We start from the raw sequence: 267,877 nt of genomic DNA, 5'->3' as shown, positions 1-267,877 counted from the left end.
GTTCCCGAATTGTTATTACATGGGGAATGCATGAAGCTATTAAAACAGGAATGTCAGGAGTGGTGAAAGGTCCTCTTTAACCTTTAAAAAGATAAATCCGGTGTGGATCAGCCAGGATTTCTACATTGGTGGCTAATGCATCAAACTAGATCATTCTGGCAGTAATGTTCTGACTGCAGTGTGCTCAAGGACTGGCACACCTTCTGCTGTATGTACGTATGCAGGACTGGTACTGTTTTTATAGAGAAGAAGTAACTGCTTGGGACTCTCCACCTTGGCTTGACACAAGCCATCAGTTCTCTGAAATGTGCAGAGTCAACCACATGGAAAGGGAGGGTCTGTAGTGCCAGCATTTGGCCAGGAGCACGTTCAGCGTGCCATTGGATGAGTACACGTATACTGTGATCGGTGATTGATTGCTGGTGAAACGCATGACAAGGAGGAGCATCGGGACCAGTAGATGATGGGAAGGAAACACAGCTCCCTTCTGCTGAGGTGGTGGAGACTTGACTGTTGGAGAAGCGTTGTGGGTCAATGGGAGATGCGCCAGGCTGTATCACTACATTAGCGCCATGGTTTTCCCAGGCCATTTTATGGTGATGCTCCATGTGTTGACGCAGTGCTGTGGTGCCAACACTGGCACCCTGGCCACACTATACCTACTGCCCACAGATCCTACATATGGCCACGCTGATGTCCTCCAGCTACTTGATAAAAAAATGTCCACACCGGCGAGTATGACATTTTAACCCCACCACTCCATGGTGACTGTCTACTGCTGCCTTTATGAAGCCGTCCACCGCTAGTTGTTTTCGGACAGGTAGGCTCCCGAGTAGATGGTTGTCACGAGGGTGTCAAGAACCACGCCTGACTCTGTTATACCCGGGGTCAGGAAGTCGCAGCGGTTGGCTGCAAACCCTTTTGGCCCACCGGCCCGTTCACTATCTAGTGCTCATTTTAGGGAAAGCCAGGGTTTAGGCACGTGATCGCGGCACGGGTGAGGAACCCGTCTAGGGACGTCAGGTGCCAGCCGCAAGGTGAGTTAGGGGTCACCACCTTTCCCTCTCCCTTGGGCAGGGCTTTCCCTTTTTCCTCCCTGTGCGTGATGCCGGTCATTACATTATATCTGGCCCTTATTTTGTGTAGGTAAAAATTTTTTTTTTACCTACTTAGAATCCAGTATGGATCAAATTGCTGCTCTGTCCAAACAATTTCATGGCCTGTCTTTGGAGGTGGCAGGATTGAAGGCGTCGGTCCTCCAGCAACAGCAGCAATTACAACTGACTGCAAGCCAAGCGGTTGCTACTTGTAACCAGGTTGTTGCGGAACCCAAGGTCCCTCTCCCTGACAGATTTTCTGGGGGAAGGGACAAGTTTTTGACATTCCGTGAGGCCTGTAAATTATATTTTAAACTGCGCCCTTACTCCTCTGGTAATGAAGAACAGCGGGTGGGGGTTGTTATTTCCCTGCTGCAGGGGGACCCGCAGTCCTGGGCGTTCTCTTTCCCTACTGATTCCCAGGCTCTTCGGTCAGTGGATGAGTTTTTCGGGGCCTTGGGTCTCATATATGACGACCCTGACCGAGTCGCACTGGCTGAATCAAGATTACGGATTCTCTTACAAGGAGAGCGGCCGGTAGAGGAGTATTGCTCTGAATTCTGTAGGTGGGCTACGGATACCCAATGGAACGACCCGGCTCTCAGGAGTCAGTTCTGCTCTGGGTTATCCGAAAGGGTTAAGGATGCGCTTGCATTATATGAGACCCCCTTTTCCCTTGATGCGGTTATGTCCCTTTCTATCCAAATAGATAGATGCCTTAGGGACAGGTTGAAAAAAACGGAGCAATTGGTAACCCCTCCCAAGCAGCAGTTAGTCTGTACGGACTTAGACGAGCCTATGCAGCTAGGAGGAACTACTCATCAGGTCCGTCCTCCTGAGGCTCGCCGTAGGCGTGGGGTTTGTTTTTTTTGTGGGGAGAGGGGTCATTTCATTAATGTCTGTCCTTCTTTCCTCAGAAACAAAAGACCGTCGGAAAACTACTAACCCCAGGCTGTGTGGAGGATGTCAGCCGGGGGGTATACGTTTCCTCCATACGTACATCGCAATATGTGTTGCCAGCGGTTATTGTTTTTGGTGATAAGACGGAGACTATTTCTTTCTTTCTAGACAGTGGAGCAGGGGTAAATTTGATAGATGCCCATTTTGCCCGCACTATGGGTTTGTCTCTCTGTACGCTACAGAGACCTATTCCCATATTCGCTATTGATTCTGCTCCTCTGTCTCAGAGAAACCTCACCCACATTGTTCATAATTTACACCTTCAGGTAGGGGACCACCATAACGAGATGCTTTCATGTTATGTTCTGGAGGGGCTTCCCACTCCGGTAGTGCTGGGTCTTCCCTGGTTGGTAGCGCACAATCCAGTGGTGGATTGGCAGGCCAGGGAGATATTGGAGTGGAGTGAGCAGTGCAGAGAAAATTGCTTAAATAGCAATTGCTTAGTCGCCTCCATAACTACCCTACCTACATTTATTTCGGATTTTGAGGATGTTTTTTCTGAAAAGGGTTGTCAGAAGTTACCACCTCATCGTCCTTATGATTGCCCGGTTAACCTTATTCCCGGCGCAAAATTACCCAAGACCAGGTTATATAATCTTTCGGGTCCAGAGAGACAAGCCATGAAAGATTATATCTCCGAGAGCTTGGCTAAGGGACACATCAGACCCTCTTCTTCACCCGTGGCTGCAGGGTTTTTCTTCATTAAAAAGAAAGATGGGGGCCTGCGTCCTTGCCTAGATTTTCGCGAATTAAATCGGATAACCATCCGAGACCCATACCCTCTTCCTCTCATTCCTGACCTGTTTAATCAGATTGCGGGTGCTAGGTGGTTCTCCAAACTTGATCTTAGGGGGGCCTACAATCTGATTCGTATTAAGGAGGGGGATGAGTGGAAGACAGCTTTTAACACCCCTGAGGGGCATTATGAAAATCTAGTTATGCCTTTCGGTCTGACCAATGCTCCTGCCGTCTTTCAACATTTCGTTAATGACATTTTTAGTCATCTAATCGGCAGGTTTGTGGTAATATACCTAGATGATATTTTAATTTATTCGTCTGATCTGAGAACACATGAGGTGCATGTCAGACAAGTACTGCAGGTGCTACGGACAAATAAATTATATGCTAAAATTGAAAAATGTGTCTTCGCCGTTCAGGAGATACAATTCCTAGGTTATTTTTTATCTGCTTCAGGTTTCCGTATGGATCCTAGGAAGGTCCAGGCAATTTTAGATTGGGATCTTCCTGAGAACCTCAAAGCACTACAACTTCTTGGGCTTCGCGAATTTCTATAGGAAATTCATAAAAAATTATTCAGTTATTGTAAAACCCCTTACTGACATGACTAGGAAGGGGACTGATTTTTCTAAATGGTCTGACGCCGCTAAAGTTGCTTTTTCCTCTCTAAAAGAGAGGTTTACTTCAGCACCTGTACTAGTCCAACCTGATGTCTCTCAGCCTTTTATTGTTGAAGTCGATGCGTCAGAGGTGGGAGTGGGGGCGGTGCTGTCTCAGGGTCCGTCTCCTGGCAAATGGCGTCCTTGTGCTTTCTTTTCTAAAAAACTATCTGCAGCAGAAAAGAACTACGATATTGGCAATAGGGAACTATTAGCTATTAAACTTGCGTTTGAGGAGTGGCGTCACTTTTTAGAGGGGGCAGTCCACCCCGTCACTGTGATTACAGACCACAAAAATCTTCTGTACCTCGAATCAGCTAAGCGTCTCACCCCTAGACAGGCTAGGTGGTCGCTATTTTTTACCAGGTTTAACTTTGTGATTACCTATCGTCCTGGGGCAAAGAATACCAAGGCTGATGCACTATCTCGTTGTTTCCCTGGAGGGGGTAATGTGAGTGATCCGGTGCCCATTCTTCAAAGAGGAGTGGTTGTTTCTGCGGTACACTCTGTTTTGGAGGGGAAGGTGTTAGAGGCCCAGGGGGACGCCCCGGTCTTTTGCCCCTCAGAGAAATTGTTTGTACCGTTGAACCTACGTTTCGAATTATTAAAGGAACATCATAATTCGGCACTTGCTGGGCACCCGGGTAGTAAAGCAACCTTGGAGCTATTGTCTCGTCGTTTTTGGTGGCCAAGGTTGCGTCAGGATGTATTGCATTTTGTGTCTTCTTGTTCTACCTGTGCGCGCGCAAAATTTTCACATACACGTCCTGCAGGGTCTCTATTACCACTCGTCATTCCCAATAGACCATGGACACATCTGTCAATGGATTTTATCACTGATGTACCTTTGTCTGCGGGTAAAACAGTTATTTTGGTAGTAGTGGACAGGTTTAGCAAAATGGTACACTTCATTGCGTTACCCGCACTACCTAATGCTAAGACTCTTGCTCAGGTATTCGTCAGTGAAATCGTGAAGCTCCACGGGGTCCCCTCCGATGTTGTTTCGGATCGGGGTACCCAGTTTATTTCTAAATTTTGGAAAGCTTTTTGTTCCCGTTTGGGGGTACACTTGTCCTTTTCCTCAGCTTTCCATCCTCAGTTGAATGGACAGACTGAGCGTACCAACCAAAACCTGGAGACATATCTAAGATGTTTTGTGTCTGAAAACCAAGAGTTGTGGTCATCATATTTACCGTTAGCTGAGTTTGCCATAAATAATCGTCGTCAGGAATCCACTGGCAAGTCACCATTTCTTGGTGCATATGGTTTTTATCCCTAATTCTGTACTTTCAAAGAGGGGGGGTCTTCTGGGGTTCCCGAAGAGGAACGGTTTTCGTCATCTCTTTCATCGGTATGGCAGAAGGTGCAAGCTAACTTGAAAAATATGGGAGGTAAATACAAATGCATGGCTGATAAGAGACGGTCGCCAGGTCCGGACCTAGGAGTGAATGACTATGTGTGGTTGTCTACTAGGAATATTAAATTGAAGGTTCCCTCTTGGAAACTGGGTCCTAGGTTTATTGGCCCTTACAAAATTGTAGCCATCATCAACCCTGTGGCTTTTCGCCTGGAGTTACCTCAGACTTTTAAAATCCATAATGTTTTTCATAAGTCGTTACTCAAAAAATATGTTCCACCTCTAGAACCGTCACCGCTGCCACCCCCTCCTGTTGTCGTGGATGGTAATCTAGAATTTCAGATATCCAAAATTGTTAATTCTCGTCGGGTCTGCCGCTCTCTTCAATATCTGGTGCATTGGAGAGGTTACGGTCCCGAGGAAAGAATGTGGGTTCCTGCGTCTGAGGTAAACGCCGACAGGCTAGTTTGGGTTTTTCATGCCTCTCATCCTGAGAGACCTGGTCCTGAGTGTCCGGAGGCCCCTCGTAGAGAGGGGGGTACTGTCACGAGGGTGTCAAGAACCACGCCTGACTCCGTTATACCGGGGTCAGGAAGTCGCAGCGGTTGGCTGCACGCTCTATGTAAGATAGGGCTGTTTCCTTATGGTAGCTTTCTGGGTTTTCTTTGCAAACCCTTTTGGCTCACTCAGGAATCCGTAGCTCCTTCTCCTCAGCTGTTCCTTGTCCAGCACTCCCAACCTCCTTATATTCCCCTCTCACACTTCTCTGGTTGCCAGATATAGAGCTTCCTGCCTGGACATCTATTCTGACCCTCTGGAGCTGTGTTGCTGCGTTCTCTGGTAGTTGGTCCAGAACGCTACCCTCCGGATCCCTGTTGGACCTTTGTGGTCTATTGTGGTCGCCCACCTGGGTGTATGTGTTTGTCTGTTTTGTCTGTCCTCTCCCTGGTGTTTCCCTCTTAGTGACAGTGGTGCGGACTAGCGATCCCACCGGCCCGTTCACTATCTAGGGCTCATTTTAGGGAAAGCCAGGGTTTAGGCAGGTGATCGCCGCACGGGTGAGGAACCCGTCTAGGGACGTCAGGGCAGTAAGGTGCCAGCCGCAAGGTGAGTTAGGGGTCACCACCTTTCCCTCTCCCTTGGGCAGGGCTTTCCCTTTTTCCTCCCTGTGCGTGATGCCGGTCATTACAATGGTTCAGACACACGCTGCCACCCTGCTTCTCTTTCACGTGCAGGCTTCCACCCTCATTCCCTGATGATAATGAAGTCCCCTCTTCACCCGTCTCCCACATGCGATCGGCGTGGGTGTCTGAGGTCAGTTGAGTAGATGTTGAAGACGGAGTCAACCATTCCAGGACAGCAGGATTGCTGGTGCAAACACAATAAGTTATTCAATGTCAAGGCGTAATAGAATTAGCTATTAAACAAGGTGGACACTCCAATAACAGTAGAATTAGACAGCTCATTCACCCCAATTTGAGATTTAAGGCCTAATAGAATCCCTTATGCATTAAAAAAGGTGTACACCTAATAACAGTAGAACTAGACAGCTTATTCACCTTGATTTGGAAATCAAGGACTTATTGAATTGCTTATCTATTAAAAAAAGTGGACACCACAATAACAGTAAAATTAGAAAGCTAATTAACCTAATTTGAGAATCACTGCAGAATTAAATTGCTTATCTAGTAAACAAGGTGGTCACCCCAATAACAGTACGACTAGACAGCTTAGTCACCCCAATTTGAGAATCAAGGCCTAATAGAATTACCTATTAAACAAGGTGGAAACCCCAATAACAGTAAAATCAGACAGCTTATTCACCCCAATTTCAGAGTCAAGGCCTAAAAGAATTGCTTATTTATTAGACAAGGTGGACACCCCAATAACAGTAAAATTAGTAAGCTTATTCACCCCGATTTGAGAATCACGGCCTAATTTAATTGCTTATCTAGTAAACAAGGTGGACACCCCAATAACAGTAGAAATAGACAGCTTATTCACTCCAATTTGAGAATCAAGGCCTAATTGAATTGCTTATCTAGTAAACAAGGTGGACACCCCAATAACAGTAGAAATAGACAGCTTATTCACCCCAATCTCAGAATCAAGGTCTAATAGAATTGCTTATCTATTAAACAAGGTGGACACCTCAATAACAGTAAAACTAGACAGCTTATTCACCCCAATTTGGAAATCAAGGCCTAATTGAATTGTTTATCTATTAAACAAAGTGGACGGGGGGGGGAAGGGGGGAACGTGGGTTGGCCGGAGATGTGAGCGGCAGCAGCGAGAGCAAGCTCCCGCTAATTGAGCCAGAATCCTGCTCTGTGAGCTCACAGCAGACTCCCTGGGGCGACCACCCTTTACTAATTGTTGCCCTACCTGTCCGGTGTCTCCCTGAAGTGGTCCCATGGCCAGAGGGGCTGTTAAAAGAAGAAAAGAGGCGGCGGGGGGTGCGGAGCGCTGTGTACAAGATGGTGCATGCTCCTTACTATGAAGAAGACGAGCAGGGCGGGCATCGTGCTGGCTGCAGCGAGGGCTCTGATGGGCTTCAGGGCACCACAGAAGATGCCAGGGCCAAAAGGGCACTCTGTGGAGGAAGAGCTGCAGATGGAGGAGACAGACCAGACAGAGGAGGAGGCGGCTGCAGGAGGTTCCCAAGCTCAAGTAATGGAGGTCAGTGTCGCAAGGTCAGAGGAAGCAGTTATGGGGAGGGGGAGGCCATTTCCCCCAGAGTGAAGAGCCTACACTGAAAGATGTCTTCAGGGCAGTTACCCTTGTGGAGTGGCCCTGACAGCGCTACAGCAACAAATGGGGTCCCTGAAGCAAAAGTTCTCCCTAATCCGTCATGACCTGCAGAAAGTTAATGAGAGAATTGTGGAGGTGGAGGGCCGTGTCAGCCAGGTGGAAGATAAGTTGCTCCCCCTAACCAGAACATCCCGCACCTGGATTATCTACACCCGCATCTTACCGCTATTGTATGATTGCAGGAAACACATGAAGGATGGGACGCAGACATTCCATAGGTCGTAGATGAGCCATGTTTTCCACTCTGCATTATCTAGTTATTCCCAAGGGGTTAGTCACCTAGTCCATAAGTCCATCCCCTTTCAGGTGCAGTCGTCTAGAGTTGGCCGCTTCATTTGTTTACATCAATCTTTACACAGAAGTACCTGTTAATATCATTATATATACCTCCACCTTATAGCAGTGTGGCATTGAGAGGTGCCCTGACATTTATTAACGATAACCCTGATGTACCCATCATTATGGTGGGGGACTTTAACAATACCATTCATCCCTTCTGGGATAGATATGGGGGGACGTAGGCAGACACAGGTGGCCCACTACTGGAAGAGGTATCTCTGATGGATTTGTTGCGCGCCCAGCACCCCACTCTACGTCAGTTTTCTTGCTACACTAGGTCACACGAGGCTTTATCCCGCATTGTTTTAGCGCTGGGGTCTGAGTTTGTGAGCAGACACTTGATGGAGGTAAAATACTTGTCTGACCATTCCCTTCTGTTCCTGCGCCTGTCCACCTCCCCTGTGGTACCCCTTCTCAGCAGTTATGGGCACTCAACTCTTTTTGGATGCAGGTAATTGACTGCCCGTATATCAGTCACACTATACAGGAGTATTTTAGTCTGAATACGGTCTCAGCAGCGAGTGGGGTGGTGTGGAACACCATTAAGGCTTGCCTGCAGGGAATGCTTATTCAGGGAATTAGCAGAGCCAAACTCAAAAGTCGACTGTTTGGGGAATTTTTGTGAGAACGGGTGGAGGTGACAGAGGCGAACTTTGTGGAGAAGGGTGACCAGCTGTCTTGGTCTGTCTGGAAGGAGGCACAGGATGCATATAATTCACATGTTTTGGAACTGGCTCGCACAAATAATCATACCAGCGACAGAAGTATTACGATGAGGGGGAGAAGGCAGGCCAACTGCTAGTTCTTGTGTCTAGGGCCTAAACTACTTTGGCGTATGTCACTGCCTTGAAGGGGGTGGATGGGATGGAAGTTTTCGACACTCAGGCGATAGTGTCCGTCTTTTGCTCCTTCTATGCTGATCTGTATCGGTCACGCTTCGTTTGCACCAGGGAAGAGGTATTATCGTATTTACAGGGGGTATCCTTGCCTGAGTTGTCAGATAAAGATAGAGAATATCTTAATGGCCCGTTACAACTGTTAGAAATTCAGGAAGCAGTGTTTTCCATGGCAAATAATAAATCGCCGGGAACTGATGGGTTGCCGGTGAAAATATATAAGAAATTTTGAGTCATCTTACTAGCCCAGTTACTACAGGTTTACCAAGAGACCTTAGAGACAAGGTCACTTCCTGCATCTATGCAAGAAGCTATTATAGTAGTTCTTCCCAAGCCGGGAAAGGAGCCCCTTCTCCCGGACTCATATCAACCTACCGTATTTTTCGCCCCATAAGACGCACCACCCCCCCCCCAAAATGGGGGGAAAATGCCCCTGCGTCTTATGGGGCGAATGCTGGCAGTTTTACATCGCAGGCTGCGATGTACAAGCGAGCGGGGAGGGACTGGGAGGAGGAGCTGGGGGCCGGCAATAGCGGCGGGGCGGTGCAGTCAGTGTACTATAGCCCCGCGCTACGGTATACTAATATAAAATGTCTTATTCAATTAAAAGTTATTAAACATGCCCCCTCACTCCTAATAGTACCGTACATCCTAACCGCTTCAGTAGAATGCAGGCAGGCCGGGCGGCCGGCACGTCACTAACTGACGTCACTTGCCTGCGCCGCCTACTTTATGAATGAAGCAGGTGGTGCAGGCAAGTGACGTCAGTGAGTGACGCGCCGGCCGCCCGGCCTGCCTGCATTCTACTGAAGTGGTTAGGATGTATGGTACTATTAGGAGTGAGGGGGCATGTTTAATAACTTTTAATTGAATAGGACATTTTATATTAGTAGTAAATAACAGGAATAGCTCACTCCTAAGCAATCAGGACCAGGTGCTCTAAGCCAAAAACTGTATCACCCATACAGGAGAAAATTGGATTAAGTGAATGGACTAGGCTGGCACTCTGTATGTGTGGAGTAATATGGATAAATACAATAAAATGAAAATAAAATCAATATAAAGTGATCACACAATTTAATTCAAATAACAATAATAAAATCACCAAAAATACATGGCTAAAAATGAACGCTGCGCGGCAAAATAAGACACTGCAATGACAATCATAAAATAATCATAGAAAATGTTCCCATAAAAAGTCTTTAAAATCGATGGTATTTGATAATATTCCTATATATATGGGTCTAATGATAGAAAAAATTAATGAAAAAATGCAGATAATGTGTCCTTCCTTTCAGCTGCTGTATGGAGAGGAATGCCGCATTAGGTGTGCGGTAATAGATTGTATCTATATTTTGAAAAGGACTTTTAAAAGAAACAGGTTCCCAAAGCGACTTGATACATTGTCTCTAGTCCAATTTGATGTACAGGTGAAATGCTGTATGCTCTAAGGTAACAGTAAGTCTTACCTTTGCCCAGATGGTATTTAAAGTAAGTGTAGATGCCGCATACCTGATTATGCACGGTCTTGTATTTGTATGTGGGGACAAACGCTGGAGTAGCGTGGTCTATGGCGTGCTCCTGGCTTGGTCCGCAGCAGAGTACCGTAGAGACTGATGACCGGACTGTTCGTATCCCAGGACGCCGCCTCTCACGTGATCTCTGACGTGTCTCTAGTCCGTGACTATGTCCGGGTATCACGAGAACTATGCTCGGCGGTTTCTGTGTAGAAAGATTTACGTGCTGGAGCGCTCCAATTTTTAAGAAAAGATCACAGACTTTGTGTCATCTGAATCATCTGTAGAAAAGGCCTTTAGGTGAAGTGGGAGCTATCAGCTGGTTACGCCAAACGCGTTTCGGGGACCTCTTCCCCTTCTTCAGTGGCAGCTGATCTCCCAATCCTAAGTTAGCTTTATATAGGTCCATCAGAGAAATCCAAAACCTGGCCTGGATTTAAAATTTCCAAATAACCAGTTGTTTGTGGGGAATTTTTGTATGCGGTTTCAATGCGTTATTTCCACTCCTTTTGCGTTTTTCTAATATAACATACATAATATTTGATCTAGTTCACCCAATGAAAAAGAAATAAATATTGCAGCTCATATGTTTTAATAAAATTGCACAAATAGTGACTAAAACAATAAATATATATAATGATAAAACTTCATATTAAAATATAAATAAATAAAACATATTTGTAGATACATTTATCCGATGCAATGCATAGTAAAAAGATATTCTGTGATGGTAGAAAGTGTTGCTGGATGGTAGAATGTTGTGTGGTGAAAAGGGGGATGCATGTCCGATTCCAAAAGAGAGACTCAGTGCTGGTAAACAGCCTAACATGAGGCTCTCTGTCGAAAACCGGACATGCAGCCCATGTCTTATAGAAAACCAAAAATTTCTAGGTCAGCATTTAAGCCCATCGGAATCAGGCTCCCAAAGTCAAAAATCATTCGTGATTCGGCCCTGGACATCTTGTCTATATGTTTGCCTCCTCGCCAGTGTGTATCAATTTTTTGCAATGCCATGAAAAACATGCCTTTTGGGTCTTTGTTGTGAACTTCTTTAAAATGTTTTGATAATGAATGTTTCATGTATCCATTCCTAATATTGCGTAAATGTTCGCTTATTCTTATTTTCAGGCACCGTTTTGTCCTACCAATGTACTGTTTTCCACAGGGACATTGGATAAGATAAACTACACTGGAGGTATCACAGCTAAGGAAACTCTTGATGGTCAAAGAGAAATTACTTTGGGATGATTTAATTTCAATAGTTCTTTTCGGAAATTTTGTTATTTTGCATCCTTGGCATTTGCCACATCTATAGAATCCCTTGAGGCTCATCCAATTTCCAATAAACGAAGGTTTTTTAGGATTAGATTTTATTGAAGGTGCAATTTTCAAACCTAAGTTTTGTGCTCGTGTGTAAGTGATCTGTGCTTTTGTCGGTAATAGCGGACCGATTATCTTATCTTGTGTTAATAAGTGCCAGTATTTGTTAATAATTCGTTCAATATTTTTATGTTGAGTAGAAAAAGGTAGTATGATCCTAAAGTCTGTTTGTTTATGGCTTTTTATATTATTCTCCTCTGAGTCTTTGGAATCTTTTTTAAAAAAGGTTTCTCTAGATATTTTATTAACCTTCTGGGATGCTGTTTCCAAAATATGTGTAGGATATTTTTTCTCTATGAATTTATTTTTTAATGATTCGGCTTCTTTCTGATATTGTGATTCTTCAGTACAATTTCTTTTTAAACGGCGGAATTGTCCAAAGGGAACATTTATCAGCCATTGGGGCAGGTGGCAACTTGAATATAATATGTAACCGTTTTTCGCGGTTGTTTTCTGAAAAGTACGACATATATATTTGCTTTCCTTTTTAGTTATATTTAAGTCTAGAAATTCGGTTTCGAGTTGATTTATATTTGCTGTAAAGTTCAAATTATAGATATTATTATTTAATTCTGAAATAAAGGAGTGTAGGCTAGTTTCGTTACCTCTCCAGATCAAGATGACGTCATCAATATATCTACGCCAGAGCACCAGGTTGCCCCCTATATTGGGATCAATAAATAGATCTTCCCAATATGCCAAAAATAAATTTGCATAGCTGGGGGCGAACCTGGTGCCCATGGCGGTCCCCATGATCTGGAGATAATAATTATCTTCAAAGAAGAAATAATTATGTTCTAATATATGTCTTACTCCTTCCGTAATAAAATCTAATTGTTCCTGTTTAAAATTTTCTTTTTCTAATTGAACTTTAAGGGCATGAATGCCTTGATCATGGTTGATCACTGTATATAATGATTTTATATCTAAGGTGGCTAAAATCCAATCATCTTCGACTTTTAATTTCTCCAATATTTCAATAACTTCTGTTGTATCCTTCAGGTATGATTTTGTTTTTTTAACTAGCGGTTGCAGCCATGAGTCTATATATTTTGAAAGATTTGCAGTTAGAGATCCTATGCCAGATATTATGGGATGACCTGGTGGACATGTGGCGTTCTTATGAACTTTTGGTAGGCAATATAATACCGGAAGTCTACCAGGTGTTCCCATAATGAAGTTAAATTCTGTCTTATTCAGGATTTCTGAATATAATCCTTTCGTGCTATATTCTAACAATTTTTCTTTAAACAGAACAGTTGGGTCTCCCTTGAGTATCTTGTAGGTGTCTGTGTCGGATAGATGTCTTAAGCATTCTCTATTATAATCTTGGGTATTCAGGATCACTATAGCGCCCCCCTTATCTGCAGGGCGTATGGTGATTTCTTTTTTATCCTGAAATTCCCTTATTGCCAAAATTTCTTTCTTTGATAGATTATTGTTATATATTTGTTTTTCTTTTAGCTTCCTTAAGTCCATCTCAACGCATTTTTGAAATCCTGCCATTTCTGGACCTATTTCGTTTCTAGGAAATTTTTTGGACTTATTTTTAAGATTGGTATGTGGGAATTTTTCGATTGTCTGTATTTGTGGAACTAGAGGGTTTTTTAAAAAATATTTTTTTAGACAAATGTTTTTTATAAATTTTTGTATACCAATGTAGGTATCGAATTTGTTCAATTTCGCAGATGGGGCAAATTTCAGCCCTTTGTTTAAAAGTGAAATTTGTGTTTGTGTGAGATCTACATCACTTAAATTCATGATGTTATCATTGTTATCTAGTAGTCTCTCCTGTAGTCTTTGTGTCTTCTTCCGTCCTCTACGTGTTTTCTTTGGTCTCTTTGATCCAAATGATGTTGTTGGTGTATCGGTGTTGTGAACTGTTGTTCTGCGTATCTCGGTGTGCGAGAGTGTCTTTGTTGGTGATAATTCTCTAAGTGTGGGTTGTGATGTCTCAGGTTGTAAGAGTGTTTTGGTGGTGGAGGGGGAGTTTTCTTGTGTGTCGGAGATACTGATCTTTTGTGTCTTATTCGTGTTGAATGGTGAGGTGGAGTCCGGTCTAAAAAAGCTTGTTCTGCGAAATTTTCAAATCGATTTCTCACTGGTATATTATATCTTTGTCTTTCAATGGGAATTGTTTCTGCAGTGCTTTCAATATCTGTTATTATCTCATTTGGTTTTGTTTTAGATTCTTGCGTATCGAATTTTCTTAATTTTTTACTTTTTTTGTATATAATATCTTGTTCAGTTTTATCTAAACTCCTACAAATTTTGTCTTGCCAACTATTATATAGTTCATCTTTTACCAGATGTTCCATATTCCCTTCTATTTGGTTGATTTTTTCAGCTATTGTGGCTAAAATTTGTGTTCTGCGTTTGATTATTAATTCGATTAATCCCCGTGATTGTATATTTAAAAAATTATCCCATTCTTGATTAAATTCTTCATTCCATAAGTCTTGAGCTGGTATTTTTGTTAGTTGTAAACCTTTTGGTATTGTGTTTTGGCTCAAATACTGCTTTAGGGATTTGATCTCCCAATACTGTCTCAATTGTTTTAACAGTAAAGTCTCTAGTTCTCTAAAAATCTCAGATGTGGATTTTTCTCTAGTTGGTGGTGAACTAAAATCATCCAAAACATCAAATATAAATGTATCCACTTTCTTAATTTTATGCTCCATATGATTCCACACATCCATATTTGCGGTTGGAGGGGCTAAATTCCAAATAGGGTGAACCAAAATGGACTAAATAGAAGTAAATAACAGGAATAGCTCACTCCTAAGCAATCAGGACCAGGTGCTCTAAGCCAAAAACTGTATCACCCATACAGGAGATCACCACACAACATTCTACCATCCAGCAACACTTTCTACCATCACAGAATATCTTTTTACTATGCATTGCATCGAATAAATGTATCTACAAATATGTTTTATTTATTTATATTTTAATATGAAGTTTTATCATTATATATATTTATTGTTTTAGTCACTATTTGTGCAACTTTATTAAAACATATGAGCTGCAATATTTATTTCTTTTTCATTGGGTGAACTAGATCAAATATTATGTATGTTATATTAGAAAAACGCAAAAGGAGTGGAAATAACGCATTGAAACCGCATACAGAAATTCCCCACAAACAACTGGTTATTTGGAAATTTTAAATCCAGGCCAGGTTTTGGATTTCTCTGATGGACCTATATAAAGCTAACTTAGGATTGGGAGATCAGCTGCCACTGAAGAAGGGGAAGAGGTCCCCGAAACGCGTTTGGCGTAACCAGCTGATAGCTCCCACTTCACCTAAAGGCCTTTTCTACAGATGATTCAGATGACACAAAGTCTGTGATCTTTTCTTAAAAATTGGAGCGCTCCAGCACGTAAATCTTTCTACACAGAAACCGCCGAGCATAGTTCTCGTGATACCCGGACATAGTCACGGACTAGAGACACGTCAGAGATCACGTGAGAGGCGGCGTCCTGGGATACGAACAGTCCGGTTATCAGTCTCTACGATACTCTGCTGCGGACCAAGCCAGGAGCACGCCATAGACCACGCTACTCCAGCGTTTGTCCCCACATACAAATACAAGACCGTGCATAATCAGGTATGCGGCATCTACACTTACTTTAAATACCATCTGGGCAAAGGTAAGACTTACTGTTACCTTAGAGCATACAGCATTTCACCTGTACATCAAATTGGACTAGAGACAATGTATCAAGTCGCTTTGGGAACCTGTTTCTTTTAAAAGTCCTTTTCAAAATATAGATACAATCTATTACCGCACACCTAATGCGGCATTCCTCTCCATACAGCAGCTGAAAGGAAGGACACATTATCTGCATTTTTTCATTCATTTTTTCTATCATTAGACCCATATATATAGGAATATTATCAAATACCATCGATTTTAAAGACTTTTTATGGGAACATTTTCTATGATTATTTTATGATTGTCATTGCAGTGTCTTATTTTGCCGCGCAGCGTTCATTTTTAGCCATGTATTTTTGGTGATTTTATTATTGTTATTTGAATTAAATTGTGTGATCACTTTATATTGATTTTATTTTCATTTTATTGTATTTATCCATATTACTCCACACATACAGAGTGCCAGCCTAGTCCATTCACTTAATCCAATTTTATATTAGTATACTGGAGCGGCGGGGGGAGGGGATCTGTGGATGACAGTTTTATGGGGAACATCCGTGGATGGCACAGTTAAGGGGTGGGGGGGTCTGTGGATGGCACTGTTATGGGGTGGGGGGGCTGTGGATGGCACATATATAACAGTGCCACCCACAGATCCCCATAACAGTGCCACCCACAGATCCCCCTTGTAACAGTGCCATCCACATATCCCCCCTGTAATAGTGCCATCCACAGGTCCCCCTGTAACAGTGCCATCCACAGATCCCCCTGTAACAGTGCAAGCCACAGATCCCCCCATAAGTGTCCGTCACAGATCCCCCCCATAACAGTGTCCGTCATCCACAGATCCCCCCATAACAGTGTCCGTCATCCACAGATCCCCCCCATAACAGTGTCCGTCATCCACAGATCCCCCATAACAGTGCGTCATCCACAGATCCCCCATAACAGTGCGTCATCCACAGATCCCCCCATAACAGTGTCCTTCACAGATCCCCCCATAACAGTGCCATCCACAGATCCCCAGTAATAGTGCCATCCACAGACCACCATTAGTTCCAAACCCACCAAAAGCACACCTTTTGGTTAAAAATATTTTTTTTCTTATTTTCCTCCCCAAAAACCTAGTGTCACCGCCAGCTCTGTGAGAAGATCTGGCAGACGTTCTTCTCTACCTGTTGTATGATGTTCTTTGTTTTGGTTTCACTTTCTCATCTCCTTTCCTTCTCCCAGCTGTCATCTATTTGCACTGATTGTCTCCCTTCATATTCCCTCCCATACTGCCTCACTTTGCGGTTTATACTTCTTCCTGGATTGTGTTCACTGCTGGAGGCTGCTTCTCCTGATTCCTCAGATAAGTCTGTTTCCTTTATTTGTGTTTCTTGCTGGCTTGATTGTAGGTGACCCTGACTTCGTCCGTATTAAGTGCAGGGAGCCGGTGGTCGTGTCCCCTCACTATTATAGGGTTTTCAGGTGTCACATAGTATAAGGTACGAGGGTATGCAATCGTCTACCATAAAGATCTTTGCATGGGCATAGCAGTCAGGGAGAGCTCTAGGGGTTTTATAGGGCTCACCCATATTCTCCTTAGTTTGGGATCAAGCCAGTCGGATATTTATTTATAAGTTCCAGCTTTCTGCAACACCATCTGTGACACCTAGGTGCGTCTTATGGGCCGGTGCATTTTATAGGGTGAAAAATACGGTATATCCTTGCTGCCCACAAACATCAAGATATTGGCTAAGGTGCTGGCTATGCGCCTCTCTAAGGTTATCTCTTCCCTTATACACAAGAATCTGTCTGGATTTCTGCCGGCCAGGTCCACGGCAGTAAACATCAGACGCCTGTATCTTAATCAGCAGATCCCGGTGGACAACCAGGGTATAGGCTCATCTTCTCCCTAGAAGCCGCTAAGGTATTTTATAGCGTTGAGTGGGAGTATCTCTGGGAGGTACTGGAGAGGTTTTGTCTGGGGGATCGATTCATCGCCTGAGTTCCGTTGTTATATGGTGAGCCTACAGCGTGGGGTGCGGGTGAATGGATGCCTATCAGAAGGATTTCGGTTGTACAGGGTAACCAGGCAGAGCTGCTCTTTATCTCCATTGCTGTTTGCTCTGGCCATTGAGCAATTGGCGGCTATTATTTGGGGTCATGAAGAGATCGTTGGAGATAGTTTTTCCCTGATTACAAAGTCACTAAGGCAGAACAACATTACCTATCGTTGGGGTTTTCCTGTAAAAATCCTTGCAAACAAAGATGGCGCCATACATGTCCTAAAATCACCTGAAGCAGGACTGGAAATACTCAAGGCCTGGCAACTTCAGATAGAGCAAGATACACCAGATCAAGACCATCCACCAACAGACAGAGATGCACAGAAAATAAACCAACTGGAGAAAACCGTCTCTTCTAAAGAATGGAAGAAATCAAGCAAGAAGAGAGATGACACCTGAAGAACCAACCTAGGAGCTACCGCTGATATCCTTTTAAGCTGTGTGCTTCATGATTGCTAAGAACTACTTACCCCACAAAATCACTGGTGATAAACAATCACCATGTGTGTATAACTAAACCATACTTTACACAACCATATATAATGTTCTCAGTTTATGTTATTATCAGTTTGCTTTTCTCTTTTTCAGTTAATCTTGTTGCAGGCTCTCTTTTGTGTCAAAATGCATTGACTACTATCCAACACATTGGGTGCAACCTAATATCCATGAAAATTGAATTCACTTATGCTGAATACAGAAAAGTTGGCGATCTGAAGGTAAAATGGTACCTAGCTTTAAAAACACACACAACATGGCTATAAACGTAATATCATTGAATGTTAGGGGATTAAACTCCCCTTTCAAAAGAAAACAGCTGTTGAGGGAAGCACTGACTCAAAAATGTGATATTTTGTTTGCCCAGGAGACTCATATCTCCAGAGTAAGTCCACCAAAGATACAAACACAAAAAATTCCCAAAAATTCTCTATTCCACTTTTCCAAAAAAGGAAAGGGGAGTAATCATGGCATTTCGAGATACTATCTCTGTAGACATCCAGAATAAATGTATCGATTCTGAGAGTCGATTTATCATAGTTGTTGCCCTGGTGGAAAACAAACCGCTTACACTAGTAAATGTATACGCACCAAATACAGGCCAAACTAAATTCTTGAAAAAAGTCATGAAAAAGGAGATCCGCTGATTGGAGGAGACTTGTAACGGTCAGGTCCACACACACACACAGGGGGAGGATAGTGACCACTGCGCTCCACCCTCACCCCTGGCCCTGCCTACTTGCCTCACGAGTCCTGATGACAGGGGACAACTGGACGACAGTCCCTTACTTAGGATATGTGCAAGGAAGACAGACAAGACAAAATACGGAACGTGAACAGACCGGGTCAGAACCAAGAGAGCTACGCAGTACAAAGGGTTAAGCAAAGAATGGTCAGGAGAAGTCAAATACCAGGAGAGTAGAGAAGTACCAGAGGAGTCCGCAAAAATTTGTCAGGTGGGAGCCGAGGTCACAATACCAGGAAGGATGCGCAGTACAGGAGGAGCAGGCAAAGGATCGTCAGGGAACAGGATCAGGTGAGTATTCAGTAGTCCAACAAATAGCCAGGAACCTAGAATTAACAGGCAACCTGTGGCCAGCAGGCTGCCTGTATTTCTAGTGGGGTCTGAGGGTCATGTGACGTGGCCCTCGTCACATGACCGACAGACAGACAAGTCGAGCACCGAGTGATCAGCTCGGCACCCAAGGCAGACCTAGGAGCAGGGAGCCTCCCAGCTAGTAAAGCCGCCCTGGGAATGAGGCCAAACACAGATCTCGCTCCCAAAGCTAAGCAGCGGGTCTGCGGCTGATGGAAGACCGAGTGCGCCTTTGGCGCCCCGTGACAGTACCCCCCTTTTTCAAGGGGCCACCGGACCCAAGACTTCAGGCGATGGCCTTTTCAGGGTGTTCTAAATGAAATTTTCGAACAAGTCTAGGAGCAAGAACCTCCCTGGCGGGTACCCAAGATCTCTCTTTGGGTCCATACCCCTTCCAGTGAATCAGGTACTAAAAGGAATTATGCACTCTCCTGACATCCACTATCTTAGACACCACATACTTGACAGCATCACTAACAAGAACCGGCGAAAGTGAGGCTTTCAACGGTACAACAGGTTCAAAATACTTTTTAAGTAGAGATTTATGAAATACATTATAAATGTGGAACGACTCGGGCAGCTCCAACTTAAACGATACCGGATTAATCACCTCCGTGATCTTATACGGTCCAATAAAACGAGGAGCAAATTTTCGAGAAGCTACCTTGAGAGATAGATTCTTGGAGGACAACCATACTTTATCCCCAACCTGAAAGTTCACCTCCTTGAAACGTCTCCTATGGGCCTTGAGTTTTTGAGAACTTTGAGCCTTTTCCAAACTGTGCACAGTTCGGAGGAGAGTTTATCCGCTTCAGGGTTAGAGGAGGAAACGGACGACCCAGAATGAAAACGGGGATAAAAACCATGGTTACAAAAGAAAGGGGAGACCCCAGCAGAAGAACGGTTATTCAAAGCAAATTCAGCCAACGGAAGGAATTTGACCCATAATTGCTGGTCATCAGCAACATACAACCTCAAGAATTGTTCCACAGACTGATTAAGGCATTCAGTCTGCCCATTACTCTCAGGATGGTAGGCGGAAGAAAAAGACAATGAAATTTTACATCTTTGACAGAAGGCCCTCCAGAATTTGGACACAAACGGCACACCCCTGTCAGAAACAATATTTTCCAGGATGCCATGTAAACGAACAATCTCTCTCACAAAAATAGACGCCAGGGTTTTTGCATTCGGATGTTTAGACAGGTGAATGAAATGAACCATCTTGCTAAACCTATCGACCACTACCCAAACCACAGTCTTACCCTCCGCCAGCGGTAGGTCAGTTATAAAGTCCATCGTGATATGGGACCAGGGTCTACTGGGAATGGGTAGGGGTCGAAGGTTACCAGCAGGGCGAGTCCTAGGTGTCTTAGACCTGGCACAACCCTCACAGGCTGACACGTAGGACTTGACATCCCTGGTCAGAGTTGGCCACCAATAAGATCTGGAAACCAGATCCTTAGTGCCCTCAAAACCCGGATGTCCACAAAAGGCAGAATCGTGACACTCACCCAACAGCTGGAGACGAAATTGTATGGGAACAAACAACTTATCTGTTGGGGTGGATGCTGGTGCCAGATGTTGTTCAGCCTTAATGCGAGCGGAGATATCCTGGGTTAGAGCTGCTAAGAAGATGTTTGCTGGTAGGATGGATTCAAGCGGTGCCTCAGTGGGTTGAAAAGCATGGAAGCTCCGAGATAATGCATCTGCCTTCACATTTTTACTTCCCGGCCTGAACGTAATGGAGAAATCAAAACAGGTAAAAAACAGAGCCCATCGGGCTTGCCGGGGATTCAACCTCTTAGCAGACTCGAGAAACATTAGGTTTTTATGGTCAGTGACAACAGTTACCCAGTTACCCGATGCCTTGCCCCCTCCAAAAAATGCCTCCACTCCTCAAATGCCCATTTAATAGCCAGCAGGTCCCTATTCCCTATGTTGTAGTTTCTCTCCGTGGGAGAGAATTTCCTGAAGAAGAAGGCACACGGTCTCAGGTTAGTGAGGCTAGCAGGACCTTGTGAAAGGACTGCTCCTGCGCCGTCCTCGGACGCATCCACCTCTACAATAAAGGGTCTCTCCTGATCAGGCTGGATCAGAATGGGAGCGCTACTAAATGCCTTTTTTAATGTTTCAAATAAAGAAATGGCCTTGGTAGACTAATTCTCCAAATCCGCCCCTTTCTTAGTAAGGTCGGTCAATGGTTTAGCAATTACAGAAAGATTAATGATAAATTTACGATAGTAATTAGCGAAACCCAAAAAACGTTGTAAGGCCTTTAAGGATGAAGGCCTTTCCCATTCCTTAATTGCCAAAACCTTACCAGGGTCCATCTTAAAGGCGTGAGGAGTCACAACATGCCCTAGAAACAGTATCTCCTGTACACCAAAGACATATTTCTCTTGCTTAGCGGATAGCTGATTCTCCCTCAACACCTCTAATACTTGTTTGACATGAGACACATGAGATTCAAAATCAGGAGAGAATATCAAAATGTCGTCAATTTACCTAAGAACTCCCTAAGAATATAATTCATTAAGTTTTGGAACACAGCTGGGGCATTGCTGAGTCCAAAAGGCACCACCTGATATTCAAAGTGTCCTATCGAAGTATTGAACGCTGTCTCCCTCCTTGATTCAGATTAGATTGTATGCCCCTTTCAGGTCAATTTTGGAAAACCAGGTTGCCCCCAGAACCTGGTTAAATAAATCCGGAATCAATGGGAGAATATATCTATTTTGGACAGTGATTTTATTTAATCTCCGCTAATCAATACAAGGCCTAATACCACCATCCTTCTTCTTAACAAAGAAAAACCCTGCTCCCATAGGAGAGACTGAAGGTCTAATATGCTCTTTAGCAAGGCTCTCCTTAATATAATCTTCCATAGCCTTGCGTTCGGGCTTAGAAAGATTATAAATTCGCCCTTTAGGAAATTTGGCACCCTCTATTAGCTCTATGGCGCAATCATAAGGTCTATGGGGGGGTAGAACCTCTGGAGTAGGGGATGAGAATACATCAGAATATTCCTTAATAACTGAGGGTAATGTATTAGACCTTACTGAAACCCCAGCCTGGACCACGGATAAGCATGAGTCACACTTAGGTCCCCATTTCACCAACTCTCATTTGGACCAATCTATTGTGGGGTTATGTAAACGGAGCCAAGGCAACCCTAGTACCACCTCAATTGGTAGGTTCTCCAGGACTAAAAGAGAACATCTCTCAGAGTGGCACACACCCACGGTTAGAGAAATTTCAGAGGTACATGACCTCACCGTACCACCAATAAGCGTACCACCAATATGGAGTAGCATCAATAGCCATGACATGGATAGGTGTAGGCAAAGCAAACATTGGAATATCCAATTTACTAGCATATTCAAAGTCAATAAAGCCCTTACCGGGCCACTTATTAACCGCCAGAGAAATTGTTATGGGTACCAAAAGCTTACATTTAGAAAAATCAGGGTGTACCTGGTCTTTAGGTTGTCTTGCCTTAGGAGACTTGTCAGAGAGGACACTCTTAGGACACTTGTTGATCCAATGGTCAGGATCTCCACAGTAAAAGCACTCTCCGCGTCTGCGAAGATTACCCCGGGTCATGCCAACCTGCATGGGTTCCTCGGTGGAGACCTCAGTGTTGTCCCTGGAAAAGGCCTCTGGCTGGACCACCATCTGAGAACAGAACTGTCGTTCTTGTCGTCTCTCTAACTCGTCGGTCAAGTCGGACAACTAGGGTCATTATCTCCTCTAAGGTCTCTGGAATTTGATAACTGACTAATAGATCTTTTAAATTATCAGACAGACCGGACCTAAACTGACTCTTCAGGGCTGGTTCATTCCATCCTGAGGGGACACACCACCGTCGGAATTGGGTGCAATACTCCTCCGCAGGGAGATGGCTAAGAGCCGTCTCGGCTACCTGTCTGGTTCGTCATAGAGGGTACCCAGGGCCTGAAAAAAAACCTCCACAGAAGTTAGACAACTGGCCCCAGGAGGTAACGAGAATGCCCAGTCCTGGGGATCACCCTGTTGTAGAGAAATGATAATACCCACGCGCTGGCTCTCGGGACCGGAAGACACGGGGCGCAAACGGAAGTAGAATTTGCAAAGGAGAGAAACCTCTTCCGGTCTACAGAAAAGGGTTCTGGGAGCTTGATCTGGGGCTCAAAATGTGGACGGGAGGGCTGAGAAGTGAAAGAACCTTGCCCTAACTCAAAAAGAACTGAGTTTCTCTCCTAGCTCCTGCACCATCTGTGTCAGGTTAGAGACATGGTCAGTCAGGGTCACAAAAGGATTCATGATACAGTGGTTATTGGGCCTGTTAATCTGTAATGGTCACGTCCACACACACACACAGGGGGAAGGATAGTGACCACTGCGCTCCACCCTCACCCCTGGCCCTGCCTACTTGCCTCACGAGTCCTGATGACAGGGGACAACTGGACGACAGCCCCTTACTTAGGATATGTACAGGGAAGACAGGCAAGACAAAATACGGAACGTGAATGGACCGGGTCAGAACCAAGAGCGCTACGCAGTACAAAGGGTTAAGCAAAGAATGGTCAGGAGAAGCCGGGGTCAAATACCAGGAGAGTAGAGAAGTACCAGAGGAGTCCGCAAAGAGTAGTCAGCTGGGAGCCGAGGTCACAATACCAGGCGGGATGAGCAGTACAGGAGGAGCAGGCAAAGCATAGTCAGGGAACAGGATCATGTGAGTATTCAATAGTCCAACAAATAGCCAGGAACCTAGAATTAACAGGCAACCTGTGGCCAGCAGGCTGCCTGTATTTATAGTGGGGTCTGAGGGTCATGTGACATGGCCAGCGTCACATGACCGACAGACAGACAAGTCGAGCAACGACTGATCATCTCGGCGGTCAAGGCACACCTAGGAGCAGGGAGCCTCCCAGCTAGTAAAGCCGCCCTGGGAACGAGGCCAAACACAGATCCTCGCTCCCGAAGCTAAGCAGCAGGTCTGCGGCTGACGGGAGACCGAGTGCGCCTTTAGCGCCCCGTGACAAGACTTTAATGTCATACTCAACTCGAACTTAGACACAACACATAACACCAGAAATAAAGATATAGCCTTTTAAAAACAAGTGGAATATGAAGGCTTACACGACATATGGAGGCTAAAACATGCCACAGAGAAATATTATACTTATCTATCTCATAGACATACCTCATATTCAAGAATAGATTTTTTTCCTGATCGAACGCTCATTAATAGACGCAGTGACAGAAACAAAAATGTGGAATATTACGCACCTATAAACCTAACTCTTTCTACCTCCCACCCAAAAATGAATGACTCCATATGGAGAGTAAACTCATACATACTGTCAGATATTAAATTAGGGGAAAAAATTGAGGATGACCTCAAAGAATATTTCAAATTAAATGACACTCCCGAAATGGACCCCTTCATGTTATGGAGCGCCCATAAAGCAAAAATAAGAGGCACTTTCATGTCTATAGGTACATTTATAAAAAAAAAACAGAGGGAGAGAGAAATAAACGATACCCTTAAACAGATTAAACTCCTAGAAGCCCAAAATAACACAAAACCCACATACTCTAAAATAATGGAACTACAAAAAATACGGTTCCACATGCATAATCTACTACTTTACAATTATGAAAAAATACTGAGGAAATCCAAGATTAATTTTTACTCACACGACAACAAAGCAGGAGCATTATAAGCTCGGAGACTGAGGGTTGGAATACAAAAATCTAAAATAAAGAAAATTGTCCATCCTACGAACAAACAAATTAAATTGGCTCAGAGGGACATAGCAAACGATTTTGAAGATTATTATGAAAGCTTATACAACCTAGCTTCATATCCGGTCTCGCCCTCTCCGACCCACACACAAATTTTTACAGATTTCCTAGAAAAATTTAATCTACCAAAAATAGATGATGAGCAACTTAAAAAGCTTAACTTACCTATTTCAACAGAGGAGATAATTAAAGCTATTACGACTGCCCCTAATAACAAGGTCTCAGGACCTGACGGATTTACCTCGGAATATTATAAAAGATTCTCCCAAACCTTACTTCCATACCTACATAAAATATATAACACTGCTTTTACCTCAGGAGAATTTCCTAAAGATATGTTGAGAGCATTGGTAGTAGCTATAGTTAAAAACTATAGGCCCATATCACTATTAAACGTAGATATAAAAATATATTCAAAAATATTGGCCACTAGATTCCAATCTATACTATCCAAGCTAATAGAAAAAGACCAAGTAGGCTTTGTGAAAGGCAGACAAGGTCCAGATAATACCAGAAGGATTATCTCTCTACTTTAAAATTGTGAATCTACCCAAACTCCATCAATTTTTTTAACAATAGACGCTGAAAAAGCATTCGATCTAATAAATTGGAAATACACATTCAAAGCTCTAGAGAGTTTTGGAATAATAGGAAACATCTACTCAGGTATAAAAGCATTATATAACAACCCTTCAGCTAACGTATTCGTCAACAGTTCTCTATCAGGCAACTTTGTAATAACAAATGGAACCGGCCAAGGCTGCCCATTTTCACCATTATTCTTTATATTATCTATGGAACCTTTAGCGACTAAAATCAGACAACAGCAAGGTATCAGAGGGATCCAAATTGGATCACATGAATATAAATTAGCCTTGTTCACAGATGACATCATCCTTACCCTTACTGACCCCCAAAATTCTCTAAAGTCCTTCTTTGAGACAGTATCAATCTTTAGTCAACTATCTTACTGTAAAGTCAACCAAGAAAAATCACAAGCATTACCAATATGTATGGACACAGAACTCACTTTCAAACAAACTAAAAAATAAATACAATCTAGGCTGGCAACAATCAGAGATAACTTATCTGGGCATACAAATGACATATCCCTCTTCAAAACTATATGAGTCGAACTTTGCAAAGCTGGCTATAGAAATAGCCAAAGAAACAGCTGAAATATCGAAAAATATGATATCATGCATAGTGCATAGATAGGATAGCGGCATATAAAATGCTGCTTTTACCGAAGCTAATGTACCTCTTCAGATCGCTGCAAATAAAAATACTGAATAAATACTTTGCAACCATTAACTAAGATTTTTTTATATGGAGTGGTAAGAAGCCTAGAACAGCATTTGGAGTGATCACTAAACACAGTAGGGGTGGGGGATTGGGAGTCCCAAATATACAAAATTACTACTCATCACTCATCACCATACTGGACCAATTATGACACTGGTGGTTTGACAACCCTGAAAAACTATGGGTCCAGATAGAGAGAAATCTCTGCGGGCAACTATCCATGCGTTCAAGAATGCTAGCTGGTATTTGGGGTATCTCTACCCCTCCCCCCCTATAGATACCGTGAGAGTGTCTAACAATGCTTGGAAAAGTTTCCTCAAACAATAGAAAGGGAAAATAATATGCCCCCTGGGAGAAATTCCCCTAGATTCAATACAAGACCATCTCCCAAAGGATACAATAATACATTGGGAATCACCAACCTTCAAAACCTTTTTTGAGGGAACAAACATTACTTCATTTTCAAACCTAAAAAATAATAACAAACTACTATCAGAGGATCTCCACAAATTCCTACAAGTAAGGGAATTTATAACCAAAAATGGAATATGCAGCAGAAGTATCTCTGGGGACTCGATTTCGAACTCTCAACTAATACGTAGCTCTAGAGGAATATCAATATTCTATAATCTAATAACAAACAAACAAGAAATTACCCCAAACACATACATGAAGAAATGGAATGAGGACTTACAAAAGAAGTTACGCTAACAGACTGGCAAAGCCTGTTCTCAAATATACACACATATTTCCTTAGCATTACCCATAGAGAAGCAATACTAAAAACATATTTGAGATGGTACTATACACCAAGTAAGTTACACACCATGTATCTAAATTGCTCAGACATATGTTGGAGGCAATGTGGTAAAAGGGGAACTCTGCTGCATGTACTATGGGAATGTGAAAATATTGGACACTTATGGAAAGCAACTAAAGCAATATTGGAGGCTATCTTGGGATATCAGATACAATTGTCCCCCCAATTAGCATTACTCCTTATAGGCTTAGATGAATATCCTCCAGAACACAGATCAATACTTGCTCACATACTCTGCCCGTCCCAAAAAAAAGTCGCCATCAAAAATATTTTGTTGGACCGCCTTTAGCTTTGATTACGGCACGCATTTGCTGTGGCATTGTTTCGATAAGCTTCTGCAATGTCACAAGATTTATTTCCATCCAGTGTTGCATTCCTTTTTCACCAAGATCTTGCATTGATGATGGTAGAGTCTGACTGCTGCGCAAAGCCTTCTCCAGCACATCCCAAAGATTATCAATGGGGTTAAGGTCTGGACCCTGTGGTGGCAAATCCATGTATGAAAATGATGTCTCATGCTCCCTGAACCACTCTTTCACAATTTGAGCCCGATGAATCCTGGCATTGTCATCTTGGAATATCGGGGAAGAAAAAAATCCATTGATGGAATAACCTGGTCATTCAGTATGTTCAGGTAGTCAGCTGACCTCATTCTTGGAGCACATACTGTTGCTGAACCTAGACCTGACCAACTGCAGCAACCCCAGATCATAGCACTGCCCCCACAGGCTTGTACAGTAGGCACTAGGCACGATGGGTGCATCACTTCACATCTGCCTCTCTTCTTACCCTGATGCGCCCATAATTATGGAACAGGGTAAATCTGGACTCATCAGACCACATGAACTTCTTCCATTGCTCCAGAGTCCAATCTTTATGCTCCCTAGCAAATTGAAGCCTTTTTTTCTGGTTTGCCTCACTGATTAGTGGTTTTCATACGGCTACACAGTTCAGTCCAAATCCCTTGAGTTCTCTTCGCATTGTGCGTGTGGAAATGCTCTTACTTTCACTATTAAACATAGCCCTGAGTTCTACTGTTGTTTTTCTTCATTTTGATTTTACCAAACGTTTAAGTGATCGCCGATCACGATTATTCAGGATTTTTTTCTTTTTCTTCCTCGAATACGATGGGTCCCGACTATCCTTCCAGTTTTTAATAATGTGTTGGACAGTTCTTAACCCAATTTTAGTAGTTTCTGCAATCTCCTTAGATGTTTTCTCTGCTTGATGTATGCCAATGATTTGACCCTTCTCAAACAGACTAACATCTTTTCCACGACCACGAGATGTGTCTTTCGACATGGTTGTTTAAGAAATGAGAAGCAACTCATTGCACCAGTAGGAGTTAAATAACTTGTTGCCAGCTGAAAGATAATCGCCCATGCAGTAATTATCCAATAGGAGGCTCATAACTATTTGCTTAGTTAAATCCAGGTGGCAACTTTTTTTTGGGACAGGCAGTGTATTAATGGCTACTAAACTAGTAATAACCAGACACTGGAAATCAAAAAATACACCTCATATACAAGAAGTCTTGAGCTCAATAAAGGTAACTAGTTCATATGAGAGAGTGGTTGCACGTTTTCAAAACAAAACATCTACTTTTCAGTATAGGTGGAATAGTTGGATGGATAGTAAATACTATGTACCCTAATACTAAATACATGTAAGAGACCTGTATAGTATTGAGTGGCTTCACCTGTCAAGCGATGATGAAGTTGGTGCGCACCACCTCAGGCTCACCCTATGCCTGTACCAACACACCCTAAAAATATTTAAAAAATAGGGGGGCACTCGCTATTTGGCCAAATGGACAATAAAACTATTTATTTTACCATTATGGTAGAATAAATAGTTTTATTGTCCATTTGGCCAAATAGCGAGTGCCCCCCTATTTTTAAAATATTTTAAAATATGTAAGAGACCTGCCTTTTAATTATAGAAGATTACTTTGGTTTACAGTTTTATTAATTTTCTTTTAACATGTTATCTGATCCAAATATATATAAATATTCACATACCACTTGGAAAACAACTGTCTTATGTACAGTACAGACCAAAAGTTTGGACACACCTTCTCATTCAAAGAGTTTTCTTTATTTTCATGACTATGAAGGCATCAAAACTATGAATTAACACATGTGGAATTATATACATAACAAACAAGTGTGAAACAACTGAAAATATGTCATATTCTAGGTTCTTCAAAGTAGCCACCTTTTGCTTTGATTACTGCTTTGCACACTCTTGGCATTCTCTTGATGAGCTTCAAGAGGTAGTCCCCTGAAATGGTCTTCCAACAGTCTTGAAGGAGTTCCCAGAGATGCTTAGCACTTATTGGCCCTTTTGCCTTCACTCTGCGGTCCAGCTCACCCCAAACCATCTCGATTGGGTTCAGGTCCGGTGACTGTGGAGGCCAGGTCATCTGGCGCAGCACCCCATCACTCTCCTTCATGGTCAAATAGCCCTTACTTTCAAAGTTTTCCCAATTTTTCAGCTGACTGACTGACCTTCATTTCTTAAAGTAATGATGGCCACTCGTTTTTCTTTACTTAGCTGCTTTTTTCTTGCCATAATACAAATTCTAACAGTCTATTCAGTAGGACTATCAGCTGTGTATCCACCTGACTTCTCCTCAACGCAACTGATGGTACCAACCCCATTTATAAGGCAAGAAATCCCACTTATTAAACCTGACAGGGCACACCTGTGAAGTGAAAACCATTTCAGGGGACTACCTCTTGAAGCTCATCAAGAGAATGCCAAGAGTGTGCAAAGCAGTAATCAAAGCAAAAGGTGTCTACTTTGAAGAACCTAGAATATTACATATTTTCAGTTGTTTCACACTTGTTTGTTATGTATATAATTCCACATGTGTTAATTCATAGTTTTGATGCCTTCAGTGTGAATCTACAATTTTCATAGTCATGAAAATAAAGAAAACTCTTTGAATGAGAAGATGTGTCCAAACTTTTGGTCTGTACTGTATGTATGTACAAACAAAAGATGTAAAACAGCATTGTATCTACTTTGCTTTTATATTACTTTTGTATCGACTCCTTTATATGATGTATGTTCATATTATTTTTGAAAATTTAAAAATTTTATAAAAAGATTATCAAAATAAAGTTATTGCCCTTATAGATCGTAAGAATTCCTCGTCAGGAGTCATTTCTCTACTCTATCAGGCTATACTGGACCTGGTTCTGCAGGACTACCCAGTGAGAAGCAGGGAAAGGTGGAAAGCAGAGGTGGGGCCCTTAGAGGAGAACCAATGGCAGGAGATATTAGAAAGGATTCCGCAGCTCCCATAGGTTGTCACATTTGTATCTGATTCACCGGGTCTACTAAACCCCTCAATTCTTGTTTGATATCAGACTCCGCTCGGATTCTAAGTGGGAGGGAGGGTGCGGATATGTTACATATGCTGTGGTCATGCTTGGCTCTGGAGGGCTTTTGGCGCTCTGAAATACTCATTAATTCCTTATATGCTGTTACATTGGATGTGACCCTATTTGTATGTGTATTGGGATACATGAAAGACCTGCCAATTACTGAGCCCAGTAGGGTAGCAGTGGCCAGAATGTTATATATGGCTGATAAACTGATTGCCCAACATTGGCTGGATGAGTGCAGCCCCAGTAGAACCGAATATATAGCCAAGATCAGCTGGCTACTCAACCTGGAGCGGGGGGTTATAGGAAGAGGGGGGGCCTGGCTAAATTTGAGAGGCTTTGGACTCCTTGGATCGATGCCCTCGGGCTGGCATCCAGGGAACTCCAGAGATATCGTCTGGGCCTGGTGTGCGGGGTACTACCGCTGAAGCTTGATATATGTGCTTGGCTCTGTGGGTGGCGGTCTCCTGCGTGGTTTGGGGAATGTTTGTTTCCTATTTAAGGGAGGAGAGTTGTGATTAGTAACAGCCGAAATCCTGCCGATTGGGTCAACTGTTCAAATCAATTGCACTGGTGGGAGTTATGGATGGGTGGAGAATGTGTATATCATACTGAAGTGGCAGTGGTGTCAAGGGCTGGGACTGAGGCAGATGGAGAGCATCTTCAGGACATTTTGTGGGGGGAGGGAAGGGGGTTATGGGGGTTCTTTATTGTAAAAATTTGTACAATGTTAATAAAAAAAAGACTTAATAAAAAAACAAAAACAAAGTGGACACCCCAATAACAGTAAAATTAGAAAGCTTATTAACCCCAATTTAAGAATCAAGGTCTAATAGAATTACTTATCTATTAAAGGAGTTATCCAAGAGTATAAAAAAAAAAAACAATACACCGGGCCGCCGACAATGAATATACTTACCCCACTCCCTGCGCCTCTCCTGGTCTACGCACCGCTGCAGCTTCTTCCTGTGCGCAGATGAAAACATCCGGTGTCGAGGGGGAGCAGCCAATGGCAGGTGGGGATGGGGACGAGCCTCCCTAGTGTCACCCGCGATGCTAGGAAAGCTCGTCCCTGTCCCCGCCTGACATTTGCTGCTTCCCCCCGGCGCCAGATGTTTTCATCCGTGCACGGGGAGAAGCATCAGTGGCGGTGCGGGGACCAAGAACGGCACAGGGAGCGGGGTAAGTCAATTCAGTGGGGGGGACCCAGCATATTAGGGGGCTTTTAATACTCTTGGATAACCCCTTTAAACAAGGTGGACACCCCAATAACAGTAGAACTAGACAGCTTAGTCACCCCAATTAGAGAATCAAGAAGTAATAGAATTCCTTATGTATTAAACAAGGTGGATACCCCAAAAACAGTAGAACTAGAAAGCTTATTCACCCTAATTTGAGAATCAAGACTAATTGAATTGCTTATCTATTAAACAAGGTGGACATCCCAATAACAGTAAAATTAGCTTATTCGCCCCAATTGAAGAATCAAGAAGTAATAGAATTCCTTATGTATTAAACAAGGTGGACACCCCAAAAACAGTAGAACTAGAAAGCTTATTCACCCTAATTTGAGAATCAAGACTAATTGAATTGCTTATCTAGTAAACAAGGTGGACACCCCAATAACAGTAAAATTACACAGCTTATTCACCCTAATTTCAGAATCAAGGCGTAATACAATTATTTATCTATTAAACAAGGTGGACACACCAATAACAGTAAAATTTGACAGCTTATTCATCCCAAATTGAGAACTAAGGTCTAATAGAATTACTTATTTATTAAACAAGGTGGAAACCCCAATAACAGTACGACTAGACAGCTTATTCATCCCAATTTTAGAATCAAGGCCTAAATGAATTGCTTATCTATTAAACAAGGATACTCTCTCCTATGGATCCCTTTAGCTTCAGATTACAGTCCCTAAAGTCTCCATACAGTGTTTAAAAACTCTCCCTACGATCTCCCTACACTGTCCCTGCACTCTACTTATCCAATATTCCAAATTTAAAAGCTTTTAGCAACACTGCCCCTAGCGTTTGTCACATCTCTCCCTCTGCTCAGCTCACGGTGAAATGGCGGAGACCGACTGGGATAAGGGTTTTATTATGGGTGATCTCGGTGATCTTCCCGGGGCTTCTTACTTTAACTTTGTAACACGTTGTCACAATGTAAAGGGAGGGGAGGAACACCAGAATGACCACAGAAGGAAAATGACCAGGAACTATGCCTCAAGGCTAGTGAAAGGAAAACAGTAACCCTAAACCTAGCCCTGACCCCTGTCAGTATGAATAGACCCTGAAGGTTGGAATATTTATACACACTGGAAACCTAGGCCCTAGTAACCCTGAATATCCCTAGAAGTAGTGACAGGATCTGAGACTACTGGTTCCTTCCCAAATGAACGAACCAGCGTCTCCCTGAGGCCTAGTAAACAACTAGCAAATTTGAACAACAAAATACAAAGAGAAGAACACTTATCTTCAATAGAAAATGGATGAGCAGGAACTCAGATGATGACAACACACCAGCTCTTCCAACTCCATGCAGAGAATATCAACCGCATGGTATAAAGTGTAAGTCCACACTAAATAGAGGAGCAGTAATGACCACAAGCTGCACCTGAGACAAGAGGTGTGGTCATTACCAACAACATTGCAACAAGTGAAAACAGAGAGACTGTCAGATAACCTCACGTGCAGCCAGTCTCTCAGATCTTCTAACCCCTGTTATGGGAGGGACCGTGACAGTACCCCCCCTTCTACGGGTGACCTCCGGACACCCAGGACCAACCTTATCCAGATGAGCCCTGTAAAAGGCTTTCACAAGGCGACTAGCATTAACGTCGGTCGCTGGAACCCACATTCTCTTCTCTGGGCCGTAACCCTTCCAATGAACGAGATACTGAAGGGATCCACAGAGAATTTGTGAGTTCACTATCCTGGCAATCTGAAATTCAAGATTACTGTCCACCATGACAGGAGCGGGAGGCAAGGAGGACGGTTCAGCAAGTTCGACATATCTCTTTAGCAATGATTTGTGAAAAACATTATGAATTTTTAAAGCCTGTGGAAGTTCAAGACGAAAGGCTACCGGGTTAATAATGGCAGATATCTTATATGGACCAATAAACCTTGGACCCAACTTCTAAGAAGGTATCTTCAACTTAATGTTCCTTGTGGACAGCCACACAGAATCACCCACTCTCAGGTCCAGACCACTCATACGTCTCTTCTCGGCCATACGTTTATACGTGCTGCGCATTTCTTTTTAATTATTTTGAATTTTCCGTCAAATATATGACAAAGAAGAGGAGGAAAATTGTTCCCTTTCAGGTATACCAGAAGTCTCAGTACCAGAAAATGGGCCGAACTGCGGATGGAACCCATATGCCCCAAAAAACGGCAGACTCCTGCCTACGGTTATTTATGGCAAACTTGGGCAAAGACAAAAATGAAGACAACTCCTCCTGATTCTCAGAGACAAAACATCTCAAATAAGTCTCCAGATTCTGGTTAGTGCGTTCAGTCTGCCCGTTCGACTGAGGATGAAAGGCTGAAGAGAAGGACAATTGTACCCCCAGGTGAGTACAAAACGCCTTTCAGAATCTGGAAACAAACTGAGTCTCCCTATCAGACACCACATCAGAGAGAATATCATGCAGCTTCACGATGTTATCGACAAACACTTCTTGAGTTTTAGCATTAGGTAAGAGTTTTAGCATTAGGTAGACCTGATAATGCTATAAAGTGCGACATCTTGCTGAAGCGATCAACAATGATCAGAATCACAGTTTTCCCTGAGGAATTCGGCAAATCTGTGATAAAGTCCATGGATAAATTAGTCCAAGGTCGGGACGGGATAGACAATGAAAGTAGAGATCCTGAAGGCCGAGTATGTGTCACCTTGGCACCTGCACAAGTCTCACAAACTGACACATAGCCCTCAACACATTTATGCAACCCCAGCCACCAGAATCTACGAGAAATGAGATCGACAGTGGATCTGCTTCCAGGGTGCCCTGTAAGAACTGTACGGTGATGCTCCTCGAACACCTTGTAATTCAGAAGGAACAAACAACTTCCCTGGAGGACAGGAATTCGGTGCATCTCCCTGGGCCTCCAACACCTCTGCCTCAGGATAAAGGGCGGATATTACCACCTCTTCAGCTAATATTGGACCAGGATCTTCCGAATCACCCCGTCCCCAGGAAAGCTACGCGACAAAGCATCTGCCTTGACGTTCTTAACCCTAGGGCGATAGGCGACAACAAAAGTAAATCTGGTAAAAAACGACCATCTGGCCTGCCCTGGGTTCAGACGTTTAGCCAACTCCAGGTAAGCCAGATTTTTGTGATCGGTAATTACCGTAATGGGATGAATCGCTCCTTCCAACCAATGACGCCATTCCTCAAAAGCCAACCTAATGACCAGCAACTCTCTATTATCTACGTCAATTTTTTTCAGCAGTTGAAAGCTATTTACTAGGTGAAGGACCCTGCGATAAGACTGCTCCTACCCCCATCTCGGATGCATCAACTTCCACAATAAATGGCTGTGACACATCAGGTTGCACCAGTATAGGAGCAGAAGCAAAACATTTCTTCACCACAGAAAAGGCTTGCAATGTCGCATCAGACCAGACTGAGATATCCGAAACTTTCCTAGTCATGTCCGTTAAAGGTTTAACAGTGGAGTAGTTCAAAATAAATTTATGGTAGTAGTTGGTGAACCCCAAAAATCGCTTAAGCGCTTTCAGTTTTTCGGGTCGATCCCAGTCCAACACAGCACGGACCTTTTTAGGATCCATACGAAAACCTGAAGATGAGAGTAGGTAACCCAGGAATTGCACTTCTGGAACTGCAAATACACACTTCTCCATCTTAGCATACAGTTTATTCTCTCTTAGAATCTGTAACACTTGACTCACGTGATCCTGATGCGTCTCCATGTCAGGAGAATAAATTAGAATATCATCCAGATACATCATAACAAACCTGCCCACCAGATGATGAAAGATGTCATTGATGAAATTTTGAAAAACTGCAGGAGCATTGGTCAACCCAAAAGGCATGACCATATTCTCAAAATGACCTTCGGGGGGGATTAAAGGCCATATTCCATTCTTCCCCCTTCTTGATCCTTACCAGATTATATGCCGCCCTCAAATCCAACTTAGAGAACACCTTGGCACCGACAATCTGATTGAACAAATCCAGGATCAAAGGAAGGGGATAAGGATCACGGAGAGTACTGCGATTAAGCTCACGGAAGTCCAAACATGTCCTAAGGGTTCCGTCCTTTTTCTTAACAAAGAAGAACCCTGCATCCACTGGGGATTTGGATGGTCTAATATGACCTTTAGTCAAACTCTCGGTGATATATTCTCGCATGGCTGCTCTTTCGGGTTCAGAAAGATTATACAACCGAGACTTGGGCAACCTAGCTCTGGGAATAAGGTTGACGTGCCAAGACAGTTGTCTATGCAATAATCACTCCAATCAACAATCTGTCTCGCTTGCCAATCGATGGTAGGATTAAGTTTGCTTAACCATGGTAAACCTAGCACCAAGGGAGCAGGCAAACCCTCCAGTACAAAACATGAAATGGATTCTTGATGAAAATCACCCACCTTTAAACGAATGTCCTGCACCATTTGTGACAAACATTTCTGTGTGAGTAGAGCAGAATCAATTGCAAACACCAAAATATTTTTGTCTAATGCACTTGTTGTCAACCCATGCATGCGGACAAACTGACCATCAACTAGGTTAACCCCTGCCCCACTGTCAATAAACACTTAAATTCCCACAGTTTTGAAATCTAGCACCACCTCGGAAGAAAGGAGAAATCAGGTACTACTGGCAAATGACAAAAGTAAATTCTCAGATTCCCCACCCACACCACCAAGAGTGAGATGAGGACTAAACATCTTTTTTTCTTTTTTATCTTGACGCTGAACATAAGGACATACGTTAACAAAATGTCCCCTTTTTCCATAGAAAAAGCAGAGACTCTTTTTAAACCTAAAGTTCTTATCACCAGGTCCAGGGGTAGCTCCCCCAGCTGCATTGGCTTATCACCAGTCATGAGCTCAAGTGTCTCTCTACCCAAAGTGTTGGAAGAGGCTGCCACCCCATATGATAGTACGTCCTGAGTGTGAGGAACCTTAGATCTCTACCTCAGGCGTCTATCAATACGTACAGCAAGAGGCCGCTTCCAATGATCAGGATATTCGTAAAACGCAAACACATCCTTCAGGCTCTCGGATAACCCATGAGAGAATTGATTACAGAGAGCTGGGTCATTCCACTCCGTATCCGTAGCCCATATCCTAAATTCAGAGCAATAGGTCTCCGCAGAACGCTCTCCCTGCCGTAAGCCATGCAACTTAGTCTCGGCCAGGGAGATCCGATCTGGGTCATCGTAGATAAGACCTAGAGCTCTGAAAAATTCATCTACCGACCGGAGGGACTGTCGTCAACGAAAAAGCCCAAGACTAAGCGTCACCTTAAAGTAACAAAATTATTATACCCACTCTTTGACTCTCGCCCCCAGAAGAGTTAGGACGTAGTTTAAAACAATATGCACGACTCCCTGAACTGAATAAAGTTGTCACTTCCCCTGGAAAATTTATCCAGGAGAGTGACCTTAGGTTCAGGACAGGCCTGATTCCCGCTGCCGGAACCAGCCGCCTGTGGTCTCTGGATCTGTGAGAAGGTCGTGAGGAGGTCAGCTACCTCCAAAGACAGCCCTTGCAGTTGTTCTCGACCAGTGCTGAAATAGTATCCATCACTGCACTGACACAAACAAAATTGTGTTTTTTTGGGAGGTTGATAATATCACGCTGTAAGTGGAGGCGAGGAACACCGGAATGACAACAGAAGGAAAATGACCAGGAACTAGGCCTCAAGGCTAGGGAAAGGGAAACGGTAACCACCTATGAAAACCCTTAACCTAGCCCTGACTCCTGTCAGTATGAATAGACCCTGAAGGTGGGAATATTCATACACTGGAAACCTAGTGTCACGATCAGTGTCGGGGGAAAACTCCACACTAAACACAGTAGGGAAGGGGAACATTAACTGGGCCTTGAAACTAGGGAAGAAACAGTTCACCTCCTAAACAACCCAAATCTGGGCCCTAACTACCTATTAATATGAATAGACCTTGAAGGTAGGAATATTCATATGCTGGATACCTAGGCCATTATATCCCTATAAGGCCCTGGAATGAGGATAGGACCAGAGACAACCCATTCCTCCCCGAATGGATGAATGGAAGTCTCTGTCTCAGGCCACAAAAGGTAATATAACAAACACAAAACAATAAGAAAAGACAAGACTTAGCTGAAAGTAGAAAACTGGCAACCGACCAGCTAGTTAGAAAGCAGGAAGAAAATCTATAAACCGCACCTCCAAGAGTGAGAAGCGGCTACTTATGGGAAAGGTAAATTACCAACAAGCAACACCTGAAGCAAGGGGTGTGGCATTCACAGACACAATAAGATCTAGAGTTGTTGTGATACCAAATTTTTGATTCGGTTTCGATACCATAAAAAAGTATTGCGATACTCGATACCATTCGATACCACGCGAAAAAATGAACCAAAAAAGCCAAGTGCATTCGGCGTTCACCGCATAGATTTTTTTTAAATTTTAATAGTTTGGACTTTACTGACGTGGCAATATGTGATATGTTTACTGATTGTTTATACATTTTATATATGAAATTGGGAAAGGCGGTGATTCATACTTAATATTTAGTTTTTTGTTTTTTTTTACTTTTTTACACTTCTTATTTAATAACTATTTCCCCCCTTAGGGGCTAGAACCTGGGATTTTTTTCATCCCTTGTCCTATTCACCCTGATAGAGCTCTATTAGGGTGAATAGGACTTCACACTGTCCCTGCTGCTCTGTGCTCTGTGCACACAGCATCAGGGATGTTACCATGGCAGCCAGGGCTTCAGTAGCGTCCTGGCTGCCATGGTAACCGATCGGAGCCCCAGGATTACACTGCTGGGGCTCCGATTTGATGCTGCCACTGCACCACCAAAGAGGGGGAGGGGAGAGGACTCTGTGGCCACTGCCACCAATGATTTTAATACTGGGGGGTGGGGGGAGCAGGCACTGTGCCACCAATGATTTTAACCCCTTAAGTACTCAGCCCAATTTCACCTTAATGACTTGGCAATTTTTTGCAAATCTGACCAGTGTCACTTTAAGTGCTGATAACTTTAAAACGCTTTGACTTACCCGGCCGTTTTGAGATTGTTTTTTCGTCACATATTGTACTTCATGACACTGCTAAAATTGGGTCAAAAAAGTAAATTTTTTTTGCACAAAAAAATACCAAATTTATCAAATAATTAGAAAAATTAGCAAATTTCAAAGTTCCAGTTTCTCTACTTCTGTAATACATAGTAATACCCCCAAAAATGTTGATGACTTTACATTCCCCATATGTCTACTTCATGTTTGTATCATTTTGGGAATGTCATTTTATTTTTTGGGGATGTTACATAGCTTAGAAGTTTAGAAGCAAATTTTGAAATTTAAGAAATTTTCCAAATCCCACTTTCTATGGACCAGTTCAGGTCTGAAGTCACTATGTGAGGCTTACGTAATAGAAACCACCCAAAAATAACCACATTTTAGAAACTACACCCCTCAAGATATTCAAAACTGATTTTACAAACTTTGTTAACCCTTTAGGTCTTCCACAAGACTTCATGGCAAATGGACATAAAATTTAAGAATTTCGATTTTTTGGAAAATTTTCCAATATAATCCATTTTTTCCAGTAATAAAGGGTTAACTGCCAAACAAAACTCAATATGGGTTTACCCGATTCTGTAGTTTGCAAAAACACCCCATATGTGGTCCTAAACTACTGTTTGGCCAAACAGTAGGATATAGAAGAAGGGGAATGCCATATAAGTTTTGGAAGGCAGATTTTGCAGGACTGGTTTTGTTTATACCATGTCCCATTTCAAGCCCCCCGTTGCACCCCTAGAATAGAAATTCCAAAAAAGTGACTCATCTAAAAAAGTACACCCCTCAAGGTATTCAAAACTGGGTTTACAAACTTTGTTAACCCTTTAGGTGTTCCACAAGGGTTAATGGCAGATGGAGAACCAATTTTGGAATTTCAATTTTTTGGAACATTTGCCATTTTAACCCATTTTGTCCAGTAATAAAGTAAGGGTTAACTGCCAAACAAAACTCAATATGGGTTGCCCTGATTCTGTAGTTTGCAAAAACACCCCATATGTGGTCCTAAACTACTGTTTGGCCAAACGGGAGGACATAGAAGGAGGGGAACACCATATGGGTTTTGGAAGGCAGATTTTGCAGGACTGGTTTTGTTTATACCATGTGCCATTTCAAGCCCCCCGTTGCACCCCTAGAATGGAAATTCCAAAAAAGTGACTCTATCTAAGAAAGTACACCCCTCAAGGTATTAAAAATTGGGTTTACAAACTTTGTTAACCCTTTAGGTGTTCCACAAAAGTTAATGGCAGATGGAGAAACTATTTTGGAACTTCAATTTTTTGGAACATTTGCCATTTTAACCCATTTTGTCCAGTAATAAAGTAAGGGTTAACTGCCAAACAAAACTCAATATGGGTTGCCCTGATTCTGTAGTTTGCAAAAACACCCCATATGTGGTCCTAAACTACTGTTTGGCCAAACGGGAGGACATAGAAGGAGGGGAACACCATATGGGTTTTGGAAGGCAGATTTTGCAGGACTGGTTTTGTTTATACCATGTGCCATTTCAAGCCCCCCGTTGCACCACTAGAATGGAAATTCTAAAAAAGTCACTCCATCTAAGAAAGTACACCCCTCAAGGAATTCAAAACTGGGTTTACAAACTTTGTTAAAGGGTTTCTATCACTTGGTATGACATAATTAGCTGTCAGACACTAGCGATCTGCTAGTGTCTGCTCTGGCCAACCATCCTACTATAATCACTTGTGGGGCAGCGGTTTTGCTAAAAAACTAACTTTTATAAATATGCTAATGAGCCTCTAGTTGCTATGTGGGCGTCATTAGCACCTAGAGGCTCCGTCTACCTTCATACACAGCCGCCGCCCAGCGCGTCCCTCCAGCCCGCCCATGTCCTCCTCCGTGTGACGCAGCGGACGAGTTCTCGCGCATGCGCCGTGCGCGGCTGTATTCGGCGCATTTGAGATCTCAGCTCGGAGCGGTCAGACATTCAATGCGCATGCACCGAATACAGCCGCGCATGCGCATTGAATGTCTGACCGCTCCGAGCTGAGATCTCAAATGCGCCGAATACAGCCGCGCACGGCGCATGCGCGAGAACTCGTCCGCTGCGTCACACGGAGGAGGACATGGGCGGGCTGGAGGGACGCGCTGGGCGGCGGCTGTGTATGAAGGTAGACGGAGCCTCTAGGTGCTAATGACGCCCACATAGCACCTAGAGGCTCATTAGCATATTTATAAAAGTTAGTTTTTTAGCAAAACCGCTGCCCCACAAGTGATTATAGTAGGATGGTTGGCCAGAGCAGACACTAGCAGATCGCTAGTGTCTGACAGCTAATTATGTCATACCAAGTGATAGAAACCCTTTAACCCTTTAGGTGTTCCACAAGAGTTAATGGCAGATGGAGAAACAATTTTGGAATTTCCATTTATTGGAAAATTTTCAGTTTTAACCCATTTTGTCCAATAATAAAGTAAGGGTTAACTGCCAAACAAAACTCAATATGGGTTGCCTTGATTCTGTAGTTTTCAAAAACACCCCATATGTGGTCCTAAACTACTGTTTGGCCAAACAGGAGGACATAGAAGGAGGGGAACTCCATATGGGTTTTGGAAGGCAGATTTTGCAGGACTGGTTTTGTTTATACCATGTCCCATTTCAAGCCCCCGTTGCACCACTAGAATGGAAATTCCAAAAAAGTCGCTCCATCTAAGAGAGTACACCCCTCAAGGTATTAAAAACTGTGTTTACAAACTTTGTTAACCCTTTAGGTGTTCACACAAAAGAGTTAATGGCAGATGGAGAAATAATTTTGGAATTTAAATTTTTGGGAAGATTTTCCATTTTAACCCATTTTTTCCAGTAATAAAGTAAGGGTTAACTGCCAAACAAAACTCAATATGGTTTGCCCTGATTCTGTAGTTTGCACAAACACCCCATATGTGGTGCTAAACTACTATTTGGCTAAACGGCAGGACATAGAAGAAGGGGAACGCCATATGGTTTTTGGAAGGCAGATTTTGCTGGACTGGTTTATTTACACCATGTACCATTTCAAGCCCCCTGATGCACCCCTAGAGTAGAAACTCCATAAAAGTGACCCCATCTAGGAAACTACGGGATAAGGTGGTTGTTGTTTTGGGACTATTTTAGGGTAAATATGATTTTTGGTTGCTCTATATTACACTTTTTTGAGGCAAGGTAACAAAAAATGTAAATTCTAAAATTGTTTCTAAATTCACTATTTAGTTTTGTGGAACACCTAAAGGGTTAACAAAGTTTGTAAAGTAACTTTTGAATACCTTGAGGGGTGTAGTTTCTTAGATGGGGTCACTTTTTTGGAGTTTCTAGTCTAGGCTACATCAGGGGGGGGCTTCTAATGGGACATGGTGTAAATAAAAAAGTCCATCAAAATCTGACTTCCAGAAAACATATGGCGTTCCCTTCGTTCTATGCCCTGCTGTGTGACATACGACCACATATGGGGTGTTTCTGCAAACTACAGAATCAGGGCAATAAATATTTACTTTTGTTTGGCTGTTAACCCTTGCTTTATTACCGGAAAAAAGGGATTCAAATGGAAATTTTGCCAATAAATTGGTGTTTTGGCACCGTTTTTATTTTATATTTTTAACGCTGTTTATCAGAGGGGTTTGGTCAAATGTTATTTTTATAGGGCAGATTTTTATGGACGCTGCGATACCTAATATGTCTACATTTTAAAATTTATTTCGATTTTACACTATATTATCATTTTAGGAACCCAAAAAATTTATTTTAGTATCTCCATAGCCTGGGAGCTACAATTTTTTTTATTTTTTTGGGCCACTATCTAATGTAGGGGCTCATTTTTTGCGGGATGAGATGGCGGTTTTATTGGCACTAATTGGGGGTGCATATGACATTTTGATCGCTCGCTATTACACTTTTTGTGATGTTAGATGACAAAAAATTGCTTTTTTTTACAATTTTTTTTATCATTTTTTTTAACGCTGTTCATCCGGGGGGTTGGGCTAAATTCTATTTTTATAGAGAAGATTTTTACAGATGCGGCGATGCCCAATATGTATGGCTCTCAGACTTTCGAGACACTAAGCAGGCATCCTCAAACTGCGGCCCTCCAGATGTAAAACTACAATTCCCAGCATGCCCTGCTGATGGCTGTAGGTTGTCTGGGAATGCTGGGAGTTATAGTTTTACAACATCTGGAGGGCCGCAGTTTGAGGGTGCTTGCAATAAAACTAATATTTTTTGGGGGAAAAAATTGTTTCCGTGTCTCCAAAGTCTGAGAGCCATAGTTTTTTATGTGCTCTAGGGGACTGTTGGGGATTGTAAAAATTTAGTACTCCATGGAAGTGTGATACTCCCTGAAGCAATCGATAACGCAGCGGCCCGGATGATCGGGGCAAGTGTCACATTGAGTGGTGGTGTCCTTCCGTATCCCCCTCGTGTGACACACTCTGCACTTTTTTGGGGTTCGTCCCTTCTTTCCAGTATGGGGGACCACATCTGGAAAATGTTGGCCAGGGACGATCCGGGCGCCTCCAATTCCCGAGGTACTCCGGCCTGCTCTTTCCCGGTCTGAAAAGATCAGGTCCTTGAGGACTGCCTCATAGAATTGGAGGAATGTCCCTGTGCTGCCAGTGCTTCGGGATAGTACAAAAGCGTTGTACAAGGCAACCTGTACCAAGTAGACCGCAACTTTTTTGTACCATGCCCGGGTTTTGCGCATGGCATTATATGGCTCTAGGACTTGATCAGAGAGATCAACTCCTCCCATATACCAATCGGGCTTGAGGACCGTTGCCGCGGTACCTCGCACAAGGACAGGGGTGGTGCTATTACCGTGGATTGTGGACAGTATAAGGACATCCCTCTTGTCCTTATACCTGACCAGCAACAGGTTTCCACTGGTAAGGGCACGGGTCTCACCCCTGGGGATAGGTACCTGGAGGGGGTAGGTAGGGAGGCCGCGTTGATTTTTCCGCACGGTCCCACAAGCGGACGTGGATCTGGCGGCAAGGGACCTGAACAAGGGAATGCTAGTATAAAAGTTATCCACGTACAAGTGGTAACCCTTATCTAGCAGTGGGTACATAAGGTCCCACACGAGTTTCCCGCTAACACCCAGAGTGGGGGGACATTCTGGGGATTCAATACGGGAATCTCTCCCCTCGTACACACTAAATTTGTAAGTGTATCCTGAGGTACTCTCACAAATTTTGTACATTTTCACACCATGCCTTGCTCGCTTAGTGGGAATGTATTGGCGGAAACGGAGTCTCCCCTTGAACGCAACGAGAGACTCATCAACCGTGACCTCCCTTCCAGGTACGTAGGCCTGCGCAAATTTGGCCCCGAAGTGATCGGTGACCGGCCGTATCTTATACAGACGGTCATGGGCAGGATCACCTCGGGGGGGACATGCTGCATTATCTGAATAATGCAGACATTTCCGGATAGCCTCAAACCGGGGACGTGTCATGGCCATACTGTAGAGTGGGGTCTGGTAGAGGACGTCCCCACTCCAGTATTGCCTGACACTGGGTTTTTGCACTAGACCGATGTGCAGCACGAGGCCCCAAAATGTCCTCATCTCGGCTGCACTGACCGGCGTCCAACCACCGGGTCTAGCCAAAAAGGAGCCCGGGTGCTGAGCAACGAACTGTTGGGCATACAGGTTCGTCTGCTCCACCATCAGATTCACAAATAGGTCACTGAAAAAAAAACGAAAAAAGTCCATTTCAGTGAACCCCACTGTGGGAATCTGGATTCTTGGATTGCCAACAAAATCTCGGGCTCAAAATCCACTGGGGGACACCAGCTAAGTTCACCGGCAGGGGGCTCCGGTGGGCTTATTTGGTGGGCCGGGAAACCAGTACGAGCCCCAGGGCGGCTCGTACTAGGGTGGGCCACAGGGTCCCTAGCATGTGGGGCCCCTGGCTCCGCCACCTTGGGGGCTCATCGTCATCAGATGATGATGAGGAGGATGCGGATGACAAGAGGAACGTGGGGTCATCCTCATCCTCACTGGTGCTCTCGGAGTCGGAGGCAAGCTGGGCGTATGCCTCCTCCACTGAGAACGTCCGGCGGGCCATGGGTATGTGTGTGTGCGTGTGTATGTTGCGTGCGTGTAAAACTTTATTGTATGTGCGTGTGTGTGGGGGCACGGGTGTTCACGTACTAAAAAGTAAAAAAAAAGAATGGACAAGTGTTAGGAAAAAAAAAAAGTTAAAACTTGCTGATCAGCGGTACAAAGCTGATCAGCGGTGGGGCGGGCGATGCGCCAACAGTGTCCGGACGCTGAGAGTGCCGGCCAGTCAGCACAAGTGGCAGGGGGGGTCTAGGGTCTCAAAGCTAGAAAACAATAAATTTAGATAAAGTTTTTTTTTTTTTTTTTTCCTAACTAACTTTTCCCTTCTATCTCTGCCTAACGGTGCCTCTCCCTCACTGACCCTAACCTACCTGGAGGGTGATGGGTGCAGGAGGGTGATTGGTGCCGACGACGGGGGGATTGCAGGAGCTGGTGAGGACGGTGCAGGTGCTGAAACAGGAAGAGGAGGGGAGAGAGGAGCGCCGGGAGTTTGAATCTCCCGCCTCTCTCCCCGCACCAATCAGCACCATGAACAGCACCGCCACCCCTAATCAGCACCACGGCCAGCACCGCCTCTCCCAAATGCTCGGACTGTGATTGGTGGTGTGTAATCACACCACCGATCACAGTCCTTTTCCGGTTCATCGGGTCACCGGAGACCCGAATGGACCGGAAACGCAGCAAACCGCAGGTCTGAATTGACCTGCGGTTTGCTGCGATCGCCGATGCGGGGGGTCACATGGCGTTGTGACAGGATGCCCGGTGAATGATTTCAGCGGACATCCTGTTGCGATTAACCCGCGCCGCAATCGCGATTTAAAGTTAAAACGTACCGGTACGTCCTGAGTCCTTAACCCTTTCATGACCAAGGGTCATTGATGCCCTAGTGTCCAGGTCAAAATTTACAAATCTGACATGCGTCACTTTATGTGGTAATAGCTTTGGAACACTTTTACTTATCCAAGCCATTCTGAGATTGTCTTCTCGTGACACATTGTACTTCATGATAGTCATATATTTGAGTCAATATATTTCACCTTTATTTATGAAAAAATCCAAAATGAACCCAAAATTTTGAAAAATTCACAATTTTCCAAATTTCAATTTCTCTGCTTCTAAAACAGAAAGTGATACCTAATAAAATATTTATTACTTAACATTCCCCATATGTCTACTTTATGTTGGCATCATTTTGGAAATGTCATTTTATTTTTTTAGGACGTTAGAAGGCTTAGAAGTTTAGAAGCAATTCTTTTTTAAGGACCAGTTCAGGTCTGAAGTCACTTTGTGGGGCCTACATAGTGGATACCCCCATAAATGACCCCATTGTAGAAACTAAACCCCTCAAGTTACTCAAAACTGATTTTACAAACTTTGTTAAACCTTTAGGTGTTCCACAAGAATTAAAGGAAAATGGAGATGAAATTTCTAAATGTCACTTTTTTGGCAGATTTTCCATTTTATTAAATTTTTTTCTTTAACACATTGAGGGTTAACAGCCAAACAAAACTCAATATTTATTACCCTGATTCCGCGGTTTACAGAAACACCCCACGTGTGGTCGTAAACTGCTGTACGGGCACACGGCAGGGCGCAGAAGGAAAGGAATGCCATACGGTTGTTGGAAGGCAGATTTTGCAGGATTGGTTTTCTGAACGCCATATGTTTTTTATTTTTCTGCCGATAGTCTTGTGCAGGGGCTCGTTTTTTGCAGAAAGTGTTGAGGTTTTAATTGGTACCATTTTTGGGTACATAGGATTTTTTGATCATTCATTATTACACTTTATGGGGCAAGGTGACCAAAAAATTTGCTGTTTTGGAACAGTTTTCATTTATTTATTTTTACAGCGTTCATCTGAGGAGTTAGCTCATGTGATAGTTTTATAGAGAAGATCGTTACGGACGTGGCAATACCTAATATGTATACTTTTTCTTATTTATTTAAGTTTTACACAATAATAGCATTTCTGAAACCAAAAAAATTATGTTTTAGTGTCTCCATAGTCTGAGAGCCATAGCTTTTATATTTTTTGGGCGATTGTCTTAAATAGGGTATCATGTTTTGCGGGATGAGGTGACGGTTTGATTGGTACTATTTTGGGGGTCATAAGCCTTTTTGATCGCTTGCTGTTGCACTTTTTGTGATGTAAGTTGACAAAAATAGCTTTTTTGGCACAGTTTTTTTTTTTTTTTTTAATGGTGTTTATCGGACGGGTCTATCATGTGATATATTTATATAAACGGTCGTTACTGACGCGGTGACACCTAATATGTGAATTTTATTTTATTTTTTAATTTTTTTATAGGAAAAGGCAATTTCTTTTTTTAATTTACATTTTTATTTTTCATTTTTATTATTTTCACTTTCTTTTTTTATCAAGTCCCTCTTGGATCATGAAGATCCAGTGGGGCTGATGGCTGTACTATACTTTGCAATGCTCTTGCATTGCAAAGTATAATACTATTAGATGCCCTGTATGTGGCAGCACCGGACGCCTTTGCCATGGCAACCGGATGCCTTTGCAAAGCGTCCGGTTGCCATGGCAACAATCGGGCGCTGCCATCACAGCGCTGCAGCCCCGATGGTTGAAAGAGGGAGCTCCCTCCCTCTATTAACCCCATGGATGCCGCAACCACGGCATCTATGGGGTTACAGCAGAGTGTCAGCATAGAGCTGACACTCGCTGCTGATGGCGGCGGCTCAGGAATGGAGCCGCCGCCATCACACACAGCAGGGGACCGGGGGCAGCGCTGGAAAGGGGGAGGGGGGAGGGGGGTACGGCCGCCAACATTGAGGGAGGCTGGGGCAGGAGGGACGTGGAGAATGCATGGGGCTGACCGCATCAGGGGCAGACTACATGAATATGGATGGGGTGGGGGAACTGCATCAGGGGCAGGCGCGGACAGGGGGGTGTTGGAGGCGCACAGATCGGGGGGCACAGATCGGGGGCCACAGAGACACTACCTGATTTCAGGCTCTGATCTGCAGAGCGCAGATCAGAGCCTGAAACCGGCATTTTTTTCACTGCCGCGATCCGATTAGTTAGTCTGCACAGAGTAACCAATCGGATTGATTGCCGGCAAGGGGCCACTCTGATTGGTCCCTTGCCGGCATTACTGCACTGTATGCTGTCCGTGACAGCAGCAGTGCAGGGGCAGAAGCTTTAATCCAAGTGCTTTGCAGCTCTTGGATTAAAGAGCTGGTTTGACGTTTATAGACGTGATAGCTGAACGGGGCATGTGCAAATATCACGTATATAAACGTATTGCAGTCGTGAAGGGGTTAAGGACGTGGCGTACCGGTATGTCCTAAGTCCCTAAGGGGTTAATGGGTTGGGGGGTTGAAGGGGGGGCGCACTGCGCCACCAATGATAATTACCCCTTAATACAGGAGGCGGGTACTGGCATATCAGCGGCAGTTAACCCCTCAGGTGCCGCACCTGAGGGGTTAACTGCCGCTGATCGCAGCTCCCTGTCAGTGGCAGGGTGACGGCAATACGATTCTGCTGCCGGCACCCGCCTCCTGTATTATGTGCTAAAGTCTGGACCCATAAAGTAGTCTTTAAGTATTAGGCTACATAGAGCAGCGCCCAGAGATGTCCCAGCACTTGCCATTATTCCTGGGCGCTGCTCCGTTCACCCGCTGTGCCCCATTACTGTCTCCTCTCCTGCTCCATATGCTAATTACTATCGGAGCAATGGGGAGGAGACATCAGCTTCTCTAGTGGGCGTTCCTTCTCCCTGGCTGTAGCGCTGTCCAATCGCAGCGCAGCGAGAAGGAACGACCACTAGAAAAGCTGATGTCTCCTCCCCATTGCTCCGATAGTAATTGGCATATGGAGCAGGAGACAGGAATGGGGCACGGCGGGTGAACGGAGCAGCGCCCAGTAATAATGGTAAGTGCTGGGACATCTCTGGGCGCCGCTGTGTGTAGGAAAAGTCCTATCATTGGTGGCGCAGTGTGCCCGCCCCTCCTCCGCCCCTCTCTCCGTTCATTGGTGGCGGTGGCAGCGGCAGCAGCGCAAGGGGGAGGGAGAGACTGCTTCCTTCTCCCCTGTGCTGCTGAGGGAACATGAGCGCGCTGACAGCAGCGCTCTTATGTTCAGAGATACTAGACTGCGCAGCCCAGTATCGAAAAAATGGAAATCCCAGTAAAGTATCGATTGGGTATCGAAATTTCGATACCCGCAACAACCCTAATAAGATCCACAGGGAACTTGTCAATTAAACCCACGAGTTGCCAGTCTCTCCGATCTCCTGGTACCTGCCACGGGAATGTCTGTGACACCTAGGCCCTAGTAACCCTGAACAGCCCTAGGAGTAGCGACAGGGTCTGAGACTACTGGTTCCTTCCCAGATGAATGAACCAGCGTCTCCCTGAGGCCTAGTAAACAACAAACAAATGGGAACAACAAAATACAAAGAGAAGAACACTTATCTTCAATAGAAAATGGATGAGCAGGAACTCAGATGAGGACAACACACTAGCTCTTCCAACTCCAGGCAGAGAATATCAACCGCATTGGTATAAAGTGTGAGTTCACACTAAATAAAGGAGCAGTAATGACCACAAGCTGCACCTGAGACAAGAGGTGTGGTCATTACCAACAACACTGCAACAAGTCAAAACAAAGAGACCGGCAGATAACCTCATTTGCAGCCAGTCTCTCAGATCTTCTAACCTCTGTCATGGGAGGGACTGTAACACACATGTAGCTTCTATTTAAAAAAAAAAGATCTGTTACCACAGAGCGCGAGAACATTTGTATTCGTTGCAAATCAAATTTTTCCTCAACTTCGGATTGGATTCCACTTTGCATGCCTAGATTCACTCAACACTAGTCATATACACATGTAAATGGACGATGTGTTGAAACTTCTGCAGCCGCTGATCTTCATTTTGGTGAACACCATGCATCCAAAAAATGAAGATCAGCAGAACACTATCTATTTACATGTGTCTCATCACACAACTTGCAGCTGAAGCCTGTGATGAGATACAAGCTGTGTTATATACTGATCACATACAAATGGGTGGAGTGTTCTCATTTCTGCTCATCTTCATTTTGGATGCATAGGGTATTCTACAGTCTGCTGCAACCAGTCTATCATGCATTAAATCCCAGATCAGCCCTCCAAATTCATACAGACTTTGGATCAGCCCACAAATTCATACATATCCCAGATCAGCACCCCGTGTCCGAAAATGCCTAAATTATAAAAATTTATATGTATTTATCCCGTAGTACAAAAAATCAAAATAGCCGATTCACCATTTATGGTAGCTTTAGCCCCCCCCCCCCCCCCCCAAAAAGGGATAAAAAAAAGTTATACACATCCCAAATGGTATAAATGAAAAATACAGATAGTCTCACTAACAATGATCCCTAACAAAGCTCTGTCGACATAAATATAAAAAGGTTATGGTGTCTGAACATGGCGATGCAAAGAAAACAAATATTTTTTTCAAAGATTTTACTTTTTTAAAGTATTAAAACACAAGAAAAAGTATAAAAATGTGGTATCGCTTTAATGATACTGACCTGCAGAATCAAGATAATGCGACATTTTTACAACATAAGAAACACAGTGAAAATGAAACCCATACAACAATGGAAGAATTGCGTAGTTTTCCAAATCCATTTAGAATTTTTTTTTTACTTCCCACTACATCATATGGAATATTAAATGGAGCCATCAAAAAGTACGACTTGCAAAAAAAAAATAATAATCTCATACAGCTATGTGAACAGGAAAATAAAATGTTACAGCTCTTGCAGGCAGGGAGTAAAAAACTAAAATGAAAAAACAGAAAATCGGTGCCAGGAAGGGGTTAAGAGTAAAATATAATATAGCAGAATGATGATGCATGTTAAACTGTGATGCTCAAGCAATCAGAGACCGATCACAGGTATCTCCTTCCACATATGCCGGCTGTCTACAGAGAAAAAGCATAGGCTGCACGGTAGGCACATACTGTACAGTCATGGCCAAAAGTTTTGAGAATAACACAAATATTAGTTTTCACAAAGTTTGCTGCTAAACTGCTTTTAGATCTTTATTTCAGTTGTTTCTGTGATGTAGTGAAATATAATTACACGCACTTCATACGTTTCAAAGGCTTTTATCGACAATTACATGACATTTATGCAAAGAGTCAGTATTTGCAGTGTTGGCCCTTCTTTTTCAGGACCTCTGCAATTCGACTGGGCATGCTCTCAATCAACTTCTGGGCCAATTCCTGACTGATAGCAACCCATTCTTTCATAATCACTTCTTGGAGTTTGTCAGAATTAGTGGGTTTTTGTTTCTCCACCCGCCTCTTGAGGATTGACCACAAGTTCTCAATGGGATTAAGATCTGGGGAGTTTCCAGGCCATGTACCCAAAATGTCAACGTTTTGGTCCCCGAGCCACTTAGTTTTCACTTTTGCCTTATGGCACGGTGCTCCATCGTGCTGGAAAATGCATTGTTCTTCACCAAACTGTTGTTGGATTGTTGGAAGAAGTTGCTGTTGGAGGGTGTTTTGGTACCATTCTTTATTCATGGCTGTGTTTTTGGGCAAAATTGTGAGTGAGCCCACTCCCTTGGATGAGAAGCAACCCCACACATGAATGGTCTCAGGATGCTTTACTGTTGGCATGACACAGGACTGATGGTAGCGCTCACCTTTTCTTCTCCGGACAAGCCTTTTTACAGATGCCCCAAACAATCGGAAAGAGGCTTCATCTGAGAATATGACTTTGCCCCAGTCCTCAGCAGTCCATTCACCATACTTTCTGCAGAAAATCAATCTGTCCCTGATGTTTTTTTTGGAGAGAAGTGGCTTCTTTGCTGGCCTTCTTGACACCAGGCCATCTTCCAAAAGTCTTCGCCTCACTGTGTGTGCAGATGTGCTCACACCTGCCTGCTGCCATTCCTGAGCAAGCTCTGCACTGGTGGCACTCCGATCCCGCAGCTGAATCCTCTTTAGGAGACGATCCTGGCGCTTGCTGGACTTTTTTGGATGCCCTGAAGCTTTCTTAACAAGAATTGAACCTCTTTCCTTGAAGTTCTTGATGATCCTATAAATTGTTGATTGAGGTGCAATCTTAGTAGCCACAATATCCTTGCCTGTGAAGCCATTTTTATGCAACGCAATGATGGCTGCACGCGTTTCTTTGCAGGTCACCATGGTTAACAATGGAAGAACAGTGATTTCAAGCATCACCCTCCTTTTAACATGTCAAGTCTGCCATTTTAACCCAATCAGCCGGACATAATGATCTCCAGCCTTGTGCTCGTCAACATTCTCACCTGAGTTAACAAGACGATTACTGAAATGATCTCAGCAGGTCCTTCAATGACAGCAATGAAATGCAGTGGGAAGGTTTTTTGGGGATTAAGTTAATTTTAATGGCAAAGAAGGACTATGCAATTCATCTGATCACTCTTCATAACATTCTGCAGTATATGCAAATTGCTATTATAAAAACTTAAGCAGCAACTTTTCCAATTTCCAATATTTATGTAATTCTCAAAACTTTTGGCCACGACTGTACATGTCTCCAGACCACCGGGCAGCCTTTAGGCTAAGTTCACACAGCAAAATCAGCAGCAAGAAATCAGCAGCAGGTCAGCAGCGGATTACTAGCGTTAAACAGGTCATTTTTGGTGGGAGATTTCTAATTTGGTGGAAGTTTTAGTGGAGTAATAGAAGAGTTTTTGGTTAAGGTTTCTCTGCTTCCCTATTTACTTCTTTAAAATCCACAATTAAATCTGCGTCCAAGAAGTAACATGTCACTTCTGAAGAATTTTTCAAATCAGCTACTGAAAAATCTTCTACCATTTTACACTGGGTGCACAAATTGGTGTTTTTAACATTAAAGACAATGGGAAAACTGCTGGCAAATTTCTCGCAGATTTTAACCATGTGAACTTAGCCTAAGACTTGTATCAGACATCCACGATGTTTAAAGAGGACCTTTCACTAGAATAAAAAATCTAAACTAAGTATACAGACATGGAGAGCGGCGCCCAGGGATCTCCCTGCACTTACTATTATCCCTGGGCACCGCTCCGTTCGCCCGGTATAGCCTCCGGTATCTTCATATGTTAGGCTCCACCCAGTGGAACCTGCCGGCGTCTCCTTCTCCCATGCTGTAGCGCTGGCCAATCGCAGCGCTCAGCTCATAGCCTGAGAGGGTTTTTTTTCTCTCAGGCTATGAGCTGAGCGCTGCGATTGGCCAGCGCTACAGCCTGGGAGAAGGAGACGCCGGCAGGTTCCACTGGGTGGAGCCTAACATGTGAAGATACCGGAGCCTATACCGGGCGAACGGAGCGGCGCCCAGGGATAATAGTAAGTGCAGGGGGATCCCTGGGCGCCGCTCTCCATGTCTGTATACTTAGTTTAGATTTTTTATTCTAGTGAAAGGTCCTCTTTAAATGCCTTGACCTTCCTGGTTCTAATGAACTGTACATCAATCGTCATATCATCTGTACTGCTGATGCAATACCAGAACCTCCTGTGGTTTTACTGAACCAAGGTTAGATCACCTTAGGTTCTAAGGTTCAATTCCCACTGGCATCATGAGATCAGTCTATAACAGAAGCCATGATGCTGTGTCGGATCCATCTATGAGGAACCCAAATACTGACAGGAAGACTAGACTGGCAATGGCCTAAGATGAGGAATTTGTATAATTCCGGCTGAATGTCCAGGCTGTAATGGCACACATTTACTTTATTTTTTCATTCAATATTTTATTTTTATTTTTTACCGTGTGTTCACTTTCCATGTATTTGTCACTAGGATCTTCAGGGCTGCGGAGCACTAACAGGCTACCTCCTGAGGTCTAGGGGTGTGTGTAGTGTGGGGGGTTAGCTCTTTTTCGGGGGTTGCAACCACACACTTCTTCACGGACACCAGGATTTAGAGGTCAAACTGTGCTTTATTGTGGCACACGGCATAACGAAAAAAAACATACAAAGCCAAAATAACATGCAATGAGCACGACACTGGGTCAGTGGGAATGCTATGCAGTGGGTCAGTTTATATGTATATAAGTTTGTGACGCCAGTTGCAGCTTGCGCAGGTACTGTAGCAGTGCCCTTTAAGATGTTATAAGCTCACGTACCAGGTGAGGAATGCCAGAGGGGGATAATGTCTCTGCATAGCAGATATGGTAGTGTCAACGGTGTCTCCTACCTTGTTACGGCTGGACTCCTGTATCCTGGCTCACATGCAACAAATTTGAGTGTGGTCAATAGGAGTAATTGAGGAACTTGAGTGATAGTAAATGAGATCCAGACAGGACTATGATCCAACTTGTCTTTACTTAGAGGATGGCAACAGAAATCCATACAAATTACAGCAATGAGTCTTTAGGTCCCAGCAGGTTTTGGCAATATGTGGCAGGAATCTATATGTATTCTGCATCTGATCATATGCCTAGAGAAACTGGCAGGTATCTATCTTCTGCTCTGTCTGAGGTCTGCTTAGTTTGGGCCTGACTAGCTGAAGGAGGTATTTGGCTTCTCCTTGTCTTTGGATCTGTACTCACAGGACTGCTCGCAGGGTATGATGTCTTCCTGGAGATCTGTAGTTCTGGAGCTTGTTGCTTGCTTGTCAACCAGCTAAGATAGGTCACTCAGGCTGGGAAGATGGATCCTCAACCTCAGCCGAGGTTGGATCCAGGGTTGGAATCCCTGAAACTGGGAGCTCCTACCAACAGAGCCTTCCCCAGGCAGGGGGCTGCTACACACTAACTAGAACTTTCCTTCTCCCCCATGAGGTAGGAAGTGGGAGCTAGCCTGGAATGAACTATTCCAGCCTAGATATACTAAACTGGCTCTGATCTGCTACATATTGCTGCCACCTGAAAGTACATATGATGAAAATGCACAGTTAAATCACATCAGATGGAAATACACATTTACACTTGAAATAATGCAGCAGTGGGAAAAGAGTTTAGTGACATACTCTGGAATGTTACAAACATACCTTGCCCGTCTGGGCTCTACCTAAACACATAGGTTTCCCTGACTCACCTAAAACGCACCACAGTTCACACCCGTGATGAGATACGGCTTTCCCAGCCCAACCTCCAGCAGCCTGCAGGCTGCTCCCACACTAGTGTCTCTTGGGGGATAGTGGTCTCTCAGCCCTCGCGGCTCAGACCACACAGAGCCACTCCAGCCTTCTGTGTGCAAGTCCCCACCCCCTCTCACTCTGAGGATTCCATTATCCCCAGGTGATTACTGCACCTGGTCATGCTTCAGACCTGGTGATTGTGGGAAAGACACAGCAAATCCTGCCGTATATCTCCCCTAACAACCATGAGGCCTGTCACTGCCTCACAGTAGCCATATGGTTCCTCACTCCCCTTGCAAACCCCTTAGCCTCTTCTTCTGGGGAGAGGCCAGACCCTGACTGAGACTCTTGGCCAACACCTAGGGTGGCAGCCAGGAGGAAGCCAGAGCAATGACTGGCACATCCTTGGCTTCAGCTTACGATGGTCACTAGTACTTGCAGGAGCTTGGAGAGTCGGGGTTTGGTTTATGGGGAGTCCTACTTGCCGTACTAAGGCCACCTGGTCCCCCTTCCAGATCTTTGACCTGGGAACTCCCAAAATCCTCTTCACTAATTGCTATTTCAGTGGAAAACATCAATGCATCTTTTTTGTTTTTAAACTGTTGGCTTGATCATATGTTACACTCAACTAGGAAGTGCTTTCATCTGAGGCCCTCGGACAGGCACTTCTGGGGGCTGTTCAGTCAATGAATTGTACTAGTATAATCTATTAGGGTATCATATTAATATCCTTGACTATCATAATGACACGTTCTCTTAAAAAATGTCTATGTTACATCATAAGTCACATTGAGGGACATATATTTAGGGTTTTTCACAATTGTGGCCTAAAACAAAGACACAAATTTGGATGGCAGTTAAAAGAAGTTTCAGGACCCTGTAGCTCCTTTCATACAATGTTTGTCCAATCTCAAAACAAATTTTAGTGAGGAGCTGGAAAATTTAACATAAAGAGATAAATGCACTCACCTATTCAAAATCACTCTGTCCCAGGGCAGAGGATCTAGCCCCGTTTCTTCAGGTTCCCAGTGGACCAGAAGTATGATGTCCAGTCCGTAGTCTTGTGCCATGTCTAATGAGCCTCTGTAGTAACATGCCGCTTGTGGACACATCAAAACAGAGACCAGTGAATGACTGCAGAGGTGCAAATGATCACGGTAGGGATATCACATGGTATGGAGCAGGGAGGATGGGAACCTTGGTGCTAGAACACAGAGGTGATGATTAGGTGACTGCACTTTTTTCTTTGTTGAAGACTTTTCCAGTCCTCACTAAAATGTATTTTTGGGTCAGACAACCTTTTGAATCTTTATTGCAGGAATACTACTTTACGTTGAATAATATTATATGCTTTGCCTTTCAGATACATTTTGAAACACCTAACCTAACACATTTTCTTCTCAAAGTTGGTCATTCTTTCTGCTTCTAGTAAAACTAATTTAGAATTATTCATTAGCGACCCTTTCATGTGGAACACCATGATGTGTTATACCTGGAAATCCCAGTGGTAAGCAAGTGCAAACTGACTAAGCTGATCCAACAGCAGCAGGATACTTTGAAGTCTAGACGTTTCACGCAGGCTAGATCCAATCCTCAGCATTTCACACCTCAAGAAGCAATGAACTTTTATTCATAGGATATATGCACAGGATTTCAGCAGTTCCTTCATTTTTTTTTAAATCAAATCCATACAATCAAAACACATGATCTCAAATTGTACTCTACTTAGTCTGCCTGCCTCTAGATTCGACTTTTTGCTGCCTGATCTCCATACTGACCCCGAATTGCCTACCATGACCCTCAAACTGAACTTAGATTACATAAACTCTGGAGGCCCTGACCTCGACTATCCCGGCCGCAACTATGATTTTGCTCGACTCCTCAGTGTTTCACACTGGTGGCTCTTGAACCCCATGGGTCAGCAATCTACTGAACCAAGACTACTTCAAGAGGTAGCGGCCTGGTGGTTACCCTGCAGGGGAGTCCAGGTGCCTGCATAGGGGTTAAAGGGGAAAGACCAGAGGACCACTTAGATAGCAGGCCTAAATCAAATCTCAGTAGACACAGTGGATTAACATCCTCTTCATAATAGTTTTGCTCTGGCCATGGATCCCACTGAACCATCCAATCTGGGATTATCAGACACGTAAGGTCCTTGTGGTGAGGACAATATATGGAGAATATCGTAATAAAACAATGTATATGCAAGCAAACCCTACAAGCCACACCCATCAAAAGCCACACCAAACAAGTCACACACCATAAACCAGACCCTGTGAAAGCTGAAGTGTCCCTGGAAGAAATGTTAAAGTGTTGGCAATTATGTAACTCTATTTGCCGTACTGAGGACACCTGGTCCCCCTTCCAGATCTTTGAACTGAGAACCCCCAAATCTTCTTCACTAATTACTGTTTCAGTATATAACATCAATGCATCTCTTAATTTACATTTTATAGGCATCATGAAATTATCAGTATTTAAAGGGGTTGTCTGTGACAGGGAACCCATGGTCAGGAGGCTGGGGATGCTGCAAATTAAAAAAAAGACTCCCCTGACATAAGCGCAGTGACCCATTAGACCACTGCTAATCACAGGGTTTTATATTTGAATTGTAAGTAACTTCTGGTTCAAACATAGGCTTGACAACAGTCTCTGAGAAGGGGGGGCCTAACCCCTGGGCTTAGCTTTTTTTCTTTGAAGTGAGTGAGTCTAAGGTTGATGATGGCAGTATGAGCAGCTTAGAGAAACTGCAGTCCTGAGGTATAAACAGTTAGCATTTTGAGACCCAAAGAGGACTCCAGAGAACCCAAGATAGTAGAAATGAATAGGGATGAGCGAACTTCTATTTCAAGTTCGGCGTGCAAGGTTTGGGTTCGGGTTATCTAAGAATTCGGTTATGGATTCCGCTACAATGGACCACAACTTGGGTAGCAGAATCCATAACAAAATTCTTAAATAACCTGAACCTTGAACGCCGACTTGATACACATGTTCACTCATCCCTAGAAATGAACACTGCTGAGCAGCGAAAAAAGAGGGTGTTTGAAAGTAGTCTGTGAAGGTAATGCACGTTTATGGGTTCTGGACTTCACTGCCCTTGGCTGGGCAAAATAGCCTTTTTGCTCCCAGTCATATAAGTGTGACAGTTTGTGTTTCTGCCTTAGGGTCTACATCCCACAGTGGGAATTGTAGACAGATTTTTGTGAGGACTTGCATTCCTAGACTGGATTGGAATGTAGTAAGTGCATCTTAAAAGGCACCTAGAGATAATCCCCTTGACTCAGCCCAGGGCATATTAGAACAGTTTAAAGGGGTTATCCTGGAAAAGATAATGATGACATATCCTCAAGATAGGTCATCATTATCACATCAGCAGGAGTCCAAGTCCAGGCATCCCCGACAATTGGCTGTTTCAGAGAGCCGCTGCGCATACCGAAGCTCTGGGGAGAAATGCAGGCTCCTGGCAGCTTTCATAGGATAGCGCCGTACATCATACAGTGGCAGTGCTTGGTACTGCAGCTCAGCTTCATTGACTTGAATGGGGCTGAGCGGAAAAGAGGCCACTTGACTGATGTACAGTGATGTCACTGGCCTAGGAAGAGGTTGCGGTGCTAAAGGCCTCTTCTAACAGCTGATTGGCAGGGGGTCCGGGTGTTGCACCCACGCAGATCTCGGTGCAGATAACCCCTTTAAGAATTTTGCCTCCATTTTTATGTTGATTGTTTTGAACTTGCTCTTCAGTAAAGAGTTAATGTTAACCTTCATCACCTCTATCCTCCTCTGGTGTCCTGTCCTTAAACCGCACTCTGACACCAAAGGCACCATACCTTCCGGTCAGAGGGCCACAACCTGAGTGTGCCCCAGGGGAGAACTACACCTATCACCCTGAAGCACTCTCTTCACTATAACCACCGTGAGCAATGGGACATTTATCACCCGTGTCGCCACTGCAACTCCCATCCTCCCCTCCAGGTGTGTCACACACAAGCTCTGGGTACCGCCCCCAGCAGCATTAACATGCATGTAGATGTCACTTCAGGAGAGGGGAACCCAGCACTTGACCTGCAGTGCACCTGACAGATGAGTCTTTTTTTCTCTTTGGCGCCATACCTAGCCCCTTTGACCATAGATTTTTGGTCTGGGTGAACCCCTTTTAATAAGTGCGCCACAGACATAGCAGTAATCCCTTATTAATTTGAAGAAAGTTTACCAGCTGTACACTAGGTGGCGCTAGCTATTCATAAAACGAGTAACATTAGCCGCCATCTTGGTACACCTCACAGTAAACACTGCTCTACATACAGCTCAATGCACGCATATTACCATACACATAGTAATTAGGAGCAGCTCCTGGCCCCACTATACATGTGACAAATCACATGACCATCGCATCACCAAAGGTCCTGTAGCCCCTCCTCCCTACACTGATCCCACGGTCGTGACGTCATCGAAGGTCCTTCAGCCCACTAGAATGTAACATTGATACCTTCACAGCGGCTGGTCTAAACTCCACGCTTTTTATCTCCCTCTCCAGACTACTGACACTGCTGAGCAGCCATCCTAGATCCGACCTTTCTGCTCGACAAACAGCCTGCCTATGCAGCGCGCCAGCTTCCGTCCCACGTGACCTAAGGATGTCACGTGATGTGACGTCGGCACCCGGCAGGTCCTTACAGTGCAACCCTTTTACTGCAGTGGCAGAGTGTGGGCTCGCAGCGACCACATGTCTTGGGTGCAGGCGGCCGCGGAGCTCCAGTCTCAGGGAGAAGGCGAGGTGTTCGATGAGGAAGCTGATGAAATGAGACTTCTGCAAAATGACTGGAAGAAATCCATGGAGAAGAGGCTAAAGGTGAGTGACCTGAGTCACAGTGACGCGGGTGGAATCAGCATTGAGCCCCCACTGTGGATGATGCTGATATACTGTACAACGCTGCAGAATATGTGGGCACTATAAGCAATGAGAACTAGGCTGATGATCTGCCTGGGAGGCGCTATCAGATGTTAGGGGAGGAATAGCGCTGACTGTAGTGTTATTCTTCCCATGAAAGGTGGTCGTAACCATGGTGACAAGCTGTGTATAATGCAAGGAGCCGGACCCCCACTAGTCTGATATTGATGACCTATCCTCCAGGTAGGTTACCAACAATTATACCAGTGCACAACCCCGTTAATGGAAAAATCATAGGTGTACAAAAAAAAAAAAGAAAGAATGGGTTAATGCGACATTGTCACAGACAAATGTACCATATTTTATGTCCCGCTATAAAGGTAAGTGTTACTTTGCAAACAGTTTCCTGGCATTTGGGACTCAAACATCTTGACTGTGAAACAAGCTGTAGATGACATTACACAGGGATGCTCAACCTGCGGCCCTCCAGCTGTTGTAAAACTACAACTCCCACAATGCCCTGCTGTAGGCTGTCCGAGAATGCTGGGAGTTGTAGTTTTGCAACAGCTGGAGGGCCGCAGGTTGAGCATGCCTGACGTTACAGATAACTAGAATTAGCTGGGCCTCCGGTGACTTTGGTCATGCAAAAACTGTGGGGGAGATTTATCAAACTGGTGTAAACTGGCCCATAGCAACCAATCGGATTCCTCCTTTTCAAACAGTCAAAGGAAACCCGCGCTGCCTTATTGAATAGAACAGGGTGTAGTGTTAAATGCATTGAATCACACTCAGAAGAGCGTGTCGCTGCTGGTCTATAACGGGGAGTAAATTGACTAAACCCTAAACAAAATGGATCAAAGAAACCGACGTGATGGATAGACCGCGCTGACTATACAGTGTCAAATGATAGATGTCATAATATGTAGCACATTAAATGATGTCCCCTACTATGTCCACCATTATTGATTAAAATAATGTCCGTCCAAATTCATCAACCTGATGGGTGATCAACTTACATAGATAATTTGCAAGAGATAGTCACTTGCCTGTAGCGGGCTGACTTGCGGAGTCCTTCCTGATCTTCCTGGTACTCGTACTGGAGGATAACTGTGATAGCTCTATCTTCAGGTTTCCTCTACAAGCGTGCGCGGTCCCGGCCGGTGACTCGTGCGCGCGAGGGAAACCCTGGCTGGTGATCCACGAGGACGTTACTTCCGTGTGATCCTCCTTTTGTTTTGGACAGCTCCTTAGGAAAATGAAAGGAGGAATCTGATTGGTTGCTATGGGCAACTAAGCCAGTTCTACTTTACACCAGTTTGATAAATGACCCCCTGAGTGCACTTTGCGACCTGTTGTTGCATGAAGTCCCTTGACTATTTTACTGCGTGATTTAGGATCTGCATCACCCAATAGATACTCTACAAACAAAAAAAATTGATAGTCGCAAATAAGTCAGTCAAACGAGACTTGCAGTGAATTCTTAGGGCTCATGCACACAGCCATAGCCATTTTTGCGGTCTGCAGATCTGCAAAACACTGATACCAGCTGTGTGAGTTCCGCATTTTGTGGAACAGTACGTCCCGTCGTCGGGTAGAATTGTCTATTCTTATAAAAAAAAAAATGGATAAAAAAAAAAAGGACATGTTTTATATATATTTTTTTATTATTGGGGGGCCGCTAAACGGACATGCGGATGTCCACATCTTTTGCGGTCCCATTGAAATGAATGGGTCTGCATCAGATCCACAAAAAATGCTGATGCGGACCAAAACCATTGTCGTGTGCATGAGCCCTTAAAGGGTTTGTCTCATCACAGACAATGGGGGCATCTCGCTAGGATGCACACCTAGACCCGCCCCTATGTTGGGAACGGAGCCCCTCAAGGTGGTGGCTGGAGGACTCTGGTCTGACCACCACCAAGCGCACTCCCCATAGAAGTGAATGGGAGCGCACCGCGCTGGGCCCGACTCTCGGCTATTTCAGCTGCCCCATAGAAAATGAATGGAGGGCGGCTGCGCAGTGCGCTCTCCACCGCTTTCAGGGCTTCATTCTCGATATAGGTGTGACCCGCCCCTATAAGACAGTGAGGGCGTATATCCTAGCGATATGCCCCCATTGTCGGAGATGGGAATGCCCCCTTAAGCTGGAGAAGCTTTTTGCTATTGCCATGGTCATGTGCAGTAATGTGACCCCATTCACAAATATTACTTGGAATATCTGAATGCAGCTTTCCAATCTTCATATCCTGCAAGTAAAGTCTCTGTGGTGGAAAACCTCAAGCTTTGACGGGATGCGTTGTGATCTGTGTGTTTCCTTACAGGAGGGCTATGTTGACGGGGTGGAAGCTGGGAAGCAAAATTCTCTGCAGACTGGATTCAATTTAGGATATAAACTGGGAGTGACCCTTCTAATGCCCTGTGGAGAGCTCAGAGGAACATTAAGGTTTGTCTTCATTCACACATTGTTTTGGTTACTGCCTTCAATGATAAATGTATGATTTGGGGGGTTTTTTTGTATTTATTTTTTTTACTTTTGGACCATAAAACATCTTAGTGTTTTTCAGATCGCTTAACTATATTGGGGATAGAGCTCCAAAATAATAAAAAGAAAACAAAAAACTTTATTGAAATCACTGATTTAAAATGTCAGTTTGAAATGGCTGTCTGCCTCTTTCATATCAAACAATCGGGGAGCCACACATTCACCAAACACTTTGACCCCCTTATTACATAGAAACATAGAAACATAGAATGTGTCGGCAGATAAGAACCATTTGGCCCATCTAGTCTGCCCATTATATCTGAATCCTATGAATAGTCCCTGGCCCTATCTTATATGAAGGATAGCCTTATGCCTATCCCATGCATGCTTAAACCCCTTCACTGTATTTGCAACTACCACTTCTGCAGGAAGGCTATTCCATGCATCCACTACTCTCTCAGTAAAGTAATACTTCCTTATATTACTTTTAAACCTTTGCCCCTCTAATTTAAAACTGTGTCCTCTTGTGGTAGTTTTTCTTCTTTTAAATATGCTCTCCTCCTTTACCGAGTTGATTCCCTTTATGTATTTAAAAGTTTCTATCATATCCCCTCTGTCTCTTCTTTCTTCCAAGCTATACATATTAAGGTCCTTTAACCTTTCCTGGTAAGTTTTATCCTGCAATCCATGTACTAGTTTAGTAGCTCTTCTCTGAACTCTCTCTAGAGTATCAATATCCTTCTGGAGATATGGTCTCCAGTACTGCGCACAATACTCCAAGTGAGGTCTCACCGGTGTTCTGTACAGCGGCATAAGCACTTCACTCTTTCTACTGCTTATACCTCTCCCTATACATCCAAGCATTCTGCTGGCATTTCGTGCTGCTCTATTACATTGTCTTCCCACCTTTAAGTCTTCTGAAATAATTACTCCTAAATCCCTTTCCTCAGATACTGAGTTCAGGACTGTGTCAAATATTCTATATTCTGCCCTTGGGTTTTTACGCCCCAGGTGCATTATCTTGCACTTATCCACGTTAAATTTCAGTTGCAGAGTTCTGACCATTCTTCTAGTTTTCGTAAATCCTTTTCCATTTGGCGTTTCCCTCCAGGAACATCAACCCTGTTACATATCTTTGTGTCATCAGCAAAAAGACAAACCTTACCATCGAGGCCTTTTGCAATATCACTTATGAAGATATTAAACAAAAATGGTCCCAGTACAGATCCCTGTGGAACCCCACTGGTAACATGACCTTGTTTTGAATGTTCTCCATTGACTACCACCCTCTGCTGTCTGTCACTCAGCCACTGCCTAATCCACTCAACAATATGGGAGTCCATGCTCAATGACTGCAGTTTATTGATAAGTCTTCTATGTGGGACAGTGTCAAAAGCCTTACTAAAATCTAGATATGCGATGTCTACTGCACCTCCACCGTCTATTATTTTAGTCACCCAGTCAAAAAAATCTAAGATTTGTTTGACATGATCTTCCTGAAGTAAACCCATGTTGTTTTTCATCTTGCAATCCATGGGATTTTAGATGTTCCACAATCCTATCCTTTAATAGGGTTTCCATTAATTTGCCTACTATTGATGTCAGACTCACAGGTCTATAGTTGCTCGATTCCTCCCTACTACCTTTCTTGTGAATGGGCACGACATTTGCCAATTTCCAATCTTCCGGGACGACTCCTGTTACTAATGATTGTTAAATAAATCTGTTAGCGGTTTTGCCAGCTCACCACTAAGCTCTTTTAATAATTTTGGGTGTATCTCATCAGGCCCCTGTGACTTATTTGTCTTCACCTTATTCCTTTTGGGTAAAGGTTGGTGGTTTAAGTTTTTATAGTTCCCACTAGAGTGAAGGCCCAGGGATATTCGGCACACCAGACCTGTATACAGCCACACAATCGCTTGCCCGCTACAGATCACCTGAGCTTACTTTATGCTCCCTTAATTCAATGGCATCTGAAGATGGCTATCAAATTGGTGTGTGCCCTACATCTATTTCCTGTTCACATGGCCGTCCCTACAAACAGGCTACATCTGTGACTAGTTTCTAAACCTCGGCTTTGAGAAAGATCAGTACATCTAAGGAGCAGAGGCCTAGGAGAATGCAGGCTTTAAAGGGATTCTGTCAGCTCTTTTTACCCTATAGAGATGCGGACATGCACGGCTAGATCGCTGCTAGCATGTCCGCAATATATTCCTGTCCCATATCTCTGTGTGGTTTTATTGAGTGCATAAAATTATTATATATATATATATATATATAATATAGCCACCCCCCCCCCCCCCCCCCTTCCTGTGAAGGAGCCCAGCACCGCCTGTTTCCACGAATCTCCTCCTTGCTCACAAATTCAGATCGCTGTAATCTCACGATGCGCAGTGCCGGCATAGGGGCCTTCCATGTGTAGACCTTTTCGCTATGAGTCAGAACAAAAAAGTGAAGAATTTTTTTCTCCCTGTCCCAGGAAGGGTTCCCCAGTGGAATTTTCCACTAGCTTATGCCTTCCCATGGATTCCCAGGGTTTTAAAAAAGATAAGGGAGGATCGAGCGAGGGTCATTCTAATAGCTCCATTTTGGCCCAAGAGACCATGGTTTACTTGGTTGAGGAAATTGTCAATGACGAATCTAAGGGTTCTACCAGCAGCCCACGACCTTCTTTCTCAAGGGGCCGGTGTTTCACCCTCAGGTAGACAGTCTTCATCTGATGGCCTGGAACTTGAAAGGCAGCTTTTAGCTAGAAGAGGTTTTTCCGATGAATTAATAAATACTGTCTTGAAAAGTAGGAAGAAAATCACCATTTCCATCTATGCTAAAGTCTAGAGAAATTTTTTGTCATATGCAGAGTTACACTTTTATGACCTCCCATGTCCATCTCCAGTTACTGAGATCTTGGAGTTTCTTCAGAAAGGGTTACAGTTAAGATTGTCCCCCAACACCTTAAAAGTTCAGGTTTCAGCACTATCTGCTCTTTTTAATAAACAGATTGCAGCAAATGCATGGGTCATACGATTTTTTTAAATCGGTCACTAAAACAGCTTTGAAATTGTCACCAAGAGTATCTCCTTGGGACTTGAATCTTGTTCTGAGTGCCCTTACTAAATGTCCCTTTGAACCAATTGAGCAAATCCCAATTAGGATGTTGTCTCTTAGTGGCTCTTACCTCAGCTCGTAGAATTAGTGAGCTGCAGACGATCTCTATTAATGCACCTTACACTTCCATTTTAGACGATAGGGTTGTTATTAGACCTGACCCTGCATTTGTTCCAAAAGTGGCCACTAGGTTTCATAGGTCTCAGGAGATTATCCTTCCATCTTTTTTTGAGAATCCAACCTCGGAGAAGGAAAAGGTTTTCCATTGTCTAGATGTTAGGAGATGTTTACTTCATTACTTATCTAAGACTAAAGATTGGAGGAAGTCCTCCTCGTTGTTTATTCTTTTTCAGGGAAAGAATAAGGGTCAGCAAGCATCTAAAAAAAAAACCTTGGCAAGATAGATTACTTCCGGAGTATCTCTGGCCTATTCATCTTCTGGAAACGAACCTCCAGAAGGCCTTCACGCTCATTCTACTAGGGCAATCTCTACCACTTGGGCGGAAAAAGCTGCGGTCTCTATCGAGGATATCTGTAAAGCAGCAGTTTGGTCTTCACCTTCTACCTTTTTCAATCACTATCGTCTGCAGTTGAATTCACCTTCTGATTTATCCTTTGGTTCTAAGGTGCTTTCAGCCATTATCCCACCCTAGGAGTTCATTGGTTTTCACTCTCGTGCTGTCGTGGGTGAGGGGAAAAATGAAAATTACTCTTACCGGTAATTGGATTTTCCTGAACCAACGACCGCACCCATATTTCCCTTCCCTTTTCTTGGTGATTGGGTGATTATTCATAGGTGTTACAAAAAATAAAATAAATATACACTGCTCAAAAAAATAAAGGGAACACTTAAACAACACAATGTAACTCCAAGTCAATCACACTTCTGTGAAATCAAACTGTCCACTTAGGAAGCAACACTGAGTGACAATCAATTTCACATGCTGTTGTGCAAATGGGATAGATAACAGGTGGAAATTATAGGCAATTAGCAAGACACCCCCAATAAAGGAGTGGTTCTGCAGGTGGTGACCACAGACCACTTCTCAGTTCCTATGCTTCCTGGCTGATGTTTTGGTCACTTTTGAATGCTGGCGGTGCTTTCACTCTAGTGGTAGCATGAGACGGAGTCTACAACCCACACAAGTGGCTCAGGTAGTGCAGCTTATCCAGGATGGCACATCAATGCGAGCTGTGGCAAGAAGGTTTGCTGTGTCTGTCAGCGTAGTGTCCAGAGCATAGAGGCGCTACCAGGAGACAGGCCAGTACATCAGGAGACGTGGAGGAGGCCGTAGGAGGGCAACAACCCAGCAGCAGGACCGCTACCTCCGCCTTTGTGCAAGGAGGAACAGGAGGAGCATTGCCAGAGCCCTGCAAAATGACCTCCAGCAGGCCACAAATGTGCATGTGTCTGCTCAAACGGTCAGAAACAGACTCCAGGAGGGTGATATGAGGGCCCGACGTCAACAGGTGGGGGTTGTGCTTACAGCCCAACACCGTGCAGGACGTTTGGCATTTGCCAGAGAACACCAAGATTGGCAAATTCGCCACTGGCGCCCTGTGCTCTTCACAGATGAAAGCAGGTTCACACTGAGCACATGTGACAGATGTGACAGAGTCTGGAGACGCCGTGGAGAACGTTCTGCTGCCTCCAACATCCTCCAGCATGACCGGTTTGGCATTGGGTCAGTAATGGTTTGGGGCTGCATTTCTTTGGAGGGCCGCACAGCCCTCCATGTGCTCGCCAGAGGTAGCCTGACTGCCATTAGGTACCGAGATGAGATCCTCAGACCCCTTGTGAGACCGTATGCTGGTGCGGTTGGCCCTGGGTTCCTCCTAATGCAAGACAATGCTAGACCTCATGTGGCTGGAGTGTGTCAGCAGTTCCTGCAAGACGTAGGCATTGATGCTATGGACTGGCCCGCCCTTTCCCCAGACCTGAATCCAATTGAGCACATCTGGGACATCATGTCTCGCTCTATCCACCAACGTCACGTTGCACCACAGACTGTCCAGGAGTTGGCAGATGCTTTAGTCCAGGTCTGGGAGGAGATCCCTCAGGAGACCGTCCGCCACCTCATCAGGAGCATGCACAGGCGTTGTAGGGAGGTCCTACAGGCACATGGAGGCCACACACACTACTGAGCCTCATTTTGACTTGTTTTAAGGACATTAAATCAAAGTTGGATCAGCCTGTAGTGTGTTTTTCCACTTTAATTTTGAGTGGGACTCCAAATCCAGACCTCCATGGGTTGAAAAATTTGATTTACATTTAATTTTTGTGTGATTTTTTTTTTTTTTTGTTGTCAGCACATTCAACTATATAAAGAACAAAGTATTTCAGAAAAATATTTAATTAATTCAGATCTAGGATGTGTTATTTTTGTGTTCCCTTTATTTTTTTGAGCAGTGTATTTATATATATATATATATATATATATATATATATATATATATATATATATATATATATATATATATATATATATGATACTAAACCTATGGGGCGGAGTTCCTCAAATCCTTGGAAAAATCATACTGAAGTTGGAGGGGAGTCTCCGCCTTTTTGTACTTCAGGTTTGCTGTCTTTGGGGGTGGATCCTCTCTCTCGTGGTGCTGTCGTGGGTTCAGGAAAATCAGATTACCGATGAGAGTAATTTTCATTTTCCTGTAACACATCAAGGGTTAACAGTCAAATAAAGCTCATTATTTATTACCCTGATACTGCAGTTTACAGAAACACCCCATATGTGGTCGTAAACTGCTGTATGGGAACACGGCAGGGCGCACAATTTTTGAAAGCAAAACAATCATGTTTTTATGTCTCCATTTTCAGAAAGCCAAATCTTTATTATTTTTTGGGCGATTGTCTTAGTTAGGCTACATGCGCACGAACGTTGTTTGTTTCCCTTCCGTTTTTTTTGTGGATAGGATGTGGACCTAATCATTTCAATGGGTCCGCAAAAAATGCAGACAGCACACCGTACTGTATATCCAGAAAACCATGCACCTGTTTTTAGTTAAAGAAAAAAAAGTATTATATATTCACATGTAGTTTGTTAATATGTGATAAATACATTTGATTGGCGTGTCCCTTTAAAATTAAATAGGACCCTTTAGAAGCATGATGGATACAATAAATGCTACATTGCTAAAACTTTGTTTCCTCTGTAATGGTAGTGCTTTTGCTTTTCCCTAGTGCTCTCATCACATGGTGTAACATCCATGACTCTGGTCCTTCAGCATATACACAGCTTGGTGACCTCTTAACTTCAGTGGTCCAGTGTGAAGACAACATTGTGAAGAGCTTGTCATCTATTCATCAGATTTCTCATCCATCAGACTTATCCAGCACATTGGAGGATATGAATTTCACAAGCAAGGAGTCCATAGAGGGATCATGTAATGCTAGGCAGGATTGTTGCCTCCACAAGGAGCCCCTTCCTACTACATTGCTCGGCTGTAGGACTACACAACAATTAAGTAACGTAATAAAACATGAACTTGGTGGAATTCTCAGAGACACCATTGCTGTAGCTCAACAAAATAATTTGTCTGCAGATCTTCTTTCTTATTTGCAGACGCTGGAAAGTAAGTTTTCATTGTTTTAATGGGGCTGGTTGTTAGTGATTGAGATACTGCTCATCTAAAGTGTCTGAACTGAATTCTCCCAATATTTATAATAGTGGAGTAAAAAAGTTGCAAATTATGGTGTACAGCATATGTGTGTAATTTTTTGCTTTTCTAAAGTGTCATGAAAAAGATGCGGATCTTAGTGCGGCTCACCGGATTTACCATAATTTATGCCAGAAGCTGGCATAAGTTATAGATGAAGCCTATGCCAGCCCCCTGGCTGTCGTAAACTTCAGTTTCTGGCACACGGACTCTGAGATGCGCTAGATTTATTAATGGCCTGTTGTTAAAATCTTGTTTTTATGTTAAACATATTTTTAAGAACATTGGGTGATCACTTCTAATTTTCCATATGACAATTATTATTTTTTTTTTACAAAAATCCTGCAGTTTCCACGCTGACTAAGGCTACTTTCACACTAGCGTTCGGGGTTCCGCTTGTGAGTTCCGTTTTAAGGCTCTCACAAGCGGCCCCGAACGGATCCGTCCAGCCCCAATGCATTCTGAGTGGATGCGGATCCGCTCAGAATGCCTCAGTCTGGCTCCGCTTGGCCTCCGTTCCGCTCAGCCGGCGGACACCTGAACACAGCTTGCAGCGTTCGGGTGTCCGCCTGGCCGTGCGGAGCCAAACGGATCCGTCCAGACTTTGTTGACACAATATGGTGCCATTTCAAACGAATCCGTCCCCCATTGACTTTCAATGTAAAGTCTGGACGGATCCGTCTGACTAACTTTCACACTTAGAATTTTTTCTGAACTATAATGCAGACGGATCCGTTCTGAATGCATCCCAAGGTTTGCATTATAGGAGCGGATCCGTCTGTGCAGACACCAGACGGATCCGCTCTGAACGAAAGTGTGAAAGTAGCCTTAGCCTAATGATAGACTGACACTTCCTGTTCTGTAGAGGATCTTCAGGATTACAATGACAGATAACACCTATATGTAGATAACATAGGTGATGGTCACAACTTATCTACTCCCCTTCTCTGTACAGTGACCTCTACATAAAGCAATGTCTAAAAAATTGTTGCATAGAATTCAATAGGTCCCCGTCCAGTCTATTATGTCTATGGCCTGTGCGGCTACTGTACACCATAATTCTGCGCAAAAATAATTGAATAAAAATCAACAAATTTAAATTAAAACCAGATTACAAACAAGTAAATAGGTTTCGCTGTCTGATTTTGCATTCCTTTTAATTACATCCTGGAAGAAGAAAAGGGGGCATTCCTAAATCAATGCCAAGTGAGGTCAGGAAATATCAGGCTCTTCTCATGCAACCAAACATCCGAGTTCCAGCAGGGATAGCCCTATCACGAACGATCCTTCTGCTGAGGTTAGAATTTTGTGCACATAGTGAAGATCCACCAGGAAAATAATCTTTAATTATACTCACAAAAGGAGATGAATTAAAAAGCTTTAAACAAACATCCAAGCTCATGGATCCGCCCAAGCTTGGATGTTTGTTTAAAAATTCTAACCTCCGCAGAAGGATCGTTTGTGATAGGGCTATCTCTGCTGGAACTCGGATGTTTGGTTGCATGAGAAGAGCCTGATATTTCCTGACCTCACTTGGCAGTTACTATCTGTATTTGGCTGCGCGATAACCTTCATGAAATAAATACTGTTGAATGTGAACTGTGCCCACCTTACACCGAGATCAGCAGTGCCGAAAAGAAACCATCTCAACGTAAAAGAGAACTTTATTTTTATTCCTAAATCAATGGATGATTTGAGTGATGCATTTTGCATGAAAGCTCTGACTGCCGCTGGGGTGAATTTCCTAACGACAAGTGGGTGTGGCTTAGTGGTGAAGGGGCATGGCCTAAGAAGCAACAGCATGCCAAAGTAAGCCAAGTAATAGGTGGTAATGGCATAAACTTAGATTAGATAGTCTGAAGGTGTACCAGATTTATCATCCAGCATCAGCCACTTTGATAAATCTTGGGTATTTTAAGGCCCCATACATATTAGTTTATTGTTGCTTTTCTTGCTGGGTTCGGCAGTCTAATATATATATATAGGCACCCTACTCATCAACATTTTAGGGGAGAATTGGATTGGTCGAAGTGAATATTTCCATTATACCCCATGACCGCACCAGTGGGAGACCAGACCGGAAACAGGACCCTCCTAGGTACCTTCTCTTCAGTTTCCTGTCCATATGGCAGGGAAACAGTGCCTCCAGGATCTGATTCGGGGGCTTCCTCCCCACAAATACCTATGGGCTGGATATTACCAGATAGGCATAGGTTCCCACTAGGAGCCACCGTGTAGTATGGAATTCTCCACTTGTCCTGTGGAGTGCCTTAAAAATGTATCGAACTCTTCTACATTTTTTCACGTTACACCCACAAACAAATGTATTTTATGTGATAGACCAATACAAAGTAGCAAGTATGTGTAAAGTGAAAAGAAAATGATACATGGTTTTCAAAATGTTTAATAAATAAAAATCTGGAAAGTCTTTTTCAACCTCCTACCAGGATTGCCCTGTATTTAGTTCCATCCATCTTCCCGTCAACTCTGACCAGCTTCCCTGTCCCTGCTGAAGAAAAGCATCCCCACAGCATGTTGCTGCCACCAGCATGTATCACTTTGGGGATTGTGTGTTCATTGTGATGTGCAGTGTAGGGTTGTCACGATGCCAAAATTTTGATTCGATTTCGATACCATAAAAAGTATTGCGATACTTGATACCATTCGATATCACATAAAATAAAACACCAAAAAAGGCGCGTGCATTTCGCATTTTATGGAATGTCAGGCCCATAATTGAACAGTCCAATCCTATTTTTGGGGGGTACAAGGTGACTGAAAAATGGCGAATCACGCAGTTTTTATGAATTTTTTTTACGGCGTTCACCGCATAGGAGATATTTTTATTAATTTGGACTTTTTGGACGTGGCAATATGTAATATGTTTATTTATATATTTTATATGTAAAATTGGAAAAGGGGTGGTTTGCACTTAATATTTAATTTTAATTTTATTTTTTTACTTTTTATTTAATAACTATTTCCCCCTTTTAGGGGCTAGAACCTGGGATCTTTAAATCCCTTGTCCTATTCACCCTAATAGAGATCTACAGTGGCGGAAATAATTATTTGACCCCTCACTGATTTTGTAAGTTTGTCCAATGACAAAGAAATGAAAAGTCTCAGAACAGTATCATTTCAATGGTAGGTTTATTGTAACAGTGGCAGATAGCACATCAAAAGGAAAATCGAAAAAATAACTTTAAATAAAAGATAGCAACTGATTTGCATTTCATTGAGTGAAATAAGTATTTGAACCCCTACCAACCATTAAGAGTTCTGGCTCCCACAGAGGGGTTAGACACTTCTACTCAATTAGTCACCCTCATTAAGGACACCTGTCTTAACTAGTCACCTGTATAAAAGACACCTGTCCACAGAATCAATCAATCAAGCAGACTCCAAACTCTCCAACATGGGAAAGACCAAAGAGCTGTCCAAGGATGTCAGAGACAAAATTGTAGACCTGCACAAGGCTGGAATGGGCTACAAAACCATTAGCAAGAAGCTGGGAGAGAAGGTGACAACTGTTGGTGCGATTGTTCGAAAATGGAAGGAGCACAAAATGACCATCAATCGACCTCGCTCTGGGGCTCCACGCAAGATCTCACCTCGTGGGGTGTCAATGGTTCTGAGAAAGGTGAAAAAGCATCCTAGAACTACACGGGAGGAGTTAGTTAATGACCTCAAATTAGCAGGGACCACAGTCACCAAGAAAACCATTGGAAACACATTACACCGCAATGGATTAAAATCCTGCAGGGCTCGCAAGGTCCCCCTGCTCAGGAAGGCACATGTGCAGGCCCGTCTGAAGTTTGCCAATGAACACCTGAATGATTCAGAGAGTGACTGGGAGAAGGTGCTGTGGTCTGATGAGACCAAAATAGAGCTCTTTGGCATTAACTCAACTCGCTGTGTTTGGAGGAAAAAAAATGCTGCCTATGACCCCCAAAACACCGTCCCCACCGTCAAGCATGGGGGTGGAAACATTTTGCTTTGGGGGTGTTTTTCTGCTAAGGGCACAGGACAACTTATTCGCATAAACGGGAAAATGGACGGAGCCATGTATCGTGAAATCCTGAGCGACAACCTCCTTCCCTCTGCCAGGAAACTGAAAATGGGTCGTGGATGGGTGTTCCAGCACGACAATGACCCAAAACATACAGCAAAGGCAACAAAGGAGTGGCTCAAGAAGAAGCACATTAAGGTCATGGAGTGGCCTAGTCAGTCTCCGGACCTTAATCCAATCGAAAACCTATGGAGGGAGCTCAAGCTCAGAGTTGCACAGAGACAGCCTCGAAACCTTAGGGATTTAGAGATGATCTGCAAAGAGGAGTGGACCAACATTCCTCCTAAAATGTGCGCAAACTTGGTCATCAATTACAAGAAACGTTTGACCTCTGTGCTTGCAAACAAGGGTTTTTCCACCAAGTATTAAGTCTTTTTTTGTTAGAGGGTTCAAATACTTATTTCACTCAATGAAATGCAAATCAGTTGCTATCTTTTATTTAAAGTTATTTTTTCGATTTTCCTTTTGATGTGCTATCTGCCACTGTTACAATAAACCTACCATTGAAATGATACTGTTCTGAGACTTTTCATTTCTTTGTCATTGGACAAACTTACAAAATCAGTGAGGGGTCAAATAATTATTTCCGCCACTGTATTAGGGTGAGTAGGACTTCACACTCTCCCTGCTGCCCTGTGCTTTGTGCACACGGCAGTAGGGAGCTTACCATGGCAGCCAGGGCTTCAGTAGTGTCCTGGTTGCCATGGTAACTGATCGGACCCCCGTGATTACACTGCTGGGGCTCCGATCAGAACTGCAACTGCACCACCAATGAAGAGGGTGGAGGGGACCCTGTGGCCACTGCCACCAATGATTTAATACTGGGGGGGGCGCACTGCGCCACCAATGTTTTTAAAGGGAACCTGTCAGCACCAAAATGGATCATAAACCTCCAGCAGTGCCTTAAAGCTGTTAACATCCAACTTCTAATTATGTTCTTGTGTAAGATGTCTGAGGTGCATCGCTGTAAAACAACTTTTATTCCCCCGCAGGTTGTATGCAAATGAGGCTTCCTTGCTTAGAGTCTAGGTAAGCACGCCCCCTAACCCTCCCCTCTTTTGTTAGATTGACAGCCTGTAGCGCGGCCAGGATGGCACAAGTCTCACGCATGTGCAGTGCTCCGCAGAAACCCGGCTAACAGTGGCAGCCGGAGACGGGATCGCGCCTTACCAAGGAGCGCACCACACATGCACGAGACTTATGCGATCCCGGCCACACTGCAGGCTGTCTATATAACAAAAGAGGGGACGGTTGGGGGGCACGCTTTCCTTGACTCGAAGCAAGGAAGCTCACGCGAGATTTTATCTGTAGGGGCGTTTCTTAGGCGGAGCTGAGGAGCTTGACTCTGAGAAAATATGACTCTTCTCTGGTCAAGCATGTAAGATATGACTCTTTTCTTTTAATTAGCATAAAAGGAAAGCATTATAGGGCGATAAAATAGGACAGGTTAGTCCTGAGAAGATTATGGATCGATCGCTGGGAACTATCAGGGTAAACAAGCATTAAGGTACATTTGGTTTTATATGTCAGAACATGGTGACCGGTTCCCTTTAAAACTGGGGGAGGGGGGCGCACTGAGACACCAATTGAGATAACATTTATTGCAAATACAGGAGGCAGGTGCCGCCCCTGAAGGGTTAACTGCTGCAGATCGCAGCGCCCTGTCATAGAGGTTGGGTGCTGGCCATGTAATTCTGCCTCTGGCACCCGCCTCCTGTATTTGCATAAAACGTTAGTTATCTTCATTGGTGGCGCAGTGGTCACAGCCCCTCCTCCCCTCCTGTCATTGGTGGCAGCGGCACATTGGGGAGGGAGAGACTGCTTCCTTCTCCCATGTGCTGCTGAGGGAACATGGTGCGTGCCATGTTCTGTGATACTAGGCTGCTCAGTAGCGCATCCTAGTATCGGTAAAAGGCAAATCCTAGTATCGAATTGATACCGGTACAAAAGTATCAGTTGGATAATTCCATACTCAGTGCATCCCTAGTGCAGTGTTAGTTTTATGCCACACATAGCGTTTTGCATTTAGGCCAAAAAAAGTTCACCTTTGGTCTCATCTGACCAGAGCACCTTCTTCCACATGTTTGCGATGTGTCCCCTACATGGCTTGTGGCAATTTTGACAGTTTGGAACAGTTCCACTTATATTCTACAAAAACAAAAAACCTTGTTGGACTTAGGTTGCTCATCCCTCAGGTGGTGGGGGTTCAGGAAGAACTCAGGAGAAGGGTGGTGTGGTTGAGACATTATCTTCCCCAGACCAAAAGAACTTATACGCACAGACTTATGCATTTAATATAAAAAATGTAGTTTATTAGTCTCTCACAAATGACATTAAAATATCAGTAGTAGTAGTAGTAGTAGTAGTAGTAGCAGCAGCAGCATATATGTAAAAATAGTGGGTGCAGTTAGTCCCACACAATCTTCCAACTAACTCCTAGGATGGGGGGGGGGGGCGGCATTCTGGGGGTTCTATCCAGGAATCTTTCCCTTCGTAAATGTGGAACTTGTGGGTGTACCCGGAGCTACTCTCACAAAGTTTGTAAATCTTTATGCCATACCTTGCCCGTTTGCTAGGCAGGTACTGGCGAAATCTAATCCTCCCTTTGAAAAGTAATAGGGACTCATCTACACAGACATTTGTATCTGGGTTGTACACCTCAGCAAACGTGATGTTAAAGTGGTCAAGGACAGGCCTAACCTTGAACAGTCAGTCAAATGTCGGGTCGTTTGGGGGTGGGCATTGTCATTGTAGTGTAGGAATTTCCGAATTGACTCAAATCGCTTCCGGGTCATGGTGTTACTGTAAATTGGAGTCCGGTAGAAAATGTCTGAACTCCAATATTGTCTAACATTTGGCTTCTTTTACAAAACCCATATGCAGCACGAGTCCCCAAAACTCCATCATCTCTGCTGCACTTACTGGGGTCCAACCTAGGGGTCTAGCGTATGGCGATGTAGGGTTCTGAGCAATGAATTGTTAGGCGTATAAATTGGTTTGTGCCGCCATTAAATTTACAAAATCTTCAGAGAAGAGCTGTCCAGAGCTGCCCACAAAATCTGGAATTCGGGGCTGATAATAGTCATGGGGTGGGGTCCATATGGGCTCACTTTGGGCTCTGACTTAGCTGTTGCTCTGAGGTGCCTTCTAGAGGGTCCCTCAACAGCGGATGATGATGATGATGAGAGGGTAGAGGAAAGTGGCATCCTCTTCTCCCTCACTGGCAGACTTAGTATCGGAGGCAAGCATGGCATATGTCTGAGTATACTCGTTGGGACTAGGGATGAGCGAATTTCATATTTTGAAATTTATTGTTGGTTCATGTTGTGGTATTTACTGAATTGCATTATGGATTCCGTTACCACGGACCATAAACGCAATTCCATGATGGAATGCATAACGGAATGCCTTTAGAGGTGTGAAATATGTAAACCTTTATTTAGTGAAGGGTGTGTATGTTGTTTTCACACGTGAAGGGGCTTGTATTAATTTTTAAATATAGAGAAAAGGAGCAGAAAAAAAAGTTTAATGCGTGCAAAAATCTACACTAACTACAATTGAAATAAAAAAATATATATATATATATACATATACACTCACCTAAAGAATTATTAGGAACACCTATTCTATTTCTCATTAATGCAATTATCTAGTCAACCAATCACATGGCAGTTGCTTCAATGCATTTAAGGGGGGGGGGGGGGGTCCTGTGGTCAAGACAATCTCCTGAACTCCAAACTGAATGTCAGAATGGGAAAGAAAGGTGATTTAAGCAATTTTGAGCGTGGCGTGGTTGTTGGTGCCAGACGGGCCGCTCTGAGTATTTCACAATCTGCTCAGTTACTGGGATTTTCACGCACAACCATTTCTAGGGTTTACAAAGAATGGTGTGAAAAGGGAAAAACATCCAGTATGCGGCAGTCCTGTGGGCAAAAATGCCTTGTGGATGCTAGAGGTCAGAGGAGAATGGGCCGACTGATTCAAGCTGATAGAAGAGCAACGTTGACTGAAATAACCACTCGTTACAACCGAGGTATGCAGCAAAGTATTTGTGAAGCCACAACACGCACAACCTTGAGGCGGATGGGCTACAACAGCAGAAGACCCCACCGGGTACCACTTATCTCCACTACAAATAGGAAAAAGAGGCTACAATTTGCACGAGCTCACCAAAATTGGACTGTTAAAGACTGGAAAAATGTTGCCTGGTCTGATGAGTCTCGATTTCTGTTGAGACATTCAAATGGTAGAGTCCGAATTTGGCGTAAACAGAATGAGAACATGTATCCATCCTCTGATGGCTACTTCCAGCAGGATAATGCACCATGTCACAAAGCTCGAATCATTTCAAATTGGTTTCTTGAACATGACAATGAAAGTGCAGAGTAAACTGAGCAGAGCGGTCAGAAAAATGGATGTTTCTGATCAGTGCTCAGCAGGTGCAGGACGCACGCACACAGATATTATGTGCGTGCATAAATCTACACTAACACTACCTAACTAAAATTGATATAGATAGAGAGAGAGAGAGAGATATATATATATACTGTATTTATTTGCTTTATAAGACGCACCTTTCCCCCCAAAAGTAGGGGGGAAATGGCAGTGCGTCTTATAAAGCGAATGCTGCAGTTTTTACATTGCTGACACTGATACATCTCTGGCGCTATGCTGCACACCTTTTGGTTCAAAATATTTTTTATTTTATTTTCCTCCTCAAAAACCTAGGTGCGTCTTATAAAGCGAAAAATATGGTAACTAACTACACGAAAAAGTAAACTGAGCAGACCGATCACAAAAAATGTATGTTTCTGATCAGCGCTCAGCAGGTACAGGACGCACGCACAGAGATATTATGTGCGTGCAAAAATCTACACTAATACTACCTAAAATTGATTTCTATTTAACACTAAATGTATTTTTTACACCCCCAAAAAAAAGGAGAAAACTGAACACAAAAGCGACCTGTACAAAATGGTACTTATTGGTGAGAAAGCACGCAAGCTGAAGTTTGGTGCGTCCATGCAGACACTGCAGTATAAAAGTTTACTGAAGATACAAAAAAAGAACACTATCTAGAAATCAATATAAATATATATATATATATATATATATAGAGAGAAACTGTATGGCAGCATCAATTCGCAGAGATAGTAATGGGTGCTATGTCCAAGGGTGTCACTGCTTACCCAAAGAATGTAGAAGGAAACGGACAGCACTTCCAATAGAAAAAATCGTGATTTATTCAGCCACAGTGGCACAGTGAGGCAACGTTTCGACTCAAACACAGAGCCTTTCTCAAGCATCAAACATAAGTGTAACACAAGGTATAAATAGGCAAACATGATTAGGGGGTGGAGCAATCAATGAACATGATCTTTACAGTAAAAAATTTATAAAAACTGAATATAATGTGATGTGACACGATACAATGTATAACAGTACAGCACATGATTATATATAAATTACAAAAAATTGATAATGATACAGTGCAAACAATTAATAAACCCAATAAGTGGCACCAATATAAATCAGCTGCTGTGTATCAACACAATTACATTAGAATAAAAACAGGAGGAGCAAAGGACAAGACTAGTAACATACCACATAGAACCATCGTACATCCACATGCGGTCAATGGCCAAACTTGGCGTCTATCACCTAACAATGCGCAGGCGCCAGGTTGCATCTCAACAGTATGATGTCACACCGTGCCCAAGGTAGACGTCCCGCACATCACCTCCCCATTCAGACGCAGCGAGACCGGAAGTAACTGCCAGTGTTCCAACGCGCATGCCCACATGAGACCATGTCCGGAAGCGCCATGTTGGATACTGGCAAAGTAACCCAAAGTTGTGCTATTCTTATAATAACGGCTCGCAGGAAGCATAAAAGGACGTGGACACTCCTGTTTAAGGGGGTACAACATCCTAATAATGGGCATGCAGTATAAGCCCGATCGGCACTGCCGTGTCAATCGTGCATTCAGGCGCCGCCCCATACACGTGTCCTGACACAGCCAATGACAGGGTTCTCCTGACAACTATGGGATATATTCTACAACTTATAAAAATATCTATCAAGGCTCAACCTGGTCCATAGCACAAACAAAGGGAATTCGCCATAACATAATAATACTAGACAGGCATGGGATAACGATGCTTATCCATATAGTATGCTATTATCTTCTCCATATTGCTCCCCTTCTTGTATCAAGAATTCTATAAGAGAAAGAGAATAGGATCATGAGTAAGATCTTATATGAACACTTATGTATAACATCCATCACCACTACAGGACTAAGACAGAACAGAAAATACAGAAGGACATTATGGGGCAAACCAACCCCTTACGAATAAACCCCTAAGTTATAATCTATATTCAAACCATTAGGTCTCAAGGTATTTAATGTGTGTATCCAAAACAATTCCTTCTTTTTTAATAGCAAGATTCTATTGCCTCCACGTCTAGGTAAGGGAATATGGTCAATAATCTAACATTTTAATTGTTTCTCAGAATGATTCTTCTCTACAAAGTGTTTGGGAATGGATGAATCTTGGCGTTTCTTCCTGATAGTGGATCGGTGGTTGTTTAAACGGGTTTTGAGATCAGTGGATGTCTCACCTACATATAACAATTTGCAGGGGCAACTTAAAGAGGACCTTTCACTAGAATAGAAAATCTAAACTAAGTATACAGACATGGAGCGCGGCGCCCAGGGATCTCCCTGCACTTACTGTTATACCTGGGCGCCGCTCCGTTCTCCCGGTAAAGGCTCCGGTATCTTCATATGTTCGGCTCCACCCAGTTGAGCCTGCTGGCATCTCTTTCTCCCAGGCTGTAGCGCTGGCCAATCGCAGCGCTCAGCTCATAGCCTGAGAGGAAAAAAAAAACTCTCAGGCTATGAGCTGAGCGCTGCGATTGGCCAGCGCTACAGCCTGGGAGAAGGAGACACCGGCAGGCTCAACTGGGTGGAGCCGAACATATGAAGATACCGGAGGCTATACCGGGAGAACGGAGCGGCTTCCAGGTATAACAGTAAGTGCAGGGAGATCCCTGAGCGCCGCTCTCCATGTCTGTATACTTAGTTTAGATTTTCTATTCTAGTGAAAGGTCCTCTTTAAGACATAATTCACAAAGTTAGAATTGCATGTGAGGTAAAAAGAGATAGGGTACCTCACATCCATCATCGGATGTATAAAAGTCTTGCCCTTGCAAATATGTTTACAGTTGACGCATCTGAGACATCCCATGCTCCGCTGCGTCAATGTGCCCTGCACTAATCCAGGACCAGGACCAATGTCAGCTCTCACCAACTGGTCACGCAAATTCCTGGATCTCCGATAAGAGAATAAAGGGGGAGATCTAAATTCAGGAATATGATTCAAACAGCCTTCCAAAATGCCCCAATGTTTCCTAATAACATGATTGATCTCGCTACTGTGCTCAGTGTATCGTGTAATAAAAGGAATCCTATTATGGGGACCCTTTGTCTCCTTTCTCTTCAATGTATCCCGTCTGTCGATATCTTGGACCTTATCAATTTGGGACTGCAATAGCTTAGGAGGATAACCCCTTTGTTTGAACTTGTCAACCATGACCTCAAGTGTATCATCAGGAACATCGGGGTTAGAGACAATCCTTTTGGCCCTCAAGAATTGAGAGAAAGGAAGATGCTTCACCATGTTGCGTGGATAACCACTCTCAAAATGCAGGAGGGTATTCTTATCAGTCGGTTTAGTGAATGAATATGTATGTAGTTGTCCCTCATGGTATCTGACAGTGGTGTCCAAGAATTGGATCTCAGTGTCTGAATGTACAAGGATAACAGAAGATATCACAGCAGCATATTTAGTGTGACTTTTAGTGCACACACAAGTACGACGTTTCGGCTACGCAGTAGCCTTTCTCAAGTATACTGGTACAAGATCAATCAAACATATAAATACCATGATAAGCCCCCCATGTGACAACATGTAACCAATAAGCTCGAACTGCTATTCAATAACACCTGTGCGTTAATTAAAATCATCACTACTACCAATAGAAGTGTTGCTCCAAAATCAAATATACTTGATACTCATTAGATAGGCTCCAACCGCGTCCTCATATTGGCCAAGCATGTCGGCGTTTCCATGGGCACATTGCGCATGTCCATGATGTCATCGCGTCAATGCGGGGCGCCGTCGCCACACACAGCGAGAGGGCTGTACCCAGCTATGCATAAGCACCACATGTCAACCAATAAGCATCGCTGTTACCGGTCACATGTCAGGCACGTCATCAATCACGTGACCATCACCTGACCCGCAAAAGGTCCTAGAATGCTGTAAAGGGAAGATAATGGGTCTATTGTATCAACCACAATTATATATATATATATATATATATATATATATATATATAAAAAGTGCTAAAAAAGCACAAATATATCCCATATGTATCTTGGCATGGTCTACCTACAAGATGGACAATAGAGCAGAGTGTCGATATGATCGATCACTCAATCATATATGGGGGAAAATGGTGATACCATCTTCAACCAATATTACTCTAATTGGGACGGCAGAAAGAATGTATATAAAAGACCGCCTATAAAAAAAACTGTGAGCGACCACATATATTGGGGAGCAAATGATCATAAAGGTGATGTCTTGTGAATAAAAAAAGTTGTTTTCTTATAAACACAAGGGGTGAAAAATGGTGTATCTAACACATATATATACACTGCTCAAAAAAATTAAGGGAACACAAAAATAACACATCCTAGATCTGAGTTAATTAAATATTCTTTTGAAATACTTTGTTCTTTACATAGTTGAATGTGCTGACAACAAAATCACACAAAAATAAAAAAATGGAAATCAAATTTTTCAACCCATGGAGGTCTGGATTTGGAGTCACACTCAAAATTAAAGTGGAAAAACACACTACAGGCTGATCCAACTTTGATGTAATGTCCTTAAAACAAGTCAAAATGAGGCTCAGTAGTGTGTGTGGCCTCCACGTGCCTGTATGACCTCCCTACAATGCCTGTGCATGCTCCTGATGAAGTGGCGGACGGTCTCCTGAGGGATCTCCTCCCAGACCTGGACTAAAGCATCTGCCAACTCCTGGACCTCCTTTTTTGCTTCCTGCGAGCCGTTATTATAAGAATAGCACAACTTTGGGTTACTTTGCCAGTATCCAACATGGCGCTTCCGGACATGGTCTCATGTGGGCATGCGCGTTGGAACACTGGCAGTTACTTCCGGTCTCGCGGTGACCGAATGGGGAGGTGATGGGGAAGTGATCATCAACCACTACAGGCAGGGGTGTGCCTATAGGGGTCGTAGCAGTCGCAATTACAATGGCCCCCAAAGGCCTTTGTTACACCAATTATGTATCATCGTCCGGCTATACAGTTAGATGCTGCAGCAGGGCACGAGAGCAATGCCTCCCTGCCCGCCTTTCCCTCTGATTGACTTCAGGCCTAGTGCCTGTAGCCTATCAGAGGCTGTTACAGGCGGCGCGATGACAATCATCATTGAGCCGCCTGATCCGGGAAGTGTACTGCTCATGAAACAGGCCGGAAGAGGCCTGCACTGCATCGCTGACAGCCGCATGGAGGGAAGTTTTGGCACACATAAGGAGGGAATTTTCTTGTACTTGCACAAATTATGGAGGGGAGGGGCACTATGGGGACATTGGCTCTACTGGGGGCACTAAGAGGGGACTTTTTTTGTACTGGCAGACATTATAAGGGGGCATTTCTTTGCACTGGCACACAAGGAAGTATTTTTGCACTGGCACACATTGTAAGGGGTTTTTGTTTTGCACTGGCACACATTATAAAAGGGTATTTTTTGTACTAGCACATAGTATAAAGGAGTAGTTTTTGCACTGGCGCACATTGTAAGGGTATTTTTGGTAATGACACACATTATAAGGGTATTTTTGGTAATGACACAATATAAGGGGGTATGTTTCTACTTACACACATTATAAGGATTATAATTATTTCTACTGGGGGACTATGGGAAACATTATTACTAGTATGGGCATAATGGGGCATTATTACTATTAAGGACACTGTTAACACTAAGGGGGAGATTTATCATTCCCTTTACGCCAAAAAAGTGACATTAAAAAGTCACAGGTTCGACTTTAAAAAAAAATTGTTTCATCTACCCTTTTTCGCCGTCCTCGCCACTTTTCTATAAGGGGGTGCGGCAAGGGTGGTGAAGGGGCGTGGCTAGGCACAGCAACAAATTAATTTTTATGTACGCCAGTTTTCTTGTGTAAATGAAGACAAATCTACGGCAGCTCTGAGTTGTAGGATTTCTGGTTAGTCGCACGGACTGCAGGAGGATGTATGTAATTGAGGACGAGGCGTGCAAGTCTTGATAAATCTCCCCCTAAGTGCACTCTGGCAAATAATTATTTCTATTGGTGGGACTTTGGGGAGCACTATTACAGTGAGGGGAACCCTGGTACAGTATGAGTTTAACACAATTATTTTTGCGGGATGTTATGTTTACACCATTAGTGTCAGGGAAACTAAAGTGCAGAGACAAGAGATGGCTAAAAGAAATTATCATGGCGGTCTGATCTGAAAGGAGAAGATGAGGAAGGAGAATGTCTACATTAGAGAAAACATCACCGAATGTAAGAGGTATGTGGCGCTGTATTACCCTATATGTTTTATAGCCCTGCATGTAATGTTTTCCAAGTATGTAATTGCCAGTAGGGACGGAGGGAAGGAGTTAGGTTGAGAGTTTGGCATTGGGGGAGGGGGTGATGCAGTTTTAATTTTTAGCTCAGGCAGCAAAAAGGGTAAGCGCACCCCTGCCCTTTGCCACAAAGCACTGAGGGAAGGGGGCCCAAGCTAAATTGCACAAGGGCCCATGAGCCTTTAACTATCCCCCCCCCCCCCCCCCCCCCGACTACAGTCACCATCTTCTAGAACATCGTAAACATTTTAGAAGATGATTAACCACTTAAGGACCACAGGTTTATACCCCCTTTTTTTTACAAATCAGCACTTCACAACTTTAACGGTTTATTGCTCGGTCATGCAACTTGGCACCCAAATTAATTTTACCTCCTTTTCTTCTCACAAATACAGCTTTCTTTTGGTGGTATTTGATTGCTGCTGAGATTTTTCGTTTTTTTTATATTAATCAAAATAGACCGCAATTTTGTCAAAAAAAGTGTATTTTTAACTTTTTCTGGTAAAATTGTTCAAATATAATTACATTTCTATACAATTTTGTGTCAGAATTTATTGTGCTACATGTCTTTGATAAAAAAAAATCCAATAAGTGTATATTTATTGATTTGCGCAAAAGTTATATCGTTTACAATCTATGGTACAAAAATGTGAATTTCCGCATTTTGAAGCAGCTCTGACTTTCTGAGCACCTGTCATGTTTCTTGAGGTGCTAGAATGCCAGGATAGTATAAATACCCCCCAAATGACCCCATTTTAGAAAGAATACACCCCAAAGTATTTGCGGAGGGGCATGGTGAGTTCATGTATGATTTAATTTTTTTTCACAAGTTAGCGGAAAATGACACTTTTCTGAGGAAAGAAAAATAATAATAAAGTTTCCATTTCTGCTAACTTCTGGCAAAAAAATAAAAAATCTCCCACGGACTCACTATGCCCCTCAGTGAATACCTTGGGGTGTCTACTTCCCGAAATGGGGTCATTTGTGGGGTGTGTTTACTGTTCTGGCATTTTGGGCGGGGCTAAATTGTGAGCAACCCTGTAAAGCCTAAAGGTACTCGTTGGACTTTCGGCCCCTTTACGCACCTAGGCTGCAAAAAAGTGTCACACATGTGGTATCGCCGTACTCAGGAGAAGTAGGGCAATGTGTTTTGGGGTGTATTTTTACATATACCCATGCTGGGTGAGAGAAATATCTCTGTAAATTGACAACTTTGTATAAAAAAAATTAAAAAAGTTGTCATTTACAGAGATATTTCTCTCACCCAGCATGGGTATATGTAAAAATACATTTTTTGTAGAGCCTAAGGTGACCCTAATGTACTGATATAGATCTGATTGCGATCAGTCTTGATCACTTACAGATACTATATAGTACTAGTGCTGATTAGCGACAGCGATGACGCTAATCAGCGACTAATCAGTGACTGCGGTGCGGTGGGCTGGGCGCTAACTACCTAACAAGTGGCTAACTAACTGGCGGTGATAAGGGACCATTAGGCCCATTCATTTCTATGGGGAATTGCAAATCTGCACTTCCGGGTCCGCACTTCCGTTCCGCAAAAATATAGAACATGTCCTATTCTTGTCTGCAATTGCGGACAAGAAAAAACATTTTCTATATAGTTCTGGCAAAATGCGGAAAGCACATTGCCGGTGTCCGTGTTTTGCGGATCCGCGGATCCGTAAAACACATACGGACGTCTGAATGGAGCCTTACAGGGGGGTGATCAGGGAGTCTATATGGGGTGATCAGGGGTTAATAAGTGACAGGGGGGGGGGGTGTAGTGTAGTGTGGTGTGGTGCTTGGTGCTACTTACAGAGCTGCCTGTGTCCTCTGGTGGTCGTTCTAAGCAAAAGGGACCACCAGAGGACCAGGTAGCAGGTATATCAGACGCTGTTAACAAAACAGCGTCTGATATACCTTTCTGATGCGATTTTTTTAACATCTACAGCCTGCCAGCGAATGATCAATCGCTGGCAGGCTGTAGTATAACTTCCAAGCAGCGCGCCGCTGTGAACGCGCGCGCGTTCACGCAAAATCTCGGGTCTATTTCATTTAATGTTTGTGTGTGTTGTTAAAAGATATCAACACTATCCACTATAACAGTGACATCTACAGCACCCCGCCTCCAAAACAGTGACCTCCACAGTCCCCCCCCCCCCCGTGCCCTGTCCCTTAAAATTGGACCTCCACAGCAGCCCACCCCCTTAACTTTGACCTTTACAGCAGCCTTCCCCATTAAGGGTTCATTCATACGCCCGTTATAACACTCCGTTTCCGTTCCGATTTAAATCGGAACGTTTTTTAGGATCCATTAATTCCAATTGCCTCTGCAAAAATGCGGACACCAATCATAGTGCTGTCTGAATCAGGAAATCCGTTCCGTTTTCCTATTTTCGAGTATGCAGATCCTGAAAAAAAATTAAGCTTGTCCTACTTTCTGTCCGTTTTTCGGGTCCGTTGTCCATTCAAGTCAATGGATGACATGCACAAAACCATCCGAATGTCATCCGATTTTGCGGATCCGTTGACAGGAAAATGGATGAAAAAAAAACGGAATAACGGAAACACGGAACGGAAAAAAACTGAAGGTTGTACTGAAAAACGGATCCGCAAAAAAAAGGAACGTTTATCTGGAAAGGTAAAAATACTGACGTGTGAATGGACCCTAACAGTGACTTTCACAGCACACCACCCCCTTGACAGTGTCCTCCACAGGGGCCCGCCCCCTTAACAGTGGCCTTTACTGGATCGGGGGCGTGTCCTTTTGAACAGTTCACGCTAAGACAGCAGCACTGTACTGTCTGAGTGTGATCTGCAGGGAGAAAGTCACCCTTCCTCCCACCTCTGCAGCTGACAGACGTTGATTTTTACCTACATTTTTTCAATCCCTGTTGGCTAAGGAGTGGAGGGGGCGTGGCCTAACCAGATATGGGTGTAGCTTAGCGGGACCTAGAAGTTGATTTTTAACTTCATTTTTTCAATCTCAGTCGGCTGAGTGGGGGGACGTGGCCTAACCGGATCAGGGGCGTGTCCTTTTGAACAGCTCACTCTAAGGGTCCATTCACACATCCGTAGAATGGATCCGCATCCGTTCCGCAATTATGCGGAACAGGTGTGAACCCATTCATTCTCTATGGGGCCGGAAGAGATGCGGACAGCACACAGTGTGCTGTCGCATCCGCATTTCCGGAGTGCGGCCCCGATCTTCCGGTCTGCAGCTTCGGAAAAAAATATGTTCACAATTGCGGACAAGAATAGGCATTTCTATGGGGGTGCCGGCTGGGTGTATTGCGGATCCGCAATGCACTACGGACGTCTGAATGGAGCTTAAAGGGAACCTGTCACCAGGATTTTGGGTATAGAGCTGAGGACATGGGCTGCTAGATGGCCGCTAGCCTATCCGCAATACCCAGTCCCCATAGCTCTGTGTGCTTTTATTGTGTAAAAAAAACGATTTGATACATATGCAAATTAACATAAAAGAGTCATATCTTACTTGTGTGACCAGAGAAGAGCCATATTTTCAAGCTCTGACTCCTCAGGTTAATTTGCATATGTATCAAATCGGTTTTTATACACAATAAAAGCACACAGAGCTATGGGGACTGGGTATTGCGGATGTGCTAGCGGCCATCTAGCAACCCATGTCCTCAGCTCTACACACAAAATCCCGGTGACAGGTTCCCTTTAAGGGCTGTTTCACACGAGCGAGTCCATTGCAGGAATCACGCTCCGTGTGCGAGTGTGATCCTCCACTCTGGACTTGCAGGAGTGCACGGCATTATGATTTATAATGCTATGTGTCTCTGCTTGGCCTTTTTTCCACAGAATCATAGTGACATAAAGCGGTCAGTATGATTCTGTAGAAATAAGGTCAAGCAGAGACACAACATTATAAATCATGATAATGCCGTGCACTCCTGCAAGTCCAGAGCGGAGGATCACACTCGCACACGGAACGTGATTCCCGCAATGGACTCGCTCGTGTGAAACAGCCCTAAGTGTAGTGGAGCCTAAGTAAGTGTAAGCTGCAGGGGGAAAGTCACCCTCCCTCCCACCCCTGCAGCTGACAGAAGTTGATTTTTACCTTCATTTTTTTCGATCTAAAGAGTTGGGGGCGTGGCCTAACTGGATCAGGGCGTGGTTTAGTGGGACCTGGGGGTGGGGTTTTAAGTCTTAAGGGTGGACACATTGTGGCAGGGGGCATGTCTTGAAATAAGGTACTAAGTGCTATTAGGCTATGGCTTTACTTCAATAGCGATTATCCTGGTGACAGATTTCCTTTAAAGCTCTCCTACAGCAGTGAAAATAAATGGCTGGGTTGTTATGGAAACCTGAAGTAAAACTGTGTATGTGGAGGCTAAAAGACCTGAGAGCTTCTAATGGCTGATAAGGGTCATGTGACCAAGCTTCTATTGGCTAATGCATTTTTTGGGAATATCTCAGGAACGGTACGTCCTAGAGAGCCGAGACCTGGTCTTAAACCTTCCTGGACACCCGATGTACCTGTGTGCCAAATTTCGTGATTGTAAATGAGACGGTGCAGATTCCTTTAGCGCACATACACACACACACTCTGCTTTATATATTAAATATTGCTTGAAATCTGTAATTCTAGTTTTTTGTACAGTAGATCACATGCTCGAATGTAGTAGAATTCTTGTGTAGGTCGCAGTTGTAGAGGAGTCAGCATTTGGTTCTCCTTGCTTAAAGTCAAGGTAACCACGCCCCCTAACCGCCCCCTCTTGCCTGAGAGTGACAGCCTGCAGTGCGGCCGCGATTCCTCAAGTCTCGTGCATGCGCGGTGCACTCTGTAGTAATGAGCTATCTCATCTCCTGCTGCCACTGTTAGCCGGGTTTCAGCGGTGCAATGCTGGCTGTCAATGCTGGGAATCGCGGCCGCGCTGCAGGCTGTCACTCTCAGGCAAGAGGGGGCGGTTAGGGGGCGTGGTTACCTTGACTTTAAGCAAGGAGGCCGCTGCCCCCTTGACTTGAAGCTGGCCGGCACTATAGCGCTGATTGAGAATAAAACTGTGTTTTTTGAACTTGCGCAGCATCGGAGAACAGGATGAAACATGATTTTTAACAGGCTGCGGGCTACTACGAGGTACTGCTGCCGGATGTACAGTAGATGCATTTTTGAGGTGACAGGTTCCCTTTAAATGTGAACCTTCCACCATGGTCCATCAAGTTACAATAATTTGAACCTGCAATGGCTATTCCTGGACCACCTACCCTAACCCTATGCAACTGGCAAAAAATGTAATCAGTCTAGTATTTCTCTGGTAAAATTGAAACTGCTTATGGTGCTATCACACGTTCACAACAGGGCTACGGTTACTTCTGCTGAGCTTCACCTGTACTTGCTGTGGTTCCAAGTTGCTAGTAAAAATGCATAATCGATAACTGTGGTGGGTTACTTAGCACTATGACACACATGTAATAGTACCTTTAATCCGCACATCAGGGGCAACAGGAGCCGATCAGTGGTTTCCGTATTACGAAATATTTTATCTTTGAACGGAATGGAAAAACGGAAATGGAAGGCATACAGAGTACCTTTCGTTTTTTTGCGGATCCATTGAAATGAATTGTTCCGTATACGGAACGCAAAAAACGGAGCATTAACGAAAAAAATAAATAAAAAATAAATACAAAAAACACACGTTCATGTGCATGAGGCCTAAGAAAGAGGATAGAATCTGTAAATCACTTTCTGCTCTGTATGAACTTTTATCTGGAGTAGTTGTGTTTAATATTTTAATACTACCGTTATCACACCATCTCAGTCAGTATTACAACTTTCTGTCTTAGAGGTTCTCCCAATGTAGGTTACAGTGAAGATACCATGTGCCAGGTTCCAACTCTGCTATCCCTAAAACACCCGTAGAAGTAAATAAAGTGGCTGTACGTATCTCCGACTGACCGCTCCTTTCATTTTAGGAAACTCCACGAGGTCCAGAATCTCCATTCCCGTGATTGGTGAGAGTCCCAGCAGTAGGACCTCCACCATTCACTGTGAATAGGGGGATAACTTAAGATAATTGGAATACCCCTTTACAACCTCTCCCATGAACAGATCTCTCTGTACAGACACAGGGATTGCTATTGATCACTGATAACATCTTCCCTGTGTACAACAAAGACAGAAAAAAGAAAATCTTGACCACTGATACCACTATGTAAAGTTAGCATAAGGGTCCATTCACACATCTGGATGTGTTTTGCGGATCCGCAAAACACGGACACTGGCAATGTGCGTTCCGCATTTTGCGGACCGCACATCACCGGCACTATAATAGAAAATGCCTAATCTTGTCCGCAATTGCGGACAATAAGACATGTTCTATTTTTATGGGAACGGAATTGCGGACCCGGAAGTGAAGATCCACATTTCCGGATCCGGGCAGCACATAGTGCTGCCCCATAGAAATGAATGGGTCTGCAATTCCATTCCGCAAAATGCGGAACAGAATTGCGGACATGTGAATGGAGCCTTAGAGTGAATTCAGATGTGTCTAATCTGTTGCAGAAATTTAAGCAACTAAACATCAGTTCCATTTATCTGATTACGGCTTGTAGAAATCCATGTTTTTACCTTAAAAACAACCAAATTCTGAAGAATAGAAGTGATTTCTGGTTGCAGAAATTTCAATAATTGCAACAATTCTGCTGTTTCTACATATACACTAATATCCTGAGGAAAAGGTCATCCTTATCAGAAGCCTGGAAAACGCCTTTAACTTTTTTTCCCCTCCAAAATATAAACAAGTCACTGATGCTGAATATTCCTTTATTTAGTTTATTTAATATGAACAACATTCATTCATCCATTCATTTCATTCTCCAGCATGGATCGTGACATTGCTGGTCCTGAAACACTCAAGCTGAGTTCTTCTGTGATACTTGAGCCAAGTTCTCCTGTAATGCTGGAACTTTGATCCTCGGCTACGTTGGGACTTGGGACTTCGGCCATAATAGGGCTGAGTTCCTGTACAATGCGGGAGCTTTGCTCCTCAGCAGTAATAGAATTAGATTCCTCAGCAACACTAGAATTAATTTCTACAGGGTGAAAATAGGGGTGTTCTGTGTAGCTGGAGTTTGGTTCTTGAGTTGGACAAGGATTAGGTTCATGCAGATCAACTGAATGTTCACCACCATTATCATCATCGAGAAACATATCTTCATTATGGTCATAGACATCATTATTCTTCTCTAAGTTTGACGGCATGTCTTGTGGCATATTATGTTGTGGTTCAGTCACAGTTTCTTCTTCGTATTCTCCCGAATAGAGTGGGGGCAAAACATTGTTACCATTTGTATGATGCATCTTCATATCCTCAGAAACTACCACTTGCTGTGCCTTCTTAAAGATGGTTCTCATTATTAGGGGAATAGACATACAACTGAAAAAAATAATAATAATTAAATTTGAACTGTAAGCAAGCCATGGATTTTCATTCAGCATAGCCTCCCCCTCTCTGTGTAAGCATTTGTATGGTACCACTTCAAGTAGAACCCGGTTCTGTTATTAGACAGGCCGCGCATTACACAGCTTTTACAAGTTTTGAGCACAAAACCCTTAGTAATAAAGTGGGCACATCCAGACAGAGGCGCACAAGGTGATGTAAGGAGATTGCCCTGCCGTGCCCACGTTTCCCTAGGTGGTGCTGCCTGAGGCAATGAGTACTTCCATCCACTATAAATATCCAACTGTATTGCCATTCTCAGGACAGGAACACAGTTAAATGCTGCGGCAGGGCACAGGAGCAATGTCTCCCAGCTCTGCCGTTCCCTCTGTTAGGCTACAGACACTAAGCCTGAAGCCTATTACACGCCAGCACCGGCTCAGGACACAGACCGGAAGAGGCCCGTGTCCTGCACTGCATCGCTTACAGCGGCATGGAAGTATTTGAGTTTTTATTTTATTTTTACTTTGCAGAATGCCGCTGGAAAAATATTGGGGGGGGGGGGGTCATTATTATAACTGGGGGAGGAGCACTATAGGTAAATTGGTTCTACTGGGGGCACAAAAAATTGACTTCTTTGTACTGGCACACATTATAAGGGGGTATTTTTTGTACTGGTAAAAAGGGGACTTTTTTGTACCAACACACATTAGGGGCTTTTTTTTTTCTACTACCGCACATAAGGGGAATTATTACTACGGAGGGGAATTATGGTGGGCTTTATGACTACTGGGGGACTATAGGAAAAATAATTACTGGTATAGACCCTATGGTATTATTACTTCTAGGGCATAATAGGGGACATTACTACTATTGGGGGCACTGTTAACACTAAGTGTACTATGGCATTGAATTATAACTATTGAAGGGGCACTCTGTGTGGTACTAGTATTTCCATCTGTTTCTGCAGCATAGTATTGTGGAGCACACTCAGCATAGTATTGGGAGTAGCAGGATAGGGTGTTCAAGAAGGGGGGGGGATGATGGAAAAGTATGAAACAAATAAGTTGGTGTGTCAAACTCCGCAGAGACAAGAGGTGGCTGAAAAAAAAATCATCATGGCCGCCTGGTCCAAATGGAGAAGATGAGGAAACAGAACATCTACATCAGGGGAGACATCACTGGATGTAAGAGGTATGTGGCGCTGTGTTACCGTGTATGTTTTGTAGAGCTCTATGTAATGTTTTCCAAGTATGTCTATAATAGTAGAGTTGTTAGGGGGATTGGAGGGGGCGGGGGTTAGGTTGAGAATTTGGCATGTGGAGGGGGGCACGGTTTCAATTTTTACCTCAGAAAGGCTAGGTGCACCCCTGGGCACTTCATGAAATAATGTGTAGTTACCTTTCCAAAACTTTCATGATGAATTCATTGCTGCAGGGTGATGGTGGGTCTGATGAACTAGTGTAAAGGCTGCAAATAAAATTCCTGTAGCTCATGATGTCGACAACAACTGTGCAGAGACATGATGACAAGATGAAAGCAGATGAAGTACTACAGTATGCTTGGTGTAAAACATTTGCATTACTCATTAAACCCGAGTCGTATGTTTTATTTATAGTTAATATGTAAAAATACAAAAGATATTCTGGCATCTTGTCTCAGTATATTCAGGTGAAACTCGAAAAATTAAAATATCACGCAAAAGTCCATTTATTTCGGAAATGCAAATTAAAAGGAATTGTGTTAATGCAGCTTAAAATTAGAATTTTGTGAAAAGGTTCAGTATTCTAGGCTCAGAGTGTTACACTGTAGTCAGCTAATTAATCCATACCCCCTGAGCAAAGGGTACCTCAAATTGGATTTTGGGGTTTCATAAGCTGTAAGCCAAAATCATCCAAATTATACCAAATAAAGGTTTGAAATATCTCGCTTTGCATGTAATGAGTCTATCTCATATATTAGTTTCACCTTTTAAGTTGCATTACTGAAATAAATGAACTTTGCACGATATTCTAATTTTTCGAGTTTCACCTGTACACTCATTGACAAAAAAAACACATAAGATAGTAAATGTCGGATTGCAGCAAAACTTGGCATTGTGGGAGTTGTAGTTTTACAACAGCTGGAGGGCCGCAGGTTGAGCATGCCTGCTCTAGACAGACCACCAGTAGAAAGGATTGTTTGATCAGTCGTCAAACACCTCCATTACACAGGCGTTTATGGACAGACCAAGTGCTTAGCTGAAAGATATTTTGTGTCATGGTCCCCATTAACAGCCAGCCACTGTCGCCTTTGTTTGTAGTGGCATTGTGAATGAGAAACCTGGACTGCTACGGAATGGAATATCATCATGGTCCGGTTTGAATATGGAGTGAGCCAGGAGAGACGGCTGTTGGCCAACAACTATTGAATGTGTATGGGCAGCTTAATATTGCAATCACTTACATAGATCAATATTACATTCACACATATAAAGTTTGGTTTGATTACAACAACTCCTTGGTGCTTTTCTCTTTTTGTCAATGAGTGTATGACACAGTCCAGACATAGGAAAAAGAAAGATAAAAGGGAGTTGTCCAACCATGGACATTTCTTTAAAAGTATAGAATTATATCAAGCAAGTGTCTATCCTTGCACCACATTTATCATCCAGCCTGAATCAATATGATAAATGTGCTGCAGGTCTAGACAGCCTGTCTAAGTTCAAACTATCTTATGGGTTAGTAAATCTGGGCCTAGGTTCCTTTGATCACTTACATTTAATGCTTTAGAATGCATATGCTTCAAAGCATTATAGCCTTTCAATGTGAAGACGACAAGCAAACTATTAAGCCACACCACAGACATGGCCTGACAGGCAGATTCCTTTACCATACCTAGGAGCCATAGTCAGGCCCCTGACTGCCATAATAAAGCATTGTGGGTCTTGGATGGGTTTCCAGAGGCAATCCCCTCCCTTTATCAAACTCCATAGATGAATAACGGAAATGTTCATTTGAAAATGAAGACTGTCGATAGGACTTTTTTTTCCCTATCATGTATAACGGAACAAAACTGAACCGTTATTTGTGCCCATAGACATGTATTAGGACAGATGAAAATGGCACGCCTCTTAACCACCTCAGCCCCCATAGCTTAAACACCCTGAAAGACCAGGCCACTTTTTACACTTCTGACCTACACTACTTTCACCGTTTATTGCTCGGTCATGCAACTTACCACCCAAATGAATTTTACCTCTTTTTCTTCTCACTAATAGAGCTTTCATTTGGTGGTATTTCATTGCTGCTGACATTTTTACTTTTTTTGTTATTAATCGAAATTTAACGATTTTTTTGCAAAAAAATGACATTTTTCACTTTCAGTTGTAAAATTTTGCAAAAAAAACGAGATCCATATATAAATTTTGCTCTAAATTTATTGTTCTACATGTCTTTGATAAAAAAAAAATGTTTGGGTAAAAAAAAAATGGTTTGGGTAAAAGTTATAGCGTTTACAAACTATGGTACAAAAATGTGAATTTCCGCTTTTTGAAGCAGCTCTGACTTTCTGAGCACCTGTCATGTTTCCTGAGGTTCTACAATGCCCAGACAGTACAAACACCCCACAAATGACCCCATTTCTGAAAGTAGAGACCCTAAGGTATTCGCTGATGGGCATAGTGAGTTCATAGAACTTTTTATTTTTGTGTTTTGGGGAATGTGTTTTGGGGTGTCTTTTTACATATACCCATGCTGGGTGAGATAAATATCTTGGTCAAATGCCAACTTTGTATAAAAAAAATGGGAAAAGTTGTCTTTTGCCAAGATATTTCTCTCACCCAGCATGGGTATATGTAAAATGACACCCCAAAACACATTCCCCAACTTCTACTGAATACGGAGATACCAGATGTGTGACACTTTTTTGCAGCCTAGGTGGGCAAAGGGGCCCATATTCCAAAGAGCACCTTTCGGATTTCACTCGTCATTTTTTACAGAATTTGATTTCAAACTCCTTACCACACATTAGGGCCCCTGGAAAATGCCAGGGCAGTATAACTACCCCACAAGTGACCCCATTTTGGAAAGAAGACACCCCAAGGTATTCCGTGAGGGGCATGGCGAGTTCCTAGAATTTTTTATTTTTTGTCACAAGTTAGTGGAAAATTATGATTTTTTATTTATTTTTTTCATACAAAGTCTCATATTCCACTAACTTGTGACAAAAAATAAAAACTTCCATGAACTCACTATGCCCATCAGCGAATACCTTGGGGTCTCTTCTTTCCAAAATGGGGTCACTTGAGGGGTAGTTATACTGCCCTGGCATTCTAGGGGCCCAAATGTGTGGTAAGGAATTTGAAATCAAATTCTGTAAAAAATGACGAGTGAAATCCGAAAGGTGCTCTTTGGAATATGGGCCCCTTTGCCCACCTAGGCTACAAAAAAAGTGTCACACATCTGGTATCTCCATATTTAGTAGAAGTTGGGGAATGTGTTTTGGGGTGTCTTTTTACATATACCCATGCTGGGTGAGATAAATATCTTGGTCAAATGCCAACTTTGTATAAAAAAATGGGAAAAGTTGTCTTTTGCCAAGATATTTCTCTCACCCAGCATGGGTATATGTAAAATGACACCCCAAAACACATTCCCCAACTTCTACTGAATACGGAGATACCAGATGTGTGATACTTTTTTGCAGCCTAGGTGGGCAAAGGGGCCCATATTCCAAAGAGCACCTTTCGGATTTCACTCGTCATTTTTTACAGAATTTGATTTCAAACTCCTTACCACACATTTGGGCCCCTAGAATGCCAGGGCAGTATAACTACCCCACAAGTGACCCCATTTTGGAAAGAAGAGACCCCAAGGTATTCGCTGATGGGCATAGTGAGTTCATGGAAGTTTTTATTTTTTGTCACAAGTTAGTGGAATATGAGACTTTGTATGAAAAAAAAAAAAAAAAAAAAATCATCATTTTCCACTAACTTGTGACAAAAAATAAAAAATTCTAGGAACTCGCCATGCCCCTCACGGAATACCTTGGGGTGTCTTCTTTCCAAAATGGGGTCACTTGTGGGGTAGTTATACTGCCCTGGCATTTTCCAGGGGCCCTAATGTGTGGTAAGTAGGTAAATGACCTGTGAAATCCGAAAGGTGCTCTTTGGAATGTGGGCCCCTTTGCCCACCTAGGCTGCAAAAAAGTGTCACACATGTGGTATCTCCGTATTCAGGAGACGTTGGGGAATGTGTTTTGGGGTGTCATTTTACATATACTCATGCTGGGTGAGAGAAATATCTTGGCAAAAGACAACTTTTCCCATTTTTTTATACAAAGTTGGCATTTGACCAAGATATTTATCTCACCCAGCATGGGTATATGTAAAATGACACCCCAAAACACATTCACCAACTTCTCCTGAATACGGAGATACCACATGTGTGACACTTTTTTGCAGCCTAGGTGGGCAAAGGTGCCCAAATTCCTTTTAGGAGGGCATTTTTAGACATTTGGATACCAGACTTCTTCTCACGCTTTGGGGCCCCTAAAATGCCAGGGCAGTATAAATACCCCACATGTGACCCCATTTTGGAAAGAAGACACCCCAAGGTATTCAATGAGGGGCATGGCGAGTTCATAGAAAAAATAATAATTTGGCACAAGTTAGCGGAAATTGTTTTTTTTTTTTTTTTTCTCACAAAGTCTCCCTTTCCGCTAACTTGGGACAAAAATGTCAATCTTTCATGGACTCTATAAGCCCCTCAGCAAATACCTTGGGGTGTCTTCTTTCCAAATTGGGGTCATTTGTGGGGTGTTTGTACTGCCCTGGCATTTGAGGGTCTCCGCAATCATTACATGTATGCCCAGCATTAGGAGTTTCTGCTATTCTCCTTATATTGAGCATACGGGTAATGAGATTTTTTTTTTCCGTTCAGCCTCTGGGCTGAAAGAAAAAAATGAACGGCACAGATTTTTTCATTCGCATCGATCAATGTGGATGAAAAAATCTCTGCCAAAAAAAGAAAAAGGAGGGGAAAGGCGTCTGCCAGGACATAGGAGCTCCGCCCAACATCCATACCCACTTAGCTCGTATGCCCTGGCAAACCCGATTTCTCCATTTTTTTTTTTTTTATATATATATATACACAAAGTGTTTGCCAAAGTATATGAACACCGCCACCTCCTCAGCTCATATGCCTCGGCAAACGTATCTTTTACTGCAGAGGAGAAATCTCGTCTTGCAGCGCCGCATACACCGACTTGCGTGTAATCTGACAGCAGCGCAATGCTTCTGTCCGAATGCACATCAGTGCTGCAGCTAGTCGATCGGTTGGTCCACCTGGAAGGTAAAAAAAACAAAACAAAAAAGAAAAAACCAGGCCGCAAAGCAATAACTTTATTAACTTTAGAACAGAACATATTAACTTTTTTTTTAACTTTTTTAACTTTTTTACTTACCGGTAATTTTTTTTTTGTTTAGTTTTTTTTTACCTTTATAGAACAAACCTCTCCTTCCCCATGGGACAATGTGCAAAGCGCAAATCGCCCAAAGATGTGGCAAAGTACGTTATGCACTTTATCCCAGGTGAAAGGAGAGGTTTGCAGCAGCTGTGAGTAAAAGGGCCCTAATAGCCCTGTGTGCCTGTCCTGTGAGATGCAATCCCTATGCTAAGTGTACCTGTGTGTGGTACTTCCGGAAACACTCTCCATAGCATAGGGCAGGGTGGTCAGCACAGTCAGGACAGAAATAGCGGGTGTCACGCCTTATTCCACTCCTGCTACAGACACGACATCTTTTTCGGGGTGACGGTTGGGTTGAGGTACCAGGAACGACACTGGGGAAATGTCGCTCGTGTAGACTGCTAACTACACTGGTGGATGGGGCCACGGAACCTCCTGGGTAAAGGAGGTTCTCGATGATCTCTTCCTGGAATTTGAGGAAAGATCGTGTTCTCCCAGCCTTACTGTAGAGAACAAAACTATTGTACAGCGCCAATTGAATTAAATATACAGACACCTTCTTATACCAGCGTCTGGTTCTGCGGGAAACTAAATACGGAGACAACATCTGGTCATTGAAGTCCACCCCTCCCATGAGCGCATTATAGTCGTGGACACAGAGGGGCTTTTCAATGACACGGGTTGCTCGCTCAATTTGGATTGTCGTGTCTGCGTGAATGGAGGAGAGCATGTAAACGTCACGCTTGTCTCTCCATTTCACCGCGAGCAGTTCTTCGTTACACAAGGCAGCCCTCTCCCCCCTTGCAAGACGGGTGGTTACAAGCCGTTGGGGGAAGCCCACGCGACTAGTTCGCGCGGTGCCACAGGCGCAAATCCGTTCTTGAAACAAATGCCTAAAGAGGGCCACACTTGTGTAGAAATTGTCCACATAAAGATGGTACCCCTTGCCGAATAAGGGTGACACCAAGTCCCAGACTGTCTTCCCACTGCTCCCCAGGTAGTCAGGGCAACCGACCGGCTCCAGGGTCTGATCTTTTCCCTCATAGATCCGAAATTTGTGGGTATAGCCTGTGGCCCTTTCACAGAGCTTATACAATTTGACCCCATACCGGGCACGCTTGCTTGGGATGTATTGTTTGAAGCCAAGGCGCCCGGTAAAATGTATTAGGGACTCGTCTACGCAGATGTTTTGCTCAGGAGTATACAAATCTGCAAATTTCTGGTTGAAATGGTCTATGAGGGGCCGAATTTTGTGGAGCCGGTCAAAAGCAGGGTGGCCTCTGGGACGGGAGGTGGTGTTGTCGCTAAAATGCAGAAAACGCAGGATGGTCTCAAATCGTGTCCTGGACATAGCAGCAGAGAACATGGGCATGTGATGAATCGGGTGCGTGGACCAATATGACCGCAATTCATGCTTTTTTGTCAGGCCCATGTTGAGGAGAAGGCCCAGAAAAATTTTAAGTTCGGAAACTTGGACTGGTTTCCACCGGAAAGGCTGGGCATAATAGCTTCCCGGGTTTGCGGTTATAAATTGTGTGGCATACCGGTTTGTCTCTGCCACGACTAAGTCCAAGAGCTCCGCAGTCAAGAACAGCTCAAAAAATCCCAGGGCCGAACCGATTTGAGCCGTCTCAACCCGAACTCCAGACTGGGCGGTGAAAGGGGGAACTACTGGTGCGGCTGAAGTTGGTGACTGCCAATCAGGGTTTGCCAGCACCTCAGGGATTCTAGGGGCTCTACGGGCCTGTCTGTGCGGTGGCTGCGACGGGGTAACTATTGCACGTGCCACCGTACCAGCTTCAACTGCCCTTCTGGTGCTCGCTACTTCACCATGTTGTACGGTAGGCTTGTACTAGGTCCAGGAAGGGCTGCGCTGCTGGTGTATGCCTCACCACGTGATCCGGCAGCAACAGCCCCACTCTGCTGCTCTTGAAGCGGATCCTGCGCAACCTGTGGTCTAGCGACATGGGGCCGGGTACGCCTGGTGCTGCCAGGGACCTCCACCTCCTCGTCCGAACTTTGGGTCCGAGAGCCACTGCTTTCCACAGGTTCATATTCTGACCCGCTAGATTCGTCAGATGAGGGTTCCCACTCCTCATCCGACTGGGTCAGAATCCTGTAGGCCTCTTCAGAAGAATACCCCCTGTTTGACATTTTGGACTACTAAATTTAGGGGTATTCCCTGAGACTACCCAAGAAAAAAAGCAAACCTGTCTTACAAAGGGGAGGCTAGCGAAGTACCGGAGGCCGCTGCGGTTGATAAAAAATATCAAAACTGATTTTTTTATCGCCACAGTGCGTGTAAAGTGAATGTGCAGTGATCAAAAAAAAATTTTTTTTTGTCACTGCGGTGGGCAGGGCCGTCTTTTCGAATGGGCACGCTGGGCAGTTGCCCGGGGGCCCCACTTGCCTGGGGGCCCGCCTGCCCAGTGAACCCACCAGCCAACTTCCCAACCGTCATTTAGCAGCGTTGCCGCCAGGGCCGTCTTTACCAAGGGGCAAAAGGGGCAGCTGCCCTGGGCCCAGTTGCTCCTGGGGGGGCCCAAGGCAGCTGCCTCTTGAGCCCTGCTAGCTACTGCCCCGGGTGTCAGGCTGTCGGCTACACAGGCATCATGATCGTACTGTGTTAATGATCTTAATTCTAGGACCTTAATGAGTTTTGATCTAGGACCTTAATGACATCATTACCATGTGACCAGTAACCTAGCAATTACTGGTCACATGGCTATGAAGTCATCACAGGTCCTATCAGGAGTGTTGCAGAAGTTAACTGTGGAGCTTTTCTGTGTAAAGATTACATCAGAAAAAGGTGACATGGGGTTGTTATTTTAATATACTGTAAACTACTGTATAGTGGGGTGCTGTGTACTGTGTGGGGGGCTGTATACTGTGTGGTGGGCTGTATATTGTGTGGTGGGCTATATATTGTGTAATGGGCTGTATATTGTGTGGTGGGCTGTATACTGTGTGTGGGGGGGGGGGGGTGGCCTGTATACTGTGTGGTGGGCTGTATAGTGTGGGGGGCCTGTATAGTGTGGGGGGGGGCTGTATAGTGGGGGGAGTGCTATACTGCTGTACTGTATAGTGTGGGGGGCTGTATACTGTGGGTGCGGTATAGTGTAGAGTGCTGTACTGTATAGTGTGGGGGGCTGTATCGTGTATAGTTTGGGGTGCTGTATACAGTGAGGTGCTGTATAGTGTGGGGGTCTATACTGCTCTACTATATACTGTGGGGTACTGTATAGTGTGGGGTGCTAAACTGCATACTGTGTGGTGCTGTATACTATAGGGTGCTATACTGCATACTGTGTGGTGCTGTATACTATAGGGTGCTATACTGCATACTGTGTGGTGCTGTATACTATAGGGTGCTATACTGCATACTGTGTGGTAGGGTTGTTGCGGGTATCGAAATTTCGATACCCAATCGATACTTTTGTCCCGGTATCGATACGATACCGGGATTTCCGTTTTTTCGATACTGGGCTGCGCTTCTGCGCAGTCTAGTATCTCTGAACATGAGCGCGCTGCTATCGGCGCGCTCATGTTCTCTCTCAGCAGCACGGGGAGAAGGAAGCTGTCCTCCCTCCCCCTGTGCTGCTGCCGTTGCCACCAATGAGAAGAGAGGGGCGGAGGAGGGGCGGCAATGAGAAGAGAGGGGGTAGAGGAGGGGCGGCAATGAGAAGAGAGGGGCGGAGGAGGGGCGGGCGCACTGCGCCACCAATGATAGGATTACTATCGGAGCGATGGGAGGAGACATCAGCTTCACTAGTGGGCGTTCCTTTTCCCTGCGCTGCGATTGGACAGCGCTACAGCCAGGGAGAAGGAACGCCCACTAGTGAAGCTGATGTCTCCTCCCATCGCTCCGATAGTAATCAGCAGCATGTGGAGCAGGAGAGGAGACAGTAATGGGGCACTGCGGGCGAACGGAGCGGCGCCCAGGACTAAATGGTGAGTGCTGAGACATCGCTGGGCGCCGCTCTGTGTGGCCTAATAGTGAAAGTCTGGACTCATATACAGTAGTCAGTCTTTAACACATACAGGAGGCGGGTGCCGGCAGCAGAATCGCATTGCCGGCACCCTGCCCCTGACAGCGAGCTGCGATCAGCGGCAGTTAACTGCCGCTGATCTGCTAGTACCCGCCTCCTGTATAAAGGGGTAAAATCATTGGTGGTGCAGTGTGCCCCCCCCCCCCTCAATCCCCCATCCCATTAAAATCATTGGTGGCACAGTGCGCCGGCCCCTCTCAACCCTCCAGTATTAAAATCATTGGTGGCAGTGGCCACAGGGACCTCTCCACTCCCCCTCATTGGTGGTGCAGTGGCAGCTTCTGATCGGAGCCCCAGCTGTGTAAGCCTGGGGCTCCGATCGGTTACCATGGCAGCCAGGAAGCCCTGGTTGCCATGGTAACATCCCTGATGCTGTGTGCACAAAGCACAGAGCAGCAGGGACAGTGTGGAGTCCTATTCACCCTGATAGAGATCTATCAGGGTGAATAGGAAAAGGGATGAAAGATCCCAGGTTCTAGCCCCTAAGGGGGGAAATAGTTATTAAATAAAAAGTGAAAAAAAAAAAAACACTAAAATATGAAGTATAAATCACCCCCCTTTTCCCAATTTCACATATAAAATATATAAATAAACATATTACATCGCCACGTCAGAAAAGTCCAAACAATTAAAATATAAAAAAAAAATCTAGGTGGTGAATGCCGGAACAGAAAAAATAAAATAAAAACTGCGCGATTCGCCATTTTTAAAAATGAGGAATGCACGTGGCTTTTTTTGTTTATTTTTTTCGCGTGGTATCGAATGGTATCGAGTATCGCAATACTTTTTCATGGTATCGAAACCGAATCAAAAATTTGGTATCGCAACAACTCTACTGTGTGGTGCTGTATACTATAGGGTGCTATACTGCATACTGTGTGGTGCTGTATACTATAGGGTGCTATACTGCATACTGTGTGGTGCTGTATACTATAGGGTGCTATACTGCATACTGTGTGGTGCTGTATACTATAGGGTGCTATACTGCATACTGTGTGGTGCTGTATACTATAGGGTGCTATACTGCATACTGTGTGGTGCTGTATACTATAGGGTGCTATACTGCATACTGTGTGGTGCTGTATACTATAGGGTGCTATACTGCATACTGTGTGGTGCTGTATACTATAGGGTGCTATACTGCATACTGTGTGGTGCTGTATACTATAGGGTGCTATACTGCATACTGTGTGGTGCTGTATACTATAGGGTGCTATACTGCATACTGTGTGGTGCTGTATACTATAGGGTGTATACTATTCTAGTGCGTGATTGTGTAGACAGGGCCCCAGTGCACTGTATTGCCCGGGGGCCTATAATGCTCTTAAGATGGCACTGGCGGTGGGGCGGGCGTGGGTGAACGCACGTGTGGGCGACCGATCAGGCCTGATCGGGCAAACACTGCGTTTTGAGTGGAGGGCGAGCTAAGGTGACACTAATACTATTATAGATCTGACCGTGATCAGTTTTGATCACTTACAGATACTATAAAAGTACAAATGCTGATTAGCGATACGCTAATCAGCGAATAAAAGTGACTGCGGTGCGGTGGGGTGGGCGCTAACTGACGCCAACTACCTAACCAAGGGGCCTAAACTATCCCTAACAGCCAATACTAGTGAAAAAAAAAAGTGACAGTTTACACTGATCACTTTTTGTCTTTCACTAAGTGATTGACAGGGGGCGATCAAAGGGGTGATCAAAGGGTTAATTGGGGTGCAGGGGGGTGATCAGGGGCTACAGTGAAGTGTTTGGTGCTACTCACAGTTCAGTCTGCTTCTCTGCTGGATCCAACCGACGAAAAGGACCAGCAGAGAAGCCATATAACAGATCATATTTACTAATATGATCTGTTATATGGCCAGTGATTGGATTTTTTAAAAATCGCCAGCCTGCCAGCCAATGATCGTTGCTGGCAGGCTGGTGACGAACTTCTTCTTTAACTTTTGCCGGCCCGCGATGCGCATACGCGGGCCGGCTTTGAGCGAAATCTCGCGTCTCGCGAGATGACGCGTATATGCGTGACTCTGCGCAGCGCTGCCACCTCCGGAACGCGATCCTGCGTTAGGCGGTCCGGAGGTGGTTAAAGGCTTCCCTGCTGCTCTTTCCTACGGCGGCCTACACTTCTCCCATACCCCTAGACCTGAGAACAGACATGGTGGTAGAGTGGGCATACTCCTGTCCCAACAATGCACTTTCCCACAATGCACTTTCCAGGTCATCCCCCCCAGTTCCATCACTCTTATTCCCTTCTTTTGAGGTCCATACCATCAGGCTCTTCCATCCCCTCTCCCTCAGACTAGCTGTTGTATACCGCTCACCCATCCAAATACTGGATCACTTTGCTGTCTGGCTGCCACACTTCCTGTCCTTAGAAATACCAACCCTCATCTTGGGAGACTTCAATATCCCGTTAAACAGCCCTGTCTGCCTCCCAGTTTCTCTCTCTAACCTACTCCTTTCTAACTCTCAAACGCATAAAGACCGTAACACACTTGACCTGGTCTTCTTCCAGCTATGTTCAATCTCTAACTTTAATAACTCACCTCTCCCGCTCTCTGAACACAACATCCTCTCCTTCACTCTCACAAATCCACACCCATCCCAGCACACTCCTACTTATTACACATAAAAAAAAAAAATCTACAGGCCATAGGACCCTTTAGACATTTACAGACGCTCTACACTCATCATTGGACCCAATCTCTTCCCTCTCCTACCCTGATCTGGCTGTAAATCACTATAAGGCCCCTTGCAGACAAGCGAACTGTAGGGGTTACATAGCATCATAAATCAATATAATGCTATGTGACCCCGACAGTGCTGGGAGTTCAAGCCGGGTGTCTCACAGTCCACAGTGTTACAGTCTCTAGTCTGCAAGGGCCCTAAATGATACCCTCAGCATTACCCTGGACAAAGTAGCGCCCCCTACCTTCAGAACCTCCAAACACAGACTAAAGCAGCCCTGATTTACACCGCAAACTCGTCTTCTCCAGTGTTGATCCAGGAGTGCCGAACGCCTGTGGAGAAAAACTCACACCAGAAAATTTCCTACATTACAAATTCATGCTAAGAGCCTATAACTCTGCCTTTCACCTCGCCAAACAGACCTACTTCACCACCCTAACCTCCTCAATGTCCACACTTTTAACTCCCTCCTCAGTCCAAAAGTGCAGGCGCCTATCACAGACCTCTGTGCTGAAGTTCTGGCCGCCTACTTCACAGCCAAAATAGAAAACATCTGGCATAAAAATCAGCTCACAGCCACTGTCATCGATCCCCTTTCCCTCCATTCCCCCTGCATCTACTCTGGCTCACTGTCCACGTTTGACCCAGTCACGGAAGAAGTCTCCAGGCTCCTCTTTTCTCATCCTACCACATGCACATCTGACCCCATTCCCTGGCACCTACTCCAGTCTCTCTCCGGCTGTTACCACTCCCCTAACTAAAATCTTCTGGTTTCCGCAACCTACATTCTACAGAAACTGTCCTCAAAAGGAAAAATTACCTTCCGACAGCAAAATTCAACGGTGACTATTCTCTGCTCATTCTCCATGACTTCTCTGCAGCTTTTGACACTGTATACCACCATCTGCTACTCACAATGCTCCAATCTATTGTCCTAAATGACACTGCCCTATCCTGGTTTTATTCACATCTCTCTGACCACTCTTTCAGTATCATTCGCTGGCTCCAATTCTCACTCTTGAGGTTGGGGTTCCTCAGTGTTCAGTCCTAGGCCCTCTCCTCTTCTCTCTCTACGTAGCCCTCATTGGGCATACCATCAGCAAATTTGGTTTCAAGTACCATCTCTATGCTTACGACACACAACTATACACTTCATCCCCCGACATAACCCCTGCTGTATTACAGAACACCAGTAACTGTCTTTCTATCGTCTCTAACATCATGTCCTCTCTATCTGAAACTAAATATTTCAAAAAATGAACTTAGTGTTATTTCCATCTACTAGCCTACCTAAACCAGATAAAGTCCTGATCAAAAGTTTAAGACCACTTAAAAAATGGCAAAAAATCATATTTAGCATGGCTGGATCATAACAAGGTTCCAAGTAGAGCTTCAACATGCAACAAGAAGAAATGGGAGTGAGACAAAACATTTTTTGAGCATTCAATTTAATGAAAACAACGAATAAACTGAAACAGGCTGTTTTTCAGCTGATCAAAAGTTTAGGACCACATGCCTTTAAAAGGCCAAATCTGTGCAAAGATGTGGATTCATTGTCATTTTCTGTCAGTTAGTCACACGTTGTGATGGCAAAGGCAAAAAAACTCTCCCTTTTTGAACGTGGTCGGGTTGTTGAACTGCATAAGCAGGGTCTCTCACAGCGCGCCATTGCTGCTGAGGTGGGACGCAGTAAGACAGTCATTTGGAATTTCTTAAATGATCCTGAGGGTTATGAAACAAAAAAGTCAAGTGGAAGACCCAAAAAAATTTTATCAGCACTGAGCCGGAGGATCCAATTGGCTGTCCGTCAAGACACTGGACGATCCTCTACCTAAATTAAGGTCCTTACTGGTGGTGACTGCAGCCCCATAACCATCAGACAGCATCTGAGACTGAAGGGCTTCAAAAACAAAAAACGTCTTCAAATACCTCGTCTCCTTGAATGCCACAGAACTGCTCTTTTGGACTTTGCAAGAGAGCACCAAACATGGGACATGCAAAGGTGGAAGAAAGTTTTATTCTCTGATGAGAATTTTTTTTACCGAGATGGTCCTGATGGTTTCCAAGGTTACTGGCATGACAAGCAGATCCCACCTGAGAGGTTTTCTAGGCACCACAGTGGAGGGGGCGCCATAATGGTCTGGGGTGCTTTTTCCTTCAGTGGAACAATGGAGCTTCAGGAAGTGCAGGGGCGTCAAACGGCCGCTGGCTATGTCCAGATGTTGCAGAGAGCATTTCCCATGACTGAGGGCCCTCATCTGTGTGGTAACGACTGGGTTTTTCAACAGGACAACGCTACAGTACACAATGCCCGCAGGACAAGGGACTTCTTCCAGGAGAATAACATCACTCTTTTGGCCCCGATGCGTGTTTCTCTGATCTAAATCCAATTGAGAACCTTTGGGGATGGATGGCAAGGGAAGTTTACAAAAATGGACAACAGTTCCAGATAGTAGATGGCCTTCGTGCGGCCGTCTTCACCACTTGGAGAAATGTTCCCACTCACCTCATGGAAACGCTTGCATCAAGCATGCCGAAACAAATTTTTGAAGTGATAAACAATAACGGCGGAGCTACTCATTACGGAGTTCATGTTTGGAAGTTGGATTTTTGTTTTGGGGGGGGGGGGGTTAGTTTTTTTTTGGAGATGTGGTCCTAAACTTTTGATCAGCTGAAAAAACAGCCTGTTTCAGTTTATTTGTTGTTTTCATTAAATTGAATGCTCAAAAAATGTTTTGTCTCACTCCCATTTCTTCTTGTTGCATGTTGAAGCTCTACTTGGAACCTTGTTAAATATGATTTTTTTGCCATTTTTCAAGTGGTCTTAAACTTTTGATCAGGACTGTATCTCCATCTCAGTGTGTGGCACTACCATTATGCCTAGGCAGCATGCCCGCAGTCTCGGTGTTATGTTTGACTCTGATCTTTCTTTCACCCCCTATATCCAATCTCTCTCCCGCTCATGTCACCTGCACCTCAAAAACATCTCTAGAATCCACCCCTTTCTCACTATGGAAACAACAAAATCTCTCATTGTTGCCCTGATCTATTCCCGCCTCGATTACTGTAACACTATTAATTGGCCTCCCCCCCTCAACAGACTTTCTCCTCTCCAATCTATCCTTAATGCAGCAGCCACGGTCACCTATCTGTCTAACCGCAACTCCGATGCCTCCACCCTGTGCCAGTCATTGCACTGGTTGCCCATACAGTATAGAATCCAATTTAAACAGCTTGTTCTCACCCACAAAGCTCTCCACAGTGCTGCATCCCCCTACATCTCTTCTCTCATCTCTGTCTACCACCCTACCCATGCTCTGCAAACTACTTACGACTGAGATCCATCATAATCCGAACCTCTCACTCCCGGCTCCAAGACTTCTCCCGAGGTGCACCAGTTCTCTGGAATGCCCTACCCCCAGGAAATTAGGTTAAATCACAATATACACAGTTTCAGAAAACACGTTTTTAGGGTGGCCTATCGCATCCCCTGATCTAACTCCTCTCCATATAGAGCCCATTTATCATCAGTTCCTGAACCTGATTCTCATGCAAACTCTCCACTATTCATTCAACTTTATATCTACTCCCCTATTTTCCCAAGATGGCTGGACCATTGCACAAAACAAGCACTTTTAGCTTTTGTGTCACCCCTTTCCCCTCATAGATTGTAAGCTCTTGTGAGGGCCCTCATTCCTCTTGTTGTAATTATTGACTTGTCTGTTGCTATGTTGTTTATGACTGTTTGTACATGAACCCCTGAATTGTAAAGGGCTGTGGAATATGTTGGCGCTAAATAATAATAATAATAATAATAATAATAATAATAATAATAAACCTTCCAATGGTTGCTGGTTTCAAATAAACACTTCCACAATTGTTTGTTCACCGATTTGTTAGAAAGGTACAGGATTGTGGTGTAGGTAATTAAAATTGTAGGTAATATTCAGTCAAGATGAATTCAAGGGCATAGAAAGATCTCATGGGGCCCCATAGCAAACTTAGTATGCACCCCTCCCCAGTGAGAAAGGAGGAAGAAGAAAGGAGAAAACCTAAGAATAAATGAGAAAAGGGAAGAAGAAGAAAGAAGTCATGCTCTGCCTCACCCACTGTACCCGACTGTCCAAAAACAGCGTAACAGGTGCTTGACAAATATAACGCTCGCTCTGAACACGATATTTCTCAAAGTACGATATTTAATTTATTTTTATTTTTTTGTAAATTCTTTATTTTCAGAATTTTCAATTAAGATAAAAACAAACAATGACCATTTGGCCATATATAGTAGTATACAGAGTTAATATTACAGGTCATATACATTACATATATTAACTACTTGACGTATCTTTATAGATCCATAAGTAATATCATGCAGTAAAGCAATATGCTATTTATACATAAAAAAGGTAAGATAGAAAAAAAATGAAAAGGAAAGAAAAGGGGGAGAAAGGAGATAGAAGAAAGATGAAGAAGAGGAGGGGGGGGATAGATGGTTAGCGAGATTTAAGCTATTTCAGTGCTCAGTAGAACTGTGTATGAGTTCAAGCTCAAGTTCAGGGTGTCAGTCAAATGGCTCTAGCTCACCTGTGGTTTGTTATGATATGGAGTTACCAGCTAATTTCACATCACTACCCATGACCTCCAAGGGTGCCAGGTTTTTAGAAATTTCTCGTGGTTTCTGTTGATCCAACTTGTCATTTCTTCGAAACTACAAATTTGATTTACCTTGGTAATCCATTCCTTTATTGAGGGGGCGTTTGCGTCTCTCCAGTGGAGAGGTATGATAGATTTGGCCGCCGCTATAAGGTGGGTTACTAAATTGCGTCTGGATAGCCTGTAATGGTCAGTTGGAAGTGAGAAAAACACCATTTCAAGTGTGATCTTTAGCTCAGTAGCCGAGACTGTATTTATTATCTTATTAACATCTTCCCAGAATGGGATGATTAGAGGGCATGACCACCATATATGGGATAAAGATCCCTCTCCATTGCTGCTCCAAGAACCCAAAAAAGCCAGCAGACAATGCAACGCTTCCTCAAGAAGAAAGCGCTCCTCTCACCAGACGCAGGTCCTAAGATGGCGGCGGCAGCTACATGCGCTGAGGAGGGGGAGGACACAGATGCAGACAGCTCTCAGGGAGACACAGTGGAATCCAGAGACCCATCACCCGTCTCAAAATCATTCCTCACAAAAGGTACTGGGGCAAGCACTAGAAAAAGCTATAAAGCCAGTACTGGTGGAACTTTCAGATATTAAATCGGAAATCACTCAAATAGTGCATAGAGTAGAATCTCTGGAAACTACAGCACAGGAACTTGTGTCGCACTCCACGGGAGTAGAGGAATATCTCAACTTCCACACTACAGAGCTCAACAGAGCGATGCTATTGCTAGAGGACCAGGAAAACAGAAGCAGGAGACGGAATATCCGCTTCAAGGGCTTACCTGAATCCTGGGCCTCCGAAGCACTGAATAAAGTGGCAATGGAGATCTTCGCAGATTTACTAGGCCAAGAGTCGGCCGCCTCGATTATAATAGAGAGAATCCACAGGGCCCTAAGACCAGCCCCGAGGCCGAATGAAAGACCCAGAGATGTTGTCTGCGGTCTATTGTCATTTGTGGACACTGCTCGTATTCTGGCAGCTGCCAGAGAGAAAAGGCAAATCTCACATAATGGGGTGGACATTGCCCTCTACCAGGATATCGCACCCTCCACACTGGCAAAACGGCGCACTATGAAGCCCCTACTGGATGTGCTGAGAGCCCAAAAGATACAATACGCCTGGCTATATCCCTTCGGTATCGCGATCATAAGGAACGGCAAGCGCATTGCGATACATACCCCGGACGATTTGGATAGAGCCTGGGAAGCAATAGGAATACACCCACTAGAAGTACCATCATGGATGCCGATTGCCCAACATACAGACCTGCCACGACTCACGCAGATTGAATCCTGGAAGAAAGTACCTAGGGGGAAATCCAAGATGAATAGAGCAGCGGCAGAAGTGCGATCCCCACCACCTTGAGGACGCGAACAAGATCTGTTGGTTTCAAGCCTTCAATGGGTAGCTGAAATAGTCATACATATTTGCTATCCCATAAAGACCGTATGTTATTTTCAGGACTAGAAGTTCGGGACTTATGTTATTTATCATATCTTCTCTGTTGTTCGTTATGATTGCGATAAGGGGAAAAATATATAACAATAAATAGAGGGAATATCGTTAGGGCTCTAGCTCACTGGTTCATTGCCCACAAAGAGCTTATGTATACGCTCCTAGTTTATCATTTAAAAAATGTTTTTTAGCTTGATTAGGGTCCTATATACCTGCATAGATACTGCAGGGTTTCTCCCCCTATAATGGCTCAATCCCCAATTATGGAGCTGATGTTGTGCATTGTTCCTCAAAGCAGTTTCTTCCCTCCCCCACCCATACGTCCATCCTACCCAGCACACATCAAAAAAATAAAAAAAAAAATAAAATAAAATAAAGAAAAAAGATAAGAAAAAAGGGGTAAATGATATTAGAGTACCGCTAGTTTCTCTTGAAACAGATCTCACATCAATGTATCTCTCTTGCGGTCTACATTTAGCACCATTATGTTCAGACAGTCACTATACCTCCCCCACTACTCTCTATTAAGTAAGTTTTTCTCTTCTGAGCCCCCTCCCTCCCCTATGTCTCTCTCCTCCCAGTAATTAACTAAAAAATATATTAAAAAAAAAAAAAATTATATAAAAATAATATAAATAAATAAACAATTAAATTAGATGACAAACCTAGAATAAATTAGCAGGGTCACCAACTAGTTTGCTAAAATATAATCTGGTTTACGAGCTTGGGTGTATGGGCTACACCAATCCCATCTCACTCTTACACTCACCCCCACTCCCCCACCCATCCCCACATTATCTTCCTGCGACGGAAGAAATCAGTTACTATACTAGTAGTAAGATACTGTTATATTGCTTATTAATAGTTTTTTCTTTTTGTTTTTCCCCCTGCTACATACCTCTATTTTTTTTTTCTATAACTTTGATTCCTCCCTCCCCCCCTCCCCCCCACCTCTCTTACTCTCCCTATTGAACAGCTTAAAAACTTTCTGCTCTAGTGGACAAGTGTAAAGTACCTCCATCCAGCAGGACATGGCGGATATTAAGGTGACAACTTACAATGTTAAGGGCCTCAATTCACCCCAAAAGAGAGGTCAGGTAATGCTTGCCCTGAGAAAAATGGGCTCACATATTGTCTTTTTACAAGAGACACATCTGCGCCAGAAAAAGATACCAAAGCTGCCTTCTAGACCATTTAATCAATGGTTACACAGCTCTCACCCTACCTCAGCCTCCAAGGGTGTCTCCATAGCTATACACCAGTCCATACCTTTCTCACTCTCTCAACAGCTCACAGATGCGGAAGGGAGACTCCTGATCTTGAAAGGAGAGATTGCCTCAAGAAAATACACCCTAGTGTATCTGTATGCACCGAATACAGCCACCATACAATGGCTTCTTAAGGCACTAGACACCGTAAAGCATTTTGCAGAGGGCCAGGTAATTCTGGGGGCAGACCTTAACCTGGTACTAAACCCAGACCTTGACTCCTCCACATCTAGGTCACACATAGCGCAGAAACATATCAGTAGACTGCATAGAAGGTTGCAGGAACTTCAGCTGATAGACGTCTGGAGAAATAACAATCCGACAACTAGGGACTACTCCTTCTCTAACCCACATACAGTCAGGTCCATAAATATTGGGACATGGACACAATTCTAACATTTTTGGCTCTATACACCACCACAATGAATTTGAAATGAAACTAACAAGATGTGATTTACCTGCAGACTGTCAGCTTTAATTTGAGGGTATTTACATCCAAATCAGGTGAACAGTGCAGGAATTACAACAGTTTGCATATGTGCCTCCCACTTGTTAAGGGACCAAAAGTAATGGGACATAATAATAATCCTAAATCAAACTTTCACTTTTTAATACTTGGTTGCAAATCCTTTGCAGTCAATTACAGCCTGAAGTCTGGAACGCATAGACATCACCAGACGCTGGGTTTCATCCCTGGTGATGCTCTGCCAGGCCTCTACTGCAACTGTCTTCAGTTCCTGCTTGTTCTTGGGGCATTTTCCTTTCAGTTTTGTCTTCAGCAAGTGAGATGCATGCTCAATCAGATTCAGGTCAGGTGATTGACTTGGCCATTGCATAATATTCCACTTCTTTCCCTTAAAAAACTCTTTGGTTGCTTTTGCAGTATGCTTTGGGTCATTGTCCATCTGCACTGTGAAGCACCGTCCAATGAGTTCTGAAGCATTTGGCTGAATATGATGAGATAATATTGCCCGAAACACTTCAGAATTGATCCTGCTGCTTTTGTCAGCAGCCATATCATCAATAAATACAAGAGAACCAGTTCCATTGGCAGCCATACATGCCCATGCCATGACACTACCACCACCATGCTTCACTGATGAGGTGGTATGCTTAGGATCATGAGCAGTTCCTTTCCTTCTCCATACTCTTCTCTTCCCATCACTCTGGTACAAGTTGATATTGGTCTCATCTGTCCATAGGATGTTGTTCCAGAACTGTGAAGGCTTTTTTAGATGTCGTTTGGCAAACTCTAATCTGGCCTTCCTGTTTTTGAGGCTCACCAATGGTTTACATCTTGTGGTGAACCCTCTGTATTCACTCTGGTGAAGTCTTCTCTTGATTGTTGACTTTGACACACATACACCTACTTCCTGGAGAGTGTTCTTGATCTGGCCAACTGTTGTGAAGGGTCTTTTCTTCACCAGGGAAAGAATTCTTCGGTCATCCACCACAGTTGTTTTCCGTGGTCTTCCAGGTCTTTTGGTGTTGCTGAGCTGACCGGTGCGTTCCTTCTATTTAAGAATGTTCCATACAGTTGTTTTGGCCACGCCTAATGTTTTTGCTATCTCTCTGATGGGTTTGTTGTGTTTTTTCAGCCTAATGATGGCTTGCTTCACTGATAGTGACAGCTCTTTGGATCTCATCTTGAGAGTTGACAGCAACAGATTTCAAATGCAAATAACAGACTTTAAATGAACTCTGGACCTTTTATCTGCTCATTGTAATTGGGATAATGAGGGAATAACACACACCTGGCCATGGGACAGCGGAGAAGCCAATTGTCCCATTACTTTTGGTCCCTTAACAAGTGGGAGGCACATATGCAAACTGTTGTAATTCCTGCACCGTTCACCTGATTTGGATGTAAATACCCTCAAATTAAAGCTGACCGTCTGCAGGTAAAGCACATCTTGTCCGTTTCATTTCAAATCCATTGTGGTGGTGTATAGAGCCAAAAATGTTAGAATTGTGTCAATGTCCCAATATTTCTGGACCTGACTGTAGATCATATCAGAGACTTGACCACATCTTAACATCTTCTTCTCTTTTGCTTGTCTCCAGCGATGCCGAGATTGGGAATATCACTATTTCCGACCATGCACCATGTCATCTGACTCTCACCCTGGCTTCACTACCAAGGAGGGAATGGAATTGGAAACTCAACGAATCCCTGCTGAACAACAGAATTAACCTCGATCAGGTCAGATCTCAACTAGAGATGTATTTTGAGATCAACTCCTCCGCACACAGCACCTCACCTATTGAATGGGAAGCGCATAAAGCATATGTGAGAGGGTGCCTCATCTCTATTGGTACCAGGGTAAAAAAGGAATATCAGAAAAAGATAGACTCCATACTATCCCAGATAATGTTATTAGAGAAATTAGACAAACTATCCGCATGTAAACAGAAACAAGGGGAATTAGCAGAACTTAGACTCCAACTCAAAAATCTCTTAGCTCAGAAAATAAAGAAACAGATATTAAATTTTCAACATAAAGTGTACGCGCATGGAGACAAGGGGGGCAAGTTGATGACCTCTTTGCTAAAAAAGACAAAGAATGTAACATATATACCCAAGATAAAACTACCAGACGATAGGGTTACCCAAGATACGCCGGAGATAGCAAGTGCCTTTCAACAATTTTATGAGGGTCTATATAACCTTAACAAATCAATGTCTCCAAATCAATCTGATACCAGACAGACATATATTAGAGAATTTCTAAGCTACCTCAAGCTTCCAACAGTTCACCAAACAGATATAGATCTATTATCCGCCCCAATCACTCGGGAGGAAGTGTCCACTATTATAAGAAATTTCCCCCCTGGTAAGAGCCCAGGACCAGACGGTCTGCCCTTACTTTACTATAGAAGCTTTCAGGACATCCTAATTCCACGACTTACAGATGTTTGCAACGCACTGCTACAGGGAGGGTCATTGCCTAGACAGACACAGGAATCGTACGTAACTCTTATCCATAAGGAAGGCAAGGACCCCCAGAACTGTGGAAGTTATAGGCCAATTTCCCTCTTGAACTTAGATCTGAAAATCTGGGCCAAAATACTTGCAACAAGATTAAATAAAATACTCCCTTATCTGATAGGCCCGGAACAATCAGGGTTTATTAAGGGCAGAGAGGGGAAAGATAACACACACAGGATCTTCCATGCTATTCAAGCAGCCAAAACAAAGAAGTTCCCGTTGGCCCTGTTGAGCATAGATGCCGAGAAGGCGTTTGACAGGGTCAACTGGAACTTCATGAAACTAACTTTGGAAAAATTTGCCTTTCCTGACCCCTTCATACACTCAATTCTCACACTATACCAACAGCCACATGCCAGACTAAAAGTCAACGGAACACTATCCCCAGTCTTTGAAATATCAAATGGAACAAGACAAGGGTGTCCGTTGTCACCCTCTTTATTCATACTAGTGATAGAGACACTTATCCAGCTGATCAGACAGACCCAGGAAATTGAAGGAGTCAAACATAACAAAGGAGAACTAAAATGCACTGCTTTTGCAGATGATCTTTTATTCCTGGTGACTAACCCGGATAAAGGATTAGATCAACTGGTCAAAAAGATCGAGCTATTTAGCCAGATATCAGACTTCAAGGTCAATCACTCTAAGTCCGAAATATTAAATATTTCACTTCCTGACTCCAGAGCAACCTACCTGCAGAATAACCTCCCTTTTCACTGGACCAAGGGAACAATAAAATACCTAGGAATAAAGATTCCAAAGAATCTAGATGACCTATTTAAATGTAACTACATTACCCTTAAAAAGGACATCACACAACTTCTACTGAAGTACAACTTACCTTATCTGTCTTGGATGGGCAGAAAAAATGTGATAAAAGCTTACGTCTTCCCCAAGATACTATATGTTATGCAACTGGTCCCGATACACTTACCAAAAACATTCTTTCTAGAGATTAGGAGACTTTTTCTGAGATTCCTATGGAATGGGAAGAAACCCAGGATAGCTCATGATCTTCTGGTAAGGAGTAGAACAGGTGGAGGTCTTGGACTCCCAGACGTCTCGAGGTATTATCAAGCAACACAACTAAATAGATGGCTGGAGCTAGTAGACCCTCAGAGACAACCAGATGTATTAGAACTAATGCGACATAGTGTAGGGCCCACACTACAACAGCTTCTCTGGTTAACTGACAAAAGTCAAATTAAGAATAAAGATATAGACCCCTTATTGAAAGGGATAAGAGAGACATGGAAAGAACTAAGCAAAAAGTTAGCACCCGACCCGTCACCCCTATTGCCGGCAAACCTCATTCCTGACCTTCTAGGAAATAATGGAGACATTCACCAGGAAGTTTGGTCGTCATTAACGCAAGTCAGACTGGGGGAGCTAACCCCTGACATAGAATCATCTATAATAAGCAAGTTACCAGAACGAATAAAAAACTCCGCTAGTTTTTTTTCTCACTAGAGCATATATAGGAGCTGTGTGCGGAGGATTGAGAGAAAGATCCAACTCAGTGAGACAACTGACAGAGTTTGAAAAAACTCTTTTGTCCCCACTTCGCAAACAGAGGAAAATCTCAGCATTATACGCTTTAATGGGAGCAGAGATTGAAGGAAAAAAACCACTATATATTAGAGACTGGGAGAGAGAGCTTGACATCATTTTCTCAGACCAGGAACTCAAAAAGCTTCTAGCTTTCTCACATGGATCATCGCCATGTATACGACTGCAAGAAAATCATTTCAAGCTTCTTTCCAGATGGTACAGAACTCCAGAGTTCTTACACAAATGTGGTCTGTCCGGTGACCGCCTTTGCTGGAGAAAGTACGATATTTAAATCATATAATTGTTAGAAAAACATTGATAAAACCCCCTATTACAGCTGTAAATCTTTTGCTTCCCTTTATATAGTGTATTATAAAACTGTCTGCTTGCAGCCACCAGTATAGTGCATAGAAATGTATAGTTACCACTAAAATCAATTGAAGCCATAAACATTTCTTTGCACTGAACTCCCTCTAGTGGTGGCTGCAGGAAAATGCCATGGATCTACGTGAGGAACAGTTCAGAGCCAGCTCTCCTCTCACCCAGGACTTATGGTAGGTACCCCACTAACTGAATTCACAGGCTGAAATCTCCAATTCACCCCATCAAGTGTGTCATTTTTTCCCTTGTTGGGCTAGTGTAAGTCAGTATACCTTCATTTTTAGCTGTATAGAACAGTGCACTCGATTGCTATATTCCATAGAGAGTCATCCTGCAGCATTTTTTTTTTTTTACATTGGGACCTATGAGCTGTGTATGCCACTGTATGGCTTAACAGTGGCAAACATTGGAGAATTCTCCCAACATACATTATACACGTACTGTTAACTGACCCTTACACGTTTTTTAGAAACATACAATTCATATAAAAACACAATACATACCACATGACAGACTGCCACCATTGGGATGTTGGAAGGATGTGCAGATCCTAAAGTCCCTTTGCAAGGAGACCTCAAAGTGTAGCATATTTGTATGATCTGAGAACATTCAACCATAATACATGAGACAAGTTGAAAAAATTAAAACAGACAGAAAGCAATAATCCCTTGTAATACATTAGAAAATTGTCTTGACCCTCTTCTTACATCCAAAGCATTTTAACAGCAGTTGTGTCTGCCACAATTCTCACACCAGCCAAATCAACTTCATCAGATATTTCAACTAGGTGAAGGAGTAAATGGGTGACTATAGAGGGGTCGCTGCCTATAAACACTTCTCGACTCTGTGTCTCATGGAATTATTGGACAGAATGTTGGTTAGAAGTAGCCTCTCGTGTCACCCTGGGGAAATAAACCTTTAAGACAACCCCATGTTGTGATCGGTAGGGATGCTTTTTTGGTGTGGAAGGCTTCCAATCACACTAGGTGTCAAGTGATGACATAGGAGTCTGTTTTTTCCCTCATTTGATGCAATTCAGGAGATCTGCCCAGAAAGACATCTTTCCTGGCTAGAATATATACAGTTACGGACCTGCCTTTGGGCAGTTTTTCTGAAGGAACTTTCCTAGGTCTTGACCTCAACTTTTGAATCTACCCATGGGTGTAAATTTAGCTATAGCACTTTCGATGACGCCCAAAAGCAGGTGGGGGGGGGGGGGGGGCATCAAGTGCAAGAAAATTGTACCTTTTTGTGGAGAATAACAATATGGTGGGTTTTCGCTATAATGTGGTTTTCTGATATATTGTGCTATCATACATACCTTTTGCTACTTAAGCTGTTTTCATTTTCTTACACGGAGTGGTTGGGGCCCAATCTTAATTTGCTATGGGGCACTTTGAATTATAGTTACGCCCCTTAATCTAACCTATTACAAGCATCTGCTCCCATTCATGCACCCTGCACCATTGATTGTCGATTCCTGGGAAAAAGAATTGTGTCTACTCTTCATGGGATACTGATCTGGCTAAAAGACTTTTCTCAAGCACAAACTTCCCGTGGCCCTTGTTGTAAACAGGCATCTGCTAGTCATCAGCAGGTGAAACCGGCAGAAAGACCAGAAATTTCCACCGCAGTCACCATCATTGTCACATATTGGGGCATGTCTTTTCATCATATCATCGATCAGTAAAATGACCCTTACCTTTAGGGTTTATTGTGCCGGATATACAGCTGTTAAGCAGAGTATTGTAGGCGGCTTGGTGTCGTAAAATTTCCAGAATTGATGGGACATGACTCGGGTGAATAAAAGGTATTTTGTTCACCAATGCTCCCATCACAGTATGTTCATTATCCATTCTGCTGTTCATCACGTAACAGTGATCCTTACAGCCTGAGAGAGACTAGTAATAAAGTCTTATCAGAAGTCAGTATATATATATATATATAGATATAGATATAGATATAGAGAGAGAGAGAGAGAGAGAAACAGAATGCCGATCACAGACTACAGGCAAAAGGGACTATAACAGTGTTGTATGAGAAACAGCACCACACTTTTCCATTCAATAGGCATTTTATTATTACACTGCGAACATACTGTGTATTCTCTATATCTCATCTTCCAATATTTTCCCCAGAAACCAGCATTAGACCCTGAAGCATCCTCTTTATTAGGAATCCAGTGCACAAGAAAAAGGAAATTGTGGCACTCCCCTTCGGATGTAAAAAAAAATGTTCTTTATTCTTCCATTGTTAAAAAATGGGTCAGCGGGACAGACAACATAAAATGCACATGTAAAAGATCGGCAACAGCCATTTCGCGCTTGTATGCGCTTCCTCTGGCCTCCTATACTGGGAGGTTACTAACCATAAAGACCGTATTGCACCACATATGCCAACAGACCCTTTACACGAAACAACGCCAATCTGGTATCCAAAAACGACATAGAAAAACAATCTACAAAAACACTCCCATGTCCAGCTTATCATTAAGTCCCAGGGGTCCCACGGGAACCAACTCTGTTACAATTCTCTAGCTACCATCCTATTCATGTTAAGAAGGCTGTCCCCTATGGTCAGTTCGTCAGATTGCGGCGCATCAATGGGACCGAGGAGGGTTTCAGGAAACAGGTTTTGGACCTTAGGGGCCGCCTGTCTGCTAGGGGCTATCCCTGGTCCTGTTGAATGAGGCCCTTTCTAGAGTTACTGATGTGGGTTCAGGAAAATGTGCAGAAAAACAATAGACTCTGTGGGAATTGTTCCTTCTGTGCCTTTAACCCCCAGTGGTACGTGTTGTCCTTTGGGGGTTTGAGGCACAGGGTAAACACATTGATTACTTGCCGAACAAAGTTTGTGGTGTATGTAATATCCTGCATTTGTGGGAGATTCTATATCTGAAAAACCATCCGCAGTGTGTTTGAGAGGTTCCGCGAACATTTAAATACCTTAAATACTGGCAGAGGGGTCCCCCACCTTGTACAACATGTGAATGAGGCCCATGGTGGAGATCGTAGAGTTCTGAGGTTTGCAGGAGTGGAGGTAGTGCAAACTCTACCACAAGGGGGCGACAGAGCATGAACTACTGAGGAGAGAAGGAAGGTGGATACTCCGTTCTGGAGCTACGGGACCCCTGGGACTTAATGATAAGCTGGACATGGGAGTGTTTTTGTAGATTGTTTTTCTATGTCGTTTTTGGATATCAGATTGGCGTTGTTTTGTGTAAAGGGTCTGTTGGCATATGTGGTGCAATCCGGTCTTTATGGTTAGTAACCTCCCAGTATAGGGAGTGACGATAGGGTTAAGCATCAGGTGTGGTATTAAGACCTGATTTTCACTCACAAAGACTGGGGCCAGAGGAAGCGCATACAAGCGTGAAACGGCTGTTGCCGATCTTTTACATGTGCATTTTATGTTGTCTGTCCCGCTGACCCATTTTTTAACAATGGAAGAATAAAGAAAGTTTTTTTTACATCCGAAGGAGAGTGCCGCAATTTCCTTTTTCTTGTGCATTGGATTCTTGAAGATATTGCCTGTCAATGCAGAGCACCACCGGATGATTCACTATATATGCTTTGGTTTGCATTTGTGACGCTATCAGTATAAGACTTATGACATTCACGCAGTGCCACTCAAGCTTTTTCTACGGTCTCATCCTCTTTATTAGGCACCTTGCACATGAACGTTGTGTGCCCGTGGTAATTTTTTTGCAGTGCGGATGGATCACAGACCCATTCAAGTTTTCAAGAATGGGTCTCGATCCGTCCCGGCCGCCGCACGAACGTTGCCTGTGCATCGGGGACAAATGCACGGAACGGATGCACAACGTTCGTGTGCAGGAGGCCTTACCCCCAAAATAGCTTGAAGAGAACCAGTCACCATAAAATGCAGTGCAATCTGCAGGCAGCATGTTATAGCACAGGATAAGCTGAGCAGATTGATATATAGGGTGAGATTTATCAAACTGGTGTAAAGTAGAACTGGCTTAGTTGGTCATAGCAACCAATCAATTCCCACCTTTAATTTTCCAAAGGAGCTGTGAAAATGAAAGGTAGAATCTGATTGGTTGATATGGGCAACTAAGCCAGTTCTACTTTACACCACTTTGATAAATCTCCCCCATAATTTTTTTGTAAAACAGAAAAAAAAGACAGGAGGCAGCGCTGTATCTTGGTGAAACAACTAATTGTTATATTGTGCTTACCATTTGGTGTTGTGAGAAGTCACAACCGCAGTACAGGCGTCGATGGTTATCTCCCCGACCAGCATATGGGATCCCTGCTCTGCATTAGTTTTAAATTCTGTATAGTAACAGTTTCCTGTATATAATCGTCATGTCCGGCCTTGAAACGCATTGACATGGTATAAACACCTCTTATCAATGCTCACCTAGTATCATCATGATCTCTACTGACAGCACTGGCACGGAGGTTCTATGTTTTTTTGTTCTCCATAATTTTTTTGAGGATCGTTTTGTTTCAGGAAAACTTGTGATTTATACAGTTAAAGCTCTGCTTTTGCTGACTCCCCTTGTATGCAGGGATGGTGTTATCAGTGATTGATAGCACTCCCTGTATAAGTGTGTTTACATTGATGGTTGCCAGTCACTAACAGGACTGTCCCTATGCACTAATAGGTTCAGAAATATCAGAGGATTTAATGTATATATCACAAGTTTTACTGAAAGGTGCTCTTTGGAATATGGGCCCCTTTGCCCACCTAGGCTGCAAAAAAGTGTCATACATCTGGTATCTCCGTATTCAGGAGAAGTTGAGGAATGTGTTTTGGGGTGTCTTTTTACATATACCCATGCTGGGTGAGATAAATATCTTGGTCAAATGCCAACTTTGTATAAAAAAATGGGAAAAGTTGTCTTTTGCCAAGATATTTCTCTCACCCAGCATGGGTATATGTAAAATGACACCCCAAAACACATTCCCCAACTTCTCCTGAGTACGGAGATACCAGATGTGTGACACCTTTTTGCAGCCTAGGTGGGCAAAGGGGCCCATATTCCAAAGAGCACCTTTTGGATTTCACTGGTCATTTTTTACAGAATTTGATTTCAAACTCCTTACCACACATTTGGGCCCCTAGAATGCCAGGGCAGTATAACTACCCCACAAGTGACCCCATTTTGGGAAGAAGAGACCCCAAGGTATTCGCTGATGGGCATAGTGAGTTCATGGAAGTTTTTATTTTTTGTCACAAGTTAGTGGAATATGAGACTTTGTATGAAAAAAAAAAAAAAAAAAAAAAATAATCATTTTCCACTAACTTGTGACAAAAAATAAAAATTCTAGGAACTCGCCATGCCCCTCACGGAATACCTTGGGGTGTCTTCTTTCCAAAATGGGGTCACTTGTGGGGTAGTTATACTGCCCTGGCATTTTCCAGGGGCCCTAATGTGTGGTAAGTAGGTAAATGACCTGTGAAATCCTAAAGGTGCTCTTTGGAATATGGGCCCCTTTGCCCACCTAGGCTGCAAAAAAGTGTCACACATGTGGTATCGCCGTATTCAGGAGAAGTTGGGGAATGTGTTTTGGGGTGTCATTTTACATATACCCATGCTGGGTGAAAGAAATATCTTGGCAAAAGACAACTTTTCCCATTTTTTTTATACAAAGTTGGCATTTGACCAAGATATTTCTCTCACCCAGCATGGGTATATGTAAAATGACACCCCAAAACACATTCCCCAACTTCTCCTGAGTACGGCGATACCAGATGTGTGACACTTTTTTGCAGCCTAGATGCGCAAAGGTGCCCAAATTCCTTTTAGGAGGGCATTTTTAGACATTTGGATACCAGACTTCTCACGCTTTGGGGCCCCTAGAATGCCAGGGCAGTATAAATACCCCACATGTGACCCCATTTTGGAAAGAAGACACCCCAAGGTATTCAATGAGGGGCATGGCGAGTTCATAGAATTTTTTTTTTTTTGGCACAAGTTAGCGGAAATTTATATTTTTTATTTTTTTCTCACAAAGTCTCCCGTTCCGCTAACTTGGGACAAAAATTTCAATCTTTCATGGACTCAATATGCCCCTCACGGAATACCTGGGGGTGTCTTCTTTCCGAAATGGGGTCACATGTGGGGTATTTATACTGCCCTGGCATTCTAGGGGCCCTAAAGCGTGAGAAGAAGTCTGGAATATAAATGTCTAAAAAATTTTACGCATTTGGATTCCGTGAGGGGTATGGTGAGTTCATGTGAGATTTTATTTTTTGACACAAGTTAGTGGAATATGAGACTTTGTAAGAAAAAAATAATAATAATTCCGCTAACTTGGGCCAAAAAAATGTCTGAATGGAGCCTTACAGAGGGTGATCAATGACAGGGGGAGTGATCAATGACAGGGGTGGTGATCAATGACAGGGGGGTGATCAGGGAGTCTATATGGGGTGATAACCACAGTCATTGATCACGCCCCTGTAAGGCTTCATTCAGACGTCCGTATACGTTTTTGCGGATCCGATCCATCTATCAGTGGATCCGTAAAAATCATGCGGACATCTGAATGGAGCTTTACAGGGAGTTGATCAATGACAGGGGTGTAATCAATGACAGGGGGGGTGATCAGGAAGTCTATATGGGGTGATCAGGGGTGATCAGGGGCTAATAAGGGGTTAATAAGTGACGGGGGGGGGGTGTAGTGTAGTGTAGTGGTGCTTGGTGCTACTTTACTGAGCTACCTGTGTCCTCTGGTGGTCGATCCTAACAAAGGGGACCACCAGAGGACCAGGTAGCAGGTATATTAGACGCTGTTATCAAAACAGCGTCTAATATACCTGTTAGGGGTTAAAAAAAAACACATCTCCAGCCTGCCAGCGAACGATCGCCGCTGGCAGGCTGGAGATCAACTCTCTTACCTTCCGTTCCTGTGAGCGCGCGCGCCTGTGTGCGCGCGTTCACAGGAAGTCTCGGCTCGCGCGAGATGACGCGTATATGCGTGACTCTGCGCAGGACTGCCACCTCCGGAACGCGAATCTGCGTTAGGCGGTCCGGAGGTGGTTAAAAGGGGTTCTCCAGTAATTAAGAAAATTAAAATACTCAAATATTACTTCATTATAAATATATTCCCAAATAAGTTTCATTAGTTATAATGGCTCGTTTTGTCTAGGGAGCAATCATTAGGAGAAACAAAATGGCCGATGTCCTATTAGTACACACAGAACCTGTCCTAATCACACAGGAGGACAAGTTACTTCACAACACTGAGGTAAAGAGCTGCCTCGTCCTCCTCTCTGATCTACTTGTCAGGGGTTATGATCCTGAATGCAGCTGATCTTCAGCTGAATCTCTGTAGAAATGTAGTTCATGAGCAGATGTGGCTAATGAGCAGCAGCACTTGTATGCAGTCTCCATTATTACAGCCCCACATTACCACAGTCTGTCCTGTCCGTCCTCTGTACTTCATGCCTTCTCATGGACTCCATTCCTACACAGATTCAGCTAAAGATCATATTAAACTGTATACAGGATCATAATCCCTGACAAGCATAGCAGAGAGGAGGATGAGGTAGCTCTTTGGGTCAGTGTTGTAGTGAAGTAACTTGTCCTCCTGTGTCATTAGGACAGGTTTTGTGTGAACTAATAGGACGGCGGCAATTTTATTTCCCCTGATTGCTCCCCAGAAAAACAAGCCATTATAACTAATGAAAGGTATTTGGGAATATATTTATAATAAAGTAATACAGCTAATTAAATTCATCAGTTTTTAATTGCCATTTAACAGCCAGTAAAAACAGATGCAAAATGCCTGTTGAAAACGGACAGATGGACAGAAAATAGATGGTTGAAAAATGGCCATTAAAAACTGACAGTGTCAGTTTTAACAGTCTTTCACCATCATGTAAATATACACAGTGCTGAAGCTATTCTGAGGTTTATTGAGTTACTGCTGTTTATAATGTGCTGTTAAAAGGGGTTGTCTAACTTCAGCAAATGAAATTATATAGAAAAAGTTAATACAAGGCACTCACTAATGTATTGTGATTGTCCATATTGACTCCTTTGCTGGCTTGATTCATTCTCCTATAGCAATATACACTGCTCGTTTCCAGGAGTTATGGCCACCACTGTGCCTATGCATGCTCCCATGGTCCAAGTCACCAGATGGGCCAACACTTTTTCCTATAGTGTGTAAGCACGTCCACCACTGCTGGATTGCAGGATGGTCATAACCCCTGGATACGAGCAGTGTATAATGCAATGGAAAAAAATAATCAAGACACCAAAGGAAGTAATATGGACAAAACATTAATAAGTGCCTTGTATTAACTTTGTCTACATGATAAATGCCATTTGCTGAAACGAGATACCCCTTTAAGTGCACAGTACCTTCTTTGTCACTTTATCTAATTATGCGGTTAATAAATATAGAATAAGAGTACCGTATGTGTACGTGGGATGATAATAGAGGTGCAGGCTAGCCTGATTGTTAGATGCAAGCACACCTCAGGCTGAAAAGTAGACACCACTAGTGTAAGCTTCGAGACACTGCATATCCCTGTATGTAGCTAGCTATCTAGCTAGTAGAGGTGAGCAGCCCTAGCCATAAGGGTGCATCACCTCAATGTCTAGATAGGGCAAGTTGCAGTTGAGCACCGCAAAAGGAGTTTAGGCCAGTTAATTGGGGCCAAAAGCAACCTCCTAGTTCCCATAGCCTTGGCCAGTGGAGTCCAGGCCTCTAATAAAGACCAGCTAGCCACGGTGACGCCTGCAAAGAGCAAGTGAGTTGTGTGCCATACTAAGTGTGTTGTGAGGAAGATGAATACTGTGGCCTGTTAGAGAAGTGTCCATATTGTGCAGTACTGCCTCAAGTGACGAGACAGCCAAGGTGATAACTGCAAATATGACCATCTTCATTGCTGCCACTCTGACGAGACCAGATACCCAGGCAAAAGTTGTTTGTTTTAAATTTACCTGTTGAAATTGACCAAGACTGCGCCCTAACCAGGAGATTCTGAAACCACTGAAGCCAGTTTCTTCTATGTAAGATTGTGAACACGAATCCTTTTGCCTCACATGAAACCAGCAAACCACAGTCAGTGATGCCCATTTCCTTTACCACAACACTCAGGACCAAAAATTATCTTTCTAAAAGGATTGACCCACTTACAAACTGAGCCAAAAGCATTTTTCAAGATAAGACCAGCAGATGTCCTTTTTATATAATTTTTCCCCCGTTTTCCCAGACTGCTAAATCTCGTAACTGTCATGTAAAAATGGAGTATATACTGTATTTTACTGCCAAGTACAAGTTAGGTGGACAGGGACATCCCCACTTCCCCAGTAGAAAATTATTCGAGCAAAGCACGCATGAGAGAAGTGTGCACCAAACATACCACAACAAACTGGACCTCTTGATCAACAAAATCTTTAAGGCATTTATGCTTCACTTCTATGACCAGCTCATGCAATGGGCTTTGTTTTGTGGAAATAACAGGAAGGCCTTTAAAATAGAAGAAAAAAGTACAGACACATTTAGGTTACTAATTGTATATTATGGTGTATACTGTACAGGGTGGGCCATTTATATGGATACACCTTAATAAAATGGGAATGGTTGGTGATATTAACTTCCTGTTTGTGGCACATTAGAATATGTGAGGGGGGAAACTTTTCAAGATGGGTGGGGACCATGGTGGCCATTTTGAAGTCTGCCATTTTGAATCCAACTTTAGTTTTTTCAATAGGAAGAGGGTCATGTGACACATCAAACTTATTGGGAATTTCACAAGAAAGCAATGGTGTGTTTGGTTTTAACGTAACTTTATTCTTTCATGAGTTATTTACAAGTTTCTGACCACTTATAAAATATGTTCAATGTGCTGCCCATTGTGTTGGATTGTCAATGCAACCCTCTTCTCCCACTCTTCACACACTGATAGAAACACCGCAGAAGAAATACTAGCACAGGCTTCCAGTATCCGTAGTTTCAGGTGCTGCACATCTCGTATCTTCACAGCATAGACAATTGCCTTCAGATGACCCCAAAGATAAAAGTCTAAGGGGGTCAGATCGGGAGACCTTGGGGGCCATTCAACTGGCCCATGATGACCAATCCACTTTCCAGGAAACTGCTCATCTAGGAATGCTCGGACCTGACACCCATAATGTGGTGGTGCACCATCTTGCTGGAAAAACTCAGGGAACATGCCAGCTTTAGTGCATAAAGAGGGAAACACATCATCATGTAGAAATTTCGCATATCCAGTGGCCTTGAGGTTCCCATTGATGAAGAATGGCCCCACTTTCTTTGTACCCCATATACCACACCATACCATCAATTTTTTTGTTCCAACAGTCTTGGAGGGATCTATCCAATGTGGGTTAGTGTCAGACCAATAGCGGTGGTTTTGTTTGTTAACTTCACCATTCACATAAAAGTTTGCCTCATCACTGAACAAAATCTTCTGCGTAAACTGAGGGTCCTGTTCCAATTTTTGTTTTGCCCATTCTGCAAATTCAGTGCGCCGATCTGGGTTATCCTCGTTGAGATGCTGCAGTAGCTGGAGTTTGTAAGGCTGCCATTTGTGAGTATCTAATATCCGCCAAAGGGATGTTCAACTAATGCCACTCTCCAGTGACATGTGGCGAGTGCTACGCTGTGGGCTCTTGCTGAATGAAGCTAGGACAGCCACTGATGTTTCTTCATTAGAGACAGATTTCATGCGTCCACATTTTGGCAAATCCAACACTGAACCAGTTTCACAAAACTTAGCAAGCAGTTTGCTAACTGTAGCATGGGAGATGGGTGGTCTTGTAGGGTGTCTTGCATTGAAATCTGCTGCAATGACCCGGTTACTGCGTTCACCAGACATCAACACAATTTCTATCCGCTCCTCACGTGTTAACCTCGGCGACATGTCAATGGCTGTAAACAAAGAGAAACTTGTAAATAACTCATGAAAGAATAAAGTCACGTTAAAACCAAGCACACCTTTGTTTTTCTTGTGAAATTCCCAATAAGTTTGATGTGTCACATGACCCTCTTCCTATTGAAAATAATAAAGTTGGATTCAAAATGGCCGACTTCAAAATAGCCACCATGGTCACCATCTATCTTGAAAAGTTTCCCCCTTCACATATACTAATGTGCCACAAACAGGAAGTTAATATCACCAACCATTCCCATTTTATTAAGGTGTATCCATATAAATGGCCCACCCTGTAGAATGATTCCTGCTGTCAATGAAGTTTCACATAAGTTCATTATTTTCTTGAGAAATATCAGTCACAAATACAATTCTGATGAACTCTGAAGCCGGCAGAATGGCGAATACAGCTCTGGGCTACAACGCAGGTTGTAAATCAGCATCAGTGCAAGAAAACAAATACTATGCATTTACAGGGAGTGCAGAATTATTAGGCAAGTTGTATTTTTGAGGATTAATTTTATTATTGAACAACAACCATGTTCTCAATAAACCCCAAAAACTCATTAATATCAAAGCTGAATATTTTCGGAAGTAGTTTTTAGTTTGTTTTTAGTTTTAGCTATTTTAGGGGGATATGTGTGTGTGCAGGTGACTATTACTGTGCATAATTATTAGGCAACTTAACAAAAAACAAATATATACCCATTTCAATTATTTATTTTTACCAGTGAAACCAATATAACATCTCAACATTTACAAATATACATTTCTGACATTCAAAAACAAAACAAAAACAAATCAGTGACCAATATAGCCACCTTTCTTTGCAAGGACACTCAAAAGCCTGCCATCCATGGATTCTGTCAGTGTTTTGATCTGTTCACCATCAACATTGCGTGCAGCAGCAACCACAGCCTCCCAGACACTGTTCAGAGAGGTGTACTGTTTTCCCTCCTTGTAAATCTCACATTTGATGATGGACCACAGGTTCTCAATGGGGTTCAGATCAGGTGAACAAGGAGGCCATGTCATTAGATTTTCTTCTTTTATACCCTTTCTTGCCAGCCACGCTGTGGAGTACTTGGACGCGTGTGATGGAGCATTGTCCTGCATGAAAATCATGTTTTTCTTGAAGGATGCAGACTTCTTCCTGTACCACTGCTTGAAGAAGGTGTCTTCCAGAAACTGGCAGTAGGACTGGGAGTTGAGCTTGACTCCATCCTCAACCCGAAAAGGCCCCACAAGCTCATCTTTGAGGATACCAGATACCCAAACCAGTACTCCACCTCCACCTTGCTGGCATCTGAGTCGGACTGGAGCTCTCTGCCCTTTACCAATCCAGCCACGAGCCCATCCATCTGGCCCATCAAGACTCACTCTCATTTCATCAGTCCATAAAACCTTAGAAAAATCAGTCTTGAGATATTTCTTGGCCCAGTCTTGACGTTTCAGCTTGTGTGTCTTGTTCAGTGGTGGTCGTCTTTCAGCCTTTCTTACCTTGGCCATGTCTCTGAGTATTGCACACCTTGTGCTTTTGGACACTCCAGTGATGTTGCAGCTCTGAAATATGGCCAAACTGGTGGCAAGTGGCATCTTGGCAGCTTCACGCTTGACTTTTCTCAGTTCATGGGCAGTTATTTTGCGCCTTGGTTTTTCCACACGCTTCTTGCGACCCTGTTGACTATTTTGAATGAAACGCTTGATTGTTCGATGATCACGCTTCAGAAGCTTTGCAATTTTAAGAGTGCTGCATCCCTCTGCAAGATATCTCACTATTTTTGACTTTTCTGAGCCTGTCAAGTCCTTCTTTTGACCCATTTTGCCAAAAGGAAAGGAAGTTGCCTAATAATTATGCACACCTGATATAGGGTGTTGATGTCATTAGACCACACCCCTTCTCATTACAGAGATGCACATCACCTAATATGCTTAATTGGTAGTAGGCTTTCGAGCCTATACAGCTTGGAGTAAGACAACATGCATAAAGAGGATGATGTGGTCAAAATACTCATTTGCCTAATAATTCTGCACTCCCTGTATATACTGGCTTCCTCAGACAGACCCACTGTATAACAATTGAAACATCCAAAACTACTACTACAACCAGCTTTCTACTAAACCAAACTTGGATCACCATAGAACCTTGGCGTTTGGTTGAGCAGAACTTCAGGGATCACCAATATGGACAGTGTAAAACAGACGCAACAGTCATGTCTGTGGAAAACCTAACCGCTTTATGTTTTATATTAAAGGCATTGGCCGAGTTATTAGAAAATATCTCCAGTACCAAATGTGATAAAATAATTAAAGAACATATTCGCCACTTGTAGGTCCAGTTCTCACCTCCGGTTTCTGTTTGCATGCTGTATGTGGATACATAACTGCTGCAACCTATAAACAGAAACCAGAGAAAGGAACTGAAGTTGCAGGGGACTAAGTAGTGAGGGGAGCTTTCCTAAAACTCAGACAACCCCTTTAAGTGGTGTTTGAAGATGAACACACAATTTAAACACCAACAGTTTGACTACACTTTTCTCATCTTATGGTCTTTTTATTCTGCATCTGCAGTTTGTTTAGTTTGTGCACTGGGAGGTTTACCGGGGTAATACCCCATTATATCGATGATTGGTATTGTTTTTTACTGCAATATATAATGCAACTGATTGCACTATTTCATAGAGAGGCAGTTAAAAAAAATATATCACTAAATAAAAGTATGTGTTTTTTTTAATCTTTTTCCTTACATAGGTGCCCTATGGGTTACATTACTCTGCAGTATTTGTTAAACTCATGAACCTGAGGTTTCCATTGGGTAATCCCAATGGAAACCTAGGAGAGATACATTAATAAAGTGTAAAGAGAGTCTTAGTCTCCCTACATACATCAAACTATTCTTCTGGCTAGTAGCATTTACATTGGCAAGCTACAAGCAAGTCAGCCAGATCAAAAGCAAATGAGGTCTAAAGAATAGAATGAGGTCTAGAATAAAGAAGCATTTCTCGTACCAGTTATGGTCTGGATCTTCTGAATTAATGAGAGCAGAACAGGCTCTGGATTATCAAATCTAAGAAATAAGCATGCTGGCAGCGCCATACTGGATTCATCAGTGAGTAAAGAAAACTCATGAATGCTAAAAAAAAAATAATAAAAAAAAATAAGGCTTAGTCTAGGTGCACATCACATTTTCTAAACTTTTTGTGGGGATTCCATCATGTTAACAGTGTTCATGTGTTAAAGATCTGGCAACAGGACATACAAGTGATACAAGTGGAGACTGTGCCAGATTTCATCCCTATAAGTAAAATTGTTCAGTATAAACAAGGTGCAAAATAAAAGGAACGCCTTGTTAATAATCCATGCTGCTTTTTAACACCGTTTGTATTATGTAAAATAAAATGACAATGTGATGTTTAATGTTATATGAAACACTAGAACACCACATTCTTACCGTAATCTCGCGATGCATAGTGTTCCTTCCCTGTGCTGGCATCAGCCTCAGGGAAGGAACTGCGCATGCGTGAGCTCGCGCACCGCGAGATTACAGCGATCTGACTTCGTGAGCAAGGAGGAGATTCCTGGATACAGGCGGTGCTGGGCTCCTTCACAGGGGGCATGGCTAGGCTCCAGAACGGTTAGTACAGCCCCTTGGGCTCCTTACCAGGCTGATTTACATCTATATAAAAAAAATAATTTCCCCAAAATAAAACCACACAGCGCCATGGGACAGGTATATTGCGGACATGCTAGCGGCGATCTAGCCGTGCATGTCCGCATCGCTATAGGGTAAAAAGAGGTGACAGAATCCCTTTAATTGTAATATTTACATTAAACAGTTTGTCCCATCTTGCCATCTGCATGGTGATATGGGCTAAGCGCTAGCTCTAGGTGACCGGGCTTACGGAAACAACTGAGCAGACTGGCACTCTGCTGTTTCCATAACTTCTATTGTACAAAATGGGAGCTAGGCAAATGTGCTAGGCACATCTTGTTCTGCTATGTTATTTAGTCCCAATCACTGCAATGGGAGTATGAAAACCGGATGGTAGGTAAGCGGTTTCCATAAGCCCAGCCAACGCTTAGTCTCCTCTTGCCGGGGAACCAGCCAAATGGGACAACCCCTTTCAACTACCTATAACCCCCCTCCCCTTTTTTTTTTTTTTTTTTTTAAGTCTTCATTTAGAAACACCTTTAAAATGAGACCTGCTGATACAGCTTCCAAGAACCCAACAAACAGCTGATTTGGCATGCAAGCTGTGGTCCGCCAGATATTACCTCTACACTGGCAATTTATGAGAAAATGTAGTGTTTCATTATAGCCATTAACATGAAGCAATGTCCCTCCAAATCTGCTTAAGTTAGAGCCATTCCCCTGATAAAGAGATGTGAGAACCCCTTAACTGCTGCAAACTATGTACTACTTTTTAGCACTAACAACTTTTTGATACAATTCATTATAACATTCATTATTACAGTACCTTCCACCTTCCTGGGGAATCTCATGGAATAATGGGACCACTGGAAGATGGTACCAGTTAGTTGTGCCTGCAACTGTGACCGATACATTTGATCCAACCACACGAATGCCTAAAGAAATTTACATGTTACTAAATATTAAAATAACCAATACATGGAGCAAGTAATTGCAAAAGCAGACTATACTGGATTTGTTGCCTGTAACCCTGTAGACACATAGCTCTGCATAGGAGAATGCCTACATAAAACAACATGATTTATATTGAAGACACAGGCTATCGGTTCCTGTAGGCAATTACATCCCTGACTACAGGGACCATGTTACACAAAGGTGTTTTTTTACATGGAAGTTTCATCTGGCCATATTTCCCAAACTAGGAAATCTTTGACCATTAGGCCTGGACTACATTGCGACTTTTCGTAGTGCGACTGATTGAGGTTAACTTTTAAATGACAGCTGCAGTCCACAAGATTTAATGCATTTAATTGGACTGTGGATGTAGTTAAAGAGTTCAAATCAATCAGCCGTGCTACAAAAAGTTATAACCAAAACAATCATCAAAAAGATGAGGGATTATGTGTGATCAAATACTCAATATACCCAACAAACAAGAACACACATATATTAATTGATTATCATAAAAGACAACAAAATAGACAATAGTTAATATAATATAAATAGCAGTAATGCAGTAGCGCTGCGAATCAGCGGCACACCAAGAATACACCGGATAAATGTACCCCCTTTATACACACCTCCTAATGGCTTGACAATACAATTAATACGGCAAAAAAAATCTCCTCAGCAGGCCAAAGGAGAGCGTGTATTGTAATAGTAATACAGGTGATATCTAACATAGCGAGTTACAACAGTTGTTAAGAATAGTATCAGATGTCAATAAATATATAATATAAGACACCTACATGCGTTAATCCATCTGGAGCCCATGTAACAAAAACCCGCATGTAACCACCAGTTAAGCATATTATGGTGGACAAACCTTAGAGCCTTGGTGAGCACACCCCGATGCGCGTTTCGCTCGGCTTCTTGAGGGGGCCCCCTGAAGAAGCCGAGCGAAACGCGCGTCGGGTGTGCTCACCAAGGCTCTAAGGTTTGTCCCCCATAATATGCTTAACTGGTGGGTTACATGCGGGTTTTTGTTACATGGGCTCCAGATGGATTAACGCATGTAGGTGTCTTATATTATATGTTTATTGACATCTGATACTATTCTTAACAACTGTTGTAACTCGCTATGTTAGATATCACCTGTATTACTATTACAATACACGCTCTCCTTTGGCCTGCTGAGGAGATTTTTTTCGCCGTATTAATTGTATTGTCAAGCCATTAGGAGGTGTGTATACATTTATCCGGTGTATCCTTGGTGTGCCGCTGATTCGCAGCGCTACTGCATTACTGCTATTTATATTATATTAACTATTGTCTATTTTGTTGTCTTTTATGATGATATTCAATAAAATCTATTATTAATATACATGTGTGTGTGTTCTTGTTTGTTGGGTATATAGTGCTACAAAAAGTTGCAGCGTAGCCTCACCCTTAGGCCTCTTGCACATGAACGCGTGTTCCCAGTGGCCGTATAGCGGCCCGCATACGGCTGTTCCGCAATACACAGGACACCGGCAGTATGCATTCCTCATCACGGATGCGGACCCATTCACTTGAATGGGTTTGCAAATCCGGAGATGCGGTGCGGAATGGAAGGGAAGCACTAAGGAGTGCTTTTGTGGGGTTCCTTTCCGTGCTTCCGTTCCGCAAAAAGATAGGACAAGTTCTATCTTTCTGCGGAACGGACGGATCGCAGACCCCATTCAAGTGAATGGGGTAGTGATCCGCATGCAGCTGGCCCACGGTCTGTGCCCGTGCATTGCGGACCGCTTTAGGATTACAGACCTATTCGGTCGTGCACAAAGTATTGTCAGATCTCAGATTAGTCTTCCATCTTGCGGTCAGGTTCTGGTCTCATGTCTATTGGCCAATTGGCTTTTAAAATGTTTAAAAACATATCCTTTACCTGGTTTTAGTTTTTCTTCCAGAATCTGATATGGTGAAATATAGTACTCAATATTCATTGGCATTCCTAACACAAAAAAAAAATTTCATTTACCTTTTAAGGATAATTTTTATAACAATTGAAGTAAGTGCCATCTACAATATATTGAGTAACCTTAAGAGTAAAAATGTCTCTAATTGCACCAAATCTTCTCTTATATTGTGGCTAAGGCCTCCTGCACATGACAGTTTTTTTTTTCTCCCGCTTACTGGCAGTTTCTTGCATTCCGTATACAGAACCATTCATTTCAATGGTTCCTCAAAAAAAACGGAATGTAGTCCGTATGCATTTCGTTTCCGTATTTCCGTTGAAAGATAGAACATGTCCTATTATTGCCCGCAAATCACGTTCCGTGGCTACATTCAAGTCAATGGGTCCGCAAAAAAAACAGAACACATACGGAATATACTCCGTATGTCTTCAGTATCCATTCAGTTTTTGCGGAACCATCTATTGAAAATTTTATGCCCAGCCCAATTTTTTCTATGTATTGTATGGGTCCATTCACACGTCCGCAAATGGATCCGCATCCGTTCCGCAATATCGGGAACGGGTGCAGACCCATTCATTCTCAAATGAGGCAGAATGGGATGCGGATCCGCAAAAAAAATAAAACATGTCCTATTATTGTCCGCAATTGCGGGCAAGAATAGGCAGTTCTATGGAGGGTGCTGGCTGGATCTGCAATACACCACGGATGTGCGATCGGACCCTATACTGTATATGCCATAGGGAAAAACAGAACGGAAACAAAAAAAGTGCTAAGTGCTGGTAGTGGGAGACTCAATTATTAAGGGTAAAGATAGGGCAATCTGTCAGAAAGACCGGGATCGTCGAACGGTGTGTTGTCTTCCTGGCGCTATGGATTAGACACATCGTGGATCAGGTTGACAGATTACTGGGAGGGGCTTGAGAAGATCCAGAGATCATGGTCCATATCGAACCAATGACAAAGTTAGAGGCAGGTGGAGAGTCATTAAAAATGATTTTAGGGATTTAGGTCAAATGCTTAGGGCAAGGACCTCAAAAAGGTAGTATTTTCCAAAATACTTCCGGTACCACGAGCCACACAAGAAAGGCAGTGGGACATTAGGGAGGTTAACAAGTGGCTCAAGAACTGGTGTAAGAAGGAGGGGTTTGGGGTTCCTGGAGAACTGGGCCGGACTTCTCTCTTGGCTACAGGCTCTATCGTGGGAAGAGGCAGCTGTGTTGGGGGAGAAGATGTCTAGAAGGTTGTAGGAGTATTACCAATGGACCTGACAGAACAACAGATGTGCAGGTTGGGGGACACCTGGGAAATAGTGACCATTAAGTAATAACCTTCCAATTATCATTCAAAAGAGTGTTCTTCAGGGAGGAACAAAATAGCAAAACTTTAAAAAAGCTAAATTTAGCCAACTAAGAGAGGCCATAGGCAGAGTCCTCAAAAATAAAAATACAGCCACAAAATGGGATATTTTTATAAGCATCCTAAAATCTAATTGTGAGAGGTAGATACCTTATTGGAATAAAAGGTTAAGGAACAAGAAGAAACCAATGTGGATAAATAGAACTGCAAAGAATGCAATAAATGACAAAAAGAAAGCATTTAAAAAATCACTAAAAACGGGAGGATAGCAAGGAAGCACTGAAAAACTATAAAGGAAAAAAAATAGAATATGTATAAAAAAAAACTTTAAAAAAAAAGCAGCCAAACTAGAGACAGAGAGGATTAATTGCCGAAGAGAGCAAAAAACTAACCCTAAAATTTTCTTCAATTATATAAATGGTAAAAAGTATAAATCTGAAAGTGTCGGCCCTTTACAGAGTAATGAGGGGGGAGTTGCAGAGATGAGGAGAAAGCAAAGCTATTAAAAATATTTTTTTCTCCACTGTATTCACTGAGAAAAATAAACTGTCAGATGAAATGCAGAATGTAAAAGTAAATTCCCTGTCTGACCCAGGAAGAAGTAAAGCGGAGTCATAAAAAGATTAAAATAGACAACTCGCCAGGACCAGATGGCATACACCCCCGTATCCTAAGAATTAAGTAATGTCATAGCCAGACCATTATTTCTGATATTTAAGGACTCTATACTGACAGGGAATGTCCCACAGGATTGGCGCATGGCAAATGTGGTGCCAATATTCACAAAGGGGTCCAAAAACCAGAGCCTGGAAACTATAGGCCAGTAAGTTTAACATCTGTTGTGGGTAAATTGTTTGAAGGTTTTCTACGAGATGCTATCTTGAAGCGCCTCAATGAAAATAAGCAAATAACGCCATATCAGCATGGCTTCATGCCAAACTAATTTAATCAGTTTCTATGAGGAGGTAAGTTCTAGACTTAACAGCGGCTAATCAATGGATGTCTTATATCTGGACTTCTAAAAAGCATTCAACACTGTACCACATAAAAGGTTAGTATATAAAATGAGAATGCTCGGACTGGGAGAAAACGTCTGTATGTGGGTAAGTAACTGGCTGAGTGATAGAAAACACAGGGTGGTTATTAACGGTACACACTCAGATTGGGTCACTGTCACTAGTGGGGTACCTCAGGGGCCATATTCTCTTCAATATATTTATTAATGATCTTGTAGAAGGCTTGCACAGTAAAATATAATTTTTTGCAGGTGACACTAAACTGTGTAAAGTAATTCACACTGAAGAGGACAGTTTACAGTTACAGATGGATCTGGATAGATTGCAGGCTTGGGCAGAGAAGTGGCAGATGAGGTTTAACACTAACAAATGTAAGGTTATACACATAGGAAGGAATAATGCAAATCACCCGTACATACTAAATGGTAAAAAACACTGGGTAACACTGACATGGAAAAGGACCTAGGAATTTTAGTGAACAGCAAACTAAGCTGTAAAAACCAGTGTCAGGCAGCTGCTGCCAAGGCCAATTAGATAATAGGTTGCATCAAAAGGGGCATAGATGCCCGTGAGGAGAACATAGTTCTACCACTTTACAAATCACTAGTCAGACCACACATGGAGTAGTGTGTACAGTTCTGGGCTCCTGTGAATAAGGCAGACATAGCAGAGCTGTAGGAGGGCAACTAAAGTAATAACTGGAATGGGGGGGGCTACAGTACCCTGAAAGATTATCAAAATTAGGGTTATTCACTTAGAAAAAAACACGACAGAGGGGAGATCAAATAACCATGTATAAATATATCAGGGGTCAGTACAGAGATCTCTCCATCATCTATTTATCCCAAGACTGTGACAAGGGGACACCCTCTACGTCTGGAGGAAAGAAGGTTTGTACACAAACATAGAAAAGGATTATTTACGGTAAGAGCAGTGAGACTATGGAACTCTCTGCCTGAGGAGGTGGTGATGGTGAGTTCACTAAAAGAGTTCAAGAGGGGCCTGGATGTATTTCTAGAGTATAATGATATTACAGGCTATAGCTACTAGAGAGGGGTCGTTGATCCAGGGAGTTATTCGGATTGCCTGATTGGAGTCGGGAAGGAATATTTTTCCCCTTAAGTGAGGAAAATTGGCTTCTACCATACGGCGTTTTTTTTTTTGCCTTCCTCTGGATCAACTTGCAGGATAACAGACCGAACTGGATGGACAAATGTCTTTTTTCGGCCTTATATACTATGTTACTAAATTCTCTTTGGATAAAGTTATTACGTTATCTTTTTTTAATTGAAAAGTGCAGCAATTTGACCTCTAAGCTGTCCGATTACGAAGGATCATTTTCCTGCCCTCTAGTACTGCATCTAGATTTCTTTTTAGACCTTTTCAATTACCTTATATCATATCTATTGTGTCCGAGAGGACCAACCAATGTTGTGGGGCTTTCATAGATATGCACTAATATGTACAGAAATATGTACAGTAAATTGCCTCTCTTTTTAAAGTGAAAAAGATATGATCAGAATGTCTACCAGTACAGAGAATATAGTATGAAGATTAAAGTGACTGCTAGGTCAACCTTAAAGAGGAACCGGTCACCAAAAAATTGCAAGGCAATCTGAAACACCATGTTACAGAGAAGGAGCTGAGCAGATTGATATATATTTTTGTGGGGGAAAAAAAGTCTGTAAAACCTGTAATTTATACCTTAGCTTTTTCTACCTCCTATGAAAAGCATCCATACAGAATGGAGAAGGAGTTATCTGTGATTGATAGCCAGGGGTGAATTGGGAGCTCAAAGTGGCCTTAGAATAAAACATAGAAGTGGCCCCATGTTGTAGGTGAAGCCAAACTGACAGAAGGTGTGGCCAAACCAAGTAGGTGGGGTTTTTCCCAGGGCAATCTGTAGTTTTTATTGATAACATTTGAAATATGCCTTTTTCGATCATATTTTTAATTTTTTTTTTGGGCAGATGAAGCAATAAAAAAAAGACGAATCCGCAGGTTTAATTCCCCCCCCCCCCTTCCCCATTATGGAGTTCACCATACGGAATAAATACATTTATATTTTAATAGTATGGGCATTTTGTGGGTAACAATGAAAATGATCTATAATTTTTTATTGTTTATTTTTGTTATTAATATGGGGAAATGGGGTTGATTAGAATTTTTCTCAATGTTTCATTTTTAAAAACCTATTTCATCTCTTTCACTTATTTTAAAGTCACCCTAGGGGACTTTAACATGATCATTTGATCACTGTTCCCATAGACTGTACATGTATAGCTGAGGTTGGAAAGAGGTTAAAATGAAAGTCATTCCTTATATAACTAGGACCTTGAGCATTATAATAATGATTGGGAACACTCCTGTGTGTTTAAAAACTTTTCATCATCATCCAAATTGTCACTGGTATTGTACAGTGCATTGTACTAGTATTCCTGTACAATGCACTGGTATCTACATTTCTGTATATCAGACACTGGGATAACAGCAAAAGTCTAATTTATTTAATAATCAAAAATATAATGGAGCAAAATATTTAATAAACACATTTTACCTCTCTACTCTGACGGGAGTAGAGAGGTAAAAATGTTTTAATTTATTTTGCTCCAGAGCATTTGTGTGATTACCAAATAAATCAGTTTTTTGCTGCTACCACCCGGATTTGAACGCCTGAGTTTTGTGTAGACTGCTGCCTTACCAGGAGTGCTACAGAGCACACTGTGACCAGCTCACGGAATGTTTGTAACTAAAATGTACTCCACTAGTGTGGCTATGTATGTGTATGTTAATATATATATATATATTATATATATATATATATATATATATATATATATATATATATATATATATATATATATATAAAGTATTACACTCACCGGTAATCCGGTTTCCTGGAAGTCTCCATGACAGCACAAACTGAGATTGCCTTCCTCTGATAGGACAGGAAAAAGCACACAGAGAGGTTAAAAACCCCACCCCCACCCCTCATCGCCAGTGTATTATAACAGGACTAGGACAAGGGTAGAACGTAAAACTAGCCAAATAGTCTATTGACAAAGAAAAAACAAGGGCGGGACAAAGTTGTGCTGTCATGGGAGACTTCCAGGAAACCGCATTACCGGTGAGTGTAATACTCATTTCTCCCAGTCGTCTCCATGACAGCACAAACTGAGAACTAACAAAGTAACTTAGGGGGGGACTACAGCACTTAGGACTTTACGTCCAAAGGCCAAGTCCTCGTCAGCAAACACATCCACCCTATAATGCTTGGTGAAGGTGTGGGCCCTCTTCCAGGTGGGCTGCCCTGCAGATCTGTTCTAATGAAGCAGAGGCTCTTTCAGCCCAAGAAGTGGAGACCGATCTAACTGAGTGGGCTCTAAGGGATGGAGGAGCCTCTCTACCGGAGGCTTTATAGGCCTCAGAAATGGTGCATCTAATCCAGCGGGATATAGAGCTCTTCGCTGCCTTCCTAGCCTTATTTGGACCTGAAAACTGGATAAATAAATCTTGTCGATACGCCACTCCTCTGTGTGTGTAATAATGAAGAACTGAACGCCTAACATCTAAATTGTGGAATCTAGATTCCTGCTCGTCTTTAGGGTTAGGAAAAAAAGACGGGATAACTATGTCTTGCGACCTATGAAAGGAGGAGACCACCTTGGGGGAGAAAACAGGGGTCTAATTTGAAAATGAGCTTGTCGTCTAGCACCTTGAGGAAGGGTTCCTGTATGGACAGGGCCTGGAGCTCGCAACCCTCCTTGCGGAGGATATGGCCACTAGGAAGATGGTTTTCAAAGTGAGCCACTTAATAGATAGGGGAGAGCAGAGGCTCAAACGGGAACATCTGACAGCCCTAAAAGGACGGTGTTGAGGTTCCATGGTGCAACCATATTCCTGACTCTGGGTTTTAGGTCGATCTGCCGCTTTCAGGAATCTTGCTACCCAGGGACCTCGTAAAGGCTGGTATTATAGAGGGCCCCCAAGGCAGACACCTGAACTCGCAATGTGTTAGGAGCAAGACCCAAATCCAGCCCCATCCTGGAGGAATTCGAGGATAAGCGGGATATTAGGGGTGGACTGGTAGAACCTGACTCCGCCCCAGGAGGCGAACTTCCTCCAAACCTTGAGGTACGCTTTGGAGGTGTTGGACTTCCTACTGAGTAAGAGGGTCTTGACTACTCTTTCAGAGAGCCCTAGCAAGAGGGATTGCTCAGAATCCAAGCTGACAGCTTGAGGAGGTTGGTATTGGGGTGCGGTATGGGACCCTGGGTTAGAAGACCCTCCTCCGCCGGAAACTAATGGGATCTTCCGGGCCTGAGGGACCTGAGGAGCCCGAACCAGCTTCTCCTGGGCCAGAATGGGACCACCAGAATCAGTCTGCACCTTTCGGACTGAAACTTTTGGAGCACTCTTGGGATTACTGGTATCGGGGGAAAGGCGTAGACTAGGCCAGTCGTCCAGCTCTGGGTAAAAGCGTCTATTGCCACACATGGGTCTCTTCGATTGAGGGAGAAGAAATTCTGAACCTTGCGATTCTTTGCTGATGCGAACAGGTCTAGGATGGGATTCCCCCAACGGTCCCGAATCTGTTGGAAAGCGGTCTGGGACAAAGACCACTCGCCTGGATCCAGACTTTGCCGACTGAGGTAATCTGCCTGGAGATTCAGGGATCCCTTTAGATGTACTGCCGCAAGGGATTGTAGATTCCTTTCTGCCCAAAGGAAGATTCGGTCTGAGAGCCTCTGGAGATGACCGTGTCTTGTTCCTCCTTGGTGCTGGATAAATGCCACCGCAGTGGAATTGTCCGAATGGACCAGGACGTGGCGATTTTTGGCCTGTATTTGGATGGACCTGAGACCTTCCCACACCGCACGGAGTTCTCTGTAGTTGGAGGACATCCTTCTCTGGTCCTCGGACCAAATCCCTTGAAAAGTCTCCGAAGCCGTGAGGGCCCCCCAGCCCCAAGAGCTGGCGTCCGTCGTGAGGGAAAACACACTTTCCTGCCTCCATGGAACCCCCGATTCCAGGTTCTTGGTCTTGAGCCACCAGCCCAGTGAAGCCTTTACCTCCCGGGACACTGACAACCCCTGGTCCAGGGATGATCGATACCCGTTCCATTGTTTTAGAACCAGCTTCTGTAAAGGTCTCGTATGGAACTGGGCCCAGGCTACCGCGGGGATGCAGGAGGTGAGATGGCCAGCATTTTCCATGCCCTGCCTTATTGAGCAACGGGACTGCTTGGTGAAGTGGAGGACCCTTGACCTCAGCTTCTGTACCTTTAGCGGAGGGAGAAAAGATTTTTGAAGAACTGAATCCAAGAGAATACCCAGGAATACCTTCCGATGGTCTGGGAACATGTCGGACTTCTCCCTGTTGATCAACCAGCTTAAGTTCTGGAGGCGCGAGAGAACCACTTGTGTCTGTGAAGGAGATCTGAGGTTTCTGCTACTATTAGCAGGTCGTCTAGGTAAGGGACGATTATTATCCCCTCCTTGCTTAGGGAGGCTACGACCTCCGCCATCACCTTGGTGAATATGCGGGGTGCTGATGATATGCTGAACGGGAGGCACTTGAACTGATAGTGGCAAACTGTCCCACCTTGCTCCACCGCGAACCTCAGATATCTTCTGGAACGGACCTGTATTGGGATATGGAAGTATGCGTCGGAGAGGTCTATTGTAGCCATCATAGACCCTCTTTTGATGAGCTTCACCGCTGACTTGACTGTCTCCATCCTGAACTTGTGGTAGGTGATGTGTTTGTTCAGGGGTTTTAAATTTATGATGGTCCGAAAATTGCCATTCGATTTCCGGACCAGGAATATGGGGGAATAGTGACCCCTCCCCAAATCTCTGGCAGGTACCTTTTCTACTGCCCCCAGGCGTAATAAGTTTCTTACGCCCTCGGATAAGGGAGACTCGAGGCCCCTGGTGAGCTTGGTCAAGACGAACCTCTGTGGAGGAAGGGAATCCAGTTCTATAGTGTAGCCATGTTCTACGATGCCTAATATATACGGATCCGTGATGGTTTGTTCCCACGTACTGAACACGTACTGACCGTGAAAGGGTAGAGATATCAGCCTGTTTTTCGATACGGTATCGTCCGACCAGGCTTTAAGCCATAGTACCCATCTGGTGGTATTGGACAGAACCGCCGTGCGGGCAGAAAGCCTAACCGATTCTGCAGCGGCATCGGCAAGGAAGAAAGTAGCCTTCTTCAGAAGAGGAATACTATCCAGGATCTCCTCCCGAGGGGCCCTATTCGCTATATGGTGCTCTAGTTGTTCAAGCCACACTGCGAGTGTACGAGCCACACATGTCGCTGCTACCCCCGGTTTTAGAAGAGCTGCTGTAGCTTCCCAGGTTCTCTTGAGCAGACTCTCGGCTTTCCTATCTAGAGGGTCCTTGAGGCTGCGCTGCGTCCTCAAACGGAAGGACCGTTCGTTTCGCTACCTTAGCGACGGGAGCATCCACCCTGGAATGGCCTCCCAGTCGGCACAGTCCGCTTCGTTGAAGGGGTATCGCCTTTTGAGGCCCCGGGGATAAAGAACCCTTCTCTGGCTTCTCCCATTCTGCCCGTATCATCTTCTGGATATTGTTCGGGACCACCGATTTGTGCCTCTCCCCTAAATCCCCGAAAATCTCCTCCTGGACTGACTTGGATCTCTTAGGGACCTCCATCTTAATAGTAGCCCTAATGGTTCGGATCAATTCTTCTATAACCTCTGGGTTAAAGAGGAATCTCCTGTACTCACTACTTTCTTCCAATTCCTGAGATCTAGCCGAAGTCCCCGCATCTGACAAGACAGTCGGCCGAGTCCAGATCACTCCCGGAGGAGTCCAGGCCTCTGGAAGAGGGTGGTCTGCGGCCCTGACCGGGCTGGGGTATAGGGGAGGCAGGGGGGTCCCTAGCGGCCAACACTGATTGGACCTCCGTTCTGACCAGAGTCTTGATCTCCTCCATGAAGCTAGAGGACTCTGCCTTCACCACGGTAGAGGTGCAGTCCTTACATAGTAACTTGGACCCTGAGGAAGCAAGGCGCTTAGAACAGACGCCGCACTTCCTGGGTCTGGATTTAACGGAGGAGGAAGACTCCTTTTCTCCCTGCAACACCAAGGGAGGAAAGGGTCAACCACTGCAGGGAAAAATAAACAATATGAAAGGGTGCCAGCAGGCTACTCACACCGCCCAGAGTGGTAGGGGGCTCAGGAACCGAGCCAGTGGTGGTAGGGGCGCTCATCTTCGCAGCTCCCGTCCACCTGCGTTGCTGTCAGCAGGTAGGGTGACCGTGGAGACCTCAGATCGGCAGAATCGACTTTCCTTTTTGAATTTGGCGCCGGCCGCGGCCTCTGTGACGTCACGAGGCTGGCCACGCCTCCCGGCGTCTGACGTCATCACCCGGCAACTGGAGGGAAGCGCGTCACTGCGTCGCTCCAGCCGCCCTACCTCACTGCTTTAAGCCCGCCTGGGCCGCCGCAGAGGGAACTTCGCCGGGATCACCATAAGTGAGGGTGACCCGGGCATAGACCGTGCCTGGAGGAGAAAGAGCCGGACCCCGGAACCGACCTCTGGTCTAACGAGTGACACCCCGCCGTAGCAGGGTGAGAAGAAAAAAGTAAAAATAGAAAGCTAGGAAACCCAGAAGGGCTCCCAGCACCTCTCTGGCATGGGGAAATATAGATATAGATAGAGAGAGATAGATAGAGATAGAGAGAGAGAGATAGAGAGAGATAGAGAGAGATAGAGAGATAGAGAGATAGAGAGATAGAGAGAGAGAGAGAGATAGAGAGATAGAGAGAGATATATATAGAGATAGAGAGAGATATATATAGATAGAGAGAGATATACATAGAGATAGAGAGAGAGAGAGAGAGAGAGAGTTTTTTTTGTTTTAAGGATAGCCAAAATGTGTATTGTAATTTATTTTGCTCAATTACATTTTTGTGATTAATTAAATTAGACTTGTATTGTTATCCCAATGTCCTGGTATACAGAGATTTATCTGTAGATACCAGTGCATTGTACATTACTACTAATTATGGTTTTTAGTTAGAGGAATTCTTCTCATAGACAGCAGTGTGCTTTGTAGCACAATTCAGGGGCGTAGCGGACCAGTGGGGCGGTTCATTTCCATGGTGAAGCAGGAAGCCATCCGTTCCTGGCTTTACAGTTCCGCTGGTCTCCATCGCGCTGCTGGCTGTGTGGGAGGAGCTGTGAAAGCCTGGGAATCAAGCCTCCTGCACAGTCAGAAGGCTGTCGACCCACCAGAAAATTCCAGGTAAGGTACATTGCCAATTCCGCTCCCCGTTAATAGCACTGTCTGTATAAGTGTGCATAAGAGACAACTGCCCCACCATCCTGTACCGATAGCACTTCACAGGGCTGCAGATATAAATGTGTAAATTACAGGTTTTACTGAACCCTTTCCAACAAAATTATATATCAATCTGCCCAGCTTCTCCTGCTCTATAACATGGTGCTTTCAGATTGCATTTTCCATGACAGATCCTCTTTTAACTATTATATCATAGATACACAATAGGAAAAAGGGTTAAATGTTACTTAGAAAATACTGTTGCCATGAAGAATGAACATTTACCCCCACTTCTGGGAGACAGGAAGCCTACTTTTCCATGTAGGATTGTGGTTATCCTGTCAATGTCATTGGTACTTCTAAAGAAAGATATAAAAATTAAAAAAATTGTAAGTTTTATATAATATCACACATGTTAGCGCTAATACAATTAGCACAATTCTTCAATGAGCTCAGGGTCACTCATTGAAGTGGCAAAGCCCCTTTATCATGTAGAGAAAGTTAATACAAGGCACTTACTAATGTATTGTTATTGTCCATATTGCCTCCTTTGCTGGCTGGATTCATTTTTCCATCACATTATACACTGCTTGTTTCCATGGTTACGACCACCTTGCAATCCATCAGTTGTGGGTCGTGCTTGCACACCATAGACAGTGCGACATTGACCATGGACCCTTCATAGGCCGGTGCTTTTTTTAATAGTATGCAACCACAGCCACTAATGGATTGCAGGGTGGTCGTAACCATGGAAATGAGCAGTGTACAATGTGATGGAAAAATGAAGGAAGCCAGCAAAGGAGGCAATATGGACAATAACAATACATTAGTAAGTGCCTTGTATTAACTTTCTCTACATGATAAATGCTATTTGTTGAAGTAACAAAACGCCTTTAAGTCTAAGCCCAGGAGTGACCCTGAGCTCATTAAATAATTAATAACCCCTTTAAGTTATGGACAGACAGCAATGATGAATTCATGTTGAATTTCCAAAAATCTCTAGGAGCAATTCCCTTCAACTCACCTTATTTATACCAAACAATTACAATATCGTGAAATATGTTACACAAATTATTTTCATAGTAATACTGTCACGGGGTTCCGAAGGTGCACTCGGTCCCCCATCGCCCGCAGACCTGTTGCTTAGCTTTGGGAATGAGGATCTGTGTTCGACCTCATTCCCAGGGCGGCTTTACTGGCTGGGTGGCTCCCTGCTCCTAAGTCTGCCTTGAGCGCCGAGCTGATCACTCGGTGCTCGACTGGTTGGTCTGTCGGTCATGTGACGCTGGCCACGTCACATGACCCTCACTCGCCACTATAAATACAGGCAGCCTGCTGGCTACAGGTTGCCTGTTAATTTCTAGGTTCCTGGCTATTTGTTGACTGCTGAATACTTACCTGATCCTGTTCCTTGACCATCCTTTTGCCTGATCCTCCTGTACTGCGCATCCGTCCTGGTATTGTGACCTCGGCTCCCACCTGACTACTCTCTTAGGACTCCTCTTGTACTTCTCTGCTCTCCTGGTATTTGACCCCGGCTTCTCCTGACCATTCTTTGCTTAATCCTTTGTACTTTGTAGCTTTCCTGGTATTGACTCGGTCCGTTCACGTCCTGTTTGTCTGTCTGTCATCCCTGCACTTATTCCAAGTTAGGGATTGCCGTCCAGTTGTCCCCTGTCATTAGGACTCGCGAGGAAAGTAGGCAGGGCCAGGGGTAAGGGTGGAGCGCAGTGGTCACTTCCCTTCTCCCCTGTGTGTGTGTGTACGCGACCGTTACAAATACAAATGAATGAATACATTACAAATAATTAACTTACTTCACTGACTGTAATGCGCATAAGTGGAAAGAATATGAGAAATTCCAACACTGAGATGAAGATGGATACAGAATTGGACATCTGAAACTTATTTTGTTAACACATAGATAATACATCAATTGGGCCAATATATCTGGATACCTTGTTAACATATTTCATAGATAACGATATGAAGATATAGGGAAGATAGTTTGGATATCTGCCACAAACATACAGACTCTAAAAAGTAGTATTAAATGAACGAAGCACCAATTCCTATAAACTGGCACCTGCGACTTCATTGGCAACTAGAAACAGAAACATTTATCTTGTTTTATGCTTTTAAAATAATTTATTGTTGTTAAGAACATATTCTTGAAAAGGTTTTTCCAAGATTTAATAACAGATGATCTATATCCTAAAATTAGGTCACGATGTGAGGTGAAAGGTCGATCCTGACCTCTCCTCTGATTACTCAGTGGTCTCAATATTATACCATGTTAGACTCAGTCTACCAAGTAATATGTAACTTTTATTTATTCCCGTAAAATAAATGAGACAATATAAATTCAAATTCTTTAGTACACACTTCCTTAAGGGAGTTTTTTTTGTAGTTTGCCCTGTTCACCTCATTAAATTGCGGGGGAATCGCCTAACAGGATTCTCTATGCTTGAGTGCTCTACATTAAGCTTACTGACCCCTATCAGCTAGTCTGTAATGGGGGAAAAGCTAACAGGCTGTAGTCAGAGCACTCGCCCTGAGATAGGTCATCAGTATCTGATAGGTGGGTGTCTGATGCCTGGGACCCTTGCCAATCAGCTGTCCTGTGAGCGGCGCAGCCTTCTCCATGCTCACCCCCATTTACTTCAATGGGGCTGAGCTGTGTTCAGGCCACATGACTGATGAACATGTCGTCACTGGCCTAGAAAAAGCTGAGAGAAGGCAGAAGTGCTACATTGAGCGCTGCCGCCTTCTCAGGCAGCTAATCGGTGGATGTCCGGGTGTCTGACCCCCACCGATCAGATACTCATGACCTAGCCTGAGGATAGGTCATCAGTTATAAAGTCTCGGAAAACCCCTTTAAATGTAACTAGCCAAAATGCAATATGTCTATCACTCAATGTATTGTTAAAGAAGTATTCCCATTATAGGTATAATTTATATGTCACCACTGCCTGATATTATAATTATAATAGGATTATTATTATTATTATTATTATTAAATAATAATAATAATAATTTTTGCAAGGTGCTGAGGAATATGTTGGTGCTATAAACTCAGAAGGTTTATGTACAAAGTCAAATAAAGCAACAAACAAGTCAACAATTAATACAAGACGAATGAGGGCCCTACTCACAAGAGTGTAAAAGCTGTGAGGAGATGAGGTGACAGAAAACGTAAAAAGTGCTCTTTGTACAATAGTCCAGCCACCTTAACAAAATAGGGGTCCAGATATAAAGCTGCATGAGCAAGTCAACAGCTGATATCTGTGTAGCTTTTGAGTGGATTAGATCTGGTGGATACTGTGGAAGATGTATCAGGATGTTAAGAATGAAGTTGAAGAAGGCAGGGTAAATGGAGAAGATTTCGATTAGATTAGATGATGCAATAGGCTACCCTAAAAAGATGGGAAGTAGCTAAAGCAGAAGCTTAAATTTATAAAATTTGGGTCCACACTAATAAATATAATTTTATAAAATTTATGCTTTTGATACTATAGGGAGAACGGACCTACTCCCTGATCTTGGGACTTCAGCTTTGATTAACTCTAGAAAGCACACACAAAATTTTCTGGTTATTAGTTAAAGCAGAAGATGTTGCGCATTAACCTAATAACTTGGGGTTGGGCATTCCAGAGAACTGGTGCAGCTCGTGAGAAGTCTTGGAGACGAGAGTGAGAAGTCTAGATTATGGTGGATGTTAGTTTTAAATCATTTGCAGAGGGTAGAGCACGGCTAGGGTGGCAGGCAGAGATTAGAGGGAAAATATAGGGAGGTGCAGCACAGTGGAGAGCTTTATGGGCGAGAGAGAAGTTTAAATAAATTCCTATACTGTATGGTGACCAGTGTAATGACTGGCACAGGACAGAGACATTGTAATAGTATCAGGTAGATGAGTGTTGAGGAAGGGTGGCAGGTATATTATATATATATATATATATATATATATATATATATACATGCCTACTGGGGCATGCATATATGTATATATTAGCGGTGCATAATGTTCCCCTCAGAGGGCGATGTGCGCAGATGTGCCCAGCACCTGCGCCCATCCTCCTCTGATATTCCCCAGGGGCTCATTCATGCCCCTGTGGGAATTCATATGTATGTGCCCCCTTAATATATGCCCCCTTACTATATAGTTATATTGCCCCCTTATATATATATATATGCCCCCTATGTGTATCCATTCATATATGTTTATGGATGTGCCTCAAGCATCCATAAACATATATGGCAGTTGCTCGGGTGCCCCCGCTCAGATGAGTCTGCTGGGGGTGGTGGAGGAGACCGACAGTTGGACAATTATGCCCAGCGTCGGCCTCTACAAAGGACAGAGGATCAATAAGATCCTCTGCCCTTTGTCACCATCTCCGGCCGCGCCGGAGATGATGCTCCTAACAGAGACATGGGAACAAAGAGTTCCCATGCCCCTGTGAGTGGCTGACCTTCGGCGGAGGGGTGTGGTCATTGAGGGCAACTCGAAGTGCAACAATGCCCTCTGGCCAGTTAAGAAAAGGGACACAAACGCATGGAGGCTGACCATAGACCTCCGTGTCCTTAACAAATACACCCCAATGTCAGCCCCAGTGGTGGCCCAAACTCCTGACATCATGGCCAGAATAAGTGGCGAAAGCCGCATATTCTCGACCATCGATGTTGCCAACGGGTTCTTCTCCATCGAACTCACGGAGTCGTGTCGATACAAATTTGCTTTTACGGTGGGGGACAAACAGTACATGTTTGCGGTACTGCCCCAGGGGTTCCATAGCAGCCCCGCGTATTTCCATCAGGCATTGACGGCTGTACTGAGTGTGTTCTCACGGCCGGAATGCCTCCTACAATACGTGGATGACCTGCTTTTGCATACAGAAACCATGGAGGAACACTTGGTTCTGTTGAAAGAGCTGCTGGGACTCCTGGCAAAGTCAGGACTCAAACTGAGTCCCCATAAGGCAAATTTGGCTAAAGCGGAGGTAACTTTCCTTGGGGTCCAAATTTCCTGTGGAACCAAAGGAATCATGACGTCCCGTGTGGAAGCCATGGTAAAGTTACCCAGGCCTGGCACCCTTCAGGATTTGAGAAAATTCCTGGGGGTTGCCAACTTCATGAGGGAGTTCATAGAGGATTTTCGCGGCCAAAGCGAAACCTCTCTACGAACTCCTTCGAGGAGAGGAACCCTCAATCAAAGGGTGGTCCGATGCGCAGGAGGAGGCCTTTTCAACCCTGAAAAGGGACCTCTCCTCGGCGCCTGTGTTGGCCACTCCACATTCAGATGGGGAAATGGCCATACAGGCGCATGCAGGGATGGAGTCTATCTCAGCGGTCCTTGTACAGAAAGTAGGTTACGAGACCAGACCGCTGGATATTTCTCCAGGCTGCTTTCGCCCGTCGAACGAGGGTTCGATGAATGCGCCAAGCAATTGGCAGCCATACACTATGCTGTTAAGACCACAGAGCATATTGTTGGCTTCTGGCCCCTCACTTTGCAGACTCCACATTCACCGCTGACCCTTTTGCTCCGTGATACTCTCCCTGGAGTCTCCCAACAGAGATTCGGGAGATGGATCATGGATCTCAGCGGCCGGAATCTGCAGGTGGACCACAAGGCCAAGTATGTTCTGTCCCAGTTGCTGAACCTGACTGGAACTGAACATGACTGTGGCCAACCGGTAATTGACGACTCTCCACAGATGTTCAGGACTGACAAGCATCCAGATGACAGAGTCATCTTTGTTGATGGCTCTCGGTTCTATCTGCATGGGGAATATGTCACAGGTTTTGCTGTGCTGGATGAGACCACTGGTACCCAGAGTCTTGTCCGGTTACCAGGTCACATGTCAGCACAGCGGGCAGAGCTGGAGGCTGTTAAAGAGGCTCTGCTTCTTCACCCTCCAGGGAAACGAGTTATATATAGCAACAGCGCATATGTAGTTCGCTCCCTCACATTGCACCTGGACGTTTGGAAGAGAAGAGGATTTGTGGACAGCCAGAGCAAACCTCTGGCTCATGTGTCAGTCCTGAAGGAGCTGTGGGAGTGGGGTATGGCACACGTGGCGGAAGCAGCCATCATCAAAATCCCGGCGCATCAGAAAGGGGACGAACCTTTGACAGCAGGTAACAACCAGGCAGACGAACTGGCAAAACTAGCAGCAGTGTCTGGGACCTTTAGGGAACCAGGCACTGAGCCACTGCCCGCATACCGGATTGCAGCACATACCCATCTGATTGACAGCCCGGTGTCATTCGAGGAGGAACAAGCTAAGGATCCTCTTCTAATGACACACATCCAAGTACCACAGCATCCCTGGTCCTTACAACAGGTGATGCTGTGTTACGACACCGGTACACAGTCGCTTCCTCTCCCGGTGGTTCCACAGCATCTGCAAGCAGAGCTGACGCGGTTGAACCACCAAATGTTTGGACATCTTGGCCGGAATAAGCTCTTGCCTCTCCTGAGAGACAAATTGTACTGGCCTGGAATGTCCAACACAGTAGAGGACGTTATGCAACAGTGCCTGGTGTGTGCTCAGGTTAACCCAAGGGCGTCTGCCCTGAAGCCGGTGTTACAGCGGGTTCCTCCTGCTGATGGTCCATGGTCCGCTATCCAAATTGATTTCATCGGTCCTTTGCCAACTGGGAGTCGTAACTGTCGTTACGCCCTGGAGGTAGTGGATGTCTTCTCAAAGTGGGTAGAAGCCATCCCTACGGTCAATGATTCGGCCTCCACCACTGCCCGTGTTCTCTGGGAACAAGTTCTGTCATGATGGGGGATCCCCAGATTGATAGAATCCGACAGAGAGACTCATTTCACGGATAAGGTCATGAAAGCGCTTTGTGGTCTCCTAAACATAAAGCAAAGGTTTCATGTCCCTTACCACCCTCAGTCAGCGGGCATCGTGGAGCGGATGAACCGGACCATCAAAACCCGGCTTTCCAAGGCACTGCTGGAGAAAGGTTCCTCTTGGGTAATCTCCCTTCCAGCTGTGCTAATGGGTATCCGAGCCACAGAGGCCTCTAGTACCGGTATCTCCCCATTTGAACTCATGACCGGACGTAAGATGCCCCTATGTCTACCAAACAAACCCCAAGTGTCGGAGCCCACGAAGAACGCCATCGCCAGAGACTTGTTTCTTCAACAGGTTCAGCAGAACCTGAAGGAGTTACTGCCTCATGCAGCTATACGGTTACACAAACCGTATCTACAGGGGGAAACGCCTATGCCCTCTGTAGGAGAAATGGTAATGGTGAAAGTCTTTCGTCGGGTCGGCCCATGGGACGCAAACTGGCAGGGACCGTACAAGGTCCTTGAAGTGATGGGGGACACCATGCTGAAGGTACAAAGGCCTATCACAAGCAAGAAGAAATCCTGTAGACGCCAGGAAGTTTTTTGGATTCACATCGACCAGGCCAAAGCCACCCGAGCCTCCCCAACTCAATAACGCATACCGTTCCGAGTTGGGTGAGGGGGGAAGGGGAAGGGCTTGGTGGGTCGAGTGTGAATCCAATCCACTTAACACATTCCATCTCATTGCAGAACACAAGAGGGAGACACTCCATGGGACCACACTGTCAGGGAAGAGCTAGGCATTCTCTGAATGAGATACGTATCCAGCTTGTGACACTAGTGGTAAGCATGTTGATGGCGGGCTCAGCCTCTTCAGGGGAGGACCTGGGGACTAATATTGGTATGGCCAGCATATCACTTGATGGACCCGGCCTTTTAATGGTGGAATGTTTGGATGGCAAAATCCTGGAACCATACAAGAAAGTTACCTTTACACCAGGTCAATGGTGTCTGTATGGTTTCCAGAGAGAGGGTTTTGCCAATGGTGTAATTCAGCATTATACCCCGGTGAAGAATGTGTCTGCCATACAACATGACTTGCACGCCCTCTGTCTCAAGGAATACAGGCATTTTCAGGACTTGGACCCTGTACCTAGCAAATCCTTAAGATGGGTGTCTAGGAATCCACACTTGCACCCTTACCAGCAAGTGAGAGCCAACACTACCACAGTGTTGTGTACCAAGGAGGGTTTGCTGAGTCCTGAAGATGTCACTGGGGCAGAGTACAGCGGTTGGTATATCCTGAAAGCTACCTTCCTAGGGAAGGATAGCAGAGACGGGTTGAGGGTTAGGACATATTTCGATAGGCCCATTCCGGTAAAAGGCACCCTGAAGGCTTATTGTATGTTGAGGGATTCCCAGATGATTATCACCAGGGAATCCAGTTATGTACAGGGTCATGTATCCACAGATTATGTGCGAACCAGCATAATGATGTTAAAGTTAAACTGCAGTGACTCTGATCAGGCCATTTGGAATGATCAGAGTGGTCCGGTAAAACTGGAGGGTTTGTATCGAGCCACAGTTTTAAAGGTACGGACCGATGCCAAGGACCCAAGGTATGCGCAGTTAGAGGGGTCTCCATCCATACGGTCTTTCATGATCACGATCATGAGAGACAACTGCGTTCCTGAGGTGACGAGATACTATTTCGTCACCTATGCCCACTGGGAACAGGATACCCAGATGGTGATGTTGGACACGAATCCCTGGAGGTGGGATTTAGTGTGCAATGGGGTGGACACCCCTACAGTGGATGTATGGATGGATGGTACCCCTATGACTGAGGAATACCGGGGTAGGTATGTGTCTTCCGATTGGACAGACCCCAGGGGCAGGGACATTAACATCAATATAGATGGTTCATTCAAGTGGCCTTTTTGCGAGGCAGCCGACGAAGGGTGCTGGACCTTTACTCAATGGGTCTATCTGTCTCAAACCAAACCAGTAGGGAAACTAGTGTTACAGGCTGGAGAAGACGAACAATGGTATCCATTCAAAGGACGGGGACGGGTCTGTGTTACTATAGTAAGGGTCCCCTACGAAACAGAAGGTCTCCAACCAGTAAGACCACATTCGGACTCTTGCACCACCCCTATCCATCAATTGGCAGACCCTGTAGCTCCTCAACTGTCATCCCCCTGGAAGATCATCACGGATGCAAAATTCATCCTGTTTACCTGGAGAATTTCCGTAGATGACTTCCGAGTTGATCACTGGGATCACAGGTGTGAGGAGTTCGTTAGGAACCAAATTGACATGGTAAGAGGTTGGATAGAGGCGGGGCAAGAGGTCAGGAAAGACGACTCTCGACTCAGGAAGAACAGGGGGAGGAGAGACCTGGTGGCTATGGGACTTGGCGGAGGTGCTTTGGGAGTGGGTGCCCTGAACACTATGGACATGGAAGTCCTGAGAAGTAAGCTTGGGGAGGTTGCGCGACACGCCGGGGAAGGATTCAAGACCCAGATTGATGTAGATCACATCTTAGAGGGTTTACAACACTCGCACATTGATGCCACTACCTCTCTATCTTCTGCTATACGTGAGAAGTTTAGGAGGTTAGTTGTGGGTCTTTTGGAGGAGCAGGATCGGGCTCAGCTTGCTCTGGCGTGTACGCAGGTCCAAAGTGAACTCTCGGACAACCTTAAACATATTGTCACGGCACTTCACAACGGCCCCTTCCCATTCAACCTCCGTCAGCGAATAAGTCCACTGATTTCTCCTTTTGCCATTAATCACACCAACTGGTGGGTGGTTCAGTGGCATGGATGTCTAAATTTAACCTGCACTGCTTCGTCCCCGGCACCTGTATCCGGTAGCATCAGACAAGGATACAGTGTCATCAATCTAGGAACGATGATTAACAACCAGACGGTGCTTCATCCCCAGCTCCCCTCGGGCGTTCTAACCTATGAGGAGGGCCATCCCTCTTTGTTTGATATGGAGGGATGTCGGATAAGGGAGAATGGCATCCTCTGTCAGGGTAGTCGGGAGCGGATGCTCAGAAAACCAGTGTTGGAACACCGAAGGGTCCTGTGAGATGAAGGCCAACCCAATGCCCTCATCCTCTTTGAAATATTTGGGGCAGGGGTATTGGTGTTGGTACCAAGGGAGTGATCCATCGTATGCAATTTTTGGGCTTAACTGTACCGAACGAGGAACACTCCGCCCCGGAGCGTACTGCACCCTTAGTCCCGTTTTAGGTTTTGAACGTCGCAGAGCAGCAGGGAAGAACCCCGATTACCCCAGAGAAAAGACTTGACATCCGCCCCGATGTTCCTGTAAGACTTCAGAAGATTCCTCTTGGCTTCGGCAAAGAACTTAGACATCTCCTGATGGATTTCAGCCAAGAGGAAGAGATCATACAACGTCTTCGGGAGACGGAGAAGCAAGCCACTATTCAACTCACCCATGACCGAACAAAGATTATCGCGGTTGCCACAGCATTGAACAAGGACTCAAAGGTTTCGTGGTGGGAGAGTCTTTTCGGATACAGTCCTAAGGCAACGTCATTTTTCAATTTATTGATTCACCCGGTGATAGTGCTTCTGGTTCTGGTTGGACTCATGTACCTTGGACTATGGTGGATGTATCGGAGAGTCAAGAGACTAACGGACCAACTAAACCAGAACCAGACGGCACTTCACAAAAACAACCGCCGAAGGCTCAGGACTTAACTTTACAAAGAGTCCTGAGGCCTAATCGCCCAAAGGACAGGACAATTGGACTGAACTCTTGGGTTTAGGGGGGTTGGGGGTTATTGTGCAAATAGGTGTCACGACCGCTATCCCAGCAGCAGTCGTGTCGCACCAGACGGAGGGGAAGGGGGACCCTTATCTACGGATGGGAAATAGAATGGCCACCCCTGACTAACCCTAAGCTGGCACCTGTCTGCCCTGATACCCTAGACGGGGTGTGAACCCGTGCGGCGAGCAGGATGCCTAAACCCTCAGTCGCCCTAACAAGACTGGACTGGGGAAAGGCCGATGGGAGCGCTAGTCACCATCACTCACGTCTAGGAAAACAACAGGGGAAGACAGCAACAAACAAACAACAGCAGAGATAGACTTATCAAGTCACGAGCAGAGAAGGCGATCCCAAACACGACAGTCCACGCCGGACAAGAGCTCCACAGCAACACCATCAAACGATCTCCTTCCAAGGTCAGAGTAGCACTGGAAGTAAGGACTATATCTGGCAATGACTGCAAGTGAAAGTGAAACTAATATAGTAGCTGGGAGTGGCAGACAGGACTCACCAGAGGAGGATGCCTACAAACTCCCAGTCAGGACAAAAAGGTTCACAAGGCAAAACCCAGATGACATACCCTGAACCACGGAGCAAACTCACAAGCTATCGCGAGTAGAAAGTCGCTGCAACCTTCTCCTCCCAGACCTGTCTGGATCAGTCACAGTCGTGACAGTACCCCCCCTTTCTATGAGGGGCCCCTGGACCCTCAAGACCAGGCCTCTCCGGATGGGAGCTATGAAAAGCCTGAATGAGTCTGTCCGCTTTTATCTCTGATGCTGGAACCCACATTCTCTCTTCGGAACCATAACCTTTCCAGTGCACCAGGTACTGAAAAGAGCGGCGAACATATCGTGAATCAACAATCTTTTCTACCTGAAACTCAAGACTGCCATCAACAACCACCGGTGGAGGCGGTAGTGGCAATGGTTCAGGAGGTTCTACATATCTCTTAAGCAGAGATCTGTGGAAGACATTATGGATCCTTAGAGTCTGAGGTAGCTCCAGACGAAAAGCCACCGGGTTAATGATCTTAATTACCCTATAAGGACCAATAAATCTCAGACCTAATTTCCACGAGGGAACCTTCAACTTGATATTTCTGGTAGACAACCACTCCAAGTCATTCACCCCAAGGTCCAGACCTTCAGAGCGCCTCCTATCAGCCACACGTTTGTATCTACCACCCATTCTCTTCAAACTTTCTTGCACACTCTGCCACACTGAAGAAAGTGAAGACGCAAATCGTTCCTCCTCGGGAATCCCAGACGGCCCCCCAGTGGCGTAGGGATCGCCATAGCAACCATAGCAGTGGCTATGGGGCCCTACGCCACTGGGGGCCCGTCCGGATCGCATTCTTTTTTTTATTTTATTATTATTATTTTTTTATTAACACACACACACAGGCACTGGCAGCCAGGCCCGACCGCCCGCCCAATGTAGTGGGTGGGGCGTGGGTGGTCCGCGGCTCAGGCCTGGCTGGGGGGGAAGCCGCGTCAAGTCAGGACTCAGGACTGGAGCAGGCGGGCCCGGGGCAGAAGATGAGGTAGGTGGTGGAGGGGGCCGGAACAGGGGCGTACCCATAGGCGTGCGCACGAGGTGTGCCTGGGCACAGCCTAATCACACCCCTGTGCTCCGTCTCCTGCACTGCCAGCCATGCACGTGCGGCGTGACGGAGTGAATGACGTCACGTTACGCTGCCGCCGGCTGCCTATTTTGAATGTGAAGAGCGGGAGCCTGCCTGCCCGCCCGCGCCCAGTGTGCCTAATTGATCTTCAGGATGTGTCATCAATACAGAAGTGAATGGATTCTGATCTTTTGTGCACTGCCAGCAGTCTGCCACAGTAAAAAGAAAAAGTCTGGCGTGGAGAGGAGTCCTGACTGTCCCCAGTAAGTTAGTGAAGTGTCAAGTGATAGATAAGGATTATTAGATAGTAGTATACATACTAGTACATACTTTGCACAAGTTTATTATTTACAACTTAAAGGGAACCTGTCACCAAAAAATACTATTAACAGCTTAATAAGCGATTTTTTTTGGTGACAGGTTCCCTTTAAGTTGTAAATAATAAACTTGTGCAAAGTATGTACTAGTATGTAGTACCTTATAGTGCTGCATAGTAGTTTCCTAATGCACTTTTTCTTCATTTAGCCGCATCTAGCCTCCTTGAGAAATCAATGTTTTATTCAGTCGCTGCCCCCTGCTTCAAGTCAGGTTTGAAGTCAAGGGGGCAGCGGCCTAGGCGTCTCCAATCCTGCTCTCCCCGCCGCCTTTATTGACACGCCGGATCTCAGTGCCGGGACCGCGCTCCCAGCCCGCATGCGCAGTAAAGGGCTGCTGTAGCCTGTAACGCGATCCCGGCTCCGGCTCGTACATTCAGCCGGCTTCAGTTTCGCTACTGCACATGCGCCCAGCATCTTCTGTAACTGCGCTAGTATGTAAGGCTGGCGGGCGCATGCGCAGTAGCGAAACTGAAGCCGGCTGAGTGTACGAGCCGGAGCCGGGATCGCGCTACAGGATACAGCAGCCTTTTACTGCGCATGCGGGCTGGGAGCGCGGTCCCGGCACTGAGATCCGGCGTGTCAATAAAGGCGGCGGGAAGAGCAGGATTGGAGACGCCTAGGCCGCTGCCCCCTTGACTTCAAACCTGACTTGAAGCACGGGGCAGCGGCTGAATAAAACATCGATTTCTCAAGGAGGCTAAATGAAGAAAAAGTGCATTAGGAAACTACTATGCAGCACTATAAGGTACTATTAACAGCTTAATAAGTGATTTTTTGGTGACAGGTTCCCTTTAAGCTCACTTACATAAGGAACGCGGGGTCCGTCTTACAATAGTTGTCAACCTCCACCCCCTGTTGGGGGTCAGTCACTGTCAGGGACACTGTTATGAAGGGGGGGGGGGGGGCCCATAAATTTTTTTTGCTATGGGGCCCATGCATTTCTAGCTACGCCCCTGCGCCCCCCCCCCCCCTCACTAAACGTACAAAACTGAGGATGGAAACCATACACACCAAAAAATGGTGACTTATCGGTGGATTCTTGACGACTATTATTAATGGCAAACTCGGCTAACGGTAAATAAGATGACCATTCCTCCTGATTTTCGGAAACAAAGCATCTCAAATATGTCTCTAGGTTTTGATTGGTACGTTCAGTCTGACCGTTGGACTGTGGATGGAAAGATGAAGAAAACGACAGATGAACCCCTAAACGAGAACAAAAAGCTTTCCAAAATTTAGAAACGAATTGGGTACCACGATCCGAAACAATATCGGAAGGGACCCCGTGAAGCTTCACGATGTGGTCAATAAAAACCTGAGCCAGTGTGTTAGCATTAGGCAATGCGGCAAGAGCAATAAAGTGCACCATTTTGCTGAATCTGTCAACAACTACCAGAATAACAGTCTTCCCCGCTGATACTGGTAGATCCGTAATGAAATCCATTGACAGGTGCGTCCAAGGCCTGTTGGGGATGGCCAGAGGTAAAAGACGCCCTGCCGGACGAGTATGATCTACCTTAGATCGAGCACAGGTAGCACATGCAGACACAAAATTCAACACCTCCTGGCGCCATTTAGGCCACCAGAACCGACGAGACACTAACTCAGAGGTTGCCCTACTACCTGGGTGTCCTGCCAGTGTGGAGTTATGGTGTTCTTTTAGTATCTCCAGTCGTAAATTTTCTGGCACAAACAGTTTACCAGAGGGGCAGGAGGCCGGGGCGTCCCCCTGAGCTTCCAACACCCTCCCCTCCAAACCTGAGTGTAATGCAGAGACCACCACCCCCTTTTGCAAAATGGGCTCTGGTACCTCAACATCACCCCCTCCAGGAAAACTTTGAGACAATGCATCCGCCTTAGTATTTTTTGCCCCCGGGCGATAGGTTATTACAAAATTAAACCTAGTAAAAAATAACGACCACCGAGCCTGTCTAGGGGTGAGACGTTTAGCAGACTCCAGATATAATAAGTTTTTGTGACCAGTAATCACCGTGACGGGATGAACCGCACCCTCCAAAAAATGACGCCACTCCTCAAAAGCCAACTTAATAGCCAAAAGTTCCCTGTTGCCAATATCATAGTTCCTTTCTGCAGTAGACAATTTCTTCGAAAAGAAAGCACACGGACGCCATTCACCAGGGGACGGGCCCTGAGATAGTACCGCTCCCACCCCCACCTCTGATGCGTCAACCTCTACAATAAAAGGAAGCGAGACATCTGGCTGTACGAGAATAGGGGCCGAGGTGAATCTCTCCTTCAGAGATGCAAAGGCAGTTTTGGCTGCATGTGACCATTTGGAAAAATCGGATCCCTTTCGGGTCATGTCCGTCAGTGGTTTGACCACCAAGGAATAGTTCTTTATAAACTTTCTATAAAAATTGGCAAACCCCAGGAAGCGTTGCAATGCCTTCAGGTTCTCAGGCAGATCCCAGTCTATAATCGCCCGGACTTTCTCTGGATTCATGCGGAAACCTGAATCTGACAACACATACCCCAGAAATGGCAGTTCTTTTACGGCGAACACACATTTTTCTAACTTAGCAAACTATTTGTTGGCCCTTAATATCTGCAGCACTTGTCTCACATGGATCTTATGTGTATCCAGACCCGGGGAATAAACCAGGATGTCATCAAGATATATCACAACAAATCTCCCGATAAGGTGACTAAAAATATCGTTGACAAAATGTTGGAATACCGCAGGCGCATTAGTAAGACCAAATGGCATGACCAGATTTTCATAATGCCCTTCCGGAGTATTAAAAGCCGTCTTCCACTCATCCCCCTCTTTGATGCGAACCAGGTTATAGGCTCCTCTGAGATCCATTTTGGAGAACCATTTAGCACCAGCAACCTGATTAAAGAGGTCGGGAATGAGAGGAAGAGGATAGGGATCTCGGATAGTTATCCGGTTTAATTCCTGGAAATCCAGGCAAGGACGTAGGCCCCCATCTTTCTTTTTAACGAAAAAGAACCCTGCAGCCACCGGTGAAGAAGAGGGTCTGATGTGTCCCTTAGCCAAACTCTCCGAAATATAATCTTTCATAGCCTTCCTCTCCGGGCCGGAAAGATTGTATAACCGGGTTTTAGGTAGTTTTGCCCCAGGTAATAGATTAATCGGGCAATCATATGGACGATGAGGTGGTAACCCCTCACAACCCTTCTCAGAGAACACATCCATAAAATCTGACAGAAAGGCAGGTAAAGATGTTACAGAGAGTGTAGAGCACCTACTACTCAAGCAGTTGTCCTTACAATGTTCACTCCACTCCACAATCTCCCCGGCCTGCCAATCCACAACTGGATTGTGAGTCACCAACCAGGGAAGCCCCAATACCATAGGAGCCGGAAGACCGTCCAGGACATAACAAGAGATATGCTCTTTATGGAGGTCCCCTACCTGCAGATGGATATTATGGATGATCTGAGTTAACTCTCTCTGAGTAAGAGGGGAGGAGTCGATGGCAAACACAGGAATAGTTCTGAATACCGATTCCGGAGTTAAACCCAGAGCCTGAGCAAACCGTGAATCCACCAAGTTGACCCCCGCCCCACTGTCCAAAAAGACGGAACAGATCTCAGTCTTCTTGCCCGCCTCAACGGTAGCGGACAACAAAAACTGAGACATGCGTATGGAGGAAACGAATACGCCCAGACTGTTCTCCTCCGCACAATCTGGGGACTCTAGTTTTCCGGCGGCTCCTTAGTTTGTGGTCTCTTGGGTTCTGAGGGACAAACCTTTACAAAATGACCCCTCCCCCCACAACGAAAACAAACCTCTGACCTACGGCAGAACTTAGGAGGATTCACCCGTCTAGTGGCGCCCCCTATTTGCATTGGTTCGACTGGACCATAACAGACCGATCCCTGCCCTATAGAGGCCTCTGTAAAATTTAATAGTCTCTCCCTGAGTCGTCTGTCGATTCTTATGGACAGAGACATAGCAGCCTCAAGAGACCCAGGGACCTCGTATACCGCCAGCGCGTCTTAATTTTTCAGACAACCCCTGGCAGAACTGACTCCTAAGGGCCGAGTCGTTCCATAACGTATCAGTAGCCCACCTACGGAATTCGGAACAATATAGTTCAGCAGACCGGTTCTCTTGCCGAAGTCTACGTAGCTTAGACTCAGCCAGTGAGACCCTGTCCGGGTCATCATATACGAGACCCAGGGCTTCAAAAAACTCCTCCACTAATCGTAAGGCCGGAGAGTCTGATGGTAGGGAGAAAGCCCAAGCCTGCGGATCTCCTTGCAGGAGAGAAATTACAATGCCCACCCGTTGTTCCTCACCGCCGGAGGATCTAGGGCTTAACCTGAAGAACAATTTGCAAGCTTCTCTGAAGGTTACAAATTGGTCTCTCCCTCCAGAGAACCTATCAGGTAAAGCCACTTTTGGCTCAGGAGTACCTTGGTTTCCCGTAGCAACGGTGGAACCCAAGGATTGCTGCTGCAGCACTGTTGCTTTTAATCCTGCCACTTCAAGGGATAACCCCTGTAATTGTTTCGCCAAAACCGAAACCGGATCCATAGTCGAACAGACAAAATACAAAGCAAAACAGCAAGCAGAAAAAAAAAAGAAAAAAGAAATGTCACTTTTTTTTTTTTTTAAAGGGCCAGATATACTGTCACGACCGCTATCCCAGCAGCAGTCGTGTCGCAGGGGAAGGGGGACCCTTATCTACGGATGGGAAATAGAATGGCCACCCCTGACTAACCCTAAGCTGGCACCTGTCTGCCCTGATACCCTAGACGGGGTGTGAACCCGTGCGGCGAGCAGGATGCCTAAACCCTCAGTCGTCCTAACAAGACTGGACTGGGGAAAGGCCGATGGGAGCGCTAGTCACCATCACTCACGTCTAGGAAAACAACAGGGGAAGACAGCAACAAACAAACAAACAACAGCAGAGATAGACTTATCCAGTCACGAGCAGAGAAGGCGATCCCAAACATGACAGTCCACGCCGGACAAGAGCTCCACAGCAACACCATCAAACGATCTCCTTCCAAGGTCAGAGTAGCACTGGAAGTAAGGACTATATCTGGCAATGACTGCAAGTGAAAGAGAAACTAATATAGTAGCTGGGAGTGGCAGACAGGACTCACCAGAGGAGGATGCCTACAAACTCCCAGTCAGGACAAAAAGGTTCACAAGGCAAAACCCAGATGACATACCCTGAACCACGGAGCAAACTCACAAGCTATCGCGAGTAGCAAGTCGCTGCGACCTCCTCCCAGACCTGTCTGGATCAGTCACAGTCGTGACAATAGGTGGTGTGAATGGGGATAAGATTAGGGCCATTTGCCACTTTGACCCCTGAACGGTAAGGATCATAAGGGAATAACCTGGATGTGTAGTGTAACGGAGGTATTCCCGTTGTTAGAATTTAGGTACCGTGACCACCTCTATTGAAAAAAAATATATATATCTGACCTGCCTTGTAAAGACCGACTCAGCTGTCCATGGGAGAACCGCACCCATCCTTCGATCAAGATGGAACAAGACATGCTTAAGGAGAGTTGGCGCAGAATAGAGACTGAGACTGTAAGGGTGGACCCACTCCAGATTCCTTGGGCGTGGACGACACCTGAAGATCGACAGCAATGCCGAGAGACGGCGAGGGTGTGGTCATTCTAAACTTATCAGGAGTGACCGACACCGGAAGAGTGAGAGAAAGACAAGTCAAAGACTGAGAGCCAAGCCACTCCGGAAGTCCAGAAAGAAATCACAGTAGGAGGGGCTGACACCGTAACAATCAAGGCAGAAGAGAGTTCCTGGGAAACAAAGACGACGATGTATCCTGTGGATGGAGGAGTCGGTTACGGTGAAGGGCAGGTCAGAGGAAGTCGTTGGGTTAGATGATGTCTAGGTACCTAAGAGACAGGGTGCACTCCGGTTTTCCTGGACCATCACCAAGGATGGGGTTGAGGGGGGGCAAAGATACCTCCACCCTTCCCCCCAAGATATTGTCGTATTACCGACAACAGGGGGATTGTTGAGGAAGGGTGGCAGGTATACACACATATATATATATATATATATATATATATGCATGCCTACTGGGGCATGCATATATGTATATATTAGCGGTGCATAATGTTCCCCTCAGAGGGCGATGTGCGCAGATGTGCCCAGCACCTGCGCCCATCCGCCTCTGATATTCCCCAGGGGCTCATTCATGCCCCTGTGGGAATTCATATGTATGTGCCCCCTTAATATATGCCCCCTTATGATATATGTATGTGCCCCCTTAATATATGCCCCCTTATTATATAGTTATATTGCCCCCTTATATATATATATATGCCCCCTATGTGTATCCATTCATATATGTTTATGGATGTGCCTCAAGCATCCATAAACATATATGGCAGTTGCTCGGGTGCCCCTGCTCAGATGCGTCTGCTGGGGGTGGTGGAGGAGACCGACAGTTGGACAATTATGTCCAGCGTCGGCCTCTACAAAGGACAGAGGATCAATAAGATCCTCTGCCCTTTGTCACCATCTCCGGCCGCGCCGGAGATGATGCTCCTAACAGAGACATGGGAACAAAGAGTTCCCATGCCCCTGTGAGTGGCTGACCTCCGGCGCTGTAACGACAGCGCCGGAGGTAGGCGTCCGCTTCACAGGCGGGAGGATCAAAAGGATCCCCCCTCATGGAAGCGTGCTCTAAGATCCTCAGGGCCGGCGCGGTGACGTCATATCACCGCGCCGGCCAACGAGTTCAGGCCGGCGGTGCGCATGCGCACGGCGGCAATGGAGAGACTGCGAGCGGGCGCTGCCAAGCTTAAATAGGCTGGCGGCGCTCCGCTCAGCAGTCCAGCATACCACCGGCCGGAAGAATCATCCCCTGGACCAACGAGCCCCCATGGACAACGAGCATTATACCCTAAGTATCGTTTATATACCCCCTTGCTACCCTCTATACTCCCCCCTGCTATAAACCCCCCTGCTACCCTAAGCATACCCCCCCTGCTATATCTTGCTTGATATACCCCCCCTGCTACATACCCCCTGCTCTATATACCCCCGGCTATATACCCCCCTGTTACTCCCCTGCCCTGATAACCCTATACACCCCTGGTAACCCTATACACCCCTGGTCACCCTACCCTATAACCCTACCCTACCCTACATACCCCTGGTAACCCTCTGTATCCCTACCCATTTACCCCTATTACCCCTGATAATCCTACACCCCTGGTAACCCTTTAATGCTTTGTGGTCGGCTTACACCCTTGTAAGACCACCGTCAACCTTCGTCGACCCCATAGGGATAGTATATAGTACTAGGTGGGTGGGCTGTTAATATTGAATGTGTATATCGTATAGATAGCTTGTGGGGGGAATTTGGGAACGTGTAGTGTAGTTTAGTACTGTATATTTAGTGCGGTATTGTTAGTGCATTGCGTGCATAGTGTATTGTTTAGTATTAATAAATACTGTGTTTTGGTTTATAACTATCTGTGTGGCATGACGTTATTGGCGATAGTTAGTAAGGCGCATGCAGCTAGTGTAGCGATCAGTGTAGAGCATAGCGAAAGTATTGTTGTTATATAAAGGCATAAATAGGCGGAGCTATCAATAGACGATTCCTCCTATTTATGAATATTAATTACCAATATTTGCATAAATATTGGTGATTAATATTCCCCCTTTACAATAAGTTTCGCTGCTTCATTCAGGATTGAAGAGAAGAAAGTTTAGAGAGGGGAAGACTTATTACTAATACGTTACAGTAAATCAAATAGAGAATGGATCAAGGCAACAATGAGAATTTTTGTTGTTTCCGCGGTAATAAAATATAGGGGGTGAAGGAAAGATCAAATGTGACCTCGAGATAGCAGATGTTTTGGAAGGTTTATAGATGGGGGAAAGACAATTTTTGAAAGATTCAGTTTCTGCTAGAGAGGACATGAAGTTGGAGACAGCAGACAGATAATAGCTAGGGTTTTGTAGTAGTGCAAGTGAGGTCATGGGAAGAAGTATATAGTTGGGCGTTGTCAATATAGAGATGGTACTGAAAACCAAAGACTGAACCCTGAGAAGTAGAGACCGCAAATGATACACTGAAAAGAGTGGCCAGAGAGATAGGAAGAGAACCAAGGGGGAGCAACAGACCACAGCATACTGAGTTGGAGTTGGTGGTTTAAAGCATGAAATGCTATAGAGAGATTCAAAAGAATGAGTAGAAAGAGTGGTCACAAATTGTATTTAGCCATCAGGAGTGCCCCCCATTCACCGTTTCTGATCCGCTGCATTCTAAATACACTTTGATTGAGAGTTGGCCACATTTCACAAGGCTCTCTCCTTAAAAGTGCAAGTGACAACTTAGAATCAGAAAAACAGGAGTCATAAAACTGCTGCTCTCGCAACAGGGGAGGGTCCCAGGAATTTATAGCATATCCTGTGGATATACCATACATTTTTGAATGGAAATACCTTTTTAAAAGAAAACACTAAACAGACAATACACAAAATAATATTAGTAATCGTATCCTGGCAACGTCATCTCATCCCTTTCCTCATTTCTATTTTGTCTTGTTTTACAATTAAAACTGAGAAACATGTAAAGGTGCTCAACCTTGTACCTAGAGTTGAGCGAACACCTGGATGTTCGGGTTCGAGAAGTTCGGCCGAACTTCCCGGAAATGTTTGGGTTCGGGATCCGAACCCGACCCGAACTTCGTCCCGAACCCCATTGAAGTCAATGGGGACCCGAACTTTTCGGCACTAAAAAGGCTGTAAAACAGCCCAGGAAAGAGCTAGAGGGCTGCAAAAGGCAGCAACATGTAGGTAAATCCCCTGCAAACAAATGTGGATAGGGAAATGAATTAAAATAAAAATTAAAAAAATAAAAATGAACCAATATCAATTGGACAGAGGTCCCATAGCAGAGAATCTGGCTTCACGTCAGCAGAGAATCAGTCTCTTCATGCCATAGCAAAGAATCTGGCTTCATGTCAGCAGAGAATCAGTCTCTTCATGCCATAGCAGAGAATCTGGCTTCATGTCAGCGCAGAATCTGTCTTCATGTCATAGCAGAGAATCAGGCTTCACGTCACCCACCACTGGAACAGGCCACTGTCACACATTTAGGCCCCGGCACCCAGGCAGAGGAGAGGTTCATTCAACTTTGGGTTGCCCCGCAATATAATGGTAAAATGAAAATAAAAATAGGATTGAATGAGGAAGTGCCCTGGAGTGCAATAATATATTGTTAAGGGGAGGTAGTTAATGTCTAATCTGCACAAGGGATGGACAGGTCCTGTGGGATCCATGCCTGGTTCATTTTTATGAACGTCAGCTTGTCCACATTGGCTGTAGACAGGCGGCTGCGTTTGTCTGTAATGACGCCCCCTGCCGCGCTGAATACACGTTCAGACAAAACGCTGGCCGCCGGGCAGGCCAGCACCTCCAAGGCATAAAAGGCTAGCTCTGGCCACGTGGACAATTTGGAGACCCAGAAGTTGAATGGGGCCGAACCATCAGTCAGTACGTGGAGGGGTGTGCACAGGTACTGTTCCACCATGTTAGTGAAATGTTGCCTCCTGCTAACACGTTCCGTATCAGGTGGTGGTGCAGTTAGCTGTGGCGTGGTGACAAAACTTTTCCACATCTCTGCCATGCTAACCCTGCCCTCAGAGGAGCTGGCCGTGACACAGCTGCGTTGGCGACCTCTTGCTCCTCCTCTGCCTTCGCCTTGGGCTTCCACTGGTTCCCCTGTGACATTTGGGAATGCTCTCAGTAGCGCGTCTACCAACGTGCTCTTGTACTCGCGCATCTTCCTCTCACGCTCCAGTGTAGGAAGTAAGGTGGGCACATTGTCTTTGTACCGGGGATCCAGCAGGGTGGCAACCCAGTAGTCCGCACACGTTAAAATGTGGGCAACTCTGCTGTCGTTGTGCAGACACTGCAGCATGTAGTCGCTCATGTGTGCCAGGCTGCCCAGAGGTAAGGACAAGCTGTCCTCTGTGGGAGGCGTATCGTCATCATCCTGTGTTTCCCCCCAGCCACGCACCAGTGATGGGCCCGATCTGCTTTGGGTGCCACCCCGCTGTGAACATGCTTCATCCTCCTCCTCCTCCACCTCCTCCTCATCCTCGTCCTCCTCGTCCTCCAGTAGTGGGCCCTGTCTGGCCACATTTGCACCTGGCCTCTGGTGTTGCAAAAAACCTCCCTCTGAGTCACTTTGAAGAGACTGGCCTGAAAGTGCTAAAAATGACCCCTCTTCCTCCTCTTCCTCCTGGGCCACCTCCTCTTCCATCATCGCCCTAAGTGTTTTCTCAAGGAGACATAGAAGTGGTATTGTAACGCTGATAACGGCGTCATCGCCACTGGCCATGTTAGTGGAGTACTCGAAACAGCGCGACAGGGCACACAGGTCTCGCATGGAGGCCCAGTCATTGGTGGTGAAGTGTGTCTGATCCGCAGTGCGACTGACCCGTGCGTGCTGCAGCTGAAACTCCACTATGGCCTGCTGCTGCTCGCACAGTCTGTCCAGCATATGCAAGGTGGAGTTCCACCTGGTGGGCACGTCGCATATGAGGCGGTGAGCGGGAAGGCCGAAGTTACGCTGTAGCGCAGACAGGCGAGCAGCGGCAGGGTGTGAACGCCGGAAGCGCGCACAGACAGCCCGCACTTTATGCAGCAGCTCTGACATGTCGGGGTAGTTGCGAATGAACTTCTGCACCACCAAATTCAGCACATGCGCCAGGCAAGGGATGTGCGTCAAACCGGCTAGTCCCAGAGCTGCAACGAGATTTCGCCCATTATCGCACACCACCAGGCCGGGCTTGAGGCTCACCGGCAGCAACCACTCGTCGGTCTGTTGTTCTATACCCCGCCACAACTCCTGTGCGGTGTGGGGCCTGTCCCCCAAACATATGAGTTTCAGAACGGCCTGCTGACGTTTACCCCGGGCTGTGCTGAAGTTGGTGGTGAAGGTGTGTGGCTGACGGGTGGAAGAAGAGGAGGAGGAAGCTGAGTGGAAGAAGAGGAGGAGGAAGCTGAGTAGGAGGAGGAGGAGACAGGAGGCAAAGAATGTTGCCCTGCGATCCTTGGCGGCGGAAGGACGTGCGCCAAACAGCTCTCCGCCTGGGGCCCAGCCGCCACTACATTTACCCAGTGTGCAGTTAGGGAGATATAGCGTCCCTGGCCGTGCTTACTGGTCCACGTATCTGTGGTTAGGTGGACCTTGCCACAGATGGCGTTGCGCAGTGCACACTTGATTTTATCGGACACTTGTTTGTGCAGGGAAGGCACGGCTCTCTTGGAGAAGTAGTGCCGGCTGGGAACAACATACTGTGGGGCAGCAAGCGACATGAGCTGTTTGAAGCTGTGTGTGTCCACCAGCCTAAATGACAGCATTTCATAGGCCAGTAGTTTAGAAATGCTGGCATTCAGGGCCAGGGATCGAGGGTGGCTAGGTGGGAATTTACGCTTTCTCTCAAATTTTTGTGAGATGGAGAGCTGAACGCTGCCGTGTGACATGGTTGAGATGCTTGGTGACGCAGGTGGTGGTGTTGGAGGTACATCCCATGTTTGCTGGGCGGCAAGTGCCAACGTTCCTCCAGAGGCGGAAAAAAAGGCCGAGGCGGCAGCAGCAGCAGAAGAGGCCGAGGCGGCGGCAGCAGCAGAAGAGGTAGCAGGGGGAGCCTGAGTGAGTTCCTTGTTTTTAAGGTGTTTACTCCACTGCAGTTCATGCTTTGCATTCAGGTGCCTGGTCATGCAGGTTGTGCTAAGGTTCAGAACGTTAATGCCTCGCTTCAGGCTCTGATGGCACAGCGTGCAAACCACTCGGGTCTTGTCGTCAGCACATTGTTTGAAGAAGTGCCATGCCAGGGAACTCCTTGAAGCTGCCTTTGGGGTGCTCGGTCCCAGATGGCGGCGGTCAGTAGCAGGCGGAGTCTCTTGGCGGCGGGTGTTCTGATTTTGCCCACTGCTCCCTCTTTTGCTACGCTGTTGGCTCGGTCTCACCACTGCCTCTTCCTCCGAACTCTGAAAGTCAGTGGCACGACCTTCATTCCATGTGGGGTCTAGGACCTCATCGTCCCCTGCATCGTCTTCCACCCAGTCTTGATCCCTGACCTCCTGTTCAGTCTGCACACTGCAGAAAGACGCAGCAGTTGGCACCTGTGTTTCGTCATCATCAGAGACGTGCTGAGGTGGTATTCCCATGTCCTCATCATCAGGAAAAATAAGTGGTTGTGCGTTAGTGCATTCTATCTCTTCCACCCCTGGGGAAGGGCTAGGTGGATGCCCTTGGGAAACGCTGGCTGCAGAGTCTTCAAACAGCATAAGAGACTGCTGCATAACTTGAGGCTCAGACAGTTTCCCTGATATGCATGGGGGTGATGTGACAGACCGATGGGCTTGGTTTTCATGCGCCATCTGTGCGCTTTCTGCAGAAGACTGGGTGGGAGATAATGTGAACGTACTGGATCCACTGTCGGCCACCCAATTGACTAATGCCTGTACCTGCTCAGGCCTTACCATCCTTAGAACGGCATTGGGCCCCACCAAATATCGCTGTAAATTCTGCTGGCTACTGGGACCTGAGGTAGTTGGTTCACTAGGACATGTGGCTGTGGCAGAACGGCCACGTCCTCTCCCAGCACCAGAGGGTCCACTAACACCACCACGACCATGTCCACGTCCGCGTCCCTTATTAGATGTTTTCCTCATTGTTCCCGTTCACCACAATTTTGAGAATGGCAAATTTGGGAATAGTTTTTCAACCCAGAACAAAAAGTGTGCTTTTACGGTCACTACAAATAACTTGACCAGCTAAAACAGTACAGATTTGGTTGAATAGAAATGTGAGGCCTGTTTTTTTTTGCGCTGTGTGACAGGTATAGGTTTAATCACAGAATTAGACTTGTATCTGCACGGTAGCGTGTGTGTTAAGTTTTTCTGAATGATACTATCAGCACCTTCAATGTAAGATATCCTTTTTGGGATAGATTTCAAGTAGGCCTCATATAGCAGAAACTAGTTATTTTGAGAATGGCAAATTTGGGAATAGTTTTTCAACCCAGAACAAAAAGTGTGCTTTTACGGTCACTACAAATAACTTGACCAGCTAAAACAGTACAAATTTGGTTGAATAGAAATGTCAGGTCTATTTTTTAGGCGCTGGGTGACAGGCTCAACTTGCCCCTGATGTAGTATATGGCCAAAAAATAACCACACTATTGATGGTTAAATGCACTTGGGTGACACAGGCTCAGCCTGCACCAGATGTAGTATATGGCCAAAAAATAACCAGACTGTTGATGGTTAAATGCACTTCGGTGACACAGGCTCAGCCTGCAGCTGATGTAGGATATAGCAAAAAATAACCACACTATTGATGGTTAAATACACTTGGTGATAGCTTGTGCTGGCGCACCACAAGCCACAAAATGGCCGCCGATCACCCCAGAAAAAAGTGATCTAAAAACGCTCTGGGCAGCCTCAAAAAAGTGAGCAAGTCGATATTAGCACTTCAATGATCCACAGCTGCAGATCGATCACAGAATGAAGTCTTTTGGAGGAGTTAATCTGCCTAATCTCGCCCTAACGTCGCAGCTGCAACCTCTCCCTATGCTTGAATCAGCAGAGTGACGTGCAGCGCTACGTGACCCAAGCTTATATAGAGGCTGGGTCACATGCTGCACTGGCCAATCACAGCCATGCCCAGGGGCGTACATAGAAAGCACTGGGCCCCATAGCAAAAATCTAAATTGGGCCCCCATTCCCCTTTTATAGCCCCTCCCACTACCCATTCCAGGCCTCTCTCTTTGTTCCATGAACTATGTTTGCTGCTGCGTTTTTAAATTTATGTCATCAGGGCCGGATTGGGATTACAAAACAGGCCTGGCACACAAAAGAGGTATAATAGATGCAGTGTGTACAGATGTATAGTGTATACAGCAGTGTACTGATATGTGAGGAACGTGGTATAATATATGCAGTGTGTACAGGTATATAGTATATACAGCAGTGTATTGATATGTGCAGTACAGGGTATATTATATGCAGTCTGTACAGATATATAGTATATACAGTAGTGTAATATGTGAGGTATGAGGTATAATAGATGCAGTGTGTACAGATATATTGTGTATATATAGCAGCTACTGACATGTGAGGTATGAGGTATAAATTACAGCTCGTACCTCACATATCAATCCACTGCTGTATATACAATATACCTGTACACACTTCATCTATTATACCTCGTACCTAACATATAAGTACACTGCTGTATATACTATGTATCTGTACACACTGCATCTATTATACCTCGTACCTCACATATCAATCCACTGCTGTATATACAATATACCTGTACACACTTCATCTATTATACCTTGTACCTAACATATAAGTACACTGCTGTATATACTATATATCTATACACACTGCATATATTATACCTCGTATCTCACATATCAGTACACTGCTGTATATACTATATACAGTATCTGTACATATTGCATCTCTAATACTGTGTAATATATGCAGTGTATTATATATATATATATATATATACACACACATTACACACAGAGCAGTGTATTGATGTGAGACATACAAGGTATAATACTGTAGATGCAGTGTTTACAGAAATATGTGGTCAGTTATGCATTATGGTCACTGTGTGGGAGGTACATGAGGTAGTTGTCACTAACTGTCTGAAGTATTATACATGAGTGAGCAATGAGTAAAACAGGGCATGGGGGGAGGGGGGGTAAATTATGAAAAGTGGAGGACCTCCTACCACTCCATTCCAGTCTGTATGGATCAATGCAGAGCTGATTGACTTCTAATACTTGCTGTTAGGGGTTGAAGGACCTGTGATGATGTCATCACAGGTCCTGGCAGATGTATCTTTCAAACCTAGGAACTACACCATCATTGGTGCAGTTCCTTTGCTAGATCCTGCAGGACCTGTGACGCTGAAGATGATGTAATCACAGGTCCTGGCAGATGCACTGTTCTAACCTGGGAACTACACTTTACACTGTGCAGTTCCCTTATAGGACCTGTGATGACATCATCAAAGGTCCTTTAGCTTTAGAACGATAGACAGGAGAAATGAGGGGGCGGGGCCTTTCCTCCACTGCGGGCCCCTCTTCCTCACGGGCCCCATAGCAGCTGCGTGGTCTGCCTATATGGTAGGTACGCCACTGTCCATGCCAATAGTAGGCAAGGCTGTGATGGCCTCTTGGGGCAAGTAGTATGACGCTTGTTGATTGGCTGCTTTGCAGCCTTTCAAAAAGCGCCAAGAAAGCCCCGAACACCGAACCCGAACTTTTACGAAAATGTTCGGGTTCGTGTCACGGACACCCCAAAATTCGGTACGAACCCGAACTTATTCAGTTCGGGTTCGCTCACCCCTACTTGTACCCCCTCTTCCTCACTGTCCTGTGTTTGTAAGATAACTGGCTGGGGCAGCAGCCTGTCCACTCCCTCCATTCCCGAGTCAGATAAACAGATTAAGCCCCAGCCCTTTTGCTATACCCTGCCCAGTCATCTGACCACTAGTCAAAGATGAAAAATATCAATATAGGCCTATAACAGTTTATGAGAAAAGTATTCCGTATTCATATATCACATAACCTTAATAAATGTCTTAAACGTAAGACATTTGTGGGAGACCCAATACCCATAACCGGCAAATTCTGCATAAAATATACAGTACCTGTTGAGATTGAACATTGCACTTACATCCTCTTCTAGACTACGCAAGGCAATATACACTTTAGCTTTGATATCACTGGGAAGAAATAGATTTAAAAATTGCATTAAAAAGAAAATCTTAACTCAATGCTAACAATACCTGCATGTATTAAAATAATATAATTACACTTAAAATTCCCTGAATTGATTTCCCCCTCGATCTTTGGTAGCGACTATAGTGGCAATTATGCCATTAGTTAAATGGGTTGTGTCACGAAGCATATTCTACATTTTTCAAACCAGCAACGGTATCTGAATAATTTTCTAATTACATTTAATAAAAAATTGTGTATAAAATGTATATGTATAGCGCCATCTGCTTTTTGTTTTTTTGTTCAGTTTCACTGAGCTGGTCGAGCGTGCTCAGTTTAAATCTTCAACTGCCACCAGCCATATGTTCTGTTAGAAGCTGTGGTAGTTACAGGGAAAGAGCTGCAGCAGAAAGGACACACTCCCTGAGCTTTTAAAGGGATTGTGCAGGCAGGATAGGTCATCAATATCTGATTGGGGAAAGGGAGGGGGGGCTACCCTGCTAATCAGTAATCAGCTGTTTGAAGAGGAGGTGGTGCGCCATGTGATCACTACTTCTTCATTACACTGACAGTTGTCTTGGAAGTCTTAGCAGAGCAGTGTAATTACAAGCATTCAATCCATTCACTTGAATAGAGCAAGTACTTTTAATTACACTGCGCTGCAAGGGAGATGACGTGCAGTGTAATGAAGAAGCAGGGCTCACATGGAGCGCAGCCTCCTCTTCAAACAGCTGATAGACAGGGGTGCCAGATGTCAAACCTTCGCTGATCAGATATTAATATATACTGCCTGCACAACCCCTTTTTAATACTGATGATTTTTTATATCCTCAGGACAGGCCATCAGTAGGGTTGAGCGAATTGGGTTCGGATTGCTGTATACAAACCCAATTCTTTTAAAAACTTTAACAATAATCGGCTCTGTCCTACTGTAAAGTGCATGGCCTCCGCAGAGGTCTTTCCAAATATTCATCAAATATTGCAAGACTTACTTAGTCTCGCCTCTATCATGTGTCACTTAGCTCATTTGTATAAATTACTGTATCAAAACACTAAGCCGAACTCTGCTTAGTGCCTCTGACCCATAGAGGACCTTCGCCGTATATGTATGGCGCTGGTGTGATATTTTTATAAACCAGGTTGTCACGGATGCTGCGATACCTAATATGTATACTTTTTTTTATTTATGTAAGTTTTACACAATATCATCATTTTTGAAAAAAAAAACATGTTTTAGTGTCTCCATGCGTCCAAATCACTGGTCTGTTGTAATAAGACTAGCAATCTTGAAATAAATGATCTACCCTGAGGAATGATCCTCATGGCAAAGTATAAGATGCCCAACAGAGACTGCAATTCTCTCTTGGTGCAAACCTGAGACATGAGCAAGGAACGGACACCTGATTTGATTCTGTCGAGTTTGTCTTGTGGCAGACTGGCTGACATGGCACGTGAATCCAGAGAGATCCCCAAGAACGTGACAACCTGCGCAGGCCCTTCTGTTTTGTGTTCGGCCACTGGAATGTTTAACTCCTTGAAGACCTGCAAGAGAACCTGCAAGTCAACAGGTGCCTGTGAGGGTTCTTCGATCAACAGAAAATCATCCAGGTAGTGAATGACATTCTGGCAACCCTGTTCCAACAAAATCCATTCCAGTGCCTGCGCTAACCTGTCAAACAGACTGGGGCTGCTCTAGGAACCAAACGTCAACTTGGTGGCGAAATAGTACGCATCTCTCCATTTGATGCCATGCCACTGCCAGAGAGATGGGCTAATGGGCAGCAGTTTGAACGCATCAGAGACATCTGCTTTGGACAGCCAAGCCCCCATGCCTGTCTGAAGAATGACCTGGATAGCCTGGTCTACGGAAGTATACTACAAGGAAATTCCTCGGACGGAATCAACGAGTTGAGACTAGGAACGTGGGAAGAATGTGGAGCAGACAAATCATAAATCAAACGAAATTTATTGGAATATTTTCCCTGCACCACCCCCACCATGCTCACCCTCCAAGTGCAGAAAGGAGGGGACTGGAAAGGACAATGATGAAACCCTTGTCCAGCTCAACTGCCAAGAGTGAATCCACCAGACCAGCATGTTTAGAAGCCGACTGCAAGTTGGGGCATTCATGAGTCTGCTGGGGCAAGGTGATGAGCCCAGTGTGAAACCCCCGTGAAAACCCTTCCACCAGGAATGTACGGAACGGCTGAACCGGATGAAGCCGCAGCAGCTGGTCTAGTGCCTCCACATTCACCCGGCTCAGTCACGCCGGCTTCAATGTGCAGACCGTGACCGGATGTGCCCTAAAACATGTGGCACAGACATGCAGGAGCCTGCACTGGCTGAAGTTGCAGATGGCGTAGACCACTGCAAGCAACACAACAAACACCACAAAACAACAACAACAAAAAAAAAAAAAACGAAGAAAGAAAAAGAGAAAAAAAAAAACCTGTTAACCCTACGACCTGCTGCCCGTAAGCTGACAAACAAGATGACGGAATCTAAGCCCCTCCCCTTCCCCCCCCCAGCAGCTTGAAACGATTGAACGAAAAGCCTTCGAGGCTGACAGGGAGTATGATAGTCGTTTCCACTGACGTATGAAGCGAGCCAGAGTTTGTGTGAATCTGTGACGTGGCAGATTAATTAAAAACGAATACTGCGGGCTAAAGAACCTACAGACGTGGTAGGTGATGTATGTAAGTATAGGATTTGTGGAAAACAGACCGTATGACGTATGACACTAGTCTACGAGATGAAACGGGGTGTGTATGTCGTGCGAGCGTGTAGCTGTATTGGCGGATGTACCTATGCTAGAGGTGTATGGATGAAGCTTGGTGGATAAATTTTTTATTTATTTTTTTTATCCCAAAAACTTATCTTATTTTTTTTTTTTTTTTACTTTATTTAACAATCCACTTGTACCCCTTTTTTTTTTTTTTTTTTTTTTTTTTTTTTTTTTAACAATCCACTTGTACCCCTTTTTTTTTTTTTTTTTTTTTTTTTTTACTTTATTTAACAATCCACTTGTACCCCTTTTTTTTTTTTTTTTTTTTTTTTTTACTTTATTTAACAATCCACTTGTACCCCTTTTTTTTTTTATTTTTTTTTTTACTTTATTTAACAATCCACTTGTACCCCTTTTTTTTTTTTTTTTTTTTTTTACTTTATTTAACAATCCACTTGTACCCCTTTTTTTTTTTTTTTGTTTTTTTTTTGTCAAACTGCCTGATGTGCGAACTATGTGTCTAAGGTATGTATGTAGTGTATGTGATGAGTGTCAAACATGTGCACAAGCAGCAACCTTGTAAGTAATCAACTCAGTAATGGCACCAGGACCCAGCTGCCAGAGTTTAACCTGCTGAGCCCAGATGACTCGCAGCCCCTGTATGAACTTAGATACAGGTTATGCTGAGACAGGCAATGAGCTCCAACTATGTGACAATGCTGCCCATTGGTGCCAAAACTTGAATTGCATGTGCCTGAACGCAGTGAGGAGAAGCGATCCTCCGGCACACTTCCCCCTCTCTACACACCCTCCTACCCTCCTCCACGTTGCCACGCTCCCCAAACAAACCAGTTATCTTGGAAAACGACCTGAACAGCTTGCAGACTGAAGGAAAAGGTACACCCGGCTTCTCTGAGATCCGACTCGTGCAGGACGCTTGCTGATGACGTCACACCCGGAAGTAGCAGACGTCCGAATGCCGACGTGCTGCCTGGGAGAGCCAGACTGCTTAAGACAGGTACCGGCCCCTCCCACAAATCCAGGCTAGCCTGCGGCCAGCCTTAACACATACTTTTTTTTATTTATGTAAGTTTTACACAATATCATCATTTTTGAAAAAAAAAACATGTTTTAGTGTCTCCATATTCTGAGAGCCATAGTTTTTTCAGTTTTTGGGCAATTATCTTAGGTAGGGTCTCATTTTTTGCAGGATGAGATGACAGTTAGATTGGTACTATTTTGGTGGGCAAACGCCTCTTTGATCGCTTGCTGTTGTACTTTTTGTGATGTAAGGTGACAAAAAATGGTTTATTTAGCACAGTTTTTATTTTTTATGGTGTTTATCATGGGGTTAGGTCATGTGATATATTTATAGAGCCGGTTGATACAGACACGGCGATACCTAATATATATACTTTTCTTCCCCCCCCCCTATTGTTTACCAATTTATTTTTTTATTTATTTGGGGAAAATGACGTTTTTGTTTATTTTTACTTGAAACTTTTAATTTTTTGGGGGGAAAACTTTATTTTTTAAACTTTTTTTTTTTCACTTTAATTTTTGTCCCACTTTGGGACTTGAACTTTTGGGGGTCTAATCCCCTTTACAATGCATTCCAATACTTCTGTAACTTTCTCTGGTTAAATTGTTCAAATATAATTACATTTCTATACAAGTTTGTGTCAGCATTTATTGTGCTGCATGTCTTTGATAAAAAAAAATCCAATAAGTGTATATTTATTGGTTTAAGCAAAAGTTATAGCATTTACAAACTATGGTACAAAAATGTGAATTTCCGCATTTTGAAGCAGCTCTGACTTTCTGAGCACCTGTCATGTTTCTTGAGGTGCTAGAATGCCAGGATAGTATAAATACCCCCCAAATTACCCCATTTTAGAAAGAAGACACCCCAAAGTATTCGGAGTTAGCGGAAAATGACACTTTCTGAGAAAAAAAATAAAAATAAATAAAGTTTCCATTTCTGCTAACTTCTGGCAAAAAAAATAATAATAATCTCCCACGGACTCAGTTCCCCTCAGTGAATACCTTGGGGTGTCTACTTTCTGAAATGGGGTCATTTGTGGGGTGTGTTTACTGTTCTGGAATTTTGGGCGGGGCTAAATTGTGAGCAACCCTGTAAAGCCTAAAGGTACTCGTTAGACTTTCGGCCCCTTTACGCACCTAGGCTGCAAAAAAGTGTCACTCATGTGGTAAATATCTCTGTAAATGACAACTTTTCCAATTTTTTTTATACAAAGTTGTCAATTTACAGAGATATTTCTCTCACCCAGCATGGGTATATGTAAAAAGACACCCCAAAACACATTGCCCTACTTCTTCTTAGTACGGCGATACCACATGTGTGACACTTTTTTGCAGCCTAGGTGAACAAAGGGGCCCAAATTACAAGGAGTACCTTTAGGATTTCACAGGGCATTTTTTACGCATTTGGATTCCAAACTACTTCTCACGCTTTAGGGCCCCTAAAATACCAGGGCAGTATAAATACCCCACAAGTGACCCCATTTTGGAAAGAAGACACCCCAAGGTATTCCGTGAGGGGCATGGCGAGTTCCTAGAACTTTTTATTTTTTGGCACAAGTTAGCCGCCAGAAAGGTATCTCAGGGCGCACCGCTTTCCGCTGCCGGAATTGCTCGTCATAGCGCAACCATGCAACCCCCCCGTACACCCTATACGCCTCACCGATTGCGTCCAAATAGCAAAACAACCCTGAACACGCCTCCGGCGCCTTTTCCCCAATCACACTTGCTAATATCGCAAACGCCTGCAGCCAATTTGCAAACGTCCGCGGTATCAGCCTATAACGGCGCTTTTCCTCTTCTTCCCTCTTACCGTCCTCCTTCCGCACCCTATCCAAATTAAAGCGCTCTAACGGAAGCAGGGAGAAAATCTCCACATACTCCCCCTTCCAAATCCTCTCCCTCACCTCAGACTTCAAATGCGCCCCCAACGGGCCCTCGAAACAAACATAAACCTCCCCTTTCGCTTTATCATCCACCCGAACAGCCTCCTTCTCCCCATCCGTCCCCGCCTGCACCGACACCCCCACGCCCGGCAACCCCCGCTGCTGCTGCTCCCCCGACGACCCCGCGCCTGCAGCCACACCGTGCACCCCCCAGGCCTGTAACGGAGTCCCCCCACTCAAACCCCAACTCGCCACCAATCCCACCAAACCCCCCAACAACTGACCCAAACCCTTACTCAAATCTAACTGGGAGCCACCCCCCACCCCCCACACCACCTGCGCAAGCGGTCCCCACGAAATCTCACCTGGCTGCCTGGGTGCTGTGTTCCCATCAGCTGCAAGTCCGGACTCCAGACGATCACTCCTCCGCGACGAACCGTCCCCTTCTCGCTGTCCCCTGATCCCGCTAGGACCAGGGACGTCCTCTTCCGGATAAACCAAGACGCCGTACCGCTCCTCTTCACCCTGCCTCCCTGCAGGGCAGGATTGCACCCCGCAGCAGGACCCCTCAGAACAGCTCCTGGGACCGGCTGTCACCTGGCCCCACACGGACCAGGGACGCCGGGGTTAACTTCCGGGTTCGACGCGCTCCTGGGGGCGGAGCCTCTTTCACTGCCGGCATCCTGAGGCCTGCTGCCACCGACGGACCTTCCTGCAGCAGCCCCGCGCTGACAAACTGACCTCCCACGCCGAGGGGCCGCCTCCGTGCCTGGAGTTACGGAGGCGCCCGCAGTACCAGGTCCCGCTCCCACGCCGACCTGAAACGATGGCGAAGATGGCCGCGACCGGCCACCCGCAAGGCTCCGCCTACCGAGAGGATTCCTCCCACGTCGGGGCCTGGAAGAAGCCGGAGTCATAGGCGCCCGACGTGGAGGGTCCCGCGAGGGGCTCCTAATGCGGCGCTGAGCCCGAGGGGGGGGGGAAGCCGATGGCGACAGGCGCCCGCCGTGGCCGTAACGCCGGATGTGGAGGCAGAACAGGCGCCTCCACCGACCCCCTCAGCAGCGTCCGGATCTGCTCCTGAGCCCACGCTGGGCCCCTCACCTCCGCTGCCGCCCGCAACTCCACCAGCATGGCTTCCAGCTGCTCCATTCCTGCGGTAAGCTAGCTTCTTCTCTCAACCTAAAATGGCACCCTGTCTTCCTCCTCTCACCCTATTTAACCCCTTAACTCCACCCCCCCCAGCTCAAACTACCTATCCTAACCTCCATCCCTACCTATAGCCCTCCCACTACCCTATTCTGACCCCACCCTTCCCTCCGGCTCACTAAACCAAACCCTAGTCATGTAGGCCTCCCCTAAAGGGGGCTCCGCCCCCCCTCAGTCCGGCCATTGCTTTCTTTTGCCATCTGCTGTTCATTTTGTATCTTTGTTTTATTTCCATTTTGCAGATTTTATTAAGCCCTTTGTAATCTTCAAACGCTACAGCTGACCCCTCAGATTTGTATTTTTTAAATGTCCTCTTTTTGTCTTTTATTGCTCTTTTTACAGTAGCTGTAAGCCATGGGGGTTTAATTTTAGCTGTTTATACTTGTTACCTAAAAGGGATAAATTTTGAGGAGTTTTTTTTTTTACCCTTCAATGGACATTTTAGTTTTCATTCTGTAGTAAGAATACTATTATTTTTGTGGAACACCTAAAGGGTTAACAAAAAGTTTTTAAAATAAGTATTGAATACCTTGAGGGGTGTAGTTTCTAAAATGGGGCCATTTATGGGTGGTTTCTATTATGTAAGCCTATGTGTATGTCATCAATATAAAAGTTCCAGAAAACCCCTTTTAACCACCTCAGCCCCCATAGCTTAAACACCCTTAAAGACCAGGCCACTTTTTACACTTCTGACTTACACTACTTTCACCGTTTATTGCTCGGTCATGCAACTTACCACCCAAATGAATTATACCTCCTTTTCTTCTCACTAATAGAGCTTTCATTTGGTGGTATTTCATTGCTGCTGACATTTTTACTTTTTTTGTTATTAATCGAAATTTAACGATTTTTTTGCAAAAAAATGACATTTTTCACTTTCAGTTGTAAAATTTTGCAAAAAAAAACCGACATCAATATATAAATTTTTCTCTAAATTTATTGTTCTACATGTCTTTGATAAAGAAAAAGTGTTTGGGTAAAAAAAAAATGGTTTGGGTAAAAGTTATAGCACAAAAATGGGAATTTCCGCTTTTCGAAGCAGCTCTGACTTTCTGAGCACCTGTCATGTTTCCTGAGGTTCTACAATGCCCAGACAGTACAAACACCCCACAAATGACCCCATTTCGGAAAGTAGACACCCTAAGGTATTCGCTGATGGGCATAGTGAGTTCATAGAAGTTTTTATTTTTTGTCACAAGTTAGTGGAAAATGATGATTTTTTTTTTCTTAGAAAGTCTCATATTCCACTAACTTGTGACAAAAAATAAAAACTTCTATGAACTCACTATGCCCATAAGCGAATACCTTGGGGTGTCTTCTTTCCAAAATGGGGTCACTTGTGGGGTAGTTATACTGCCCTGGCATTCTAGGGGCCCAAATGTGTGGTAAGTAGTTTGAAATCAAAATGTATAAAAAATTACCGGTGAAATCCGAAAGGTGCTCTTTGGAATGTGGGCCCCTTTGCCCACCTAGGCTGCAAAAAAGTGCCACACATGTGGTATCGCCGTACTCAGGAGAAGTTGGGGAATGTATTTTGGGGTGTCATTTTACATATACCCATGCTGGGTGAGATAAATATCTTGGTCAAATGCCAACTTTGTATAAAAAAAATAAAATGGGAAAAGTTGTCTTTTGCCAAGATATTTCTCTCACCCAGCATGGGTATATGTAAAATGACACCCCAAAACACATTGTCCAACTTCTCCTGAGTACAGCGATACCACATGTGTGACACTTTTTTGCAGCCTAGGTGGGCAAAGGGGCCCACATTCCAAAGAGCACCTTACAGATTTTGATTTCAAACCACTTCTCACGCATTCGGCCCCTAAAATGCCAGGGCAGTATAACTACCCCACAAGTGACCCCATTTTGGAAAGACACCCCAAGGTATTTCGTGATGGGCATAGTGAGTTCATGGAAGTTTTTATTTTTTGTCACAAGTTAGTGGAATATGAGACTTTGTAAGGGGAAAAAAAATAAAAAAAATCATCATTTTCCGCTAACTTGTGACAAAAAATATAAAATTCTAGGAACTCGCCATGCCCCTCACGGAATACCTTGGGGTGTCTTCTTTCCAAAATGGGGTCACTTGTGGGGTAGTTATACTGCCCTGGCATTTTCCAGGGGCCCTAATGTGTGGTAAGTAGGTAAATGACCTGTGAAATCCTAAAGGTGCTCTTTGGAATGTGGGCCCCTTTGCCCACTTAGGCTGCAAAAAAGTGTCACACATGTGGTATCGCCGTATTCAGGAGAAGTTGGGCAATGTGTTTTGGGGTGTCTTTTTACATATACTCATGCTGGGTGAGAGAAATATCTCGGCAAAAGACAACTTTTCCCATTTTTTTATACAAAGTTGGCATTTGACCAAGATATTTATCTCACCCAGCATGGGTATATGTAAAATGACACCCCAAAACACATTTCCCAACTTCTCCTGAGTACGGCGATACCACATGTGTGACACTTTTTTGCAGCCTAGATGCGCAAAGGGGCCCACATTCATTTTATGAGGGCATTTTTAGACATTTGGATCCCAGACTTCTTCTCACGCTTTAGGGCCCCTAGAATGCCAGGGCAGTATAAATACCCCACATGTGACCCCATTTTGGAAAGAAGACACCCCAAGGTATTCAATGAGGGGCATGGCGAGTTCATCAAAAAAAAATTTTTTGGGCACAAGTTAGCGGAAATTGATATTTTTTTTTTCCTCACAAAGTCTCCCTTTCCGCTAACTTGGGACAAAAATTTCAATCTTTCATGGACTCAATATGCCCCTCACGGAATACCTTGGGGTGTCTTCTTTCCGAAATGGGGTCACATGTGGGGTATTTATACTGCCCTGGCATTCTAGGGGCCCTAAAGCGTGAGAAGAAGTCTGGAATATAAATGTCTAAAAAAATTTACGCATTTGGATTCCGTGAGGGGTATGGTGAGTTCATGTGAGATTTTATTTTTTGACACAAGTTAGTGGAATATGAGACTTTGTAAGAAAAAAAAAAAAAATTCCGCTAACTTGGGCCAAAAAAATGTCTGAATGGAGCCTTACAGGGGGGTGATCAATGACAGGGGGGTGATCAATGACAGGGGGTGATCAGAGAGTCTATATGGGGTGATCACCCCCCTGTCATTGATCACCCCCCTATAAGGCTCCATTCAGACGTCCGTATGTGTTTTGCGGATCCGATCCATGTATCCGTGGATCCGTAAAAATCATACGGACATCTGAATGCAGCCTGACAGGGGGGTGATCAATGACAGGGGGGGTGATCAATGACAGGGGGGTGATCAGGGAGTCTATATGGGGAAAAAATAAACGAACCAGCACCTCCACAATAAGTGAATATAAGAACGCAGGTGCACGCTACCTTGGCTAAAACAAACTTGGATTCGTAGAACTACAGGTAACAGCACTCTGCTAGTCAATTGCACAAAGATATAAGCAAACACTGAAAGAATAAATGCTTGGGGGTCATACTTACTGCAAATGCAGCTAGAAGCTTTTTGCGAATATAATTGATCAAAAATATTTCGGGCCCATCTACCGGTCGTCAAGGTCGCTTCTAATCAGATGGGTCCTACTCTGACATGCCTCTCCTGGGCTTACAGCCTACAATCTGGGCAAAGTAGTACCAAGCTGCATCCTACACATGCCTCTCCCAGGTTGTGAGCCTGCAGTATGGGCTGGGTAGAATACAGCTGTACAAGCTATCTAATTAAAAGCACATGGTAAATGGGCTGGTGGTGCACGGTTCAATCTCACCACCAGGGGGAGCCACTCCCCTAGTGGCAGTGACAATGGGGAAAAAATAAACGAACCAGCACCTCCACAATAAGTGAATATAAGAACGCAGGTGCACGCTACCTTGGCTAAAACACACTTGGATTCGTAGAACTACAGGTAACAGCACTCTGCTAGTCAATTGCACAAAGATATAAGCAAACACTGAAAGAATAAATGCTTGGGGGTCATACTTACTGCATTCAACCGTGCACCACCAGCCCATTTACCATGTGCTTTTAATTAGATAGCTTGTACAGCTGTATTCTACCCAGCCCATACTGCAGGCTCACAACCTGGGAGAGGCATGTGTAGGATGCAGCTTGGTACTACTTTGCCCAGATTGTAGGCTGTAAGCCCAGGAGAGGCATGTCAGAGTAGGACCCATCTGATTAGAAGCGACCTTGACGACCGGTAGATGGGCCCGAAATATTTTTGATCAATTATATTCGCAAAAAGCTTCTAGCTGCATTTGCAGTAAGTATGACCCCCAAGCATTTATTCTTTCAGTGTTTGCTTATATCTTTGTGCAATTGACTAGCAGAGTGCTGTTACCTGTAGTTCTACGAATCCAGGAGTCTATATGGGGTGATCACCCCCCCCCTGGAAGGCTCCAGGGAGACGCCTGTATGTGTTTTGCGGATCCGATCCATCTATCAGTGGATCCGTAAAAATCATGCGGACGTCTGAATGGAGCTTTACAGGGGGGTGATCAATGACAGGGGGGTAATCAATGACAGGGGGGTGATCAGGGAGTCTATATGGGGTGATCACCACAGTCATTGATCACGCCCCTGTAAGGCTCCATTCAGACGTCCGTATGCGTTTTGCGGATCCGATCCATCTATCAGTGGATCCGTAAAAATCATGCGGACGTCTGAATGGAGCTTTACAGGGGGGTGATCAATGACAGGGGGGTGATCAGGGAGTCTATATGGGGTGATCAGGGGCTAATAAGGGGTTAATAAGTGACGGGGGGGGTGTAGTGTAGTGTAGTGGTGTTTGGTGCTACTTTACTGAGCTACCTGTGTCCTCTGGTGGTCGATCCAAACAAAAGGGACCACCAGAGGACCAGGTAGCAGGTATATTAGACGCTGTTATCAAAACAGCGTCTAATATACCTGTTAGGGGTTAATAAAATCACATCTCCAGCCTGCCAGCGAACGATCGCCGCTGGCAGGCTGGAGATCCACTCGCTTACCTTCCGCGCCTGTGTGCGCGCGTTCACAGGAAATCTCGCGTCTCGCGAGATGACGCATATATGCGTGACTCTGCGCCAGGCTGCCGCCTCCGGAACGCGATCCTGCGTTAGGCGGTCCGGAGGCGGTTAAGTGTACATGTAAAAGAAAACACTTCCACCAGATATACTATCTAAAGGCTTAAAGCAGTCCTCTTCATATTTTTATATTGATGGCCTAATCTCAAAATAAGTCATCAATATGAGATCAGCAGGGTTCCAAAACCCAGAACCCATGCTATCCAGCTGTTTGAGGATGTTTGAATGTAGGATATCAATATGAAAATCCTGGAGAACCTATTTAAATAATAAAAGTGACCTCACACTCATAATACACTTTCAGAACAATACCTTGTGGCACAGCAATATGGCATGGAATATACCTGTTGCCTGGAATACTGTACAGATGTAAAAGTCCTTCCAAACTTTTGCCAAAACCATCAAAGTCCTTAGATCTACAGGGAAATTACTGTTAGTAGTGAAATAAAATTTACATGTCCATGTATTGAAGTAACAGGCAAGTGCACAGGAATATATTCCTATGATGATAGATGCATTTACTTGCCATTTGATATTTTAAGTAAATATAAACTTTCACTTAGGCACTTTAGTGTAGACCAATAAGAAGAGTTTGTAGAGTGCCAATGAGCTGCTTGCATGCAACATCTACACTGCTCAAAAAAATAAAGGGAACACAAAAATAACACAACCTAGATCTGAATTAATTTAATATTCTTCAGAAATACTTTGTTCTTTACATAGTTGAATGTGCTGACAACAAAATCACACAAAAATAAAAAAATGGAAATCAAATTTTTCAACCCATGGAGGTCTGGATTTGGAGTCACACTCAAAATTAAAGTGGAAAAACACACTACAGGCTGATCCAACTTTGATGTAATGACCTTAAAACAAGTCAAAATGAGGCTCAGTAGTGTGTGTGGCCTCCACGTGCCTGTATGACCTCCCTACAACGCCTGTGCATGCTCCTGATGAGGTGGCGGACGGTCTCCTGAGGGATCTCCTCCCAGACCTGGACTAAAGCATCTGCCAACTCCTGGACAGTCTGTGGTGCAACGTGACGTTGGTGGATAGAGCGAGACATGATGTCCCAGATGTGCTCAATTGGATTCAGGTCTGGGGAACGGGCGGGCCAGTCCATAGCATCAATGCCTTTGTCTTGCAGGAACTGCTGACACACTCCAGCCACATGAGGTCTAGCATTGTCTTGCATTAGGAGGAACCCAGGGCCAATCGCACCAGCATATGGTCTCACAAGGGGTCTGAGGATCTCATCTCGGTACCTAATGGCAGTCAGGCTACCTCTGGCGAGCACATGGAGGGCTGTGCGGCCCTCCAAAGAAATGAGACCACACACCATTACTGACCCAATGCCAAACCGGTCATGCTGGAGGATGTTGCAGGCAGCAGAACGTTCTCCACTGCGTCTCCAGACTGTCACATCTGTCACATGTGGTCAGTGTGAACCTGCTTTCATCTGTAAAGAGCACAGGGCCCCAGTGGCGAATTTGCCAATCTTGGTGTTCTCTGGCAAATGCCAAACGCCCTGCACGGTGTTTGGCTGTAAGCACAACCCCCACCTGTGGATGTCGGCCCTCATATCACCCTCATGGAGTCTGTTTCTGACCGTTTGAGCAGACACATGCACATTTGTGGCCTGTTGGAGGTCATTTTGCAGGGCTCTGGCAGTGCTCCTCCTGTTCTTCCTTGCACAAAGGCGGAGGTAGCGGTCCTGCTGCTGGGTTGTTGCCCTCCTACGGCCTCCTCCACGTCTCCTGATGTACTGGCCTGTCTCCTGGTAGCGCCTCCATGCTCTGGACACTACGCTGACAGACACAGCAAACCTTCTTGCCACAGCTCGCATTGATGTGCCATCCTGGATAAGCTGCACTACCTGAGCCACTTGTGTGGGTTGTAGACTCAGTCTCATGCTACCACTAGAGTTTAAGCACCGCCAGCATTCAAAAGTGACCAAAACATCAGCCAGGAAGCATAGGAACTGAGAAGTGGTCTGTGGTTACCACCTGCAGAACCACTCCTTTATTAGGGGTGTCTTGCTAATTGCCTATAATTTCCACCTGTTGTCTATCCCATTTGCACAACAGCACGTGAAATTGATTGTCACTCAGTGTTGCTTCCTAAGTGGACAGTTTGATTTCACAGAAGTGTGATTGACTTGGAGTTACATTGTGTTGTTTAAGTGTTCCCTTTATTTTTTTGAGCAGTGTAGTTAGCTACTGGAGGGAATAATGTGTTAATGTAGGGGAGGTTAGTGTGTGGCTCATATGTTATGGCAGCTGTATGGGAATGATATGTCAAATGCCTGTGGAAACCTCACCTACCGAGAGATTGAAGGTCCCACGACCCTCTGTACCCTTCAACTACGAATTTTCTTATCTTGAATTACCCATAATCCCCTTCTCCTCAAGTTATCTAGTACTGCAAAATTTCATTTATAGAATAGCAAAGAACAACACAGGAGATGGGATGAAAAAAGAAAAGAAAAAGTGTTTACTATACACAAAAACCATCTGTGTATAACAATATAGTATTAACTATAAAGACTATATAAGCCTAACAAAATCAACTTTAAATCCTCCACATTTCTGGTGCAAAACCCTTGCAGAGATACAGAATATTAAATAGTAGAGGGTGAATTATACAATAAATATTTCAGATGAGACGCACCATAATTGTATCAAGCATACGTAAACATGTAGTTAGACAATTAGGCTACTTCCACACTAGCGTTTTTTGCAGATCCGTCATGGATCTGCAAAAACGCTTCTGTTACAATACAACTGCATGCATCAGTCATGAACGGATCGGTTGTATTAGGTCTTCTGGACAGATCAGTCATGAACACCATTGAAAGTCAATGGGGGACGGATCAGTTTTCTATAGTGTCAGAGAAAACGGATCGGTCCCCATTGACTTACATTGTGTGTCAGGAGAGATCAGTCTTGCTCAGCAGCACATGGCGGACAGAAAAACGCCTCCAGTGCAGAATGGTGACGTTATGGAGGCAAACTGATGCATTCTGAGCAGATCCTTTTCCATTCAGAATGCATTAGGGCAAAACTGATCCTTTTTAGACCGCTTCTGAGAGCCCATGAAGGATCTCAGAAACTGAAAGCCAAAACGCTAGTGTGAAAGTAGCCTAAGGGTACTTTCACACTAGCATTATTCTTTTCCGGTATCAAAATCTGGTAAAGGGTCTCAATACCGGAAAAAAATGGAAAGCAATCCGTTCAGTATGCATCAGGATGTCTTCTGTTCCATCCCTTGTACGGTATTTGACCGGACAAAAATACTGCAGCATGCTGCTGTATTCTTTACAGACAAAATCCCGGAACACTACTGCACTTGCCGAATGCGGCATTAATTTCCATTGAAATGTACACTGCCTGTCCAAAAAAAAAAAAAAGGTCACATACTCTAATATTTCGTTGGACCGCCTTTAGCTTTGATTACGGCACGCATTTGCTGTGGCATTGTTTCAATAAGCTTCTGCAATGTCACAAGATTTATTTCTATCCAGTGTTGCATTAATTTTTAACCAAGATCTTGCATTGATGATGGTAGAGTCTGACTGCTGCGCAAAGCCTTCTCCAGCACATCTCAATGGGGTTAAGGTCTGGACTCTGTGGTGGCCAATCCATGTGTGAAAATTATGTCTCATGCTTCCTGAACCACTCTTTCACAATTTGAGCCCGATGAATCCTGGCATTGTCATCTTGGAATATGCCTGTGCCGTCAGGGAAGAAAAAAATCCATTGATGGAATAACCTGGTCATTCAGTATGTTCAGGTAGTCAGCTGACCTCATTCTTGGAGCACATACTGTTGCTGAACCTAGACCTGACCAACTGCAGCAACCCCAGATCATAGCACTGCCCCCACAGGCTTGTACAGTAGGCACTAGGCATGATGGGTGCATCACTTCATCTGCCTGTCTTCTTACCCTGATGCGCCCATCACTCTGGAACAGGGTAAATCTGGACTCATCAGACCACATGGCCTTCTTCCATTGCTCCAGAGTCCAATCTTTATGCTCCCTAGCAAATTAAGGCCTTTTTTCTGGTTTCCCTCACTGATTAGTGGTTTTCTTACGGCTACACAGCTGTTCAGTCCCAATCCCTTCAGTTCCCTTCGCATTAAGAGTGTGGAAATGCTCTTACTTTCACTATTAAACATAGCCCTGAGTTCTGTTGTTTTTCTTCGATTTGATTTCACCAAATGTTTAAGTGATCGCCAATCACGATCATTCAGGATTTTTTTCCGGCCACATTTCTTCCTCGAATGCAATGGGTCCCCACTATCCTTCCAGTTTTTAATAATGCGTTGGACAATTCTTAACCCAATTTTAGTAGTTTCTGCAATCTCCTTAGATGTTTTCTCTGCTTGATGAATGCCAATGATTTGACCCTTCTCAAACAGACTAACATCTTTTCCACGACCACTAGATGTGTCTTTCGACATGGTTGTTTAAGAAATGAGAAGCAACTCATTGCACCAGTTGGGGTTAAATAACTTGTTGCCAGTTGAAAGATAATCGCCCATGCAGTAATTATCCAATAGGAGGCTCATAACTATTTGCTTAGTTAAATCCAGGCGTCGACTTTTTTTTGGACAGGCAGTGTATTAATGCTGGATCCGGTACCAAGTGTTCTGGAAATTTCCGCATTGCCGGACCCGGTTTTCCGGTCTGAGCATGCGCAGTTCTTTCTAGCTTTGAAAAAAAAATACCCAATCCGTTATTCTGGATGATACCGGAAAGACAGATCCGGTATTTCAAAGCAAATGTCTAACAGATCTGGAAAAAAAAAAAATTATATCAGTTTGCATACGGATTTACGGATCCGGCAGGCAGTTTCGGCAACTGAACTTCCTGCCGGATTCTCCTAACGCTAGTGCGAAAGTACATTTAGTTTTAAGTCTGTAATCATAGGGAACAGTACAGTCAATATGAAATAGTCCACAGTCCATATTCAGCTAGGGGTATAGCTATAGGCCCATGGGCCCTGGTGTAAAAGTTCAACTTGGGCCATCACTCCCAACTTCTCTTCATGCTAGCTGGTTGTGACTCACATGAAACTTTTAGGTGAACGGCTGTCAATATTCCCTCAAAGCCTTTAAATGAGAACTTTTTGTATATGAATGTTGAACCCTCTTAGGACAGTGAGGTGGTTAATGTCAGAATTCCTGATGGTCTTAGGCAATAAAACTCTGGAGGTCTATGACCGTAAACAGGTTAATGTCATCATAATTGGTGGAGTGTCTGTGAAATGGTTAAGATAATATCTCTGATATCCTTGATGTGGACAGTGGAAGGGTTAATGTTACCCGCACATGCTTACTCACCTCTCCACTGGTAAAGCCTAAAACGTATGGGCTCCCAGGAGGTTTAGGTCATGTGAAGAGGTCCCATGATGAAGAGACAGATGGTGCTGAAAGTAGTATTTAAGGAAAGTTCCACATTTTCAGGGGCAGTGGGACTTTCTAAATAGGTTTAGGGTTAGGGTAACAGTTGTTGGGGTGGTGGACATTGGTTCTGAACTCAGAGCTTATGCATTTTTGCAGAGAACTATGTAAAGTAATTTACACGGAAGAGGACAGTATACAGCTACAGAAGGATCTGGATAGATTGGAGGCTTGGGCAGAGAAGTGGCAGATGAGGTTTAACACTGATAAATCAGTGTTACACTCACCGGTAATCCGGTTTCCTGAAAGTCTCCATGACAGCACACTCGGAGATTGACTTCCTCTGATAGGACAGGAAAGAAAAGCACAGAGGTTAAAAACCCCACCCCTAATCGCCAGGATAAGGGTCCATTCACGCGTCCGCAATTTCGTTCCGCATTTTGCGGAACGGAATTGCGGACCCATTCACTTCTATGGGGCAGCACGATGTGCTGCCCGGACATGGAATTGCACACCTGCACTTCCGGGTCCGCAATTCCTTTCCCGAAAAAAATAGAACATGTCCTATTCTTGTCCGCAATTGCGGACAAGAACAGACATATTCTATTAGTGCCGGCAATGTGCGGTCTGCAAAATGCCGGATTACCGGTGAGTGTAATACTCATTTCCCCAATCGTCTCCATGACAACAGACTCTGAGAACTAACAAAGAGAAAACTCATGGAGGGACTACAGCACCCAGGACCTTACTTCCACAGGCCATGTCCTCATTGCCAAATACATCCAGCCTATAATGTTTAGTAAAAGTAGGGGCCCTCTTCCAAGTGGCCGCCCTGCAAATCCTCTCCAGGGAAGGAGAGGCCTTTTCAGCCCAGGAGGTAGACACTGCCCTCACTGAATGGGCTCTGAGAGAAGGAGGAAGCTCTTTACCAGAGGCTCTGTAAGTAGTAAGAGGGAACTGTTCTTCTCAAACTCAAAGTGACAGGTGGCCATGCCACTTTTCCAGCTGTCTGGACAAGCCCTAATATGGTATATTCAGGCTACAACTCATTTAAGTTTTAAAAATAGCTCGACTTTTTGCGACCTCCACAGACATGTCAGGGCATGTTCGAATATATTTATAAAACTTATCTATCTATAATCCTGCTTAGATAAAATATTTATAGTAATATTATATTATCTATTGACCCATCTAGATAACTACCTAATTTTCTATCTAGCTATCTAATAGGGTTGAGCGAACCCGAACTGTAAAGTTCGGGTTCGTACCGAACGTTAGGATTTTTGGACCCCGAACATTTCCGTAAAAGTTCGGGTTCGGTGCTTTCTTGGCGCTTTTTGACAGGCTGCAGAGCAGCTAATCAACAAGCGGTTAACTGTCTGACCTTAGAAGCCATCAAAGCCATGCCTACTAATGGCATGGCTGTGATTGGCCAGAGCAGCATGTGACCCAGCCTCTATACAGTATAAGCTGGAGTCACGTAGCGCTGCACGTCACTCTGCTTTTACAAGTGTAGGGAGAGGATGCTGCTGAACTTGTGATTTCAGGGAGAGAATAGGAGAGAATCTAACTCAGCGATCTACAGAGAAATAGTTGTGTGGGTGCAGGGCACAATCGTTTTACCATGCCCTGAGGCCATTGACCAAAAAAAACAAAGAAACAACTTCTATAATTCTGTTAGTTAGTTAGGTGGGTGGCGGCCGCCATTTTATGCATGCTCAGTGCACCAGCACTGCATCTGAGCTTTTGGGACATTGCAAATCACCATTTTTTGGGCAAACTACAACATCTGGATTAGTCAGTGTGCAATTTAAGGTAGAAATACACCCATCATTTTCTGGGGTTTGAAAAACATACTTTCACAAAAAAAATAAAAAAAAATTGTAGGCCTTGCAGCATCAGCACGTGTGAAATTACAGACTTATATACTGCTGTCAAATTCAGTTGTTAAACAAACACTCGTTTGGGCACAAAAAATTTAGTTGGCAGCCTTTGATGCAGATGTCACTGTGCGATACACCCTTAATACATTTGGGTTACATTCAGAGATTTTAAATACCGCCATTTGGTGCACCAATATTGAATTCAGGCCTACACTGGTTCAGGCCCTGTGAGATACACCCTCTGAATCAGGCATTTGAAATACAGCCATTTGAAATAGCCATTTTGGCCAAAGAAATATTTAATTCAGGCCTACACTGGTTCAGACCTTGTGAGATACACCATTTACATACTGTCGTTCTATTCTACTATTAAACACCCATTTAGGGCAAGATCCTAAATTCGAAAAATATGAGGAGAGCGTCAAATAAGGGACATGGCCCAGGTCGTGGTGCTGCTGGTGGAGCTCCTGTTGCAGGGAGAGGACGTGGTCGATCTGTGCCAGCTACACGCACAAGTGAAACCCCTTCCTCAGGTGCGAGTAGGCGACAAAACCTGCAGCGGTATTTGGTCGAGTCTAATGCTGCTCTACGAATGGTAAGGCCTGAAAAAGTATAGGCGATAGTAGATTGGGTTGCTGACAGTGGATCCAGTTCCTTCACATTGTCTCCCACCCAGTCTCCTTCTGAAAGACCACAGTTGGCACCTGCAGTCGATGTCCGTCAGTCTTTCACCTCACCCCCTTGCACATCAGCCAAGCAGTCTGAGCCCCAAGTCATGCAGCAGTCTCTTCTGCTTTTTGATGACTCTGGTAACAGGGTTTCCCAGGGCCATCCACCTAGCCCTGCCCCAGAAGTGGAAGAGATTGAGTGCACCGATGCCCAACCACTTATTTTTCAAGATGAGTACATGGGAGGACCATCGCAGCATGTCTCGGATGATGACGAAACACAGGTGCCAACTGCTAAGGGCTTTTGAAAGTGTGCAGACCGACAAGGAAGGCAGGGGTGAAGACTATGAGGTCCTCGACCCCACATGGAATCAAGGTCATGCGAGTGACCTATGTAGTTCGGAGGAAGAAGCGGTGGTCGCACAGAGCCACCAGCAAAGCAAAAGAGGAAGCAGGGTGCAAAAGCGGAGCGGCTGTCCTCTAGACTGTACGCCTCCTACTGCCCACCGCAGCAAGGGACCGAGCACACCAAAGCCAGCTCCAAGGAGTTCCCTGGGGTGGCAGTTCTTCAGACAATGTGCTGATGACAAGACACGAGTGGTTTGCACGCTGTGCAATCAAAGCCTGAAGCGAGGCATAAACGTTCTCAACCTGAGCACAACCTGCATGACCAGGCATTTAAGTGCAAAGCACGAGCTGCAGTGGAGTAGACACCTCAAAAGCCAAGAAAGGTCTCTGGCTCCTCCTGCTTCCTGTTCTGCTGCAGTCGCGGCCTCTTCATCCACCTCTGGAGTGACAGTGCCACCTGGCACCCTGCAAACAGAGGATCTGCCAGCAACACCAAGGTCACCAAGCATCTCCACAATGTTCCACAGAAGCGTTCAGCTCTCCATATCCCAAATGCTGGAGGGGGAAGAGGAAGTACCCCCCTACCCACCCGCGATCCCTAGCCCTGAATGCCAGCATTTCTAAATTACTTGCCTTTGAAATGCTGTCATTCCGTCTGGTGGAGACAGATAGTTTTAAAGGCCTTATGGCGGTGGCTGTCCCACAGTACGTCGTTCCCAGCCCCCACTACTTTTCCAGGCGAGCCATCTCTTTCCTTCACAACCAAGTAGGGGGCAAAATCAGGTGTGCACTGTGCAACGCCATCTGTGGCAAGGTGCACCTGACTACGGATATGTGGACAAGTAAGCACGGTCAGGGCCGTTATATCTCCATAACAGCACACTGGGTAAATGCTGTGGCGGTTGGGCCTGAGGCGGATAGCAGTTTGGAGCATGTCCTTCCACCACCGAGGATTGCAGGGCGCTTCAGTTTGCCTCCTGTTGCTTCCTCCTCCTACTCCGCTGCCTCATCTTCTACCAACTCCTCATCCGGTCAGCGTAACACCTTCACCACCAACTTCAGCACAGCCAGGGGTAAACGACAGCAGGCAGTTTTAAAACTTATCTGTTTGGGGGACAAACCCCACACCGTGCAGGAGCTGTGGACAGGCCTTGAACAACAGACCGATGAGTAGTTTGTGCCAGTCAGCCTCAAGCCCGGCCTGGTGGTGTGCGATAATGGGCGAAATCTCGTAGCAGCTCTGGGACTAGCCGGTTTGACGCACATCCCTTGCCTGGCGCATGTGCTGAATTTGGTGGTGCAGAGATTACTTAAAAATTACCCCGATATGTCAGAGATGCTGCATAAAGTGCGGGCCATCTGTGCGCGCTTTCGGCGTTCTCACCCTGCTGCTGCTCGCCTGTCAGCACTGCAGCGTAACTTCGGCTTTCCCGCTCTCCGCATCATATGAGACGTGCCCACAAGGTGGAACTCCACCTTGCACATGCTGGCCAGACTGTGCAAGCAGCAGCAGGCGATAGTGGAGTTTCAGCTGCAGCACGCACGGGAGAGTCGCTCGGCTGAACAGCACCACTTCACCACCAATGACTGGGCCTCCATGCGAGACCTGTGTTCCTTGTTTCGAGTACTCCACCTACATGGCCAGTGCCGATAACGCCGTTCTCAGCGTTACTATCCCACTTCTATGCCTTCTTGAAAAAATGCTCCTGGCGATGATGGAAGATGATGTGGCACAGGAGTAGGAGGAGGAGGAAGAGGGATCATTTCGTAGGGTTTCCGGCCAGTCATTCCCAAGTGGCTCCGAGGGTGGGTTCCTGCACCCACAAACCCAAGGTACACAATTGTCCAGCCAGGGCACAGTTCTGGAGGATGAGGAGGTGGAGGATATGGAGGAGGAGGAACCATGTTCTTAGCAGGGTGGCACCCAGACCAGCTCATGGCCATCACTGGTGCGTGGATGGGGGGGGATACAGAGGACACAGACGATACACCTCCCACAGAGGACAGCTTTTCGTTGCCTCTGGGTAGCCTGGCACACATGAGCGATTACATGCTGCAGTGTCTCCGCAACGACTGCCGAGTTGCCCACATTCTAACTTGTGCTAATTACTGGGTGGCCACGCTGCTGGATTCCCGTTACAAGGACAACTTAATTCTGTCACTGGAGCGTGATCATAAGATGCGCGAGTACAAGCGCACGCTGGTAGACGCGCTGCTGGTGGCATTCCCACCTGACAGCAGAGGCACAGTGGAAGCACAAGGCGAAGGCAGAGGAAGAGGTCGCCAACGCAGCTGGGGCACCGCCAGCACCTCAGAAGGCAGGGTTAGCATGGCCGAAATGTGAAAAAGCTTTGTCAGCACGCCACAACAACCAGCACCACCAGCTGATATGGAACGTCTTAGCAGGAGGCAGCATTTCACCAACATGGTGGAGCAGTATGTGTGCACACGCCTACACGTACTGAATGACGAGTCTGCCCCCTTCAACTTCTGGTTCTCCAAATTGGGCACATGGCCTGAGCTTGCCCTTTACGCCTTGGAGGTGCTGGCCTGCCCTGCAGCCAGTGTATTATCTGAACGTGTGTTTAGCACGGCAGGGGGTGTCATCACAGACAAGCGCAGCTTGGTCTCTTTTTCTCACGCTCCCTCTCCGGCCTGGAACCCTGATTCCCCGCCACCTGTAATCACCATGGTAGGCGCATAAAAGAACATCGAAAGTTGATAGAGCAGATATCATATTGGATAGTGAACATCACGGGGACGTGCGACATGGTGGGGCACTAGGTATGCAGACACATACACGAACTAACTGACAGGGGTCAGCCCCTGCAACTTCTGGGTCTCCAAATTGGGCACATGGCCTGAGCTTGCCCTTTACACCTTGGAGGTGCTGGCCTGCCCTGCAGCCGGTGTATTGTCTGAACGTGAGTTTAGCATGACTGGAGGGTTATATTTCCTAATGTTCTGGAGTGTACCCCAATTAAAAAAAATAAATAAATTTTAAAACAAAAAGCAGTGTAGGCTACCTCCTCCTCCTCCACTCCCACCTACACCGCCTCCTCAACCTCCTACTCCATATCTCCTAGATCAAGATTATTGTTGAGGAAGGGTTGAGATGCATGTATGTATATATATATATATACACACACACACACACACATATATGCATGCAAACACGTGCATGCATTTATGATATATATACACATGCATTAATGGTCACTTCATAGGATGATGTGCGCGGATGTGCCCAGCATCTGTGCACATCTGCCCTTAGTGGCCCAGAGGGGCTCATGGTGGCCCGTGGGAAATATGTGGCCCCTGTGGGGAAAATGTGTCCCCTTTATGATATATATATATATATCATGTGTCCCCTTATACATATATGTGCCCCCTTATAGTTAGTATATATTTCCTGTATGACCGTGTATATATTGGCCCTGTATGGCAAGTGGGGACATATGTATGTCCCCTGTATGTGATGCCCCAGATATATGCGAGGGTGTGTGTGTATATATAGATATGTGTGTATGTATTTGCACACGTGTCTATGCATACACACTTATGTCAGCATGACAGTATGTATGTGGGCTTATTGCTGCCCATTCATACCCCCGGTTTTGTATGTGTTTATAGATGTGCCCCAAGCATCTGTGGATATATATGTAATATGTACTATGTATATATGCAATTCCAACTCTTATCAACAGAGTTGTTTAGAGAAAAACTTGTGCTGATAGCCTGTAGGATAACAGCTGATTAGCATCTAGTCCTCTTTTGTTCAGGCCCCAAACAATCAGACTCTCTGGCACCGTTTGTGAGGGGACTTTCTAATCAGAGACATCAAAAACCTGTTTTCCACACCTCTGCCCCATGGCTAAACTCCATGCCCCTACTCCCAGCAGTTTTGGGACTAGGGGGGAGGACTCTTGGGATTGTAGGAAGGCACACTATGATGTCACATGCCTGAGGAAGGAGGAGGCTATAATAGCCCAAACCGGACAGAGGTGCGACCTCTTGGAACCTGGACTACAATCAGAGACACATGGGGACTGCTGCCTGAAGGAAGAGAGGCCACATGGCCCTAAAGATGGCTGAGTAACCCTTTCCCTCCAGACCCCTAATACACCTGCCCTGATTCACCCCTTCCCTGCCTCCAACTCATACCCATGTAGCTGCCCTGTAATCTTATCCCTTCACTGCTGCCTGCTTACCCCAGTAGCAGCTGAGTGTGTGTTTTGGGTGGGCTGCTAAGGAATGTATGTACAGCTAGAGTGTGGGTGGAATTGGGAATTGTCTAGTGTAGCTAGGTTTGTATTGTGGTGTGTGTGTCTATATGTATATATATTTATAACCATTGATCTATAAATATATATATAGATATAGCGTATAATTAGATTACGATTATCCCCCCTGGTTCACCCCTATATCCCCCCCTGGTTAACCCCTGCATAGTTACTACCCCGTGTTCCTTGGCCTGTATGTATTAACTCCTGCAGTGCCATAATTGTACGAATATCCCCCCTGGTTAACCCTTGCATTGCTGTGCAGCCTTGGTATTTGTGTCTGTGGCCTGCATAAACCTCCTCACTGTACACTTGTAGGGTATTAACCCCTGCATTGCTGTACAGCCCTGAACACCCCCATTGTCAACCCTTACCTACCCTGTCCTACCAAAGATCCCTGAAGCCCTGATCACCCCCCCACTGTACCTCACCCCTATTCCCTTGTCGTACCCAATAGGGACAGTAAGTAGAACCAGGTGGGTGGGCTGATAATATAAATGTGTGTGTGTGTATTGTATAGTTAGTTTGTGGGTGGAATTTGGGTACCGTGTAGTGTAGTTTAGTGCTGTATTTATAGTACTGTATTGTTAGTGTATTGCGTGCTTAGTGTATTGTTGGTAATAATAAATACTGTGTTTTATATATAACTATCTGTGTAATGTGTGGTTATTAGCGATAGTTAGTTTAGTAAGGCGCATACAGCTAGCTTAGTGATTAGCGTAAGGTAAAGGCAAAGTATTATTGTTATATAAAGGTATAAATGGGCGGAGTCATCAATAGACGGCTCCTCCCATTTATGATTAATTATTGACATTTACATAAATATTGGTGATTAATATTCCCCCTTTACAATTATTTTTTATTTTTACATATTTTGTGTTATTTAAAGTCATTTCCCTATCCACATTGGTTAGCAGAGCACTTGCCATGCTCTTAACCACATTTTGACGACATTTGCAGCCCTCTAGCCTTTCCATGACATTTTTACAGCCATTTTACTGCTCAAAAGTTTGGGTCCCCATTGACTTCAATGGGGTTCGGGTTCAAGTTCGGGTCCCAAACTCGAACTTTTTTCCGAAGTTCGGCTGAACCCGTTGAACCCGAACATCCAGGTGTCCGCTCAACTCTACTATCTAACACATCTCTTTCTATCCGGCTATCTATAACATATCAATCTCTCTCTCAATTACCTACGTATCTGTCTGTCTAACTAACTTTCTATCTATCTATCTAACATTTTATCTATTTATCTAACTATCCACTGTATCTTTCCACTATCTTTCTATCTATCCATCTAACAATTTACCTATTTATTTATCTAGCTAGCTATCACATCTCTTTATCCATTATATATCTATCTATTTAGCTATTTATCAATCTACCCATCTAACAATTTATCTAGATCTATATTTACCTATAAATAAAGAAGCCCTGCGGCACTTCCCTGAATGTGCGTTTATTCCCCCGGTATTATGCGACGTTTCAGTCCTCTCAGTGGGACTATTCTCCTTGAGAATAGTCCCACTGAGAGGACTGAAACGTTGCATGATACCAGGGGAATAAACGCACATTCACGGAAGCGCCGCAGGGCTTCTTTATTTTTTGTATTTTGGGGTTTGAGGGATCCATTTTCTTTCTACCCATCTAACCATCTATCAATATATCTATATAGCGACCTAGAAAAGAAAGAAAAAAAAAAGCAGCACACATTAGAAACGGTGCAAATCCTTTCAAGGACCTGTGACCAAAGGTCCCATATACATACAGTACAGACCAAAAGTTTGGACACACCTTCTCATTCAAAGAGTTTTCTTTATTTTCATGACTATGAAAATTGTAGATTCACACTGAAGGCATCAAAACTACGAATTAACACATGTGGAATTATATACATAACAAACAAGTGTGAAACAACTGAAAATATGTCATATTCTAGGTTCTTCAAAGTAGCCACCTTTTGCGTTGATTACTGCTTTGCACACTCTTAGCATTCTCTTGATGAGCTTCAAGAGGTAGTCCCCTGAAATGGTTTTCACTTCACAGGTGTGCCCTGTCAGGTTTAATAAGTGGGATTTCTTGCCTTATAAATGGGGTTGGGACCATCAGTTGCATTGAGGAGAAGTCAGGTGGATACACAGCTGATAGTCCTACTGAATAGACTGTTAGAATTTGTATTATGGCAAGAAAAAAGCAGCTAAGTAAAGAAAAACGAGTGGCCATCATTACTTTAAGAAATGAAGGTCAGTCAGACGAAAAATTGGGAAAACTTTGAAAGTAAGGGCTATTTGACCATGAAGGAGAGTGATGGGGTGCTGCGCCAGATGACCTGGCCTCCACAGTCACCGGACCTGAACCCAATCGAGATGGTTTGGGGTGAGCTGGACCGCAGAGTGAAGGCAAAAGGGCCAACAAGTGCTAAGCATCTCTGGGAACTCCTTCAAGACTGTTGGAAGACCATTTCAGGGGACTACCTCTTGAAGCTCATCAAGAGAATGCCAAGAGTGTGCAAAGCAGTAATCAAAGCAAAAGGTGGCTACTTTGAAGAACCTAGAATATGACATATTTTCAGTTGTTTCACACTTGTTTGTTATGTATATAATTCCACATGTGTTAATTCATAGTTTTGATGCCTTCATAGTCATGAAAATAAAGAAAACTCTTTAAATGAGGTGTGTCCAAACTTTTGATCTGTACTAATATATATATATATATATATATATATATATTATATTATATTATATATACACACACACACATACACACACACTCACCTAAAGAATTAGGAACACCATACTAATACGGTGTTGGACCCCCTTTTGCCTTCAGAACTGCCTTAATTCTACGTGGCATTGATTCCACAAGGTACTGATATCATTCTTTAGAAATGTTGGCCCATATTGATAGGATAGCATCTTGCAGTTGATGGAGATTTGAGGGATGCACATCCAGGGCACGAAGCTCCCGTTCCACCACATCCCAAAGATGCTCTATTGGGTTGAGATCTGGTGACTGTGGGGGCCATTTTAGTACAGTGAACTCATTGTCATGTTCAAGAAACCAATTTGAAATGATTCGAGCTTCGTGACATGGTGCATTATCCTGCTGGAAGTAGCCATCAGAGGATGGGTACATGGTGGTCATGAAGGGATGGACATGGTCAGAAACAATGCTCCGGTAGCCCGTGGCATTTAAACTATGTCCAATTGGCACTAAGGGCCTAAAGTGTGCCCAGAAAACATCCCCCACACCATTACACCACCACCAGCCTGCACAGTGGTAACAAGGCATGATGGATACATGTTCTCATTCTGTTTACGCCAAATTCGGACTCTACCATTTGAATGTCTCAACAGAAATCGAGACTCATCAGACCAGGCAACATTTTTCCAGTCTTCAACAGTCCAATTTTGGTGAGCTCGTGCAAATTGTAGCCTCTTTTTCCTATTTGTAGTGGAGATGAGTGGTACCCGGTGGGCTTTTCTGCTGTTGTAGCCCATCCGCCTCAAGGTTGTGCGTGTTGTGGCTTCACAAATGCTTTGCTGCATACCTCGGTTGTAACGAGTGGTTATTTCAGTCAACGTTGCTCTTCTATCAGCTTGGATCAGTCGGCCCATTCTCCTCTGACCTCTAGCATCCACAAGGCATTTTTGCCCACAGGACTGCCGCATACTAGATGTTTTTCCCTTTTCACACCATTCTTTGTAAACCCTAGAAATGGTTGTGCGTGAAAATCCTAGTAACTGAGCAGATTGTGAAATACACAGACCGTCCTGTCTGGCACCTAAAAACCATGCCACGCTCAAAATTGCTTAAATCACCTTTCTTTCCCATTCTGACATTCAGTTTGGAGTTCAGGAGATTGTCTTGACCAGGACCACCCCCCTAAATGCATTGAAGCAACTGCCATGTGATTGGTTGACTAGATAATTGCATTAATGAGAAATAGAACAGGTGTTCCTAATAATTCTTTAGGTGAGTGATATATATATATATATATATATATATATATATATATATATCTAAATATATATCGACCTATCTATATATGTTTCTGTCTATTTATCTATCTATTTATCTAGCTTCTAACAACAATTTATCTATCTATTTACCTATATTTCTATCACACATCTATTTCTTTCTATCTAACCAGCTAACAATTTATCTACATCTATTTAACTATTTATCTATCTATCCAGCTATCTAACAAATGTATCTATCAATCTATCTATATAATCGAGCTATCTATATATGTGTTTTTATTTAACTGTATCTTTCCACCATCTATCCAACTAACAATTTCTCTTATTTATCCATTATATATCTACCTATCTTATCTAAAATGTCTATCTTTACACTAATCTTTCTATCCATCTAACAATTTATCTATCTAGCAAATTTATCCATCTTTCTATTAATCTATCTATCTATATATGTTTCTGTTTACATACAAATACATTATGACCGTTATAATAACGGGCACTAGAATTGGCCGGCGCGCAGAGCAATCACACCATGCTCCGGGCGATCAACGCCGCCCCACATGCAACAACCACACCCTGAGCGCCGGCCGATTAACGCCACCCCACACGCCGCCCGTGCTGTCAATGAAACGCAGTGTGATGATTGCTCTGCGCGCCAGCCAATTCTAGCGCCCATTATTGTAACAGTCATAATGTCTAATTATTTATAAGTATGTAATTGTAGGGACAAACAGCTGACAAATATCCATGTGTCAGTTATTCATTTATATCTTAATTTCTAGGAAGAAATAACAGGAACAATATAGAGTTCTAAGAAAAAAAAGGAAACAGCCTTGTTATTTCATGATTAATACAAGTATTCAGAAAATAAAAATAAATAAAAAAGATAAAATAAAAAAGGCACTTCATGAGAGATAACAAGACCTCTTTAACCTTGTGTTTGCAGTCATTTTAGCTAAGTTTTTAAGTACCTGCTATCACAGGTTCGTCCTAGTGGTTTATGCAATTTTAAACTAACCAAGATAGTGTATTTATTGTCAAAAGAAAAATGGCCTACATTTTTATCTGTTTTACGCATCTTTGTTACGGAAAGTTTGGTTAACTTTGTAACCTTTACTCTGAATGTATGTAAAAATGCAGTTGTATGTAGTGCCTGATAGTGTTTTTATTTGTTTTACATCAACTTTGTTGCAGAAGGTTTGGTTAACGTTGTAAATTTTACTTTGAGTGTATATAAAAATGTATTTGTATGTAAACAGTTGGATAGAAACATATATAGATCGGTCGCTATATACATAGATTGATAGAAATATAGAAAGAAAATAGATAGATTGGTAGATAGATAAAGTTTTATTAGCTTGATGGGATTTAATAGCTTTGGGAAAACTGAGTACTTAAAAAAAAACCTGCTAGATAATAGATAAATAAGCTTGATAGATATATAGATGGATAAATAGATAAATTGTTAGATAGAAAGAAAGTTAGATAGGTAGATCGAAAGATAGATAATTGATAGATAAAATGGATAGATAGAAAGATTGATAGAATAGATAGCTATGTTATAGATAGCCAGATAGATGGATAGAAAGATATGTGATAGATAGCTAGATAGACAAATAGGTAGATAGATAAACTTTTTATAGTAATATTTTATTAAGCAGGATTATAGATAGATAATATATTTATATAACTGTTATTCATATATTAGAACATGCCCTGACATGTCTGTGAAAGTCGCAGAAAGTCAAGCTATTTTTAAAAACTTAAATGAGTTGTAGCCTGAATATACCCTATTAGGGCTTGTCCGGACAGCTGGAAAAGGGGCGTGGCCATCTGTCACTGAGTTTGACAAGAACAGTCCCCTCTTACTACTTCTGTATGCTTCTATAATAGCACTCCTTATCCAACGGGATATGGAGCTCTAAGCTGCTTTCCTACCTCTAGTAGGGCCAAAAAACTGCACAAATACATTTTGGTCTATGCTCCATTCTCTGGTAGCGTCTATATAACTGAGAACTGCCCTTCTTACATCTAAGTTATGGAATTTCGCTTCCTGCTCATTCCTAGGATTGGCACAGAACAAGGGAATTATAAATTCTTGGGACATGTGAAAGGTGGATACTACCTTTGGGAGGAAATTAGAGTCCAGTTTATATATTAGCTTATCTTTTAGGACCCCGAGGAAGGGCTCCTGGATGGATAGGGCCTAAAGCTCACAAACTCTCCTAGCAGAGAATATTGCTACCAGGAAAACCAAATTACTTACCGGTAATTCCCTTTTCATGAATCCTCCATGATGGCATACCTGAGATATGACCCGCCTCCAACCAGGTAGGGACAGGAAGTATAAATTAGACCCTCCTCCAGCTCTTCCTCAGTGTCTTTCTGGACCGATAGCCTAGAGAGTCTTATCCTCACATATAAAGGATTATTATATATCTACAAATATTTTTAAATTTTTTTTGCATTTACACCCACACACACACACACACACACACACACCTTCACCTAATTTTGGCCTTTATGTGGCCCTGTATGTACATATTCCTACATATATTTATTCATATACGTAATTAGGGTGAGAAATCCGTGCCGTCATGGAGGATTCATGAAAAGGGAATTACAGGTAAGTAATTTGGTTTTTCCCTTTCATTCTCCATGACCGCATACCATGAGATATAACAGATTAATACTCTTATTAGGGGGGGACTATGGTCTGAAGCACCTTCCTGCCAAAAGCGAGCTCCTGACTAGCTGTAGTATCTACTCTATAATGTTTAATAAACGTATGAGGACTTGACCATGTCACTGCTTTGCATATCTGTTCTAATGAGGCACTTGCCCTTTCTGCCCAGGATGCAGCCACAGATCTTGTGGATTGTGCTGTAAACGACTTTGGTGGAGGCATATTTGACACTTTATATGACTCTGAAATTGCCATTTTTATCCATCTGGATAAGGAGTTTTTTGTGGCTTTTTGCCCTTTATGTGTTCCATTGAACTGGACAAATAGATAGTCCGTTTTCCTGAACGTTTTTGTAACTTCTAGATAGAGTAATACAGCCCTACGTACATCTAAATTGTGAAAATTCCTTTCCCCTTCTGTTTTTGGGTTTGAGCAGAATGATGGGACCATAATCTCCTCCTGCCTGTGGAAGTTTGATACCACTTTAGGAAGAAAAGAATTGTCCAGTCTGAATAAGATTCTGTCCGTAAATATGGTGCAAAAAGGTTCCACTATTTTTAGAGCTTGGATTTCACTCACACTTCGCCCTGAGGTGATTGATACCAGGAATAAAGTTTTCAGGGATAAATATCTCAACAAGGTTTCTGACAGAGGTTCAAACGGAGCGTTTGTCAAAACTAATAGCACTACATTGAGATTCCAAGGGGAAACTGTAGGTCTTAGGAACGGTCTTAACCTATCTGCTCCTTTTAGAAAACGGATCACCCAAGGATGTTCCGCAATTTTTTCACCGAACACTGCGCTTAAGGCGGATATGTGAACTCTTAACGTGTTTGGGCGTAAGCTTTTTTCAAAGCCGGACTGCAGGAAACCTAGAACTGCTGTGAAGAAGTTTTTCCCTGGATGCACAGACAGCAAAATTTATTCCACACCTTACGGTAAATTTTTGTAGTTACATCTTTTCTGCTGGCTGACAGTGTTAAATTATGGCTTCTGATAGGCCCTTAGCTCTCAAAATCATTCTTTCTGGTTCCAAGCCGTTAGGTGTAACCTTTCTATCTGGGGATTTTTAGATCGGGCCCTGGGATAGTAGATCCTGTTGCTAAGGGAGGATCCATGGGCTCTGGACTGAAAGAGTTTTCAGTAACGGAAACCATGTTTTTTTCGGCTATAGAGGGGCTATTAGTATCACATGAGCCCTGTCTAGCCGAATCTTTTTTAGGACCCTGGGAATTAATTGAAAAGGGGGAAGGCATATGCTAGTTGAAAATCCCATTTTTGGGACAGTGCATCTACCCCTATGTTTCCGTCAAACTGATTTAGAGAAAAAAAAAACTTTAGTTTTGTGTTTGTGGCTGAAGCAAAAAGATCTACTTGTGGGGTTCCCCACAATTTTGTTATTTGGAGAAAGACTTGTCTTTCTAGGCTCCATTCTGTTGTTTTTAAGGAAGTTCTGCTTAAAAGGTCTGCTTCTATGTTTAGGGATCCTTTTAGATGGATTGATGATAGGGATCTTAATTGAATCTCCGCCCAGGAGAATATTTTTTCTGTTAGTTTGCTCAATGCTAAACTTCTTGTCCCGCCTTGATGGTTCAGGTAAGCAACAACTGTTGTATTGTCCGTTCTTACCTGAACGTTTTTGTTTTGTACAAGGTGGGCAAACACCTTTATCGCTTCCCAGACTGCCGTGAGTTCTTTTTGATTTGACGACAGAGATTTTTGAGTGACAGACCACTCTCCTTGGGGATAGAGATGAGAACAATGCGCTCCCCATCCCCAAAGACTTGCGTCCGTCGTGATAACGACTAAGTGTTTGGGGTTCCAAGGAACTCCTTTTAACAGATGGTTTGATTGTTTCCACCACTGTAGGGACTGAAACACTGGTTCGGGAATTTGAATTATTTCCTCTAGAGACTCCGGGCTTCTGTTCCAACTCTCTAAAATCCATTGTTGCAGGATCCGGGTGTGGGATCTGAGCCCATCTTACAGTCGGGATGCATGATGTCAGAGAGCCCAGTAGTTTCATTGCTTCTCTGACCGTACATACAGGTTGATTTTGGAAATTTGTTACCTTTTCGCTTATCCCCATTACCTTCTGGTCTGTAAGAACTGTCTCTTGGTGGATCGTATCTAGACGAACCCCCAGGAAGGTTAATTTCTGGGATGGGCATTTGACTTTTTCCAATTTATTAGCCACCCTGTACGGTACAGAGTTTGGCAAGTCAAAAACAGATTGTTTTTGAGATCTGTCTCTAAATTGCCTACGATCAACAGGTCGTCTAAGTAAGGGAATATCAGGATGTTTCGTCTTCTTAAGTGAGCCACTACCTCCAACATTACCTTGGTAAATACCCTTGGTGCGGAGGTAATTCCAAATGGGAGCACCTGAAACTGGAAATGAAATCCTCTCTTTCCTATAAAAACCACTATGCGGAGAAACTTTTGGGATTCCTCACAAATTGGGATATGGAAATAAGCGTCCTTTAGGTCGATTGACGCTAAAAAAAAATCTCTTTTTAGCAGGTTTATTATAACCTTATTGTTTCCATTTTGAACCGGACGTGTTTTATGAATTTGTTTAATTTTTTTAAGTTTATTATTAGTCACGATTTTCCGTCTTTTTACCAGAAAAACTGTTGAATAATAACCTTTCCTCTGTTGAGAGAGAGGAATCGGGACAATGGCCTTTTGGGCCAACAAATCCCAAATCCCCCCCTTCCAAATTTTTCTGTAACACAGCCGATCTTTGGATGGGGGTTATTCTGAATACATTTGGGAGAGGAGGAAGGCGAAAGGTAATATTGTAACCTTTTGAAATGATGTTTAACACCCAGGGATTTGTTGTGATACTTTCCCATTCCTTTAAGAACAACTTCAGTCTTCCTCCTACCTCTCTGGCGTCATTGTTTAGTGCAATCTGTATTTCTTGGGGTACACTTTGATTTTTCCCTTTTGACCAAGGAGTGTCCTTATAGGTTTTCTTGGCCTGGAAAGAACTCCCTTTTTTATTCCTACGAAAGGGAAACTTCCTTTTATTTGTATCTTTGGGAAATTATTTTTTTTGAGTCCGCGGCCTTCTCTAAAATGGATTCAAGATCTTGGCCGAACAGTAGGTTCCCATGAAAGGGCAAACTACAATGCCTTGTTTTTGAACCGGTATCACCGGACCAGGATTTTAACCAGAGATCTCTCCTAGCTGCAACTGCTAGGCCCGAGGTCTTAGCAGCCAATCTGACTGACTCTGCTGTGGAGTCTGACAGGAAATCAACTGCTTTTACTAGTAGGAGAAAGGAGTCTTTTAAAGTATCATAAGAGGCTCCTTCTTTCAGGAGAATCTAACTGTAACAGCCACTGTTTTAAAGACCTTGATACAGATGTGGCCGCCAGATTAGGCTTGAATAGTGCTGTGCTAGTCTCCCAGACTTTAAGAACCTGATCAGTTTTTTTGTCCATGGGGTCCTTTAAGGTCCCCATATCTTCAAATGGGAGAGCATTAGCCCCTTTCACTAGTTTGTATAAAGATACATCCATTTTGGGGCAAGTTGTTAATAGGGCCTCATCTTTACAGAATGGGAGGAGACGTTTCATTGTTTTTGGGATAAATAGTTTTTTATCTGGGGATTTCCATTCTCTTTTAATTAGTTCCATCATGTTTTTATGGACCGGAAATACCCTCTTTTTCCTTTGTTCTAGACCGCTATACATTTGGTCCTGGACAGACCTCTGCACTTTCTTGTCTGAGAGCCCCATAGTAGCCCTAATGGCTTTTACTAACTCCTTCGTGTCCTCAGAGGAAAAAAGGAAGTTTTTATACTCTGAACCAGACCCGGAAGAGATTTCGGAATCTTCATCCTCCGAATCCGACTCAGGCTCTGAGTCAGAGGATGGCACGGAGATGCTCAATTTAGGATCTCTGTGTTTAGAACTAGATGTCCCAGCAGTAACGACCCGACTTTCTGCCATAGCAGATCTCATTTCTTCCCGTATTACATCTCGTAGCTCCTCTCTAATTGACGGAACTAAGTCCTTCACCATATTAGAGGTACATTTTTTGCAAAGTTTTTTGTTATAAGCGTCGGGCAATTTAGCTGAACACAACACATTTTTTTAGTTTTTGAACTAGCTTTTTTCTGAGCTATATCCTTATCACTCTGCATTCATACAGGGAGAGCGAGATGAGGCACATACTGGGTTTAGCAAGGCAATACAACCAGCACTCACCCAACCCCCAGGACATTACTTACAATAGAGGGTCCCCGAGAGGTTTCCATCTGGCCAGGTTGTTCAGACATGTTGCAGCAACCCTCTCTACAAAACCCCCCTTAAATACTCTCACCTGCAGACCTCAGATCAGTGGGCCACTTCCGCCATGATCAGCGTGCCGATTTGCCGCTCCGCCCCCACCGCGTGCGTTCCACAGAGCGAAAGTTCCGGTTGGAACGCACGTGAACCGCATAGGACTTCCGGTGCCGTTCTTTGTGAGAGCCAAAACTATCGGATCGCAATGCGGAGCTCCTAGACAGACCGAAGGGACTCCCTGAGTGTCCGGTCGCACATGGACCTCCACGCCCGACACACCATGCGGGAGGTAAGGAGCAGGGATCCTGACAGTCTTTACAGCCCCACAATACCCAACTAGGGCACGGGTGCTGTCTGCTTCCCTCATGTGCTTAAGGCATCACTTTTCTTCTTACCGCTCTGCCTGCCTGTAACAGAACAGGCTCATAGCATGTGCCATGAGGATGATCCATCTCCTACCTGGAGGGACAGGAAGACCCTGAGGAAGAGCTGGAGGAGGGTCTACCTGGTTGGAGGTGGGTCATCTCATGGTATGCAGTCATGGAGGATGAAAGGGAAAAACAGTCTTAAGAGTAATCCACTTAGTAGACAGAGAATCTATGGGCTCAAACGGGGAATCTGACAAGCCTAAAAAGAACTGTATTCAGGTTCCACTGAGCTACCAAATTCTTAATTATAGGCTTTAGCCTATCTGCAGCTTTCAAAAACCTAGAAACACAGGGAACATCGTAAAGACTAGTGTTGTAGAGGGCACCTAAGGCAGACACCTGTACCATTAGAGTGTTTGGTGAGAGACCCATATCTAACCCATCCTGAAGGAAATCCAGAAAGAGGGATATTGGAAGTGGACTGGTTAAATCTGATGCCACCCCAAGAGGCGAACTTTTTCCACACCTTAAAAAAGGTATGCCCTAGAGATATTGGACTTTCTGCTGAGCATTAGGGTACCCACCACCCTCTGAGATAACCCCAGGCCTAGGAGGATGGACTGCTCAGTAACCAGGCTGACATTTTGAGAAATTAGTGCAGAAATAGGTTACAAAAAAATGGCGTAAGAGAACAATAAAGCCCCTGACTGGAGCTTAACTCAGAAGATAGCTAAATAACCTACAAAGAAACACTGAGAACTATTAAGCTAAAAATTATTATTTTATTGAGTATATAGTTAAAAACATATATAAAGAGATGACGAACAAATGCAAAAAGTGCAGTACAGTCCTGGGAGAGTTTATCAAGTATGACAAAGTGATAAGGCAAGTGACCTAAAATGTAAGCGCCTATACATAAAAAAGCTCCTATATAACAAATACACTAAAAAGAGTATCCACTGTGAGTAAGAGTGCAAGTAATTGCATCAAATGTAAAGTGCAAGTGCATGCTATCCTTTATAAGTAAAAGAGGAGAAATATCAACACTCAAATGTGGATCTTTTTAGATGTATAATTATATCTATACAGCCGGATATAGCAAGCAGTAAAGTGCATGTGCAAGCTGCAGGAGATGAGGAGTAAACAACATGACCAAAGTTGGTTCAAGAGGCAAAGAGCCGCAACAAGAAACATCAAACATGCGGTCCAAGAAAAACAAGGTCACATACCGTATACGAAAAGTAACAAGTCCACAGGAAGACTGCACACCCCGACGCGCGTTTCGATTTGACACCTTCCTCTGGGGGTACCAAGACACTTTGAGAAGCCTGGGATTCGGATGGTTGATTGGGCCCTGCTTTAGGGAGGTTCTCCATCGGGGTAAACAGGATTGGATCCTCCCAGCTGAGGGATCTCAGAAGACCGAACCAGCCCTTTCTGGGCCAAAAGGGGACCACCAGGATTAGGGTACACTTTTCAGTCTGGAATTTCTGTAGGACCTTCGGAATAATCGGAATTGGTGGAAAGACAGACGAGACCAGATGTCCAATCCTGAGTGAAGGAGTCTACCGCCACGCAGGGGTCCCGTCTGCATCCAGTCTCTGCCCTTAGATTGAGGGAGCCCTTTAGGTGCACCGCTGCAAGAGATTTTAGATTCTTCTCCGCCCACGAGAATCTCTGTCTTGAGAGATTCTGAAGATAATCGTACCTTGTTCCTCCCTGATAACAGATGAAAGCCACTGTTGGAGTTGTCCGAGTAGTGGACCAGTACATGACGGTTTCATGACTGGGTCAGAGTTGCTTTTAAGCCTTCCCATATTGCCCAGAGTTCCTTGTAATTGGATGACACCCCCCTCTGAGGTTCGAACCAAGTCCCCTGGAAGAAATTTCCAGCTGCAAGGGCGCCCCAGCCAGAGGAGCTGGCATCCGTTGTCAACAAGAAAACATCCTCCCGATTCCAAAAGACCCCCGTCCGTAGATTCTGGTCTCTGAGCCACCACTGTAAAGAGATTTTTACTTCCCTGGTTAGATAGATCTTCTGGTCCAGGGTTAGCTGTGACCTGTTCCATTTCCTGAAGACCAGATCCTGCCGGGGTCTCATGCGGTATTGAGACCAGGCAACCGCAGCAATGCAGGACGAGAGACGGGCCAGCATTTTGATGCCTTCTCTGACCAAGCAAACTGGACTCCTCAGGAATTAATGGATTCTGATCTTCAGATCCTGTACCTTTGTGGCAGGTAGGAAAGATTTCTGGAGGATGGAATCTAGAAGGATGCCCAAAGAAATTAAAAATAAATCTACTATTGGCTGGAAGGAGGTTGGACTTCTTCCAATTGACTATCCAGCCGAGATCCTGAAGATGAGAAAGGACCAACTGAATATGTGACTGAAGCAGATCTGTACTTTCTGCTACGACTAACAGATCGTCCAGATATGGAACTAATAGTATTCCCTTACGGCTTAAGGAGGCCACTACCTCTGCCATGACTTTGGAGAAGATGCGAGGGGCAGAAGATATTCTGAAGGGAAGGCAGTTGAACTGATAATGCTGGACCCTTCTTTCCAGCTATACCGCGAATCTTAGATACTTCCTGGATTGAGGATGGATCGGGTTGTGGAAGTAAGCATGCTTGAGGTCTATCGTGGCCATCATAGCCCCCTTTCTTGGAGAGTTTCACTGCAGACCTCACAATTTCCATCTTGAATCTGCGATAGGTGGTGTTTGTTCAGTGGCTTCAAATTTATTATAGTTCTGAATTTGCCGCCGGGTTTTCAAACTAAAAATAAAAGGGGAATAGTGACCCCTTCCTACTTCCCAGCTTGGAACACATTCTGTTGCCCCTAGGCATAATAAGTCTTATGCCGTCAGACAGAAAAGACATTTGAGATAAGGGGAGCCGTGTTAAAATGATTTTTTGTGGGGGATGGGGGCGGGGGAAGAGATTCTAGCTCTATCGAATAACCTTCTCTTATAATGTTGACAATAAAAGGGTCTGCGATGACACGCTCCCAGGTGTCTATGAAGGAGCCGAGTCTTCCCCCAACCCTGATGGAATCATTGCTTGGAGGAGGAAGGGGAAGGATCCCCTTTATTGGGATTGAAGAGGACATTTCTTCCCTTTCCCCCCTTTTGTATAGCTCCACCTCCCTGATTTTCCTCTGTTTTGGTATCCTGAGGTTAGGTTTTGTTACAAAAAAAACTGCCTCCTGTCTTCAGGAAAACTTTTTTTTGTGCTCAGTGGCGTTTTCTAAGATTCTATCCAAGTCATGACCGAAGACGTACTAGCCATGGAACGGAAGAGAAAGCAACTTATTCTTGAATGTCATATCCCCCGACCAGGCCTGCAGCCAAAGGACCCTTCTAATTGTATTAGACAGGACCGCTGTACGAGCAGATAGTCTTACGGACTCAGCTGAGGCGTCTGCTAGGAAGCTAGTGGCCACCTTTAGTAGGGAAAGGCTGTCCAAGATCTGTTCCCTTGGAGTTTTATTAAACTACATGTAATTAACTGCTCCAGCCACACTTTTAGGGTATGGGCCATACATGTCGCAGCTATCCCCAGTTTTAAAAGCGCTGACGTGGTTTCCCATGTCTTCTTAAGAAGGCTCTCCACCTTCCTGTCCATAGGGTCCTTCAACTGTGCGGCGTCCTCGAAAGGAAGGACCATGCGTTTCGCGACCTTGGCCACCGGAGCAGCGACTCTAGGGATGGACTCCCAGTCTGTGCAATATGCTTCGTCAAAGGGATACCACCTCTTAATGCCATGGGGAATGAAGGAACCCTCTTCAGGTTTATCCCATTCTGCTTTATTCAGCTTCTGTACGTTATCCGGCACCGGAAACACAGACCTCTGCCTTCCCCCCCAGACCCCCAAATATCTCTTCCTGGACCGCCAAATATCTCCTTCTCCTGTTCTGAGCTTCCTGGGAATTTCCATCCTGATCGTGGCCCTTATAGCTCTTAAGTCTTTACAGTCTGCAGGGTTAAACAGAAACCTCCTGTATTCGTTACAGTGGGATGCGAAAGTTTGGGCAACCTTGTTAATAGTCATGATTTTCCTGTATAAATCGTTGGTTGTTACGATAAAAAAATGTCAGTTAAATATATCATATAGGAGACACACCCAGTGATATTTGAGAAGTGAAATTAAGTTTATTGTATTTACAGAAAGTGTGCTATAATTGTTTAAACAAAATTAGGCAGGTGCATAAATTTGGGCTCTGTTGTCATTCTATTGATTCCAAAACATTTAGAACTAATTATTGGAACTCAAATTGGCTTGGTAAGCTTAGTGACCCCTGACCTACATACATAGGTGAATCCAATTATGAGAAAGAGTATTTAAGGGGGTCAATTGTAAGTTTCCCTCCTCTTTTAATTTTCTCTGAAGAGTAGCAACATGGGGGTCTCAAAACAACTCTCAAATGACCTGAAGACAAAGATTGTTCACCATCATGGTTTAGGGGAAGGATACAGAAAGCGGTCTCAGAGATTTCATCTGTCTGTTTCCACAGTTACTAACATATTGAGGAAATGGAAGACCACAGGCTCAGTTTAAGTTAAGGCTCAAAGTGGCAGACCAAGAAAAATCTCGGATAGACAGAAGCGACGATTCAACCCACAGACCAGCACCAAAGACCTACAACATCATCTTGTTGCAGATGGAGTCACTGTGCATCGTTCAACCATTCGGCGCACTTTACACAAGGAGATGCTGTATGCAAGAGTGATGCAGAGGAAGCCTTTTCTCCGCCCACAGCACAAAAAGTGCCGCTTGAGGTGGGCTAAAGCACATTTGGACAAGCCAGCTTCATTTTGGAATAAGGTGCTGTGGACTGATGAAACTAAAATTGAGTAATTTGGCCATAACAAGGGGCATTATGCATGGAGGAAAAAGAACACAGCATTCCAAGAAAAACACCTGCTATCTACAGTAAAATATGGTGGTGGTTCCATCATGCTGTGGGGCTGTGTGGCCAGTGCAGGGACTGGGAATCTTGTCAAAGTTGAGGGACGCATGGATTCCACTCAGTATCAGCAGATTCTGGAGACCAATGTCCAGGAATCAATGACAAAGCTGAAGCTGCGCCGAGGCTGGATCTTTCAACAAGACAACGACCCTAAACACTGCTCAAAATCCACTAAGGCATTTATGCAGAGGAACAAGTACAATGTTCTGGAATGGCCATCTCAGTCCCCAGACCTGAATATAATTGAAAATCTGTGGTGTGACTTAAAGAGAGCTGTCCATGCTCGGAAGCCATCAAACCTGAATGAACTAAAGATGTTTTGTAAAGAGGAATGGTCCAAAATACCTTCAACCAGAATACAGACTCTCATTGGAACCTACAGGAAACGTTTAGAGGCTGTAATTTCTGCAAAAGGAGGATCTACTAAATATTGATTTCATTTTTTTTTTGTGGTGCCCAAATTTATGCACCTGCCTAATTTTGTTTAAACAATTACAGGGAGTGCAGAATTATTAGGCAAGTTGTATTTTTGAGGATTAATTTTATTATTGAACAACCATGTTCTCAATGAACCCAAAAAACTCATTAATATCAAAGCTGAATATTTTTGGAAGTAGTTTTTAGTTTTAGCTATTTTAGGGGGATATCTGTGTGTGCAGGTGACTATTGCTGTGCATAATTATTAGGCAACTTAACAAAAACAAAATATATACCCATTTCAATTATTTATTTTTACTAGTGAAACCAATATAACATCTCAACATTCACAAATATACATTTCTGACATTCAAAAACAAAACAAAAACAAATCAGTGACCAATATAGCCACCTTTCTTTGCAAGGACACTCAAAAGCCTGCCATCCATGGATTCTGTCAGTGTTTTGATCTGTTCACCATCAACATTGCGTGCAGCAGCAACCACAGCCTCCCAGACACTGTTCAGAGAGGTGTACTGTTTTCTCTCCTTGTAAATCTCACATTTGATGATGGACCACAGGTTCTCAATGGGGTTCAGATCAGGTGAACAAGGAGGCCATGTCATTAGATTTTCTTCTTTTATACCCTTTCTTGCCAGCCACGCTGTGGAGTACTTGGATGCGTGTGATGGAGCATTGTCCTGCATGAAAATCATGTTTTTCTTGAAGGATGCAGACTTCTTCCTGTACCACTGCTTGAAGAAGGTGTCTTCCAGAAACTGGCAGTAGGACTGGGAGTTGAGCTTGACTCCATCCTCAACCCGAAAAGGCCCCACAAGCTCATCTTTGATGATACCAGCCCAAACCAGTACTCCACCTCCACCTTGCTGGCGTCTGAGTCGGACTGGAGCTCTCTGCCCTTGACCAATCCAGCCACGGGCCCATCCAGACTCACTCTCATTTCATCAGTCCATAAAACCTTAGAAAAATCAGTCTTGAGAAATTTCTTGGCCCAGTCTTGACGTTTCAGCTTGTGTGTCTTGTTCAGTGGTGGTCGTCTTTCAGCCTTTCTTACCTTGGCCATGTCTCTGAGTATTGCACACCTTGTGCTTTTGGGCACTCCAGTGATGTTGCAGCTCTGAAATATGGCCAAACTGGTGGCAAGTGGCATCTTGGCAGCTGCACGCTTGACTTTTCTCAGTTCATGGGCAGTTATTTTGCGCCTTGGTTTTTCCACACGCTTCTTGCGACCCTGTTGACTATTTTGAATGAAACGCTTGATTGTTCGATGATCACGCTTCAGAAGCTTTGCAATTTTAAGAGTGCTGCATCCCTCTGCAAGATATCTCACTATTTTTGACTTTTCTGAGCCTGTCAAGTCCTTCTTTTGACCCATTTTGCCAAAGGAAAGGAAGTTGCCTAATATTTATGCACACCTAATATAGGGTGTTGATGTCATTAGACCACACCCCTTCTCATTACAGAGATGCACATCACCTAATATGCTTAATTGGTAGTAGGCTTTCGAGCCTATACAGCTTGGAGTAAGACAACATGCATAAAGAGGATGATGTGGTCAAAATACTCATTTGCCTAATAATTCTGCACGCAGTGTATAGCACACTTTCTGTAAATCAAATAAACTTCATTTCACTTCTCAAACATCACTGTGTGTGTCTCCTATATGATATATTTAACTGACATTTTTTATCGTAACAACCAACAATTTATACAGGAAAATCATGACGATTAACAAGGTTTCCCAAACTTTCGCATCCCACTGTATCTATATCGGACTCCTGGGTCATATCTAAGATCTCAGGAGCCAAAAGATCAGGATTTACTGAATCGGAATCACTTCCCACACTAATAAGATTTCTAGAAATTCCCGGAGGGGGCCTGGGGGCGGGGGAAGCTACTACTTTGTGAGGCCAGGGCTGATTGAACCTCCTCCCTAACCATAGACTTCTTCCAACAGGCTAGAGGACTCTAAATTCACAACCGATGCAGTACATTCCTTGCACAGCGGTTTAGACCCAGAAGAAGGCAGATGCTTCAAACACAAGCCACACTTCCTGGCCTTAACCTTAATAGAGGAGGAAGACTACTTTTCTCCCTGAAACATGTAAGGGAGAAGAGAGTCAACCACTACAGGGTAAAGATAATACACATGAAGGGTGCCTGACACAGGCTACTCACTGGACCCTGTGTAGTGGGGGGCTCCGATCCTGAGCAAGGTGTGGTAGGGGCAGACATTCTCAAAGATCCGTCCACCAGAACGCCAAAAGCAACACAGGGGTGAGAATCCGCTGGGCGCCAACTTGCAGCAGGAATTGCCCTCTTTTAATCACTGGTCATGCGCTGGGACGAGCTCCGGTGTGACGTCACTATGCAAGCCACGCCCCCTTCAGCATCTAACGTCATCACCCAGCAGCTGCCACTTCGCATATAGCCCCTCTGAACCGCCGAAGGAGGGAACTTCACAGGGGCCACCCATGCTAACAACGGGTCTGGCCCAGCTTGAGGGAGAGCCGCACCGCCGGAACCAACCCCCGGTCTGTCACAAAGAGCACCTCGTAAGGTAAAGCACTGCCAGGAACCCCATAGAGCTCCCAGCACCTCTGATCTTCCATCCCTGGCAGGACAGGAAAAAAAAACCTGGCGATGAAGGGTAGGGGCGGGGTTTTTAACCTCTCTGTGCTTTTTTCTGTCCTATTAGAGGAAGTCAATCTCAGAGTGTGCCGTCATGGAGATAACTGGGGAAATGTAAGGTTATGCACATGGGAAGGAAAAATACAGGTCACCAGTACATACTAAATGGTAAAACACTGGGTAACACTGACATGGAAAAGGACCTAGGAATTTTAGGGAACAGAAAACTAAGCTGTAGAAACCAGGGTCAGGCAGCTTCTGCCAAGGCCAATAAGATAATGGGTTGCATCAAAAGGGGCATAGCTGCCTCTGATGAGAACATAGTCCTACCACTTTACAAATCACTAGTCAGACCACACATTAAGTACTGTTCTGGGCTCCTGTGAACAAGGCAGACATAGCAGAGCTGGAGAGGGTTCAGAGGAGGGCAACTAAAGTAATAACTGGAATGGGTGGACTACAGTACACTGAAAGATCATCAAAATTAGGGTATTCACTTTAGAAGAAAAAAAATGACAACTGAGGGGAGATCTAATAACTATGTATAAATATAATCAGGGGACAGTACAAAAAGATATCTCCCATCCATTTATCCCCAGGATTTTGACTGTGACAAAAGGGACATCCTCTGCGTCTGGAGGAAAGAAGGTTTTGTACACAAACATAGAAGAGGATTTTTTACGGTAAGAGCAGTGAGACTATGGAACTCTCTGCTTGAGGAGGTGGTGATGGTGAGTTCACTAAAAGAGTTCAAGAGGGGCCTGGATGAATTTCAGGAGGGTAATATTACAGGCTATAGCTACTAGAGAGCGGTCATCGATCCAGGGAGTAATGCCTCATTCACACATCAGTGTTTGGTCAGTGATTGTGAGCCAAAACCAGAAGTGGAGCCTCCACAGACATAAGGTATAAGGGAAAGATCTGCACCTGTTCTGTGTTTTGGCTCAAAAAAAATAATAAAATCACTGACTGAACACTGACGTGTGAATGAGGCATTGTTTTGATTGCCTGATTCGAGTCGGGAAGGAATTTTTTCCACTTAAATGAGGAAAATTGGCTTCTACCTCAGTTTTTTTTTTTTGCCTTCCTCTGGATCAACTTGCAGGATAACAGGCTGAACTGGATGGACGGATGTCTTTTTTTGGCCTAACAAGGCAAAAGAGAGGCTCGTGAAGCTATAACTCTATGGCTGCACAGTTTTCTCTATGATCATGCAGGGATAGCTCTGCTGGATTAGCATTAATGTGCGACCCCCCTGATCTGATCACAGTTGTGACCTGTATAGCTACACCACTGCATTCAGCATAGGGTCCTGAATAAAATGAGAGATGGCTATATCACTTATCTGAAACATTGCCGGGTTGCAGGCAGACATGCCCAGCACACCCTCCCTTAGAGGGGGGTTAGAATTGAATGTAAAGCTCCATTCTACCTAAATAGAACTGTCGCGTTTGCTGCCACCTGCTGGTGAACCAGGCACATTACATGTGAACATAACAGTTGCATAACAAAATAGGAATGCACATTGTGGAGGACCTGGAATAAAAACACAAGATGACATGAGGTTAGACCAATAAAGACAGTAGCAAGTTGCAGAAGTGGTAACATCATTCTTGGGTGTTACACTAGTGTGCAACTAGCCTTACTTGATATCTCACCCCTCCTGTTCGTTACGCAGGACACCAAGCCCTTTTATAAAACTCCTAAAGTGTCAGAGATGCACTATAGATCAATAACATTTTTACAATTCAAAAAACTTCATAGTGTAGTGTATGGAGGAAAATGTGCATACCTGAGAAGCATAAGTAATTCCTTGCAAATCTGAGAAACAAAGAAAAGGTGTTAAATAACACAAAAGAGCATTTCTTAAAAAGGAGTGCGAATTAAGAATTATGAAATTAGAAAAAAAAAAAAAAAAAAGTCTGCTTTTAGTTTGTCCATTTGTTTTAGTCAATTAAATCAGACTGAACTGCAGTAAGACAAAACACATGGTACTAGAATCCATACATTTTTTTGGTGTAAAAACATTAAAATATTTGTAGACAAAGTAAATGTACATAGTCTGAAAATGCCCAAATATATTACAATGGCTGATACTGAATGAGAAATCTTGTGCATCTTTAGACTGTCTAGTTTATACCACCTATTAGCTGGCTGAAGGTGCCAGTACACATTAGATCGAAGGTTGATGGTTTACCGATCATTTGGTAGGCACCTGCATCAAAGAATCCACACCTAGGAGCTTAGGTCTCCTGGAGAACCCTTATCATAGGTTTACTCCATCACATTTGAATGAGACTTTATCTTTCCTATTTGGAGGATTTATATTATTTACTGGTATATCTACTGTCCCCTGATGAACCAGCTGTGAAGTTGGGGAAATGCCATGTCGGGACATATGAGAAGGGATGCACTCTTGTTGCAAGCATCTTTTTTTTTGAATTTTTTCCTAAGTTTCCTGTTTTTTTAATCATCACGTGCTGCATCAAATTTTGCATCTCTGGGATAAAGACAGTATAGAGAACAGGGTATATACAGACACCAGTAAAGGGCTTAGCCACGAGAGGTGGGGGTCGCCCCTTTCGGGGCGGGTGCTCTGCCTGTAGGTAGGGGTAGGTAAAAGGGACAGAACAGGGACAGTGAGGATTTTATGTCCCAGTATCTGGATCTACTACCCAAAAAACACCTGCACAAACAGAGCGTGAGTAAAAGTTTCCTATACAAGAAAATCTACAAAACCGTAAGTAGAAAGTAAACATTACCCTGCCATTGCTGTATATTGCATATCATTGGATGCAACTGGTTATGACATTTATTATTATTATAAGTATCTATAATGAGAGGTTAATTTTTTTGTTATATTTTAATAAGATTAATTAAAAGTTAAATTTTAAATAGTGGAAAGATATTTGCGTGTGAAAAACGTTTGCATGCCAGAATCATGGATTTCAGTTTAATATATGTATCTAGAAGGCAGACAAAAGATGGCCAGGTCCACATTCCTTTTAAAGCCAGGAAATGTTGAGGATGTTTGAAAAATCTTTAGTGCATCTGAACAATAAAAGTGTCTAAAATGAGGTGCAGCAGGATTGTGGTTAAAACAATAGGAACAAAGGACTCTCCTGCATAACGGAAATGGGACGGATCAGTTATGCAGGCCATACAGGGGCGTAGCTAATGGCTCATAGGCCCTGGTGCAAGAGTTCAGCTTGGGCCCCCCCTTCCCTCAGTGCTTTGTGGCCAGGGGCAGGAAGCACAAGGCCTTTGTGCTGCCCGAGGCAAAAATTGAAATGGCACCCCCTTGAGCCAGAGGTGTAACTTGACCAGCATGCACTTTCTATAATACTGGTTTCTTCTTATGCACCACAAGGGTCTTTGGGCCGCCTCAGGCTCCTGGGCCCGAAACTGCTACCTCTGCACCCCCTATAGCTACGCCGCTGCTGTCAGCTAAAAAACGCACCATAAACCACCACCATTACCTGGCAGATGTTCTCATTACGTTTCTAAATTTAGTTTTCTCTTTGCTCTCTGATATGAGGGCGCCACAAAACTATGCGTGCTTCTGGTCCTGTTAGTGACGTATACGCGCTGCATTGTTTTGTGGTGTGCTCGTGCAAAGGTGAGCCTGCACCTGCACATTGAGCCACTTAAGACAAGTACACAGCAGCGGGGAACATTTCAGAGGCGCCGGTATCCCGACAATACAGCGCATGCGTGAAATTTCAAGCTGGATTTGTACATGAAATTAGAATGGATTCCATCAATCAAATGTGAAGGGGCATGAAGGGGGGGGCGGTGAGCTGGACTTTAAAGGGAACCTGTCACCTGGATTTTGGGTATAGAGCTGAGAACATGGGCTGCTAGATGGCCGCTAGCACATCTGCAATACTCAGTCCCCATAGCTCTGTGTGCTTTTATTGTGTAAAAAAACAAAACAATTTGATACATGTGCAAATTACCCTGAGATGAGTCCTGTACGTGAGATGAGTCAGGGACAGGACTCATCTCGGGTTCATATGCATATGTATCAAATAGTTTTTTTTTACACCATAAAAGCACACAGAGCTATAGGGACTGGGTATTGCGGATGTGCTAGCGGCCATCTAGCAGGCCGTGTCCTCAGCTCTATACACAAAATCCAGATGACTGGTTCCCTTTAAGCCAGAAAGCCACAGCACCCTTGACTTCAAAAACTTCATTTGCATGTGGCCTGCATGGGAATCAAGCAGTTTTTTCTGAGGGCAAAGAGAAAACCAAATTTAGAAACATGCTGAGAACATCTGTAAGGTAATGCTGGTGGTTTATGGTGTGTTTCTTAGACAGCTTTCCTTTAATTTCTATACCCTAAATATATATTTATCTCTCTGCTATTTGTCAGTGATTAACCAGCTACTGGGAGATGCATAACACCTTACTGCTCGCTGTCATGTATCGTTCAGTTACCAGAGCTTCACTTGTAAAACTTGCAGGGCATGCTGCAACAAGTAGTACTTCGAACAGCGGGAGAGCAACTGGTTGCTAGGGTCTCTGTCCAAAGAGTGGAAGGACAGGCAAGCACATTCCTGAGTCTGCAGCAAGAGGGGAGATGAGAGGGCGCTTTACGGCGGCACATCTGTATCATAAAAGTACTGTAGAGGGGCTAGAGGGCCCGGCGGCCGGCCAGAGGCTATTCAAAACTCACCTCGCGCCGCCAGCCACCGCACATCCGCACAGTCACTGCCGCCTGCCTGCTGCTTGCGAGTGTCTGACTGGGAGGGAGCCGGAGATTCGCGCAAACCACGCCTCCGGGCGGCCCCTCCTCACTCATACCTCACCTCACTCAATGTCTGCCTCCGCGGCCGCCCCCTCTGACACAGTCACGTGAGCTGCCTACTGCGCTGCGCCGTGCGCACTGCCCCCGGGCCCCGGCACTATTAGATCACATTTTGAATAGGACGGGAGGCGGTGGGGGGGGGGGGGCGTTGCGACCCCTGTAGCTACGCCACTGAGGCCATAGACTTATAACAGAATGAATAACGGAATGCCTCTAAAGGCATTCCATTATAGAATTGCGTTATGGTCCGTGGTAACGGAATCCATAACGCAATTCTGCTTTTACCACCAAACGAAGAGTGAACGAATTTCAAAATATGAAATTCGCTCATCTCCAATCATAATAAACATATTGGATTGGTGATCACTTGTATCAGTTCCAGGATTGCTGATCCCATCTCCTGATTCCGTATACCCTGTGAACTTTTGGCAGACGCTGAGCCATCTGTAAATAATATTTCTTTATCCTCCTCATGTTTTTTTTTTATTCAGTCTTTTTTTCAGCACTGCACTGACTTTTCTTTGTGTGTGCTGTGGCCACCAAGCACTAGACATTGATGTATATCTGTGCTCATTCCTGGGGTGCATTCAGAGACCGCATTGCGTTTTGCGGATCAGCAAGTTGCGAATCCACAAAACACAGATGCCACCTGTGTGCCTTCTGCAATCTGCAGAACGGGAGGCCCATTATAGACATGCCTATTCTTGATTGCGGACAAGAATAGGACATGCTCTATCTTTTTTACGGGACAGCGGAACGGAACTACGGATGCAGACAGCATCTTTTGCGGCCCCATTAAAATGAACGGGTCCACACCCGTTCAGCAAAATTGCGGAACGGATATGGACTCATTCATACGGTTGTGCGAATGAGCCCTTAAATAAATTTCAGGTAGTTTTAGTGCAGATATTTTAATGTAGACCATTTTTATACTACAGTTTTACTTGCACACAATATCTGCGTGTGTCCTGTATCCACATGAAGACTGTCATCGCATCTGTGTTCAATTTTTGTTTTTAAGCTGTAGGAAAGGCTACGGTTTTCTTTGTTGCAAATTTATTAAAATTTCTTTTTTCATTCCCCTCAAATTTTATTTCAAAAGGAACCTGCCTTCTTATTGTCTTTTTTCTCCTTCTCTTCCTCAACATCCAGTGATGAGGTCCCTTTAAGAAGGCACCCCAGGACAATAGCTGAGGCAGACAATATGAACCCCACCCTCTGGATTATCAGCCTCAAATTCCTGAGTTTGTGAGCAGCTCGGGGATTTAGGTTCACACGGTGGGCTTCACATAAAATTTATTTTTTTCAAAAGGTTTTCTCTGAGGATTTTGTAAATTCCGTTGTGGCCAAACAAATTTATATGCCCATCAATTACCCCAAATCTCACATCATTAGCAATGAGAAGATGTTGGTAAAGTGCAAGGACAAGAGGGATGTCCTTGTACTGACCCCAGTTCACAGTAAAAGCTCCCCTGCCCCTGTGCAAGGTACCACTACCCCCAAGCCAGACTGCATCCCTGACTACAATATGTACATGAGAGGGGTGCTGAAGCCATACAGTGCCAAGCGGAAAGGAAGTGGTACAAAAAGCTGCCTGTGCACATTGTACTGACGATAGTGATAGCTCTTATGTTCTATTTCCATCCGCAGGCCTGACAGGATCATTTGTTCATTTTAAAGTGGTGATCAAGGCCCTAATATTTCTCTTTCACAGTGCACTACCCCAGGGAGGATCACAGCCACCATGAGGCCAACTATCACCATCGGGCCTCTACTACCACTCTTTCCCCTGCCTGTACCGCCACATAATAAAGCACTGCTCAACTTTGTGAGCATGTACTTTTTATAAATCCTTATTCCACAAGCTTGAAAAGCCGAGCAGAGTCAATAAAAGTACAAGGGACAAAAAGCTCTGAGAAATGCTTCTGCACCTTTCTTTAGGAACCCTTTAAATGCTCTACTGAGCAGCCTCAGAGTGTTCCAAGAGCTGGAGTCTGCTCAATAAAATGCACAAGTTCGGGAGTCTGTATCCATGAGTTCCCGACTCTGCCCCATCTCCTGCTCTGATGGGTAGCTTTTATTTTATACACTGTAAAGGAAGAGAGCTGTCAATCATCCATGGGAGGGTTACCGATAACCTCAGAATATAACAATACATAAAAGGGGTTCTAGTCTAACTTCACTGACAACCCATCAACAATGCCAATAAACCTCCAAAAATAAAGAATACTTGATATGTAAAATTATAAAAGTTTAATATCACATATAGTTACACATGTACATTACATCAGGTAATAGGGCCAGATGGAATAAGGCTCCATAGTATACAGATTCCAGGCCAGCACCTCAAAGGCTTAGAGCGCCAGTTCGTGCCACATGTCCAGCTTGGACACCCAATAGTTGTAAGGCACAGAGGGATCATTGAGGACGCTGACACGGTCTGCTACGTACTCCTTCACCATCTTCCAAAACCGTTCCCTCCTTGTGACACTAGGCCACGCATCAGAGTGAGGTTGCTGGCGGGGTGTCATGAAACTGTCCCAGGCCTTAGAGAGTGTTGCCCTGTCTCTTTTGGAAATACTGTGTGTTCCCCTCGTCTCCCCTCCTCAGTTGCCCAAGGAACTATGTACTCTGCTGCCAGCTGGAAATTTTTGGAGCAATTTTTCCACAAGTACCTTCTGGTATTGCACCATTTTGCTAGTCCTCTCCACCACAGGAATGAGAGATGAGAAGTTCTCTTTGTAGCGAGGGTCGAGAAGGGTGAATAACCAGTAATCGGTGTAGGCCAAAATGCGTATAACGCGAGGGTCACAGGAAAGGAAGCATAATCAAGTCAGCCATGTGTCCCAACAGACAAGACTTCGCTGTCCTCATCAGGAGGATGACTCAATCGCTCAATCTCCTCATCCTCTTCCTCCTCTTCGGCCCATCCACGCTGAACAGATAGATTAAACCTGCTATGGGTACTACCCTCTCCTGCTCCTCCTCCTCCTCATTATCTCATTTGCGCTGAGAAAACAAACTGAGGGTGGTATGGCTATCACCCTGTGTACCGTCTTCCCCCATTTCTACCTCTTCCACATGCAAAGCATCCACCTTCATTGTGAGCAGCGAGCGTTTCAGTAGACACAGTAGTGGGATGGTTACGCTGATAATAGTGGCATCGCCGCTCAACATCTGTGTTGATTCCTCAAAGTTGCATAAAACCTCAAAGGGGTCAGACAACCATGCCCACTCGGCGATTGTAAAGAATGGAAGCTGACGACCATGTTGCAGCTGGTATTCCACTACTGCCCTCTGCTGCTCACAAAGCCTGGCCAACATGTGGAACGTGGAGTTCCAGCGTGTGCTCACGTTGCACAACAGTCAGTGAGCTGGTAATTGCAAGCGCTTGTGCTTTCGTTCAAAGGCGTATGGACATCTGTACACTGCGCTGGGACACAGAAGTGGATGTGCTAGCTGATGGTGCTTGCGAAGGTCCAGGTGTAGGGCGGGAGGCATCTTGGACAGGGCATTGACCAGCACGCAACACAGGGGACGAGGAGGCAGTATTGTGATCCGCAGACACCGATTGTGGACCCAGGCATTCGGCCTACCTATTAGGGTGCTTTGATGCAATGTGGCGGATCATTCTGGTGGTGGTGAGGTTGCTAGTGTTTACTCCCCTGCTCATTTTGGCACAGCACAGGTTGCAAATTCTTTTATCGTCCACACTTTCCTCAAGAAAAAGCGCCTGCGGAACACCTACCCCTTGGTAAGCGAGATTGCCACAGGGGGAGGGGGGGGGGGTCTGCCTTCTCCCTTTTGATGAAAGGAGCTCCTCGGAATATCAGAGTGTGGGATCACTTATTTGCCAAGACTCTCCATGGTGGGAGGAAGGAGGATCAGGGTGAGGATTCTATTGACCAGACTCTTGGCTATTGAGATGGACTTTGTGGAAGACAGAGTGGTGCTTAACCGACTGGAAGCATTATCTGCTGCAATCCAACCGACCACCTCATCGCACTGGTGAGACAGACAGAGTGGTGTCCTGCGCCGCCCTGCAAACTGGGGCATGAAGCTAGGTATCGTGGAGGAGGCCTCTGCGCACACCATCATCAGCACAGCCACTTCCCCATCCCTTACTGCTCGCCTTGAGCATATTAAATGTATATATGCTTGTAAGTATGTCACACGTACAGAGGCGCAGGTTTTGTAAGTGTATGCGCAAATAAATTACACTGAATGTCAGATATTTAGGATGCGCAAACGTTATACAGGATAGCGCAGGTAGGTCTACTTTCACACTCTCGTTTGGTGAGGATTCGTCTTGGAACTGCACAAATGCATCCGTTCAGATAATACAACCACATGCATCCGTTAAGAACGGATCTGTTTGTATTATCTTTAATATAGCCAAAATGGATGCGTCTTGACCACCACTGAAAGTCAATGGGGGACGGATCAGTTTTTTATTGTGCCATATTGGTGTCAGTGAAAACAGATCCATCCCCATTGACTTACATTGTGTGACGGATCCATTTGGCTCAGTTTCGTCAGACAGACACCAAAACGCTGCAAGCAGTGTTTTGGTGTCCACCTCCAAAGCGGAATGGAGGCGGAACGGAGCCAAAATGATGCATTCTGAGCGAATCCTTATCCATTCAGAATGCATTAAGCGCAAAACTGATCCGTTTTGGACCGCTTGTGAGGTCCTAGAACGGATCTCACAAACGGAATCCAAAACGCCAGTGTGAAAAGTAGATCTGTAACATAGCCAAGACAGATCCGTCATGAACTCCATTGAAATTCAATGGGAGACTGATCCGTTTTCTATTGTGCCAGAGAAAACAGATCCGTCCCCATTGACTTACATTGTGTGCCGGGACGGATCCGTTTGGCTCAGTTTCGTCAAGCGGACAGCAAAACGCTGCAGGCAGCGTTTTGGTGTCCGCTTCCAGAGCGGAATGGTGACTGATCGGAGGCAAACTGATGCATTCTGAGCGGATCCTTTTCCATTCAGAATGCATTAGGACAAAACTGATGCGATTTGGACCGCTTGTGAGATCCCTAGACGGATCTCACAAACGGAACGCGAGTGTGAAAGCAGCCTAATGTCGCTGTCATCAGCTGCCAAACAATTGCGCTGAATGTCACAGATATTTAGGATGCACAAATGTAACAACAGATGTAGCAAAGGTTGTGTCACTGTCAGCAGCAGCCAAACAATTGCACACAATTTAGCGCAGGTTGCGCTGATAATATATATATTGTAGCCAGATAAAATAGTTTTGGGTCTCTAACACCTTTCAAGACTAAGCCCTGCCAAAACCACTATTCTTGTCCCTACACTATCTGTCCCTTCTGCTGCAGCTCGCCCTGACTAAGACTGAGCCAAACCACGTGTCATTGGGTGCTATATAGCACCCGATGACGCGTTCCATCCAGCCAATCACTGTAATGCCATTAACAAACATGGCTACGGCATTACAGCGAGTGCCAGTACTTCCCTGCGTAGCAGCCAACAAATGTGCGGGGAGGAGAATCTAGAATAGTGCTCGAGCACACGCAGTGTTCGGCCGAACACAGAGATGTGCCGAGCATCGCGATGTTAGAGTCAAAATGGTGTTCGGCCGAGCATGCTCACCCAACACTAATGCCATGCATGCAGACAATCAGCAGCCAGCCAGCCCTGTGATGTCACAGCCCTATAAATAGCGGCAGCCATCTTAGATTCTGCCATTTACCAGTGTACTTAGTGCAGGGACAGTTCGGAAAGACTTGATTGTGGTGAAAAAAAACTAAGTGCAGGGAAAGGATACGGAGGAATCGTTCCACAGCATTGGTGTAGAACAGGGTTCAGTAGTTGAGGTTGACTGGGTAATCGGAACAATCCTATTACACCTTGGTGCACTGACTGGGGATCCAAATTGCCATTATACAGCTCTGTAATTCCAGCAAATAGTTCTTGTTATTGGGCTGCAAGAAACAAAAAAAAAAAGAAAGAAAGAAGAAAGTCCTGTTTCCTGTGTATTATTGGCGGAAAAAAAACCCATAAAAAACATTTGGTTATTTTATCTAGCAGTATGTCATACAGAGAAGTGCAAGGCCCTGTACAGGGGAGTGGCAGTGGCCTAAATGTTTTTGGTGCAGGCAGAGGTCGCAGCATAGTAAAGGGCCGTGGCAGCAGGGGTCACTTTGAGAGGCCTGAGCTCCCAGTGTCAGCTAGCGGTAGTGTCTTGACCAGCAACCCAGCGATTCTTGAATGGTTGACTCGGTCATCCACTTGATCACAAGTGACATCAGACACCCCCAGCCAAGAGTCAGTGGGTTCGTCAGACACAACTCTTAGTTGGCATGGTCCGGGAGCAGGCCCTGTGCCCTAACCCGTCCTCAACCTGCCTCTGTCCTTTTCTGTTCCCTCACCACGAGAAGTATTATATGCTGTAGACTCGGCTCCACTTTTCAGCGAGAAAGAGCTACTAGAGGACAGTCAGCAGCTACTGCCCAGCCAAGATGTGGAGGCGACATCCGTCGCTTCCTCCGCTAGGCGGACAAGTAGTGATGAGGAGAGTGGCATGGGAGGCGGTGTTGCGAGCGGACAGGCTCCTGCCCCAGAGACAGTTTAGGAGGAAATCAGTGATGTGCAGACAGTACTCGATGTAGCCGATTGCACTTGGGAGCCAGCAAGTCGATAGCATGGGCTGGAGTCAGCAGAGTGGCAGCAGTGGGAGATCGGTAGCCAAACGCGCCCGGGGTAGATCACCTGCTTCGCAGCTGCGGTAGCAGTCAGTGCGTAGTGTTGGGGGTATTGCAGTTTTTTTTAAGCCTCCGGAGGTGGTGACCATATGTAGAATCTGTGGGTAGAGGGTGACGCGTGGCTAGGGTGCCAATGTTGGCACTATGGCCCTACATTTACATATGCAGTGTCACCATAAAGTGGCCTGAGAGAACAGTGGCTCTGATGTGGTGGTGCAGCCTGCCGCAGCAACCACTGCATCACCCAATGGCACGTACCCCGTTTTTAGCAGTCAAGGCTTCACCACCTCAGCCGAAGGAAGCCGTCTGTCATTCCCATCATCTGCCGGTCCTGATGCTCCTGCTCCTCCTCGTTATGCATTCCATCAGAAAATCTATCACCAAAGCGATTGCCAAGAGACAACAGTATGCGTGCACTGATCCAACGGCGCAGAAGTTGAACGTGCTCCTGGCCAAGTTGCTGGTGCTGTAGTCCCTCCCTTTCCAAGTGGTGGACTCTGTACCTTTCAGAGAACTGATGGCTTGTGCCGAGCTGAGGTGGCGAGTCCCAAGCTGTCATTTCTTTGCCAAAAAGGCAGTACCAGCACACACATAGAACAGAAGGTGGGCCAGTCCTTGAGCCTTTTGGTGCCTGCCAAAGTGCACGGCAGCGCCGACGTGTGGAGCTGTAACTACGGTCAGGGACAGTACATGTTCCTTATGGCCTACTGGGTGAATGCAGTTCCTGCACAGCCACACCAGCAACTTGGCCAGGTGACGCCACTTCCACCTCCACGTTGCCACGCCGTTGGTCCAGCGACAATGTCCGCCTCAGCCTCCACTGCAGGGACAACTCACAGTGCCCTTCCAGCATACCACATGTGCAGGGCATGGCGGCATCACGCTGTTCTGCACCTAGTTTGCCTGGGTGAACAGGGTCACAACTGCTCCATGTCCTTCAGCAAGAAATTGAGTCCTGGCTTTCTCTGCGACACCCCAAAATCAGAACCATGGTGACCGACAACAGGAAGAACATGGTGTCTGCGCTGCGTCAATGAGGGCTGAGCCATGCGCACTGCATGGCACATGTGTTCAATTTGGTTGTTAAGCGGTTTCTGAAGTCTTCCACCCATCTGCAAGACATCCTAAAAATGGCCAGGAAACTTTGCATGCACTTCAGCCACTCTTACACCGCAAATCACACCCTCCTCGAGCTGCAGAACGGCATCCCCCAACATAGGCTGATATGCAACATTTCCATCCTTTGGAATTCCACCCTCCATATGTTGGACCGACTGTACAAAACAGAGAAAGGCCATAAACAATTTCCGAATGATCCAAGTGGACAGGAATACTCCCCTGTGTAACTTTAATGTCAGCCAGTGGCAGCTCATGCGTGTCACCTGCAGTTTGCTCAGGCCCTTTGAGGAGGCCACATTGTCAGTCGCCAGGACTATGGGATGAACAAAGTAATTCCACCGCTTCATGTCCTGGAACAGTTGCTGGCAAATCTGACTGATCAGGGGACTGGAGACGTGGCACCTAGATCTCACGCCCACATGAGCCCTGTGGGGAATGAACTGGAGGAGGAAGACATTGGAGCACAAGCAATGTCTAGCGAAATGTGTGGTTTTGCTACAAAGGTGACAGGAGAGGAGGAAGACTAGGCAGATGACCCAAACACATCGTGGCAGTATGCAGTGGAGATGGAGGCAGGAAGTCCCTCCGATTCACTTGCGCAAATGGCCCGCTGTATGTTCACTTGCTTGTGTAGTTGCAGCCGAATTGTCACCATTCGGCAGAGGGATGACTTCTGACTCTCCACCTTGTTGGACCCTTGCTGCCGGTCCAAAATGGGGGCCTTTTTTTACACCCGCTTAGAGGGAGGACAAACAACTACAATAGAGACATCTTATGTAGTCAGTGGGCCGCTGCCCATCTGCGCCATCGTCCATCCTCTCGCAGCAGCAGCATCTAGACCTGGATCAGAACCTGAACCAGCCAGTGGTGGCATACTGGGAGTGCACCCTGCCAGCCGACCTTGAAGATCCGCTGGACTACTGGGCAGCCAAACTGGATTTGTGGCCCCAATTGGCCGAGTTTGCCCTGGAAAAGCTGTCCTGCCCAGCCAGTAGTGTGGCATCAGAGCGGGTGTTTAGTGCGGCGGGGGCCATAGTTACCCCAAGGAGAACTCGTCTGTCCACCCAAAATGTGGAAAGACTGACCTTTGTCAAGATGAATCAGGCGTGGATCAGCCAGGATTTCCACCCACCAATTCCTGATGCATCAGACTAGATCATCCATGGTGCCACACCAACACTTTGACAAAAGAGACCGATTTCTTCTGGCTACCTGCCTCAGCTACTATTCTGATGCTGCCACCCGCCTGATGCCACACATCTGATGCCAAGTGCTCCTTCTTAAGCGGGTACTGGTATTGCCACCCACCTTCACACCATGCCACCTTGTGGTCTCCTCATACTGCTGTGACCTCCCCATATGTCACCTTGCCACTCTGGCCTCCTGATGCTTCCGCCACCTCCATACTATGTCATTGTGCCACTCTGTGGTCTCCTGTTGCTTCTCGTACCTCCATTCTATGTCACCTGTTCTGATCTGTCATAAGGAAGGTAAAATGACTCACAACGGATCCTCTCTGTGTAGCAGCTGTAAGGACTGTATGGTGCCATCAGAATTGGCTTATGATTTGGTAGCCAAAAGCAGGAGTGGGTACAAAACACAGAAGACATGCAAATATTCCATTCACTTGTCATCTCTGTTTTGGATCCACTCCTGTTTTTTTGGCATTAGCAATACTGATGAATTACTGACCAAATGCTGACCGAGGCGGATGCTCAGACAGAATCAGTTTTTTTTGTGGGTTATTGTTCTGACGGATCAGAGGAAATAATCAGTGACGTCAACACAAACTTACTGCTGACACCCTCTCCACTCTGTCGGGGGGCTCTACTTGTATAAGCAATTAATAGAACAGGTTCTGTAGACATCAATGTGGAATCAGCCGAGGACGGTGTAAAGGGAGTGCGCTTTTTCTTGGCGCTAACATCGTCCTGTAAGGCTGAGTTCATACTTGAGTTATTTGGCCCCATAACTGCCCAAATAAGTGAAGTGTGCAGTGATTCTAAGAGCGACGCCTGTCATTTGCATGTCATATGGACTCACAGTATTATTTCACTACCAGAGCAGATGCCCTATGCGTGTTACTGCAAGGCACAGTGTTCTACACCACTAACGGGTCTCTGCAGCCAGGAAAAAAAAAAGTTAAAACGTAATTTGCCGCAAATAAATGCGTATAAAACCAAAATTTTTCCCCAAAAAAATTCGGCGAATAGAATTTTTTTAAAGATTCGCTCATCTCTAGTGGCGATTGTACCGCCTGCCAATATATGGCAAGAACTAGTGTGTTCCATGATGCTTCAGGGGACACATGAATTTAAGATTGTGCACCATATTTCATGTCGTACATCAACAGTGGTTTATTTATCTACATGCCCATGCAATTTTGCAGCACGCCAGACCTGAAGGGTATTGCGAAGTGAGGTCACGGTTATGGGCAATCGAGGGTTACTCACTGTTCATAGGAGAACCCTGGGCAGGCATGCGACAGTGAAGGAGAGGCTGACACAAAGTTCCTCTGGGGCACACTCTGTATGTAGGGACCAGGCCTGATGGTGGATGAGGTGCCCTGGATGTTGCAGGTGTTTTGAGTGCCTGGGGCAAGGTCCCTTTAAGAATCGTGACGCCAGTGCCTGTAACGGTGGCACACCGATTTTATAGCAGTAGTAATTGAGGAACACGATGGTATGGTGAACCAAACTTTGCTTTACTAACAGTTCAACTTTGTACAGATGGTAAAGTTCTTGAACATGCAGCAGTTTACAAATAGCATGAGCAGGCTTTTCATTAATGGCAGGCAATGTACTTGGCAAGATACTCAGAGGGTAACATCAATATTCACAGACCAGGCTGCATATATTTCCTCAGATATCCTGGCTGGCTGTATCCCAAGGCCCATGTGCCCTAATGCTGGCTTTTATCCTTGGTATAAATCCTCCTCAGGTATATATTCCTTGCTTTTACTTAATGATCCCTTCAGCTTACTTGTTTAGCTGGGTTGCTGACTCTGCTCTGCTTTGATGCGATAACTGCAGTTCTCTCCCAGGAGGCAAACACTTCTCTTGGGGTAATCTTCTGAGCTAACTATGGCTCACTTTATCAAAAGGCTGACTAGTTCACTCTCACTAGCCCCTGGATTACACTGCCTCTTCCTTGTCTGGGCCTACCTATATATACTCAGGGCTCTCTAGCTCCCTCTAACGTCTAGGAGGCTGAACTACACCCTAACAGGCCTGACACCCAGATAACACAGGGAAATGAACATTAAACATCACATTAATGCAATAGACATGTTAACCCTTGTGTAGTGCCCACCCTTACTAGTGGGACACTACACTTTGATTATGACAACGAGGGAACTTATGGCTTGCCTACTTGAACATGCAAGTAAAATTAGAACTGCACAATCTACTGGGGTGGAGAAATTGTCCAAATTGCAACCTGTGGCCAAACATTTCAAAGAAAAACAGATTCAAAATGTTTAAAGGACAACTGTCACACTTAGACCCTAATTTCAATTTTCATATATGTAGTTACTAATAACATGATATTCCAGAATCAGTTACTATTAGACTGACTTACCCCATATTTAATAAGATTCAGCCCTTAGCAACCAGTCTGCATAAAACTGCAATTTCACTATTCAGTTAAGATCGCCGTCACTGCCCTCACCCTGAGGCTAATCCCACCTGCCCTCACTAGCCAGTAACAATAGCCCCCCAAAAGTGTCAGTAACCAGAGCCCTCCCCTAAAAGGGTTAATCTCCTGCAGCACAAAGGGGTCCTCTTACCACATGTTGCTTTCATTTATACACTGAGCAGATGGCAGATCTCCGTTCCCTGGTCTGCGCTGCTTCAACTCTACTTCTCCAGCTCTGCTGAGTGAGGGAGAGTCTGCCAAGCGCAGGGACAGGGAGAAGTGCACACAGCCCAGGCACTGTTATCAGCTGCTGGGGAGGACCTGTCTTTAATCATTTACTTACATTCCCTGGCTGTCAGTAATCTGACCTTGCATGCTGCGTGCTTCTGCGTCCTCCAACAGAGGACGGACCATGCCTAGCAACCCTATTTTAAGCACATGTAAAAGTAGGCAGTACAGGGAACAAAAATGTGGAATTAAGGGGTAATTGAATACACAGTGAAAAGTTGAAATAGGGCCACCAAGGAGATATTAATCACCACAATCCAATACTCCAAAAAAAAAATAATACTACAGCTATACTTTAAGGGTTCAAGGCAAAGACAGAGTTACTTAGGATGCAGGCGAGGCATCAAGAAATGGCTCCTACAAAAGGACACAAAATGGATTGTGTTCTTGAAAACTGTTATGCCACTGGGGCTTAATGAAGTTGTCAGTTCCAAGTCCTTTCTGTAGATATAGAAATATAGAATGTGTCGGCAGATAAGAACCATTTGGCCCATCTAGTCTGCCCAATATACTGAATACTATGAATAGCCCGTGGCCCTATCTTATATGAAGGATGGCCTTCATATATCTTGCAATTTTTTTATATTTAGATACATTTTATTTTTATTCTTGTGTTCCTATTGTCTATTTTCTTTTAGTATTTATGGGCATTCTCCATGCTGATTGAATAATGTGGACAGAGATCTACCTTTGGAGGACCCTGGTGTCACGGTAAGTGGGGAAAGGAAGAACACCAAATAAACAAACTACAACAGTAACATAGACTAGACCCCAAGGCTAGTGAGGAGGGGGATGGTAACCTCCTAGTTTTCCCTGAGCCTCTCCCCGACTACTGACAGTATGAGCAAATCCTAATGGTGGAAGAACTCATACACCGGAACCTAAGACCCGCTGAAACTGTCACAAACCCTAAATTAGGGAGCGGGGATGAGACTGCCGGGACCTTCCACCATGAAGGGACCAGCGTCTCCCTGAGACCTAGACACAACACACACAAAGTAGAAACAGGAGGACTTAGCTTGAGATGAGTAAAAAGCAGGAGAACCTCTATCAACCAGCTTAGAACTCCAGAAGGAAATAACAACCGCAAGGTCTGCAGTGAGAGGTGGGCTTAAATAGAGCCACTAAACAGCAAATGAGCAGAACCTGTGGAGAGGCAAGATCCTGCCCACAACAGACAGCAAGGAAAAACAAACACAGTCTATCTGATCTTCTCAGACCTCTCACAGGGCAGGCAGTGACACCTGGACGACATTATGGGCAGTTTTTGTTGGAATAATTACTGTAGCACTTTAGGTGTCCTGCTTGTCCATTTAGCACTTTATTGTAGTTACCTTAGCATTCTATGCCACCATTATTTTTATTTATATTAAGTTTTATATATTAGTATTCAATTTTTGATTCTAATATGGTATAATAAATATCTCACTTTGAATTATCATTGCACTAGGCTTACCGTATTTTTTGCCCCATAAGATGCACTTTTTCTCCCCCCAAAATGGGGGAAAAATGCCCCTGCGTCTTATGAGGCGAATGCTTGCAGTTTTACATTGCAAGCTGCGATGTACAAGCGAGCGGGGACTCAGGGAGGGACTGGGAGGAGGAGCTGGGGGCCGGCAATAGCAGCAGGGCGGTGCAGTCAGTGTACTATAGCCCCGCCCCTCCGGTATACTAATATAAGATGTCTTATTCAATTAATAGTTATTAAACATGCCCCCTCACTCCTAATAGTGCCTTACATCCTAACCACTTCTGTAGAATGCAGGCAGGCAGGCCGGGCGGGCGGCAGCGTAACTCCCTGATGTCACGTGCCTGCGCTGCCTACTTTATGAATGAAGCAGGCGGCGCAGGCAAGTGACGTCAGTGAGTGACGCGCCGGCCGCCCGGCCTGCCTGGGTTCTACTGAAGCGGTTAGGATGTAAGGTACTATTAGGAGTGAGGGGGGCATGTTTAATAACTATTAATTGAATAAGACATCTTATATTTGTATACTGGAGCGGCGGGGGGGGGGGGATCTGTGGATGACATTTTTATGGGGGACATCTGTGGATGGCACAGTTATGGGCTGGGGGGGGTCTGTGGATGGCACATATATAACAGTGCCAGCCACAGATCCCCCCCCCCCCCTGTAACAGTGCAAGCCACAGATCCCCCCTGTAACAGTGCAAGCCACAGATCCCCCCCATAACAGTGTCTGTCACAGATTCCCTCCCATAACAGTGTCCGTCACAGATCCCCCCCCATAACAGTGTCCGTCACAGATCCCCCCCCATAACAATGTCCGTCACAGATCCCCCCCCATAACAGTGTCCGTCATCCACAGATCCCCCCCCCCCATAACAGTGTCCGTCATCCACAGATCCACAGTAATAGTGCCATCCACAGACCACCATTAGTTCCAAACCCACAGCACCCCTTTTGGTTAAAAATATATTTTTTCTTATTTTCCTCCCCAAAAACCTAGGTGCGTCTTATGGGCCGTTGCGTCTTATAGGGCGAAAAATACGTTAATTTGCACAATTTTGGCTCATTTTTATCTTGCGTTCTTTTTTGCATTTGCACTAGTCACTTTATCAATATAACACGATGGTCATACTTTCACTATATTAACATATCTGCTATTTTTATAACTTCCCTTTACTGTCCATATATTGCACTCTATATTGATCCTGTAATTGTTCCGGGTGCCTTCATTTCAGCATGTGGGCAAGTGCGTAACCTGTATATGCACTGAGAGATCCCATAAATTTATATGTCACTGTGGTAGCCATCTATTACTTTGTATATGGATTGGAGTAATTGACCCCCAATTTGTTATATTTAAATCAGGTCAGTGGCCATTATGTTTTTGATGGTAACCACTGTGCATTCAGCTATAGCATAGTATTTTCCTTATATCGCATTCAGGCACATAGGGCATTTTTACTTATATAGGTTGCAATTGCTGGAGCTGTGTAGTAACTATTTATTACCCCATTTATGATTTATTCATATGGGATATTGATCCAATAGGCATTGGCTTAGTTTGTCTACTCTGTATAAGCTTCGAACCTGTTGCACGACTATGGGGCCTTATTCAATCTGGCCCTATCACCTGATGTGATGTACATGTGTAACTATGTGATATTTAATAAACTTTATAATTTCTACATATCAAGTATTTTCTATTTTTTGGGCATTATTCACAATGTAGATGGGTTGTCAATCATCCATGGGAGGGCTCACCATTTTTTTTTTTTTTGTTTCTTTAAATTGTATTGCATTTTCTTTTCAAGAACAGTAGCACAAACAGCTACATCATATACCCCACGCAGGGGAAAGCATTGTGTTATAGAAACTCAAAGGATTTTAGAGTGATTGATGGGGGTCTCCACCAATCCCCAGAATGTTGTTCCTATTCAACAGGCCTACAGGTCCAGCAAGTCAAGCATGCGCCATGTACTCTATTCATTCTCTATGGGACTGCCAGAGACAACCAGCAATCCTGTAGAGAATGAATGGAGTGGCAGCGTGTATGATCAACCTGCCGCACCATTATGCCAGGGGGGAACAGGACCCCTTTTTGTTGGGATTAGTGGGGGACCTAGCAGTAAGTCCTCCCACATCCTGTGTATAGGGGATAACTTCAAAACTTCTACAAAACCAGTTTAAGAAATCAACTTGACCAAAAAAGTGCATTTATCACAAGTGTATGCTGCCCTCAGATAGGCGGCAGATTCCTTTAAATGAAACAACCTGTTTTTACTCAATTTATATAGAAATAATGTCTATATTAAAAGTGGGAGGAACTACGTTACCGTTGGGGATTCACCATGGTGGGCCAGCTTGACAAATGTTACATGTCCATTTCTCGCCACTTGAATTTCTATGTAGAACATTTCTGATGTTATGTAGCAGATTCTTCCATTTGGACCCAAATGGGACTCCAATCTAGGTTTTTGAATAGTCAGAAATTATTAAAGAAACATAAATATAGCAATCAGGGTGCATGCCATGTGCAAACCAATGCCAAAATGTATTCAAGATAATACCACAAAACTGGATTACATCTGAGAGCATATAAAAAAACATTTTAAAACACACAAGAGCTCTGAGAGGTGCCTCAAGGTACTGTGTATACAGGCATACTTCCCAGGAGTAACTAAAAACAAGCCCCCCCACCCCCCCCCCCTTCCCGGCTGCTAGGGAAAACAGTCCATGTTTGCCACACAAACCACCCCACCACCCCATGCACTCAGTCCTTTAAAAATATGAAAAGGAAAATGAGTCAAGAGTTTACTTTACAGTTTGGGCCCTGTATGCTTCCTGTAGTGCATCCACACAGTAGTTATGCCCCCTCAGTGTCCACCTTACAGTAGTGGATCCCCAGTAATGGTATTAAAATAAAGCAATACTCACCTAGTCCTGTCCCCCCCCCCATGAAATGAGTACATCAACCTCTCCCCAGCAGCAGGCACAATGCCATGACATCATTGCAGCTGATGAGCAGGTGTGCACAGGTTTGGTGATGATCCCCAGCCTGTGCTCTCCTACTCAGCCTAGCTGACGCCATGGAATCACTGCATCATGCCTGCTGCTGGGGACATCACAGGCTGGGGGATGAGTCCCAGCCCAAAATGGATGACAGATACAGCAGCAGGACTCAGGCCAGAGTGTGGCTGCTGTGTCTGTCAGTTATTGTAGCCCAGGCCTCAACTGTAAGTACACACAAAACACACAGCTGCTACGTCGGTAGTTCCACCCCTGATACCTCCCCACTACCCCAGCCCTAGAACCAGATTAGGCAAATTATGAAATTTAGACCATGCTATGTTTTTTGTACGAAAGTAGGTCAATTATGAAATTAGGCCATTTTATGTTTTTTTTTTTTTTATGAGAGCTCAATGAACACTGTGTGTGCAGATCAGGCAAAGGTTATGCAGCTTCATGCTCCAAAAATAGGGATCATGTAATGTCCGGGGAGGGGTATGGATAACTCAAGAAGCTTTTGTGTCTTTGCAGACCCAGATCAGGAAAAAAACTAAACACACACTACAACAACAGCACACTAGCCCACACTTCGGCTTGTATTTTCAGGACCTCACCACAGAGAGAGAGGATCAGACCCCAGGGACAGGAAACCTGCAGAATAAGAAGGTGGAGCATCTCTCCCACCTCAGTGGTTTACAGAGCAAAGTTAGCCATCACCATAAAATATATACTATATATTGGGTAGCTTTCTTTCAGGGGGTCACACCATCTTCACAGACACCAGGATTTAAAGGCCAAACTTTTATTGCGGCACATCCGTGTAAACATAAACAGTTATACAAAATAAACTCCTGTTTGGCTGGGCTCTACCTAAACAGAATTACGATTTCCCCGACTCCCCTATAATCTCAGATTTATACTCAGGGTCTCAGGCTTCAAGCCTCAGTCGGTCCGCTCAACAAACACTGTTCCACACCGGAAAGCGATCAGGAGTCGCACACTGCACACCTCTTCCTTAGGGCTCCACAAAGTGCTTCCGTGGGGTTTCTGGCTGTGCCTCCACACCGCAGAAAAACGCATGCACTACTTTTTTACAGTGCGTACTGTCAGATGTGGATTGCGCACCCCATTCGCGGTCCACAGCACGGTCCTGGCTGGCACACAGTCATGTGCATGAGGGACCACCAGTTGTAACACCTTCCTCCCAAAAGACAGACCAGAGGAAGAATTCAGATGTAGACGATAGTGCTTGAAGAAAGTGGAAGGAGAAGACCACATAGCAGCCTGGCAAATTTGCAGCCCTTTCAGCCCAAGATGTAGAAATAGCCGAGTAGTGTGGGCGGTAAAAAAAAAAAAAAAAAAGAGGAGGAGACTTGTCCATCACTAAATAAGCTAGGGAAATACCTAACAATATACCTAGCCAATATAGCTTTGGAACTTATTCTGCCTTTGTTAGGGCCATGGAACAAAACAAAAAGGGCTGTAGATTTTCTCCATCCAGCTGAAACATCTAATTAATGCAAAAAGGCAACATCTTACATCTAGCGTATGAAACTCTGTCTGACTTAGGGGTATCACAAAAGGAAGGGAGGCTTATTTCTTGAGATCTATGGAATTTTAACAACACCTCAGGTAGAAATGCTGAATCCATACAGATGGCTACCCTATCTTCTAAGATGGTAGTAAATGGAGGATTAACAGAGCCTGCAACTTGCTGATGCGACGTGGAGCTGTCAAAGCCACTAGGAGAACCAATTTTAAAAAAGGTACAGTGTTTAATTGAACATGATTCTAATGGCTCAAACGGAGGCTGGGTCAAGGCATTCAGGACCAAATTCAGATCCCAAGGAGCAACCTTTGGTAAAGAGACCGGAGTGGCTCTATCTATAGCTTTAAAGAATCTAATGACCCAGGGATCTAAAGAGAACTTCTGGCCAAAGAGTATAGAAAGAGCAGAAAACAGACACAGAATTTGAAGGATTCCCAGGGTCTGAACCTAAAAATGTAAAACTTCTTCCATATCTTCACTTAGAAGAAAAGTAAAAAGAGAGTGACTTTCTAAGGCCTCATGCACACGGCCGTTGCCCAGCCGTGGCCGTATTGGGGCCCGCAAACAGCGGGTCCACAATATGCAGGCACTGGCCATGTGCTCCTAGCATCACGGATGCGGACCCATTCACTTGAATGGGTCCACAATGCGGAGCGTATGCACCACCAAAAAAAAAAAAAAAAAAAAAAAAAAAAAAAAAAGCAGAACAACATGTTATACTTTTTCCAGTGCGGACGGATCACAGACCCATTCAACTAGAATGGGTATCGATCCGTCCTGGCTGCCGCATGGATGTTGCCCGTGCATTGGGGAAATCGCAAATTGCGATCCCCAATGCATGGAATAGCCGCACAACGGCTGTGTGCACGAGGCCTAACAAAGTAGATTATTCTGCCACAGATGTACGTTAGAGAAGTCTCTGACTGGTTGTGAGTGGTAATCTCTGTACAAGCAATGGTAGACAGCTGAACTCACTAATATCCCTTAGGTCATGGTACAAGTTGCATGTGATAATACAGCAATGAGAATACAATGGAGATGCTTTGGTAATTTATTGAGCTTACCTTGAGCAAAGACATAGAGGACATTAGAGGTCAAAACAAAATGCTCTCACCAGCTCCGAGTCTGTTGCAGGAAAGAAAGCACACAGGAACAGAACAAACAGGATATGATGTCACTGAGATGGGAGGAGTAGACAGAGCAAAGGAAATGGGATTTACATAATACATTCAGGAAACCCATAACAAGAATGGCCACAGGGTGGCAGCATTTCATAACATGCCAATGATACGATAACACAAATACAGCAATTAATCTTAAATGGAAGAAATAAATGCTGGGACAGCACAGAGATACTACCTTGTCAGAGAAACCTTTACCGCTCAATAACTGCCTTTCAACTTACAAGCCATTAAATGCAGGCTCCACTCCCGTGGGTGCCAGAATGGGCCGTGCATCAACAGATTTTGAATCTCCGGAAGGACCCACAGTCAGGAGAGGTACTAACTGAACAGGCGGGAAAGCATAAGCCAGAGGGAATTTCCACTCCTGCACGAGAGCCTCCACTCCATACAGGAATTCCCTGGGGTTTAGAGAAAAGAACCGATCCACCTTGTTCTGTATAGGTCTATAACTGAAACGCCCCACATCCGCACTATCTTGGAGAAGATCAAGGTTTACGGACCAGTCTCCTTGTACCAAACGGTGGCAACTCAAAGTCTGCCCGAAAATTTTCTTTCCCTTTTTATGTGTAAGGTTGTGTAAGGTTGAGATGTGGCAAATGTTTTCCCCTTGCCCTTTGTCTGCCTCCAACATGGTGCCCCCCTGATGGTTTATATAAGCTACTGTAGTTTGGTTGCAGGAAAGCACCCTGACATGTCCTGAACCCAACAAAGGCAGCACTGTCTCTGGGGCTAGCCTGACTGCTAACAGTTCCTTCTTGTTGGAGGAAAAAGACTTCTACATCAGCGACCATTGTCTCCGAAATATCTGATCAGCTACATGAGCACCCCAACCAAGTGGACTGGTATCTGTGGTAACCACTGTAGGGTTTGGCCGATTCCATGGAATGCCCCCGTTTAGATTACTTTCCTTCTGCCACAAAGATAGGTCCAACAGGGTTCTGCTTGATATCTGAAACTTGTAGTCCAGCCAGCCCTTGCTCTTCTTGAATGCCAACAGGACCTCAGACTGAAGTTTGCGAGAATGAAATTGGGCCCATTAGACCGCCGGCATACATGAAGTTAGAGATCCTAGAACAGACGTTGCACTCTTGATGGAAACTTTCTGGTTTTCTCTCAAAACGCTGCACTTGTATTTGCACACCGAGAATCTTTTCTTGAGGTAGTAATGTTCTTTGGACTTCGAGTCCAAGCAAAGACCTAGAAAGAGCCGATTTCTTTTTTGAATCATTCTTGATCTTTTTAGGTTTATCATCCATCCCAAATTCTCTAGAGTCTTTATTACCAACTGAATGGCTTCTGAATATGAATTTTTTTTGGAATGAAGCAGCCAGGATAAAAAAACATCTATCCTGGGTGCTTTATCCCAAGTAGAGACCGCCTCCTCAAAAGGGATATTTCCTTTTGAAACTTCTAGGAACAAATATCTTTTTACCTGGTTTCTTCCATTCTTTATCTATTAGGCCTCTTTCACACGAGCGTGACAGATTAGGTCCGGATGCGTTCAAGGTGCGTTCAGGTAAACTCTCACCATTTTGCAAGCAAGTTCAGTCAGTTTTGTCTGCAATTGCATTCATTTTTTCAGGTTTTTTCCGCGAGTGCAATGCATTTTGATGCAGTTTTCATGTGCGTGATAAAAAAAAAACCTGAAGGTTTACAAACAACATCTCCTAGCAACCATCAGTGAAAATTGCATTGCATCCGCACTTGCTTCCGGATGCAGTGCATTTTTCACTGATGCCCCATTCACCTCTATGGGGCCAGGGCTGCGTGAAAAACTGAGAATATAGACATGCTGCATTTTTAACGCAACGCAGAACTGATGCTCATGTACACAGACCCATTTTAATTATTGGGTCAGGATTCAGTGCGGGTGCTATGTGTTCACGTCACGCATTGCACCTGCGTGGAAAACTCGCTCGTGTGAAAGGGGCCTTAAGGCGAATATAGTTTTATGAACCAAAAAACATCAGTTTTCTTTCCTGTAACCCTTCACAAATAGCATCTTCTACAGTTTTATCTTCTTTTAACTCCAAGTTCATAGTAGACTTAATAGCCTTTGATAGTTTGTCAATATATTCTATTGGAAAACAGGCTCTCTTATCAAATTCTTCCTCTGAAGATGATGAATTATTGGAATTGAAACAAACTGCTGAAGAATCACCTGAAAGAGTCATCTGAAAAATACTCCTGGGATGAAGCAGCTTTCTCCATAGAGGATTCTCTTTGTTTTTTACAAGATCTAATAGTACTCTTTACTTCGGATCTAATTAGCAATTTTATATTCTTACTCTTCCACAACAGTTTTAATCAATGCAATGTTGGCATAATCTTATCATAAGTGGAAGACAGACTGTCTCTGCATAGGGCACATTCCCCATTCTTTTTTGCCAATACTTTAGGCTTGCCCTAGAACATAAATCCTATAATGGAAATAAATAAGTCGCCATGTCATGGCATAATGTACCACCCCAGTCAGCCATCAATCCAGGCATTAAGCTCTCCCCTGCCACAGTTTCATTTCTTTTTTTTCCCCTCCATTTCCTCAACAAGACTTAAATAGCTTTACTGAAGATAGGATAAAAATGTACTTCTTAAGCAGCCCATACCTTATATACAAGTAAATATAGATGAAGGAGGGCCATAGGAAGATATAAATGGGGAATGAGCAGGGTGGAAAAAAGGGAGAATGATTTGATTACACTTACCGGTAATCGGTTTTCTTTGAACCTATGACAGCACCCCTGGAGAGACCGCCTCCACCTTCCTTCAGGACAGGAAACAGGAACCAGAACCGCCTTTTTAAAAGGAGGTATCATCCCCTCTATCTCCAGTCCTTTCTTCAATAACTAAGAATAAACATCTTAACACATCCTAATAGCTCTTTTTTACAAAAACTTCCTAGAGTCAGGAATTAACCGGGTGCTGTTATAGGCTCAAAGAAAACCGATTACCGGTAAGTGTAATCAAATGATTCTCTCTAGACTATGACAGCTCCCCTGATAAATATAGGCAAGAATTTGTCTAGGGTGGGACCACAGCCATAAGTGCTTTACGACTAAATGAAAGACCTTCATTAGAAGGTAACTGAAGTCTATAGTGCCTAAAAAATAAAAATAAATATTATGTGGAGAGCTCCAGGCAGGTAGCTGCCTTACAGATCTGCTCTATAGAGGCTGAAGCTCTCTCTGCCCATGATGTGGAGACTGATCTCCTAGAATGAGCCCCAACCCCCAAGGGCAGAATAACTCCTTTAGAAGAGTAGGCTAAGGAAATGGCCTGTCTAATCCACCTAGCAATAGTCTGAGAGGAGGCTGCCGATCCTTTCCTTGCTCCCTGAAACAAAATTAACAAACGTGAGGAGGTTCTCCAAGACTGAGTGACCTGTAGATATTGCAGGATACACCTCCTAACATCCAAAACAGTGGTATTCAGACTCATTTTTTGGGGGGGGAAAGCACAGAAGGAAGGTAACACTATCTCCTGAGAACGATGAAAACGTGAAGACACCTTTGGTAAAAAAATAAATAAAGGATCAGGCAAAATCACTACCCTATCCTCCATAATCACTGGATAGGGAGGGTCAACTGAGAGGGCAGCAATCTCACTGACCCTTTTAGCCAAGGTAATCGCCAGAAGGAAGGCAAGCTTAAGGGTGAGCAACTTTGGGGAGATCTTATTGATAGGCTTGAAAGAGTCAGAAGTGGGAGCAGAGAGGACCAAGTTTAAATCCCAGGGAGGTACTCTATTTTTACATACCGGAGAGAAGTTAGACACTGCTGTTATAAATCTTTTAATCTAAGGGTGAACTGCTAACTTAAATTCAAACAAGGCGCTTAAGGCTGAAACCTGGACCTTCAAAGTGCTAGGCCTAAGTCCTTACTTCCACCCTTCTTGTAGGAAATCTAACACAAGCGGGATGTCGGGCATCTCTAGAACATCCACAGGCTTTTTGTCGAATCTGAAAAAGGTCTTCCAAATCCTAAAAGGTAAATCTCGGAAGTGACCCTTTTCTGACTGGCCAACAGAGTGTCTACTACTTCCTCAGAGAGACCCCTTCTCTTTAAAATCTCCCTTTCAATAACCATGTAGTCAGGTGCAGATTTCTCACCTCTGGGTGAAAAACTGGACACTGAGATAGAAGCTCCTGGGAATATGGAAGTACCCAAGGTGTTGCTATTGACATTTTGCAGAGCCAGGAAAACCACACCCTTTTCGGCCTCCTCCTCTCTCTCCTCTTTTTGAGGACCCTTGGAAGCAGCTTTAGTGGGGGAAAGGCATACAGAAGACCCTGCTTTCAAGACTGGGTCAGAGCATCCACCGCTCTCAGATGCTCCTCCGGAGAAAGAGAAAAGAAGACCTCTACTTTTCTGTTTGACCTAGTGGCAAAGAGATCCATCTCTGGAGCACCCCACAAAACTGCTACTTGGTTGAAAATCCCCTGATCTAGGGACCATTCTCCCTGGTATAGACAATGACGACCGAGATAGTCCGTTTTCATATTGTCTGAACCTCAGACTTAGGTGAACTGCAGTAAGAGATAGAGAAGTTTCTGCGAAAATCTGATAAGTTAGAGACATTAGGCCCTGAGCTCTTGTCCCTCCCTGTCGGTTGATATAGGCCACTGCTGTCGTGTTGTCCAAATACATTTTTACATTTCTGCCCCTGATGATTGGATGACTCTGTATCAAGGCTATCCTGATTGTGTTCAACTCCCTGAAATTGTGCGACTGGGAAAGAGAACTTCTATCCCAATTGCCCTGCAACAGCATGGACTCCCAAATTGCAGGGGCCCGCATCCATGGTTAAGGGGAGAACCACCTCCCTGGTCCAAGGAACTCCCCTATGCAAGTTCTTTAAATCCATCCACCAGTCTAAGGAATCTAGGGTCTGGGAGGATAGAGACATCTCCATGTCCAGAGAGGGGAGACTTGTCCCAGTGCTGCAGGATCTGTAGCTGAAGAGACCTTGAATGATACTGGACCCATTCCACTCCTGGAATAGCGGATGTCATGAGACCCAGTACCGACATGGCCTCTCTTACGGTGAGTGACGTAGACGAATGAAGAAGCTGAACTCTTCACCTGATCAGTAAGGCTTTCTGCAGGGGTAGTAGGCATTTCTGGTAAGTGGAGTCCAGAATCATTCCCAGAAAACTGCATCTCTGGCTTGGGCATAGACTGTATTTTTCTAGGTTTATTTCCCAACCCAGCCTCTCTAGAACCTCCCTCAACCAGGCAATCTGACCGGGCCACCAGTAGAAAATCGTCCAGGTATGGTAGAATGATGATGTCCTGCTCCCTGATGTGGGTAATTATTTCTGAAATAATCTTTGTAAAGACCCTCGGAGCCTGAGAGAGCCCGAATGGTAATGCTTGGAACTGAATATGTAGAATTTTCTCCTCTAACTGGACTGCTACCCTCAGAAACCTCTGGTGGCTGGGATGAATGGGGACATGATAATATGCATCTCTCAGGTCTATTGTGTACATGAAGCAGCCCGGGTAAAGATTGTTCACTACCGATCTGATGGACTCCATACAAAATCTCTCGTACTGCAAAAAATGGTTCAAACACTTCAAGTTTATTATGGTCCGAAATGAGCCATTTGGTTTTTTGACCAGGAAAAAAGAGAGTCAAATAAAATCCCTCTTTACATTCCTGCTCTGGGACACTTACTAGCACTTTTTTCTCTATTAGGGAAAAAACTTCTGAAACTATGGCAGAATGTTTTACAGGACCTGACCGGAAATCTGTAATTACAAATTTTCCTTCTGGAACACTCTGGAATTTTAGTTTTAGGCCCTCCCCTATTACAGACTTTATCCAGGGGCTGTTGGAGATCCTCTGCAAATGGTGTACAAAGAGGGACAGACTACCCCCAACGGGAGCCCTGGCGTCATTGAGACTGCTTTTTTGAGGCATCCGACACGGAAAAAAGAAAACTCCTATTTTTGTTTGGGCCTGCAAACTGTCTTGCTCTCTCTTTCCCCTTAAAGGACCCTTTGTTAAATCTGGGACGGAAAGATCTTTTGGGTGGCTGACTATCAGAGGGAAAGCCCTTGTTGTCTAAGGCCTTTTCCAATAAATCATCAAGAACAGGCCCAAACAAGAATTCTCCCTGACAAGGGATAGCGCACAATCTTGCCTTGGAACTGGCGTCTCCTTTCCAGTCCTTTAACTAAACAGCCTGCCGGGCAGAGTTAGATAAGGCAGAGGCGCTAGCGGAAAATCTCAAGGTATCCGCAGAAGCGTCAACTAAGAAATCCAAGGTGTTGTTTATAACAGGAAAGGAAGAAAGCAATTGCTCCCTAGGAGTACCCCCTTTAATGTGAGCCTCTAGCTCCCCCATCCACACTTCATGGACCTAGAAACAGATGTAGCAGCAATGGCAGGTCTAAAAGTTGCCGCAGAGTCTTCCCAATTGTTCTTTAAATAAACCTCTGCCCTTCTGTCAATTGGGTCCTTGAGGGAACCCATGTCCTCAAAGGGGAGCGTGGCTTTTTTGGACATTTTTGCTACAGGAGCATCCAGCTTTGGGACTCTATCCCAAGGGGCAGACAATTCCTCACCGAACGGATACTTCTGCTTCACTGAAGAGGGAACGAAAAATTTCCTATCCGGTCTTTTCCATTCTCTGGCAATCAGCTCATGAATGTTCTTATGCACAAATATCTTCCTCTTCTTGGGGCCTAACCCTTCAAACATTGAATCCTGCTGTGGCTTCTGATCCTCCAACCCCATCGTAGCCCTAACCGCCTTTACTAGGGAGCTAGTGTTATCCACATGAAAAAGTGGTCTCCCTGCGGCGGCGTCTTCAGAAGAATCGTCTGATGACCCACATTTCTCCTTCCTCCAGACCCGAAAGTATCTCACTGTCACTGGAGGGGGGGGGAGTCCTTAGCAGCAGAAGTACTGGGACGGCGTTTTATCAAACCGCTAACCGTCGCTCTGACTTCTTCACGTATCATTTGTTTAATGCTGCCCATTAAAGGCAGAGTTTCCTCCTCCATTAACTTGCTGATACAAGCTTGACATATAGGTTTTGCCCAGGCAGAAGGGAGCTTCTTCTTACATACACCATATCCCCACTTTACTCTTGAGCTCTTCCTGGAAGACTCCTTTGATACCTAAGCAATAAAAAGGACCCCATGAGCATATACAGAAATAATATTCTTACCCCACCCTGGTACCGAAGCATCATTGGTGGTCTCAGTGGGTTCTGCGCGCTGAACCTGCTCCATGTCTCACACAGCAAACAGACCAAATGGAGGTACCGTACACGCTCTTCTCACCCAGCGTGTCAGTGAGCTGGCTGGGCTTTTCTCCTCGGCATCCCTCCCCTTCCGGTCCAAAGCATAGCTTCCTCCCACCACCGCAACCTGGAAGTAAACGCGCAGTTCGGTGGCCGAACATGGCCGCAGAGGTTCGCAGGAACCCAAGAAGGTCAAGACCGTCCCGGGAAGGAGGGCAGAAGGGGTAAGGAAAGAGAAGGGAGCCCAGACTTTTGCAGCGGTTCCCGGAGGAGAACTTACGCTGCACAGGGTAAGCCTCCACACACTATTTCAATAGCTGGGTTGCCCACAACTCTCATTGTTAATCTTTCTTTCGGCGGATCAGACTCCCTCCTGCACCTTAGGACAGGAAACAGAACTGGAGATAGAGGGGATAATCCCCCCTTTAAAAAGGCGGTTCTGGTTCCCGTTTCCTGTCCTGAGGAGGTGGAGGCGGTCTCTCAAGGGGTGCTGTCATAGGCGAGAAAGAAATATAATCCTTCATTATAACCTTTTCAGGTTTCATCAGTGATGCCTGCGTTCTGCGACTGCTGCCCCAACTGTATTCCCACAATTGGCGTGCAGCTGATGTTCATGAAGGCCAAAACAAATCCTTCACATGCAATGGCCACTCCAACCCAGAAACTAGAAAGGTGCCAGCACGCAAAACGTCCCACGCGTTCGTCCGGAAGAAAGTCAGCCCGGCAGAGCGGCGAACTGGAAACGAGTCCCCCACTGATGCCGGAAACATGTCTCTGCTGTCCACATGGCACCATGCACCCATTCCCTCCAATGAGGGAGATATCTCCTGCACCGCACGAGGCATCACACCCCTGGAGGTGACCATGTTAAACTGGCACAAAACTTATGAGGGAGCCTGGATCCCCCCCAGAATCCTAGGGTCCTAACAAGTGCAACAGACCCCAGCAAAGATACCACCGACCCTCTAGGAACCCCTAGGATTTCCAGATCAGTAGTAATATGACCTAGAAGAAAACTGTAGGACTCCTACTCCAGGGACAGGAAACCACTGAGGTGGGAGAGAGGCGCCACCTTTTTATTCTGTAGATTTGCTGTCCCTGGGTGCAGATCCTCTCGCTCTGTGGTGCTGTCATGGGGGAAGGGAAAAGTATTATTATTTTTTTTAATCTAATGAATGCAACTAAAATATAAAAAGATACAAACATAAAAGTGGCAAATAAATAATGCTCTATGCATATATGAAATGACAAAAAGGGTCCAGCTTTCGAAGCAGGAAGGGGGAAAGGGGAGATAAATGGCCTGGTCTTCAACTTTTTATTTACTTACCCCTTTTGCTTGGATATGGATTCTATTCTGGTTAATAAAGTTGAAAGGGATTTTGCTAGAATTTAGAGAAAATCTCATATAAAAGGACATTCAAAAACTGATAATTGAAAAAAGCAAAACTATCAAAAACGATTAAAATTATATATCATATGTAGAATTATAGCATTTTCTTTGAAATGAGAGATAGTTATTACTTAACATCTAGATTATACAACATGGACTAGCTATTTCTACATACCTTTCACAGCTTCTTGCAGTGTATTAGTGCATCTCAAAATTGGATGTTCTGGTAAGCCTTTTATAGTGCTTGCAGCAGGCTTATCCTAAAAAGGTACCAGAAACTGTCAGTACAATTAACATACTGTATATAAAAAAATAAAAAATAAATATATGGTAGTGTGAATTGAAGGAGTATTATCTTAAAGGGGAGGTCTCATTGAAACAGCATATCTCCTACACTAAGTGTCTGATCAGTGGGGATCTGACTACCGTGACCCTTGTTGATCACTAGAATGGCAGCCCGGGAGTGCCTATTTAAATAAAGTGTTGGTCACATATGCGCGCTGCCCCTCCACTCAGCTCCATGGGGCTACTGGAGATGGTCAAGCACTTGTACTCTGCCATCTCCAGTAGTGTTGAGCGTGAATATTCTAATTGCGAATTTTAATCGCGAATATCGCCACTTCGAGGATATTTAGAATATAGTGCTATATATTCGTATTCACGAATAGTGTTGAATATTCTAAATCGCAAATATATTACATTGCCGGACATACCTCCATTTTCACCCAGGCAGCCCCCCTGACAAGAGCATCGGAGCAATTCATGCTCCGATGCTCTCCTTTGCCCTGCGCTAAATCGCGCAGGGCAAAGGCATTTTTAGGAGTTCAGGTGACGTACCGGGCTCTCCATGGGGCTGCCAAAAAGCCCAGTGACGTCAACGGCACTGATGGGTGGGCTTTAGCGCTGCCCTAGCCAGTAAAACGTCTAGGGCAACGCTAAAGCCCGCCTATCAAAGCCGGTGACGTCACCGAACACGCTCCCGAGCAGAAGTTTCCTCCTGGCAGTGTGTTAGGATAAGCAAAAGAGCCCGTGCCCTGCGCAATTTAGCGCAGGGCAAGGGAGCGCATCAGAGCAGGGATGCTGCCGGGGTGAAAATAAGGGTTAGTCCGGGTGCAGCTCTGAACCCGGACAACCCTTATAAGTAAACAATGACTGGAGATCACGAATTCTCGAATTTATGGTGAATATTCAGCCAAAAATTTGCGAAATATCACAAATTCGAATATTGCCTATGCCGCTTATCACTAATCTCCAGCAGTTCCATGTAGTTGAATGAAGTGGCAGACACATATGGCTATCTGCCACTCTATTCAAATGAGGAACACAGGTCCCCCCATTCTCACAATCTGTATAGGCCGCAGTAGTCGGATAACGCCTATCAGACACTTAGGCCTCATTCACACAACCATGGTTTGGGTCCTCATTTAAGCTGCATTTCTTGCAGGTAGTACGTGGACACATTCACTTCAATGGGGCCGCAAAAGATATGGACAGCACTCCACATGCTGTCCGCAACTGCACCTCTGTTCCGCAGCCCCGCAAAAATAAATAAATAGAACATGTCCTATTCTTGTCCATATCACGGACAAGGATAGGACCAGACTATCCGTTCTGCAGAACGTGGAATGCACACGGCTGACATTTGTGTTTTGTGGACCGCAAAACAGACAGTCGTGTGCATAAGGCCTCATCCTGTGGATAGGTTGTCTTAATGGGACAATTCTATGCCATTAATACCTGATAAGTTCACCGATTTAGGCCTCATGCACACGACTTGTGTGCATCCGTGTCCGTTGTTCCGTTTTCCGTGATTTTCTGCGGACCCATTGACTTTCAATGGGTCCTTTGAAAACTCGGAAAATGCACAGTTGTACATCCGCGTCCGTGATCAGTGTTTCCTGTCCGTAAAAAAAATAGGACTTGTCCGTCCAAAAAATAGGACAACGGTTCACGGACCCATTCAAGTCAATGGGTCCGTGAAAAAACACGGATGCACACAAGATTGTCATCCGCGTCCGTCATCCGTGTCCGTCGGCTACTTTCACACAGACGAATCCGCTGATCCGTCTGCATAAAAGCTTTTTAGATCTGAGATCCGACAGTATATTCTAACACAGAGGCGTTCCCATAGTGATGGGGACGCTTCAAGTTAGAATATACTACGAACTGTGTACATGACTGCCAGTGCAGTTTCTAGGTAAAATTTCTCTCAGGGTGAGTGTCAAAAAAAACTCCCCCCCCCCCCCCCCCCCCCCGCTCTCAAAACTGCTCGATGAAATAAGTGTCTCCCCATTGTAAAAAATGTGTCACCACATTGCACGGACGGTCACAGTGACGCACCCAGTGGCGCACTGTCCCACAGACTCAGGCTCTTACTCACAACAGGCTTCTTTCTCAGCACTGCTCCGGGCGGGCGGTAACAGGCAGGGAGTGCGGGCGGCGGTGCTCACCTCACTCACTGTACGTCACGAGTCGACTCGGGTGCAATGTGGTTAAATTAAATAAACAATTTTTTTACAATGGGGACAGTGACTGGTCTGTGGGGGGGGGGGGGGCACTGTGGCAGACATGAAAGTGGGGGCCATTGTCACTGTGGGGGACATTAAGTTTAATAAGGATCACTATGGACATTATTTGGAGGCTGCTGTGGGTGTCATTATAACTGTATAATGTCTGATAGGCCTAGTCCTGAGTTATATTACCCTGCCCTGTATAATAATGTACCCTGATACCCCTTAGTTATATTATCCCAGCGGGGTAATATAACTAAGGGGTATCAGGGATGGGTACATTATTATACAGGGCATGGGCAGGGTAATATAACTCAGCTCAGGACTAGGCCTATCAGACATTATAGTTATAATGACACCCACAGCAGCCTCCATTCTAAATAATGTCCATAGTGATCCTTATTAAACTTAATGTCCCCCACAGTGACAATGGCCCCCACTTTCATGTCTGCCACAGTGCCCCCCCCCCCACAGACCATCCACAGTGTCACTGTCCCCATTGTAAAAAAATTGTTTGTTTATTTAATTTAACCACATTGCACCCGAGTCGACTCACCCAGTGACCCACTGTCCCGGATCCTCACAGCAGGCTTCTTTTCAGCAATGTTACCGCTCAGGGCGGGCGGTAACAGGCAGGCAGTGCGGCGCTCACTCACTCACTGCACGTACCGGAGCTGAGTGACTGGACTCTGTACTTACGGACAGAGGACTCGGCACTCGGGCGCAGGCGAGATATCAGAGGGAGGGAGCCAGGGGGGGCGCACGGCACGAGAGTAATAACAGAGAAAAGACAAGAGGGCGCCTCTGCCGGCGCCCCCCTTCTGACAGCGCCCCGGGCGGCCGCCCGGCCCGCCCGCCCCTAGAAACGGCCCTGATGACTGCCCCCGCAGCCTGGCAGCACCTGATCTCTTACAGGGGGCTGTGATCCACACAATTAACCTCTCAGGTGCCACAAAATGCGCCGCAAAGACCTGTCACTTACCAGTAGGAGGAGTGCCCGGCCGGTCATAGACATCGCAGGTAAGTATAATGCTTCTATTGCTAAGTAACCATGGCAGCCAGGACTGCAGTAGCGTCTTGGCTGCCATGGTAACCGATCGGAGCCCCAGCGATTAAACTGGGACTCCGATCGGAACTCTCCACTGGCCACCAATGAAAGGGGGGGGGGGGGGGGAAGGTGATTTTAATTAGGGGGGGGGAGGGGAGGCCGCACTGGCCACCAATGATGGGGGGGGGGGGGAGGTGATTTTCATTAGGGGGGGGGGGGGGGAAGAGGGGAGGCCGCACTGGCCACCAATGATGGGGGAAGGTGATTTTAAATTGGGGGGGGGGGGGGGGGGAAGAGGGGAGGCTGCACTGGCCACCAATGAATATAATACTGGGGAGGGAGGGGGTCTGCCCCCTCCTGCCTGGCAGCACCTGATCTCTTACAGGGGGCTATGATACGCACAATTAACCCCTCAGGTGCGGCCAGAGGCGTATCTATCACGAGGCAAACAAGGCATTTGCCTAGGGCGGCACTTGCCAATGGGGCGGCAAAATGCCTTGTTTGCCTGCCTAGTGATAGTAAAATGTGGCAAACTTTTTTTCCCCTTTGTCCGCTGCTTGCCGATCCGAATCCGATCCTTCACTATGCGGACTTGCGAACGGCATCGCTGGCGCCGCATAGTGAAGCAGGGACCCTCCTCCCGAGTCCTCCTGACTTCCTCCCTCAGGTGTTCTGGAATTTTCAACTACTGCACCTGCGTCGAGCCGTCTTTTTCGCGCATGCGCAGTGGGCCGGAATATTCACAACACAAGCGGCAGCCACAGGAAAAGTCTCTACATACCTCCCTCCTCACACAGTCACAGAACAGAGTTGGCCACTTCGCCTGACTCCTGGCCTACCCTTCGAGGAATGTCCAGGTCCAGTCCAGGCAGAGGAACAGGAGTGAGTGAGACGACAGTTAAAAAGCAAATAGTGCACTGTGAGAGTGAGACTCATAAATAAAAAGGTGGTATGTAAGACTGTATGGGGCAGCCTCAAGGAGAGGCCAGGGCCACCATAGACAGTCTGACAAACATAAGACCTTTATTTATGGGGGCAGTCACAAGGAGACACTAAACTGTATGGGGGCTGCCACAAGCAAATAGTGCACTCTGCACTGTGTTATAAATAAAGGTGGTATGTGTGTCAGACTGTCTATGGTGGCCCTGGCCTCTCCTTGAGGCTGCCCCATACAGTCTGTATGGGGCAGCCTCAAGGAGAGGCCAGGGCCACCATAGACAGTCTGACACACATACCACCTTTATTTATGACAGTGCAGAGTGCACTATTTGCTTGTGGCAGCCCCCATACAGTTTAGTGTCTCCTTGTGGCTGCCCCGGCCCCCGCCCCCCATACAGTATAATGTCTGCTTATGTCTGCCCCCATACAGTATGTATAATGTCTCCTTGTGGCTGCCCCCGCCCCCCATACAGTATATCGTCTCCTTGAGGCTTCCCCCATACAGTATAACGTCTCGTTGAGGCTTCCCCCATACAGTATAACATCTCCTTGAGGCTGCCCCATACAATCTTGTGTTTTTTTTCTTTTAAACGGGTATTTATCACGATATATATCGTTATCACGATAAATTTCTTAATATTGTTATGCAAAACAGGAAAGTGTGGAGCCTAAAGAAGAAGGGGTGTGGTTTACAGATGAAGGGGTTTGGCCGTGACAGGAAGGGGTGGGTCAAATTTATATTAGGGGGTGCCCGAGTTTTGTCTCGCCTAGGGCAGCACAAAACCAAGATACACCACTGGGTGCGGCACCTGAGGGGTTAATTGTGCGGATCACAGCCCCCTGTAAGAGATCGGGTGCTGCCAGGCAGCAGGGGGCAGTTATTACACAGTTCCCATCACTATGGGAACGCCTCTGTGTTAGAATATACTGTCGGATATTGTGTCAATGTCAAACGGATCCGTCCCCATTGACTTGCATTGTAAGTCAGGACAGATCCGTTTGGCTCCGCACAGCCAGGCGGACACCAAAATGACTTTTTCCTTCATGTCCGTGGATCCTCCAAAAATCAAGGAAGACCCACGGAAGAAAAAACGGTCACGGAACAACGGAAATCCGTTTTGCAGACCGCACAAAAAAAACGGTCGTGTGCATGAGGCCTTACAGTGGTCAGTTCCACACTGAATTCAATGAATAGGTAAAAAAATTCATTGAAAATGCTCTGAACACTTACTTAAATGGGCATAAGGATGACCAATACAATTATTACTTTACACTCTTTGCATTTTGATTATGATATTAAATCTACAAAAAGGGATTTGTAAACAAAAAAACTATAAAATACTGCATACTGGAAGCAGATGGAGACTGGAGGAGGAAGGGGACTCAGGCTTTTGCTTGCTATAAGAAAAGCCATACTTCAAACCAAAGCCACACAGAAACTTGTTTCATAGGAGCATTTTATTTACAAATTAAATAAATGGAATCCATATAAAAGTAGAAAATAAATAAATAAATAAATAATAAAATCAAAAAGTTCTTACCAGACAATATCGGACAAGTTTATACGTTTCAGTCCATGATTTCTGTGAATATTTCAAGTGCAGTTTTTCTAGTAAGGCTTTTGAGCAGAGCTTTACTTTAGCTGCAATAGTTTTAATACATATTATGCATAATAATAAAATAAAAAAAGTATATGCTCGTTTTAAACATACCATTTAGGCCTCATGCACACGAATGTTGTTTTGGTCCGCATTTTTTGCTGCTCAGATGTGGACCCATTCACTTTAATAGGGCCACAAAAGATGCGGACAGCACTCCGTTGCTCCATTCTGTGGCCCAACAACAAAAAATAGAACATGCCCTATTCTTGTCAGTTTCTAATATGGGCGCCCCTTTCCATAAATTGCGGAACGCAGACGGGTAGCATTCGCGTTATGCGGATCCAAAATTGGCGGGCTGCAAAACACAGCTTTGTCGTGTGCATGAGGCCTTACACAGGACAGAGTACATGCATTATTTTCTTTTTTACATACTTTGAGACCCATTTTTACCAGAATTGTGGCACAATTTTGGTGCATCTTAGACCCACCTATTTCAGGCAAAGCTCTGTCCCCTTTCTGCTAAACCACACATCCTTAATTGAGCAGTTCAGGGAAAAAAAAAAAAAAAAAAAAAAGTGTAGATACCGTAAATGCACCAAATTACAGCACTTTTTATGTTTAAACGATTTTATTGAGTTTTAGAGTTTAACATAACAAAGCATGTTATCCCCAGCAGGGGACTAATATCTCATCAGAAGACATATACACAAGTGCATTTTATAATTCCACCTGGTGTATAAATGATAATCACAAAGTGAAAATTTATAAACCTTGCTTCCAGGTTTACAGTATAGAATGTAAAGTGATTGAGGTAAGAGAGAAGACGAGTAAAGGAAGTGATTAAAGTAGGAGAAGAAAAAGAAGGAGAAAGAAGAGAGGGGGGAGAAAGAGGGGGGGGGGAAGGGGGGGGGGAGGAGAAAGAGGGGGGGGGGAGAAAGAGGGGGGGGGGGAGAAAGAGGGGGGGAGAAATAAAGGGGTGACTGCCTGATGTAAGTGTTTAACTATATCCCAGAAGGAATTACTCAAGAAGAGAGCAATTCTAACCAGCTTGACCATACGGTGGTATATTTAGAGCACTGATTGTTCGCATCTGAGGAGATTTCTTGGTACCATTCCCTCATGGTAGGTATATCTGTTGTACGCCAGTGTCTGGGTATTACCGATCTTGCAGCCGTGATGAAGAATCTTAAGATTCTTTTTCTGGGATGCAATGGAGCCCGGCAGGATGGAGAGGAGAGCCACCTGGGGGGAGTTATGAGCAGTCTTTTGTGCAATTTTGTGGGCAACTTCAAAAACTTTGTCCCAAAAGGGTTTAACCATGTCACATCCCCACCAAATATGTAACATCGTGCCTATCTCTTTATTACATCTCCAACAGAACTCAGGGACTGTGGAAAACATTAGCTTGCTCTTTTTGTCTGACTCTATAGTCTGGCCGTAGACTAAACGTGCTGACTAATATATTTTTATTTATTTATCACCACCTAGTGGTGACTGATGTGAAGTGGTGGTTTACCAGCCTGTTATAGGAATTACAGCAATTGTACATACATATCATGAAATTACATTCTGCAAATACCCATATGTATACAGGGCCCCATTACTATTATGGAGTGGGACACTGTAAGTACTAGTAAGCGCTTCCATTATGGAGGTCTGACATGGAGGTCTAAAGGGGGACTGGTCTGAGCACCCGATACGTGCCGTGTGACTTAAATAGGTCTGCAATCCACAAGATACGGCTAAAGATAGGACATGTAATATCTTTTGCAGAACAGCGGCACGAATCAGAAGCCCATGGAAGCACTACGAAGTGTTCCTCCACACTGCAAAAGATAAGACATGTCCTATCTTGCTATTTTGCAGATTGCAGACCCATTCAAGTCAACGGGATCGTATCCACACCACGGAGTGCACGCAGCTGGTGCCCATGCATTGCGGACTGCTATTTGCGGTCCGCAGCCTGAGCTCTAAAAGGAGTATATTTTTTTTGTACTGGCACACATTATAAAAGAGGTTATGTTTGTACTGGCACACATTATAAGGACCCATGGTAAAAAAATAAAATAAAAAAAAAAACACAACAAAAAACAAACAAAACTGTTGTGTGAACAGAGACATTCAAATCAATGGGTATGTGCGCTGTCAGTGGAAAATGCAGACAGTACATGTCAGTGAAAAACAGAAATGTGAACAAGGCCTTAGGCCTCATGCACACGACTGTATTTTGTTTCCGTGTCCGATCAGTTTTTTTTGCGGATAGGATGCGGACCTATTCATTTCAATGGGTCCGCATCAATATGTCTGTTCCGTTGCTCCGCAAAAAAAAAAAAATAGTGCATGTCCTATTTTTTTCTAGTTTGTGGACAAGGATAGGCATTATTACAATGGATCCGCAAAAAAAACGGATCCACCAAAAAAAACGGATGCCATACGGAACGTCATCCGTTTTTTTTTTTTTTGCGGATCTGCAATTTGCAGACCGCAAAACACATACGGTCGTGTGCATGTAGCCTCACTCAGTTTTTTTCTGCACGAAAACCCTTGTGGAAAAAACGCATGTAATACACATCGTGTGCAGGCACCCTAACGCTGGGTTCACACCAGAGCGTTCTGAAAGGAGCGCTCTGTATGCGCGATTGTACGGGCATTTACAAGCGCGCATACAGAGACAAGTGAACACACATTGTCGCGCGTTCCCGAAAGTCTATGTACGGGAACGCGCAACAAACGCCCAAAAAAACGCTCATGTACTTGTTTGAGCGTCGGGCGTTTTACAGCGCGATCGTATGCGCTGTAAAACGCCCAGGTGAGAACCATTCCCATAGGGAAGCATTGGTTTCTCCTTGTTGAGCGTTTTACAGCGCGTAGGAACGCGCTGTAAAACGCTCAGGTCTGAACTGAGGGTAAAGGACAAATCGTTCTTTCTTTTCGAATCCCCACCTGGTTTTGGTTTCCAAAACTGCATGCAGGAACCTATGTGGCTATACCCTTAGGCCTCTTTCACACGGGCGAGATTTCCGCGCAGGTACAATGCGTGACGTGAACGCATTGCACCCGCACTGAATCCGGACCCATTCATTTCTATGGGGCTGTGCACACGAGCAGTGATTTTCACCCATCACTTGTGCGTTGCGTGAAAATGGCAGCATGTTCTATATTCTGCGTTTCTCACGCAACGCAGGCCCCATAGAAGTGATTGGGGCTGCGTGAAAATCGCAAGCATCCGCAAGAAAGTGCGGATGCGGTGCGATTTTCACGCACGGTTGCTAGGAGACGATCGGGATGGGGACCCGATCATTATTATTTTCCCTTATTACATCATTTTCCTATCATTTTCAAGGCAAACTTGACTTAGATTTTTTTTTTCACTTTTCATGTCTGGTGATCCTCCAAAAATCAAGAAAGACACACGAAAAAAAAAACGGAAATGGATCACGGAACAACGGAACCCCGTTTTTTGGACCGTGAAAAAATACTGTCATGTGCATGAGGCCTAATCCACTTGTTCGCGCAGCCGGCATCTCTTCTGTCTTCTTCTTTGAGGAATAGGACCTTTGATGACGTCACTGCGCTCATCACATGGTCCGTCACATGATCCATCACCATGGTAAAAGATCATGTGACGGACCATGTGATGAGCGCAGTGACATCATCAAAGGTCCTATTTCTCAAAGAAGACAGACAGAAGAGATTCCGGCTGCGCAAACAAGTGGATTAAGGCGAGTTAAATTTTTTGACATTTTTTTTTAACCCCTCCAGCCCTATTGTAATATGCATTCTGTATTCAGAATGCTATTATTTTCCCTTATAACCATGTTATAAAGGGGAAATAATACAATCTACACAACCTTGAACCCAAACCTGAACTTCTGTGAAGAAGTTCGGGTCTGGGTACCACATTCAGTTTTTTATCACGCGCGTGCAAAACGCATTGCACCCGCGCGATAAAAACGGAACACAATCAAAACTGACTGCAATTGCGTACCTACTCGCGCGGGTTTGCCCCAACGCATCCGGACACGCTCGTGTGAAAGAGGCCTTAGGGCTCAGACGCATCCGTACGTATCCATTCCCTGGCCCCGCAAAAGATAAAACATGTCCCATTTTTTCTCCAATTGCAGACAAAACTAGGCATTTTTATCATAGGGCCGGCCGTTATCGGCGTTTTGCAGATCGAGATGGTTGTCTGAATGGGCCCTTACAGAAGCATGTGATTGCACCTAGACACCTACATAAAACTGCTTTGATCAGCCTCACTTATAAGGGCATGGCTACATAGCAATATTATTCAAGCCCAATTATCCCAGTGTAGCAATGCTCATATAGAAATGAATGGGGTCACAGCATGATTCGCACGTTTGTCCCGGCCCCAGAATAACAAAAATCAGATTCTGAGTCGCTGCAAACTTGAGTCTCACGGAGACTCCATTCATTTGTATTGGAGCAGTACAGCCAGGATAACTGTGTAGCCATAACCTAAAAGTGAATGCAGACAAAGGGCTCATGCACACAAATGTATTTTCTTCACGTTCGTTCCGTTTTAGTTTTTTTTGCGGACGGTACACAGAACCATTCATTTCAACGGGTCCGCAAAAAAAACTGAAGTTACTCAGTGTGCATTCCTTTCCGTAAAAATGAAAAAATATATTTAAAAAAATAAAATAAATAAATAATATATACCGTAGTACATGTCCTATTATTCTCCGCATTACAGACAAGGATAGGACTGTTCTATCAGGGGCCAGCTGTTCCGTTCCACCAAATTCCTGAATGCACACGGACGTCATCTGTATTTTTTGCGGACCCCAAAAATACAGTCATGTTCATGATCCCAAAATTAGAGGTTAGTGACAATTCACAGGGGGGTAATTAACAAAGACGGGAGTCTTACCGCTGAAGGGGAAAAAAAACACATGCAGTTATTCTAGCATTTTTACCTAAGTCAGAGACATGCTTTTCCCGCTGGTATTCTATAGGTGCATGTAACAAAGCAGAGTTCTCTTTGTCCACTGGGGTCCAGAGACTTGCAGCCATCCCCTCCTTTGTCAAGTCCACATAAGCCTCCATTTCTGCTGTGACCAATGCACTACTAGAGCTACCAGCTTCCTCGCCACACCTGCACTACTTAACTAGGCTCAGCTGTCTGCAACCAATGCCTCATTCAATCAGGATAGGGGGAGATTTATCAAAACTGGTGTAAAGGAAAACTGGCTTAGTTGCCCATAGCAACCAATCAGATTCTGCCTTTCATTTTTTTAGCCCTCCTTTGGAAAATAAAAGCTGGAATCCCTTTACAACAGTTTTGATCTTCTTAAAGGGTTTCCGCATAGGTCCCAACCGTCCCAGATACGGGGAGACAGGCACAGTTGGCCTAGGAGGTTTCCTGCATGTTCCGCTATGCCCACCTGACCCTTAGGGCTCATGCACACGAACGTATTTTGTTTTCGTGTCCGTTCCAGTTTTTTTGCATACCGTATGCGGAACTATTTGCTTCAATAGGTCTGCAAAAAAAAACGGAAGTTACTCCGTGTGCATTCCGTTTCCGTATTTCCGTTCCGCAAAAAAAAAGTCCTATTATTGTCTGCATTACGGACAAGGATTGTACTGTTCTTTGAAAGGCCAGCTGTTCCGTCCCGCAAAATACGGAATGCACATGGATGTCATCCGTATTTTTTGCAGATCCGTTTTTTGCGGACCGCAAATTACATACGGTTGTGTGCATGAACCCTTAGTAAGAGTGCTCTGCTAATGGCTGATTAGGGCCTGTGATGACATCACCATCATGTGCAGGGGGCGGAGCTCAGCAGTGGAGAGGCAAAGAGGTGGTGAAGGACCTGTGAATTGATGATGTCCTGTGACTTGAGGGGACTGAAGAAGCATGGATTCAATGAAGGAGTCAGGGAAATGCTGGGAGTTGTAGTTGTCTCCTCTTATTCCTCCTCCTCATGTAATGTCCTTTGCTATCACTTAATAAGGGCTCATTCAGACGCCCGTATGATGTCCTCTAAAATGCGGATCAATTTTTTTCCGGACAGTTCAGCATGTCCGCAAAAAAACTAATTGCATTCTGAATTTTTGCAGACCCATAGACTTGGGGCCATGTCCTGATTTTCACTGACAAGTATAGGACATGTTTTATTTGTTTTGCAGATCCGTAGAACGGAAGAAAAAGGTCGATAGAATTGAATCGGTCTGCAACTAATCGGCAAAAAAACGGGTGACCCTAGGGAGGCTCATTTCCGACGCAGCCTGCTATTGACTGCACCACCCATTGGGCATAAGTATTATCTATATGCGGTGCCTGGGCATTTTGGGGGGCATAATAGGGGTTAGATAGCCCCTTTAACCCTTAGAATACTGGAATTGGCAAATGGGGGTGTGGCAGGGGAGGAGCCAGGGCAGGAGGTGGGATGGGCCAGGGGTGGGTAGTGGGCGGGGTTAGGGGTCCAATTCAGATTCTTGCTATGGGGCCCATTGATTTTTATGTACGCCCCTGCCTCTGATATCACATAACAGCCAGTGCATGCTGGGCGTTGTAGTCCTTTTCTCTTACACCTCCTCCTGTAATGTCCTCCAATATCACATAACAGCCTTGACATGCTGGGAATTGTAGTTCCCTTCTCTTATACCTCTTCTTCCTATAATATCCTCTGGTATCACATAATAACAACCTGGACATGCTGGGACTTCTATTTCCCTCCTCCAGATGCGGCCGGACTGGAGGCGGAGCCTTAGGGGGAGGCTGACATAACGGGGGGTCGGGTTCAGGTGGACCCCTTGGTTTCGGTGGCAACCCCTACTCTCCTCCCCTTTTTCACTGTGTTCCCCTCGGCCGGGAGTTGGTAGGGGGGAGGCTGGTGTTAGTGGGGGAGATCAGGGATTGGTTAAGTTGAATGTGGGGGTGGGGTTAAGGGGTTAAATAGGTGGCGTTTGGGGGAGAAAGGGGCCATTTTGGTGAGGAAAACCAGGAAAGTGGCCCGCCCGCCTGTTATTGGTACGAGGTAAATCTCTCTTTATTATGCTCATGGGTGCAGTTGGGTGAGGGGGGTGGAAAATATACGGGGTTAAGTGGTTTAAGGGTGCAATTGTCACGGCGGCTGCTGCGGGGGAAGGTCCTTGAAGTCAGTGTTGTTCTATGGTAATGAGGATGGGAGGGCTCCGCGGTGGGGCTGGACTCCCAGTTTGGGCCGAAGTGGTGGGGAGCCATTCAGTGGTGCTTCCGAGTTGGTGGGAACGGCTGGGAGCAAGGTGGCACCCCAGCGGGGGAAATATTTGGATTTTGGGGCTTCAAGGACCTCCCCTTTGCAAGGAATCAGTTATATATATATTGTTATATATATTTTGATATACTGTTATATATATATATATATATATATATATATATATATATCTTCTTGTGTTGTTTAATAAACGGCTGCTGTGGAAAATTTATTTCAGCCTGGTGTGGTTCTTAATGGTGAAGGTCCGGTGGAGAAGGGTAGGGTAAGTGACTGGGGTCCAAGTGGGGAGTGGAGTTTAAGGTAGGTAGTGTTGGTCGGGGTACTGGGGGTCGAGCAGGAGGTAACCCGTTCCCCCGTCATGTAATGTCCTGTATCACATAACTGTCCAAATATGCTGGGAATGATAGCTCTCTCCTCCTATTCCTCCTCCCTGTAATGTCCTCTGATAACACTAAATAACAGTCTGGACCAGGGGTGTAGCTAAAGGCTCGTGGTCCCTGGTGCAAGAGTTCAGCTTGGGCCCTCCTTCCCTCATTGCTTTGCTCTTGCTTCCCTGCCCAAATTATTGACCTAATCCTTTTCCTCCAGCCAGAAGTGTAACTTGACCAGCATGCACTTTCTATAATACCAGTGTCTTCTTATGTGGCACAAGGGTCTTTGGGCCCCCTCAAGCTCCTGGGCCCGGTAGCGACTGCTACCTCTGCACCCCCTATAGCTACATCCCTGAAGCCTATACTCATGTGAGCAGTGCTGGCCAATCCAAGAGCAGGGCTGGAGTAGCAGGAAGTGCTCTGAGCTAGAGATGCACAGTGTGCCTCAGGTAGTCTGAGAAGCGGTGCAGCTAATTGGATGGCAGAAGAGGAGCCAGAAATTGGCAGCTCTGCAGCTGAAAAGAATACATGGAGGACACCATCATAGAGCTCTAGTCATTCCCCATTTAATGTAAATCTTTTTTCATGAACTGAAGAATCACTTAAATGACTGGGCCTGCATGGACCTTAACCACCTCCCATCCGCCCATAGACTATAAACGTCCGGGAGGTGTTTCTCTATTTCTGAATGGACGTTCCAGAACGTCTATTCAGAAACTGCAGCTGCTCGCTAATCGTGCAGCTGCTGATCGGGTTGCCCACTGTCAGTGACAGCAGGGCAACCCTTCGAGAAGGCAGGGACTGTGCCCAGGTGTCCTTGCCTTCTGGATCGCTGCATGCGCTTCCTGTTCTGGCCCGGCGGTCATGTGATCGCTGGGACAGGAGAGTGCAGTTGCTGTGTGAGGTCTTTCAGAGACCTCGATCAGCCCTGCACTGAGGCTGTACAGCGCTGTATTCTTCTGTACAGCCTCTCTGGGGGGTGTATTTCTCCTGTAACTGGTGTTACTATGTCCAGTTACAGGAGAAATCAACAGTGAAAAAAAAGAAAAAAGGGAAGTAAATGTCCCTGAGAGGTCTTGTATGACCTTATGGGGGACAAAAAGTGTAAAATAAAAAATAAAAAAATAAAAAAATAAAGTGTTACCTTGGCAGGGGGTAAGCTGGAACTGACTCTCACTAATCCCCACCCTTCATGCAGGAAGTGGGACTGGCCCACTCCTCCACCGAGGGGGTATAGAATGGAATGGAAAGCTCCATTCTACCTAACTATAGCTCTGCCGTATTTGCTGCCACCTGCTGGTAAACCAGGCAAATTGCATTTAAACACAACAGTTGCAAACATTAGAAATGCACAGTGTAGTGGACCTGAAATAAATACACAAGATGACATGATATTAGCACATTAGAGATAGTAGCGGCGTGAAGAAGTGGTAATGCCACTCTGGGGCGTTACATATACACTGCTCGTTACCATGGTTATGACCACCCTGTAATCCTCACTGGTGACCAGGACTGTGGAAACTCACATAGGCTGGTGCTTTCTCCTATAGTGTGCAAGCAGGGCCACCACTGATGGTTTACAGGGTGGTCGTAACCATGGGAAAAAGCAGTGTATAATGTGATGGAAAAATGAATCCAGACAGCAAAGGAATTGAAGTTGAATAGGTCTCGATTCATCATGGCCGCCGCACGGACATTGCCCGTGCATTTGGGGACTGCAATTTGCGGTCCCTAATGCACGGGACGACCGCACAACGGCCGTGTGCATGAGGCCTAAGAGTTCACATGTATTTTAAGCATCTGCTATGCACATGTTGCCTTCGTTTTAGCCATTTCTGTCTACGATCCGTTATTTTAGACTTCAAAAAATGTAGGAATTTTTTCCCTCTAAAATAACGGATCCCAGACGGAAATGGCTAAAAAAGGATGCAACACGTGCATAACTGAGTATAACGGATGCTTAAAATACAGAAGAACGGAAAGCTAAACGGTGATGTGAACCTGGCCTAACAGGCACTCCAGCACTAAGATCCCGTTGGAGATTGCCACTACTTAAAAAAAATCTGGATTATTGGATTTCATTCACACTTGACATAAGTGCAGGAATTCATCAAGATTAGTATTTGAAAAGAAAAAGTGATCAGGAAGGTAATGTCCCCTTTAACTCTGATGTTGACATCACCATGGCAACTGCAGTAAACAGCTGTTGGTCGGCTTGAATCTAAAAATCATCAGTTGGCTCCTTGGGAGATGAAACTGATTTTATGGTTAGTGATGAATTTCGGAGACACCCGGAGGAGCTGCTTTTACGCCCACTGCTCACGGTGGGATTTCTGGGGTAAGATACTGAGATATATCTAACTGTTATATTCAGGTGCGGGATATCTCCGTATAACACTGGTGTGTTTTTTAGTAAGCTACAATAAATACAATAAAACAGGGAAAGATGTTTAGCGTTTTCCCTAAATTTGAACGGTTTATTATGTGTCTAGGGAAAATAGGACTTTTGGTCAGGTCTACAACACTTGTGGTGAAGTTACCTAAAGAACGGTGAAGTATAAAGAATGGCAGACACTGCAGATGATTGCATTAGGGCCTTATTGGCACAGTCAGTGTTTGGTCAGTGATTTCCATCAGTGATTTTGAGCCAAAACCAAGTGCGGGTCCAAAACACAGAACAGGCGCAGATCTTTCCCTTCTACCTTATGTCTGTGTAGGATCCACTCCTGGTTTTGGCTCACAATCACTGATGGAAATCACTGACCAAACACTGACTGTGTGAATGAAGACTTAAAATGTGAAAATTCTTGGCGTCTTTAAACTCATCTCATGTAGTTGCCTGTAAGTTAGGTTCTTCATATGCATTGCTGCTTTAGGCCTCATGCACACGACCTTTGTTATAGGCATTTATATTGCCGGCGCCCGTTCCGTTCCGCAAATTGCAGAAGGCAACACGGGCGGCTTTTGTTTTTTGCGGATCCGCGGTTTGAGGACCGCAAAAAACTGCACGGTCGTGTGCAAGAGGCCTTAGCTTGTGAAACCAGCTTTTTTGGGTTGAGCCCTTAAATGCAAATCTTGCTCTATTACTACAGGCACAGTCATATAAATATCGGAAAAACCCTCCCAAAAAGGGTAATTTTTTATTCAGATAGTTGGTTGGGCTGGTATGAGTTAATTTGCTTTCTCCCCTCCAAGCCTTAGGGTGCCTGTACACAGGTGTAGGGTAAGGTGCAGAAAATCAGCACAAATTTCTGTACGGATTTCTGTGCGCTTCTGCAACAAAAACCGCATGAGCAGAGCGGGCGCGATATCCGCCAGGTGCCTTCTGTTTTAAACGGCAGACACCTGGGACTAATGTAATCGTAATGACCAAGAATAAAAATAATAGGTCAGTTTTAATGCATAGGAAACGGTGTTAAAAAAAACTAATATAAATGTTGCAGAATTGTTTATTTTTTTATAATTCCACCGCATTTGAAATTTGTTTCCGCTTCCCATTCACATTGTATGCAACTATAAATGGCGCCATTAGAAAGTACATCTTGTACTGCAAAAGAGCTATGAAGCCCCACGGTTACTTGCTATGCCCCTGGAATGTACATTACATATAAAGATTCTGCAAGCAGCTACATTCGGTCAGGGAGCTGTCAAAATGGCTAGAGCTGCTGCACAGATTTAGGGGCTCATTTACTATACTGAAATACTCCTAAATTAGGCTTATTTCAGGCGCAGATGGCGGGTCAATGCTTAGTTGCTGTTTTAGGCGTAGAAAGTGGATGCGCTGAAGTTATGCAGAGGCATGCACCTCTTCATAACTTCGGCGGATACCCCGCTAGCTACAGGCTTTTATTATGACCGGCGTCTAAAACGCCGGTCCTAATAAATGTGCCCCTTAATTTCAACAGAACTTAAAGAGAACCTGTCACCTCACCACCTGGTGGCCAGGACTGTGGGAGTGCACATAGGCCAGTGCCTTTTCCTATATTGTGTAAGCACGACCACCGCTGCTGGATTACAGGGTGGTCGTAACCATGGAAATGAGCAGTGTACAATGTGACTGAAAAATGAATCAAGACAGCAAAGGAGGCAATATGGACAATAACAATACATTAGTAATTGCCTTGTATTCAATTTCTCTACATGATAAATGCCATTTGCTGAAGTGAGACAAGTGTTTTTGCCCAAAGAAAATTTTGTCCTCCTTTTTGTTATTTTTTTTATTTAGTTTTGTTTGGATGAATCAATATCAAAGTGTTTTTGTGCTTCAGGGTATTAAACATTAATATTTTTAATTTAACATATATATTGCTATATCACATTTTTAATAAGAGGAATTAATGAAATTGCTGGACCAATTGGTGGGAGGATTATGAAACCAGCCATGAAATGCCCAGTGTATAGGAGTCGAAGACACTCCTTTGTGAGTCCAGAAGACTGGAAAGCAACAAAATAGTCTCCCATTTGAAAGGCTGACCTTTCTCCCCCGGCAACTAGAGATGAGTGAATTTTGGGGGGGCGTGGTCTGCCAGGCATGTGAGCGGACGTGATCTCCGGAGCTCCTGCACTACCCCGAACTTTTATCCGCCTAACCCAGTAGATTATCGCTGCCAGGGGAACCAGCGCTCAGAGCATCGGCAGTACTGTCGGAATAGATTCCGCTACTTGCAGCAACTTTTCAGCGGCTGCCATGTCCAAACGGGGGACCGGGAAAGGAGCCGGCAAGGCCTCACAAGATGGCGCCGGGAGTGCCACGCCGCGGCGTA

General features: G+C 44.6%; 2 protein-coding genes across 2 annotated transcripts; one reads left to right on the top strand and one right to left on the bottom strand.

Annotated features, from left to right (window-relative positions):
- The first annotated feature begins 59,234 nt into the window (after positions 1 to 59,234).
- Positions 59,235 to 69,267, top strand: YAE1 (YAE1 maturation factor of ABCE1). Its single transcript, XM_040432259.1, has 3 exons — positions 59,235 to 59,619; positions 61,980 to 62,101; positions 68,445 to 69,267. Exons 1-3 carry the CDS (start codon positions 59,494 to 59,496, stop codon positions 68,854 to 68,856), a joined length of 660 nt encoding a protein of 219 aa, XP_040288193.1. The 5' UTR covers positions 59,235 to 59,493; the 3' UTR covers positions 68,857 to 69,267.
- A 21,266-nt stretch (positions 69,268 to 90,533) lies between these two features.
- LOC121002474 (mediator of RNA polymerase II transcription subunit 1-like) lies at positions 90,534 to 260,590 on the bottom strand. Its single transcript, XM_040433926.1, has 18 exons — positions 260,461 to 260,590; positions 255,461 to 255,561; positions 249,598 to 249,682; positions 249,360 to 249,414; positions 237,375 to 237,507; positions 218,776 to 218,804; positions 185,367 to 185,438; positions 173,038 to 173,112; positions 145,015 to 145,085; positions 134,007 to 134,072; positions 131,970 to 132,078; positions 130,500 to 130,624; positions 129,838 to 129,885; positions 125,959 to 126,065; positions 118,313 to 118,511; positions 117,114 to 117,209; positions 92,518 to 92,626; positions 90,534 to 91,113 (listed from the first exon to the last, which is right to left on the bottom strand). Exons 1-18 carry the CDS (start codon positions 260,588 to 260,590, stop codon positions 90,534 to 90,536), a joined length of 2,190 nt encoding a protein of 729 aa, XP_040289860.1.
- Between the last annotated feature and the right edge of the window lie 7,287 nt (positions 260,591 to 267,877).

This window comes from Bufo bufo, chromosome 5 (assembly GCF_905171765.1).
Source record: "Bufo bufo chromosome 5, aBufBuf1.1, whole genome shotgun sequence".
NCBI lineage: Eukaryota > Metazoa > Chordata > Amphibia > Anura > Bufonidae > Bufo > Bufo bufo.
Note: the sequence above shows the minus strand (reverse complement) of the source record. Positions and strands in the feature narration are given on the sequence as shown.

What these genes read in the sequence shown, in the direction of transcription:
- YAE1 (XM_040432259.1), top strand. Translation starts at nt 59,494, where the DNA reads ATGTCTTGGGTGCAGGCGGCCGCGGAGCTCCAGTCTCAGGGAGAAGGC. An exon ending in CCATGGAGAAGAGGCTAAAG is followed by an intron (nt 59,620 to 61,979) that starts GTGAGTGACCTG and finishes GTTTCCTTACAG; the next exon opens with GAGGGCTATGTTGACGGGGT. An exon ending in GAGCTCAGAGGAACATTAAG is followed by an intron (nt 62,102 to 68,444) that starts GTTTGTCTTCAT and finishes GCTTTTCCCTAG; the next exon opens with TGCTCTCATCACATGGTGTA.
- LOC121002474 (XM_040433926.1), bottom strand. Translation starts at nt 260,590, where the DNA reads ATGGAGGCTTATGTGGACTTGACAAAGGAGGGGATGGCTGCAAGTCTC. An exon ending in ACCATGGTGAATCCCCAACG is followed by an intron (nt 218,805 to 237,374) that starts GTAACGTAGTTC and finishes TTTGTTTCTCAG; the next exon opens with ATTTGCAAGGAATTACTTAT. An exon ending in ATCATGAAAGTTTTGGAAAG is followed by an intron (nt 91,114 to 92,517) that starts GTAACTACACAT and finishes TATTTTTTTCAG; the next exon opens with TTGTATGTCTATTCCCCTAA.